Source organism: Linepithema humile, chromosome 3 (genome assembly GCF_040581485.1).
Source record: "Linepithema humile isolate Giens D197 chromosome 3, Lhum_UNIL_v1.0, whole genome shotgun sequence".
Taxonomy (NCBI): Eukaryota; Metazoa; Arthropoda; class Insecta; order Hymenoptera; family Formicidae; genus Linepithema; species Linepithema humile.
The window spans coordinates 13,632,690-13,851,597 of record NC_090130.1 but is presented as its reverse complement, the minus strand read 5'-3'; the positions used below and the strand labels follow the sequence as shown (position 1 = coordinate 13,851,597).

Sequence of the window (218,908 nt, the reverse complement as noted above, 5' to 3'; positions counted from 1 at the left end):
ATATACGTGACAATTTTGTTAATAAAAATTGCATCCAAGAATCGCGACATATAAACTTTTTTAATTTTTGTAAATTCTATTTTTATAATTTTTCTTTACTTTACAATTTAATTATAACTAAATATTATATGATTTATTTTACGACAATTATAGGTTTTCCCAATGATAGATTTTTACAGATTTTTATATGTGCAGAGCATAAATGCAAATTTTCCCACATAGCAAAATTTCATCCTACGGATGTCCGTGGGATGTAATGTAAAGGATTTTCAGATATCCCTGGGATGTCTGTAGAAAGCCGTAGGATATCCGTAGGGCATCCGTGGGATATCCGAATGTCCGCTTTTCAGATATCCGTAGGACATCCAAAAATAAATCCCTGGGATATCCTACATATGATTAAATTAGATCCCAACAATGTCCCCTGGATATTTTTTTTTATCCAGATAAAATCCAAATAAAATTATTGAATATAGGATGGTGTTAATAATCCGATCTTATATTCGAAATCATTTTAAAACCTCATTCAATCAACAAAATGGTTGCGCAACATTATTTCATTAGTTGAATGAAATCATAAGACGATTCTAAATATAAAATTGGACTATAAATACCACCCAGAAAAATATCTATTTTAAATGTTTATTTAAAATGCCTTTAAAAAATATATTTTTTTAAAAGATTTAAACAGAAATTGTTTAGTTTTAAGTTAAGGAAGCAATAAAACAGTAATCTTAATAAGTAACGTCACTCTCTTTCTCTCTCGAAAAGTTTCATATTAATTATTATTTATATTTTAAAAATTTACGACAATCTCGCTTTAATGACACCACTATCAAGATATTATTTTATTACTATTTTTTATTACTCCTTTAAAACTAAAGAATTTTTGAAACATTTTTTCAAAATACATATTTTTTTCAAATATTTTATATAGACATTTGACATGTAAGTATCTTTATGAGCATAAAGGAAAGATTATTAGCAAAATTTCTAAAAATAAAAGCTTCTAATATATTACATTATTTTAAGAATAGACACATTTCAAAAAAGGTAAAATACGTATAAGTAATATAAATAATAGTACATTTGAAGCACATTTTATTATAAAATATGTAATTTTTTTTTTAATTTTTTATTTACTATATAATGTAAAAATAGTCACGATAAAAATAAAATTTGTATATATAAAAACGAAAACTAAAGATACGTCTTGTACATTTCAAAATTGCACTAGTCACAGTGTTAGATATAAATTAATAAACTTTTAATATTACTAAATATTATAACTTAATATGAATAATATTACATACATAATATTTTATACATAAAATTGCTAATATTATGTATAAATTATACACATGAACAAAATATAATAAAAAAGTATTGAATATTTTATTGTGCAGCATTCAGTTTTTTTATTTTTTCAGTTGCATGACGAAGCCATGATTTAATTGGTTCCGAAATTTCGTGCTCGGTAGCTTGCGGGTATTTTAATTAATTTGCGGGTATTTTAATTAATTGAACTGCACCTACAAATACGTATAAACATTTATATAACATAAATATAAACATATATCTCTCAATATATTTTTAATTTTTTTAAACTAGATGTTTAATGAATTAGATGGAAAGTTAATCTAATTTTTATAATTTAATAACTAAATCTAATGACGTTTCCGAAACACTATAATGAAGTTATTTTTCATTAAATACTTTTCGAGTTATGAGGCTTGAAAGTTACAGCATTTTGACACAAAATACAAAATATCTTGTAAAACATTCAATTTTCGGGAATCTTACCTTAATACTTTTATGCATAAAATAATGAGACGAATCAATTGATATAAAGAAAACACATTGTTGCTTTTAAGAAAAAATATGTAATTTGCAACATGCAGCTGCATATTTTTTTTTACTTGTACAAAAAATACTTGTACTTTGATACTTGAATACTTGTACTTTAATCTTAACAAATGGACGGATTAAAATTATATTTGTATGTTATATGTGTGTCTACGCATGCACACAAAATTAAATTTGTTCTCTGTTCAAATTAAGCAAAAAAATGTCTTACTAGAAAATATTTATGTAAGAAATCTTTTGCTAAATTTGAAGAAACAGCAATTTTAATGTACGTATATTTTTTTGTGCTAGAAATATCTTCAGGAAATCCTACGAATAACTATTTATTATCGATCTGTATCGTTCGGATCATTTTGATCAAAATGGGATGTCCTGCGGAGATCGTACATAAGATATTCACAGGACATGCTACACGGGATACCCTCAGGTAATCCTACGGATAACGTTTTGCTCTGGATCAAACTGGGACCATTTTGATCAAATTGGGATGTCCTGGGGAGATCTTTGCTATGTGGGAAAGTATGTCAAATTAAAGTATAAAATATTTAGAAAACTATTCAATTTTTGCCATTCTACCCTTACAATTTTTGACGACAAATATTGGGAGGAATTGATTTATATAAAAAAATTAGTGTGGTCCCATTAAAAAAATAAAGATGACCTTCAAATCTCCAGAGTCTCCATCTAAAGTAAAACTGATAAGCTCAGTAAAATAGATCATTTTAAATCCTACAACTTTTATCTGAAACATTTTTTTATAAAACTTATATTTTTCGTGATATTCTGGGATTCCCACCTTTTTTTATACTCTCTGTATAAGTGTCCTCAAAAACATTGTTATATATAAATTATTTGTATATCATTTACGAAGTCCTCGAAAACAATAATTTGTTATATATTGGGTGACAATCCAGATAATGAAAAACAAACTATAATGTATACGTCAGAAATTGATGTTACTTGCATGTATGCAGTTCTCAAAAACACTGTTATATATAAATTATTTGTATATTATTTACGAAGTCCTCAAAAACAATAATTCGTTATACATTGGGTAAAAATCGAGATAACGAAAAACAAATTGTAATGTATACATCAGAAATCGATGCTACTTGTATGTATACAGAGAAATCATTAGGTTTTTCAATGTCCTCAAAAACGTCAATTGACAAATATATATATATATGTATATATATATATATACAGGGTGAGGAAAAAGTACCGGGACACCTAAATAACTTCTGAACGGTTTGAGATATCGGATTGAAATTTACAAGGTTACAATGGTATCACACAATCTATCACATAACACCAAAAACGCCCATTTTGACACCTCCGGGTGGCGGGGGGGAAGGAGGGCAAGAAAATTTTAAATGGAATGTGGCGTCGAGTGAGGGTTCGTTTGAAAGAGCTTTTCGAGATGAGAACAACGCGATGTCGCCGAAGTCTCTACAATTTTTTTTCGCAGAGTTATGATCATTTAAACATTGAGATTTCGCAGTAGCGGAGGGCCCACGACGAGGACGTGAGAAAGACTTTCCGCGGACACGTGTGGATAAAATTGCATGTAGGAAGGCATGTGGGGTGTGCGTGCTTGCGCAGTAATTAACGACTCCAAACCACCTCTGCTGTGTGTGTGTGGGGGGGGTGTGTGTGTGTGTGTGTGTGTGTGTGTGTGTGTGTGTGTGTGTGTGTGTGTGTGTGTGTGTGTGTGTGTGTGTGTGTGTGTGTGTGTGTGTGTGTGTGTGTGTGTGTGTGTGTGTGTGTGTGTGTGTGTGTGTGTGTGTGTGTGTGTGTGTGTGTGTGTGTGTGTGTGTGTGTGTGTGTGTGTGTGTGTGTGTGTGTGTGTGTGTGTGTGTGTGTGTGTGTGTGTGTGTGTGTGCAAGACCGTCGTGGGCCCTCCGCTACTGCGAAATCTCAATGTTTAAATGATCATAACTCTGCGAAAAAAAATTGTAGAGACTTCGGCGACATCGCGTTGTTCTCATCTCGAAAACCTCTTTCAAACGAACCCTCACTCGACCCCACATTTCATTTAAAATTTTCTCGCCCTCCCTCCACCCCGCCACCCAAGGGTGTCAAAATGGGCGTTTTTGGTGTTATGTGATAGATTGTGTGATACCATTGTAACCTTGTAAATTTCAATCCGATATCTCAAACCGTTCAGAAGTTATTTAGGTGTCCCGGTACTTTTTCCTCACCCTGTATATATAATATATATATATGTATATATTTATATATTATATACAGGGTGTATAAAAAGTACCGGAACTCCAGAATATCTCTAAAAATATAAGTTTTATAAAAAAATGTTTCAGATAAAAATTGTAGGATTTAAAAAAACCTATTTATTGATCTTATTAATTTGACCTTAGATGGAGAGGCTTCGGATATTTGAAGGTCTTCATTTTTGTAAACAAAACCATCCTAATTTTTTTATATCAATCGATTCCTTGCAATATTCGGTGTAAAATGCTATAAAAATAGGATAAAAAAAACACATTGGTTTTAAAAAAAAGTATGCAGTTGCTTGTTGCAAATTACATATTTTTTCTTGAAAGCAACTATGTGTTTTCTTTATACCAATTGATTCGTCTCATTATTTTGTGCATAAAAGTATTAAGGTAAGATTTCCGAAAATTGAATGTTTTACAAGATATTTTGTATTTTATGTCAAAATGCTGTAACTTTCAAGCCTCATAACTCGAAAAGTACTTAATGAAAAATAACTTTATTATAGTGTTTTGAAAAGCTCTTGACACCAGTTATTAGATTTTGGAATCAAAAATAGGGATTTTTATTCAAAAAATTTGATTTGACCTTGAAATGACCTTGAAGGCCCTCACGGGCAAGGCCAAATCTAAGGTCACCATCGGATTGCCCGAGAAAAATCCTACAACTTTTGTCGATGTTATTTTCCTCTGTGATGCGTATTTTTCAAATTATCCAGCCGTCCCGGAACTTTTGACACACGCTGTATATATGTATATGTATATGTGTACATATATGTATTCGATACAATTTATTAAATACATATAAGTATATAAACTGTAATCTTATGTCATAATTATCTTTTTTAGTATGTGTATATGATAAGACATATGTTAATGTTTTAATTTTTTATCTTTTTTTTCATCAATGTATGCATTTTTGATTAGGATATGATTGGTGATGCAATTATGGAAGCTTGTATGCACAATAGAAATCTGAAATATATTTTTTTATTACCTTTATTATTACCCTGCCAGCACTATACGTGAAAGAGACGTTCCATTTTGGTCACAAAGTCACAAAAATATGATACGTCTTTCGCACGTTACCGCGACGTAACATACAAATAAAATTTAATTAACTATTTGTCTGATTTTCTGTACGTGATTGTTACGTAATAATGACGTAACAATTACGTTTCGAACACCAAATGAGACGTTCTTGTAACGTAACGTGCGAGAAGTTAACACGTTATAGTGACGTAATTGTCACGTACCGATGCTGGCAGGATATTACATCTATTAGATACGAATTAAGTATTACACACATTCTTCTTAAAAAATATACATTACATTAACGTTTCTATAAAAAATCGTTTTACTATGTTTCATTCCAGATAGCACAATAATATTCTGAGGATATTCTTAGAATATCAATAGTCGTATATTGCAATATACTGAGAATATTCGTAGAATATCTAAGATATTCTGAGCATATTCTCAGTATATCCAAATGTCCGCTTTTTTAATATTCTCAGTATATTCTCGTTATATCTTCAGTATATCTTCAGTATATCCTCAGTACATCCTCAGTATATCTTCAGAATATCCTCAGTATATACCCAGTATATCGACAATCTAATTCCAATACTCCGTAACTGAAACATCTAAATTTTACAAGAGACGTTTTATTTTGTTTTTTATCAATTGATAAGTATCAAATTTAAAAAAACGTATCAATTGATAGAAAACAAAATAAAATGTCTCCTGTTTTGGATTTTTCAGTTACGGGGTATTAGAATTAAAAGGTTGATATTTCGCACCGCCATTTCAAAAGAAATACAATTCCAAATTATTTTGTATTTTCAGTTATTTTTTTAGGTTAGGTTAGATACTTTTTAAATAATTAGAATAAAATTTACAGAAGCAAATATATATTTTATTTCGAATTTTTTTGGATTCTCTCCTTGGCATGTGCTAACCATCTTTTAATAGGCCCTGAGAATTCATCCTCAGTACAACTCTTGTATTTGCACCTCACCACATCTGTAATTACAGTCTAAATTAATATTTATTCAATGGTGCACTTATTCAAATTTAAACTTTTTTTTTAGATCATAAACCAGACAAGATTATTCTTATAGATTTCTTATCACTGAAAATGAATCCGCTAACAAAATTGCCTTATTACGTCACATTTTTAAGATACTTGAGTTAAAAAGTATCCAAAAATGAAAGCTAAAGGTATCATTTTCGGCACCTTTAGGTCCAATTTTCTCTAAAATGTGACGTGATAGAGCAATTTTATTAGTGGATTCGTTTTTAGCGACAAAAAATCTATAAAAATTATCTTGTCTGGTTTATGGTCTAAATACTGAAACATAATTATATCTTTCTTAAAAAATTTTACAGAGTTATATTTATTTATTTTATTCACATAGCAATTTAAATATGTGTATTCTGATTATAAATAAAGATTAGAATTATAATTGCAATTTTTAGGTTAAGTTATGTTTTGATTGTGAAGTTAAAATAATATATATAATTAAAAGGTTTTCCTGATATTACTTACCATTAATTATAAATACAATTATTATAAATATAATTATATTAATATTTTAATTTTCACACGTTACATTTGGTTAGAAACACTTGGATACACTTGGTTAGAATGAATTGTAATCTTTATCAATTTATTGAACGCTAAATTATACAGCACTCGATATACCGTCACCTATAGGAATATTACATAAATTGAATATTATATTTTAGATATGCTGAGGAGATTCTCAATATATCTGTAAACGGATATCATATTTTAGATATTCTGAGCATATTCTCAGTATATCTAACAATGGATATTGTATTTTAGATATTCTGAGCATGTTCTCAGTATATCTGAAAATGGATATTATATAGTATTTCAGATATTCTGAGGATATTCTGAAAATATTCTCGTATATTCTCCGTACATTCGTACATTTATAGAATATACTGAGAATATCATGTGCTATCTGGGATTATTTTCAAAAAAATTTTTGAAGACAGATTTGAAAAACCAGAAGTGTTGCTCGGCTTTCTAAAATGAGAAATTATTTGTTAAAAGAGAGTACTTTTAAGGTTAGGTTAAAGAATCTGTTATTCTAAGCAACCATAGCACAAAAGTGATAATAATATTTATTACTTTTACTAAAAAACTCTTAAAATCTAAACTTACCTTTGGATTAACTGCACCTTTGTATTAATTGTGGCTTAAATTGTACAGAACTATCAACGCACGTACTGAACGAAAAGTGAACGAAAGCGAAACGGAAAAGAAATTGATAGAAGTTAAATCTTGATCTATTTTCTGCTATGCATTCTGAACGCCATCTATGTACATTTTCAGTACATTTGAATATTCAGTGAACATTTATGGAATATGTAAACAATATGTTCCTACTGTTGATTTTAACATATTCTGGGTAGGTTTATAAAATATTCTTTATAAACAAGGATATTCTACAGACATATATAAATGCTTTCTTCGAGAATATTCCCATAAAAATATATTTGATGCAACATAGAATATTCATACAATATTGTGTGTTATCTGGGTATACGTGGAGACAGTGTATTCCTCTCTCCCCCCCCCCCTCTCCCCGTAGGGAGACTTTATCATAAAAAAACTATACACATAGGGTCTGGATTAAATCTCGCTTTACGTAGAAATTCGTAAGCCCATGTGGAATCTCGTTTTGCGTGAAAAGTGTACGATGATGTATTCAATAAATGTTTTTTAATAACTTTTTAATAAACAACGGGCGACGGCTAAAACCTTTTGATTGTTACTCGGAGATATGTTCTTGACAACATATGTCAAGGTCATTGACTTTTGGAGGTGCTGATCTTATGTGAATATTTACCCAAAATTGTCCAACTTTCGTCTGATTAATCTATAAAAATTATTGAGTAAATATTATTGAGTAATTATTGAGTATATTGCTAAATGATATTTTAATAACTATATGGTGGAAAATTTAAAAAAATATAAGATATTACATAACAATGCATACATTTATTTCTTATAATTTTAAATAAAATCTTGAATAATTGAGAAATTGTTGGAACTATCTTAAATATTTCGAGAACAAAGTGAGCTACCGAGGTTAGGTTTTTTTTTCAGATTGTAATGGAGGGTCACATTAAAAAAAATTGATCTTGAAGTCAAGATGAAATAAAGGTTAATTTTTTTTTTTTATGGACCCTATCAATTTTTTAAACAGATAGTGATTAAAGATAGAGGTTTTAATATGTCTACGAAGGAAAAAGATACAGTCAACTTGCCATCTTCTTTGTCATTCCGCGTTCGGATAGTTATGGCGCAATCTGTATAGAATTCAGTAGAGCCCTCTTTCGATCCTCAACGACAACATTCGACAACGTTGACAACGCTACATCGCATTTACGTTTCTACAGCCGTCACGAGAGAAGGCTCGACTAAATATCTGTGCGTGACTTGTGTTTTTTTTCTCTTTTTGGCTTATCCTTTTGCATTTGTGTCTCGCTTTCAGTGCACTTGTAAATTGTGAAGAATCACGTGCGATTATCAATTAACTGGTACTATTTCGGTATGTTACAACGGTGAATTTTTGACACATCACATAGAATTGATCTTATTTCAATTTTCTTAAAAAATTAAAAATCTTGTTTTTATATTTTCCATAAACATGTCAGAATAATTCATGGTTGTTAAAAAAATTCAGAGTATCAATTATTAATTTTCACAAAAATAGCTTTTTTGCACAAATAAGTGCGTTAAAATAATTCTTATACGTTAACATTATTATATTTATTTTAATGCGATATAGCTCTAAAATTTTTGAAATTAATTGAAATTTTACCAATTCTAGAAAACGACGGCTTTTCTTTTTAAATATTATCCTTCAATCGGTATTAGAGATTTACTAGACTTTTCGAACTTGTGCTCAAGGTCATTTGAATTCGAGAGTGTGACACGGCAATAGAGAAGATTGTGTTTGTTTAGATATTTTCGTGTCTACCGTATTATATCCTGAGGGATGGCAAATTTAAAGGTACGCGTGGATTCGCCTAAAGTGCGTTATTCGAAAGATTTCATCGAGGCAGAATACGAGTATCAAAGGACTACCGTGGTCGAAGACGATGAGAACGATGATGATACTTATACGGTAAGAACCTATCCATTGATCCATCTAGCTGTCTGAAGTATGCCGCCAATGCTTGCGCCGGCCGGTCAATATTGAGTTTGTCGTTTAAACCAGGGCCGTATAATTGGAATTAAAGCAACGCTGCTTTTATCGATTAATTTTTAATTATTAGTTCAAGTAATTATCGATTCGTCATGTGACTGTAATTAATGATAATTTTTCTGTCAAATAGTTAACATTATTTATTTTGTGTATAATTGGCATTTAAATACGTGCAATTATTTTAGACATTTATTATACATATCGATCATATTTATTATTATATATTTGAAGACATGTAAAAGAAAAAGATATGTATATATATATATATATATATATATATATATATATATATATATATATATATATATATATATATATATATATATATATACACACATTACATATATACATACATTTTGTGTGTGTTTGTGTATGTGTGTGTGCGCGTGTATGTGTGTATATCACACCAGAAAAGGTTTGAAGTAAAAATATGCTATGGGAGTGACGAACCGTGAGGTCCTTATCTCTACTGTGACACACACACACACGTACACACATAAGATGTGTAAATCCGACTGGGCAACCTCCACGTGGTACACCTTGGATAATGCTAATGCCGACAGTACTGTTACTTTCAAGTTTTATAACTCAAAAAGTACTTAATGAAAAAATACTTTATTATGGTGTTTTGAAAACGTCTCGACTTCAGCTATAAGAATGTGTAATAAAAAATAAAGATTTTTATGTTGATCTTGACCGGGTATTTCAAGGTCATCGAAGGCACAAATAAATATTACCAACTAATTTGTTTGAGCCCTACTATTTTTGTTTGAAACATTTTCCCAATAAACCAGTACCTTCTGAGATAATTGGCCGTTCCGGAACTTTTACTACTGTATATAAAATTTTGGATAATTTTTATTTTCCTCAAACGTTTTAATATGTTTTTTACGTTCTTTTACACATTTCAAAGCAATTACATAGTATTAGTTATGTAATAGATTTACTTCAAATCATAAAAAATTATATATACTAAAAATTAAAAAGAATATCATGGTAATACATTTAAGCATTTGAAGTAATAAAGTAATTTTCTGACATAAAATATGAAATATTTAACAAATTGCTTTTTGATTATCTTACTTTAATACTTTTAATCAAAATAACAATAACTTTAATAATTTTATTCAAAATAACGACAACAAATTTAAGTAAAAAAATTTTTTTATGTTGCTATTTTTAAAAAAGTTTTACCTTATAGGTATATCTTTAGAAAAAAAAACGTATTTTTATGTCCTTTATTTGAAAAAAAATAGCTATAATTCAGTCCAGCTATTAAAATCACTATATGTAGAGTATAAATATAGAGTATGGTAAAGAAAAAAAATAGTACATATGGAATTTCAATTATATATATTTCGAGGGAAATATCAAATATTATATGCATTTGTTTTACAGATGGAGGCGTTTCTTAGAAATTTCGAATTTCAGATCAATTCAAATTTTAAATAGTACTATATACATTTTTTAATGTAATCGATTCTTTTTATTATTCTGTGTATAAAAATATTAGGGTATGATACTTGAAAAATAAATAATTTAGGAGATTTTTCGATTTTTTCATAACATATTTTCTAGTTGAAATTTGTTATTAAACCAACCTAACTAAAATCTATCATGAATACTATTTAAGAAATTATCGTAAGCACAACACAAAGATAAGTAAATAAACACAAGAGTAATAGTTTTTTTATTGTAATGCATGTATATTATAATCTTTAATACACAGAGCTAGCGAAATGGCAGAATATTTTCCATCTCAAGTTTCCAACGGCAATACAGTAGACTGTGGAATTTGATGTTGGTAACTGGTGTGTTTGCTGACATGGATTTTCAGCCATATCTCTTAAACTGTAAATAAAGATATCACATTTTGTAGAGTTGTAAAAAGTTTTATAGTATATTCTTGCTTTAATAATTTTATTGTAATCATTTGTGAATGTCTGGCTATTTTTTTTTTTGACATAATCTTGCTGTCACGTAATAATTATTATTAAAATCTAAGTAATCACGTGCACTATTTCTGTAAAAGAATAACCAGTTATTTTATTAATTGTTATAGATGACATTTAAGAAGAGACTAACTCCTATTATTAAGACAGTAAAGTGTTTAATTATTTACATTTGTGTTGTGTTAAAAGTATATTGTGTTTACGAAAATCTCTCTGCTGATATGCTAGATTCCAGTTAATTCGATTTAATAATGAACATCAAATATAATGAAAAGTACTAATATATAAAGATAATATACATACTAATATATTATAAAAATATACTATAATCAAAATATCTCCTTTTAAATATCTTATCGTAATATTGTTATAAATAGAATAATAAAAAAATTGATTTATATATACGTTAAAAAAAGTATATAGTTCTACATCTAAAAAATGAAAACAAATACATGCAATAATTCATATTTTTCTCGATAAATACTAATACTAATTTATAGATTATAATTTTTCATCTTGTATATACCATACAAGATGTCTCATTTTAAATGACATGTTTAAATATTTCTAGAATGAGGCACTTTTAAGAAAATAGTTTTGGATAAAAGTTGTACGGTTGTCAGAAAGACATAAAATAATAATCTTAGTTTGACTTTGAGTTTTTCCACCAAGACTATGCCAAAATCAACTTGAATTTTTCAAATTGCACTTATATATTTTTTAGCATTTAAAAAAATTATATTTTTTCTAAATTTAATAACGCATAGAAAGTATAACGTTGCATAAGATATATAAGATGCATATTGCATAATATCTTGCATAAAGAAAACTTTAGAAAAACATTTTTTGGTCACTCAAAATTGATATTGATGTGACAAAAATCTGATTGCTTTGGATTTTTTATTTTGAGTTTCTATGTCTTCATATTTTACAAACTTTTTCTGGGTATATGTTGTTTAATTTTATTGATTAAATATTTATATAACAATAAATTTTCCATTTCTGTTAATATAATATTGATAATTATTTATAATTTTATTATTTACAAAATTTTGCATATGCAATTTTTTTAAAACAAAATATTCTATTTTAATAATTTGTTAAGCGACATATTTTGAAAATAAGCTAAATAAAGTTAATACAAAATTGTTTTTTTTATTTTTAGATTTAGAGTAAAACTCTTCTCTACTCATTGTCAGTATTTTTAACTTTTTGAATTACATAACACTATTTTTTCAATCTTTTCTTATTCGCATTTTTTTTCGTTACAGTTTTAATTTACAATAGACTGTAAGCCATGGCCGTGGATATATTAACGTTACACATTATTATCAACTATCTTTTCTTTTTTATGAGTATATTGCATTTTTCTCTCATGTTGCTTGACTTTGATGACTAGAAGAAAAGTTTCTATACATCTTTGAATTTAAAAAAATTAACTTTTTAAAAATATAAAAAAATTTTATACGATACAAAGTTTATAAATTAAAAAAATTTTAAGTTGACCTTGATTTAGCTTTAATAGAAAAAGTTAAAGTTAAACTGAGGTCACTATTTTATGTTTATTATATATATAATATTTCATTATATATATAATGGAATATTTAGTTATTTTTCAACATAATTACTATAGTTATCATTTATTTAGCCTGGGTATAAGCTGTTTTTATATTACGATGTTAAAGAAAATCATATTTTTACATGCAATCAGACAATGTGTTAACTTCATAGTATTTATTTTTTGCTCTGCAATATTCAACTTTCGAGTTCTGCATTAGCTGACGTGATGTTATTTGATCATAGTATTCAGTATACAAAAAATGTAAAATTCATTACATCGCAGAAACGAAATTCCAAATTGATAGAATTTGTATGACGTCTGTCATTCGAAAAGTTCTCTAAGAAACCCGTCTAACACGGCTAAATTCGAGCCAAAAAATCTAGAAAAAATATATGTTACACATTAGTGCAAAAGTAAGTTTACGTGTTTTTACATTTCTTCGAAAAATCAAATTTTTGGAGGTGCGCATCCAATGAGCATTCTCATTTGATCAATAGTGCATATTATGTCTATTAAGATGCTCACTGTTGGTAAATTGTGCTTTATCAGAAAAAAACATATTTTGCAAAAATGAATCATCTGCCATGGCATCACGCATCCACTCGCAAAATATTATACGACGCTCATAATTAGCTTCCAAAAGTTCTTGAGTCAAAATAAAATAATACGGATAAATATTTTGTTCTTTCAGAATTTTGTATTGAAGATCATGTAACTCCAGCTGTGTTTGCTAACTCGCATTAACTGACATGTGGATTTACTTCAATTGTCGCGGAAATGTTGACACTGTTATTATTAATTAATCATTGGTTTTGCTTTTTGTCTTTTAATTGCACTTAATTGACCATGCACAACGATTTTTTAGACGAACAAACGCTATACGCGATTTTTGAATACCATAACGTTCTAAAAATAGTTGCACTGCACATCGATAATTTTTCTCACGTTATCTCAGAATTAGTAACATATCAACTTCCACGTTAAATCGAGCCATGCTTTTCGAGATTGATAGCGTGAAAACCAGCTTAAAACTGACTAAATACATAAATTTGTATTTACGTTTTCCGATAAATGTGTATATGTTTATGTTTTTCCGGTTAATATCAAGTACTCTAGAGTCATATTCTAGGACTTTGTTTTTATTTTTGTTTTCATTATAAACGCAAACTTGTCAGTGGAGTCTAATTAAATGAATGAAAACGTTATAAGTTTGAATGTTTAGATAAATAATATAATTTTAGATAAAAACATTTGTCAAACAAATGTTCCAGATAAAATTTACTTGTTTTTTTCCATAAAATCCAAATATATAACATTTTAATATCATAATTTTAATATTTAATATCATAATAAATTTTATTTTAATATTATAATAAAAGATTCCATTTGAAATTATGAAGTAACCCCTGCCACCCCTTGAAGAGGGAGCGGGAGTGACTTTATGCGTATGTAGTTAGAAAGGTCCCTCATAATACATAAAACTTTCTCATGAAAAACTTTTGATTCGACAAATATTTTTAAAGTTATTGGTGTATGGTATATGTGGACCACTCTCATAGAGGATGTCCCATTTTATTTTAAATAGTCAAATATCTGGAAATCACGGGATTAAAAAACATGTTTTGTACAAACGTTTTATGACTTCGAGGAGGACATAAGATGGTGCCATTGCCATTTGTCCTTGGATAGTCATTTGAAGATCACGTGAAGATCACCTTCAATTCCTTAAATGGAAACCCTAATTTTTCATTACATCTTCTTGTAGCTTACCTCGACAGCTTTTCAAAATACTATGATAAAGTATTTTTTTATTAAGCACTTTTCGAGTTATGAGGCTTGAAGTTTATAGTACCGCCAGCATGAGCATTATCCAAGCTGTATCACGTGGAGGTTGCCCAATTGGATCTACATTTCCTGCGCGCGCGCTGTGTGTGTGTGTGTGTGTGGGGGGGGGGGTAATGTACATACAAGATAAGGTGTTAGCAGGGCTGTGCAAAATACATCATTAAAGTATTTGAAATACAAAATACAAAATACTGTCAATCTTAGTATTTGAATTACAAATTACAAAATGTTTTTAGTTTTTTTACTTGAAATACAAAATACAAAATACTTCCAAATCTTTTATTTGAAATACAAAATATTTTTTAATTACGATAATATATAAACTTCACAGCATAATAATTGAACAAAAAGCCACTTGCATAATAATTGAACAAAAAGCAACAATGTGTGTCACTTATCACAATTTGCGAGAGAGCAATTTCGTATTATAAATGTAGAATATCTTGATTGATCACAGAGAGAAACTAAAAAAAATTGAAAAAAATGAATTGAAAATGAATCAATCAAACATCAAACCATATTTTCACTTAAATAAGTGTAATTTCCTTTTAAAAAAATTAATTTTTGGAAACATTTATCCGAAAGTGATCGTCTTGTAGGCGATTGAATAAACCCTGCAAAAGAAAATAGCCTCTCCACAGCCGTAGAAGAACATAAGCTTGTGTTAAATCTTATAAATAATTATTCACAAATGGGTAATTGTTTAAAGAAGATAAAAACTTTGATTTGTCATTTAAAAATGATACAAACTCTAATTGCTGTTGAGATTGTTGTTTTTCTGTTTTTGGACAAGAAAAAATGAAAAAAATCTTCGTCTGTGTCACTAGTATTAGTAGTATCAGCCTGTTCAGACATATTAGTTTCCATTGTTTCCATAGAGTTAACACATAAATCTTGAATGCGTCTTCTTTCAGATTCTAAACTTTCTGGCAACCATTTTTATTTGCATAATAAATGAAAATATGAAGCAATAATTGCTTTATTTGCTTCTGGACACAATTTAAAAAATTTTGCAAACGGCTTATGCAAAGAAGTTAATAAATTAGAGAGAACAAAACCGGTGTGTCGCAGATTTTGTTCCTGAAGATTTTGCAGTCGTTGTTTTAACGAAAATAATGTAGGCAACAACTGACCATAAAACCAATCTGTTTCTTTTCGAAGATAATCCAGCGCTGTTGCTATAGGTTTCATTAAAAGACAAAATTCTTCTAAATACTCCAATTCGATCTCCTTGAAAGCACATAAATTCAATTTTGAATTTAAATCGTTTAACTTTGTTTTATATTTTAGAAGCTGAATTGTTGCGTCATATAAAGAATTCCATCTGGTAGAGCAAGGTTAAACTGCAACCTGAAGCATCATGAATTATTCCCGAAGTTTTTGGTTGCCGTGATGCATTCCACAATGCAGTGCATTTGTCAAATACTGGATAGTGAATTCTAGATGCCGTAGAATTTCTAAGTGCATTGTGAAAATCAGTTATTGCCAACAAATTCAAAGTATGGCTTGCACATCTTAAATGATGTGGTAATAAAAGATTATTGTTATTATTTATCAAGTTCATTGACAAATATATATATATATATATATATATACATGAATTACGGTTATAAACTTATAGGTTATAGCAAATATACAGGATGTTCCTGGGTTAAATGGCCAAACTTGAAATACGTATTTAGGACCTCAAAACAAAGAAAAATTTCCTTTGGAAGAATGCTCGCTTTGTTCAAAAGATATTGACTTCTTAAGTTACAGAACTCTTAGGAATGTATAATGTCGAAATGTCGCTTTTTGCTTTGTTTTGAAGATCCTAAATCATTGATAGGCTTATGTTCGCACTGTAAACAAAGCTCTTTTCATTTGTACAAAATAATAACCAACAATAAAAACCAATAATAATAAAAGTTATTTTAGATTAGGTACTTACTTTTAAATGCACTTTGAAATTAGTTGTAGCTCTTAAAGAACCACTTAAGACAGTTTGTTTATTTTGTTCCTTCCCGGTAAAAAATTTCTCATATATAATCATGTAGCATTTAATAGAGTTATACAATATTTTACATAATTGTGTAAAAATATGTATAATTATACATGACGAAATATAAAACGTTATATATATATAAATGGAGCGACTGCAGTATAGAATTACATGTAAGTACTTTTTATACATACTTATATATAATGTCCACAATATTTTATATATAATTATATATGAATCTCTGTTAGTCTAATATATGATTATGTATAAGTCTTGCATCATGTATAAACATATATAAATAAGAAGCAAATTTCAGATATAGTTATACGCAATTGTATATGATTATGTATAAACGAGAAATTCTGGCTAATTGTGTCACTTTTTCCTTAATTTCATTTAATGCCTTGATTTAAAAATATTTTACTTTTCTAAAAGTGTCTATACCTTTTTCTTATCGCGCGCGTGCATGCAAGAGAGGAATATAAACAAAATAAAATAAAAAACATTATTTCACATTTATAAGAGATATGTTATTTATTGTATTTCTAAATAATATGAGAAAAATAAATAACATGAGATATAAATACATTTTATGAGTGATACAAATAGTTCGAAAATTAGTGCTTGGGATATTTAAAGAAGAGATTTTTAAGAAAGGACCTCATCAAGTCACTCTTACTGCCCCATACAGCACAGAACATTGCAATTACATTGCAGCAATGTTACAATCTTGCAAGTTGCAATGTAATATTGTTGAGACATTATTGCAACCTGTAATTGTAATATTTCATGAGAATGTGACAGCAACATTCCAACAACATTGCAATAGCAATATTTGGTAATCGCTAGTTCGTTCGTTTACCGCTATGCGACGCGCGTTGCAAAATCTATCTCGTATTTAAGTTTTAGTCATGATGATTATATGAAACTTGCAAAGAGTGGCTAGTAAGATTAAAGACATAGTAATTATTTTTATCAGTTTAATTTTTCTGATACGACCTCAACACAGGGAATTCAGATATTGAACTGATTGTTCAAAAATTGGACAGATAAATGTCCGAATAAATAAAAATATATGCAACATTATTTTAAGGGATAAAGTTCCGAATAGGTGAAACGCCCGATTTTTTTGAAACTGCACTATTTTATGTATTTTGGCGCGCTGATTACGAATATGATAATGAAAATTGCCGACAAGGTCATTTTCAAGGTCAAAACTCCAAAAAAAGTGAAAAAATATCACTTTTTTGAGATTATTTCGAGAAATATTGATGTAACAAAAAAATGTCTCAAATAAAAGTTGTAGTTTTTGTAAAAATACATTATTTATGTTCTATGCATTTTTTGTGTAAAACTGATAATTTTCGAGAAAATTGACGTTAAAGATTAAAAACTTTGGTAAACAGGTAGGCCTTAGCTTGCATGCGCATGCCGTTCAAGAATGTAGCGGCGTGTGTGCGTATACAATTTATGTATATTTATTAAATCTTTGCCTTGCTAAAAATCTAATGAGTCTACAATATACTAAAAATACTAGATACTGAAAAGATTAGCAAGACCCCAACGCAAGGTGTGTGCGCGCAGAAAGTTTATATGAATTAAATCTTTGCCTTACTAAAGATATGATGAGTCTACAATATACTAAAAATATTTGATACTGAAAAGATTAGCAAGACCCCTACGCAAGGTAGAGAGCATATTGTGTTTGAAAGTTATTTTCAACTTCTATAATAGACACTAGCTATGTAATAGGCGGAAGAGGCTCCGCCCCTCCCCCCTGCACCCCTCTCCCCGCCTACACCCATTTCCCTCAGGGGGGGCCCCGCCCCCCGAACCCCCCGTGTTTCATCCTACTTACCAAAGTTTTTAATCTTTAACGTCAATTTTCTCGAAAACTATCAGTTTTACACAAAAAATGCATAGGACATAAATGATGTATTTTTACAAAAACTACAACTTTTATTTGAAACTTTTTTTTGTTACATCAATATTTCTCGAAATAATTTCAAAAAAGTGATATTTTTTCACTTTTTCTGACCTTGTTTTGACCTTGAAAATGACCTAGTCGGCGATTTTCATTATTATATTCATAATCAGCGCGCCAAACTACATAAAATAGTGGAGTTTCAAAACAATCGGGCGTTTCACCTATTCGGAACTGCACCCATTCTAAGATTGCAATAACAATGCATTATTGCAAATTCATTACATTGCAATATTACTGTAATATTTCGTTACAATCTTCCTAAAAGCGGACATTTTAACGTTGCTGCAATCCCACAGCAATGATGCAACAACATTTTGCATTGAATTTGCAATATTGCAACATTGCGATGAAAGATTGATGCAATGTGTATGCAATCTTTGTGTGCTGTATGGGTATATATACAGGGTGTCCGACAATTACTGAATCACCTCTCGGGTGTAGGTAGAGCGGGTTAAACCGAGTAGAAAAGTTCTCTACCGTTTTGCGATTTTCGCAATAATTAATGAGAAATTAATTAAAGAAGATCGGCCAATTTCCGCGCGTCTAAGCGCGCAGCGAGACGAGACAGCCCACTGTTACGTGGTCGCTAGGACGCAAGGATCTAGCGTTCAGCACCGCTCGTATGTTGCTGTTGTCAATTGTAGAGCGCTCCTCCCAACGCTTCATCGCGTGCCTAGTAACCAAATAACAGTGGATTGTACCGCCACGGGTCTCTTCTCGCTGCGCACTTAACTTGCGCGAATATTGGCCGATATTTTTAAACTAATTCCCCATTAATTATTGCAAAAATCGCAAAATAGTAGAGGACTTTTCTACTCGGTTTAACCCGCTCTACCTATAGCCGAGAGATGATTCAGCAATTATCGGACACCCTTATATTAAAATTTTCAAAAAAGCTATTATATACATATATATACATGTATATGATGTGATGTATGATATATATATGTATGATTATGTACTTTATGTTTGCGCAATAAAAACACAACAAAATAAAACAAGAAAATGTATATTTACTCATACACACCTTTATATAATCATATATAAAAATATATATATTCATATTCATTTATATATAGGTGTATCTATTTATGTATGGACAAATTCGGTATATAATTTTGTATAATTAGAAATGTACTATTTTTGTCTAATTATGTATGAGAAACTTTTTACTGGGTTGCAGGTTAAACACATTGCTTTTACCTTCTTACGATCTTGATCCACTTTAATAATTTTGAAATATTTGCCGCTTAGAATAACAGGCAAAGTCGTATCACAAACAGCATTCTCTTCTTCGATTTCATCACTCTTTTTATTTTTGGATGTACTTGTAATATTCATTTTAAGAGTTGAACAGTTTTAAATATGTAATCAAGAGACACGGTAGTATCTCGCGCCAAGTTCACGCGCAGCGCGCAACGCAAGCGCAAGACCGACCGTGTCTCTTTACGCGAGACGGAAAGTTCAGATGAGCCGAGATTATCGGATCTCAATAACGGCTGGGCCGATTGAGTTGGCAATAGGCTCAATCGAAAGCGCATACCTAAAATATATAACGAAAGTTTGCTTGTTTTTGCTCTGTGTGCTTTATATAAATAAAATATATGCATTCAAAATCGAGAAATCTAAAAAATTATTTCGCTAGGATGTATGTCGCGCTAGGATGTATGTCGCGCTAGAATGTATGTCGCTCATATCTTATTGGTCAGCGTCGTCAGCATTTCTTTTTCTATCTAAAAGATGTCTTTCCTTTTCTAACATTTCTAACATGGCGGCGCTCAGGCCTGTCAGCTCGCAGCTTTGATGATATAATGGGCTTGTTAGTTTTAGCTACACTGGGGCTGCTCTGGGTCTGCTCTACACAGGATAATACAGGACATATAAATAGTTTGTCCTGTATTATCTTGTTTAGAGCAGACCCAGAGCTGCCCCAGTGCAGCTAAAACGAACAAGCCCATTAACAGGGTTGGGAAAATTATTTTGTAAAAGTATCTAGTTAAAGTTACAGTTCTTTTCACTAAAAAACAACTAGTTACAGTTACAAGTTACCGACTCTGAAAAGTAACACGTTACAGTTATAGTTACTCAAAAAGTAACGAGTCGTTACTTTTCAGTTACTTTTTTACAATAAATGTGCACTACTATGTTAAATATAAGAATCTTACATTTCAAGATTTATTAACTTATTATATACTATATAGGTACTTAATTTTGTGTTATATTATTTTATATGTAATAAATCACAATTGTTTTAAACTTAAAATATTAAATTAATTAATAATTTAAAATAAATTATTATACACTTAGAATAAAAATTATAGGATTAAGATTTTTCAGTTTAAAAATTCACGAATTTCACACAAACAGTTGTAACTTTCCGAAAAATCGTAGACTAATGTTTCAGTTCTTCTTAAAGTCTCAACTTTATGTTTATATGATAATTATCCTCGAAGATAATTTATTACTGGGTGGCAGTGCATTCTTTAAATGAGAATTTGTTTATTTCTGTTGAATTTCATAATTAATATCTATACGTTTATCCGTCTATTTATTTAACAAATATCGAATCTACACTTAATATGACAAATTCCATGACAATTTTGTTCCTTTCTTAATGCATATGTTTATGCGACTATGCAAGTGTGTTTGGATAGGCCCTAATTTTTACAATTAATACAATCGTATATAGAATATTAAAATAACTGTTAAATTAGTTACTAGTTACCATAAATGTGTAACTAAGTTAAGTTACAGTCATAGATGAAGAAAAAGGAACGAAGTTAAGTTATAATTACCGAAAAAAAATAACTGTAACTGTAACTTCGTTACAAGTAACGAGTTACTTCCCAACCCTGTATATTAATTACATTGATATAATTAATATCGGTCGTAAAATGTATATATAACGTGCTGTGAAGACGAATAAAGATAGTGTATATCAAAATAATAGTATTCTTCATGAAAAAAATTTTTTTTGATCTTAAAGTGCAGAAGTGTAGCAAGACATGTTGAAAACACTCAGTATTCTGTGGTTAGTGGACAGACAGAACAGAATGAAATTGGAAATGATAAATATTGTTAGAACTAATTTAGTATACATAGAATAGAAATATTAAATTTTGATATTTAATTTTATTTATTTTAGACAAATCATACACTAAAGTCTCGAATCATGTGCTTTTTTGACAGAAAGTATGATAAAATTATAATTTATACAATCATATCATTTATCACTATGCCTTATGTGACAATTGTTTAGAGACTTTAGTGTATGATTTGTCTAAAATAAATAAAATTAAATAGCTCAAAGTTTAATATTTCTGTTCTATGTATACTAAATTAGTTCCAATATTTATAATTTCCAGTCAATTTTATTACAATCAAAACAAAACAGTGTTTTACCTTTCAAAAAAATTGTTGTATATATTAAATAAAAAAAACTGTCGTATCTATATTATCAAAAAAAAAGAAATAATATGTATCAAAAAATTACCTTTTTTAAAAAAAAGTAAAAAAAGGCGCCAAATATACGTTCTTGTCACAACTAAAACAAAACAGTATTGTTTTACTTTTCAAAAAAATTGTCGTATATATTAAACCTTTCAAAAAAACCTGTCGTATATATTAAAATTTTCAAAAAAAGCTATCCTATATACTTCCCAGTAAACATTCGATATCTTATGTATATACATGAAATATCCATAATGTGAAAAAAATGTACTGTATATACTATGTACATACATATGATATACGCTGATGTAAATACATTTGTGGATATACATAAGATATCTTATAGATATACATAGAATGTATATTCGAACGAGATCGCTGCCTGCATATACATAGAATATACCTCGCGTACATTTCATGTATATACATCAAACGTATATACATACGATATACGCTGAGGTAGATACATTTATGAATATACATAGGATATCGTATGTATATACATACAATGTATATTCGAACAAGATCGCTGCCTGTATATACATAGAATATACCTCGTGTACATTCCATGTATATAAATTCATTCGGATATTTATCTACCCAATTTTTGAACAATCAGTTTATCTAAATTCCCTGTGTTGGGATTCAGATATTAAACTGATAAAAAAAGTTATTACATCTTCAAATTGAAGACTTCAATATTATTACCCGTCGCTAGTATCGTATATACACATGTAACGTACATACGATATACGTTGAGGTAGATACATTTATGGATATACATAAGATATCGTATGGATATACATACAATGTATATTCGAACGAGATCGCTGCCTGTATACTAGAATATACCTCGTGTACATTCCATGTATATACATGAAACCAAGGTTGGGAAAGTTACTTTATAAAAGTAACTCGTTACCGTTACCGTTCTTTTTTCTAAAAAGTAACTCGTTGTCATTACTCGTTACCAATTTTAAAAAGGATATCGTTACCGTTGCCGTTACTCAAAAAGTAATGAATTATTACAATTTTATTTACTTTTTTTATATATAATACAAATTTTATGCACAATTTTTCTAATACAAGATTAAATTAAACACTACAAATTTACAGTAAACATTAAAAATTTTTAAACATTATTTTTTATTAAAGTAACAAAAATGATATAATTTTAATAATGATATTATATTAATATTGTATTAATATAAAATGTAATAATTTTAATGATATATAATAAAAGTAATAATTTTGATAATAAGATATTTTAAATAAGAAAAATTTTTAAAAAATAAGTTGTAAACCAGCTTTCTTAAAAATTTTTAGATGCTGTAAATATAAATTAAAAAGTTTTCTTATTGTTAGTTTTTCTATAAATTCGTAGATATATAGAGTAAATTTGAGAAATGTAACGATAAAAATAACTGTTAAATTCGTTACTCGTTACCGAAAAATGTAACAAAGTTACTTTTTTCGTTACAAGTAACGCTTTACTTCTCAACCCTGCATGTAACATACATATATACGATATACGCTAATGTAAGTACATTTATAGATATACATAGGATATCGTATGGATATACATAGAATCAGGCATTAGTTCGTTCGCTTGCCGCTATGTGACGCATTATGCGCTATCTCGTATTTAAGTTTTAATCATGAAAACTATATAAAACTTGCAAAAGGCGGGTAATAATATTGAAGTCTTCAATTTGAAGATGTAATAACTTTTTTTATCAGTTTAATATCTGAATCCCAACACAGGGAATTTAGATAAACTGATTGTTCAAAAATTGGGTAGATAAATATCCGAATGAATGAAAATTGTTTATTATTAAAAAACGTACTGTATATACTATGTACATACATAGAATGTACCTCATGTACATACCACGAATGTGTATTGCATATCCTCGGAATATATCCTATGTACATACTGCAAACGTGCACTGCACATCCTTGGAATATACCCCATGTATATACTACGAATGTACACTGCATATCTTTGGAATATACCTATGTATGTACTATGGACATCTTATGTACATCCATGTGGTAATTATTTCACATACATAGGATATGCGCTTTATATACTTTTCACATTCTCTGTATATACATAGAATATACAATATACATATATGTATATACATAGGACGTACATAGAATGTCCTAATGTTTATTAGGTTCTTACAAAAAAATATGATATGAGGAAATGGCACCAAGTGGGATTAAAGAACTATGAAAAAACTTGTACACTATTTCTATAAAACTCTTCTATAAAACTCTTGTACATAAAGCTGTCGTATATATAATTAATTATATTATATACTATATTTTATCATATTTTACATATCTTATACTGTTGGGAATTCGCAACTCCTCGACCCTGTCGCTAGTGACTCCCGTGACGGACCAATGCGCTTCCGGCAGCGCCAACGACTGGCCCGTCTCTATCTCTCTCTGTGTGGTCGTCCGTCGACACACACTATAGTTCATGCCCAAAGTCTCTTTTCTAACTCGTATACGTATCTATCACACTGTATTATCTATCTTGCACGATTCTTTTGTACTACTACTCTTATACCGTTTTTCTGTTATCTCGTACTCACGGTAGTGGTCAGTTTTTGCTGTATTCTTTCATTTAATAAAATAGAGTTTTGCTTCGGTTTAACCGCCGCTTCATTACTCGGTCCTTCCTTCCGCACCGAAACATTCCCAACAGGTTATGGGCCCAGTGCCTGCGAACGACGACACGAAGCATTGACCGCTATTAAGATTATTGCGCGCGCAAAAACACGAGTGTGATTTTCGAGAGGATGGCTCACATGAATACCATCAACTCCACGCGACTCGAGACATTGAGCAAGGATAACTACGACACGTGGGTGATGCAAGTGGAGGCACTGCTCGTTAAGAATGACACGTGGTCCTATGTACGTGGCGAGAAGCCTCGCCCGGAGAGTCAGGGCATCGCCGATGACTCGGCGACACGCGCCGCGATTGCTGCATGAGACATCGAGGATCGCAAAGCGAGATCCGACTTGATTCTCGCCATCAGTCCCACGGAATTAAAACAGGTGCGTGGCTGCAAAACCTCAAAGGACGTGTGGGACAAGTTAAAATCCATATATGATTCAAAAGGCCCTGCACGCAAAGCGACGCAGCTTAAACGCCTCGTACAGGCCAAGATGTCGGAAGGCGGCGACGTGAAGGAGCACATAGCTCAATTCTTCGACGCGGTCGATAAACTAGAATCGATAGATATCGATATCAACGGAGATCTCTCGATCATGCTCCTATACAGCTTACCGAGCAGTTACGAAAACTTCAGGTGCGCGATCGAATCTCGCGACGCGTTACCGACCGCCGAACAACTTAAGGTAAAGATTATCGAAGAGTACGAGGCGCGCAATCAAGTTACGATTAACGAATCGGGTGCAATGCTCGCTCACCGCGGCAAGTACAACGCGAACGCCAAGTCTCACAAGAACACGCCTCTACCGCGCAACGAGGCCGAAGGAAAGGCATCTGCTCGTTTCAAGTTTAAGTGCTCCTTTTGCAAGATTCCTGGACACAAATACGCAGACTGCCGAAAACGAAAGAAGCAGGCGACGGAAAAAACGAACAGCGCTGAGACTGAGACATTTTACGCGGACGTCGCTCAATATTCGTCATCTGAAACTCCCAAGCACACAGGTACGAGCAAATGGTGTTTGGACAGCGGTTGCACCTCTCACTTATGCAAGGACACTCGAATGATATCAAAACAGATACGCATGCAAAGCGATATCAAATTGGCTAACAGTGCAACAAGCATGGCGGATGCAAGGGGGGACGTCGAATTCATAACAGCCTTTAAAAATCGAAATAAAACAATTCGACTGGAAAACACCCTGCACGTTCCAGACCTAAGGACAAACTTGCTGTCCGTGGCCAAGATCGTCGACAGAGGCTACCGCGTCACGTTCGATTCAAACCAGGCAACCGTTTACGACCCTCAAGGAAACACAAGTCTCGTCGTCAAACGCGAAGGTGACCTGTACCTGCTGGAAGGATCCACCCAGAGAGCCAACACCGCTACGCAGAAAGAGCGCTCAGACCTCGAAGTCTGGCACGAGCGACTCGGGCATCTCAACACGAACGACATTCTGCAAATGTCAAGGACGCAGGCCGCATCTGGATTCGAACTAAAGGGAGATCACAAAATCTCCAGTTGCAAGGTATGCCTGACACAAAAATTAAGCAGTTCACCATTTGCCTCGCGAGCCCACAGATCTCGGCACCGTCTCGAGATTGTATACTCGGATCTCTGTGGCCCAATGAGCCACAGAAAATGAGCCAAAAAAAAAATATGCAGCTGCATGTTGCAAATTACATATTTTTTCTTAAAAGCAACAATGTGTTTTCTTTATATCAATTAATTCATCTCATTATTTTATGCATAAAAGTATTAAGGTAAAATTCCTGAAAATTGAATGTTTTACAAGATATTTTGTATTTTATGTCAAAATGCTGTAACCTTCAGGCCTCATAACTCGAAAAGTATTTAATGAAAAATAACTTCATTATAGTGTTTCGGAAACGTCTTGACACCAGCTTTAAGAATATGTAATAGAAAAAAGGAGTTTCCATTTAAGATTACAAAGTTGACTTTTGCGGTGTCCTTCAAGGTCACATGAAGGTCATTTCAATATAACCATATAATAGACCACTTAATATACTAAAACTTTTGTATTAAACATTTTCTTTCATAATCATTATTTTCCAAGATTGACCGTTACGGAACTTTCTCCCATCATTGTATAAAATTACCGCTTTTTGATTACCTAACCTTTCTCGGATCGACAACTCGAATCGAATTCTAGTGTCGTAGATCGGTGAACATTGAGATTAACGCAGGCAGTGAAGTGTGAGTTTTGTGCTGTGACTCTCCCTTAAAAAACGGAAAAAGGCGCATAAGCGATAACATATAAGGCGCCAGGAACTATTAAATTGACAGATAATTATTAAAATCTAAAATTATTATATCATACGCAGGTCATCTTTCTATATACAGGGTGAGGCAAAAGTATGGAAACCCCCGAATAAGTTTTGAGGAAGGCATTTTACGAAAAAATGTTAAATACAAAAGTTTTAGGAAATTTCTCTGGCTTTTCAATGGTGACCTTGGATTTGACCTTGACCGTGACCTTGAAGGTCATTTGAAGGTCAGAGTAATTTTTTTAAATGGAAACCCCTATTTTTTATTCCAAATTTTAATAGCTGGTGTCAAGAGCTTTTCAAAACACTATAATGAAGTTATTTTTCATTAAGTATTTTTCGAGTTATGAGGCTTGTAAATTACAGTATTTTGACATAAAATACAAAATATCTTGTAAAACATTCAATTTTTGGGAATCTTACCTTAATACTTTTATGCATAAAATAATGAGACGAATCAATTGGTATAAAGAAAACACATAGTTGCTTTCAAGAAAAAATATGTAGTTTGCAACATGCAACTGCATACTTTTTTTTAAAACCAATGTGTTTTCTTTATACCAATTGATTCGTCTTATTATTTTATGCATAAAAGTATTAAGGTAAAATTCCCAAAAATTGAATGTTTTACAAGATATTTTGTATTTTATGTCAAAATACTGTAATTTACAAGCCTCATAACTCGAAAAGTACTTAATGAAAAATAACTTCATTATAGTGTTTTGAAAAGCTCTTGACACCAGCTATTAGATTTTGGAATAAAAAATAGGGGTTTCCATTTAAAAAAATTACTCTAACCTTCAAATGACCTTCAAGGTCACGGTCAAGGTCAAATCCAAGGTCACCATTGAAAAGCCAGAGAAATTTCCTAAAACTTTTGTATTTAACATTTTTTCGTAAAATGCCTTCCTCAAAACTTATTCGGGGGTTTCCATACTTTTGCCTCACCCTGTATATTATAAATAAGGTTATGTTTGAGAGATGTTGGCTAGTAGAACACCACTACTACAATTTTTATTTATATATTTTATATTAATTTTTGTGCTATATATATATTTATTGCACAATTATATATATATATATATATATAATTTCTACAAATATTAGGTCCTTGAATAAGTTCTCGCTGTTTCTTAAAAGATGGCGTAGCGGCACTCTGTGCATGGAATTTCGTACGGAAACGCATCAGCTAAGTAGTACTATATGTAACCTCAAATTCTAGTAGATACAGTTTACCACAGTGTCAACCACGTGTTTAATTACCTATTGCGAAAATGTCTACTTTTGTGCCAAATAAAGTGTTTTTGCGGGGAATTTTATTGCACTGCTTTATTCAAAAGAAATCTGCAGCTGAAGCACACAGAATTCTTGTTGAAACATATGGTGACAATGCTCTGTCGAATACGACATGCAGAGACTGGTTTAGGCGCTTTAAAAATAATGACTTTGACCTTGAAGATAAAGAACGTTCTGGAGCACCGACAAAGTTTGAAGACGAAGAAACCTAATGAAACTATCACGGGAGCTCGCTATCGACTTCAGATGATGCGTTTGAGTCGAGCTCTAAAAGAAAAGCGGCCACTATACGGGCAGAGACACGACAAAGTCATTTTGTTACATGACAATGCTCGGCCACATGTGGCAAAACCAGTCAAAACTTACCTGGAAACGCTTCAATGGGAAGTTCTACCTCACCCGCCGTATTCACCGGACATAGCCCCCTCGGATTACCACTTGTTTCGGTCGATGGCGCATGGTTTGAGCGAGCAGCGCTTCCATTCTTTCGAAGAAACCGAAAAATGGGTCGATTCATGGATTGCGTCAAAAGATGAATCGTTTTTTCGACGGGGGATTCAATTACTGCCAGAAAGATGGGAGAAAGTGGTCTCTAATGATGGACAATACTTTGAGTAAAGTTATTGTAAGCCTTATATTTTAAATTAATGTTTTTTTTTAACAAAAAAAACAGCGAGAACTTATTCAAGGTCCTAATAAGTTAGTCTTACGTATGTAATACTATGTATATGTATAGTATAGTGAAAATAGGATTCAACATTATTGTTTTAAATTATATTGCAGGAGAAGTTTGCTTATTTACAGTAAAAAAAAGACTATAGGTACTAATATTTAAGTCATCATTAATTATTGCGTAAACGAGGTAACATAATATTCTTAACTTATGGCATAAACAAGGTAACATAATACATGTACCTTTAAGAATAACTAGTTCTTTGAAAAATAACAAGAATTATGTATGTGTAGAAAATATAAAAGTTTGTTTTGTTAATAAATTTAGTGAATGTATAACTTATGAACAATTGAATATATACTACATATATATATATATATATATATACCCACACATACAAACACATAAACACACACTTAAACACATAGATATTTACACTAATAAACCTATACATGATGCATATACATATAATACATACATTAGATTTAATTATTAAATTATAAAAATTAGATTAACTTTCCATCTAATTCATTAAATATCTAGTTTAAAAAAATTAAAAATATATTGAGAGGTATATGCCCAATAAACATTAGGACATTCTATGTACGTCCTATGTATATACATATATGTATATTGTATATCCTATGTATATACAAAAAATGTGAAAAATATATAAAGCGCATATCCTATGTATGTGAAATAATTACCACATGTATGTACATAGGATGTCCATAGTACATACGTAGAAATATTCCAAAGATATGCAGTGTACATTCGTGGTATATACATGGGGTGTATTCCGAGGATGTGCAGTGCACGTTCGCAGTATGTACATAGAATATATTCCGAGGATGTGCAATACACATTCGTGGCATGTACGTGAGGTACATTCTATGTATGTACATAGTATATAATACAGTACGTTTCTTAATAATAAACAATTTTCATTTATTCGGATATTTATCTATCCAATTTTTGAACAATCAGTTTATCTAAATTTCCTGTGTTGGAATTCAGATATTAAACTGATAGGAAAAGTTATTACATCTTCAAATTGAAGACTTCAATATTATTACCCGCCTTTTGCAAGTTTTATATAGTTTTCATGATTAAAACTTAAATACGAGATAGATAGCGCATAATGCGTCACATAGCGTCAAGCAAACGAACTAATGACTGATTCTATGTATATCCATACGATATCCTATGTATATCCATAAATGTACCTACATCAGCGAATATCGTATGTATGTACGTTACATGTATTATATACACATGGAATGTACACGAGGTATATTCTACGTGGGTGTTTTTCAACAAGTTACACAGATGACACAGTGTGACACTGTGTCCAACACGAACTATTCCAACAGTGACACCATGTTACACTGCTCGACACAATAAAAAGCTAAGTACAAGCGTGTAAAATGTCCCAGTGTTACCAACATTTTAAGAAATCTTATAATTTTAAATGATGATAATACTTTTGATCATAACCTATAAATGTAATAATACAACGATACGAGAAAGCGAGAGTACAAGATTGAAAATTGTGAAGCTCTATCTCTATAGATTTAATCTCAATAGATCATATTTTGGAAGTTAATGGTAAAATAAAACATTAAAAAATACAATAAAAAATATGCAATATAAATTTTATTACTTATTATTATCAATAAAACATTTGTTATATATTTTATTATATTTTTCAGAATTCACGTGCAAACATTGTAACAACGCAATTGCTTCATTGGATCATTTTGCTAACATTACTGCTTATTGAAGTATCACTATCACTACTTATCTCAGCAATTTCAGTCAAAGTAAATATAACCTTACGATTTATCATCTGCAATTCACATAAAAGTAAAATTAAAACAAAATTTAATCAAAATATATCCTCATTCAAAATTTGGTTAACTATAAAAATTAATTACAATAATTTTTTGTTGTTACAATAATGTCAATCTCTTCTAATTTCGTTGTTACAATAATTACAATAATGTCAATCTCTCCTAGTAATAAAAATGGAGAACTATAATGCCCTCTACTGAAATTTTCAGAAATTAAATTTACACTTTATCGTTCCAACAAAAGTTTCACACGGTGTAACACAGTGCAATTTAGCGTGTTCTAGTTGGAAAACACCCTGTATGTACAGGCAGCGATCTCGTTCAAATATGCATTTTATGTATATCCATAAATGTACCTACATCAGCGTATATCGTATATATGTATATTATATGCAAGGTTGAAAAGTAACGCGTTACTTGTAACGCCGTTACCGTTACAATTACTTTTTTTCGGTAACTGTAACGGTAACGGCGTTACAAATTTTTTTTGTAACAAAAAAAGTAACTTTGTTATATTTTTCGGTAACAAGTAACGAATTTAACAATTATTTTTATCGTTACATTTTTCAAATTTACTCTATATATCTATGAATTTATAGAAAAACTAACAATAAGAAAACTTTTTAATTTATATTTACAGCATCTAAAAATTTTTGAGAAAGCTGGTTTACAACTTATTTTAAAAATTTTTTTTATTTAAAATATCTTATTATCAAAATTATTACTTTTATTATATATTATTAAAATTATTACACTTTATATTATTAGCGATATCATTATTAAAATTATATTATTTTTGTTACTTTAATGAAAAATAATGTTTAAAAATTTTTAATGTTTACTGTAAATTTGTAGTGTTTAATTTAATCTTGTATTAGAAAAATTGTGCATAAAATTTGTATTATATATAAAAAAAAGTAACGGAAATTGTAACGATTCGTTACTTTTTGAGTAACGGCAACGGTAACGAGTTTGTTTTTTAAATTGATAACGAGTAACGATAACGAGTTACTTTTTTAAAAAAAAGACGGTAACAGTAATGAGTTACTTTTATGAAGTAACTTTCCCAACCTTGGTTACATGTATATACATGGAATGTACACGAGGTATATTCTATGTATATACAGGCAGCAATCTCGTTCGAATATATATTGTATGTATATCCATACGATATCCTATGTATATCCATAAATGTATCTACATCAGCGTATATCATATGCATGTACATAGTATATACAGTACATAGTATAGTACAGTATGTACATAGTATATACATTTTTTTCACATTATGGATATTTCATGTATATACATAGGATATCGAATGTTCACTGGGTGTTTATATTTATGTTATATAAATGTTTATACGTATTTGTAGGTGCAGTTCAATTAAAATACCCGCAAGCTACCGAGCATCATGGCTTTGTCATGCAACTAAAAAAATAAAAAAACTGAATGCTGCACAATAAAATATTCAATACTTTTTTTTAATTTTGTTCATGTGTATAATTCATACATAATATTAGGAATTTTATGTATAAAATATTATGTATGTAATATTACTCATATTAAGTTATAATATTTAGTAATATTAAGTTTATTAATTTATATCTAACACTGTAACTGCTGTAATTGCACTGTAAGTGCAATTTTGAAATGTACAAGACATATCTTTAGTTTTTGTTTATATACAGGGTGTCTGGTAATAATCGCCCCACCGCTCATACGCAGGTAGGGCAGATCAAACCGAGTAGAAAAGTCCTCTACCATTTTTTGATTTACGAAATAATAACGGAGATATTAACGAAAAAGAATCAGCGAATCCGTGCGAGTAAAGCGCGCGCGGCGAGAAGGACGTCCCAGCGCTACGCGGTCGCTAGGCGCGCGATGAAGCAGTAGGAGAAGCGGCGAGCGGCTATCAATAATGAGCGGCGCGTAATCTTACAGCACGGCGTCGAATATTTTCTTGAATTTTCTCACACGCTCTCTCTCTCTCTCTCTCTCTCTCTCTCTCTCTCTCTCTCTCTCTCTCTCTCTCTCTCTCTCTCTCTCTCTCGCTCTCTCTCTCTCTCTCTCTCTCTCTCTCTCTCTCTCTCTCTCTCTCTCTCTCTCTCTCTCTCTCTCTCTCTCTCTCTCTCTCTCTCTCTCTCTCTCTCTCTCTCTCTCTCTCTCTCTCTCTTCTGTATGACACGCCGTTTTACTTTATAATAAAAAATAAAATTCCATTTTTAATACAAAAGTTTCAAAAAAATACATGTTTTCAGAAAAATATGTAAAAAAAAATTCAAATCTTATTAATAAATTAAAATTATGTCGAAACATAATTTTAATTCATACATTTATTATGATCTAGACATAATTTTAAATTATCGAATTACTATTACATCGCGACATAATGTGTGTGTTATCGAATTTTTGTTAAAACAATTATTTCTTGACAAAAAAAATTATTACTTTTATATTAAATGGAATATTTTTAATTGCTATTAAAACGGGTGTGCCATACTTTTTTCTTTCTTCTCTCTGTATCATGATATAGAAAATATTATCGTTTCCACACCACCTTGCGGTAGATAATACGGCGCATTTTTTTAATAGTGGTATCCCCAGTAGGTCTAATCCACTCTCATATTTTTTAATGCAAAAATTGTTCGAAGTGCCTTCCTCGTTCTCGTAAGCAGAGTTCGACTCTTCGAATAATATTGCGCGATGCGTGATACGCCATATCTGGCGTGATGGTATTAAAAGCAGCGCGAATTGCTGCTTCTACTTCAGCTTCCGTACCATCACGCCTGTGATCGACTAAACTTTTTATGTGACCCCATAAAAAGTAGTCCAAAACATTTAAGTCTGGCGATCGCGCCGGCCAAATGATTGGGCCACCTCGACCCATCCATCTGTCCGGATAATGCGCGTTTAAAAATTCGCGTACTTGCCGAGAGAAATGCACTGGAGCTCCGTCGTGTTGGAAAATCATGTCTGCTCTTACTTGAACAGGAACATCTTCAAGAAGAGCAGGCAATTGATTTTGGAGAAAATTATTATGTTTCTCCATTTAGACGAGGCGGTAGGAAATAAGGACCGATCTGAAAAAATTATCAAAATAAATGATTAAAGAAAGAAAATTTTCTTTAGCTTTTACTAACAATAAGTAAAAGTTTATTACTTACAATTCGGTTCCCAAATACTCCTGCCCATACATTTATCGCCCAGCGATATTGGAATCTACATTCTCGAACGGCGTGCGGATTTTCTTCTGCCCAATATAAAAAATTATGGCTGTTGAATACACCATTCGGTGTGAATGTTGCTTCATCAGTCCATAATATGCGGTCGGGGAAAAAATTATTCCGCCGACACTGAGCGAGAAATCCTGTGTGTTTTGCCGAGTTAATAATTAATATTTAGCTACATGTTTTAAGGTGAAAACACTAAATAAAGATAATAAAAATACCTTCACAGAAGTAGATTCGTTGTTCCGCATCTCTCAGCAAAAGCTGTTGCACTCTCTGATAGTGATACGGGTGCAATTCGTTTTGACGCAGAGTACGGTGCACCGCGTATCGCGAAAGTTCGAGCAATCGAGCCACACTTCGAATGCTGGTTCCGGGGTTTTCTTCAAATTCTTGAAGAATTCTCTCCTCTTCATTTACCCGGATGTTTACCGCTGCACCGGCGTTCCGCCGATTTAATAAGAGACTGCCTGTCTCTTTAGCCCGTTGAACACACCTCAAAATCACTTTATGATCCGGATGTCGTTCGCGTTCGGGAAATCGTTTGGCGTAAAAATTAGCCGCTAGCCGAGCATTTTCTCCGGCTCTTCCATATTCAATCAACATATTGACATACTCTTCTGCGGTATACTCTGCCATTTTTTCAACTCACTTATTCGTAAAACAACGTGCACGTCGAATGCTAGGCGAACTTGTGAGGTAACAAATGACAAGTTTGAAAAACAATTCGCGTATAAACAATTAAACGTTGCATTTTTTGAAGCTTGTCATTTGTTACCTCACAAGTTCGCCTAGCATTCGACGTGCACGTTGTTTTACGAATAAGTAAGTTGAAAAAATGGCAGAGTATACCGCAGAAGAGTATGTCAATATGTTGATTGAATATGGAAGAGCCGGAGAAAATGCTCGGCTAGCGGCTAATTTTTACGCCAAACGATTTCCCGAACGCGAACGACATCCGGATCATAAAGTGATTTTGAGGTGTGTTCAACGGGCTAAAGAGACAGGCAGTCTCTTATTAAATCGGCGGAACGCCGGTGCAGCGATAAACATCCGGGTAAATGAAGAGGAGAGAATTCTTCAAGAATTTGAAGAAAACCCCGGAACCAGCATTCGAAGTGTGGCTCGATTGCTCGAACTTTCGCGATACGCGGTGCACCGTACTCTGCGTCAAAACGAATTGCACCCGTATCACTATCAGAGAGTGCAACAGCTTTTGCCGAGAGATGCGGAACAACGAATCTACTTCTGTGAAGGTATTTTTATTATCTTTATTTAGTGTTTTCACCTTAAAACATGTAGCTAAATATTAATTATTAACTCGGCAAAACACACAGGATTTCTCGCTCAGTGTCGGCGGAATAATTTTTTCCCCGACCGCATATTATGGACTGATGAAGCAACATTCACACCGAATGGTGTATTCAACAGCCATAATTTTTTATATTGGGCAGAAGAAAATCCGCACGCCGTTCGAGAATGTAGATTCCAATATCGCTGGGCGATAAATGTATGGGCAGGAGTATTTGGGAACCGAATTGTAAGTAATAAACTTTTACTTATTGTTAGTAAAAGCTAAAGAAAATTTTCTTTCTTTAATCATTTATTTTGATAATTTTTTCAGATCGGTCCTTATTTCCTACCGCCTCGTCTAAATGGAGAAACATAATAATTTTCTCCAAAATCAATTGCCTGCTCTTCTTGAAGATGTTCCTGTTCAAGTAAGAGCAGACATGATTTTCCAACACGACGGAGCTCCAGTGCATTTCTCTCGGCAAGTACGCGAATTTTTAAACGCGCATTATCCGGACAGATGGATGGGTCGAGGTGGCCCAATCATTTGGCCGGCGCGATCGCCAGACTTAAATGTTTTGGACTACTTTTTATGGGGTCACATAAAAAGTTTAGTCGATCACAGGCGTGATGGTACGGAAGCTGAAGTAGAAGCAGCAATTCGCGCTGCTTTTAATACCATCACGCCAGATATGGCGTATCACGCATCGCGCAATATTATTCGAAGAGTCGAACTCTGCTTACGAGAACGAGGAAGGCACTTCGAACAATTTTTGCATTAAAAAATATGAGAGTGGATTAGACCTACTGGGGATACCACTATTAAAAAAATGCGCCGTATTATCTACCGCAAGGTGGTGTGGAAACGATAATATTTTCTATATCATGATACAGAGAGAAGAAAGAAAAAAGTATGGCACACCCGTTTTAATAGCAATTAAAAATATTCCATTTAATATAAAAGTAATAATTTTTTTTGTCAAGAAATAATTGTTTTAACAAAAATTCGATAACACACACATTATGTCGCGATGTAATAGTAATTCGATAATTTAAAATTATGTCTAGATCATAATAAATGTATGAATTAAAATTATGTTTCGACATAATTTTAATTTATTAATAAGATTTGAATTTTTTTTTACATATTTTTCTGAAAACATGTATTTTTTTGAAACTTTTGTATTAAAAATGGAATTTTATTTTTTATTATAAAGTAAAACGGCGTGTCATACAGAAGAAAATGAGAGAGAGAGAGAGAGAGAGAGAGAGAGAGGGAGAGGGAGAGAGAGAGAGAGAGAGAGAGAGAGAGAGAGAGAGAGAGAGAGAGAGAGAGAGAGAGAGAGAGAGAGAGAGAGAGAGAGAGAGAGAGAGAGAGAGAGAGAGAGAGAGAGAGAGAGAGAGAGAGAGAGAGAGAGAGAGAGAGAGAGAGAGAGAGAGAGAGCGTGTGAGAAAATTCAAGAAAATATTCAACGCCGTGCTGTAAGATTACGCGCCGCTCATTATTGATAGCCGCTCGCCGCTTCTCCTACTGCTTCATCGCGCGCCTAGCGACCGCGTAGCGCTGGGACGTCCTTCTCGCCGCGCGCGCTTTACTCGCACGGATTCGCTGATTCTTTTTCGTTAATATCTCCGTTATTATTTCGTAAATCAAAAAATGGTAGAGGACTTTTCTACTCGGTTTGATCTGCCCTACCTGCGTATGAGCGGTGGGGCGATTATTACCAGACACCCTGTATATACAAATTTTATTTTTATTGTGACTATTTTTACTTTATATAGTAAATAAAAAATTTTAAAAAAATTACATATTTTATAATAAAATGTGCTTCAAATGTACTATTATTTATATTACTCATACGTATTTTATCTTTTTTGAAATGTGTCTATTTCTTAAAATAATGTAATATAATAGAAACTTTTATTTTTAGAAATTTTGCTAATAATCTTTCCTTTATGCTCATAAAGATATTTACATGTCAAATGTCTATTTAAAATATTTGAAAAAATATCTATTTTGAAAAAATGTTTCGAAAATTGTTTAGTTTTAAAGGAGTAATAAAAAGTAGTAATAAAACACTATCTTGATAGTAGTGTCATTAAAGCGAGATTGTCGTAATTTTTTAAAATATAAATAATAATTAATATGAAACTTTTCGAGAGAGAAAGAGAGAGACGTTACTTATTAAGATTACTGTTTTATTGCTTCCTTAACTTAAAACTATACAATTTCTGTTTAAATCTTTCTAAAACATATATTTTTTAAAGACATTTTAAATAAATATTTAAAATAGATATTTTTCTGGGTGGTATTTATAGTCCGATTTTATATTTAGAATCGTCTTATAATTTCATTCAACTAATAAAATAATGTTGCGCAACCATTTTGTTGATTGAATGAGGTTTTAAAATGATTTCGAATATAAGATCGGATTATGAACACCATCCTATATTCAATAATTTTATTTGGATTTTATCTGGATAAAAAAAGATATTCAGGGGACATTGTTGGGATCTAATTTAATCGTATGTAGGATATCCCAGGGATTTATTTTTGGATGTCCTACGGATATCTGAAAAGCGGACATTTGGATATCCCACGGATGCCCTACGGATATCCTACGGCTTTGTACAGACATCCCAGGGATATCTGAAAATCCTTTACATTACAACCCACGGACATCCGTAGGATGAAATTTTGCTATGTGGGTATATACGGGAAAATCCCAGTTGCGCACAGAATAAATCGGACACAGCAAGTTGAATAAGTCGGACACAGTGTCAATCGGACACAATAGAAAACGGACACAGTAACAATCAGACACAGTGCCAATCGGACACACGATAACGGTAATCGGACACACATAACAATCGGACACAATAAGAAACGGACACACTGTGGTTGGAATCGGACACAGTGACAATCGGACACATTGAAAATTGGACACAGTGCTAATCGGACACAATAGAAAACGGACACACGATGGTTGCAATTGGACACATGATAACACAACAGGAAACAGACACACGGTAGTTGCAATCGGACACATGCTCCGTGACAGTTTTCCTAACCCTAAAAACGTTACTATAATGACTTTAATCTGTTGATTTTTTGCTTTCTTTCTATATAATATTTTTGTATATAAAATCTTCTCTGTTTTAAGAATCTTTTAAAATTAAATAAACATAGTTGAATATAATCGAGTCATGTATTTGATTCATAAACATTATACTTAGTGTTACTCTGCGCTAAATTTGAACATTGGATTTGCATTAAATCTCGCTTTGTGTAGAAACTCAGTTTTCTATTTTATTAGAATTAATAAAAAAACGGTACGACAGCATCGTGATTTGAACTGGGGTCAGCGGCTTGATAAGCAGATACCTTACCACGCCGCTACGTCGCTTTAAAATTTTAATCTTAGCGCACTTGTTTATAACGAACACTAGAATCTCTCCCCACCGCCTCTCCACCCCCCTACACACTATTAAAGTTTGAGTATGATTTGCGTTTCTCAACTGATATACTCTCTTTGTAAGAGCACATGATATTATAGTACTGAAAAAAACATTACTTATTAGTGTAGGTTATAAGAATGTATATATTTATTTTAGTATTTAAAATATAATGGGTGCAATTGATAAATATAAGACCAGCTATTTGCTCGCTCACACAGAACTCGCAAGACTGTTCGCTCACACAACTTTTAATTATTATTTTGTACGCACAACTTTTAGCGCACAACTTTTAACGTTTTACTTTTAACTTTTTCTCGTTACTTTTCTCGTTGACGACGATCATCAAACTAAACTTTCTGAGCTTGTGGTATCCCGAATTTATAGGGATACACCGACGACACTAAACTACACACACTACGCTACTTGTTTTTATAAACAATCAAAGTTGCTTAGGAAGGGTTCCTCAAAAATGCCGCTTTCAAAAGACGCCGAATAATCTAAAAGAAAGCCGCTATCTCTACTGCGCGACACCGCTGCGTCTTTCGCACGATGCCGCTACCTTTTTGATATGCCGCCGATTTTCTCTGTCAGACACCATTTCTCTCTTTTCTTAATTTCTCTCTCTTTTCTCTCTCGCTCTTACATCACACTTATACACATACATTGCGGTCTATTTTCTTATCCTACATTAGCAAATATAATAGAAGGGCATCAAGAGCCGTAGCAGGATGTTAGTGCTAAATTTTTAATTTTTCCATAAGAATTTTTAAATTAATCTACAAGAGACAGTTAGATTGTACACCGATCTTAGATCGAGATAACTAATGTGTACGAAATTATAAGTATATTGTTCTCATATATCGAGAAACTTTAACTTACATATAGGAATTATTGGAGAGAAAGAACGCCACTCGCGCCCTGATATTTTTTCTCTCTTCCTTTCTCTCCAATAATTCCTATATGTAAGTTAAAGTTTCTCGATATATGAGAACAATATACTTATGATTTCGTATACATTAGTTATCTTGATCTGAGATCGATGTACAATCTAACTGTCTCTTGTAGATTAATTTATTAAAAATTCTTATAAAAAAATTAAAAATTTAGCACTAACATTCTGCTACGGCTCTTGATGCCCTTCTATTATATTTGTTGAATTTATAGAGCCTTTACATTACTTATTAGTTTTAGAAACAATTTTCTGAATTTCTTATTTGAAAGTATATACCTTTGCTCCCCCCCCCCCCTCCCTCCTCCCTTCCCGGCGTTCACACACCACACTCGCGCACGCATACGTCTTTATTCTGTCTAATGCTATATTCCGAAGAATAAAGAATAAAGAAAAGAAATGCTACATTCCGAAGAATAAAGAAACGATATAAAAGTATTATTTAAATCATATAGAGTTTTTTACAGGTGATACCAACATCAACGAGATTGTTGATCAGGACCATGATGAAAGTTCCTAAACTGGGTCTGATGTTGGTAGGATGGGGTGGCAACAACGGAAGCACCATGACAGCAGCTTTATTAGCGAATAAGCTTAAATTATTGTGGGAGACAAAGGAAGGTTTGAAGACTGCGAACTGGTATGTCTTTCTGCGATATATTTATTTATTATACAAGATTGCCTACAATACTTTAATGGTGCATGATCAAGAGGGATCTTGCAAAAGATTATTATTGTTGAAGTATTATTGTGAAATGTAACAAGTCCTTTTTATACAAGATCTCAGACTTACCGTAACACTCGTTAATGGCAGATTCCTGAGATCATTTGAAGACGAAAATCTTAATGCCAAAATGTCGAGGCTGCTAGTTAGTTTTTGAACAGGAAAGATTTAAAGTTCACCAATCAGCTTGCCAAAATTTCGTGTACTTAGGGACATCGCATATCAAAAGAACCCTTCCACAACACTTTACTCAGCTCGATAGAAATAATAATACTTAACATATTTTTTACTTTATTTCTTTGTACACTGTTCACAAGATTGACGAATTTTGGAATGATAATAGTTTCTAAATTGTCATATGGAAATGTGATACGCATCAAACTGTCAAAGCATTCAGGTGAAACGTACTATTGACAAATGACGTTTTTCTTGTGATGAAAGAAAATCAATACAATCGGTATGAAGCATGGTCTACTGAATGAAAAAAGGTAAATATTTTGTTCATGATTCTTCAAATAAATAAATAAAAATATATTTCCAAATATGTTAGTATTTTCTTTTCTTACCGACTTTATCTTTCTTATTGACATTTGATGCAGTAGACCAGGCCTCGGAATTATTTCATCTTTTTAGCCGATTCTCGTGGTATACGCCTCCTTTCCTCTCTTCACCGCGCGCGCGGCAGCCGCTAGGGCCAGTGCCGCCGAGCGTTAAAAGCAGCGCTATCCGATTAATGTTAAAAAAATTTATTAAAAATATTTTTTTTCTCAATAGCAATAGTACCTCATGGGTGACGTGGAAATCTATTGAAATATTTTTACATAATAAATTTAAAAATAAAAAAAATATTTTTAATAAATTTTTTTAACTTTTAATGATCAAGGGAGAAGAACATTAAGTTCTATAACATACTTGAGCGAGCCTTCCGTATCCCGAACAAAGAAAACTGCGTCCGCGATTTAGAAAAGGACACATATAGCAATGTGAGGATCTCTGTCTCTTTTTACGTTCTATTGCTTGAGCTGAAAACATACGACCTTTGCCTAAAAATGTAGTGAACGGCTTCATATCAAAACATCTCGTTATTTTATTTATTAAATAAAAAGTGAAATATGGTTGTAAATTGTGTCATTAGAAATTGTAAAAGTGTGTGGTGTCCTGACAGTAGCATAACTTTTTATTGGTAAGTTGTAATTGATTAAATGAAACATTGTATGTTACATAACCTTTACAAAAAGTTACAATTTTTTAAAATATAACATATATTATAGTCAGTTAATAATTTTATAACTTTATATTAATTTTCAGTTTTCCTAAAAATGAAGACATACTACAAAAATTGATAAAAGCAATTCCCCCATCTTTATTAATAAATAAAAATATCACAAAAAATTCAAGAATATGTAGCTTACATTTTTCACCAAAATTTTTTAAGCCTTGTTCTAATTTCAAAAATATTTTGAATAAAAAAGCTATCTCAACATTATTTGACAGTAAAAGAATAGCACTGCAAGAAATTGATTATAAAAAGGAACTACACTTGATTAATTCAAACTTATCAGATGAGGTATAATTATTATTTAAAACAATTTTTAAATTTTAATTTTTTGTTTTCTTATTTATGTATTTATTTTTTTATAATATATATAGTATATAATATAGTTAATTATATATACGACAGCTTTATGTACAAGAGTTTTATAGAAGAGTTTTATAGAAATAATGTACAACTTTTTTCATAGTTCTTTAGTCCCACTTGGTGCCATTTCCTGATATCATATTTTTTTGTAAAAAGTATATATAATAGCTTTTTTAAAAATTTTACTATATACAAGTTTTTTTTGAAAGGTTTTAATATCTATGACAGGTTTTTTTGAAAGGTTTAATATATACGACAATTTTTTTAAAAGATAAAACAATATGGTTTTGTTTTAGTTGTGACAAGAGCGTGTACTTGGCGCCTTTTTTTCATCTTTTTTTAAAAAAAGTAATTTTTTGATAGATATCATTTTTTTTTGTAATATATATACGACAGCTTTTTTTTGATTTAATATATAGGTACGACAATTTTTTGAAAGGTAAAAAAATACTGTTTTGTTTTGATTCTGATAAAATTGACTGAAAATTATAAATGTTGAAACTAATTTAGGATCTGTCAAAAAAGCACACGTTTCAGAAATTTTGTATGATTTGTCTAAAATAAATAAAATAAAATACCAAAGTTTAATATTTCTGTTCTATGTATCCTAAATTAATTCCAACAATATTTATAATTTCCAGTCAATTTTAATCAGTCAAGAAAGCACACGTTTCAAGATTTTAGTATGATTTATCTAAAATAAATAAAATTAAATGTCAAAGTTTAATATTTCTGTTCTATGTATCCTAAATTAGTTCCAACAATATTTATAATTTTCAGTCAATTTTATTTTGTGTATTACAAGATTTCTTGTCGAGTTTGTTTATAATTGAGTTTGTTTATAATTTTTGTTTTTTATTTTGACTGGAAATTATAAATATTGTTGGAACTAATTTAGGATACGTAGAATTGAAATATTAAACTTTGAGATATTTAATTTTATTTACTTTAGACAGATCATACACTAAAGCTTTTTGACAGAATGTATGGTAAAATTAAAACACAATACTTATAACCTATATACACTTATTTTACTTAATACATTTATATTGAATTTGATTACTCGCACTACATTGCACTACACTACTCTGATGAACACGAATAAAAAACTGGTGAACATTAAGCAGCCTTGAGTGTGCACCAGTGCAATGTAGTGCGAGTGGCCGAATTCAATATTATTCTTTTGACACATCTTCTGTAAGGTTATTTGGTATGCGCGGCTATTTCCTATAGCGCCACCAACACAAACCCAACTACTAACATCACTATAGCCATCTAGTGTGAAAAATGTTGATTGTACATCCTAGAAATTGAGATAATATTTTTGACATTTCGACTTTGGACTTTTATATATTTATTTATAAAGCACGTAGAGCAAAAATAAGCATACTTTTATTATATATTTTGGGTATGCGCTATTGATTGAGACCATTATCAACTCGATCGGCCCAGGCATTATTGAGTTCCAATAATCTCGGCTCTCTGGGCTCTTCGGGCTCGCGTAAAGATACACGTTCGGTCTTGCGCTGCGCGTGAACTTGGCGCGAGTCACTACCGTGTCTCTTGATAAATAGTTTTTAACATTGTATTAAAATTTAATTGGAATCAAATTACATTTGAGAATCAGAATATTAGCATGACTGAACAGAATATTAACATGACTGAAGAAAATATACCAAAAACAAATACAAACATACAAAGTGAAGTAAAATGTGATACAAACGAATTATGTGATTTGTCGATAGATGTAAGTAATTTATAGATTTAACATATACAAGTACATATATACATACAGTTTTTAAAATTAATTGATTACTTAATTTTTGTTTTAAGGAAAATGAAGTTATACATACAAGAAATATAGGCACACAAACATATCCAAGTATGCATGATACCAATAATTTAAAACGCAATTTTAAAAAGCATCAACAAATGTTGACAAAACGACTAAAAAGACGTGAAGATAAAATAAAGCAATTAGAAAACGATAAGAAATATAAAAAACAAGGTAATAATATAGTATTATTAGAAGAGGCTATGCATAAGTTTATACCGGATAACAGAAAAGAAATCTTTTGGAATAAATTGCAATATAGTGCTTTATCTTTAATGAGACCAACTTATAGTAATAATATAAAACAATTTGCGATGACATTGTATTTTTATAGTCCAAAAGCGTATGAATTTGTTAGAGAAAAATCAAGAAACACGGTAGTGTCTCGCGCCAAGTTCACGCGCAGCGCGCAACGCAAGCGCAAGACCGACCGTGTCTCTTTACGCGAGACGGAAAGTTCAGATGAGCCGAGATTATCGGATCTCAATAACGGCTGGGCCGATTGAGTTGGCAATAGGTTCAATCGAAAGCGCATACCTAAAATATATAACGAAAGTTTGCTTGTTTTTGCTCTGTGTGCTTTATATAAATAAAATATATGCATTCAAAGTCGAGAAATCTAAAAAATCATCTCGCTAGGATGTATGTCGCGCTAGGATGTATGTCGCTCATGTCTTATTGGTCAGCGTCGTCAGCATTTCTTTTTCTATCTAAAAGACGTCTTTCCTTTTCTAACATTTCTAACATGGCGGCGCTCAGACCTGTCAGCTCGCAGCTTTGATGATATATTAATTACATTGATATAATTAATATCGGTCGTAAAATGTATATATAACGTATTGTGGAGACGAATAAAGATAATGTATATCAAAATAATAGTATTCTTCTTGAAAAAAATTTTTTTCGATCTTAAAGTGCAGAAGTGTAGCAAGACATGTTGACAACACTCAGTATTCTGTGGTTAGTGGACAGACAGAACAGAATGAAATTGGAAATGATAAATATTGTTAGAACTAATTTAGTATACATAGAATAGAAATATTAAATTTTGATATTTAATTTTATTTATTTTAGACAAATCATACACTAAAGTCTCGAATCATGTGCTTTTTTGACAGAAAGTATGATAAAATTAAAATTTATACAATCATATCATTTATCACTATGCCTTATGTGACAATTGTTTAGAGACTTTAGTGTATGATTTGTCTAAAATAAATAAAATTAAATAGCTCAAAGTTTAATATTTCTGTTCTATGTATACTAAATTAGTTCTAACAATATTTATAATTTCCAGTCAATTTTATTACAATCAAAACAAAACAGTGTTTTACCTTTCAAAAAAATTGTTGTATATATTAAATAAAAAAAACTGTCGTATCTATATTATTAAAAAAAAAGAAATAATATGTATCAAAAAATTACCTTTTTTAAAAAAAGGTAAAAAAAAAGGCGCCAAGTACACGTTCTTGTCACAACTAAAACAAAACAGTATTGTTTTACTTTTCAAAAAAATTGTCGTATATATTAAACCTTTCAAAAAAACCTGTCGTATATATTAAAATTTTCAAAAAAAGCTATCCTATAGACTTCTTACAAAAAAATATGATATCAGGAAATGGCACCAAGTGGGACTAAAAAACTATGAAAAACTTGTACACTATTCTATAAAACTCTTGTACATAAAGCTGTCGTATATTAACTTTACCTCACGTTGTAACATTGCGAAAATGGTTGTCTAGTCATAATTGTGATCCAGGTTTTTTGCAAAACGTATTGTTATATTTACAAAAAGTTGTAAAAGAGGAAAAAAATAGCTATTTGCGAAACGTTGGATTAATTATGGATGCTATGGCAATACAATCTCAATTAATTTTTTATGAAGGTAGAGATAAGATTTGTGGTAAAATTGACTATGGCGGTATTTTAAAAGAAGATAAAGATGCATTTGCGAAAGAAGCGTTAGTTTTTCAAATTGTGTCTTATAGCCAAAAGTTTAAATTACCAATTGCATACTTTCTAATCAATGGAATAAGTGCTAAAATGCAAAGTACCTTGTTACTAGAAGCAATTAAACAAATGTACAATATCGGAATCATAATTTGATCAATAACATGTAATGGCACAGAAACTAATTTTGCCACCATGCGAATGTTAGGATGTAATTTTACATTTCATAAAGACGACACAATGAAAACATATTTTTTTCATCCGAATCAACAGAATATAAAAATATATTTTATTGCTGATCCAGCTCATATGATAAAATTATGTCGAAATACTTTCATGGAAAAAAATAATATTACTTCATTAATGGGTAAAATTTCTCATACTTTTATACGAAATTTACATGCTGTGCAAGAAGAAATTGATTTAAAATTGTCAAATAAATTATCAAATATGCATATGCAGTATTTTAAAAGAAAGATGAATGTTCGTCTGGCAGTCCAAATAATTAGCAGTAGTGTTGTAGATGCTATCAATTATTTAAAATCTCAAAATCATAACAATTTTATTGGAAGTGAAGCAACAATTGAATTTATTGAAATATTTGATCATTTGTTTGATATGATGAACATTGCGAAATTCTTATGGCAAAATTCTTATGGAAAACATTATAAATCGCCTATGTTTCCAAATAATTTAGCATATTTTAAAGAAGTATATTCTCGTTATCGACAGTATATTCGAAATTTAAAAGTTGACAATATTGATATTTTACAACACCAAAGAAAAACATTTACTTTAGGATTTATTATTAATACTTTTAGTTTTTATAACTTAGCATTGGATCTATTCACAGAAAATCTTCAAAAGTACTTTCTTACTTATAAATGCTCTCAAGATCATTTAGAATTGACATTTTCCTGTATTCGAAGTCGGGGTGGATGGAACAATAATCCAAACTGTTTACAGTTTAAATGGGCACTTCGTCAACTTCTTTTTAAAAATAGCGTCAAACCTAGTAGTAAGGCTAATTGTTCAACTGAAGAATTTTTTGAATCAATACCAGTGTTATACTGTCGAAAACGTGAACAGTCTGTTATAACAGATGACAAGAGAATAAAAAGTATTGCCGAAGATGTAACAAATTTAGAGAAATTATCTGACTTAATAGATAGTCACAATGTTAACTTTCTTAAACAAAACATATTATATTATATAACAGGTTGTATTATTCATAGATTATTGTTACGAATTGAGTGTGAATATTGTCATCAATTTTTATTAAAAGAAACAAATGATAATATTATTGATCACTGTTATGCAAAAGATGACAAAGAACTAAATAAATATTCTTCCTTTACTACTTTTGTGAATCGAGGAAAACTTTGCTTTTCATCTAATGTTGCATTTAAAATAGTATTGACTGCAGAAGTAGCTTTCTTAAGCGAAATTAATTCTGGAAATATAGACATACCACTTTTCAAAAGAAATATGATAGCTACTGTAATTGATAAATTTGGTCACACAGTTGTTTCCAAAGCAAAGCACCCTGTGCTTGATAATACCGGTATAGAAGATTTGCATGAAATACAATTTTTGAAAGCATTAGTATTAGCTTATAGTAAATGCTGTATTCGATCTTATACCAAAAAAAAGACTGAAAATTATATTGTGTGTGTGAAAAACGTATAAATACAAGACAACAATTAGCGAAAACGGTATTATTTTATAATATATAAGTATAAGTTTTGTTAAGTTAAATAGTTTTCGTTGAAAAAATTGAAAAATTATATTTTGTTTATTTTATGTAAAAGATTTTATGTAAAAGACGAGAAGAAAGTTTTATGTATGTGATAATATTATTTTTGTTTTTCATAAATTAAACTACAAAGTATGTTGCGACGTGAACTAGCCTCGGAATCACGCCAGATCCGAGGGAGCACGCCCAATGGAAATCAGTAACTCGCGGTATCGGCAATAAATGCTCGATTTGGTAACTTACGGTATCGGAAACAGATGCTGGATTCGGTAACTCGCGGTACTCCACGCTCGTCGGGAGCAAGGTAACTCGCGAAATCGGCAATAACTGCACGATTCGGTAACTCGCGGTACTCCACGCTCGTCGGGAGCAAGGTAACTCGCGAGATCGGCAATAACTGCACGATTTGGTAACTCGCGGTACTCCACAAAATTCGGGAGCAAGGTAACTCACGCGATATCGGTAACCGGAAATGGGCGCCAGGTGCGAGTAATCGCACCGCGGTATCGGTAACTTTAACAGTTCTCAAAATTGCTCGGCCGCTCCCCGCTCAGTATATGGCAGAGGGGCGCAGTTCTTTTACTTAACGTTAGATATCTAGAGCGAGAGGCTAACGCAAGGATAACTCAATAATTAACAGTTAACAATGATGTATTTCAGTGATTTGGTTTACAAAGGTAAAGATGCTTAAACTATTCGGCCGGAGTCGATACGGCGGAAATAGGTTGATACGATGGTAGGGCCCTTCGCCCTATAAATTCGGTAACGAGAATCGAGTTCGATGCCTACATCAAATCTCGGGAACGCGATTGCGATAATTCGCCGCTGATCCGACTATATACAGCCAACGAAGGACTTATGTTTTGATCATCTGATACGGCCGGTGAAGGCCAAATAAATATACTCTAAACGACGGTAACCTAACGGCCAGAAATGAAATGCCGCGGAACGGCTATTTTTCGCGGATTTTCCCGTTTCTCGCCGAGACGCTAACTTTACGGTAACCGCAATCTCGCGGAGAACGTTCCCGAACCAAAATCCGCCCGCGGACATTCACCCACGGTACTTCCGGTACGGTAGTAATGCGACAGAAAGACGGTAACAATCGGTATTTTCAAAAGAACGGTAACGATAGAACGGTACGGTAACGAAACGAACGACAAACGAAACGGCAACGAGAAGAGACTGTCGGCGCTTAATTCTCGCAAGACGGAGAGACTCTTACGCGGTATCCGGAGCCGGCTGGACATGCGGTAACTGAGCGTAATTGAGCGCTCACGGTATCAAGACTTGGTTAGTTGTGAGATACACAGAATACAGAACAAACTCACGCTACCAGTCATAACCGGACGGAACTCTATGGCTACCCGAGAGGCGGCTTACAATGAGTGGACGTCTTTGGCGTCTTCTGCGTCATCGGGCTGAGTCCTTGGTATCGTCCTCGCGCACTTGCGGCACACCGAACAGTGGCTCTTCTCGGCTCTGCACGTAGGTCCTCTCCAAGTCCGCGTCGCCTTCCTGCGCATCCTGCCGATTTTCCGAAAAGGGGGGCCCCTGAGAACCGCCCACAGTTCATCCAGGGCGCCCCCCTCCGCTCTCTGTGGTTTCCTCAAATCTTTCGGCCGTTAACGTGTCGATGCGTCGATGTTCCCGGAAGAGACTGGTTAGGCTGGCCGGGCCATACTCCGGTCCTTCCGGGTGCAGCATCTTCGGGGTCCCCGGAGCCGTCTGCAGCCGGGCGAGGTCCGCTGCTGCGTGTTTCTGCGTTTCTTAGACTCTGTGGCTGAAACCAAAGCGGAGTTAGATAGGGCTTGGATGGCGGAGGCGACGGGATCGCGGTACCTGACCTTATGCTGTGGGGTCACTGACGCGTGACACCCGTCGATGATCTCCCGGCGTCCGGTCTTCCTGGCGATGCTGCATCTTCGCCCTGAGGCACAAAACACGCAACGCCGCCCGCACGGGGTCTCGCCTTACAATTTAAAAACGATATTAATGACAATAAACGGGAATGACAATACAAACAACGCGCAAAGATTGTGGAGTCTCGCGGGCTGCTCTCTCCACGCGAGGAACAACACGAGGACTCTTTGCTCCCTCGGCCGGGCTATCGCCCTTGTGACGGCACTCGAAAAGCGTCACGTCACAATGTATTATATGTATTATTAAAATATTAATGTAATAAGTTTGTTTTCATTTGCAGTTCATCAAAATCAACGTCCAGCATGGACAATGTACATCATTTGTTTACCATCATTTTAAGTGTTTAATCACACACGTGCTACAATTAATAGCTATAATATAAATTCTGCTTAAGAAATATAAAAAATTCTAATAAAACAATGTATATGATATATATTAACAAATAATTATTAACTATATTTTTATAAACTTTCCTTTTTTTATTATTATAATAATATTAGTAAAATTAATATATAATTCGGTTTTTATAATTATATAAATATACAGTATGTCATATCATATATATGTATGTAATATCATAATTATTACTAAATTTTTTTAGAAATAAATTTTTAATAAAATATAAAGAAATATAAAATATTAAAAATAATTAACAAAATTAATAATTTTAAGAATTATAAAAGATAAAATTACCACAAATATTTTCTAATTCCAAATAATTATTATTAAGAATTTAATTTTTTTTATTATTTACTTGTTACAATTTTTTCACTTATGTATTTAACATTTTTCAATCCATATAAAACATGATAGAGGTGATGTTTTTAGCTATGATATTATAATAACGTTAACCAATCAGCGAATCGCTGACAAGGAAGACTAGCCTCACGTAATCTATCTGTCTTTTTCGACCAATGGAGACATCCCCACTCCTGAAAGGCTCGCTCCAGTATGTTATAGAACTCAATGGAGAAGAACCCAACATTTATCAGATAGCGCCGCTCCTAACGCTCGGCGGCGCTGGCCCAAGCGGCTGCCGCGCGCGCGGTGAAGAGAGGAAAGGAGGCGTATACCACGAGAATCGGCTGAAAAAATGAAATAATTCCGAGGCCTGCAGTAGACTATACTTCGTACCGATTGTATTGATTTCCTTTTATGAAACACTCGGTCACAGGAATGTCTTAACACACGAACTTGCACAACTTGTCAAGGCATATCGAGTTAAGGCACTATAAACGTGAGTATTCTCACGTCGGCGCCATTTTCGCTCCATTTTCCTCCACTCCTTGCTCTCTCGTCCTTTTAGCTTCTTAGCTCGCCCTCGCTGAGCTAAGAAGTTTATGGTGATTAGGCGAGAGGGCTAGGAGTGGGGGAATGGAGTGAAAATGGCGTAGACGTGAGAATACCTACATCTTTAGTGCTCTAATCGAGTCGGCGTGTTCCGACTCTACATATTTTTACATCATGACTGTGGTTATGAACACAGCGGCAACGCTGTTTTCGCTGTTTCAAAGCAACTGGAGCAATTGACAAGTAAAGGTTAATATATATTATGGGCGTAACGCCCAAAGGATGTGTTCGACTTGGTTAAAGATTATGAAGACCAATTTCGTTAGAAAATATAATTTATTTTCCTTGTCAGAGAAATGAGTATATACACGTGTAGTATTCTGTTTGAATTGATTGATTGCGCCAGAGGCGCTTTCTCGGTATGTGTGTAAGACCAAGAAGTTAAAAGAAAAATTGACGGGCGCGGTAAGAAATTACCGGCCGCGTCTTTGTATATTGAACGGGTCCTAAAAAGGACGGTTCTATTGAATTGGCCCGTTGTAGCCCCTTTCCCAATGTTGGAGGAACTCCGTTTGGAAAATGGTCTTCCGTCTGGCAGCTGCTCTCCGAGCAAGCTCTAGGCGGCGAAGTCTGGATGGCCACGGAACGAGTTTCCGGTGTGCCTGTAGCTGCAACCGTCTCGGCTCTCGGCGTAACAGAATGCTCTGTGTACCGAGGAGAGAGAGGTCTCCGAATTCGGATGTCACCAGCAACGAGAGTGTCCCTTGGTGGCCGAGTCAACCGGACGCAGAACTCTAGGGGAATTAGCTTCCACGCTAGAGTCTGAGGAGGTGACGGCGGTACTGATAAGTCAGCGGGCCGCTTGGTTGAAGTGTGCGGCCAATGCTGGGACTCTGTTTTTCTTTTACGTGCCTTGCGAGGCAACGTGAGAAAAACGTCGAGACAAATTTGCCTCTGGTTATGCTCTGCTAAAACAGAGTAAGACTCAAGTCAAGGGCCCTGTAGAGAGCTCGCCTTGAAGCGAGTGAGTGAAGAAAAATCTGCGGGGAAGCTCTTTTATACAGCTTCGATCGATGCTTGATCGCGAGAAAGCTTTTCACCGCCTGCGCAACTTGGCGGTGTATCCGCAAGCTCGTAACTCGGCAGAAGCCCTGCGGCGCGTAGCGGCGCCGCGGCGTATTATACCGCGTCAGTGTAGCGGTGTGGCGGTGAGCCGCCACATATATAATATTTGTATTTATATCAATATTTATTCATATTAAAAATTGTTATTTTTTATTTTTAAAAAAGAAGCCAACATACCTCCATGCAAAAATCTGATGTTCTTAAAAATACTGTTGTTTGTTTCTTAAAAATACTGTTGTTACTGTCATTTTGATAAAAATGTTATATATGATATAGTGATGGGTGTAACCTGTTGTTTTTACAAAACGTCAACGAAGTGTTTGCTATAAAATAAAAACTGTTTGAAAAAAACTGTTTTAAAAACATTTTTTTAAAATTGCTTTATTCTTTATTCTTTCTAATTATGATTTTCATAATAACCCTAACAGCACATAAAGATACTGAGAACAATCTGAGAATATCGCAAAAGTATAATTGTAATATTCTCAGAGCATTCTCAAATATACTGCGATGTATGTAGTACGTTCTAGGAATCATCGTATGTCCGCGGTACCATCTTCCATAGAATTTTGCAGGAAGGTCTATAGTTTAAAGACAGTATCAAGATAGGATAAAAATGGGAATGGTGCAATAGATCACATATACATGCACACATTTACACAGCCAAGTGCTGAAACGCGCGCGCGTTTATATATTGTATAGGATAATTTAGATTAGGTTAATTAATCAGTCAATTTCTTATTAATTGATATTTTTATTTCAAAATTACGACTGTAAGCGTAAAAATATTTACATAAAACTTACAATATAAAATAAAGTTCTAGAAGCCTAAGCTAGAAAACTTCAAAGGAACGATACTGCGAACTGAAACAGTTTTATGTTAAATCATCTTTTTAAGACATTGTTTAAAAAATAATTAAGAAAATGTATTGTATATTTAACCAAGAACCAAAGAGGTAAGAGGCAATTATAATGCAAGTTTACGAACATAACCTTAAAATATTTTAAGCAAAATAATTTAACAAGTACATAAAAAATAATAAAAATATTACAAAAATCATATACAAACACTATCTAGCTCTTACACTTTATTCACTATTTTGTGAAATAAAACTTAAAGGAAAAAAGGATTACCTTCGATATCAGTAAAACCTCGGATACGTGGTGTTGCGTGGTGTCACTTGATGCCGGGCAAGCGGGGAAAGGAATTACATATGTAAATGGCACAGGTTAGTGCTGGTCTCGTCAAACCTGAGATTATACGCGCGCGATAGAAGTGCGTACGTATCACTTTCGTACGTTTGAGTCAAACCTGAGATTATACGTGTGCGAAAGAAAACCGAATAATACTGCAAAAGATATTATAGGATTGATGTCAGTATTTAACGGATAATCACAGTAGAATGAGTATGAAAATGGGATGATACGCAAAATATCGTGTGCTGTTAGGGAATGTAATGTAAAAATATCTATTATATTATATGTAAACCTATAAGTATATAGGAATAATTTGAAAAAATAAAATAAATACAATATGTAAATACATAGTAGACTAGTAGAGTTTTATTGCACTAAACATGTACAAAAATATGATATTTTTCCAGTATTTTTAACTTTTAAACTCAAAACTACTTAACTTAAATTTAAACTTAAACTTAAACATTAGTTAAATACGTAAATACTACTTAAATTTAAAATGATTTTTCAGTCCACAAAAAACTAAAAATTAAAAATAAAAATAAACTAAAATATCACAAATAGAAAATATATATATAAAAAAAAAAAGATATCTTAATAAGAAAGTATATGATAAGAAAATATGAAAATATAAAAAAACCTTTATATTATTTTTATAAAATTTAAACTATATTGCTATTTAGAAACATAATCATTTCAATTTTTTTTATGCCAGTCGTGTTCTTCTATTATTAATTAAGTTTCCTGTTTTTGAAAATAATTTCTCACATGGCACGGACGTTGCCACTATATTACATTTTGTCTTAAATAATTCGGCTGAGTTAGGATAAACGTGTTGGTGTTTTTTCCACCACTCCAGTGGGCAGTTACATTTACCACTCTCATTTAGACGAGGCAAAATATCACCTTTAAAATAAAAATCAATTTCTTTAATTGCTCTCGATAATGCGATGGTTTGTAGACGTTTATCTGCCATAAGTTCGTTAAAAATACCTCAAGCATTTACATTCTCCAATGGAGGTGCGGATTGTAAAGCTGTTGATGGCTCTTGAAAATTTTGTAACTGATTGTGGCTGGCTCTATTCTTTATTTCTATTATTTCCACAATTAAGCTTCGAAGTTTTTTTTTGGCATTCTCCAAAGTTGATTGATCTTCGAATACGTGGTCCTTATACCTCGGATCCAATAATGTGCACAAGGCAAACGTACTGTTACTCTCAATATGTTTAAACTTATCTTCAAGCCCTCTTTTCAGAGATGTAATAACAATTTTGGCTGCTTTCGAATACTCCTGTTTTTTTTCCAGCCTCTCACAAGTATCTTTCAAACATCTTGTAATTACAATGACGGAACTCCCAGTCATATATTTCTGACCACTTACAGATTTAGTCATTTCCTCAAATGGGCTCAATATTTCGCAAAGTTACCTACATGTTTGCCATTCTTCACTTGTTATTACTGGCAAATCTTTGTCTATTAAAGTTATAGTAGCCCTGATAGCTTCTTCTAACTCAACAAATCTGTGTAGCATGTAAAAAGTTGAGTTCCATCGGGTGGCTACGTCTTGTATAAGACGTTTCGGTTGCGAAGTGCCAGATGATACCTGATATTTTAAAAGTTTTTCATTAGCTAGAGAGCTTCTTTTGAAGTGACTTACTATTTTTTTTATTTTTTTTAGAATGGGTTGTAATTCCTGAAGAGACTTCTGCACAATTAAATTTAATGTATGTGCATAACAGCCATAGTGTTTCCATTTTAAAATATTCTCAATGGCGTTAGTAATATTTCTAGCGTTGTCAGAAACAGCGAAATTTACCTTAAATAAAAAAAATTTATTAATAGTACTTATACATAAATCAGCTAATAATAAATTAATAGATACAATTTATTAAAATTTACCTTATCTTGCAAGTTTCACTCCGTTATTACATTTCTGATTTCTGTTGCCAAATTATTAGCTGTATGGCTTCCAGTGATATTAGAACACTTTAATAAAATTGATTTAAAATCGAATTGCTTTGTAATATAGTGACCAGTAATTGCTATATAACTTTCAGTAATGGAGGAGGTCCAACAGTCTGTTGTAATGCATACATTTTCTGCTTCTTGAAGTACAGTATTTTTTGTTGATTTAAAACATTTATGGTACAAGGCCGGTATCATGACGGAAGAAATGGTTTTTCTTTCAGGTAACTCGTATCCGAAAATCTACTTCATTAATTTGGAAAAACCGGCATCTTCGACAATGCTAAATGGTTGAAAGTCTTTTTATGAATAGGTCAAGCAGATCTCGATCTATCAGTTTTCTTTGATCTGGTGACATTTTTTTTGCAATGTACGAACTCAGTAATCTTTGGTGTTTAACTGGCGGTTGTGTAGTAGAAGAAGTATTAATATTAAGACTTGAAGTTGAAGGAGTGCACTGAGAAAAAAATATACTATAAAAAAGGAAAATTTTCTTCATTTTAGTAAACGATTAGTTTGCATACAACTAAGACTCATTTTTCTTAAGTTAAACAATTTTATTTACTTATTTGAAGAAAATATTTTTTAGTAGAAGCAAATTAGAGTCATTAATATTAAAAATAATTTTTTATAATATAAAAAATATATTTATATATAAAGAAAATGATTATTTTTGGAAGTAAATTGTTTTCTGTAATATAATAAATATTTATTTATTTAAAAGAATAAATTTGTTTTTAAAGTAAGTGATATATTAATTGTAAAAATTATTTTCGAAAATATAACAAATACTTATTAATATTCAGAAAATATTATACTTTAAGGAATAAATAATCTGTTAATGATAATAATTATTTTTTATAATACAATAAATATTTACTTATAATAAGAAAATAATTATTTTTAAGAAGTAAATTATTTAATATTTGTAATATTTGCTTTTTACAATGCAATAAATATTTTTTTATATGAAAAAAACAATTTTTTATTAAAAAAGTATATTATATATTAATTAGAAAATTACTTTTGACAACATAATAAATATTTATTTATATTAAGAAAATATTATGTTTCAAGAAGCGAATGATCTATTTATGACAACAATTATTTTTTATAATATAATAAAGATTTACTTTTATATATTTGAAGAATTATATTTGCTAATTGATAATTTCCTACAATATATACATTTTACTTATATAGAGAAAATAATTTTTTTTTTAAATTATTTATTTATTTATTGTAAAAGAATTATCTTCTGTAAATACAATATTGACTAAAATGTAATTATTTTTTTTATTGTGGTATATTTTATATTATTGTATTTTTTATTTAATAATCTGCATAAAAAAATAGATGTATAAAAATATATGAAAAACACTTTTATTTCACATTAATATTTCATAATTCCACTTTTATTGACATTTTTATATTGATATTTTGATATTTTTACGGACACTGACATATTTTTAAGACATTAATTCATGGAAATTTTCACAAAAAATATAATTTTCATTAGTTATAAAATAAACTTTGTAATCTACTAAATTTTTCTGTTCAATACAAGTTAATTGATTAGTTTCAACTACTTTGTAAGCACTTTTATGACTATTAAAATTTAAAATAGAAAGTTTTGTAAATAAAAAGAATGTTTCTTTGCTTTCATTAAAAATAATATGTCGAATCTTTCCAAATGAACGTTCATGAATATCCGTACATATAATATTGTTTATCTCGTAACGTGTTCCGTCTATTATAATCCAAGATACACAGTCTAAGTTATCATAATTTATTTCGGAATGTAAAAAATCTTTTATATCAAGATAGTTGGACATCTCAGAAAATTTGAATTTTTTACCATGTTGAAAGCGATCTGAAAATCCATCACCGCAAACAAATCGATGACAGAGCTTTAATTGATGTCTGAGAGCAAGCGTATAGGAAGGATTATTCCGCGAAGTGGTAACTTTAGCGTAACTTTTCAATTGTTTATGCTTTGCCTCAAAACGAATAGATGATAGAAGATTTAGTGGCCCGTATTTTTTCATAATTTTACTATAATGTAATAAATTATGATGTTTAGGTTTAAATGCAACATTAAATAACTTTTTGTGCAAAGATAAATAATTAAATACAAGCTGATCAAATATATCAATACATTTAGGTGTCAGAAAATGTGAACACGAGATATTCATTATTTTTTTTAAAAATAAATACAGTTGCCAAGTTAAGTTTTCTCTGGTACAAAATCACTGATTATTAATGACAAATTGTTAATTAAATAATACATCTCAGATGCTGTTATGATTATTTTTCCGTTTTTAATCGATTCTGAGGTAAGTGGCAGTGGAATGTTGTCGTTATATGAACTAGTACAATTTAGTAATCTCTCATTAAAAACCTCTAAAGTAAAAAATTGCTCAATGTTAATAAAATTATTTAAAATTTGACTTATATCATACCTACAAATTCCCTCTAGTAAATCATGCATTGGATCTATGGATGAATTATTTAATACGTGAAAATTTGGTATTTTATTAAAAATACATTCCTCCTGTATTCCAAATGTTGAATTAACAACACAATTGAGATAATTATTTTGTGTTCTAATATATTTTTTTTCTTCATAAATAAGTTTTTGTGCATCTTTTTTAGTAGCTGTACATATACGACAATAATATTGGCTATTAAATCCTTTTGAAAAGCCAAGAATCGTATTTAAGCCTAAATTATCCCCAACAATAAACATCAAACGAAAAAATATTTTTTGCTCCTTATTGTTAACATTTATAGTTATTCCATTATTGCTGAAATCTATTAATTGATTAACAACGTGTAAGAAGATTTTATTTCCTAATTTCTTGTGATCTTGATAATTATGCAATTGCATAAATAAAATGTTGTTTAAACTGCTCGAATATTGAGGAGGTAAACTGAGTAAAGTTAAATAAATGACGCCTAATTTATGAATTGATTTTCGCGATCGTAACGGATTATTAATTTCTACGTCATCAAAAAATAATGCTATTGGCAACGTAAATTGATTTTGATTTACTTCTCCAGAAGTCCACATTTGACCATGAAAAATTGAAGTTAATAACGTAGAGTATTATTTTTACATTTATTCATATATTCCAAAATATTAGTATAAATATTAGGCAATTCCAAGAATTTTTGCAAAACAAGTTTCATAGAAATTATACTAATTTTTTTATAATTTATGACTAATTGTTTTCTTAATCCTTTTCTTTTTGGAGCTAAAAAACAGTGAATTTTTATTTGTGATGGTTTTATTAAACAATTAATTTCAGTTAAATATTTGAAAGTATAATATTCACTTTCAAATTTTTTTAAATTATTTTTTATAATACTTAAATCATTATATATGTTACTCGTATTGCCATATTTTTCTTGCAACATTTCAAAACTTTCTGACAAATAGGTAGAAAAAATATTGTTAATTTTATGAACATTCTTCCTATTAAAATTTTGAAAACAATATAAACTTGTAATTAAACGCAATGTAACATTTAACATTTTATGACTGAAATCTTGAAGAAAGTCATTTTCTTTGTTATTTTCTTTGTTATTGAATGTAGATTTTAAATTTGAATTGGAAATTAAATTAAAATCATGGAAATTTTTTTCGTTATTTATCGATTTGTTTAACGATATAGATTTGTTATCATACTTTTTTTGTTCTTTACTTGACTGTGTATCATGAACTGTACATATATGTCGAAAGAGAGAATAAACAGTGCTATATGAATTTGTACAATTCAAAAAATTACATATAACCTCTGAATATAATTGCTCATTATGTTTAAGCTTAATATGACATTTGAAATGTTTAAAAACTAAAAATGACTCATTACAAAACATACAATTAAACATTTTATATATAAAACTTTGCGATTATATACTGATAATAATACTGTAAACTTATAGTTTATAATAAATTTTTTGAATTGTATACAACAAAAGCAAACAAAAAGCACTAAAAATGCATATAACTTACTATTATAATAAAATATAAAATTAAAAAAAAATAAATTGTTAGAATTAGAAACAAATAAAATAATAATACTTCTTATAAAATAAAACTCTTAAAAATCTAATAAAACCTATTTCTCATTTTTATGAGCAAAAAGCAAAACTCAATTTTAATTTTACTCATATAAAAGCATAAGTTGCTCCAATTATTTATTGTCTACTTGCATGTTTTGATCTGTATTTGCCGTAAGCTTCTTTAATATATGTTCCGTATTTGAGAATGAAGTATCCCATTGTGTGTGAAATTTATATAATCCTTTTTGAATCAGCATCCATAAATGTTTGCTAGCATCTGGGTAGTTGATTTGCAAGACGTGGAAAGCTTTAAAGCAAATATCTAAAGCTTGTAATGTAGATTTCGTAGAATATAAAATCTCATCTATACTAACATATGATTGCGATATGTTTTCAAGTTGACCAACAACTATTATGTAAGGTTGTACACATGTTCGCATTTCTTTTGCTTTATTATTGCTTTCTTGACGAATTCTCGTAATATCGCCGCAAGTCTACAACAAAAAATATTTATATAACCAATATTTATCAATATCCTAATGATGTAAATAAAAATTACGCATCAATGTACTTACAGTTACACATTTTATCATGCTATCTCTTGATGACACAATTGATGCTTTACTATATTGTTTAGTTTTGCTACTGTGTTGTTTGAGTCTTTGCTTTGGAGGTATCATATAAGAAATAAGTTGTATAGCAATCGTTACTTTGGAATCTAAAAAACCCAAAATTATACTTATAACTAAGTACATTATTATTATTATATTACGCGTACGACAAAAAAAATTAATTTTTTACCTTCAGATATGTCTAAATTTAATTTTTCCATTAATTCCACAAAATTATCATTTTTACCAATAACTGAAGTATTTTGTGTAATTGTTTTGAAAAACTCGTTCCATTTTTCTATTGTTAAAACGAGATCTGATAACTGCATTTTATTAAAATCATAATGGATAAACTCATATCCATTTGGATGTTTAAAAAGTGGCCATTCCTCAAATATCTTGTTTAATTTCTTATCAGATGATTTTATTAATATTCCATATCGATATTCAAATGTTATAGACCATTTTTGTAAAACAATCTCCCAAGGTGTTTGATTATTTTTTAACCAGTCCAAGCTTTCTTTAACATCTTCATTAGAAACAACTAATAAAAACATTATTATTAATAATAATTACAAAAAATTTATTTACAAAATTTTATTTATTAAATTACCATCATTATCAGAGGAATTATCTATATCATCATTTATGGCTTCATGTTTAATTTTTTTTTGTAATTTGGATATGGCATATCTTCTGTTGCGCCAACAAGACCATAGTTTACCTCTTGCAGCTATTGACTTTTTATCTTTAGTGTCAACTTTTCTTTTTCCTTCTATAAAATAAGTGCCTTTAGCTTCTGAAGGAAATGTTTTGGTAATTCGTTTTGATATTTCTTCAGCTATTTTATTTGACATACTGCAAAATTTATACATACAAAATTATAAAAAAACAATAAATGATATAAATGATATAAATAAAATAATATTTATAATAATAATTTTGAAGTGTACATAATGTTATTGTCTTCCATGTATCCAACGATTATGTTACACAACTTGTTCCTCATAGAGCCATTAAGTTCCTTAGATTTAGAAACTTGTAAAATTATTCTACCAGTTTGTGATTTTTCTAATAAATCATTAATACTAGGCATTGTGTCTAACATAAATTGATCTTTAGAACAAAAAGCATTTTGTCTATATAATGTATTTTCTTCATTAATTACAGAATTATTTGTCTCTTGCATTGTATTCTGTAACTTCTGTTCATTAGAATTGTTGACATTTTTATTATTTTCTACGTTCTAAAAACATTAATAAATTTATTATGTTTTATAAGTGTATATTTTTTAAAAACGTTAAAATTTAACTCTGTTGTTTTGTTAACATTTATTATATACAATTATGTTTTAAGTAAAATAACTTTTTCAACATGCTATATATATGTAAAATGTGTGAAAATGATCTTTTTTATTATTGTAATCGTATACTCAAAAATACGAGTGCTAGAAAATTTTTAAACTAAAAAAATTTGCCTTTAATATTGGAAGATTGGAAACAGTTTTATTTTTGAATATTTCTTTTTCTTCTCTTTTTTTATATTGTATAAATCCAATATTAACCTATATAAAACAAATAATAATTATAAATTAAAAAATACAGTAAAAAAATAAAATTAAAAAATATGTTAACATTAGAAAAATTTTATATCGATAAATAAAATTATAAAATACACAAAAATTTTAAATATTTTTATAGCACAAAAATAAATAAACTTTGTCAAATAAACTAAAACAAATCAACAGAGCTAATAAAATATTATCAATATTTAACATTGAAAATTTACATCGATTTCTATAGATGTATTTGCTGCTATTTCATTTTTGAAAAAGTTAGCTTTCCAATAAGACATAAACTTTATGCGTGGACCTATTTCTGGGATTAATTCAGCAATTAATTTTGCATCTAATTGGCCCATAAGTTCCATTGTGATTCCGTTTTCTTTAATAAAAATAAAAAAAATTTATATTGATGTATTAGTCGATTAAAAAACAAAATTTTTTAGAATATTTAAAATAATGCAGTATTACATAAAGTAATATTTATAATATGTTCCTATATAATTAAAATTGATCGTATACAGACGGGGATATGAATGCTTTTATACAAGAATTATCATTTTACTTACTGCGAAAAACATCAGCGTAAACACCTATGCCCAAATTTATCAAAACATCTGTCACTTCCATTTTTAGCTAATTGTAAGAAGTATTGGTTAAATAGATATGTTGAATAGATACGTTCTCTCTTTCGTGAATAATTTTAATATGACTTCAACAAAAAACAGAAGGTTCTAGCAAACACGACTTACGATCTACGATCTGCGAGACAAGAGACAAGAAAACAATTGAGAGTCGGCGTAGTAATATGTGAGCTAGCGATGCTAGGCCAATCAGAAAATCGCGTGATGCGTAAAACGTATGCGCATCATAGATCGTTTCTTATATATGCTATATATTAGCTGCGTTAGTAGCAATCGAACATGATTGGCTCTTACTTTTAGAACCAACAAATCAACAATCGAGATTCAACGGAAAATCTACAACTGTTGAGTCTGCTGAACGCGGTCATTATTACACTACTAACCGGAGACTCCTTATGCATAAGACGTTCCCATTTCTTACGAAATGTACGAAATGGTACATAAAGATTATATTTTTTATTTATTTTAATACAAGAAAAGATTTATATTATTAAAAAAAATGCGTTTTAAAATTTAGAAAATTTAATCATTACAAATCAAATATTATTTTTGTCTTTAACAAATATATGAACTTTATTAAAGTATATATTTTCTAAAATGCAATAAATTATAATACATATACATTTTTGTTTTTTAAGTAATTATTTATTATTTTGCAGTCTTAAGAGACATAAATTTTAGTAAATATTTATTAAATTCTTATTTTTTAAAAATTCAAACTTTCTGATATTAAATTTTATAAACTTCTTTACTATATTTTAATAAATCTTAAACTTCAATTACATAAATTTAACTTCTATTGTAATAAGTATGTCAACAAAAAACGATTTCCTAATTTTTATATCGTTGTTTGCTATAATTAAAAAAAATGTTCTACATTGAAATATATTATTTACTGAAATTCATAATTTTTATTGTAGATTTTAGTAGTAAATAGATTTATTGAAAATAAGGAAATTTTTTTCTCAGTGTGGGATCGTCTACAACTTCTTCGCTATTATTATTGTTTTCAATAGATTTCCCATTTTTTTTTGCTCTCGTGCGTTTCTAGAAACTAAATCTGTGCCTGCGTTCCCATTTCGTCTCACTCAGTGCAGTATCCAGTGGCCGCCATTTTGCTGGATACTGCACTGGAGAAGCGTTCCCAAATTACTGGACTGGCTAGTGACAATCGTACCTCGTTCAGAATAATCACAACACGTTAATAAAACATCAACAACACATTAATAAAAAAAATCAATGTGTACTGAAAAAATAAAATTATGTACAATAATTATATACAATAAACATTATATACAATAATTTATTGTTTTTAAATGTGAAGTTATACAAACAAATAATCGGTATAATCGTCGTTATAATATTTAATAAAAATAACGCTAACACTTATTAATACATTGCTAATTGAAATATTTACTTATCAATATAATAATCTTTACTGGCAATAATTGCTTCAACACTATTTACATATTAACTAACAATTTTATTTAGGTTATGAGCTAATACGTGTGCGAAACTGTCACTAGCCACTAGCCATCCAGTAATTTGGGAACGCTTCTCCAATGCAGTATCCAGCAAAATGGCGGCCACTGGATACTGCACTGAGTGAGACGAAATGGGAACGCAGCCTGTGTATGCGACAATATGCTTTCTTTGTAAATGACCTTTTAAGTTTGTTATTGTCGACTTATACGATATGAATTGCTTACATATGTTGCACATGGCTTTATCACTATCAGTTTTAGTGAAGTAATTCCAAATTTCACTTCTACTGTTCACCATTATAAATAACACTGACTAATATAAAACAATTTTTTTAATAGGTCAATGAACTTTCTGTCAAAAAATGAGTTTACAACTAGACTAAAGCCCTACTCACTAGCAGTGATTAAGATTATGCGTACACGAGTGACGAAAACACGACAAAGACAACGCGATAACCAATCAACTTTTTTATAAGCAAAAAATTGACTGGCGCGTCGCGTCTTGCCGCGCGACAAGCGTTAACGAGTCCTGTGTGCCACAGGCCTACGTCTAAGATTCAACTGTTTTTGTTTGTTCGAAAAAAACAGTTCATTCGTTTTTTGTTAAAAAACAGTTTTGTCAAACAGTTTGGCGTTTTTATACCCACCACTAATATGATATAACGTCATTTTGGTAAAATTGTCGTTCGTAATATGAAATAAAACCAAACCATCTTCTACAATGACTTGTCATTAGAGAAGGACTACATGAAATAAGACAACAAACCAAGATTCCAAGGAGAGACTTTATGTAGGGAGAGAAAAGGAAAAAGGAAATATTAAGAGAGGAGAGCTTATTGTAGGGGAATACTATACTAACAAGGGAATCATCATAAGTGTCCCTCTCCGATTTGATTCTCGATGAAATATGTTGTAAAATATACAATTTTAGGTGACACGTATTTTTTTTATACGTACCCAATCAAAGGTTTAGGGGTTGATACACCCCTCTAAAAAAAAAACGGATTTTTTCTTTCTATGTAAATATCATGAAAACAAGAAGAGTTATAAAAAAATGTTTCCAATAAAAGTTTTATGCTACATTATGGCCTTTATAACCGCGTAGCTAGATTTTTAAAAAATGGTTTATTTTTTAATTTATCCCCACCTCTTGTTATTATTTTTGCGAATTTCAAAATTTTTATAATGAGAAAAATTGTAGTATTTTTTAATCTAACTTACACTATGTCCGTTTATTTTTTGCATACATACACATCTTTATTTATTTCTATATAAACTCCTACTATCCTCATATTAAGTAATATTTAACTCTTATGTCTTCTTATATAGAATTATTAATTTTCTACTTATATGTGGACCAAAAATGATTTTTTGCATTAAAGAAGTTATAGTCCAAAGTTATAGGATCAAAAATGGTCCACATATAATACTAATATTAATACTATCCTGTTTTACAGGATAGTATTAGTATTAGTATTGTAATTATATATTATCGTGTTTATCTTCACTTCTATCGATTTTTATCTATTTTTTTGTTGTTTTATATTAGATTTTACCATTCTTGTCTATTATTTCTTTGTCCTTTAGGTACGGTTCTCTAACTCAAGCGTCCACTGTGAAATTAGGCAGAAAAAGTGAAGGAGAAGATGTTTATGTTCCTATCTCCAGTATGCTTCCCATGGTTAATCCCAATGATATCGAAATTGACGGATGGGACATTTCGGATATGAATCTTGCAGAAGCTATGATGCGCGCCAAGGTGTTGGATATAAATCTGCAGGTACAATTGCGACCCTATATGATGCACATGCGACCTAGGAAGAGCATATATTATCCCGATTTTATCGCCTCGAATCAGGTAATTATAATTTTGATAAAATATGATTTCCTAAGCATATAACTTGCAAAAATGACTCTAAATAATAAATTATAAAGTCTAAATAATCCGTGAATTTCTACATAGCTCAAACTTTTCAATTTTTTTATATATCATTATTTTTTATTTATTGCCTCTTAAAAATCTAACGTTTTCATATTTTAATTATGTAATCAATAATATAAGGTTAAATTAGATTTATCTTGATGACATAAAACAATAATTATATTAGTTTTCTTACATATAAATAATAATTTTTTATTTTTTAAAGAGCATTTGGATGAACTTAATATTTTGCAAAAATTGCTTTTTACCTTAAAATTTGTTTCATAAATAATTATAAATAATTATAAATAATTATAAATAATTATAATTTTATATAATCTATAATAATATTAAGTTTGTGTTAATGTATTTTAAGAGGCTACAACTTTTTTAATGCAAAGGATTATAAATAAATCAAAATTTTTGTCAAAGACATAATTTAGTATGATTCCATTGTTTTACATGGGGCTTCATTATTTTTTTACAGTTACTCTTTTACAGTTACAGATACAGTTCTCTAACTTAAGCGTTTAAAATTAGTAAATTAGTAAAATTAATAAAATTAGTAAATTTGCATTTTTTACATATAAAAATAATCTTTACATCTGTATTTTGATAATTGTATTTGTAGATTTGATAAGAATCAGAGGTAAATATTCACATAAGGTCAGCACCTTCAAAAGTCAATGATCTTGACATATGTTGTCAAGCACATATCTCCGAGTAACAATTAAAAGATTTTAGCCGTCGCTCGTTGTTTATTAAAAAGTTATTAAAAACACTTATTGAATACTCGGTAGAACATAACACATATATTCGTAATCTGCTCAACGAGCACTTTCATCTCATACCATTTTTGATCCCAAATTCGAGTGGCGTAAAGTGGAGAACATTGTCTATGGACGTTTGGCCGCACTCTTTACGCCATAATTTTTTATTTATTCATGAACATACAAATACACAGTATATCTGAAAAATAACATAATTGATACAATATTAATTCAAACACATGACTATATGTGTAAAAATTATTTTTTCTACGGCGTTACAGTCCTAAACAGAACCTTAGCCTTAGCGAGAATTGACTTCCACTCATCTCTGTCCCTGGATTTTGCCCTCCAGTTACGCACGCCCAGACAGTCGATGTCGTTCATCACCGCGCGCCACCAGCGGAGTCTTGGTCTGCTCCTCGGTCTTCTGTTGTCAATGTGGTTTCAAAGATTCTCTTGCACGGATTGTTTTCTTCCATCCTGCAGATATGTCCTAACCATCTCAATCTGTCAATTTTGATGTGAGAGATGACATCTATGTCATTGTATAGCCGATATAGCTCCGCGTTCTTTTTCCTCCTGTATTCGTTCGCTCCTAATCTGGTTGCACCGAAAACTCTTTTCAGGATGTAAAAATTATTTATTTTATTTATAATACGTTCTTGTAGCATTGATATCGCTTTGGACACGGTTCAACCAATGAACAGATTTTTGAAGATTTGTTTGTGAAATCGCCTTGAGGATCCTTGTCATATTACTTTGATGATTAAAATATTATTGTAACAAATCCCTTTCACATCGGGATTTGAAGTAAAAATAGAAAATATAATAGTTGCAAGAAACCAAATCAGATGAATACGGCAGATAATCAATCACTGCTATTTTTTTATCAAAAACTCATATTTGGCTATGAAACTGTTAGTAAATGAGACACAAATCAACAGAATAAATCTGTTTATTCCAATTATTGTGTAAAATCTTGTGAATCGTAAATTTTGATATACTGAATTCTTTTACCGGCATTATATATTTACGTTTAAATCAACTGACTCTTTTTGGTCGTTTTTGGACGTACCAATTTTTCGTCATCTTCTGCATCTCTTTCCCTGCTCTTTCTAAATGTCGCAAATTATTCTTAAAAAAACTTGTAATATGATATAAGCAATTGTTTCTGTAATCTTATTTCAATATATTATTCAATATACAGGGTGTCCTAAAAGTATGGAAACGGCCGAATATCTCGTCAGGAAAGTATTTTTACTGAAAACAGTAAATGGGAAAATTTTAGGGTTTCAATAGAGCTATCAAATAAGCGAATTCGATTTTGGGCCCGGGCCCCATGTTGGGCCCTATAGGGTCCAAATCGAATTTCTTAAATGGAAACCCCCATTTTTTATTGCACATTCTTGTAGCTGATCTCGAGAGCTTTTCAAAACACTATAATAAAATATTTTTTTCATTAAGTACTTTTCCACTTGTAAGACTTGAAAGTTAGGTAGAGGGAGAGAAAACAAGAATGAAGCAACGCGTTCACGCACTCAACGCGTTTCTTTCTCTCTCACTTTACCATAACTTTCAACATAGGGCCTAAAATCGAATTTGCTTATCTGATAGCTCTATTAAAATCCTAAAACTTTCCCATTTACTGTTTTCAGCGAAAGTACTTCCCTGACAAGATATTCAACCGTTTCCATACTTTTAGAACACCCTGTATATATTTTATAGGTCACGTTTACGTCACGTTTACCGAGTTTAAAACAAAACTTAATATTGATTTGTTATGTCCAGACTTAAGAAAGTCACGGAAGGATCATAACAGTTGTTAATCACCGGTCAGATTTTCAAGGGTTTGACCTAGTGATCGGAACGGTTCGCAAGGTTCTGAAAAACGGGTCAACGACTGAAAGTCGCTTTTACTCCGTTATTTAGTAATGTCGTTCGATAGTTCCTTTTTTGGTCTGAGATAGAGATCGCAATTACCAGAGATGGAACCAGTGCAAGCCTTAAGCGAAAGAAATGCAGATGAGGTCTTTTAGAAATTAAAATGACACAATTAAAATAAATTTAAATTTACATTTAATTAAAAATGAGTTGGGTTTACTCAATATAAAAATTATTACAATTATGACTAAATTTTAATTTAATAGATAAAATTCTCTTTTACATACTAATGAACTAACAAATAAACAAAAACTTGTTCTTAAATTTACAACCATAGCTGAACTTATTACAAGTATCTAATTTAGTATAAATCTAATCAATATAACTCTGTGTATGTATGTGTGGATGTAATGTTCACTCTTCTGGTGGAAAGAAATAATTTACATGAGGTAAGCAGTCGTGGAGTGTAGAGGATATTGCGGTAGGACGAGATACGGGGGAATGTTGTCGGGTAGGTGCGTTGTAAAAATCAAGACCGGGGAATTCATCAAGGAGAAGATTTAATACATCGTGGATGGATTCAGGAAGAGACTGAGGAATATGGTTCCTCTATAAATTAGATGGAGGGGGAAGGAGAAGATGAGCGGGACCTTTCCGAATCAATCACAAGAGAATCATAAAGTGTGTTTGTTTGTATATGTGTGGTGCGTGTTAATATCGTGGAATGATTCAGGTGAATGGTTCTTCGGTTCATTTCGGTCTAATGTGTCGCAGGTAGGGCGATAAGAGGGATGTTACTCCCGTGAAAATAAAAAATTCTCTAAGATCTTGTGATCGAATCGAACGAGTACGGCGGCGAGAATTGGTGATTGCGCTCGAATAATTATGCACTATAAATTAAAATAAAATCTAGATTGTTCGCGTTCAAACGAGGTTAGAGATGAAGGAAAAATTAAATTTAAAAACAGACTTACTCGTTGATGATTTTTGACAGCTACAAGTGTGGATATGGGACGGGTCATTGGCAGGGTGAGTGGCGGTCCTCGATTTTGTCCGCAGGAGGGTCAGCTCGGTCAAAAATTGTTGGAGGCAGTTCCAATTTGCACAAGTTTATGATTATAATGATAAAAATTCGCTGTTTCGCGAAGTTACAAATCCGTAATGAAAAGACCGACTGAATTTAGCAAAATAATAATCGAGAAAAGAAAAATGTTAATGAAAACTGTCGAGGGACTGATATTGAACAAAAAGAAAGATAATAATTGTCGCGAAAAGGATTAACATGAGTTTTTATAATTGTTATCCTTCTTTTTTACATTCCAACTTAATAATTTTCGGCGTTGGTCTGATAGAAAAGTTGGTTTTCTTTGATTTCGGTGCGGCATAAAATGCTAATATCTGGAAAAATCTATGTATTCTATTGGTGGTTTGTGAGTTTTGTAGGGTGGTTACAAATCAGTTTCAATATAAAAAATAAATTATTTCCTACCAACATAGCTATTATTATACTAATTTTTACATTTGCAATCTTACAAAATGCAGCAACATATCTGTAAAATATTTAAAAAATTTTGAATAATTTTTTGTTTTTTACATATTAATTATTTTTTCTCACTATTCTACGTATAAAAATAATAAGGTAAGATTATCAAAAGTGAATATTTTACGTTTTATAAAAAAAACTATCATAATAAAATAGGAAATATCTCAGGAAGTTCTCATAAAAAAAAAGATTTGTAACCAATGTTTCGAAAACATCTCGACGTCAGCCACAAGAATATGTAATAAAAATAGCGGTTTTTATTTAAAAAATTCAAGATAATCTTGGCCACTAAAGGTCAAACTGTTCAGGCCACTGAATAGACTTTTTGAACACTGGAAGTTTTGTCTCAAATATTTTCCCATAAAACCAATTATTTCGGAGATAATTGTCCGTTTCCGGATTTTTAAACCACCCAGTAGACATCTTTTTTTATTGTGCATGGGTATGTATTTTTAATTGTGATGTATGTCTAGAAATCGACAAATTTATATATTTCATTATAACAATTGATAATATCATCCTTTAAAACAAAAATTGAAAAAAATATTTTGTTTATTAGAACATAAGGATTATTATCGTAATTAATACGGAATTAGTACGAAAATTCAATTCTTAAAAATTAATAAATGTGAGAACTATTTTTATGTGTCAAAAATAAAAATTAGGCAAAATTACATCCAGAAACAGTTGCGGTTTAAAACTGTTTGGACTATAATCACAGAACTTCAATAAACTAATTGTAAGAATTTTAATGAATTAAGAAGAATTTGATAAGCACACACTATTTATAAACTATACAAAGGAGGGAGTGTAAAAATGGCCAATTTTGGCCGTGGACGGACACCTTTAAAACCTATGCAGTTATCATTTTGAAAGTCCATACATTCATGAAAAAAGGTGTTTTTTTACCCAGATATAGCCATCTCACTATCTCATCCACGATTCCACCAAAAGAATTTAACAGAAATAGTGAAAATTCTATTAAAAAATGGATATCCAATCATATTCATATTTAATATCATAAATGATAAACTTAAATACAAATTTCATAAAAGAGGTTATGATGCGGACGGTTGGGTCAATTCTGAGAGAGAGAAATTCTTCATAATACCGTACGTGAGATCTGTATCTGAAAAATTCTCACAAATAACAAGAAGACATGTATTGAAAATAATGGCAAAAGTAACTTTTTATTCACCAAAAAACAGAACTGATTTTTACAAGCACGCCTACGTATCGCACGCCATAGTAACAATCAACTACAAACTAAAACACAAAGACTAGTGCGCGCAGGCGACGTATAGCGGGCACTGTTACAAGAGATTTTGTGAATCGTAACGTTTTTTCTTACATTCGTTTTCTGTGTGGCCTATTTTCCTGCAGTAATTACAAGTTATTCGCGATGTATCGTTGAATCTATTTTGTCTAAATCTTTCTGAATGATAATTAGATGTTGCAATGTACCTAGTTGCACTTTCTATTGCGTCTTCTAACGTGTTAAATTTTTGTGATAAAAGAAGTTGTGCCGTTTGATTGTGTAATCCGCCTAAGAAATGAGTAATTAATTTATTCATTGCAAAGATTCTTAGTCCTGCTCTTGCTGTAGGATCAGGGTAATTAGAAATTGCAAGAATCATTTCAGAATTTAATTTTCTGGCTCTAGAGTAGCATAATCTTCAATGGATTTATTTCTTTTTTGCTGGAGTTTATTAATTTCCACTTCCCAATGGTCAAAACTTTTGGAATTTCCGAATTCCTTTTCTAATGCTTTGCATAAATCATCAAGATTATTTATTGTATAGATTGTTCTCACTAACGCGGCATCTCCCGTTAATTTAACTTGTAAGACCAACAGGTCTTTTTCTAAAGAAAAATAACCTGTCGTCTGGTTCAACTAAATCATTAAGAGGATGCTGAAATGACAGGCGAACTCCGACGCAAAAGCGCCATCATTTCGATGGTACTAAAAATGAAATGTCATTATCGGCGCAGCCTACGGACCTATGCCGCGTAGGTCCGTGTGTACGCATTTGTTTGTAGTGGTGACTAACTACACTGACGTGTGGTCTGTGTACGTGTGTCATCGGAAGTTTGTAAACAAACGAGGCTTGCGCTTGTTTCCTCGACTGAAATTTCGTCGCAAGGCTGCAATATAATGTCCGAGAAAACATAGGCGTATACAAGGTGTCAAATAAATACAAACTAAATATGACAAAATAATAAATGAAAAATATACATATAATACTATATATATCACTGAAGAAAAATGTCATATACTTTTCTTATTTTTATCCTTATGTAGTAAATACTAAATAACTAATTAATCAATTAATTAATATATACATATACACATATATTCAATAAATAGTTATCTTTATTTTGTATTTTATATGATAATGACTGAAATAATGAAAGTATATATCATTTCAGTTATATAAAATATAAAATAAAGATAACTATATTCAATATGTATATGTATGTATTAAATAATTAATTAATTTATTTATTTATTTTGTATTAATTACATAAGAATAAAAATAAGAAAAGCATATAACATATTTTTCGAATTAGATATATAGTCCCACATAGCAAAATTTCATTCTACGGATGTCCGTGGGATGTAATGTAAAGGATTTTCAGATATCCCTGGGATGTCTGTATAAAGCCGTAGGATATCCGTAGGGCATCCGTGGGATATCCGAATGTCCGCTTTTCAGATATCCGTAGGACATCCAAAAATAAATCCTTGGGATATCCCTGGGATATCCTACATATGATTAAATTAGATCCCAACAATGTCCCCTGGATATCTTTTTTTATCCAGATAAAATCCAGATAAAATCATTAATTATAGGATGGTGTTCATAATCCGATTTTATATTCGAAATCATTTTAAAACCTCATTCAATCAACAAAATGGTTGTGCAACATTATTTCATTAGTTGAATGAAATCATAAGACGATTCTAAATATAAAATCGGACTATAAATACCACCCAGAAAAATATCTATTTTAAATATTTATTTAAAATGTTTTTAAAAAATATATTTTTTTAAAAGATTTAAACAGAAATTGTCTAGTTTTAAGTTAAAGAAGCAATAAAACAGTAATCTTAATAAGTAACGTCTCTTTCTTTTTCTCTCGAAAAGTTTCATATTAATTATTATTTATATTTTTAAAAATTACGACAATCTCGCTTTAATGACACCACTATCAAGATATTGTTTTATTACTACTTTTTATTACTCCTTTAAAACTAAACAATTTTTGAAACATTTTTTCAAAATACATATTTTTTCAAATATTTTATATAGACATTTGACATGTAAGTATCTCTATGAGCATAAAGGAAAGATTATTAGCAAAATTTCTAAAAATAAAAACCTTCTATTATATCAGGAGACGCGGTGTCTCCGGCCAAGTTTAAAATTACATTATTTTAAGAAATAGACACATTTCAAAAAAGGTAAAGTACGTATATAAGTAATATAAATAATAGTACATTTGAAGCACATTTCATTATAAAATATGTAATTTTTTAAAAATTTTTTATTTACTATATAATATAAAAATAATCACAATAAAAATAAAATTTATATATATAAAAACGAAAACTAAAAATACGTCTTGTACATTTTAAAATTGCACTAGTCACAGTGTTAGATATAAATTAATAAACTTAATATTACTAAATATTATAACTTAATATGAATAATATTACATACATAATATTTTATACATAAAATTGCTAATATTATGTATGAATTATACACATGAACAAAATATAAAAAAAAAATATTGAATATTTTATTGTGCAGCATTCAGTTTTTTTATTTTTTCAGTTGCATGACGAAGCCATGATTTATTTGGTTCCGAAATTTCGTGCTCGGTAGCTTGCGGATATTTTAATTGAACTGCACCTACAAATAGTATAAACATTTATATAACATAAATATAAACATATACTTCTCAATATATTTTTAATTTTTTTAAACCAGATGTTTAATGAGATGGAAAGTTAATCTAATTTTTATAATTTAATAACTAAATCTAATGTATGTATTATATGTATATGCATTATGTATAGGTTTATTAGTGTAAATATCTATGTGTTTAAGTGTATGTTTATGTGTTTGTATGTGTGTGTATACGTAAAACTAACTTATTTGTAGAAATTATATATATATATATACATATATATATATATATATATATATATACACATATATATATAATTGTGCTATAAATATACAATATGTAGCACAAAAATTAATATAAAATATATAAATAAAAATTGTAGTAGTGGTGTTCTACTAGCCAACATCTCTCAAACATAACCTTATTTATGATATATATAGAAAGATGACCTGCGTATGATATAATAATTTTAGATTTTAATAATTATCTGTCAATTTAATAGTTTCTGACGCCTTATATGTTATCGCTTATGCGTCTTTTTCCGTTTTTTAAGGGAGAATCAAAGCACAAAACTCACACTTCACTGCCTGCGTTAATCTCAATGTTCACCGATCTACGACACTAGAATTCGATTCGAGTTGTCGATCCGAGAAAGGTTAGGTAATCAAAAAGCGGTAATCTTATATATACTGGCTTCTCGAACCAAGAACTCGATGACCAAGTTCTAGTATCGTCATTTAATAGAAATAAATATTTTCTATACTTGTACTTTGATCTTAACAAATGGACGGATTAAAATTATATTTGTATATTACATGTGTGTCTACGCATGCACTCAAAATTAAATTTGTTTTCTGTTCAAATTAAGCAAAAAGAAAATGTTTTACAAAAAATATTTATGTAAGAAATCTTTTGCTAAATTTGAAGAAAAAGCAATTTTAATGTACGTATATTTTTTGTACTAGAAATATCTTCAGGAAATTCTACGAATGATTATTTATTATCGATCTGTATCGTTTGGATCATTTTGATCAAAATGGGATGTCCTGCGGAGATCGTACATAAGATATCCACAGGACATGTTACACGGGATATCCTCAGGTAATCATACGGATAATGTTTTACTCTGGATCAAACTGGGACCATTTCGATCAAATTGGGATGTCCTGGGGAGATCTTTGCTATGTGGGGTATTATACATACATTTTTCAAATAAAATATTTTATCATATCTAACTTATATTTATTAGACACCTTGTATAAGTCTATTTCGTCTCGTATGTACATCATTCAGCCATACGATAGAATTTCAATTGTGAGAAAAAAGGTTAAATGACCTTATAAATTATCTGATAAAATATAAATAGACCACACGTGCAGTAAATTGCTAACTAAAATACATACGTATTTCTTCAAATCTGCCAGCTGACGTTAGATCGCCTCTGACTATATTTATTAAAAATTGTCAGCTCACGATAGATCGCCTCTAACAATATTTCTTACAATTTGACAGTTCACGAATAAATCGCCTCTGACAATATTTCTTACAATTTGCCAGTTCACGAATAAATCGCCTTTAGCTCTCTTTCTTCTAAACTGTCAGCTGACGTTAGATCGCCTCTGATTATATTTATTAAAAATTGTTAGCTGACGTTAGATCACCTCTAACAATATTTCTTACAATTTGCCAGTCCACGAGGAAACCGCCTCTGGCTTGAAGACCAGAATAAGAATTTTCTAATGCCAGTCCACGAGAAAACCGCCCCTGGCTTGTCTTATTCTATATTGCCAGTCCACGAGGAAACCGCCTCTGGCTATAAGACAAGAATAAGAATTTTCTAATGCCAGTCCACGAGAAAACCGCCTCTGGCTTGTCTTATTTTATATTGCCAGTCCACGAGGAAACCGCCTCTGGCTTGAAGACAAGAATAAGAATTTTCTAATGCCAGTCCACGAGAAAACCGCCTCTGGCTGGTCTTATTCTATATTGCCAGTCCACGAGGAAACCGCCTCTGGCTTGTCTTATTCTTTATTGTAAGATACTTTTATTACGTCATATGCTCTATGTATATATATAATGTATATTATATGCTCCATATTATCTATATTCATATTAAAATATCTTTCTAAGAAATTGACATTATTTTGTATACTCTTTTTACAATAAATGTATATGATATATGCCATATTTTTTATTTCTAAAGCATGAAATATATGGTAAAGATATTTTTATTTTTTTGTGTCTATTATTTGTAAAAAAATCTTGATAAAAGAAACAACATTAATTTTGCGACTTGCAATAATCTGTTTCATTATATGCTTCTTTTAAATACTTACAATTAGCCTTATTTTATGTGATTAACTTGGTATTTAAAATACGTATCAAAATCGAAAATGTATTTCTATTACAGTAGAAAAGAAACATTCTTGTCTTACAACAGAGAGAAATGGCAAAATATAATATTGTCTAAAGTACAGTCCAATAAAAACTGTTAAAATTTAACATTTTATAAAACCACTGTGATTCATGAAAAATCAGAACTATTATTTCAAAAATATAGACATATTTCGACTGTGTGTTTTAAACTGCACTACACATTCAAAATTCACAGAATAAATTTATTTCTGCAAAGTTGTGTATAATGTCAGTGGAAAAGTGATTTATTTGTTATTACATATACATGATATTTTACCATTCCTCTCTGGTGTAAGACTACAATGTTTTTTTTTCTACTGAACTAGAAATTAATTTTATATTTTGATGTGTATTTTAGATACTAAGGTAAACGCATAAAATAAGGCTAATTGTAAGTATTTAAAAGAAGTATATATTGAAACAGATTATTGCAAGTCACAAAATTAATGTTTTTTTTATCAAGATTTTTTTACAAATGATACATACAAGAAACTAAAAATACCTTTATATTTCATGCTTTATAAATAAGTTATATGACATGTACATTTATTATAAAAATATATACAATATACAAAATGATATTAACTTTTTACATAGATACTTTGATGTGAATATACATAATATGGAGCACATAATATACATAATATATACACATAAAGCACATGAATAAAAGTATTTTACAGAAATTAAAATATGAATGTATGTAACTAAATAATATAAATGTTTGCAAAAATGTTGCAAAATTTATGTATAATACATACACTTTTTTATCCTTCAGAGTGCCTTCAACCCATTTTTTTCAGCCAGGTTTCGTAGCACATAACACAAACACACACACACACGCACAACTAACACATACATAACTAACCTAAAAGATTCTGTATATGACAGATAGCACTGAGAACTGTATAGCGCCTTTATCCCAAAATCCCGGAACTAATCTACAGCTCTTTTTTACCTTATTCTTCTATATTGCACGCATGCTTTGCATAAATCTGGAAAAGTATGGCATTTTGAAAATAAGTCTCTAAGCTCTATTTTTTTGGTTTTCCGTTATTGTTTCATACGCTCTTCTTCGGCACACACCCTTGTTTTGCAGATTGAAGCAGTATAATTTTGATATAAAAGATATAATTCTTTGAAGTGACATTGTCGGTAAATTTAAAAAAATTTTTTTTATTTTTTGGTTTAAATTTCACTAACCATCGAAAGATTAGCATGTGTACTTTACTTACACCAAAGAATTTGTAATTCTATCAAAGCAATAAAAAATGCCATACTTTCCAGAAAATTAGAAGTTCGGTCGGTAACAATATGACTTCAGCATCCTCTTAACTCCTTTACAATCTGCTGTAAACTGCGTCACTGGAATATTTTTTCCATTAAAAACAGGTATGAGCGATAGACTATTACGGACGGGAAAATAACTACTGTTACTCGTAGAGGATCTTCGACTTTCTAGATTCGTGCCAAAATGATCTACGCCTTGCGCTGACTCTACCGTTTCTGTTCGATCGTTCATATTGATTGTTTCTAAATTTGAGATTACGTGATTATGTTTAGAATTATTATCGCTAATATAACTTATCGACGAACTACTTTCCGAACTGTCTGTATTGTAATGCGCTTTAGCGTCTCTAAAGTTTACAAAATTCATAGACTTACAAAAGTACGATGCGCAGCATATCTATGACGAGATGGTTTCACGCCGCTGGTAGATATAGATGATTTGATGACGTAGATGAGATGATGATGAGGGTTGACCTTTTTTCGTGCTGGCCGTCCACGGAATCTCATTGTTGCTATCCTTTTCCTTCGTTAGCTGCTGTGCTCGTCCAGGAGCGTCTTGATGGCCTTGTGCCTTTTTCCTCAGAGTAGGTTGTAGACTAAACGTGGTTTTATCGGCTAACAAACAGGATCTCAGCAGGTTGATCGGAATGTGCTCCCGTTAATTTCGTCAAGATAGCACCAAGTTATGGTTGACCTCGATTCGTCTACTTGATAACTTTGCTTGGCTACGTTTTCTCGAACTCCTCTAATTCCGGGTTTCTAACTTTCTTTCACTTGATATTAACTAACAGCAATCAGCTCAATTACAACAAAAATTTTTCGCACTTTTACACACAAACATCCCACCGCTGCCACCAATTGTTACGAGCGTATAGCTACGTAATAGATTATTTAGAATAAGTCAGGACACGTGAAAAAAGTCTTTATTCAGTGTTGCTGGTTTGAGCTTTGATCAAGAACTAACTGACGAGAAGGATCTTCATTTACAGTGTTTTAGGAAAATCGTAGCGGCGGAATGTTTATTGGAAGGAGGAGGTTTTATCGAAGAGAAAATACGCGTTAGGCACAGGGACAGTGTTTAGGTTAACCCATGTTTGTTGCAGTTATTGAAGGGTCACGTGTTTAGGGTCAAGAAGGAGTAAAGATAAAAAAGGTTCGAACAACAGAGTAATCTAAGAAACTATAAGTTGCGGCACGTAACAGCACTCAGAAATGAACAGAAGCGCCAAGTATAAAAGAAAATAAAAATTGCATATAAGACTTGAGAAAGAAATAAATACACATATATATGTGTATTTTTAACAATATGGATTCAAATTATCCTTTGCTTGTGCAGATGACACAAGGAAATTCATTAGGCCTCACAAAGACGATCTTGATACAATGTCTCATAGCGATGTAGTTTATAAGTTTTGTGCAAAGATTGTGATGCCACATACATAGGACAGACAAAAAGTCAGTTGGAAACAAGAGTCCAAAAGCATAAAAATGATAATAAATGATATAAAAAGGAGCTCTTTCCCCTCGGTTATCTCTAGTCATCGGTTAAAATTAGACCATCATTCGACTGAAATGGAGTTGAGATTCTCGACGTTGAGAAATCGTATTACAAGCGTCTTACATCTGAAGTGTTACGCATTAAGAAACAGAGTCATGGACTTAATAAACAGAGCGACACTGATTTTTATCGAATTCTTATTCGTCGGTTTCCCTCTCTTATTCCTTTTCCCTTTAATTCCTGTCTTCTTTTTATCCAACCACTATAAATACACACAGTCGTCAGTGATTAGTCTTACAAGACACATCAACATTTATTTTGAATCCGATTTCTGCAATCTCATGTTTAAAAAAATAGATAATATTATATCATAATAAAAAAGACAGAAGGTTTATATTGTGTTAAATTTTAGATATGGACCACTTTTTTAAAAAACAAATAATAATGTTAATAAAGTCGATAAATTCAGGTGTAGGAAATTAATTAAGGTATGCTTAGAAGAGTTCGGTTACCGTTATAAAATAGACTGATTTGTGTAATTTTTTTAGTACAACTCATAACATAAAGTAGTTTGAAATCCTTTGTACTGATGATGGCCAAAAGGTTGGCCAAAACGTATGCAAGTTAAGAGAAAATAAATAATATTAATAAGCAAACGACATCTGGCTTTGGCTTTGGATCCTCGAAAATTAATACATTTTTGAATAAAATTGCTATTTTGTATACATCAAGGAATTATTTACTTCAAATAATGCTTTGTTTCTCGGATGTAAGTTAGGTTGAAGTAGATTTTTTTTCGGGGAAGGAATGCAAAGACTTTCCCGTCCACTCATTCACTTTATTACGTTTAAATAAATAAATATGCTAAGAGTACGTTCTGTTAAATGTACATGGTGTTAGAAAATTGTATTCTATTTAGTAAACTTCTTTTGTTAATAACTTTTTAATAAACAATCATCGATGGCTAAAATCTTTTTTTGTAACTTAGAGCAATGACCTTGATAACATATATTAAGGTCAAAATTATTTGGGAGTCGTTTCTATTTGACAGTTTTTTCACATATGTATACAGGCTCCTAGACCTATCGTATCACCCGTTAATGACAGATTCTTAAGATCATTTGTAAACAAAAATCTTAATATCAAAATGTCGAGGATACGATAGTTTTTAAATAGGAAAGATTTAAAGTTGACCAATCAGCATGTAAAAACTTTGTGCGCTCAGGCACGTCGCATATTTTTTATATATTCTTATCATATGAGAAACATCATTTATCTATGACAAGATTCACGTGAAAGCTTTGATGTTCGATGCGAATTGCGTTCTAACGTCAATATTCCAAACAATCTTTAAGCTATTATTATCACAATATTAGTTGGAATTATTAACTGCGTACAAAGAAGATAAGTTTCTAAAGTTATTTCAATAATAATATATAAATTATATCAACATTGATAAAAATTAAAGTAATATCTCTGAAGGCACTTACAATATGCGATGTCCCTGAGCGCGTAAAGTTTTAATAAGCTGATTGGTCAATTTTAAACCCTTCCCACTTAAAAACTATTGTAGCCTCGACATTTGACAGACATTTTGGTATTGGGATTTTCGTCTGCAAATGATCTCAAGAATCAATCTCAAGAATCTGACATTAATGGGTGATACAGTCTGGGACACTCTGTATATAATGCATAAAATCCGAGATAAAATAAACTAAATAAACTAAAAATTGAAATAAGTTAAAATTATTTACAAATAAATTAAAATTAAATTTGTTATTGGAATATATTATTTATATTATTTTATTTATGTTAATATTATATTGTATATATTATATTATATGATATTTTGCATTAGTTTAAATACTAACATGTATAATTTTAACATATAAATATAATTATATTTCTATATAATATACATATATTCTTGTATAAATATACAAATATAAATATTTTTCTCGTATTAACATATATTTTCTCTAATATAATTATTATTGTACATATAAACTTATGTAGAAGTATCCTATGAATTAATACTATTAACCGTCTTTTATCGATTAAATAATTTGATTTTTTATAAAATAATAAAGTTTATAAATATTGGTAAAATTTGTTTATAAAGGGCAAAAGAGCAAATAACATTATCACGGGCACAAAGGCGGAGCAACTCAATTGGATCCGCAACGATATCGTCCAGTTCAAGGCTTCAAAAAGCTTGGATCAAGTAATTGTTTTGTGGACTGCTAACACGGAGAGATTCTCAGAGTTCATAACAGGCGTCAATGACACGGCTGACAACCTTCTGGAGGCGATTGATAAGAATCACTCAGAGATTAGTCCAAGTACTATGTTTGCTGTGGCAGCAGCTTTAGAAGGAGTAAGATTATACTTAATATAAATATTTTTGTCTTTTATTATCAATATCACTTACACATACATTTATATTCTTTTCTCGTTTAAATTTATTACCAAAATGGCAACCAATGAGTTATTTTATTTATTCAAACATTTTTTTTTAGTGTACTTATATCAATGGCTCACCGCAGAATACTTTCATCCCAGGCGCTCTTGAGCTTGCCGAGAGACAAAAAACGTTCGTCGGCGGTGATGATTTTAAGTCAGGCCAGACTAAACTCAAGTCCGTGCTCGTGGACTTCCTCGTATCAGCTGGTATCAAACCAGTATCAATTGTCAGCTACAATCATTTAGGGAATAATGATGGATATAATTTATCTGCACCACAGCAATTTCGTTCAAAGGAGGTATGTTGTATAAAAGAATGTTATATAAAAAGAAATTATAAAAGAATGTTCTATATAGTTGTCTTCAATTAAAATGGATTCATATATAAAAAAAACGAAATATTTTTGTTTTACTGATAAGTTTAGATAATAGAAATACTAGATATGTATGCCTATATTAAAAAATAATTAATTAAAAATTATAAAAAGTTTTTAAATATTACGTATTTGCAAACACGTTTTGGTAATTATTAAAAGATCGGGACTAACCTTCAATTTTAATTATTTTCGTATACGTTAACAAGATCATTAAGTAATGATCTCTAAGTAATGTTGTAAAAATTTTAGCCATCGGTTATTGTTTATTAAAAAATTATTAATAAAAAAAGTTTACAAAATAGAACGTAATTTTTTAACACCGTGTACATTTATTATAATGTATTCTTCAATTTTTTAAATTTAAATGGCTAAATTTAACGCAAAAAATCAAAGGAAAAGAAATTAAGCCCGAGCTGGATTTGAATGCTCAAAGAGTGCGGCCAAACGTCCATACACAATGTTTCCCATTTTGTGCCATTCGAATTTGGGATTAAAAGTGGCATGAGATGAAAGTGCTCGTTGAGCAGATTACGAATATATGTGTTATGTTATAGCCTTCTACCGATCCAGAAAAAATGGTTTTCAAAAATATCAAAAGACTCCAAAAGTTTCAAGTTCGATAGATGGCGCCACGTTTATCGGAAACTTAACTGTTTCTGATTATGAAATTAATAATCATTCTGTCTGATAACGATTCTCACCAAATGTGTTGTGCGTGCTGTCAGTAGTAAACGGTTGTCCTGTTAGAATTTCGAATAGCCCAAATAGGTCTTCAATAGCAGACGTGCCCATTTTCTATTTCTGTATTTGTTTGGTTTTATCAAGTTTTTCAGATTGTCACTTGTTTTCGATGTTTTACCGTGACCAATTCTGTGTGAGCTCTGCAGTACTCAGCCTTACAATACTGTACTCTACTGTACAGTTTGACTCGTTGTTTTCAAATCTCCGCATCACTTTTCCATCTCTACATTCATCCATCTCTTCACTCTGTTCCATACTGTTTCAACTTATTAATTTCATCTAAACAGTCTTCTTTCACCATAAATATGGTTCCACCAACTCAATGTCTCGGTTGTAAGAGAGTAAAGCGAGGAAACGCTCCTTCCCAAGGAACACATTGTAGTCAAAATGACATCATTTTGACATCAAAACTACATCACAGCAAAAAAAGTCAACATGATGATTTTTGGTTACAAAATTTGACTGTTTGTTGACATAAAAAAATCGTCCTAGCAATATGACGGATTTTCCTTTATTATAGTTGTGGCGGCTCACCGCCACACCGCTGCACTGACGCGGCATAATACGCCGCGACGCCGCTACGCGCCGCAGGCCTTCTACCAGTTATAAGCTTGCGGAGACACCGCCAGGTTGCGCAGGCGGTGAAGAGCTTTCTCGCGATCAAGCTTCGATCGAAGAGATATAAAAGAGCTGCTCCGCAGATCTTTCCTCACTCACTCGCTTCAAGGCGAGCTCTCTCCAAGGGCCCTTGATCTGAGTCATACTCTGCTTTAGCAGAATTTAACCAGAGGCATATTGTCTTGCAGTTTTTCTCACGCTGCCTCGCAAGGCACGTAAAAGGAAAACAGAGTCCCAGCATCGGCCGCACATTTCAACCAAGCGGCCCGCGGATACTCCAGTTTCGCCGTCACCTCCTCAGTCTCTAGCTTGGAAATTAATTCCACTAGAGTTCTGCGTCCGGTTGACTCGACCACCAAGGGACACTCTTGTACCAGGCGACATCCGAATTCGGAGGCCTCTCTCTCCTCGATACACGGAGCAATCCGTAATATCGAGAGCCGAGACGGTTGCAGTTACCAGCACACCAGAGACTCGTTCCGTGGCCGTACAGACTTCGCCACCGAGAGCCTGCTCAGAGAGCAGTTGTCAGACGGAAGACCACTTCCCGAACGGAGTTCCACCGACACCGGGAAAGGGGCTACAATGAGCAGATTCAATTGAACCGTCCTTTTTAGGACCCGTTCAATATACTAAGACGCGGCCGGTAATTTCTTACCGCGCCCGTCAATTTTTCTTTTAATTCTCGGTCTTACACTTCTACCGAGAAAGCGCCTCTGGCGCAATCAATTAACTCAAACACAACTTGTACATATACTCTCATTCTCTGACGAGAAAAATAAAATATATTTTTCTAACAAAATTGGTTTCATAACTTTCAACCAAGTCGAACACAATCCATTAGGCGATACGCCTATAATAGTATTAGGAGGATAATTGTTATTATTATTTATGATAATTAAATTTATGAATTATTGAAAATATAACATATTATTCTGTAAAATATGTAAAGTTTATTGCGATATTTGATATATATTAATTTCGTATATAACTATAATTAACAATAAAAACGTTAAATATGTTATACATATATAATATAAAAACATCAGCAGCATGTATTTTCTTGCATGCATTTACACCACTCGCTGAGCACTTGTATTAAACCAGCGCTTCATATAGTTGTCGGGTTTGCTTAGATCAGTTGTGTTACCAAACTTCTGTAGAATAGTGGCTGCAAAGAAATATGTCATTATATATTTAATAATTTTTTTTATTTTAAAATACAATGGAAAACACAAATTTAAGAAATTAATTGATTTTTATAAAACTTGGTATCAAGGGGTTTTTTGGGTTACTGTATACGAGTCTAAAGTTATCTTTCGAAAATACAAAATGGCGGATCCAATATGGCCACCAAAACATTTTGAAAATTTTTAAAAATTAACGAATTTTTATAATACTTGGTATCAGGGACTTTTTCGGGTTGCTAATAACGAATCTGAAGTCGCATTTCGAAAATTCAAAATGGCGGATCTAATATGACAACTAAGAATTTGAAAAATTTTTAAAAGTAAGGGAGTTTTATAAAATTTGAACAGAGAGTTTTACGGCCAGCTAAATACAAATCTTAAGTCGGATTTCGAAAACTGAAAATGTCAGATCTAATATCAAGACCAAAAATATTGAAAATTTAAGAAATTGACAGATTTTTATAAAACTTGATACTAGAGATACCTCTGATTCTGATGTCGCCTGAGCTCTTACCCTCTACTTTTTGAAATCTTGATATGAAAAAGTCGAACTATTACCAGCATTGGAATATCTCTTAATCACCATTTCTTTGTTGATTAGGACGAAACAGTAATTTCTCAGAATCTCTGGAACTGGTGGAGCTACATCAAATCATTTTTTCAAAAATCTTTTTGTCTTTTGGTGCTCTTTGTCGTTATATGACAGTATACTAATGGGGCATTCTTTCTCAACTTTACACCCATGCTGTTTCGTCCCAATCAACAAAGAAATGGTGATTAAGAGATATTTCAATGCTGGTAATAGTTCGACTTTTTTATATCAAGATTTCAAAAAGTAGGGGGTAAGAGCTCAGGCGACATCAGAATCAGAGGTATCTCTAGTATCAAGTTTTATAAAAATCTGTCAATTTCCTAAATTTTCAATATTTTTGGTCTTTATATTAGATCTGACATTTTCAGTTTTCGAAATCCGACTTAAAATTTGTATTTAGCTGGCTGTAAAACTCTCTGTTCAAATTTTATAAAACTCCCTTACTTTAAAAACTTTTTCAAATTCTTAGTTGCCATATTAGATCCGCCATTTTGAATTTTCGAAATGCGACTTCAGATTCGTTATTAGCAACCCGAAAAAGTCTCTGATACCAAGCATTATAAAAATTCGTTAATTTCTAAAAATTTTTTAAATGTTTTGGTGGCCATATTAGATCCGCCATTTTGTATTTTCGAAAGATAACTTTAGATTCGTATACAGTAACCCGAAAAACCCCTTGATACCAAGTTTTATAAAAATCAGTTAATTTCTTAAATTTTTTAAATTTTTGGAGGCCATATTGGATCCGCCATTTTAGTTTAGACTCATGTAACAGTGTACAGATAAACAGAGTACTCGAAAGTGTTAATTGGAAGAGAAAAACGTCGAATGAATAATCGCTACACTTGAATAATTACCGTTTTTATTTTTTTTTTCGGTTTTCTGAAATTTTAAGTATGATCCAATTGAATTTGGTAATTTGCCACGCGCCATTGGAAAGCTTACATTTTTCTGTAAATTTTAAGATTTTTTCAAAAATTTTTAGATCAAATAGAAAATGGGCAGCATGAGTGTAAAGTTGAGAAAGAATGCCCCATATATACAGGGTGATTCAAAATAACCGTATGTCCTTAAAGGGACATATTCTTGAGCGTATTCTGAGACAACTTTTCCTTTGGCAAAAATTTGTGCGGAGCTTAATTTTTAAATTATAAAAGAAAATAGTTAGCGTATCGTGAGTTGAGTACAAGAAACAAGCAGGGGCGCCGCAACTCACCGCTACACACGGGTGTTTACGTGAGGCACCTGCTACAATCAGCTGACACTCACGATACACAATTACTCGAAAAACACGTGTTTCTTTTTTCGAGTAATTTTCACGCATCAAGTGATTAGTAGTGATCATTAAATAAATTCCTCGTTTTATCGATGAAGTGAGTGAACAGAGTATGTGAATGTGTTGTGTTTTAAAACGTGGAACGTGAACCATAAGAAAGTGGAAAAACTTTTACTCGATATGGATCTGTCTTATCGCGGGAGAAAAAGAGAGAGAGAAAGAGAGAAAGAAAGATGCGTATACGTATTTGTGTATCGTGAGTGTCAGCTGATTGTAGCAGGCGCCTCACGTAAACACTCGCATGTAACGGTAAGTTGCGACGCCCCTGCTTGTTTCTTGTACTCGACTCACGATACGCTAACTATTTTCTTTTATAACTTGAAAATTAAGCTCTGCACAAACTTTTGCCAAAGGAAAAGTTGTCTCAGAATACGCTCAGGAATATGCCCCTTTAAGGACATACGGTTATTTTGAATCACCCTGTATATATATATATATATATATATATACAGGGTATATATATATATATATATATATATATATATATATATATATATTATATATATATATATATAATATTTTTGTACTACAAATACATGAAATTTATAGCTAGAATTTTGTTTTAAATTCGTGTGAAGATTATGTAAAATGGGCATTACATATTATAATTCGATATAATTTTAATTGATAGAATTATTATTACAACAAATTAAATAATAAATAAAATGTTACTAGTAAAAATATTTTGTATATATATTATATGCTAGCACTAATGACGAACCACTTTATTAATTTTAAACTTTGCTGCGACTTAATAATAATTTTATTAATTAGTTAAAATTATTTCAGGTTATAATAGTTTAGCCTTTGTTCTACATACATACAAACAAAGCAAATACATGCACGGTTATACTTATCGGTTTTGTGGTATCTTCGATTCTCGATAACAAGTATTTTGCACTTTCTTTTATTAATATTTAATAATATTAATATTATTGCACGAAATACAACCACGTTGTGACCATTGAGTAAAAAGAAACAGGAGGGAGCGTTTGGTCGTAAAAGTGCGGACGGAAGTGACTATATAAAGTGGTCGCTCAAGATGGCCGCTCAAGGGCGCCAATATTGAATGACTTATGTTTAATTAGGAAATAATGTACAATTAAAAGAAAATAACTATAATATGCAACAATAATACCAAATTTTAATGGCGTTTTTTATTGGGATTGCACTCGTGCAGTATTTCCATAAGAGCAACGTTAAAATCTAAAATCTAAATTTATATTAAATCCTTCGTCCTTACAAAAATTTATCCATGCATTTCTTTGATCCGGATTTTTCGGAAACCTGTTTGTGAGTGAAAATTATTTAGTAATTATTGTGAATCTACAATTTCACAATACTATACATATGATTATAATCTCCAAAATAAAAATCTCATTATTGTTGATAATACTAACCGATGAAACGTTATTCCATGATTTCGAGCTGCTGCTGTTATGCCACAAGCTCTACAGTATACCATTTTGATCGTTTATTTTCATACACTGTTGCATAAAAGACTATACACTGCATATTAATGCGTACGGCGTACGGTATGCCGCTTGCCGCTATGCTCGAGCATTCCCTCTCACTTTCAAAAAGTGGTCGCTCAAGATGGCTGCCATGACGTACATCCGTCCGCGGATTTACCTAGTCCTGGCTAGTATCATAGACTTATATAAATAGACCCAGCGTTCTGTGAGAGGAGTTGTCCGCGTCTTCTAAAGGACAGAATGATACGCAGTAAGGTGCTGTCTCCGTCACTTGCTGGTCTGGAGGGAGAACGTCGACAACGTTGAGGGGAATTAAAAGGCGCGCGTACCGCATTTATACATGCGGTACGCGCGCCTTTTAATTCCCCTCAACGTTGTCGACGTTCTCCCTCCAGACCAGCAAGTGACGGAGACAGCACCTTACTGCGTATCATTCTGTCCTTTAGAAGACGCGGACAACTCCTCTCACAGAACGCTGGGTCTATTTATATAAGTCTATGGCTAGTATATGCTCCCTCCTGTTTCTTTTTACTCAATGGTTGTGACACGCTACAACCATGGAAGTATACAAATATATAGAAAGCCGCACAAGGCTTTTGCATAGATATCGGAAGATAGAGATGGAGCGTGAGTACAGTATTTAGACAAGGGGGGTGAAGCCACTTAGGGACGAGCGACGAGGTAAACTGTGAGCACTTTCTATTGGTTGGAATGGTGCGCGTGCGTAATGGCGTTTAATACGAAATAGGATTCCTGCCGACCACACGCGGAAATGCTTGCCGCGCGACAAAAGAGAACGTGGTAGTCAATCAATTTATCATAAGTGATAGATTTATAAAGCAGAAACCTATATTTTTTTTCTAATATCTCTGAATGCTAGTATTACACAGCTATATATGTTTAATAAAAACAGTAATTGAATTTGTTACATTTTACGTTAAAACGTCAACCTTTTTTTAAATAATAAATAATACCATGATAAAAGGGCCACTAATAATAATGATTATTTTAAAATGTATTGCAAACTTTTATTCAAATTCAAATAATTACAATCGATATATATGTATTCTTAATAGAGACTTCATACATATACACTTTACTATAAAAGTATAAATATTATTACAAGCTTGTTTATTGGCAAAGTACATAGTCATATATAAAATACTTTTTTAGGAACACAGTCATAAGATATAACATAGATATAATAATACTCTTTTTTTTGAAAACATAAATATACTGTAAAGTTAAAAAATATATTAGCTATTATAATTATATATGTTAGATAAAGTTAGTTAAATTTATAATAAATCTTACAGATAACTTTATTAAAGAAAATAATATAGATTCAAACGCTTTTTACCATAGACATTTTTGAATATGTCCATGCTTTTTACATACCCTTGAACAATACAATTTTATTAAATAGATGACGTTTGCTTTTAGATTTATCTATAGAATTCAATGTTATATAATGTAATCTGATTTTGATATAGTTTTGAGCAATGGCCCGAATTAAATGTACAACATGATTTTCTAAAGGAGACTGATCAAATGTATGTTCTCGTAATGAATGAAATAAATTAGTATCAAGGAACGATTTCAACACATCATTAGTAAGATATGTTTCATAAAATTTTTTAGTTATAAATCCATTAGTGCTTACTTGAATTGCGTGTCTTATTATTCTTTCGCATTTATTACAAATTGTAATAACGTCTTTTGATGGTTGTATTAATGCTCCTTGTCTATTTTTTACAGAAATCAAATTATTATTATGATCATCAGTGTCTGTTAAAACATGAAGACATTCTTCGCAATGTAATTTTTTTTTCAATTGTTTTACAACATAGCCTGCTATATATTCAATAACATTTTCAGCGAATTCTGAAATTTCTCTAATATCTATTACATAATTATGATCGACAAAAGCATGAAATTGATTTCTATCTTCATTTGTGGTAATAGTTGCATCATCAATCAAACGTGATAAACGTGAGGTCATATTTATTATATCTTCAGATTTGGATATTTTATTAGCTGAGGAAGCATGTAAAATTGAAATCTATTCCAATGAAATACAATTGCCATTTCGTTCATTACGCAATTCAGTGTGCACTATTATTTTTTTTATAGCTGCTTTAAATTGACGTGTGGTAGGATTGTTATTATGTCCTCCGTGATGTCTTATACAACCAAAAAATAACTCCACATGATCCTGACTAATTTTATAAAATGGAATATATTTTAAAAGTTTTTTCTTTTTGCACATTTCGTTATATAATACTATCGTGCTATTGATACATATAAGGAAACCTAGAAAACCTGTTTTTTTTCGAGTATGAATTAAAAGCTGGCCATTTATTGTTTTTAAGGATAAAATATAATCTTTAATTTCTTTTAATTTATTAACTATTAATTCTGCGTTTTGCTCATTTAAAGGTTGTTTAAATCCGTGTTGTTTTATATTTTTTGAGTTGAAAATATCAAATAAGTCATTAAATATACGTAAAAATTTTATTGTTCCCTGACAGGATTGAAATTCCTTTAATTGCAAATTATCTTTACAAAACAAAAGTGAATTTGCAACAGACGTACTAAAAATTTGTGCTGCTAACCGAACCTTCATTTTTTGATTGTGATAATCAATATGAGACTTCCGTAACTTATTCCCTAAATGCATATCTTCAGATTGTTGAAAAGCATGTAATGTTTCCAAGTCAGACCATTTTATTTGTTCTCCATTTCCATCAATTATAATTTTTATATCTCCGATAACATTACGTATCAATTTCAACATATGACAAGGGTCAAGGAAAGCAACAATAATTTCCCCTATATCAGGATGTTGAAATGACGTCTGCAATGATATTATATCATCAAAATTGCATCCAAGATATTTAAATGCACTAATATTAGAACTCAAACCATCACATGTAACAGATATAACTTTCATGCCTGTATTATTAATAGCAGATATGCATTGCAATATTAAATTACTTTTCATCTCACTTGATATTTTGTTAATTAAAAAATAAGCAATAGGTATTTTCCATGCTTCATTCATGCACACAATCATAATAACTAAAGCTTCGCTTGCAAGACTATTGTCTTCGGAAATAATGTTATCACCCATATCCGTGTACCCACAAAATTTTGTACCGTCAAATTCTACATGCTGTTTAATTGCCATTTCATCGAAAATTATAGAACCTAGTAATGGATAATTAACATTATTTACACGTTGCCTTATATAATTTAAAGCTTCCGAAATAATGCCAGGTTCTCCATGAATGCTCCCATACCATTTAGTGATAGTTTTTGGATGTGGCAAACAGAAATTGAATTTTGAACGAACATATTCATATGCACGCGGAGAATAATAGTGCAACGTCAAAGCAAAAACGCGAAACTGTTCATCATATTGTCTAGGCACACGTTTTGCATGCATTATTCGATTAAATATATTACTTGACTCACTAAATGATTGTAGAGTATCAGCTTGCTCCACATTTAATAAGTTTGTTTTTTTCAATTGATTCAGCATATCCTTAATTGTAGTAATCTGCTTTGTTTTTCGACGTACATTTTGTTGCAAATTACGTATTCTTCTTTTATAATTTTTTTTCAATAATTCGATTCTCTTCCTTAGTCTGCATTTCTCGGGAGAATTATATATTATATCATGACAAGTCATGGTTGCTTTTTCTTTGGTAGAAGTTGAAGGTATTGCTAAAAATAAAAATAATATTAACATCTCATTTGGAACAAACTAATTGCAATTGCATGTACTTTTATATATATTATATGAAATAATTATAATTATAATTTTTTTATGATTATAATATTTATAACAGTTTCTAAATTAATCATCTTTTTCTTTTACCTATAGAACTATCCGTACTCGATAAAATATTAACACTTGTTGTTGGTGAAATTGATGCCAGACTTATCTCCAGATTCAAGTTTTCTTCTACGTTAGACATATTGTCAGATATATTTGTTTTGATTTCAAGATTAGAGGTATCATACATTCCTGTGGGAAAATGTATAAATGTATTATTTACAGATAACTTTTCTCCTTCATGTTCCTAAAATATTTAAATACAAATAATCCAAAATTAATTACATTTAGAGAAAGCGAGAGAGGGAGAGAGAGAGAGAAATACTTAAATATAAATATTTATTTTTATTTTATACTTGTATAGCTATTGGTAATGCATTCCTAGAGAGTCTAGCAATCAAAGTTCCTTTCTCATAGTCTTTTTCTTTAAAATGATCAGAACATATGCGTGCTGCCGCAGGAATGGATGCTGCATCTAATTTTAAAATATCAATCCACAAGTTCCGAATCGCTGGATCTTTCGGAAAACTATACAAATTAAAGCATTTACAATTATAATTATTAAATTAATATTTAAAGAAGCATATATATATATATATATATATATATATATATATATACATATATGAATATACATACATATATGAATATGTCCCTTCAAAGTTCAATTTCTGTTTGTCGTAGCTTGAAACTATATCACTAAATGATGTATTTGTATATATATCTTGTATATAATCTTGGATTACAATATCTTACCTATGAAATGATACTTTTTTTCTCATTTCGCCAGTATCAATTCTCTTTTTCCAGCCTCTTATTTCTGATGTGTTCTTGCACGATGGAACTAAGCAGCGTACCATTGTATATGGCTATTAATCTGCGATATATAATTTATAAATACACACACACACATTTAAGACATCCTACAATTGATGCTAAGTACTTTCTGTATTACATATAAAAATATAATCAGAGAAGGTCTCACAGACACTTTATAGACACTAATTTTGGACTTACCTGTTTTACACACAATTATGTTTAAATATTTAATAAACATCCGGTAAATATTGAAATAAACTGCTTTTTTTTAAATAATGCACTTGTTTTTAAATAATACACTTGTTGTTTTACTTTTTCCGCTAATGTATTTTCTTCGTTGTTTATTTACTCAAATAACCTTTGTAAATAACCTCTTCACTCGGTTTTATTCTGGTTTATGTATTGTACGCATGCGTAGAAAAACAGTCAATAAAAAGTGCTCACAGTTTACCTCGTCGCCCTCCCCGAAGAGGCTTCCCCCCCGCAGACTCACGCTCCATCTCTATTTTCCGATATCTATGGGCTTTTGTTAGAGTCCGGGACACCGAGTTACATCATGCTTAGCCAATCAAAAACTTTTCCAAAAGTAACAAAATAAAATGTGATTGGCTGTCGTAGTGAATATATGAACATGCGGTAAAATCAAATATGTTAACCTCATTAGTGCACACTCGCATACGTCGCATCTTTTCTATACCACAATTTTTCTAATTGCATTATTTGACAATAAATTTTATTAAAAAATTAATTACACACGATATACATAAAAAAGAACTATAAAAAAATATGCTTACGTATAAAAATTATATGATAGAGGAAAGACTATTAAATTTAAAAAATGATCCATTGATGCATTGGAATGATACAAAGAAACATATATTCGCAAATAATAATTTTGAGAATTTTTTACTACCAGAAAACTTTTACACATAATAAATTTGCAAAGGTCAACGCAAAGTTATTTTTCTGTCACTAAACAGTATACGATGACATCAATTTTTCATCACGCGGAAAATACGTGACCATTTCGAGTCAAAATAAAGTCATTTTGACTTTTTCTTGATTTTAGTGTGTTCCTTGGGTTTTTATCGTTTGAATTCTTTTCCCATTCAAAAGTATTTTTGGAGTCCATTTTCTCTGAATCGATAGAAGGCTACAACATAACATTTATTATATATACTCATAATCTGCTGAACAAGTGCTTTTATCTCATACAACTTTTAAGCCCAAATTCGAATAGCATAAAATGGGGAACATCTTGGCCGCACTGTTTGTATTATATGTTCAACTATAATGTACATACGTTTTGACTCTTTGGTTTTGATCTTCATCAGAGTGTACAAATTATAAAATACAATTATAAAATACAAATTATAAAAACATATCACCAACTATAACGCACATACGCAAATCACAAATTAAGATTGTTTTCTTAAGAAAACGTACAGAAACTTAGAGAAAAGTCTAATATGGTGTCATTTTACTTGAAATCCTTTTATGTCGTGTATCATATAGTTAAATTAATAAACCAGGTTATTGTCCTTGTAAAGAGTTTAAATATTAGAACGATAAAATTGAGTCCCAAAAATAAAAAAACGCATTATTAGTCATAGTACAGTTAAGATTTATCCCAGAAATCGAAACCACGATTGTCCACCTCGTGACATTGTAAGAGATGTAGCTAAATTGACAAGTTTGTTATAAATTTCAAAAAATTAATTTAAAAAAAGAGAAAACTAACATGAGATATATGAAACCTTACTTCAATGCACAAACATTCAAAGGAAATATGTAAATCATGATAGACTGATACTAGTTAGCTGACAGTTTTTTATTTCTGTGTTTATGGAAAGGCTATTAGTGAATTTATGAGAAACCAGTAGAAAAATCAAGAGGCAAAAATATTCGAAAAGAGGCAAAAAAGGAGGGAATTAGGAGGGGATTAGGAGGGAATTAGAAGGAGAGGAGAGGGAGGGAATATTAAGATGTAGGGAATAACTTAATTTTTTAAAAAAGGTAAAAAAAGGGCGCCAAGTACACGCCTTGTTATATTAAAAAAAAGTTTTCCTCATAAAAAAACCTTTCCAAAAAATTGTTTTTTTTTTAAAAAGTTTTCCTCATAAAAAACCTTTTCAAAGAACTGTACTTTCAAAAATATATTATATTAAAAAAAAGTTTTTCTCACAAAAAACCTTTCCAAAAAAAGTTGTATATATCATAAAAAACTTTTCAAAAAGATTGTATTTCCAAAAATATATTATAAAAAAATCTTTTTAAAAAAATTATATATATTTATTATAAAAAACCTTTCCAAAAAAATTGTACTTTTAAAAAAAGTTGTATATATTAAATAAAAATTTGCTACATATTCTGTCTATAAAAGAGGTGATATCAGAAAATGACGCCAAGTTTAAATAAAGAACCTTTCAAAAAAAGTTGCATGTATATCTAATTATTTATTTAAAAATGATATTTATGTTTATATCTAGTTAATTCTTCTTAAATATACTTTTTAAAATAATTGCATCTGTATCTAGTTATTTTTTTTATATCTGTATCTAGTTAAATAAAAAAATTTTTCAAATTTAATAAAAAAAAAAAAAAAAAAAAATATTACAAAATTTCGCAAAAAACTTGGCGCTGCTATAAAATAGCCTTAAAATATTATTATACATCTTAAAATATTATAGAGCAATGAAGGTTATTAAAATATTATTATACATCTTAAAATATTATAGAGCAATGAAGGCTATTTTATAGCAGCGCCAAGTTTTTTGCGAAATTTTGTAATATTTTTTTATTTTGATTAAATTTGAAAAATTTTTTTATTTAACTAGATACAGATATAAAAAAAATAACTAGATACAGATGCAATTATTTTAAAAAGTATACTTAAGAAGAATTAACTAGATATAAACATAAATATCATTTTTAAATAAATAATTAGATATACATGCAACTTTTTTTGAAAGGTTCTTTATTTAAACTTGGCGTCATTTTCTGATATCACCTCTTTTATAGACAGAATATGTAGCAAATTTTTATTTAATATATACAACTTTTTTTAAAAGTACAATTTTTTTGGAAAGGTTTTTTATAATAAATATATATAATTTTTTTAAAAAGATTTTTTTATAATATATTTTTGGAAATACAATCTTTTTGAAAAGTTTTTTATGATATATACAACTTTTTTTGGAAAGGTTTTTTGTGAGAAAAACTTTTTTTTAATATAATATATTTTTGAAAGTACAGTTCTTTGAAAAGGTTTTTTATGAGGAAAACTTTTTAAAAAAAAAACAATTTTTTGGAAAGGTTTTTTTATGAGGAAAACTTTTTTTTAATATAACAAGGCGTGTACTTGGCGCCCTTTTTTTACCTTTTTTAAAAAAAAGGTTTTTTTGTGAGATATCATTTCTTTTTTTTAGTAAAAATAATTTTAATAAATATGATTCTTTTTTTTAGTAAAAATAATGGTAATAATATCCCACTATCACTCCCGTCATATTTTCAATACGACGATCTTCTTTTTGATTATAGAAATCTTAATTTATACAAACCTAATAATTTTTTTTTATATTTTACATGTTTTATAAGAAAATTATTAGTGATCATAAAAAGGGTATAAAAAACCATTTGTATTTCTAAGTTATTGCGTTTTTTCATATATAAAAACAGATTACTTTTGATCAAATTTCTGTAAGAATGACAAAAACATCTTTAGCACCTCTAGGCCATTGTCTTTTTTTAATTAGCGTATCGTCAGCTTCAATCCAAGTGTTAGACATTTCTTCTCTATAAACATTACATACCTGCCGATTCCACCAATGTGCACAAAGTACACTTTCTGTCCACTAACTACAGAATACTAACAAGGGAACGTTCACAAGTGTCCCCTCCCCCGATTTGATTTTCCTTGAAATATGTTGTAAAACATACAATTTGAGGAGACACGTATTTTTTTATAGCGGCCCTAACTCAAATTTAAGGGATCAAACACTCCTTTGAAAAAAAAACGATTTTTTTCTTTGTGTGTAACTATCGCCAAAACCGTAGGAGATAAAAAAATATTTCAAATAGAAGTTGTATGGCTTGTAATGGACTTTATAACTGTGTAGTTAAATTTTCAAAAAATGAAATTTTTTTTAATTTACCCCCACCCCTTGTTATTATTTTTTCGAATTTCAAAATTTTTGTAATGACAAAAGTTGTAGCATTTTTTACGCTGAATTCAACTATATATGATTTTATTATGTTTCGAAATCACATCTTTCAAAAATGAGTCATCAGTATCACATTATATGCGTCGCGCTGCATGACCGTTTATACCGCACTTGTGTTGTGCATAGTCGCAAAACAAATATAAAAATGACATGTTATTATATATTTGAGAAAGAAAAGTTAACTAAAATTGTTGCTAAAGCATCTCTTTCACATTACACTCTTATAGATAATCGCTGCATTTCGTGCGCAGCGCGTTGTTATATGCAAGTTAGCTATCAGCGCATATTACACTTTGAAGTTTTGCTTGCAGTGACCACGGGAAAATAATTTATGAAGCGAAAACAGTGAATGAATCAATCTATTCAACATATATCTACCCTGACTCTACCTTCTTGGCCCGACTTGACTGAGAATGAAATAAAATATAAAATTCTGTACAGTTTACTCTTTTTCAATAATTTTAATATACTGTGATTCTACATGCTATTACATTCCACTAAATTACTACGATTTTTTTAAACTATGGTATATAAAATGTATATTATAAGTATAATTATAATATATATAAATAAGCTTATATATATATAAAAGCTTATTTATTGTATCAATATATTATAATTATACTTATAATATACATTTTATATTTCAAGATTTTATATACCATAGTTTAAAAAAATCGTAATAATTTAATAGAATGTAATAGTATGTAGAATATATCGCAGTATATTAAAATTATTGAAAAAGAGTATGTACAGAATTTTATTCATTGTCAGTCAAGTCGGGCCAAGAGAGTAGAGTCAGGGTGGATATATGTTGAATAGATTGATTCATTCACTGTTTTCGTTTCATAAATTATTTTCCCGTGGTCACTGCAAGCAAAACTTCAAAGTGTAATATGCGCTGATAGCTAACTTGTATATGACAACGCGTCGCATACGAAATGCAGCGATTATCTATAAGAGTGTAATGTGGAAGGGATGCTTTAGCAACAATTTTAGTTAACTTTTCTTCCTTAAATATATGATAACATGTCATTTTTATATTTATTTAACGACTATTGCGCAACACAAGTGCGGTATAAACAATGCGTCATGCAGCGCGACGCATATAATATGATACTGATGACTTATTTTTGAAAGATGCGATTTCGGAACATAATAAAATCATATATGGTTGAATTCAGCGTAAAAAATGCTACAACTTTTGTCATTACAAAAATTTTGAAATTCGAAAAAATAATACCAAAGGGTAAGAGTAAATTAAAAAAAATTACATTTTTGAAAATCCAACTACACAGTTATAAAGCCCATTACAAGCCATACAACTTCTACTTGAAACATTTTTTTATATCTCCTACGGTTTTGGCGATAGTTACACACAAAGAAAAAACTCGTTTTTTTCAAAAGGGTGTTTCATCCTTTAAATTTGAGTTAGGGCCGCTATAAAAAAATACGTGTCTTCTCAAATTGTATGTTTTACAACATATTTCAAGGAGAATCAAATCGGGAGGGGACACTTGTGTAAGTTTCCTTAGCGTATGCTCAGTCAGGAAGTAGAATCGCTGAAGGCGTTAATTTACGGGATCAAGGACGAGTTCGATAATAATATTAATATTTAAATTAATAATGTCTTTTTTAAGATCTTCACCAGAGATCATACATTTATTTCAATTAAAAAGTTCTCTCTTATCCGCGAAATACGTGATTTCCAGATATACATAAATATATATTGTCCACTTAGCTTATGCTACTCGTTAACTCGCTTTAGTTTCTCTTAAAGCCCTTGTTCGGTATCAGGCCTCAATATTCGCTTCTCTCCTTATTCGGCACACCAAGTCTTTTTTGTCCATAAATCGGCAATCTCGCCTGACTCCCTTTACTACTTCTCTTCCAATATCTTTACGTTCACCACTCTGTATTATGCACTTACTATTTCAACTTCCGACCACGAAAAAGGCCCCGCGTACTTCGTTACCTCTCTTTTATTCTCTTCTCCCTTGACCCTACTCGAAGATTTTTCCCTTATCCACCAATCCAAATTCGCCAGGCACCGTCCGGTGGCCAGTGCCCCCTTTTCTGCTTATTTCGCTACGTTCCTAATTGTTTCTGATCAGTTACTTTACCCTCTTTACCGACTATCGGCAATTCGTCTCCTAATTTTCTTACAGCTTCGGCCGTCCTGTCAATCGGTTCGTCCTCGAACCGGTCATCAAATTATACTGTTGCGCAATTATTTAACTGTTAGCTTGTTCGCGTTATTATAAAATGTCTGGTATTTGCACGCAAACATGCATCTATTTCGCAGTATCTCTTTACTTTTCTAATTTTCATTTGACGCTTCTCCTTTCGACATAATCGACTCTGTACTGGAACCCCCCTCAGAGCTGTTGCTTACGCGAATCCATGGCTTTATTTTGTCAGCTGAGAGTATGGTATTGAATGGTCTCGATGTAAGATTATAACCCGGGATATCCGTAACTACAAACCGATTTTTTTTTGAGAATAGCCTTTATTCTATACGGCCCTTTATATTTTGGAAGTAGTTTTTGATTTAACCCCGGCTTATGTTGCAGAGAGCGAATTAATACCAAGTCACCTACACTGTATTTAGTACATTTTCGGTGTCGTTCATCATATTTTTTCTTATTATATTCTTGCAATTGTCTATTTACCGTACGTGCAAGATCCTGCGTTTCGCGTCTCTCTGTTTCTATATTGAGATCAACCCCACGCAGTTCATCAATGAAATCGCGCAATTGCTCATCCGAATTTCGATTTTGTTCATATCCCAACAATATCTTACTGGGCGACGCCCCGACCGCTTTATTTAATGTATTATTAATAACGTGCTGCGCTTTACCCAGCACATCTTTCCATCCCGACAAATCATTTGCCAATTTAGCCAATGTTGATTTTAGGAAACGATTGACCCTTTCCACCAATCCGTTTGCCCATGGGGAGGCCACCGCGGTCATAACATGTTTAATGTTATTTTCTTGAGTGAACTCCGCAAAACTGTGCGACGTAAAAGCCGTTCCTCTATCACTAATTATACGTCTCGGATACCCGAATAAGTTGCAAATTGTTATCACGTGATCTATCACTTCAGCAGTATTGGTAGTCTTAGTCGGAAATAACCATACGAATCTAGTAAATGCATCAACAATAACCAAGATATATTTAAATTTATCCGCCGTAGTTTCTAGTGGGCCAAAATGGTCTATATGTACTGTTTGCAATGGCTTTTTATCTCGATCAATCAATTCCATCTCTCCCTCTGCTTTTCCAGTTGATACAGCAAAAGACAAACACTTTATACAATTCTCTATGTACTGTCGTACTTTGACTTTGAGACCCGGGAACCAGTAATGCGTCAAGATACCTGCTACCGTTTTATCATAGCCTACGTGTCCTCGCTCGTCGTGACAATTTCTGATAACATTATTAATCATGCCCTCCGGAATAACAAATAGGTTTTTATCTTTATAAATTTTAAATAACAGACCATCTATTAATGTAAAATGTTTACTCCCTTTGAGTTCTACTTCCTCGGCAATCTCTTTTAATTTTAAATCCATTAACTGTTTATACATTAACTCGTCTTCCATCGATATCGAATTGATTAATAAAATATTGCGGCTCAGGCAATCTACGTGCGTCATTTTCTCTGACGAACGATGCACAAGTTCAAACTTATAATTTTGTAGCGCCAGTGACCATCTCGCAATTTTCGGATTTATATTGATTTTTTTCATTGCCAATACAAGTGAATTGCAATCAGTCACGACCCTGAAAACAATACCCTGCAAATATACATGAAACCTTTCTATGGCTTTTACAATGGCCAAGGTTTCCAATTCATAACTATGATAACGCTTTTCTGCATCAATCGTCGCTTTACTAAAATATGCGATGGGTGCCCAGATATTTGTTTTTTGTTTCTGAAATAAAATGGCCCCAAACCCTAAAATACTAGCGTCTGTATGTAGCTCCGTTTCTGCGACTGGATTATATATGTGTAAGACTGGTGCTGAGGTTAATTCTTTTTTAAGTAATTGAAACGACTTTACGCAGTCTATGTCAAAATCAAAAATAGCGTTTTTTCTGGTTAACTGCGTGAGAGGTCGAGCTTTAATTGCATAATCCTTGATGAACCGTCTAAAATAATTAGTCAGACCGAGATACCCTTGGACCTGTCTCACATTACTTGGTTGCGGAAAATCTAGTATAGCTTGCACGTGGCGCTTACTCATGGTAATCCCATCAGCAGAAACAGTGTAACCTAAGAATTCTATTTTTTTTTTTAAAAACAAACATTTCGATACATTCAATTCAAGACCATATTTCTTTAATATACACATTACTTCTTTTAAAATTTTTAGATTTTCGTCAATTGTAAAAGTCGGAATCAAAATATCGTCGATATACAAAATGATTTTTTCTAATTTCAATAAATCTTTAAATATAACAAAAAGCCGCTTCTGGAACTCAGCCGGCGCTTCAGAATACCCAAACGGCATTCTTTTGTATTCATATTGAGCATTGTGCGTCGCGAACGCAAAATATTTCGTATCATCCGGATGTATACGAATTTGATGGAAACCATCCCTCAAATCCAGTTTCGTAAAGATACGCTTATCATACAATTGATCCAATTGGTCATCAACCACTGGAAATGGAAATTTTTGTGGCGAAATCCTCTGATTTAAAGGTCGCAGATCAACGCACATGCGTTTACTGCCATTCTTCTTTGCCACCAATACAATTCGTGAGCAGTAAGGTGAAATGCTGGGCTGAATTATATCACGCTTTAAAAGATCCTCCGTTATCTCATCCACCTCCTTCCTTTCCGCATACGACATCCTTCTTGGCGCATATCTGAATAAAGAGTTATCCTTCAGATGGACTCTTACACAATAGTCATCATTGCTTGGCTCCACTGTCTTGTCAATTTCTCCATTTAAAATTTCGAATAATTCGTTTTTTCTCTCCATTGATACATCCGCATCCAAACTTTCCAAAATAGAATCGAATGGCTCTTTCTCCTCCACCACGTTTATGGCTAGAATTGATTCTAACTTTTCTTCTGCTTCCGTCGCATAAACAAAATCATATTCCCCCTTCTGGTAAATTAGTTTAACTTCTGAGCTAATAAGGAATTCACGGCCTATCAAAATCTCGTGCGCCATTGTTCCGTCGTCAACCACGTACAACACCATATCAAACCACTGTTCCGGTAGCTTCTCCAATGCAATCTGGGCAAACACTTTGCCGATAACCGCAATCGCGGAGTCATTGACTCCTCTCAAACGCAGATTCTTCTCGGTTTTAAAAAGTCTATCGCTCTGACAGAAGTCCTGATATACTGATTTTTTAATTAAATTCACTGGGCTTCCCGTGTCAATAAGAGCACGAAACGATTTGAATTTATTAGCAATACTGTGCAGCCTCACGCACGGTCCGTCGCGAGTGCTATTCACAGATTGGCTAATTCGATTCACGGTGGACTCATCCACGACCTGAGGCGAAGAGATGTCTGTTTCCTCTTGAATCATATGGCTTCGCGGTGCCGCGGGGCCCGCGTTACGCCGTGGGCAGGCCGGACTGATGTGTCCCTGCTGACCGCATCGGAAACACGTCATCCTAGTCTGACGGCATTCATGCGAATCATGACCTATTCGCTTACAAACTGTGCATGTTTTTACGGGAGCACTCGCAATCCCCCTCCCCGCCGGAAACGACCGCGCTCCAACATTGGTGAACTGTCGCTGCATGATATTGTCCTCCGTAATTATCCGAACGTGGTCTATGAAATCGGGAACCGTTTGAACCCAAGTACCGAGAACCTGGCGCCTTAAAGATGGTTCACGAATACCATCCGCCAGTAATTCGATTTGCTCTCTTTCTGTAAGCGATAGTATCTGCATCAGTTGCAATTTGCTTTCCGCATAATCCACAAAACGCTCTGTATGAGATCGCCAAAAACGCCCGTTAATACGTGTCATTGTTGCCGTATATGATTCCCGTCGATCGAAATAATGACAGATTTTGGTTCTGAAATCCTCCCACGTAGATATCGTCTCGACAGATTGCCGATGAAACCAATTCAGCGCCCTATCCTTCAATTGACCAGCCGCAGCCATCACCAATGAATCGTCCGAAATATTGTAAAGTCTGGCGATAGTCGTCGCCCGTTCTATCCATTTCCGCACGTTTTCATCATCTTTACCGGCAAAAGGAGGAATAGCATTCTTTGCAAATTTAATTTGTTTCCAATCATGTATAGAATTGTTTGTTGTGTTGCGCGACTCGCCTGTCAAGGTTTCAGAACTCTGTCTTATAACAGTGCTCTCTATCGTCGCGCGCGTCTGTCTCGCTTCCTCATATGCTTGTATCGCTGCCCGTACGATTTCTTGCACGTCATGCGCCGCTCCGATATTCGGCACACTCGTCGTGCGACGCGTTTTATTTGTCTCCATTTGCACATTTTCCGTCACGCTCGGCCCTTTTATGTTGTCTCGAAACGATGATGGTCCTGGCAAAAATGACGGTGATACATTTTCTTCCGCACTTCCCGGCGCCGTGACCCGCATTTGCTCAGGCCAACCCGTGCGCTCAAAATATGCCGAAATCCTTTCGATTAGTAACGCCTTTCCACCTCCGGCCTCGAGCGAGTGCGATCGCGCCACTTCTCGCAATCCTTCTAACGTTAATTGATCTAACTGTACGTTACTCATCGTCAGCCGTTTCCAAGACTTATCGCAACGAAAATTACTCGATATCACCTCGACCAGCAATTAAGTCGCCGATTCTGTCGCGTTGATAAATTGCTCGCGCACTCAGAGAAGTCCATAAAACGCGCACTTCAATATTAGTTATTCATATGATTTTGCCTTTTGTAAAAAAAAAAAAAAAAAAAAATTTTAGTCCGTCCAACAAACAGAGGAAAGAAAAAAAAAAAATAGTTCAAACGTTCAGACTAACCGACACGCAATCGACGTGTCGCACATGCGCACCAGAGATTTTTCTTTAAACACGTATTCCGTTAGTCCATATAATTATTAGTACTTATCGATATACAACGGCAATTTACATTAAATCGAGATATCTCGTCCCTTCGAATCCCACTTCTGAGTTATAATGCTGTAAGTTTCCTTAGCGTATGCTCAGTCAGGAAGTAGAATCGCTGAAGGCGTTAATTTACGGGATCAAGGACGAGTTCGATAATAATATTAATATTTAAATTAATAATGTCTTTTTTAAGATCTTCACCAGAGATCATACATTTATTTCAATTAAAAAGTTCTCTCTTATCCGCGAAATACGTGATTTCCAGATATACATAAATATATATTGTCCACTTAGCTTATGCTACTCGTTAACTCGCTTTAGTTTCTCTTAAAGCCCTTGTTCGGTATCAGGCCTCAATATTCGCTTCTCTCCTTATTCGGCACACCAAGTCTTTTTTGTCCATAAATCGGCAATCTCGCCTGACTCCCTTTACTACTTCTCTTCCAATATCTTTACGTTCACCACTCTGTATTATGCACTTACTATTTCAACTTCCGACCACGAAAAAGGCCCCGCGTACTTCGTTACCTCTCTTTTATTCTCTTCTCCCTTGACCCTACTCGAAGATTTTTCCCTTATCCACCAATCCAAATTCGCCAGGCACCGTCCGGTGGCCAGTGCCCCCTTTTCTGCTTATTTCGCTACGTTCCTAATTGTTTCTGATCAGTTACTTTACCCTCTTTACCGACTATCGGCAATTCGTCTCCTAATTTTCTTACACTTGTGAACGTTCCCTTTAAGAGTGTTGTCAGCATGTGTGTTGCTACACTTCTGCACTTCAAGACGAGAAAAATTTTTTTTATAAAGAATACTATTATTTTGATATACACTATCTCTATTCGTCTCCACAACACGTTACATATACATTTTACGACCGATATTAATTATATCAATGTGATTAGTATCATCAAAGCTGCGAGCTGACAGGTCTGAGCGCCGCCATGTTGGAAAAGGACAGACATCTTTTAGAAAAAGAAAGGAAAGAAAAAAGACGCTCTTATGCGGGAATTGACATTTCACGGGATGTAGAAAAGGACAACCATGTCGCATTTTGATGCTTCTAGTTGACAAAGGAAAAACTTATATATTAGAGAAGGATGACGAACAGACGACGACGACCAAGACTTACATAGATTTCGGCATATTTCGACTTTGGCAAACTTTGGCAATTAATATATTTTTTTAGAAAGCATGTACAAAAAAAGTAAAGATACTTTTATTATGTAAATCGCATGTGCTCTATTGATTGAGCCTATTATAAATTCGATCGGTCCACGCATTATTGAGATATGAAAATCTCGACTCCTATCAGCTCATGTGCTCGCGTAAAGATACACGGTCGGTCTTGCGCTGCGCGTGAACTTGGCGCGAGACACTACCGTGTCTCTTGATAACAGGTAAATAGGAATTTGGAAAAAAGTCTGTACCAACATACCTATTACAAAAAACACAGTTTCTGAACAGCTTTTTGCTGCAACAACAAATTAAGCAAAGACGTACTAGATCCAATGCAACAAAGCAGTGTACTTTATAAAATTTCATGCCACGATTGTAAAGCTACGTGTGTTGATCAGACCAAGAGACAATTAAAAGAAACGAGAATTAAAGAATATCATTCTGACATTAATAAAAGATCAGGTTCATCTTCTGTAATATCTCATTATAAGTTAGAGTATAATCATAATTTTGACTGGGAACATGTTGAGATATTAGACAAAGAAGCTTCATATAGCAAAAGATTAATATCTGAAATATTGCATATTAAAGAAAAAAATAACTGTCTCAACAAACAAAATAATACAGATTTTTTTCCAAATTTCTATTTACCTGTTATTAACTTGTTCCCCACTTCTTAATATTCCCTCCCTCTTCCCTTTTCCTAGAATCCTCTCCTTTCTTGTCTCTTTCCGAATACTTTTGCCTCTTGATTTTTCTACTGGTTCCTTATAAATTCACTAACAGCCTTTTTATACACACAGAAATAAAAAACTGTCAGCTAACTAGTATCAGTCTATCATGGTTTACATATTTCCTCTGAATGTTTGTGCATTGAGGTAAGGTTTCATATAATCTCATGTTAGTTTTCTCTTTTTTTAAATTAATTTTTTTAAATTTTTAACAAACTTGTTAATTTAGTTAAATCTCTTACAATGTCACGAGGTGGTCGATCGTGGTTTCGATTTCTGGGATAAATCTTAACTGTACTACGACTAGTAATGCGGTTTTTATTCTTGGACCTCAATTTCATCGTTCTAATATTTGGACTCTTTACAAGGAGAATAATCTGGTTTATTAATTTAACTGCATGATACACGACATAAAAGGATTTCAAGTGAGATGACACCGTATTAAACTCTTCTCTACGTTTCTGTTAAAAAAACAATCTTAATTTGCGATTTGCGTGCGTGCGTTATAGTTGGTGATGTCTTTATAATTTGTATTTGTACACTGATGGAGGCTAAAACCAATGAGCCGAAACGTATGTACATTATAGTTCAATACATAATAGAAATTTGAGCAATCAAATTCAACTCGAGCTTAAGCTTTCTTTTCCTTTGATTTTTTGTAATTTATTGATTATTAAAGCCCTATTCCGGTAAATTAAATGCGTCGATTTTAGCCATAACTCATTCTTAATTAAAAAAGTTAGTAACAATTTAAATTAAAAATGCAAATAAATATATCTCTTATTTTTCCTGCCTAGAAATTTCGAAAAAAGATCGTTATATTATTGTCATGTAGTAGATGTTTTCCTCTTATTTATTCAGACAACACTCATGACTTAAAGACATTTGAAAGACATCCAAAAGATGGCATTTTTTCCTAACGTATTTTAAACATTTTTCAGATGTCTTTAAGATATGCGTGTTATCTGAATATGTTATAGAAGTACTATAAGGTATACAGTTTCTGTTGCAAATTTTTACATGTTTTATATGTATACATGTTGTTCTTCAAAATAATGACTTGCTTATATCCATTAACGAATACTGTGCCATTTATTGATGAATAAATCGTAAGACTTTGATGTTCAGAACATTTTTGCAATGCATTTATAATTATTAATACATGATACGTGATACGTTGAATGCATGAGCGGGGAAGGAGTTCCGCCTTTCCTTCTGCATCTTTTTTCCGAAAATACCCTAACTGTACTCAACCCTTACACTTTTCGGAAAAGTATTATATTGAATAGGTTAAGATTTTTTTAAGGAGGGGTTTTTGCAGAAGCTTTCGTGCCCATGCATTCAATTTATCATTCAATTTACCACGTTTAAATAAATGAATCCGTCGGGATTATGGGTTATGAGAAAATCACACGATTTATTCTGAGAACAAAAAAACGTTTTATTCTTCACTTTATACACTGTATTGTCCAACGCTCATCACACAACTGACTCCCCACGAGCATCGTGCATAAAATAAAAAAGAAACAAAAGAAAAAAGAAATTCTCAGCTCAGGGGAGTAGAGGCTCATTAATACATACATTTTCAACACATTTCCCTTGTGTCGAAATAAATCTAATTTAATTTCAATAACTGTACGCATGTATTACGTTTAGTTTTCGTCAAGGATTTTGTTAGTATGTCAGCAACTATCATATTTGTATTTAGATACTTTACAATTATGTTGCCTTACTCTTGAGTTTCTCGCGAAAAATGATATTTGATGTCTATGTGTTTGCGGCGGACGTGATACACGCTATTTTTACATAGCTCTATGGTACTTTGGTTATAGCAATAAACTACAGTTGCATCTTTTACCAGTTTATAAATTTTCATATGGGTTAATAGATTTCTTATGTATATAATTTCCTTTGCCGCTTCCGAAAGGGATCTATATATTCGACTTCTATGGTTGAAACGCAATTGTTTTCTGTTTTTTACTATTCCAACTAATTGAATCTCCTGCTAATAACATAACATACTCTGTACACGACCGCCTATCGCTTGTGCCCTTGTCTAATCGAAATCTACGTATCCTATTAAGTCGACTTTTTTTTTAGTGTAATTCAGGCCTGCAGCCGGCTTGCACATTTCGACCGATTTTTCTTACCGTCATCCCCACTCCTTCTATTTTGTAGCACCTAGATTGCTCGCGGCAACGTATGTGAGAGATAGTAAATTGATCGTAATTTTCTTTTCAAAATACACTAATTCATCAGTTTTTGTTCATTTATTAATCGCGATAATATATTAAAACTTTGCTGCGTATCTTAAAAAATACTGTTCGAATAAAAAAACATTTTAGACAAAAGTTACTCATTTTTTTACGGATGTTAAAGATCCGTTGAAAAATTGATAGATTTTTATTTTAAAAAATGGAGTTGACCTTGAAATTAGTTTGAAGCCATCCACCAAATCGAAAAAAATTAATGCTCTTTTCACCTAACAATGAAACAACTTTTGTCTAAAACTTTTTTTCATAAAATGCTTTGTTTTCGAAATATTTTGATGTCTCAATTTAAATGCCGCACTCTGTATACTCAGGATCTCTATATAAGTTTATTATATAATAGGACACATGTACAGGGTGTCCGGTAATTGCTGAATCACCTCTCGGGTGCAGGTAGAGCGGGTTAAACCGAGTAGAAAAGTTCTCTACCGTTTTGCGATTTTTGCAATAATTAATGAGCAATTAATTAAAGATCAGCTAATTTGCGCGAATCTAAGCGTGCGGCGAGAAGAGACAGCCCACTATTTGTGTATTGTACTGTTTGTTAGGACGCAAGGATGCATTTTAAATGATCCACTCAAATATCTTAGAAACACCGCGTTAAATAAAAAAATGTTTCAAATAAAAGTTGTAGGTAAGGTAAAATAATTGAAAAATGAATAATTAACGAAATATTTCACAGTTTATGCAAAATTACGTCAAATTAAAGTATAAAATATCTCGTGAACTATTCAATTTTTGGCCATCCTATCCTTATAACTTTTTACGACAAATATTACGAGGAATTGATTTATATAAAAAAATTTGTGTGGTTCCATTTAAAAAAATAAAGAAGACTTTCAAATTTCAGAAGCGCTTCCACCCAAGATTAAACTAATATCCCTATCATTTTCTTCCTCCAAACCCTACAACTTTTATTTGAAACATTTTTTTATTTAACGCGGTGTTTCTAAGATATTTGAGTGGATCATTTAAAATGCATCCTTGCGTCCTAACGATCGTAACAGTACACAAACAGTGGGCTGTCTCTTCTGGCCGCGCGCTTAGATTCGCGCAAATTAGCTGATCTTCTTTAATTAATTGCTCATTAATTATTGCAAAAATTGCAAAACGGTAGAGAACTTTTCTACTCGGTTTGATTGAAAACGTTTGTACCACTTGTAAACGCTTGTTTTACTCATAGAAGACTCGCCAAAAGTAACATTCAACATTTCCATTGCGGTGCTGCACTTTATTCCATTTTTAAAGCAAAATTTAATGCAAATTCTTTGTTCCATTTTTTCCACAAGTAAAAAATCACCGAGCACACCAAAACACGCGCAACCTTTTAACAAGCAACAATAAAATAAGCGTCCAATATAGCTACCAATGTCAAGATACGTCAGGGACAAGTGTACTAACACAACAACAACAAAATTGTGAGAATTGGACTTATACAGCCAGCGAAATTAAAAAAATCCGCGCATTTTTTTATCAAGCCTCGTACTTGTTATCTATATAAATCTTTATTTTTAAAGATAGAGCGCATAAAATCGAGTGCATTATCTTTTTTAAGCAATCGTTATCCTTGCTCATACAAGTAAATTCATCAAAAATTGACGTTGATGTTTCGTCCCTCAAAGCAACAAAATACAAATAGAGTTTGCAACTTTAGTGGAATAGGCCTATTAGTGAAACTCAAAAGAAAACGCATCATCTCAATAGTATCTCGAGGATGATGTGGAAATCTATTGGCGTTAAATTTAAATATATACCATCCATTTGCTTTATATTATATAATTATGATAAATAAGGAGGAAATAATATCAATTTTATATATGTGTGTTCTATTATATTAGATCTATAACTTCAAACCCGCCTTTTTCCACAAAAATTAAGCCTTTATTTAAGAAACAAATGAAAAAAATACATCAATTACATCAAAGTATTGGCCATCGTTAGATATGACTTTTTCCCATCTTTCTAGCAATATGCGGATTCCACGGCGAAAGAACGACTCATCTTTAGAGGCTATCCAATCAGAGACCTATTTTTCGACGCTTTCATAAGAGTTGAAATGTTCCTCAGCAAGTGCGTGTGCCATCGACAGAAACAAGTGGTAGTCGGAAGGGGCACAGTCTGGTGAATAAGCCGCATGGGGTAGCACTTCTCAGCGAAGTGCTTCCAATGTTTCCTTGACAGCCTTAGTGACGTGAGGTTAAGCGTTGTAATGAAGCAAGATCACTTTATGCTGTCTTGTCTCATATTCTGGTCGTTTTTCGCGCAATGCTCGGCTCAAACGAATTATTTGTTGTTGGTAGAGATCCCCTGTGACTGTTTGACCAGGTTTCAGTATCTCATAATATACCACACCCTTCTGGTCCCACCAAATAGCTTTCTTACCATGAATATTGCGTTTTGGCGTCGATGTCGATGGTTGGCCTGGGTTGCAAATGGTTTTTCGGCGTTTGGGGTTATCGAAATAGATCCACTTTTCATCGCCAGTTACAATTCGATGCAAAAACCCCTTTCTTTTTTGCCTGGCAAGCAGCATTTCGGAGATGGTTTTTCGCCTTTCGATGTCTCTTTCTTTCAGTTCATATGGCACCCATTTTCCTTCCTTGTATGGCTTTTAAACGCTTGGAAATGGCTGCTTGAGTAACATCCAACGTTTCTGCAAGTTGATTTTGTGTTTGACATGGATCTTTATCCACCAATGCTTGCAGTTCTGTATCTTCGAATTTTTTTGTTGTCCTGGACGTTCTTTATCATTCGTATCAAAATTACCAAGTTTGAATTGTCGAAACCATTCCTTGCAAGTTGTTTCCGATAGAGCAAGTTCCCTATAAGCTTCAACAAGTATTCGATGAGATTCAGCAGCACTTTTCTTTAAATTGAAACAGAAAAGCAAAGCTTCGCGTAAATGATGCTTATTTCGTTGAAATTCAGACATTTTCTTTGCAGTAAAAAACTATGTTGTTGTCACAAACACAAACTTTTATATATTGAATATTGTTGACAGATGTCAAAACTATAAATGATGCCTTGTTCAGTCATTACAGTTGACGATTGTCAAAGTTACAGCTATTTATCGCTAGACGGCGGGTTTCAAGTTATAGATCTAATATAATGAACTTATATACAGATCCTAAGTATATGTACATACACAGTTAACATACGTGCTTATTTTACAATTTTACTTTTTTAATTTTATAATATATAATAATAATAATAACAATAATAATAATTATTATTATTCTATATAAAAAGTAAATAGCGCGCGGGGCAACACGCCCCAAAGTCTCATACGATTTGCAGTTAATTCGCACCTGAGCTCAAGCGTCTGACGTTGCCGCGAACAGTCTAGAAGCTATGAAATAGAAGGAGTAGGGATGATGGTAAGGAAAATCGGTCAAAATGTGCAAGCCAGTCGTAGGACTGGTGTAATTTATGCTGTATTCCCTTCAAATATCTTAATATGTTTCGCCATTTTTCAATAAATTTGTTTTGAATTCATACAAAAACGACTTAGTAAACTAGTCGTAAATGTTATGTCCGGCCGCGTCGCATTTGCTAAATAAACAACCCACAAGTTCTTTACATAATTTATCTATCATTTTGTTTTTATCGTTACATCTATATTTAGTTTTAAGAGCGTACTCAACGGATTATAATTCTCCATACTAAATCTTTTTAAAATATCTAGGACATATTTCTTTTGCGTTACTTTTATATCTCCGATATCGCCTCCCTTTCTATGTGCATACCTAGGATATTCTTAATATTACCCAAATCTCATTTTAAATTTGCGCTTTAACAAATCTTTTATTTTATTTAAATTCGTTAATTTTGCAGACGCTATCAACAAATCATCAACGTAAATTATTATTGCGGTATCACTGTTTTCCTTTAAATCAATATATTGTTGCGTCCTCCGGGTCGTTTCCACTGAGGCAGGCGCGGCATAATTTGCACTTGCAGAACTCGAGAATAAATAAGAAGACACTTTTTACAAAAACAAGAACTTTACTGAACTGAATTAATAAACTGAACAACCATGTTACAACCGTAATAAAATCAATAGGAGAACTGTCCAAACACGTCCGCACTGTTTGACAGCTGCTCCAAATCTGCTTGACTACCTTTGTTTATAAACAAATCTTTGGCATAGCAACCCTTGTTTACAAACAAACCCTTGATAAACTCGCGCGTTATGGAGACGATCTTCTGCTCCTGAAAGAACAGCGTTACATTGCGGAACAAGAAAATAGACAGTTTCACGAAGACAACTTTTCAAGGACGCAACACTGCTCCCCTTCTTCGAGATTGTCGCCCCGACAATCTTTCAAAATTTTTAACATCTTAATCCTTTTTCGATTTCAGGGTCCTGGATGAATCTTCTTGTTCTATCCTAAGCTGCTGTTATAGATTACTAGGCGATTCATTTCTTTAGACCCAATCGATTTGAATATTCTTTGCTTCCGTTACTCTTCATGATATGTCCTAATTTTCGGGGGGGTAACTACCGTGGACCCTTCGCCCCAAAAGGACTCTCCAAGTCCCTGCGTCGGCATTTGCCCTTCATTTCACGGAAAACCACGGATCAAAAACCGTGAGCGAGGCAGTCTTCATTTTCAAATTTATCTTGAAAATTTTATTTCCATTTCCAGTTTCCACTTTGTCGCAAAAGTCTCCACTTCTCATAATTCCTCTTTCTTTCCTTTCCTTTAATAAATTATTGGGTTGTTCAAAAAGTCATTGCGTTTTTTTCCAATAGATAGCGCTGTTCACGTTTATTTGTATCTGAGCGTGACATGAATGTCACATGTTTATGCGCATTTTGTTGTTGACACTTAACCTAAAAACCAAAAAAAAGTTGACGCAATTCGGTCGAGTTTTGTGTTTGTAATTGTGGTTTAAACATGGAGAATTTTGAAGAGCATATTCGCCATATTTTGCTTTATTACTTTAAAAAAGGGAAGAAAGCAACTGAAGCATGGGAAGAGTTGCGTCAAGTTTACGGAAATGTCATCGAAAAACGTCAGTGCCAGAACTGGTTCGCCCGATTCCGTGGTGGTGATTTTTCAGTTAAAGACGCTCATCGCTCCGGTAGACCTTCTGAGATTGACGACGATAAAATCAAGGCATTGGTGCAAGCAAATAGGCATTCAACAGTTCGGGAGCTTGCTACCGCTCTAAAAATGTCCATTGGAAGTGTTCATGGTCATTTGAAATCGCTTGGTTTCATGAAGAAGCTCGATGTTTGGGTACCGCATGAGTTGAAAGAAATTCATCTGACGAAGCGTATGAACGTCTGCGATCAACTTACCAAACGCGAAAAAAACGATCCGTTCTTGAAGCGTATGATCACGGGCGACGAAAAATGGATTGTCTACAACAATGTGAACCGAAAAAGGAGTTGGAGTAGGCGAGATGAAGCACCGGAAAGGCGGACATCCACCAAAAGAAGGTGATGCTGTCAATCTGGTGGGATTGGAAGGGACCAGTCTTCTATGAGCTGCTTCCAAAGAATAAAACGATTAATTCCGATGTCTACTGTGAGCAGCTACAGAAATTAAGTGATGCCATCGCACAGAAACGTCCCGAGCTGATCAATCGTAAGGGTGTGGTGTTTCACCACGACAATGTGAGACCACACACAAGTTTGGTCACTCGGCAAAAATCGTTTCAGCTTGGTTGGGATGTGTTGCCACATCCACTATATAGCCCAGACTTTGCGCCATCAGACTTCCATTTATTTCGCTCTTTGCAAAACTCTTTGAATGGTAAAACGTTTGCTTCTGAAGACCTCATCAAACAGCACCTTGACAAGTTTCTCGCAGAGAAAGATAGGAAGTTTTATGAACGCGGTATTATGAAGTTGCCCGAGAGATGGCAAAAGGTCATCGAACAAAACGGCCAATATATTATTGATTAATGTTCATTACGTATATTAAATAAACACACCTGAAAATCAAATGAAAAAAACGCAATGACTTTTTGAACAACCCAATAGTATTTTCTGTAATAAATATTTTATTTTAATATATTAAAATATAAATGTATAAAAATATAACAAAAAATAATATTAAAATATTGCACAAAATATTCAAAAGAAAAATTAATAGATTTCTTAATTGAACACGGTGTTTTAGTGTCTATAATTTCGTGTGATACGTATGGTAATAATGTACATATTAATAAAAAAACATTAATACATCAATATAAAAAAATTAATATGTGTTTTCAAGCAGTGCTTGGGCCTGGTTCATCGCAGGATGATTCTGGTTGGTCTTCTGGCTGATATGTGGACATCGGAGGATACATTTCCGCGATAGTTTTGAAGAAAACTTCAATTCGTTCCAGCCGGCTATAGACGCGTTTGAACAGAAATTCGGACAAATATTCAATAAAATGTTCGGATTTTGTTCCAAACTTTGGAATATTTCCCCGAACTTCTCTCCAAACGCGTTCTATATGTTGAGTATGCGCACCTATAAATTTAAAAACATTATACAGTTTAACTTTTACTTGGCATTATACAGTTAAAATAGTAAAAATACATTAATTTTAAATACTTCTTACCGGTTTCAGGATCGACAAGGTTGTAAGAGTGATTGACTGTCAGATGTTGGAAGCCTTCATTGCTTAAACAATTATAAGACTTCCAACAATCTGACACAACTATTGTTCCTGGCATGATTCACTGTTTGATGCATGCCAGGAGCGTTTTCTCTGTCCAATCCTCCACTGGAACCATGAAGAATAAAGATCAGGAGGCCTTAATAGGCGAACTTAATAGGCGATGGCGTCAGATTATGAGCTCAAAAGTGGTCATCTGAATTAGTTCAAAATGCTAATCGAGATGTCGCTTGCGTTCCACGACACCGTCCTCACAGCATGGTTGCTCGTCTCAATTTTACAAAGTTTTAGGTTGAAATTGGTACAACACGATTGAACACGATAGAAACACGACAGAAGACAGAAATGACGCGTATATGTTCATTTCCCGGTTGTAAATCGGGAAATGCAAGTAATAAAAAAAATAATAAATTATATGGTAGGAAGAATAAAACAATGTTTAAGTTCCCAAGAACGGTTTGTATTTACAATATAAAATTTACTTGGATTAATTCACCTCAAGTATCTAATATTTCTATAACAATGCTCTAGGACAAATTTTCGTTTATTCGACAAATATGGGAAGAAGTTATCGGCCGTAAAGCAAAGGACAATGAAGTCCTTTGTGAGCTCCATTTCAGATCAGAAGACATACAAAGAAATTATGAAATATTTCTTTCTAACGGTGTAAAGCATACAATGGAACGTGGAAAAGTAACTTTAAAACCGACAGCAATTCCTCATGACAACGTGTGCAATGTAAACATTTTTTTTTGCAAAAAACCAATATAATATTGAGTGGTGCAGCATGTTAATTTATCTTTCAAGTATTTTTTTATTCTTTACATCTTTCGTTCTTGTGTATGTATACGCAAGCGTATATGTATATGTGAGGAGTTTTGCGATTCGAACGCCGTCTATCGAATACCACCAGTATTACTTCAGAAACCTGATTTTGGTCGCATTTCTGAAAGCCTAGTTCGGCCTCCTGATCTCTATTCTTCATGACTGGAACGATGAAGATTTTCTTCGTATCTCGCTCGTATCCTCCGAAAATCCACTGACCTTTGATCAATCGACCACGATTGTATTTTCGTCGTCCAAATTTTGCCTCGTCTATTTCTACTGTGCGTCCTGGACCACCAAGCTTTTCGCTGTGTTTCTCAGCTCAGAACACACAGACCTGTAATTAGAAATAAGATTATTTTATTTTACAATACTTAAAATATTTACAGATGTTTAATTATTAAAAAATATTATTTACTTCTCGGCAAAAATTGAACCAATCAACAATCGTGGCCGATAATACACCAGTTTCATCCTGCGTATCGTCTTGACGTGGGTGTCGCAGCATTAAAAAGCATGCAACAATTTTGCAAACGGTACTCACGTCAAGATTTGTTCTATTGAACCATGTACCAGATTTCGCACTTTTTGTAAAAATCGCACTGCTTGGAGACACGTTTTTTGTGTACATTCTGTACAACATATCGTTTTTTACACCTATACATCAATGCTTTTTTATTAATATTTATATCATTACCACACGTATCACACGAAATTGTAGACGCTAAAACACCATGTTCAATTAAGAAATCTACTAATTTCTCTTTTGAATATGTCAGGTAACCAAATTCTAATAAGCTTAGCATTGCTTGTGCACTGTTATTACGCTTTTGGTATAATATGCAATAACTAATGACATTTCTTTGTTCAAATTTAGCGCAGAGCAACACTTAGTTATTACTACGCATGCGCGCGTGACCGCAGCGCATTCCCATGTCGCTACGCTCAGTCGGAATGACAGGTTTCGTAATCTGAAAAGTCGTAAACTTTAACAATTAATATCTCGCTTCGCAGGGCAGAGCGACGATTTTTCTGCCAGACTTTCATTTTAGACCAAAACGCGTTGAATGAGTCTATTTTTATTAAAATCGGAGGTGAGGCAGCTATTCTAAATAATTACCATTGCTTTAACCAACGAGCTAATTGACCTTCTAATTCCCTAAAAGACATCAACCAACGAAGTGAGGACATGAGATCCGTACGGATCGAAAGGAGGATGTTAAATATAGGTCGATTTTAACCCATGGTGTGGAACCAAAACTACACATGGTTTCTTATAGATTTCATACCGTAGAATCACGTGGTAAAATTTGTTTTCCTCTAGACACCGGGGAAAGTACGGAAAAATTGAAAAAAGACCATGAAAAATGGAATTTTCCGAGCTGGTTGAAGCTTGAAACATTCCTGCAGCGATTTTAAAAAAATAATTTGTCGCTCTTGTCTTTTTGCAGGGAGCAAGTTCTGAGGCCCTCACATGACATACAAAAAAGACCGAGCCGATACATGCGTCAGAAGACACCCTTATACCCAAAAAACCACCCCCAAAATCACTTAAACGATTCTCGCCAAGCTAGAAATGATTTGTCGCTCTTCTCCTTTTGCATAGAGAAAGTTTTGAGGCCCTCACATGACATACAAAAAAGACCGATCCGATACATGCGTCGGAAGACACCCTTATATCCGAAAAACTACCTCCAAAATCACTTAAACAATTCTCGCCAAGCTAAAAATAATTTGTCGCTCTTCTCCTTTTGCATAGAGGAAGTTCTGAGGCCCTCACATGACATACAAAAAAGACCGATTTGATACATGTGTCGGAAGACATTCTTATACTCAAAAAACCACCCCAGAGTGCCTAAAAAATTCTCGCCTAGCAAAAAATAACTTGTCGCTCTTCTCCTTTGGCATACAGAAAGTTCTGAGGCCCTCATACGACATGCAAAAAAGCACGATCCGATACATGCATCGGAAGACACTTTTTTACCCGAAAAATCACCCCCAAAATCACTTAAACGATTCTTGCCAAGCTAAAGGTGTCTTCCGACGCATGTATCGGATCGGTTTCTTTTGCATGTCGTGTGAGGGCCTCGGAACTTTCTTAGTGCAGAAGGAAAAAAACGACAAATTATTTTTTGCTAGGCGAGAATTTTTTAAGCACTTTGGGGCGGTTTTTTGAGAATAAGGGTGTCTTCCGACACATGTATCGAATCGGTCTTTTTTGAATATCATGTGAGGGCCTCAAAACTTCCTCTCTGCAAAAGGAGAAAAGCGACAAATCATTTTTAGCTTGGCAAGAATCGTTTAAGTAATTTTGGGGGTGGTTTTTCGAGTATAAAGGTATCTTCCGACGCATGTATCGGATCGGTCTTTTTTGTATGTTATGTGAGGGCCTCAGAACTTCCTCCCTGCAAAAGGACAAAAGCGACAAATTATTTTTTTTAAATCGCTGCAGGAATGTTCCAAGCTTCAACTAGCTCGGGAAATTCCATTTTTCATGGTCTTTTTTCAATTTTTCCATATTTTTCCTGGTGTCTAGAGGAAAACAAACTTTACCACGTAATTCTACGGTATGAAATCTATAAGAAACCATTTGTAGTTTTGGTTCCACACCATGGGCCAAAATTGACCTATATTTAACATCCTCCTTTCCTTCTATAAAGATAGTGATGAAAAGATTTCATTGATTCAACAATAGACAATAATTCTCGACGTGTAACACAATAATTTCTCTCAAATTTGCTTAAAACCCGACTAAAATAGGCAATTACTTTCTCATTGCCATCTTGAATTTGTGATAAAACTGCTCCTATTCCATGGTTTGAAGCATCAGTGTCAAGGATAAATTCCCCTTGCTCATTGGAAAAAGATAAAATCAGTGTTGAAACCATTTTTTGTTTTAATTTTTTAAAAGCTTCTTGACATGCTTGCGTCCAATCAAATTTGACTTGATTTTCGGTAAGCGAAAATAAGAATTTTGCTATCAAAAAAAATTCCTTTACAAACTTTCTATAATATGAGCAAAATTCTAAAAAGCTTCGCACTTGTTTTTTGGTTTGGGGAATTGGCCAAGTTTCTACAGCAGAAATTTTCTCAAGATCTGTTATTATACCCAATTCGGAAACAACATGACCTAAATATTTCAAATAATATAATAAAAGAGCATTAAGCCGTCGCAGGATGTGTGAAATTTTTAATTTTTCTTAAAGAAATTAATTAATTAGTTTACATGAGACAGTTAAATTGTACACCGATCTCAGATCGAGATACTTAAAGTGTACGAAAAGTTAAGTACATTGTTCTCACATATGGAGAATCATGATGTACTGATAGGAATTATTGGAAAGAAAGGAAAAGAGAGAAAAAATATCAGGACGCGAGTGGCTAAGCCGGGAATTAAATCCGGGTCTTCCGCTTGCCGGGCGAATGTTCTGACCACTAAACTACTCAGACCCCACACTTCTAACATTTATCTCTCCTAGATTAGGAAATAAACAATTCTGTGGGACATAAACGCGTCATAATGCGTGATTTAAACCAATTACACATATAATGGAAAAGCTCATATGATAACTATCAAATAATATAATAGAAGAGCATTAAGAGCCGTCGCAGGATGTTAGTGAGAAATTTCGCAGGATGTTAGTGCGAAAGATAATGCTCTTCTATTATATTATTTGATAATTATCATATAAGCCTTTCCATTATATGTGTTCTAAATATTTCACTTGCCTCCCTAAAAGAGAACATTTCTTTGGATTAATCTTTAAATTCGCTGAACGAAATTGAAGAAAAACTGATCTAGGATTAGCCATTATGTCTTCAAAAGTTTTACTAAACACAATTATATTATCTAGATATACCAAGCAAATTTTGGATAAAAATTCTCGAAGAACTTTTTCCATTAACCGTTCGAAAGTCGCTGGAGCGTTACATAAACCAAATGGCATAACCGTAAATTGCCAAGGACCATTTCCTATGGAAAACGCCGTTTTTTTTCTATCTTCAGAATGAACTTTTACCTGCCAATATCCACTCTTTAAATCTAAAGTAGAAAACCATGAATTTCCTGACAATTAATCCAATATATCTTCAATTCGCGGCAGTGGAAAAGAATCCTTAATTGTAACAGATTTAATTTCTTATAATCTACACAAAATCTTAAAAAACCATCCTTTTTCTTTACAATAACCACAGGAGAAACCCAAGGATTTGGGATTCTTCAATAACACCTTGTGATTACATGTCAAGAATGATTTGATCAACATCCTTTCTAAGGTGAATGACTTACTCTAAATTTCGGGATTTCTTTCCTCTTTGCCGAATCGATCCCGATCAATTCGACAAAACGGGAAAGTCCCAGTTGCGCACAGAATAAATCGGACACAGCAAGTTGAATGAATCGGACACAGTGTCAATCGGACACATAACAATCGGACACAGTAACAATCGGACACATTGAAAATGGACACAGTGCCAATCGGACACAGTAACAAATGGACACACGATGGTTGCTATCGGACACAGTGCCAATCGGACACAGTAACAAATGGACACACGATAATGGTAATCGGACACATAACAATCGGACACAATAAGAAACGGACACACTGTGATTGGAATCGGACACAATGGTAATCGGGCACAGTGGCAATCGGACACATTAAAAATCGGACACAATGCTGATCGGACACAATAGAAAACGGACACACGATGGTTGCAATTGGATACATGATAATCAAACACAACAGGAAACAGACACACGGTAGTTGCAATCGGACCACATGCTCCGTGACAGTTTTCCTAACTCTAAAAACGTTACTATAACGATTTTAATTTGTTGATTTTTCGCTTTCGTTCTTTCTATGCATACACTTTTCATGCAAAGCGAGGTTCCACATGGATTTACGACTTTTTTGTGAACCTTGGTTAACCTTGTTAGGTTTACCTTGTTAGGTATAACCTGAGGAGGATTTGTTATTTGTTTTACACGGGGGAACCCCTACGGGGCGAAGTCCTCCGCCGCCTACGCGTGAAATTTCAAACAAAGCGAGGTTCAACATGGATTTACGAGTTTCTACACAAAGCGAGGTTTAATGCAAATCCAATGTTCAAATTTAGTGCAGAATTTAGAGTAACACTAACAGTAAGTATAATGTTTATAAATCAAATACATGATTCGACTATATTCAACTATGTTTATTTAATTTTAATAGATTCTTAAAACAGAGATTTTATATACAGAAATATTATATAGAAAGAAAGCGATAAATCAACAGATTAAAGTCGTTATAGTAACGTTTTTAGGGTTAGGAAAACTGTCACGGAGCATGTGTCCGATTGCAACTACCGTGTGTCTGTTTCCTGTTGTGTCCAATTGCAACCATCGTGTGTCCGTTTTCTATTGTCCGATTAGCATTGTGTCCGATGTTCAATGTGTCCGATTCCAACCACAGTGTATCCGTTTCTTATTGTGTCCGATTGTTATGTGTCCGATTACCATTATCGTGTATCCATTTGTTACTGTGTCCGATTGGCACTGTGTCCGATAGCAACTATCGTGTGTCCATTTGTTACTGTGTCCGATTGACACTGTGTCCGATTTTCAATGTGTCCGATTGTTACTGTGTCCGTTTCCTATTGTGTCCGATTGTTATGTGTCCGATTGCAACCATCTTGTGTCCGTTTTCTATTGTGTTCGATTGACACTGTGTCCGATTTATTCTGTGCGCAACTGGGACTCACTCGACAAAACTTAGTTTGTCGACTTTTCATTATTTAAAGCCGGACATTCCGCCCGGAAGTGACCCTTAGCACCGCACTGCCAACATTCTTTATTTTGTGCTACATTATTTTAAAATTTGTTAATTTTATTTTTTTTTTAATTCTTTTTTTCTTTATTTTTTTTCATTCTCATTAGTTTTACTGTTTTTATTTATTCCAAATAAATTTTTTTCAATATTAATTTGAAATTTATTTTTTTCTCTTTCCTTTCTAACAAAACTATTTTCCTGAATTACCTTTATAGCCATAGCTCTTTCTAAAACTGATTTTAATGAAATTACACCTTCCAATTACAATGTCTTTTCAATAAAACACCCCGATATCGCGGCGATAAACTGCGCACAAGCTATTTTATCTCTAACTTCATTAGAACACTCCGAATTAGCTAACCGCGATAGACGTTCCAAATCTGCGCCTAAAGCAGCTAAATCTTTGAAAACTTTTTGTTTCCTATTTGTAAATTGAGTATAATGAATTTGAGTTAAATTTCCCTTCCCGTAACGTAATTCTAATCTTGATTTTAATTTCTCAAATCTTAAATTTTCTATTTCAAAAATTCCATCTAATATCGAACGCGCTATACCCCTTAAACATGATGCTAACGTTATCGTTTTAACCGAATTAGACCACGCATTTGCTTGAGATATAAGATTGAATTGATTAAGAAATTCGCAAAAAGGGGCACTTCCGTCAAAATTATCCGGCTTTAGCTTTTAACCAAGCTTGTTGTTATAAAAATTTCCGCGCTTATTTCGATCTACTGCGTTTCTATTATTAGACGGTCTTAGCTGTAATTGAAGGACTCTTTCCTGTATTCGGCGAATCTCCTCATCTCGCTCTCGTATATGTGTCTCAAATTCCATGCGCTGTTTCAATTGTTGCTCCCGCAGTTGTTGGATCTTGTGGAAAGCAGCTTAAAGAGTCACAGCTTCCACCGCTGACTCCGCTGATACCGAGGACGCTCGTGTACTCCGCCACGAGCGTCTTCCTCTTCAAAATTCCTGTCATCGGATCCTGAAGATCACTTCCTGTGGCCATTTTTTTTTTATCCCAGACGAGCCCCCAAATGTTGCGTCCTCTGGATCGTTTCCACTGAATCACGCGAGTTCAAATTGTGCCGCGCGTGACTCAGTGAAAACGATCCGGAGGATGCAACAATATACACACGGATTTACAGCTGTTTTCTTAAAATTTAACCTCTCTAAATAATTATCTAATTTTTTATACCATTCGCGTCCTGCTTATTTTAACCTATAAAGATCTATTTAATTTGCATATTTTCTTTTTTTCACCAGGTTTGACAAACATTCCTAGTTATTTCATATATACCTCTTCTGTTAAGTCTCTTTGAAGGGACTAGCAGTTATGACGTCCAATTGATGTATGTACATTCCTTTTATGACACCAGTTGCTAAAAGAGTACGGATCATTTCCACAGTCTTGCCACAGGTGCAAATACTTCATTAAAATCGACTCCTTTGCATTGCTGATCACCTTTCGCGATCAGTCTGGCTTTGAACTTGTCGGTGGAGCCGTCTGTATGTGTTTTTACCTTAAAAACTCATTTACATTTTAATACCTTTTTATCCTTTGGTCTACTTACCAAAGTCCATGTGTTGTTTTCTATCAAGGAGTTGTATTCTGCCTGCATTGCTTGTCATAAATTCTTATTTGGACCATCCATGGTTTTTTGAATACTCTCCAGTTCAGTATACAATTCGTCTCGGGTTGATTTTATATGGAATAGCTTCTTCGGTCTGCCGGACTTTCCAGTCCTCTCAAGTTTAAGACAACCAGGTTCCTTGGTAGCAATCGGGGTTTTGGTTTCAATCAATGTTCACTATCTATAATTTCATCCTGGAGCAAATCTTCATTGACATCCTCTATTTCTTCTGAGGGGTGTTCTTCTTCTATGTTTTTCAGCGGTGCTGGATTCATTGGTATTTTGAATAATTCAGATTCGTTTTCATATGGAGTTATATTTTGATCTTCGATGAATCGGACATCTTTTTTTTTGATAACTGTTTTAGTTTCTCGTTCTTCCCATAGATGATATGCTTTTGCTTTATTTGAGTATCTCACCAAGATATATTCTTTTCCCTTTGGCTCAAATTTGTTTCTTCTTCGTCCTTTCTCAAGAGCTATAACCTTACTTTCAATTTATCTCATAAAACCTATGTAGGGTTCTTGATTCGTCCAAACTTCATATGGAGTGATGTATTGATTCGCCCTTGTTGGACATCTATTTCTCATCTATATGTGTTGCTACGTTGATTGCTTCAGCTCACAAAGAAAGAGATAGGCTTGAATGAGCATGCACCGTGCCATTTCAACTAAGGTACGATTCTATTCTTTTGGACACTCCGTTTTGTTGAGGCGTGTATTTTACAGTTAATTCCTTTAAAATTCCTTCTTTCTTCAAAAATTCATTGAACTCTAGTGATAAATATTCTTTCCCATTGTCCGTCCTTAATTTCTTTATGTTATACCTTGTTAGCTTCTCAACATTCGCCTTGCATTCCTTAAAAGCATCTTAAACATTTGACCGTTCTTTAAGGGTTTGATATGGATATAACGGCTTTTGTCGTCTATAACATCGCAAAATACTTCGTTCCTCCTAAAGATGACGTCGAAAATGGATCACAGATATCGTTGTGTACTAATCCGAGTATGTTCTTTTTTCTCCGGGCGGATGTCTTGTAAGGTAATTGATGTATATTTCTTTTCTCACAAACTTCACACACTGAGTTTGAATTTTCCATATTTTCGTTCATACCCATGACCATTTGTTTATTTTTCAAGTTACGAACATCGTTGAAATTTAAACGCCCTAATCTTTGATGCCATTCAACTAATACACTGTCTTGTCGTGTATCATAGCTCTGTGGCTTGCTCTTTCCTCTACCAAGTATAAACCATTTTCTTGTCTTGCAGTTATTCCAACATTTCTTGATGTCTGATTTTTGCACCATCTTTGTAAAAAATCAATCTATATCCGTTTTTGGTTATTTGCAATACTGATAATACATTGTTTTTAAATTTAGGTACTAACATGGCCTCCTGCAATCTAACATTGTTTTTATCCGTATTTGTAACACTCCCTTTTGTATCAATTTATCCTTTTCCGTTTGAATTGACACTCTCTTCAGTAGCAGTATAGACCATAGTTTGACAATCACTTATCTCTGTAAAGGAGGATATTAAATATAGATCGATTTTGGCCCATGATGTGGAACCAAACTACAAATGGTTTCTTATAGATTTCATACCGTAGAATCACGAGGTAAAGTTTGTTTTCCTCTAAACAGCGGGGAAAATACGAAAAAATTGAAAAAAGACCATAAAAAATGCAATTTTCCGAGCTAGTTGAAGTTTGGAACATTCCTGGAGCGATTTTTAAAAAATGATTTGTCGCTCTTGTCCTTTTGCAGGGAAGAAGTTTCGAGACTAACAAACAAAGTACAAAAGAGACTGATCTGATACATGCGTCGGGAGACACCCTTATACCCGAAAAACCACCCCCAAAATCACTTAAACGATTCTCGCCAAGCTAAAAATGATTTGTCGCTTTTCTCCTTTCGCATAGAGGAAGTTTTGAAGCCCTCACATGACATACAAAAAAGACCGATCCCCGATACATGCATCGGAAGACACCCTTATACTCAAAAAACCACCCTAGAGTGCCTAAAAAATTGTCGCCTAGCAAAAAATAATTTGTCGCTCTTCTCTTTTGGTATACAGAAAGTTCTAAGGCCCTCATACGACATGCAAAAAAGTACAATCCGATACATGCGTCGAAAGACACCCTTAGTTTGGCGAGAATTGTTTAAGTGATTTTTGAGGGTAATTTTTCGGGTAAAAGGGTGTCTTTCGACGCATGTATCAGATCGTACTTTTTTGTATGTCATGTGAGGGCCTCAGAACTTTCTGTATGCTAAAGGAGAAGAGCGACAAGTTATTTTTTCCTAGGCGAGAATTTTTTAGGCACTCTGGGGTGGTTTTTTGAGTATAAGGGTGTCTTCCGACGCATGTATCGGATCGGTCTCTTTTGTATGTCATGTGAGGGCTTCAGAACTTCCTCTATGCGAAAGGAGAAAAGCGACAAATCATTTTTAGCTTGGCGAGAATCGTTTAAGTGATTTTGGGGGTGGTTTTTCGGGTATAAGGGTGTCTCCCGACGCATGTATCAGATCGGTCTTTTTTGTACTTTGTTTGTTAGTCTCGAAACTTTCTCCCTGTAAAAGGACAAGAGCAACAAATCATTTTTTAAAAATCGCTCCAGGAATGTTTTAAACTTCAACCAGTTCGAAAAATTGCATTTTTTATGGTCTTTTTCAATTTTTCCGTACTTTCCCCGCTGTTTAGAGGAAAACAAACTTTACCACGTAATTCTACGGTATAAAATCTATAAGAAACCATTTGTAGTTTTGGTTCCACACCATGGGCCAAAATCGACCTATATTTAACATCCTTCTTTGTCTTTTTCGTTGCTCATGTATACAGTTGCCCCATTATCCAAATATCAGATGTTTGAATTTTTGCAATAATTATTAAATGCTATAGCCGTCATTGCATCATTTTGTTTTTGTATTAAATTATTACTTTTAGAACGGCAGTTTTTTGCATGATGTCCATATTTTTTGCATATATGATAATTTCCACTAAATTTAAATTGTTTTTCTATATTTTTGTTGAAATTCTTTTTACTAGTCTTTTTCTAGTTACTAGAGCGTTGTTATGACTTGTGTCTTCTGTCATGTTGTTCTCTCCTCTTCTCGCTTCTTCTTCTATGAGTTTTATCTTTAAACTTTTAAAGTTAGGCAGTTCGTCGCGTAACCCGATCGCTATGGCGAAACTTTCGTACTGTGTCAGTATCGAACTCAGTCAGTGGACTCTATACATACTAGAAAGAACACCGCCGTTAAAGCCAGCTTGTTTGTGAAACAGAAAACCAATAGAGAGACAGAAAAGGCATCCCCTGCTATGGAGATTATTATTATTATTTTTCCATTTAGATAAACGTGCGAGACAGAATAAACATTCTTTAGATTTTTTCTCTCTCGGCTCAGAGTCATTAGGCAAATCCCTACTCAGTGCTCATTCCATTACGTACAAAGTTCACTGACTTGTGAGTAACATTACTGACAGCAGCTCGTTCAAGATCTTCATTCCCACTTCTCCAGTTGTTCGGCTTTGTGTTAAAATTCACTAGTATATTGCGTTATCGTTTGCTGTGCTTCTTTTTTTCATCTTATGTAATTGTTTACATAGTACAGCTCTTTATACAGGACTTCTGGATTCATGCACTTTTCTTAGGTTTTCCCAAGCCTCACATGATGTTTCAGTCTTTTTTACATGATTTAACTGACTTTCTTCTACGCTTAAATAAAATCAGACCAATGCCTTCTCATCTTTCCTTTCGAGTCCATCTGTCCAATCGAGTGCGTTTTCTTCAGTTTTTGCTTCCATTCCGTTTGTATAAGTCTATAGTTCATTAAATATCAGAAGATTCTTCAACTGAATCTTCCAAGATTCGTAATTTTTCTCACCAAGCTTCTGAATTTGATTCGGATTTATCGTTGTCATATTTTATGTGTTTTTCTTGATTTTTATTTCCGCGTTTATTTAACGCGGTTATTTTCTATTTGTGCACTATAAATGTCGTGGGCCCATAATCTGTCGGGATTATGAATTATGGTAGAAAACGCGATTTATTCTGAGAACAAAAAACGTTTTATTCTTTACTTTATATACCGTATCATCCAACGCTCGTCACACAATAGCTGACTCCCCACGCACATCGCGCATAAAATGAAAAAGAAACAAAAGAAAAAAGAAACTTTTAGCTCAGGGGAGTAGAGACTCATTGATACATACATTTCCAACAAAATCTACTATACGTACGTTTTATTAAATGTACATGATGTTAGAAAGTTACGTTCTATTCAGTAAATTTCTTTTGTTAATAAGTTTTTAATAAACAATAACTGCAAAGGTTAAAAGCTTTACATTATTCAAGGTAATTATCTTGATAACATATATTAAAATAATTGAAATTGAAGGTTATTCCCTATCTTTAAATAATTACCTGCGCTTTTATTTATTGATTAACTTGATTAACTTTTTGATACTCTTCAAATGCTTATTTTTTAAGCTATTGTAAAAACTTTTTTATATAATAAATATGTATTTTGTATGTAACTCTCAGAGTTCATAATTTTTTTTAAAAAAAGAATAAAAAATGAGTCTATTTTGTTAAAATAAAATTTATTTAAAATTACTTCAAAAAATGATTTCACTATCTGTTTATTTTTTTCGAAAATTTTAAATTTAGTTATCCATTTTAGTCGCTTATATCTTAAAATTTATAAGTTTTTAAATATTTTTATAAAAGAAAAATGTATTTAAAATTTTATCTAAAGAGAATTTTGCATAATTCTTGTGAGAAAATGTTTTCGATCAATTTATGTAAATTTGAAATACGAGGTGTATCTAAAAACTAATGAGCCTAGTGCTATAAAATTTTTTATTAATAACAGAACTATAAATCAATATTATCCTCTTCAAAGTAGTTCCTTTGGGAAACCATACACCGCCGCACAGTGATGCAAACGCACAATTTTCTATTCAAAATCGGCTACAGGTGGTATTTCTTAACCGATTTAGATGTTTCTTTCACAGAAATACTCAGAAATAAATTCTAAAGAAAACTGTGAAAGCCGATTTTTTATTTTTTTTGTTTGTGCAAAAATATTTAAACAAATAAAGTGATAAATTGATACTTTTCAACTAAATTATTTTTTGTATGACAAACAACAACTTGAATAACTCCAGTATCAATGAAAACCAATGCTATCTTATCAAAACAATAGAAATAAATCATTAAATTTTCAACTTAATTTTTATAAACAAATGTTTTAAACAAGTTATCGATCGAAACGCATTCTCTCTGAAATAAATAATTTTTTAACTTAATTAATTGAAAAATTACCACTAAAATGACGTTTATGACAAAACTTTATCGTAAACTAACAATTCCTATTGTTATAAACAATTAAATAAACAAATAATCATTTTGCGACATCTTACTACAGATAACTTTTCATATTTAAAGTATTTGTTCCGATAGTACTGATCATTAAAGCGAAACGCGAAAACGTAACATGTTACACGAAACATGTTACATGAAATATGCTTTTAAACTTTTGAGTCGGCTTCTAACTGATAATTTTTAATAAGCATTATAATTTCGGCATCGATATCATTTTCTGGCTTTTTCCAGTGTTTCCTTAAAGACGCAATATAAAGATCAGACGATACGAGCAATTTGTGTATGAGATCTTCATTTGTGGCCAATCGAGAGTATTTCCGAGTGTGAAATTCTCTGAAGCGTTTAAAGTCTTTGTTTCGCGCTTCAGCAGCTTCTTCGGAATATTGTCCAATTGGTAGCAAAAAATTTTCCATTACTTTTGTACCATGCATAAGTATTTTATGGACAGTTGAAGGCATGAAGTACCATGAATAAAGCTGGACATACAATTCTGCAGTGTCAAGAGTAAATTTATCAAAAAATGACGATGGTACTTTGGTGTTACTTGCAAGTATTCTCAAAATTTGACCAAATCTTCTGATGAGCTCTACATTTACTCCTGTTATTCTGGCAGATAAATCAGGATCCGAAAAGAATCTTCGTGCAACGTTTCCGTTATTGGTGTTCCCAGTTCCGTGATTTGGTTTATCAATGAGTAAACCAAGCTCTTCTCTAAATTTTGTGCAAATCCTTTCTTTTGCTTCATTTTTTAATCGCTTTTCCTCGTCAGTGACTGCATATCGTTTACAGAATGATAAGCGATAGCCAATGTGTAAAATGCATTCCATAAATCTTATCCATGCATGTAACGTGGAGAGACCAAATTCAAAATGGGAAGTATTTTCTCTTTTTTCTTTAACACGTTCAAGATGGTTCATTTCGCTCGGCTTAGCACCACAAATGTAGCAACTTGCAGATGACGAACAATCGGAGAGTGCTTGGCAGACTTTCCCATCCACCATTGTTAATTTCATGTCTACATGAACCATGAACGTGGCATACAACTATTTTACAGTACAGCTAGAAAGAATCTTTGTATGTAAGGAGCAAGTTTGAAAAACGCTTCAAAACATGGCTAGATTCAGACTTTGTTGTCGATCGTTCTGAGAAAAAGCCAACTGCTGGAAGGAAATCTTGTTCGAGCGATTTCCAAAAACTTTCTCTTACGACAAAGAGGCGAAAACTGATTTCAATACAAGAAAATTATTCAAATATTGAAGTTCAGGAAGCATTTCTTTATATGCTACGAATTAATGGAAGGAGGAAATTGGCAAATGCTATAAAAAATCTTTTAAAAGAAGATGAGGACGAGTCTAAAGATAATCATGATAATGGATCGTATTCTCCATATACTGCAGAAGAAGCTGTAGCGCTGATAGAAGACGTGAAGTTATCGAAGTACCAATATGAAATTATTCAGAAGCAAGCGAAATGTAGAAATGCTGACATTTATCCTTCATATCACAAGGTACTGGAAGCAAAGAAAGAATGCTATCCTTCGCAGATAGTCACGTCTGAAACAGAAGTGCGCATCAATCTCCAATCGCTGATTGATCATACTATTTTGAGACTTTTTAAAGATCCCACATTACATCTCCCTGATCTTGATGATCGTGCAAAAATTTATAATTTAGATTTCACCTTGAAATATGGTTGCGATGGAGCATCAGACCAAAAGAGATACAACCAAAAGTTTTCAGATGCAGATTCCATAGATGAAACAGTTTTCACCATCTCCATGGTGCCACTTTGCTTGAAAGAACGTGAAAAATCCACAATTATCTGGAGCAATCCTCAACCTGCATCTCCAAAACGTTGTATTCCAATTTCTTACATATTCGCTAAAGAAACAAAGGATCGAACAAAGAGTGAAATGCAACTTATAAAAGACCAAATAGAGATGTTGCATCCAACGAAAGTGAATGTCTTCCATGCCACGTTCATGGTTCATGTAGACATGAAATTAACAATGGTGGATGGGAAAGTCTGCCAAGCACTCTCCGATTGTTCGTCATCTGCAAGTTGCTACATTTGTGGTGCTAAGCCGAGCGAAATGAACCATCTTGAACGTGTTAAAGAAAAAAGAGAAAATACTTCCCATTTTGAATTTGGTCTCTCCACGTTACATGCATGGATAAGATTTATGGAATGCATTTTACACATTGGCTATCGCTTATCATTCTGTAAACGATATGCAGTCACTGACGAGGAAAAGCGATTAAAAAATGAAGCAAAAGAAAGGATTTGCACGAAATTTAGAGAAGAGCTTGGTTTACTCATTGATAAACCAAATCACGGAACTGGGAACACCAATAACGGAAACGTTGCACGAAGATTCTTTTCGGATCCTGATTTATCTGCCAGAATAACAGGAGTAAATGTAGAGCTCATCAGAAGATTTGGTCAAATTTTGAGAATACTTGCAAGTAACAGCAAAGTACCATCGTCATTTTTTGATAAATTTACTCTTGACATTGCAGAATTGTATGTCCAGCTTTATTCATGGTACTTCATGCCTTCAACTGTCCATAAAATACTTATGCATGGTACAAAAGTAATGGAAAATTTTTTGCTACCAATTGGACAATATTCCGAAGAAGCTGCTGAAGCTCGAAACAAAGACTTTAAACGCTTCAGAGAATTTCACACTCGGAAATACTCTCGATTGGCCACATCTCATACACAAATTGCTCGTATCGTCTGATCTTTATATTGCGTCTTTAAGGAAACACTGGAAAAAGCCAGAAAATGATATCGGCCGAAATTATAACAAATAGAAGCCGACTCAAAAGTTTGCTCATGTAACATGTTTCGTGTAAAACGTTTTCGCGTTTCGCTTTAATATCAGTACTATGATACTTTAAATATGAAAAGTTATCTGTAGTAAGATGTCGCAAAATGATTATTTGTTTATTTAATTGTTTATAACAATAGGAATTGTTAGTTTACGATAAAGTTTTGTCATAAACGTCATTTTAGTGGTAATTTTTCAATTAATTAAGTTAAAAAATTATTTATTTCAGAGAGAATGCGTTTCGATCGATAACTTGTTTAAAACATTTGTTTATAAAAATTAAGTTGAAAATTTAATGATTTATTTCTATTGTTTTGATAAGATAGCATTGGTTTTCATCGATACTGGAGTTATTCAAGTTGTTGTTTGTCATACAAAAAATAATTTAGTTGAAAAGTATCAATTTATCACTTTATTTGTTTAAATATTTTTGCACAAACAAAAAAAATAAAAAATCGGCTTTCACAGTTTTCTTTAGAATTTATTTCTGAGTATTTCTGTGAAAGAAACATCTAAATCGGTTAAGAAATACCACCTGTAGCCGATTTTGAATAGAAAATTGTGCGTTTGCACCACTGTGCGCCGGTTGCTCCTACTCCCGGTAGTAGTGCTGGAAGTTTTTAACTGCAAGTACCTTTAGCTGGTCTATTACGACCTTTTGGATATTGTCCATAGTTCCAAAATGACAACCTTTGAGATGGAATTTGAGCTCGAATCGTACTTAAAAATCCACGATTAATCACCTGTTATGATATGTCTTTCTTTTCCCGAATTCACCCGAATTCTTTCCTCAAATTCCACCTAAAGGTCGTCATTTTGGAACTGTGGACAACATCCAAAAGGTCGTGACAGACTAGCTGAAGGCTAGTTTGTCATTTTCAATTAAGATTTCCAGCACTGCTATCGAGAATGGAAACAACGTCTCCGGCGGTGTGTGGCTTCCCAATGGAACTACTTTAAAGGGAGTAATATTGATTTGTAGTTCAGTTGTTAATAAAAAATTTTATAGCACCATTTATATCTCATTACTTTTTAGATACATTTCTGTATGGTACAGTCTTCGTGTCTTTAACCAATAAACTCAAGGACGGACACAGAACTTGAAAATGAATTTTCGAGTTATAAATACTTAAAAGGCTTGCTCACAAGACTTGTTTGCAAAGAAGGATAAGTAAAAAGTAGCAATTTTTATTCTCAGAGCGGCTTCTTCAAAATCTAGATTTTCTTATATTTTGACGTTGAACTCATTTCTGAAGATTAAAATTGTTAATACTCTAAGAAAAGTTCTTAAATTCATTATTCTTTGCAAAATGAGATCTTATGTAAAATGCGATATTTCGCATTACATCAAGATTACTCATAATTATATAAACATCTTTCTTTACACATTCTAAACCAAAAACAATGCATAATACAGGGTAACCATTGAAAAGGTGTCTAAAGTAAATTGCTATTACTTTGCAACGAATAAACAGAATGAAATGAATTAAATATTATTTTATAGAGGAAACTCGTAAATTTTGTTCCATATAGTATGAAAGAAGTGTATAATGATTGAAAATCAAACGAACTTACCTGTAAGTGAAGTTCGATTGAAATTATATGAGAAGCCTCGTTCGAGAAGATTACAATGTAGTACCACTCCGTGCCGCTTGATGTCACAACGTTTAGAGTTTAGAATATTGAAATCCTATATATCGTGTTGCATCATCTTGTATCCTCATATTTTAGAGCTATTATTTAAAAATTACCTGCTTAGATCTTTAGGGTGGGTTTTTTTTTTTTTTTTTTTTTGGTGGGTTGTAATCTTCTCGAACGAGGCTTCTCATATAATTTTAATCGAATTTCACTTACAAGTAAGTTCATTTGATTTTCAATTATACTTCGAAGCCTCATTCTCGCGATTACAATGTAGTTATTTAGAGTGCAGGTAATTTTTGTTCTTCTTGTATCGTTTTTGTCATTCATGTTAAATAATCCTGCTCCTTTCAAGTTCCTTTTAATCTTACACTTTATTTATCAGCAGTTCAATTTTTGAATTTAACACACACTACTGGTTTTATTATTTTTGTGAAGACATAAGGGCTTGAGCAAAGTCCAAATGGGTGAATTCGTATAGCTTTCCTTTAAATTGAAATCGTAAGTATTTCCTACTATTGCAGTCCACTGATACTAGCATATATGCATCCTCAAGATCTATTGACGCCATAAAGAACCCAGGTAGAATTAGTTTTCTGGCTGTCCTCAAATCTTCCATTTTAAAATGTTCAGTTTTCATGAACGTATTTAACCTTTTTAAATTCAAGATGAATCTGTGATCCCCATTTGGCTTTTGTACTAAAAAAATATGAAGAAAGAAATTGACCAGATACCGGTTTGCATGATATTACTGCGCCCTTTAACAACAAGGTTTTTATAGCGCGATCTATGTCCATCGATTCCTTAGCCGTTCTTACTGGCTCCCTAAATTCCATATTTCGAATCACCTCGGTTTCAAAGTGCAATTTGTAACCTTGTATACAAGATAAAATCCATTTGTCTTTTGTAATTTTTTCCCAGCTGTCGATGTAAAATCTTAACCGATCCGCAGTCTTACTTACTAACGACTGTTCCTTGAACTCGTCCTCCGGAAGGGCCTGTTCTGTGGCCTGTTCCGGTAACTCTGCTGGCGCGACTGGTATTGTTGAAATGGTCTCCTTTTGAAGAAGAAACGTCTCGGTTGTTCGCATTGTTTGTAACCCGCCTGAAGATACCACTGAGGCCTCCCCGGCGGGGTTTTCCAGTTTAAATGAGTTTTTGACTGGGTAAAGTTTTGTTTCTTTACTGACGGCTGATTCTTCAGGGATCTACTTACTTTCTCTATTACTCCTGCCTCCTTTATTTTTTTGCTTAATTCTTTGCCAAACAAAAACGTGTCTGGTTTTGTATTTTCTATAGCAGTTTTTAATTCTTTTGGTATTCCATGCAAAATAAATGCTCTTCTGCATATTGAATGAGAATAATAAGTATCATTTAACAATCTTGCTGCATCGGATAATCTCTCGATGACCTTGAGTTCATCAACACCTTCTTCGCCCGGATCCAAGATCATTGACATGGCCGATCCCAGTGAGGCTAGTGTCGAACCAATTGCATTTTGATATTCGGTAAAGTGCTTATCTCTTTTTACGGCGGACTCAACTAATACGTTTGCCACCTCAGGATTTAGTTTTGGTGCTTCCATCAATCCTGATCGAGCGTATTTTTTTATAAGGTTCTCTCTTTCTTCCTTTGAAAGACCTTCTCTTAGCAATCCTTCCCAACGAGAAACCAGCGAAGGGTGCAATTCAACCTGAATAGCCTTTGATACTGATGGGTCCTCTCCCAGCAGGCTTAAAATGTCCTGGTCTAAGTCAGGTTTTTCAGTTAATTGTGGCAGCATTTCGGCCTACCCGTTATCCTTGTTAAAGTTATCTGGCTGATTTTCTGTAAGACAATATATATGTCTATATACTCATATGGATACACGCACACCCAAGAATATGTAACTGTGTACATTGCATTTTTAATATTTAATCTATCATGTTTTACCTCTCGTGTAACCTTGAAAGAAGTGATTTCTAACCTATCTTGCCTCTCGTGCAAGCTTATTAAAGTGAGATTTCTAGTATGTCTTACCTCTCGTGTAAGCTCACTAATAATTTTTGAGATTTCTAGTATGTCTTACCTCTCGTGTAAGCTCACTAGTAATTTATGAGATTTCTAATATGTCTTACCTCTCGTGTAAGCTCACTAGTAATTTATGAGATTTCTAGTATGTCTTACCTCTCGTGTAAGCTCACTAGTAATTTATGGATGCCTACCTTTATTAACATGTGATTCTGAATTTTTTGTGTGACTTTTGTCAGTGCTATTCTTCACACAACTGTTTACGCGTTCCTGGTATTTTTTCAGTTTCTTTCGCAGCCTTGCGACATCCTCCTCCTTTCCTCTCTCTCTAGATCTTTTCCTTGACTTGCCCATGCTGGCTATAATCACTATTCGCAATAGGATTATGAAAAAATAACACTTTGTTATACTGTAACATACGTGTAACATCAGGCGCACAACAAAATGTTATGAGGATACAAGATGATGCAACACGATATATAGGATTTCAATATTCTAAACTCTAAACGTTGTGACATCAAGCGGCACGGAGTGGTACTACATTGTAATCGCGAGAACGAGGCTTCGAAGTATAATTAAGTAATTAAAATAAATATGATAAAAAATGCTACAATTTTATCTGAACGCTCAGTGATAAATATTTTTAAAGTACTGTCCATAGGAAAACATTGATAAGCTAAAACAGAGTATTCAAAAATGCATTGAAGATATCTTCCCAGTCATGTTAAAAAGTATATTTAATAGTTTTCAAAAACTTTTGAGTTTCTGTGCCAATTCCGATAGACAACACTTCGACAATATTTATTATTGAGCGATCAGACAGATTTGTAGCATATTTTATTATGTTTATTTTAAGGGGATCCCGGAATGCCTGACGAACTCCGACGCGATAGCGCCATCATTTCGATGGAACTAAAAATTACATTGACATTATCGGCGTAATATTCATCCTCATAAAAAACCTTTTCAAAGAACTGTACTTTCAAAAATATATTATATTAAAAAAAAGTTTTTCTCACAAAAAACCTTTCCAAAAAAAGTTGTATATATCATAAAAAACTTTTCAAAAAGATTGTATTTTTCCAAAAATATATTATAAAAAAATCTTTTTAAAAAAATTATATATATTTATTATAAAAAACCTTTCCAAAAAAATTGTACTTTTAAAAAAAGTTGTATATATTAAATAAAAATTTGCTACATATTCTGTCTATAAAAGAGGTGATATCAGAAAATGACGCCAAGTTTAAATAAAGAACCTTTCAAAAAAAGTTGCATGTATATCTAATTATTTATTTAAAAATGATATTTATGTTTATATCTAGTTAATTCTTTTTAAGTATACTTTTTAAAATAATTGCATTTGTATCTAGTTATTTTTTTTATATCTGTATCTAGTTAAATAAAAAAATTTTTCAAATTTAATCAAAATAAAAAAATATTACAAAATTTCGCAAAAAACTTGGCGCTGCTATAAAATAGCCTTAAAATATTATTATACATCTTAAAATATTATAGAGCAATGAAGGCTATTTTATAGCAGCGCCAAGTTTTATGCGAAATTTTGTAATATTTTTTTATTTTGATTAAATTTGAAAAATTTTTTTATTTAACTAGATACAGATATAAAAAAAATAACTAGATACAAATGCAATTATTTTAAAAAGTATACTTAAAAAGAATTAACTAGATATAAACATAAATATCATTTTTAAATAAATAATTAGATATACATGCAACTTTTTTTGAAAGGTTCTTTATTTAAACTTGGCGTCATTTTCTGATATCACCTCTTTTATAGACAGAATATGTAGCAAATTTTTATTTAATATATACAACTTTTTTAAAAGTACAATTTTTTGGAAAGGTTTTTTATAATAAATATATATAATTTTTTAAAAAGATTTTTTTATAATATATTTTTGGAAAAATACAATCTTTTTGAAAAGTTTTTTATGATATATACAACTTTTTTGGAAAGGTTTTTTGTGAGAAAAACTTTTTTTTAATATAATATATTTTTGAAAGTACAGTTCTTTGAAAAGGTTTTTTATGAGGAAAACTTTTTAAAAAAAAAACAATTTTTTGGAAAGGTTTTTTTATGAGGAAAACTTTTTTTTAATATAACAAGGCGTGTACTTGGCGCCCTTTTTTTACCTTTTTTAAAAAAAAAGGTTTTTTTGTGAGATATCATTTCTTTTTTTTAGTAAAAATAATTTTAATAAATATGATTCTTTTTTTTTAGTAAAAATAATGGTAATAATATCCCACCATCACTCCCGTCATATTTTCAATACGACAATCCTCTTTTTGATTATAGAAATCTTAATTTATATATACAAACCTAATAATTTTTTTTTATATTTTACAACATGTTTTATAAGAAAATTATTAGTGATCATAAAAAGGGTATAAAAAACCATTTGTATTTCTAAGTTATTGCGTTTTTTCATATATAAAAACAGATTACTTTTGATCAAATTTCTGTAAGAATGACAAAAACATCTTTAGCACCTCTAGGCCATTGTCTTTTTTTAATTAGCGTATCGTCAGCTTCAATCCAAGTGTTAGACATTTCTTCTCTATAAACATTACATACCTGCCGATTCCACCAATGTGCACAAAGTACACTTTCTGTCCACTAACTACAGAATACTAACAAGGGAACGTTCACAAGTGTCCCCTCCCCCGATTTGATTTTCCTTGAAATATGTTGTAAAACATACAATTTGAGGAGACACGTATTTTTTTATAGCGGCCCTAACTCAAATTTAAGGGATCAAACACTCCTTTGAAAAAAAAACGATTTTTTTCTTTGTGTGTAACTATCGCCAAAACCGTAGGAGATAAAAAAATATTTCAAATAGAAGTTGTATATGGCTTGTAATGGACTTTATAACTGTGTAGTTAAATTTTCAAAAAATGAAATTTTTTTAAATTTACCCCCACCCCTTGTTATTATTTTTTCAAATTTCAAAATTTTTGTAATGACAAAAGTTGTAGCATTTTTTACGCTGAATTCAACCATATATGATTTTATTATGTTTCGAAATCACATCTTTCAAAAATGAGTCATCAGTATCACATTATATGCGTCGCGCTGCATGACCGTTTATACCGCACTTGTGTTGTGCATAGTCGCAAAACAAATATAAAAATGACATGTTATTATATATTTGAGAAAGAAAAGTTAACTAAAATTGTTGCTAAAGCATCTCTTTCACATTACACTCTTATAGATAATCGCTGCATTTCGTGCGCAGCGCGTTGTTATATGCAAGTTAGCTATCAGCGCATATTACACTTTGAAGTTTTGCTTGCAGTGACCACGGGAAAATAATTTATGAAACGAAAACAGTGAATGAATCAATCTATTCAACATATATCTACCCTGACTCTACCTTCTTGGCCCGACTTGACTGAGAATGAAATAAAATATAAAATTCTGTACAGTTTACTCTTTTTCAATAATTTTAATATACTGTGATTCTACATGCTATTACATTCCACTAAATTACTACGATTTTTTTAAACTATGGTATATAAAATGTATATTATAAGTATAATTATAATATATATAAATAAGCTTATATATATATAAAAGCTTATTTATTGTATCAATATATTATAATTATACTTATAATATACATTTTATATTTCAAGATTTTATATACCATAGTTTAAAAAAATCGTAATAATTTAATAGAATGTAATAGTATGTAGAATATATCGCAGTATATTAAAATTATTGAAAAAGAGTATGTACAGAATTTTATTCATTGTCAGTCAAGTCGGGCCAAGAGAGTAGAGTCAGGGTGGATATATGTTGAATAGATTGTGATTCATTCACTGTTTTCGTTTCATAAATTATTTTCCCGTGGTCACTGCAAGCAAAACTTCAAAGTGTAATATGCGCTGATAGCTAACTTGTATATGACAACGCGCTGCATACGAAATGCAGCGATTATCTATAAGAGTGTAATGTGGAAGGGATGCTTTAGCAACAATTTTAGTTAACTTTTCTTCCTTAAATATATGATAACATGTCATTTTTATATTTATTTAACGACTATTGCGCAACACAAGTGCGGTATAAACAATGCGTCATGCAGCGCGACGCATATAATATGATACTGATGACTTATTTTTGAAAGATGCGATTTCGGAACATAATAAAATCATATATGGTTGAATTTAGCGTAAAAAATGCTACAACTTTTGTCATTACAAAAATTTTGAAATTCGAAAAAATAATACCAAGGGGTAAGAGTAAATTAAAAAAAATTACATTTTTTGAAAATCCAACTACACAGTTATAAAGCCCATTACAAGCCATACAACTTCTACTTGAAACATTTTTTTATATCTCCTACGGTTTTGGCGATAGTTACACACAAAGAAAAAACTCGTTTTTTTCAAAAGGGTGTTTCACCCTTTAAATTTGAGTTAGGGCCGCTATAAAAAAATACGTGTCTTCTCAAATTGTATGTTTTACAACATATTTCAAGGAGAATCAAATCGGGAGAGGACACTTGTGAACGTTCCCTTTAAGAGTGTTGTCAGCATGTGTGTTGCTACACTTCTGCACTTCAAGACGAGAAAAATTTTTTTTATAAAGAATACTATTATTTTGATATACACTATCTCTATTCGTCTCCACAACACGTTACATATACATTTTACGACCGATATTAATTATATCAATGTGATTAGTGTCATCAAAGCTGCGAGCTGACAGGTCTGAGCGCCGCCATGTTGAAAAAGGACAGACATCTTTTAGAAAAAGAAAGGAAAGAAAAAAGACGCTCTTATGCGGGAATTGACATTTCACGGGATGTAGAAAAGGACAACCATGTCGCATTTTGATGCTTCTAGTTGACAAAGGAAAAACTTATATATTAGAGAAGGATGACGAACAGACGACGACGACCAAGCCTTACATAGATTTCGGCATATTTCGACTTTGGCAAACTTTGGCAAACTTTGGCAATTAATATAGTTTTTTAGAAAGCATGTACAAAAAAAGTAAAGATACTTTTATTATGTAAATCGCATGTGCTCTATCGATTGAGCCTATTATAAATTCGATCGGTCCACGCATTATTGAGATATGAAAATCTCGACTCCTATCAGCTCATGTGCTCGCGTAAAGATACACGGTCGGTCTTGCGCTGCGCGTGAACTTGGCGCGAGACACTACCGTGTCTCTTGATAAATAAATGCAAATGCCAACGTAAGCGCGCGCCGCGCGGCTTCTCAGCGCCATCAGCGCACCTAACGTCAGAAATCGGAACATGGACATTTTAGCTGGACATTTTTATCGTACTATTTTAGACATTTCGACTTTGGACTATTATAACTTTTTTTCTACAGCACCAACAGTAAAAACAAGCATACTTTTCTTATGTAATTTGGGTATGCGCTATCGATTGAGCCCAACAACAACTCAATCGGCCCAGCCGTTATTGAGATCCGATAATCTCGGCTTGTCTCAACTTTCGGGCTCGCGTAAAGATACACGGTCGGTCTTGCGCTGCGCGTGAACTTGGCGCGAGACACTACCGTGTCTCTTGATGTATCCATACGTATTTGTTTATGTTAGTAATTCACTATACTGACATTTGGTCTGTGTATGTGTGTCGGATGGTTTGTGCGTTTCAAGCAGTGGTGTCAATAAAAAATTGGAGCAACCACTGTCACCAAGTAATAATGTATCTCCCATTTCGCCATTAATAAATCTTGTACATATTCTGCACAGTGTAACGAAACGCCAAATTAGCGGATATGATTCAATAACGAAAACAATTTTTATTATAGTGGAATGAAAATTGGTACTCGAGGGTTTTCGGGGTTCTTGATTTCGAATCTGTTGTCAAAAATAAAAAATTAAAAATAGCGGATCGAAAAAATGAATAATGGTTCAAATCTTTTGAAAATTTGTGCACTTATGTTTTTGGTGTCGCTGAATCCAAATATGAGACCAGAATTGCTAAATTCAAAATGGTGCCAGCTAATAATTTAATGCGAAGATGAAATCGGAAAATTCAAATTAAGGCAATCAATTTGGCGAATAGCTGTTTTAGAAAAATTACAATACGCTCGATATACTCGTCGTCATAAAACATTTACCATGAAATGATGTATAATTAGATATAAATCATTGAGATTTATATAGCTGATAAAATGTTGATCTTATTTTTGTAATATTACAGTTAGCCTGCAGTTAGCCCATAAGTTATACAGTTGCCAAAGTTCACCACGTGATTTCGGACTCCTTCGGAGTACTTGTTTAATGTGAGTCCCCTTGCCTCTTACAAACCGAGGTGCTTTGTTACTGGAAAATTACTTCGTCGAGTTTTGCACATTATATGATCCTAAGCAAGGTGCGTGGGTGCGTGCGTGCGTGCGTGCGTGCCTGCATTTGTAGCGAGAAGTGATTACTTTTTCAAAACAGTTAACGTTTCGGGAAACATTTTCATTTTTTTTTTCTTTACTCAATGTGGGCCGTAAACTTGATATGACGGAATTCGAAGAAACTAAAAATTGGTGAACAATATCTTCGTTTGTCGCTTTTCTATTTATTTAGCGCGAATAGTGTTCTTTATATTTTCTAAATTCTTTATTTCGAGCCTCGCTGGTCTCTTCTGATAATTGCCCTATCGGTATATTAAAATTGCAAATTATCTTCTCACCATGAATTAAAAACTTGTGTACAGATACGGGCATATAGTACTAGCCATATAGTTCAATACAATGCCTTGCTGTTTCAATAGCAAACTTTCCGAATTTTTGAGTATCTACTGATTCTTTGTCTGTAATCGCTTGAAAAATAATAGAAAACCTTTTTATCAGTTCTTTGTTAAGGCCAGTGATAGTAGTAGTTGTATCTATATTTGAGAAGAATCTTCGAGCAGTATTCCCACTATTTAAAGTATCTGAACCTTGTTTCACGATGTCAATTGGCAATGATAGTTGCTCCCAGAACTGCTTTTAAATTTTCTTCTTAGTTTCGTCTCTGAGTTTCTTAACATCGGGATTTCGTGCTGACCATTTTTGAAATGGTAAATTGTATGCCACATGAAGTAAATATTCCATACATTGAATTCTTGCATGGAGACTGAAGGTACTTAACTTATTCATGGGCTCATTTATGTCTTGAATAAGCACTTTGTTGTCGTTCATTTCATTGGGATTTACACCGCACAGTAAAAAAGTTGCACATGATTTTTCATTTGATAGAACCGTGCAAACTTTGCAAACAACATCAACCATCGTTAACAATATTCAGTCATAAAAATGCTGCTGTCGTCAGATTTTACATTTTCTTTGCTTTTAAAGCCTTACTTATATTCACTTGGATTCGAAGCCCCATCAAATCCCCATTTACAAATCAATTTTAAATTGGAATTTTTAGTTATCTTGTCTCCACAAATTGTAAGTAGTCTTGTAGCAGTATGGTCTAGAATCGTTTGAAGATCAATGGAAACCAAAGTTGGAGTAATTGTAATTTTGTCGGTTGGAGGATAACAAGCGGATTTTGCAATTTGAAGCTAATAATATGACTGCCACTGATTTGTTGCGGTTTCAATGCAAGTCTTTCGTAAATACCTATCTCGAGATATCGAAAGATCCAAATTTAATATAATGGCTATGCACTTCTCCTTTGAAAACAGAGGCGTAGTATTGTTGTTTTTGCAGCAGGCCTTAATTCTCGATATCTCGCCTGGATTTTTTATTAAATTATCTATTATAAAACTTATGTCTGCCGATTGCGATTCTTCTTCTAACAATTTCTTCTTTGCAGCGACTAACAAAACATCGGATTTATATTTGCTTAAAGGTTTCGTAAGTCTTTTTTATGTCTGTCCGAAACTTTACCGAAAATTTTTCGTTTCAATGGTCTAGTTGAAAAACTATTTGAACTACCTTCCGCGGCCGTAGCAGGGACATTTTGAGTTGAATAGTTCAAACAACAAGATTGTGATATTTCAAATTTATTATTCAGCCAAATTTTATGCTTTTCAAGGAAGTTGTTGAGATTTCTACTACATTTCTGCCATCGTGTAAATATATTGACACAATATATACGTAAAAACTCCTTCATTTTTTTTTGCATTTTCCAGATAATTCGAGACCACACTTCTTCGCAATGAAATGTAGAAAATTTTCATAATATTTAAAATTACAATTTGAATCTTTTAAAAAGATAAATATATCATTATTAGTTACAGATGTCATTTTGAAGTAAATGAATTTAATACAGAATAGTATTATATAAAATATTTAATACAGAATAGTATTAAATAAAAACAGAGATTGATTTTTGCGACCTGTATCCGACTATTGTCTAGCGAAGAATCCCCTATCGCCTTTTGTATTTCCAATACTTATTAATTTATTTTCATTATTATTGAATCAATTCAATAAGATAATATATCATATATTTTATGCGACCAAAAAAGCATGCGTCGCGTAGTGACCAATTCTTAGTAAGAGTAATGGGTAATATTTGAAGTTTGAAATTCTGACGTCGGATTCGTGTCCAGATACTCAAAAAACCTATAAATACAACTTGATATTAAAAGTCGATATTAAACCACCATGGTCAATCATATTCATTGCGGGCTCACCCTCAAACTTAGGTAGTATTGTATTCGATTATCGCATATATTTTGCAAACACGTACTTTTACGCAGCTAACAATTATTAAATTTTAAACCCAAATGGTCATTAAATAACATAAGATAACGAGGGAAGCTAATAATCTCTAACATTTTTCTTAAAACAGTTATAAAGTCGATAATTATTGCTTTTTTATAATAGGCTAAACTAACATCTCTATTAATATTTAAACAAATAATAAAATTATATAAATGGTTAATTATTATACAATGAAAGTACAAACACAAAATAATGCTACAATATGAGAATTTGAATTTGTGTCATATTTATTACAGTTAGAATTTTAGGTTTGAAAAAACATAAAACATAATTTTTTATTTAATTATTATATTTAAACGTAAAGTATAATATTATATTTAAACCATTACTATAACAATATAATTAACAAATATAGTGACTTCTTTACTTTTTAACTATTCTATATTCAAGATTTGACAATTAAAGTCAAAAATAAAAATGTAATAATTTTGTCAGTATGTCCGCTAATTCGGTGTTTTGTTACACTGTGTTCTGCTAGCATGGATAAAGTTCCGAAAGAGTCAACCCCCCGATTTTGCTGTCGTTTGGTATACTACTGTATTTTGGTGCGTTGATTACGAATATGATAATGAAAATTACCGACAAGATTATTTTCAAGGTCAAAACTACTTAAAACAATTTAAAAATTATTGTTTTTTTTACATTATCTTGATAAATATTGATGTAACAAAGAAATGTTTCAAATAAGTTGTAACTCTTGAAAAAATATATCATTTATGTCCTATGCATTTTTTGCATAGAACCAATATTTTTCGAAAAAAATGAGATAATAGGAAAAACACTCCCAGTGCATCCACGCATATACTTTACGACACGAAGCGAGGTTCTACATGGGTTTGCAACTTTCCACGCAAAGCAAGGTTTCAACCCAAACTTATGTACATATATAGTTTTGTGACAGTGGAGCCCTCCACAGGAGGGCGGAACACAAGCCTCTATGCATACACTTTACAACGCGAAGCGAGGTTCTACATGGGTTTGCAATTTTCACTGCAAAGCGAGGTTTCAACCCAAACTTATGTGTATAGTTTTTTTATGGTAGAGCCTTCCGCAGGGGGCGGAACACACTGCATCGTGCGGGGAGAGTGTCTTTCCTATTATCTCATTTTTTTCGAAAAATATTGGTTCTGTGCAAAAAATGCATAAGACATAAATGATGTATTTTTTCAAGAGCTATAACTTTTATTTGAAACATTTCTTTGCTACATCAATATTTATCAAAATAATGTTAAAAAAAAACGATAATTTTTGAGTTTTTTTAAGTAGTTTTGACTTTGAAAATGATCTTGTCGACAATTTTCATGGCCGTATTCGTAATCAGCGCATTAAAATACAGTAGTATACCAATGGACAGCAAAATCGGAGAGTTGACTCTTTCGAAACTTTATCCCAGGTCTCTTCCCGAACAATTGGTATCGAGGGGGAGGGGGGGGGGGGGTCTTGGACTGCGCGAAAATTCATTTTTCAATGCTCACTGGCCGCGAATGAGACACAGAACGTTAAGACAACGCTTCGAGAACATTCAAGATCGGGTACAGAACTTAACGTTATTATTACCTTATCAACTAAAGAAAATAAACTAAACAAATTAACGAAATTAAAAAAAAAAGAAAAATTAGACTTAAAAAAAATAAGGAACATTTTAGACAATCTTTAACATCATATAAAATGCAATTAAAGATAAATATATTCTGTTCAGCGAGAGAATATTCATGGTCTGCGCATAGGAGAAGCATAGCGGGCAAAGTGGAAAGAGCGTTGGCACTGGCAAGTTGCACGAGCAATACGAGCAGTGATATACATATAGGGTGATTCAAAATAACCGTCCTTAAAGGGACATATTCCTGAGCGTATTCTGAGACAACTTTTCCTTTGGCAAAAGTTTGTGCGTAGCTTAATTTTTAAGTTAGAAAATAGTTAGCGTATCGTGAGTCGAGTACAAGAAACAAGCAGGGGCGCCGCAATTCACCGTTACACGCGGGTATATATACAGGGTGTCCGGTAATTGCTGAATCACCTCTCGGGTGTAGGTAGAGCGGTTTAAACCGAATAGAAAAGTCCTCTATCATTTTGCGACTTTTGCAATAATTAATGAGGAATCAATTAAAAAATATCGGCCAATTCGCGCGAGTTTAAGAGCGCAGCGAGAAGAGACCCGTGGCGATACAGCCTATTTGTTATTTGGTTACTAGGCGCGCGATAAAGCGTTGAAAGGAGCACTCTACAAATGACAATGGCAACATACGAGCAGTGCGTAACGCTAAGATCCTTGCGTCCTAGCGACCACGTAACAATGGACTGTCTCTTCTCGCCGCGCGCTTAGACTCGCGCAAATTAACCGATTTTCTTTAATTAATTTCTCATTAATTATTGCGAAATTCGCAAAACGGTAGAGGACTTTTCTACTCGGTTTAACCCATTCTACCTGCACCTGAGAGGTGATTCAGCAATTACCGGACACTCTGTATATATATATATACAGGATGTCTGGCAATAATCGCCCCACCGGTCATATACAGCAGGCCTGGCCAAAAGCTTGCTCGCGAGCAGCCTTCAGAGTCCGCTGGATAGGGACTCGGCTTGTTCTAAGGCTTAGAACAAAAGATAGCGAACAAACATAAGTGGGGACGGCGAGATAGTGGGGGCCGAGTCCCCATCCAGCGGACTCTGAAGACTGCTCGCGAGCAAGCTTTTGGCCAAGCCTGATATACAGGTAGAGGAGATCAAACCGAGTAGAAAAGTCCTTTACTATTTTTTGATTTTCGTAATAAGTACTGAGTAATTAACGAATAAAGATCGGCGAATCCGCGCGAGTAAAGCACGCGCGGCGAGAAGAGACAGCCCACTGTTACGCGATCACTAGGCGATCACTTATTACGAAAATCAAAAAATGGTAAAGGACTTTTCTACTCGGTTTGACCTCCTCTACCTGTATATGACCGATAGGGCGATTATTGCTAGACACCCTTTACATACATATATATATATATATATATAGTATTATATGTATATTTTTCAAATATTATTTTGTCATATTTAGTTTATATTTATTTGGCACCTTGTATGTGGCTATTTCAAATATACGGATATGTCAAACTATGTACTGTCAATTACATTTTCCCGCTCTGAGACGGCGTTGCCGTTTTTCGAATATCTACAGTTATAATGCACGAATATTGAGAAGTGAAGTACGCATGTCCGGTATGCCTGACATGTCCGACAAGACCCGTGTTACTTCATGTGAGAAGGCATTCCTGTCCCCGTGTGTACATTATATTGCAGCTTTGCGACAGAATTTCGATTGAGGAAAGAAGTGTGAGCGTCGTTTGTTTACAAACCATCCGACACATATATACAGTGGCTACATGTCAATGTAGTGAATTACCAGTGCAAATATGTATACATGGACATTACGCCAATAATGTCAGTCTTATTTTTAGTTCCATCGAAATGATAACGCTTTCGCGTTAGAGTTCAGCTGTCACTCCAGCAGTGATGCAAGATCGAGCAGGCTAGCACCGCACGGTGCTGCACGCTGCTCGGTGCACACAAGTGAGAACCGAACAGCGTGCAGCACCGTGCGGTGCTAACCTGCTTGATCTTGCATCATTGCACTCCAGCATCCTCTTAATTCGTAACGCATGTACCAGACGGATCAGCAATTTTTCGAAAAAGTCTGAAATTGAAGCTTAAACTTTTATAGTAAAAACAAGATTTCCATTATTTTATTTACATTAAATAAATTTCTAATAAAATTTGACTTTTAATTTCAAAACATTGCCCATTCGTTTTTTTTCTTCTAGAATCGCACAAGGTTTTGCCCCTAAAAAAGTTAAATTCTCTAACTGAAAAAGGAACCATCGAACCCTATCTAAACAAAAAATATCTAGATAAAGACGTAATACAAATTTCCTTTGAAATTCCACAACACTGTTGCGTTCTGTAATGTGCATTATCATGCAATGCATCATGGGTTAGGTTTATTTATTTTTTGTTGACATCTTAGCTTTTTCAATGTTTTACAATATGATATAATGTTTATGAACATATCTGGCTGATAAAAAAAAGACAGAATGTGTATGGAATATAAAAACTCATCTAGGCTGAAAATAGTCTTTAGTAATTACAAAAAATAAATAAATGTATATACTAATAGTATTTTTACTTAATTTTGTAATAAATACATTTTTTTTTTTTTTTTATTGTATTTGTTTCTTTTTCAAGACAATTGTAATATCTTTAGTTCATTTTGTTAATATTAGTTTTATATAAATAAATAAATTTATATAATTATAATTACAGACATTTTTCTTTTGCTCCTTTACTTATCATATTATCAATCAATGCACGCAGATCTCGAAGAGCAATGTTGTAGACGACATAGTGGAATCCAACAAGATCCTCTACAAACCTGGAGAGAAACCAGACCATTGTATTGTCATCAAATATGTTCCTTACGTCGGTAAGTCTTTATTCTTTACATTACATCATTAATCATAACAATACACTTTTATGAATGAATTATGAATTGTCAATTATATTTCATTAGTCGTAATGATTGGACATGTTTACGCAATATTTTGCTATCTACGTGTCTGCTATTTGTAAACCTTGTTCTGCTTTGCTTTGTTTTCTTCTGATATATAGCTGGCGGAGAAATCATCTATTATTTGAATAAGCAATTTAACGCAAATAAATAAATAACGTTGAAAGAGACAAGATGTTCTAAGTCAAGAGACATCTGAGCCGCTCAGAAGCCAAAGTAACTAACTCTATTTTTTGCAATTTTTTGCAATTTTAATACCAAAATATATGATTGGTGCTAAACTTTTCAAAAATTAAATAAATTACTTTGATACTTCTATTTATCACTCCAAAACGGCCAAATTTTTTATTGCTAATAAATAATACATAAATTACTTCAGAAGCCATTGTGATTAACTCCATTTGACACTAATTTTTTATTTTTAATAAATTTCATAATTCTTAAAATGGCAAAAAATAATAATTTTGACATTCAAAATTATGAATCAGATAATTTCTCTTCAATAATAATTGTCAGTTCAAAGAAACGTTTTAGTATTTCTTCGGATCTGTCATTTGACTCCCTTCGTAAAATCCTTGGTGAAAATAATTTGTCGAAATTTATTATATCTAAAAATTGTTTTATTTATATCTTACCATTTGTGTCTTCTAATCAATGTCTTTCAATCATTTTTTATATATTTATTTTTTTATTTTTACTTATTGAAATATTGTACGTTCCTTTCATTAAACATTATTATTAACATAATTTACAACATTAAACAACATTTATTAACATAAACATTTAAGAACAAATTGGAGTGACAGTACTTCAGATGCATCTGACGGAGAAGACATTACTTATGTTGATAATGATAATATTAATAACAATAACAAAGAATCTAATGATAATAATAAATAATAAAAATAGAACGGCTATATTGACTTTTTATTTAAAGTTCTGTAATAAATAATGTCATAATTCATTTTTCTATAATAAACAATGTTTTGATGGTTTTTAATGGTTAAATTCAATGATATTCATCTTGTCATATCGCTATTTCGTCACGTACATTATATTGCAGCCTTGCGTCGAAATTTTGGTCGAGGAAAAAAGCGCGAGCGTCGTTTGTTTACAAACTGTAAGCGATACTTGAAGTAATCACGCGACACGTACGATGCACCACCGATGGGTACGTACATCCACTGCCGACACTATTATCAAAATAGCAATAGCGATACCGGTAATTACGTAAATGTCCACTCGAAGTTATTTATCAAGGATCTGTCAGGATCAAAAGGCAGGACGGTATAGAAGGTGCAAACACAATAACACTATAATGATATTTATTAATATCGTTAACACTCGCGTACATACAGCAAGGTAATGATTACCGAAAAACACGGACGTGTTGTCACACGGACTACTCAGACGGCAATTGTCCGGCACGCATGCCGTGACACGCTCAAGGATCGCCTATTGCATCCAGTGCTGCCAGTCGGGCCGGGTTGCCCCTCCAGTCCCTTCCAAAAACCAGGCTATGCCCAGTAACGTATTGTAAGCGTGCGGATCCCAGTAAATATAAATCTAAATTTTTATTTTTTTGATAACACAGATTGAAGACTAAATTTATGAAGAATAAGATAGGATAAAAATAATTATTTAAAAAAAGGAATAGGATGAGAATAATTGTAAAAAAACATTCTTGTATAATTATAAAGAAATACTTTATTTGGCAGAAATTATTAAGAATAACATTTGTTGCAAGGGTAAGGAAAACTGCCAAAAACCTTACCAGTATCTGTCTGTTCACTGGGATTGCGCCAAAACTGCACCCACAACACGTTACTGTGGTTACCATGGTTACCGTGCGCGCGGCCTAGCCTTGGAGGGGCAACCCGGCCCGACTGGCCTGATTGCATCAGCTAATCCTGATTGGTCCTAATTAAAGATATTCCTACGCCTAGGACGCTAGACGCAGCGCATTAGATAACTCGCGCGTGGTCGCGAGGACCGCGGGAAAGGATCGCAGTGACGCTCAATCGGCGGCGCTGCATCGCGTTGCTTACAGTTCGGCCAGTCTGCATCTACATTCGACCCGAATGTGTTCTGACCCTGAAGGGTTTATAAAATAAACATATTGCAGAAGCCTAAAATAAACAGGAGCAGGTTAATAACCATATAAAATTTAAATCATAAAAATTAGAAAAACAAAACCTGCGTAAAGATAGGACACGATAGTGTACCAAAAACAAAATCAAAAATTACACAAGTAACAAAGAGAGAATCCCGAAATATAAAATATAAAATATCTGCTTTAGCAGAAACGCTGATATACTTAACTTAAATACAAAAGTATAAACGCTAAAGTTTAGATCTAAAGAAACGCAGTCTTAACTCAAAATACAAATTTAAAACTACAAACTAAATAACTGGTTTGACCCACGGTTTGATCCGATCGGGAGATAGTATCGAGTTATAAGGGCGAGAAGTTATATTAAAACCAGGAATGTCCTGTATCACGTAACGGTTATTATTTAAAACTTTTGTAACCTGGTACGGCCCTTTATAATTCGTTTTAAATTTTTTGTCCTCTCCGGGTTTGACTATTGTATCGCGGATGAGAACGTAATCCCCGACGTTATACTGAGTGGGTTTACGATGACGTTTATCGTAATAAACTTTGTTGTAATCGCGGATCTTATTTGAGACCTCAGAAGCGATTTCACGACAAGCGTCTCTTTCCTTGTCACAATCCAGCTCGACTTTAGCGGTCTGATTCAAAATACGCACAAGATGTGCATCGGAATGATTCCGAGCATCATACCCTAAAAGAAGTTTAGAAGGGGTTGTCTTTAGTGAAGAGTGATAGGTGTTATTAATGACGTACTAAATGGTTCCAATTTTAGAAAACCATGACGTCGAATCATTAATAGCTTTTTTGAGCGATGATTTTAAGAATCGATTGATTCGCTCTACAAGACCGTTGACCCAAGGAGCTGCAACAGCTACTAAGCGATGTGAGATGTTTTTAGAGTCTATAAACTCAGAGAATTCACGAGAAGTGAAAGCTGTTCCTCTGTCCGAGACAATTAAGGAAGGATTCCCAAAAATATCGAAAACTTTTGTGAAGTTTTTTATCACCTCTTTAGATCCTGTTGATTTGATTGGAAACAGCCAGGTGAAACGAGTGAAGGCTTCGACTAAAAGCAAGATGTGCTTATGACCTTCAGATTCGGTAAGAGGACCGAAATGATCACAATGCATGATCTGCATTGGATGCGATGGAGTTTCTACTTGCTGAATTTTTCCTTCACGAGAATGAACCGATGAATTTGAAATCAGACAATCTAGACAATTGTCCAGATAATCGCGAATTTTTTTACGGAGGGAAGAAAACCAGTAATTTGATGAAATTCCTTCGACCGTTTTATCAAAGCCACAGTGAGTTTGCTCATCGTGATAAATCCGAATGATGTTCCGAATTATGGATTCTGGAACGACAAAACGAGATTTGTCTGGTCCTTTTTTGAGAGTCTTGAGATTCTCTTCCACTGTTTTGGAAGGTATTAATCAGTTAAGTGGTAATGTATCATATATGTACAAAAAAAAGTGCCAAACGTGGTAATGTATCATATATGTACATTTCTAAATAACTCCACTAATTTTCAACAGATTTGCACAAAACTTGATATCCTAAGGTTTTTTGGGCTGCTGAATTCAAATCTGTTGTCAAAATTGCAAAATTCAAAATGGCGGATCCAATATGGCAACTATTAATTGTTAAAACGACTAAAATATTGGAGTTAGGTAAAATATGTATAAGACCTTATTTGTAAAGTTTTTTATGAGCTTTATTTTTTGTTTGACAACTTTTTCCATGCAATCAATACTTTCTAAAATAATGAACAAAAACAGTTTTATTTTTGAACCTTTGAGGGGGGCTGGGGGGCGGAGGAGGCATTTGCGCCAAAAATCTATTTAGGAATATTATTTACTAGATAAAATAAGTATTTAGGCTGAATATAAGCCAAATCGGAGGTAATAGCTTTTCAGAAGTTCACCCCCCTTTTTTGATCCACCTCCACTTTTGACTGGAAAGTCGTAGTAAACATTTTCAAAAATTGTTGTTCTTGTTTTGAAACGCCCTTTCAAATGATCCCCACTCGACCCATAGTGCCATTTAATATTTTTCACCCCTATTTTGCCCCGCCCCACAGGACGTGGGGGGGGGGGGGGGAAATCCACACCCATTCCGAAAAGTTGCTTTTTCGAAAACTTTGAACCCATGTTTCACCGTTTTTTGATATTTTAATTTTTGGCTCTTACCACTTTTGGCACAAATCTTTCGGAAAAGTCTACCACTCAACTGGTTAATATATCGTCAATATAGACGATGACTTCGTCCTTTCGAATAAATGGTTGTAAAACGTGTACGATACTTTTTTGAAATTTTGCAGAAGCTTCACAATATTCGAACGGAAGCTTCTTAAATTCGTATTGTCCATCAGGCGTCGCAAACGAAAAATACTTCGTATGATCTGGATGGAAACGTCTATCTGATGGAAACCATCTTTAAGGTCGAGTAAGGAGAAAACCGATCGATCCGATAACCGCGAGAGACAATCCTCTAATTGTGGGAACGGATATTTTTGTTTCTCTACCTGATCGTTCAAAAGCCGCAGGTCAACGCAGAGACGAAGAGAACCGTTCTTCTTTCGCACCGGAACAACCCGCGCACAATACGGCGATGAACTATACTTAACAATATCTCGGGTTAACAAATCATCGATTAGTTTAAACATCTCTAAACGCTCATTAAACGCGAAACGTCTTGGCGCAAACGCATATGTTAAGTGATCTTTCAAGGTTACTTTAACCGAGTAATTGTCCTTTATTGACGTGACCTGAGAATTATCAACCTCAGTCAACACAGTTAACAATTTATCTTTTATCTGATCATCAAAATCTGTTTTTAATTCAGCAGATTCAAAGTCGTTTTTTAAATGGTCAATAAAAAAATTAGCGAAAGCTATTTGACGGAAAAACTTTAAGTTATTTTCCGCGGTTTTTGCAGAATGCAAAATAGGGATAAATAAGGATGCTAATGTCGTGTTTATTAAGAAAATCACGACCTATTATAAATTCAGCATTAAAAACATTATTACGCAAAACATTTAACTGAATTTGACCGTTGAAATCTGAAATTTCTCAAAACGAACAAGAGAATTTACAAAACCAGTTGTTTCAATAGGAAGACCGTTTAGGCCAATCCACGTAGCTGAATTATTATTATTCAAAGTATTTCGGTTAAAATATTTTTGATACAAGCGAAGACTTATAAAAGAGACCGGGCTACCGGAATCTACAAACGCTAATAAATCACACGCAATATTATTTAACAAAATAATCTTTACAAGAGGAGGATCAGATATCTCCAACCTTTTTTGTTGAACCACAGAAGCTACCGTTGAGAGAGAGGAAGCGTCCTTTGATAGCTGCCGATCCTCTGCACAGGAAACTGCAACGGGTGTTGGTTTGACGACTGGTTCGGCTGCTGCAACAACGTCAGACGTCGGTGATGTAGAAGGCTGCTGCTGCTGCTCTTTTCTTTTGAGCTTATAGCAATCAGCACGAACGTGTCCTTTAATTTTGCAATAATTGCAAATCATGTTTTTGTGCACTTTCGAAGAGTCACTGTTCCTTGCGGAAGTGTCACTATTCTTTACCGAAATGTCATTTGAATTTTTCGCCTTACGTTTGAAAGGCGGTGACTGTTTTCTGTTCACGTCACTCATAACCGTGATGTCGTACATGTTTTGCAAAAATTCATCAACTGACGTAAATCTTAATGAAACAGCGGTTGCTCTTAATGATGCACTACCTATTCCACTAATCAAAGCGATAATCACATCAGGCAGATTGAAATGCTGCATAAGCTCTATTTTATGAAGAGCATAATCTTGAAATGTCTTTCGCGAAGTTCTACTTACGCGCTTCGACTTTCTGCATGGTCACAAAGAACGGAACTCGACGACGAAATCTATTCGTTACTGCTTGTTTGAGCGATGACCATGAATCGTTAATTGTTCCAGCGTCCAGATCGAACCATTTACGCGCGGATTTTGTCAGCTTGCTAGAAGCGGCTAGCAATGTGACGTCATCAGATACACCATGTATTCGCGCAACGCGTTCTATTTTTTTCAACCACAGTTCCACGTTTTCTTCTTCTGATCCACTGAAACTGGGAATTTGTGACGCTAACAAATTGACTGCTTGAGCGGCTGATGCCGTTGAAAGAATAGAACCACCTCTTGACAGGCCAAAGGCGTTAAAGTTCGGAATAGCACTCACGAAGCGATTTTGCCCACTCGAAGGATCAATGTTTTGATCGAAATCGTACGGTGAAACCGGCGGATCAACGGGCCTTGGCGAGGCTTGCAAAATCGCACTAAACGCGACTAGCATTTGTTACATCATCGCGCACAAACGCGACAATTCACTTTGTGACGGCGCGGCAGAGTCACTCGGCTCGGCAACGGATGTTTTGGCACGAGGATTTTGCGTCGATAAAGCGGCACTACCCGCACGAACCGTAATGTCACTTCGCGGAAACGGACCAGCCAATGACGGCGGTGGTTGAAGCAAATTGGTATTTTGTGGTGGCAAGATACTGTCCGTAGAAACCGCACTTTCGTTTAATTGATCATTGTCCTGAGACGACCCGTGTCGTTCGTAATATGACATGATCTGGTCAATGAGACCCGAACGCGAATTATCACGCGGTAATAACTGAAGACGAAAAGCCTCAGCACAAAGCTCTTTGAACAAAAGTCTGTCCAAGTAATGACGATCCATCATCAATTACAAATCACAAGCGTTCACAACAACGACTAATAAGTCACGCACATGAAATGGCGGCTCGACGCTACCAACGCGACGTATCACGAAATGGCGATGTTCACACGACCACGTGTGACGCGCACAAATATTGTGTTTGCAGGACAAACAGACAATAATTCTAGATAGGAATGACAGGATATTCCGATAAATGAACAAAGAAGACGGGATGTTATATCCCACTTCTGAAAAATTAAGTACCCGCTGTAAGCGATACTTGAAGTAATCACGCGATATGTACGATGTACCACCGATACGGCACGTACATCCACGGCCGACACTATTATCAAAATAGCAATGGCGATACCGGTAATTACGTAAATGTCCATTCGAAGTTATTTATTGAGAATCTGTCAGGATCAAAAGGCAGGACGGTATAGAAGGTGCAAACACAATAATAATTATATAATAAACACTATAATAATATTTATTAATATCGTTAACACTAGCGTACATACAGCGAGGTAATGATTACCGAAAAACACGACGGACGTGTTGTCACACGGACTACTCAGACGGCAATTGTCCGGCATGCATGCCGTGACACGCTCAAGGATCGCTTATTGCATCAGCTAATCCTGATTGGTCCTAATTAAAGATATTCCTACGCCTAGACGCTAGACGCATTAGATAACTCGCGCGTGGTCGCGAGGACCGCGGGAAGGGATCGCAGTGACGCTCAATCGGCGGCACTGCACCGCGTTGCATACAAAACATTGCGACGACGCAGACCACACGTCAGTGTAATGACTTACCAGACAAATACGTGTACACGTACCGGCACGTATGGTGTCCTTCGCCGGCAATGGTATACGTGTGTGAAACAACCGAAGGCGTCACACGTATTCACACAAACGCGTATTTGACGTGTTGCTTCAAGTGAGGAGCACAACGAGCAGCAAGGGGAATAGTAGTGGGGGATATTTTTATCTTGCATCCTTAGCGCAAATCGGACGATCGAGAGAGAAAGCATTACAAGATGTGATGTCAAGTTATTGGTATCCCTATAGCTGTCTTCCTCATGCGACCGTCTAATGAAGGAAGTGCGAGCGAGACAGTTAGGGCAGCTCGGTGTCCCTATTGATGTCTCGTTTGCTCTAACACCTATGTGTCGTGCTTTTATTTCTTTTCTTTAAGAAACATAGCTGAGCCGCGTGCATCGACCGCCGGAATTCATTCTATTAATTATTATATTATATAACCCGATAAAAAATTTCTCATACATAATTAGACAAAAATAGTACATATCTAATTATACAAAATTATATACCGAATTTGTCCATACATAAATAGATACACCTATATATAAATGAATATGAATATATATATTTATATATGATTATATAAAGGTGTGTATGAGTAAATATACATTTTCTTGTTTTATTTTGTTGTGTTTTTATTGCGCAAACATAAAGTACATAATCATACATACATCACATCATATATATATATATATACTCATACAGTACACAAAGATTGCATACACATTGCATCAATCTTTCATCGCAATGTTGCAATATTGCAAATTCACTGCAAAATGTTGTTGCATCATTGCTGTGGGATTGCAGCAACGTTAAAATGTCCGCTTTTAGGAAGATTGTAACGAAAGATTACAGTAATATTGCAATGTAATGAATTTGCAATAATGCATTGTTATTGCAATCTTAGAATAATGTTGCATATATTTTTATTTATTCGGACATTTATCTGTCCAATTTTTGAACAATCAGTTCAATATCTGAATTCCCTGTGTTGAGGTCGTATCAGAAAAATTAAACTGATAAAAATAATTACTATGTCTTTAATCTTACTAGCCACTCTTTGCAAGTTTCATATAATCATCATGACTAAAACTTAAATACGAGATAGATTTTGCAACGCGCGTCGCATAGCGGTAAACGAACGAACTAGCAATTACCGAATATTGCTATTGCAATGTTACTGGAATGTTGCTGTCACATTCTCATGAAATATTACAATTACAGGTTGCAATAATGTCTCAACAATATTACATTACAACTTGCAAGATTGTAACATTGCTGCAATGTAATTGCAATGTTCTGTGCTGTATGGGCAGTAAGAGTGACTTGATGAGGTCCTTTCTTAAAAATCTCTTCTTTAAATACCCCAAGCACTAATTTTCGAACTATTTGTATCATTCATAAAATGTATTTATATCTCATGTTATTTATTTTTCTCATATTATTTAGAAATACAATAAATAACATATATTTCTTATAAATGTAAAATAGTGTTTTTTTATTTTATTTTGTTTATATTCCTCTCTTGCATGCACGCGCGCGATGAGAAAAAGGTATAGAAACTTTTAGAAAAGTAAAATATTTTTAAATCAAGGCATTAAGTGAAATTAAGGAAAAAGTGACACAATTAGCCAGAATTTCTCGTTTATACAAAATCATATACAATTGCGTATGACTATATCTGAAATTTGCTTCTTACTTATATATGTTTATACATGATGCAAGACTTATACATAATCATATATTAGACTAACAGAGATTCATATATAATTATATATAAAATATTGTGGACATTATATATAAGTATGTATAAAAAGTACTTACATGTAATTCTATACTGCAGTCGCTCCATTTATATATATATATATATATATATATATATATATATATATATATATATATAACGTTTTATATTTCGTCATGTATAATTATACATATTTTTACACAATTATGTAAAATATTGTATAACTCTATTAAATGCTACATGATTATATATGAAAAATTTTTTACCGGGTTGTAACGCCGTTACCGTTACAATTACTTTTTTTCGGTAACTGTAACGGTAACGGCGTTACAAATTTTTTTTGTAACGAAAAAAGTAACTTTGTTACATTTTTCGGTAACGAGTAACGAATTTAACAGTTATTTTTATCGTTACATTTTTCAAATTTACTCTATATATCTATGAATTTATAGAAAAACTAACAATAAGAAAACTTTTTAATTTATATTTACAGCGTTTAAAAATTGTTAAGAAAGCTGGTTTACAACTTATTTTTTAAAAATTTTTCTTATTTAAAATATCTTATTATCAAAATTATTACTTTTATTATACAGGATGTCCCATTTTAAATTACGCACCTGAATATCTCGTCAGGGGAGCCACCAATCCGAAAATAATCCTTACAAAAGTTGTTGGGTTCGGAGGGGGACATCCGATGATGACATTGGTTTAACCTAGGGTGTACATGCCAAGGTCATATAGAGGCCAACTTTGTTTTTTTAAATAGAACACCTTATTTTTGATTCCAAAATCTAATAGCTGGTGTCAAGGGCTTTTCAAAACACTATAATGAAGTTATTTTTCATTAAGTACTTTTCGAGTTATGAGGCTTGAAAGTTACAGCATTTTGACATAAAATACAAAATATCTTGTAAAACATTCAATTTTTGGGAATCTTATCTTAATACTTTTATGCACAAAATAATGAGACAAATGAATTGGTATAAAGAAAACACATTGGTTTTAAAAAAAAGTATGCAGTTGCATGTTGCAAATTACATTTTTTTTTTAAAGCAACTATGTGTTTTCTTTATACCAATTGATTTGTCTCATTATTTTATGCATAAAAGTATTAAGGTAAGATTCCCGAAAATTGAATGTTTTACAAGATATTTTGTATTTTATATCAAATGCTGTAACTTTCAAGCCTCATAACTCGAAAAGTACTTAATAAAAAATAACTTCATTATAGTGTTTTGAAAAGCTCTTGACACCAGCTATTAGATTTTGGAATCAAAAATAAGGATTTCTATTTAAAAAATTCAATTTGACCTTGAAATGACCTTGAAGGTCACGGGCAAGGCCAAATCTAAGGTCATCATCGGATTGCCCGAGAAAAATCCTACAACTTTTGTCGAGGTTATTTTCCTCTGTGATGCGTATTTTTCAAATTATCCAGCCGTGCCGGAACTTTTGACACACGCTGTATATATATATATTTATATAATATATTAATTAAATACACATTTTATGGTGAGATCAAATAATTAATTTAATTTTAAGAAGATTTGTTTTTAAACTGCTCCAATTTAATTGTGATTGTAATGATGGTATTACGGTATTTAAAAATATGTACGTGGAGGCCCAGCTTGTTCATTAGAATCACAATTCATTTGGAGCAATTTAAATCCATAAATTGGTATATTTGTAAATTTGTATCAGTTGTAAATTTGCACATTGTTTCGCATTGTTTCGCATTGTTTCAGAAAATAAATGTAGCCAAAGCAAATTTTTAAAAGTGAAATTATAACTTACCATATATTACTTTAATTAATCTCGTATTAAATAATGAAAGATTTCCATGCTCTCCCCACGTGGAATAAAGTCGAATGGTTTCGTCCGACACTGCTTCCTTCATGCAGAACCTCATGGCATCATGTACACTGCAGCCTTCTAAGAATTTCAAATATTCGACCTGCAAAAAGGACAATATCAATTTATAGTTCTCACAATACTTTTTTATTAACATTTATTACTGCCAATTCTTTAATTAACATTTATTATTGCCAATCTTTTATTCAGATATTTTTACGGTGTATTTATAACAGTGCGTATTTTCGCGCTGTCACTAAGCGCCGATCGGGCTCTGCATCATAACACCCCCCCCCCCATCGCGGGCCGCATTCATAGACATTTATAGTATACACTAGACCAGCGATTCTCAACCTTTTTTTTCCGCGTACCACCCAATCTACATGTGATCAAGTCACGTACCATTTTGTAAGTAGTATCCATTTGTATACATAAAAAAACATTTAAAAAGAGGTTCTCTCAAGTTTTGACTATGGGTTAGGACGGTTAGATTAGGTTAAAATAAGGATAAATAAAAAGGATTAAAATAAGGATAAATAAAAAAGATTTAATTCTCAATTCATTTATTAAATATAAAAATTATAATAAAAATCAAATTATAAAATTTAATGAGAAGGTTGTATCTGAATTTGAGAAATCAACATGTTTATATCAGGTTCAATTTTGGTTAATTTTAAACGCAGATCAGGTTCGAGATTTAATTTCAATCTATATTTATTTTTAATTGCTAACGTTGCAGAAAATCCAGTTTCACATAAATATGTAGATGTGAATGGAAGCAAAAATTTCATTGCTTTCGTAGATAAAGAATTATATTCGCTCTCCCTATTCAACACAAAAATTCATACAATCCTGTATTTCTGAACTCTGTTTGGAAACTACTATCGCACGAAAGTTCAATCAATGCTTCTTTATCTTCAGTGGATAGATTTTCTGCTGGAGATTCCAAAAACGGGTTTCGTATCCACAAATATTCAGAATAATTTTCATTGAAATATTCTTCAAAGTTCTGAACTAGCATTTGGCAGTGGCATTTAATACCACTGATAAGTTCAATATCGATTTCAATTTCATTTTCAATAAGAAAACGCTCTAAATTTGGAAATAACTCTAAATTTTTTGTAGATATTGCGTCTTTCACCATAAGCAATTTCTTAATCATTGCTTTAATTTTGTCATTTACTACAAATGGAGTTTTAGTGGGTCCTTGTAGACTTAAATTTAAATCATTCAAACGACTGAAAATAAGCTAAATCAGCCAAATAAGCTAATTTTGCTAATCAAACCTCATCAGTAAATCGGTTGCGAAGATCAAACTTAGTTTCTGTGAGATATATTTGAACTTCTGAATGGAGTTTGATAAGCCGAGTCAACATTTTACCTCGTGACAACCATCGTACCTTGGTGTGCAAAAGTAGCTGAACATGGTCACTGCCCATTTCTGAACATAAAAGTGAAAAAAGCCGAGAATTCAGAGCTCTGGACTTAATAAAATTGACGACTTTTACAGCTTCATCCAGTACGTTTTTAAATTCCTCTGGCATTCGTTTCGTAGCCAGTGCCTCTCGATGGATAACGCAGTCTGTAAATTTACAATTTGGTGCTACAGATTTAACTTTAGCTGTGACTCCGCCATATTTTCCTGTCATAGCTCGAGCACCATCAGAACATAAACCCACACATCGATGCCAGTCCAGTTTGTTTTCTTTAATAAAATTATCAATTTTCTCAAAAATTTTATCTGCTGTAGTTCGCGAGGAAAGTAGCTCACAAAATAAAATATCTTCTTTAATCTCGTTTTTGACTACATATCGAACATAAACCAATAATTGAGCATAATTAGTAATATCTGTACACTTTCATCCAATTGTATGGCATAAAATTTGCTTTGTTTTACTTGACTTAATAATATTTGTTTCACATTCGAAGCCATACTGTTAATTGTACGTCTACGACGTACTGTGTCGTTTGATAAAGATATTATGTCTAATTTTTTAGTATTTTGTTCACCTAACATGCATTTAACCATATCCTTTGCAGCCGGTAACACTAACTCTTCACCAATCGTATCATATGTGCTTTCCCGCACTTTGCAATTTTAAGACTAACCAAGAAAGATGCCTCGACAGCTTTTTTTGTACTTCCAGTAAACGATGACATGGTTATTTTATTTACTTTTAATTCTGATTTTTTTCTTATGAAAAATTCTCGTGGTTTATTCTCCAGAGTCGAGTGTTTTGTACTAAGGTGGCGTTTTAAAAAAGCGGGCTTCATACTTTGGTTTGAAAGAACTTCATGACAAATAACGCATTAAGGAAGAGGTTCACTCCCTTCTTCCATCACTGTGAATCCATATTTAATATATTCTTCATCATATTTTCTAATCACCTTATGTTTTTTAGAAATAACTGTCTGAGTTTCAGTTGACCTTGTAACTTCCTCTAAAGTAGAACATGAAGATGTATTATTTACTTGCTCCATAGATTGGTCATCTTTTTTTCTTTTTAGCCACTTGTCCATTTTAAACAGGAAATAGAAAATAAACAATAAACTGAACTAAATATAAGCAAAATATACTGATGCAAATCAAGCAAAATACAACTAGCGGAGAAAAATACACTGAAAAGATTATAAAGAATGATCACTAATAAACGAACATCTACAACAAACGCAGATGAAATACAATTGGCCGATAACCCACTCCGCTTTCGTTACCATGGTAAAGAAATAACTGACAGTCGTGAATAGCAGTAATCCACGCGTTGATGCTGTTTGACACACATCTAACGATATCGATACGACATTAATATCACAAGTGATGCACCGGTACCCTTCATACCATGCCATAGAAAGAAATATATTATTAAAATTTATTTATTTATTTTATTCAACAAATAGCTTTGATTGAATATTAAACCGTTGATATTTAATAAATAATCGCAAGATAAATACGACAATACTAAAAGAAGAAAAAAGGTATTGAATACATAGAAATCAACGATTAAAAAAAAGTGTAAATGAATAATCTCATACATTTTGATATAAAAATAATGAATGAATGCTATATAATGAACGATATTTATATTAAATTTCAAAATTTGATATATATATTTGATTCATCTCGCGTACCACCTGGGAATACTCTGCGTACCACCGGTGGTACGCGTACCATAGGTTGAGAATCGCTGCACTAGACTGTTGACTCCCTTATTTACCGAGCCTAAAAGATGGCAGCAAAATCTATGTATTACATAGCGTGACGTAAGCGGTAAGTCACATATCATTATACACATATTTTATGTGTATGCGTACCGCTTGCTTCGTATGCATGCGTCATGTTTTGTACATACTTTCTGCGGCCATGTATTTCAGACAAGTCAACAGTCTAGGTATATTATAAATGTCTATGGCCGCATTCCGATCTTAGAACATATACTACTGGAAGGAGCATAGGCTTGAAAAGTTGACGCAGAGAAGAATGACAAGGATGGATATATAATGCGCCTAGTCGACAATGCGCATGCTCAAGACAAATCAAACCGATGCGCGCAAATATAGCAATACATTTTACCGCGTTCGAATCACTTATAAAGTCAACCATTTGTACACAAAATCGTTATTTTTCTCACTGCTTTTCACTTAGGCTTGTTTAGCTGCTCATTATTACCCCGCAGTCCCCACGCGTATCTACGCTTTTATTTGTTGGAGCATGCGCATTGCCGACTAGGCGCATTCTATATTCATCCTTGTCAATCTTTTGCGCATTGTATCTCCATCCTTGTCAATCTTCTCTGCGTCAACTCGAATGTACAGGGATTATAGGCCTATGCTCCTTCCAGTAGTATATGTTCTAAGATTCCGATTCCTCAGCTCGGGGGTAGCAACCCGAGTAGGGATAGCCACTGGGTAGGGTAGCGAGCCGTGTAGGGGTAGCGCGACCGGTATAAAAGCCGGCCCGCGGAGCAGACCAGCGCCATTTCCCCGAGTACGACTCGGACAAGCCTCAGGGAGTACCCTGAAACACAAATCGTACTCGTTCCCGACCTGATAGTTGGACAGTAAGCAGGGCGTTCTCTGCTTTGGCCGGGCGTTCCCGGTAGCTGACTTCCTGTCGATATATGTCGGTTCCGTAAGTGAGGTGTTCCTCACTCCGGCCGGGTGTTCCCGGCAACCGACTTTCCTGTTTTCTGTCGATTCGTAAGTGAGATGTTCCTCACTCCAGCCGGGTTATTTCCGGCGACCTACGACGCATCCAGCTAAGATATGCGCGGTATAATTATTTGTATTATTCTTGTTTCTCACCGTCCGAATTAGGATTAATTAAATTTATTATGTTATTCCGGAACGGCGCACTCCGACCGAATACGTTATTTATTTTTGCGCTTCCGCTGTTTATTAAATCTGAGAGTTGATATCGCACTACCGTTGCAATATAAGATTTGGTTATTACGACTCATGTATTTAGAGTTATTTTTACATCTTTAATTGTTTTAATAAATTTATTATTGTTTAATTAAAATCTATTAATTTGGAGTCTCCCGACAATCTCCCGAACGAATCCTGACAAACCATCGAGCTATTTTTCGCTTCGCAAAAATCCGCTTCGTTTTTATGCTTATTTATAAAGACTATAATTTCATGTGTTCAACTACAAAAACCAACAAACTAAGAAATGTACAATGTATTAAAGATCATTTTGCAAGTAATGAATATTAATACTTAATTTTAAATTGTAATTCAAACACGTGAAGACAAAATTGTACGTTGTTTGGACATTGTAAAAAATAAGTAAAATATCTTGTCTCTTTTTTACAGTTTTTCTATCCCAACATTCTTGAATTAAAAACCTTACGGCAATCTCGTATTCCTCTTCCGAGATGTTATTAAATTTGATTACATCTTGTATTGACCGAAGTGGAAATAAACGCGGCTTTGGAGGCATAATGTTCACTCGCTTTTGCAGCAACTTGTCCAGCTTACGATTTATCACTCTAAAAAGAAACAAAGTTCAATTTTTTGACATACTTATCAAAAAGTTTGTTAATGTAAACAAAAAATTTACTTTGTATGTACATATTTTATCAGCTTATTTAGATGCGCATATCTGGTAGAAGCCAGTTCTCAACAAAAAAATAATTGAAAATTTGGCCAAAAAGTTTCTGAATCTTTTCTTACAAATATTACAGTAAAAAAAAAACACTTTTACTGTAAAATTAACAAAAGGATGGGGCGATTTCACTTGTAAAGTATCAATTACCTGGATAAAAGTCTGTAAATATGTAAATATGAGAATATATCCAACCATATGTATGGATGGACATTTGAAACAAAAATAAATTACAGTAAAAAAATCGCATGCTTAAAGATGAGTTACATATGTAGTACTAAACATATACTATAAAATTGAAGTCGATATATTAATTCTGAAAATGCTTTCGACTAATTTCAAAACAGCTGTAATGTAAAGAAAAATGTTTTCAAAGTTTCTTCTTGTTGATTGTCTTCTAGCTCCCAAAAATATTGATTTTTTCCACAGCTCAACTGCAATTCCAGCTTCTTTCGTATTTTTTTCGAAAATGGATTTTTGTAAAATTGTGCACTTACTCGTAATCTTTTTCTGTGAGTAACTTAGAAACTGTCTCGCAAAGAAATTAAAATTGTACCATTTGTTTATCAGTACCAAAATATAAATACTCTCTGTATCGATTTTTCAAAACATATTAAGGACGAAATTAGAGCAAAGACATATTGTGGGCGTGTACTGCAAATTTTACGTATACATTATATAAAAACATTTACAATTATTTTTTTAATACAATAAATATTATTGATAGAAAAAATTGCCCATGAAAAAGGATTTAACTTACTTGAGGCCGGTCCTCACGTCATCTGCAGTCTTCAGTAAACGTCTGAAAGCACAATTTTAAATAATATTAAGTTTCGTGAAGGCATACATAAACTTGTATGGTTAGAACCAATGTAACAGCGGATATGTACTGAATATCACTATCTTCCGACTCATCATTTCGATTACCGCGACACGCATTCAGAGTATTGGTAGTGCCAGAACCATAATTAGTAGATATTATTAGTCTAGAGGGTATCTGTTGTTGCAGCATATTGGTGTGAAACTGGCTGTGCATAACAAGGCGCAGTTGACGTAAAGGCACCTGGATTTTCATATGTCGTTATGGTGTACTCAGAGCCGTGCACATAACTCGAAGTTGCCCGAGGAAAACTGTCCAAAAGTTGCGGTGTTAACAAGTTTGACCCATTACGTGTTACATTTGTCAGTTCGGCATAAGGCGCATTAAGCAGCTCAGTACATGTGAGACCACAATTATTCCATTGACCCGAAGTATTCTGGGCAAAAGCTTGCTGAGCGACATACGCAAAATGCTCCAGCGATGTCGGAGAATTTAATGATTCCACTGGTCGATCTTTTGTTGTCAGAGGCACTTGATTGGATGTGCTTACATTTTCAGTCGAGTTGTTTTCTAATGTATCTGTATAATCTGTGTAACGATGCAGCCCGCAAGCTGCATCGTTACGGCTACGGACCGTCCATCGTCCGTAGCCCACCAAGGGCGCATCGAGCGCCGATAAACTTTGTCGAAAACAACGGCGGTCAAGCGCCGAACGGACCCCACCCCGACCGTTCCAAAATTCCGTTAGTGGGGGCCCGCCGCCGAAACCGCCGATGCTTGCCGATCCGAAGTCAGTCGGCCGCTAACCGGGTATAAAAGAGGCCCGGCTGTACGTCTTTTCACCAGATCCTGTTCGCTACTAGACAGGGTACAAATAGACTGGTTACAAAAAGGCATGTACCGCCGAGCGTTCTCGGTATTCTCGCTTCAGCATACGAGTGTTCTCGTATACCCGCCAAGCGTACTCGGCTCCTCCAAGCTCCGATCTTCGTGCACGGGCATTCCCGTGTACCTAGCCGGATCGCCGTTCTAAATCCGCCTTCGTACGAGCGTTTTCGTACTCCCGCCGAGCGGACTCGGCTCCTCCAGGCACCGATCTTCGTGCACGGGCATTTCCGTGTACCTAGCCGGATCGCCGTTATAAATTCGCCTTCGTACGAGCGTTCTCGTACTCCCGCCGAGCGTACTCGGCCTCCTGATCCACATATCGCGTTTCCTCGCCGGGATTTTCGAATTAGAATCCATCCGGCAGGCAAAACTGCGTCGACCAATCCGCGCCGCCGAGCGGTCCGTATCGATCTATTATCGAACGGACTCGCGTCACCGCTACGAACGCACCCACCGATAGGCGCTCCGTCGTCAAGATCTATAGAGAGAAGGTTACCTCATGCGCAAAGAGGGACGAGCGGCAAGAGGGGCTAATGCTGTGCGGGGCGAGCGGCAAGAGGGGCAAATGCTGAGCGGGGCAAGCGGCAAGAGGGGCAATGATGATTTCATCGTCAAACAGTAGCTGTCTCTCTCGCACGCTTTAGTGTTTTCTCTCTCGCTCGTTTAATATAGAAATGCTTTGAGTTTTTATCGAAAAAATACTTTTATTTTGTAAAATATTGATACCACTGGAAATTGCGTAATAAAAATTGAAAAGTAAATTAGAAAGGCGCTATAAATTACATATATTGCAAATTATAGCGCTAGATATTTAACGTTTATAATGTTAAATATCGCTGCAACAGATGCATTTGTAATACAAATTGCTTTGTACTCGTATTTAGACTGTAATATCAATGAAAATAAAATATAATTTGGAGATATACACAAAAAACATCATTTGTAAAGTAGTAAAATAAAAGAAAAAATAGTACATATTTAAAAATTATTTTTAAAATAATATTTACTGTTTATATGCATTATTTACAAAAGAAATACTATAAAGAAATTTATTTTTTACATTTAATTGTGAAAACCTCAAAAATTGTCAAGAAATTGTAACCGAAATTCATAAATGTAAGTACAATTCTAGGGTAATATAAAAAGCATCATACACAAATTTAATATGATACAAACTTAAATAATAAAATTGTAATATATGTTTCAACATTGCAAATGTGAATATTTATATGATAAAATTTACAAAGTATTAACAATTTTCAAATATTTGCTAATAAAATATAAAAATTGTATGTATTTAGATAAAAAAAAATATTGTTTAGGTTATGTGGGTTAAATTATTTCTTCGGTTTTGTTCATTTGAATATGTTCGGGGAAATAACAGACAAAATAATTAATATACGTACTTTCGATTTTTATTATATAACCTTTTAAACTGACACATGAAAGTCAATAATGAGAGCGAGTGACAGAGTTAAAAACAGTTAGAAAAGGAAAAACTTTGAAAGAGAGAGACAGCTACTGTTTGTCGATGAGATCATCATGCTCTTCCCTTCCTTCATCGCCCCTCGCCGTCAAGCTGTTTCTAGCTCCCCCCTTCCTTCGTCGCCCCTCGCCCTCAACCGGTTTTACTCATGGACATAGGAATATAGGGACAGAGCACAAACATAAGAAATGGGCAAGGGGAGTAAAGCGAAAATGCGGGGGGGTCCGCCATGATAGTGTGCCTGAATTTGATTGGTTATGGTTTTGCGCATGCTCAATACCGTCAAACTTATTCAGACTGCATGCAACATAAGCAATCTGAATTAAGGCTTTAATTGTGAAAAAGAATAAATGACTATATTTTTATATTTTCTTAATTTAGAAGGGAATAATAATATTATAATAGTGAATTTTTTAAAATAGTTTATTGCAACGAAATTATTAGTCAGTAGTTAAAAGGATATCATAAAAATTATAAGAATACAAATTATAAGAGATTTTCTTCGCATGTTCTGCTTCCAAAAATCTTATTTTTCTTCGTAATCTGGATTTTTCTGGAGAATTATAGATGCGTTTTGGTGATACCATTGTCGCTTTATCTATTTTAGATATTAAAGATTGTGCTAAAATAATAATAAATATAGTTATATAGATTTAAATAAGTATGATATACTGAAATTATCAGTCTATTTTCTTTAAAAATAGCTATATAATAATGCATCATAATTAATAAAAATTATTCTTACATGGAAATATATTTGGTAATTCATTGATTGATTCTGTTGGAACTATTGGTTCTAACAAATGATCTGTTGTATCATGTATATTATCGTTTGTAATACTGGCAGAATTTTCAATATTAGATTTTGCCACAAAATTTGAAGAAGAAATTTGATTTTTATCATGTGTAGATTGTTCTACTACAGTAGAATTCGAAGAAAGTTGTTGTATTGCAAGTGTTCTCTGAAATATAAGAATATTCACAAATATATAAATAAAATATTGTACATATATCATAAATAAAAAATAAATTTTTGTTATTATTTATACATTCGGCAATGCATTTGGCTTAAGTTGAGTTATCGAACATGTCTTATCAAAGAATTTTTCATCAAAATGAGCAGAGCAAATGCGAGCTGTATTTGGGATAGATGATAAATTTATTCCCAAACTTTCTAACCACATTGCTCGAGTTGTAGGATTTTTTGGAAACCTAAAAAACAATGCTTTTAGCAATATATACTCTTAAAATAAAATATATATATTACTTTAAATGTGAGAAATTTTTAATTAATATACTTGTGGAATGTTATCTTCACATTTTTTCTATTTCCTTGTTTCCAATTTTGACAATCAGATCTATTTTTGCACGATTGTAGCAAACACTGCACCATTGTTGACACAAATTTTGCTTAAAACTTTTAACCTAACCATACCTTCGCAAAACATGTGTTATTTTACATTACTGCGCTTGCACAAACTAACAGCCAATCAAATGTAGGCACACTTTACCTCGTCGCATCGTCCCGCAATGGCTTCCCCCCCGCAGCGACATGCTCTGTCCCTATATTCCTATGTCCATGGTTTTACTGAGGTAACCTTCTCTCTATAGATCTTGTTTCTAGCTCCCCTCTTACTTTATCGTCCCTCGCCCTCAACCGATTTTACTGAGGTAACCTTCTCTCTATAGATCTTGCTCCGTCGTGCCAACTGTTACGACTTAATCATACGCGCTTGTGCCGATCGTTCCGCAGATCGCACTAAAACTAAGGCACTAGATATGTAGGTATTCTCATCCGCCATTTTGGTTCCTACTAGATGGAGAATTATAGCGTATATAGTATAGTATAGCGTACATGTGTAACACGTCAATTATTAAAAATGATTCAGGACTTTTTTCGACTCATTTTTTGGCAAGGAATAACGCTATGTACTTAGTGGGCAGTCTTTAAGTGTCACCCTGTATACGCTATAATTCTCCATCTAATAGGAACCAAAATGGCGGATGAGAATACCTACATATCTAGTGCCTGACTAAAACGCTTCACGTCAAAACCGATCATACTTCGCCGTTACATATTATAATCCTTGTACAGGTCATACGTCGCTTTTATTTCACCCACGCAATTACACACCGTACCTTTATATACATTTCGCATCGCAATCATACATTGCATTTATACAAAGTACACCGCGTACATTTATCGCAATCATACATCGCATTTATACAAAGTACACCGAGTACATTTATCACAATCATACATCGTATGTACACACAGTCATCAAATTCATTATCTCAATAAACACATTTCTTATTTATTACAACCAATCGCGTGAATTCTTTTGACGTACCCCCAACCGAACAAACCCGGATTCCGGCGAGCTATACCGCGTCCGAGAAAGCTCACACGGTTTCATCTGTAATGGCATTTCTGATGGCGGTTATATCATCGTTGATATTTTCGTTGGACTGCACATCATTAGTACCTTTTGCTTCTTTTTAGGTATATTCTCCTTGTCTAAAGACGAGGTAATAAGGAATCTTTTAGGCGTTTTAATCCCACGTGAAGGATGTCCCAAGCTAGAAGTTCAAACAAATGGTTTTATTATTTTGTATAGCTGAACAATTAACTCATTTCAATTGAAAACAAACGAGTCTATAATTAGTACAGTCGTGTTTTTTGCAAAAATTAATATTAAAAATAACTCACCTACTCTTAGTACTGACACATATGGTAAAATTATATAGAAATACATAGATATTCATATGCAATTTGTAAGTAATATGTAATTTGTAAGCATTAAAATGGAGAAATTTTGAGATAAATAAAGAAATTACAAAATTAAATATGCAGCGAAATTATACCACACATAAATAAGTCAATGTTTTATATTACGGTAAGAATTATTCATCCCTTAAAAAACAAGTGTACTTTTTCTAATAATAGTTTAGCCTCAGCTTAATTGTTCCCTAAAATTAGAATAATGAAATTGCCTAAATTACAGCATAAATGAGACAATGCATTTTCTATACCTTGATTTTCTAAATCACGAAATGATCCTTTCACGAAATGATCCTTTCACAAAATGATCTTTTTACTGGCAGCGTGCTGTTCTGGTTGCAACCTGGCAGCTCTGGCGAAAGCAAAGAAATTCTTTGGGCGATATTACACACTGCAAACTACACGCGACTGCGACTCGGGCACTGATCGGGGATCGATTGTCTACCTCATGTAAAATGTCCCATCATATGTTCCTCTTTCTTCTCTGGAAATGGCAGTCAGCCCGTCTAGCCAATCACATGCCAAGTAACACGAACACTGAGCCTGTGATTGGCTAGACAGGCAGACCGCTATTTTTCAGAGAAGATAAAACTTAATTCTCTCTTGTTCGACATTCTGTGTTGTTGTTGGCAAATTGTCGCAAACATTTATTACACGTTGTTCACACATTGTTGACAACGAGAATTTATTCCAAAACTTCAACAATTGAGGACAGATATGGAACACCCGAAGAAAAACATTATATATTTGTTGTTGCCGTCATGTTGCCATCAAAATGCTATTGGCGCAACGGCATATCATCAGTTATTGTCAGGTTGCCGTCAGGTTGCTGGCAACCTATTGTACAACTATTGCTGACCGCTTGTTCATACATTTTTTTTAACTGATTACTTATATTATCACTCATGTTGCTCAATTTGGTAGCAGACTGCTAACAATAACAGCAACTGAACATCAACTATTCAGCAACACAAGCAGTGCATTAGTTTGCTCGATATGATTAATCACGCTTGGTTATCTGGGTTAGACTGTCTTGCGTGACACACAACTTTAAACACAGACTTTAGCTTTCAACTGGACTAGCCACAAAGGTTCATTCTCGTCGCCAAAATACTGTTGTGTATAAACTAACAATAGTCATAATAACAGAAAGTATTACGTTTTTAAAAGAGATTTTTATTCATAAGAAAACCATAGACTAACAAACAACTACAGGATCAACTATGTTGATATAACAAGTAGTGCTAACTTAAGATTATTGTGGCGGCATACCGCCACATCGCTGCACTGAAGCGGTATAATACGCCGCGGCGCCGCTACACGCCGTAGGACCTCAGCCAAGTTCTGAGCCTACAGATACACCACCAGGTTGCGCAGGCGGTGTAAGGCTTTCTCACGATCGAGAATCGATCGACGCTGTATAAAAGAGCGTCGACGCAAGCTTTTCTTCACTCACTCGCTTCAAGGCGAGCTCTCTACTAGGGCCCTTGAACTGAGTAATAGCTCTGCTATTTCAGAGCGTAACCAGAGGCTAGTTACCTCGTCGTTTTTCTCACAGTGCCTAGAAAGGCACGCAAACGAAAAACAGAGTCCAGCTTCGGCCGCACACTTCATCCAAGCGGCCCGCTGACTCACCAGCACCGCAGTCGCCCCTACAGACTCTTGCTTGGAAATTAATTCCTTTAGAGTTCTGTGTCCAGCTGACTCGGCCTTCAAGGGATACTCTCGTTGCTGGGGACATTCGCATTCGGAGACCTCTCTCTCCTCGGTTCGCAGAACGCTCTGCAGCGCCGAGAACTGAGACGGTCACATCACAAGGCACACCAGAGACCCGCTCCGTCGCAATCCAAACCTCGCCGCCTAGGGCGTGCTCGGAGAGCAGTTGCAATACGGAAGACCACTTTCCGAACGGAGTTCCTCCAACACTAGGGAAAGGGTTACAACGAGCTTGATCAATCAAACCGTTCTTCTTAGGACCGGTTCAGTACACTAAGACGCAGCCGGTAATATCTTACCGAGCCCGTCAATTTTTATTCTAACTTCTCGGCTTTACACATTTGCCGAGAAAGCGCCTTTGGCGCAATAAACGCTCAAACACAATTTAGCACAATAACTTGTACATACTTCTCTGACAAAGAAAATAAATTATATATTTTCTAATAAATTAGTTCTCACAATTTCTCACCAGTTCTAACACATCCTAAAGGCATTACGCCCATAATTATGGGCGTTGTAACCCTTTCCCTGGTGTTGGAGGAACTCCGTTCGGAAAGTGGTCTTCCGTATTGCAACTGCTCTCCGAGCACGCCCTAGGCGACGAGGTCTGGATTGCGACGGAGCGGGTCTCTGGTGTGCCTTGTAATGTGACCGTCTCGGTTCTCGGCGCTGCAGAGCGTTCTGCGAACCGAGGAGAGAGAGGTCTCCGAATGCGAATGTCCCCAGCAACAAGAGTATCCCTTGAAGGCCGAGTCAGCCGGACACAGAACTCTAAAGGAATTAATTTCCAAGCAAGAGTCTGTAGGGGCGACGGCGGTGCTGGTGAGTCAGCGGGCCGCTTGGATGAAGTGTGCGGCCGAAGCTGGGACTCTGTTTTTCGTTTGCGTGCCTTTCTAGGCACTGTGAGAAAAACGACGAGGTAACTAGCCTCTGGTTACGCTCTGAAGTAGCAAGAAAAGCTTGCGGCGACGCTCTTTTATACGGCGTTGATCGATTCTCGATCGCGAGAGAGCCTTACACCGCCTGCGCAACCTGGTGGTGTATCTGTAGGCTCAGAACTCGGCTGAGAGCCTGCGGCGCATAGCGGCGCCGCGACGTACTACGCTGCTTCAGTGCAGCGGTGTGACGGTATGCCGCCACAATAATGATTAAAGGTTACTAACTCAAACATAACAGTAATGTACATACAATATCTCAGATGTACACGTATCGGCATGTATTGCCAGCAACGGTATACGTATGTGAAAACAAAATAAAGACGTCACACGCATTCACACAAAGCACGTATTTGATTCCTCGTTTGAAGCGAGGAGCACAGCGAGCAAAGAGGGGAATAGTAGTCGGGGACATTTCCATCTTGCATTCTTAGCGCAAGTCGGACGATCGAGAGAGAAAGCATTACAAGTCGTCAAGTTAGTGGTGTCTTATAGCTATTTTGCTCATGTGACGATCTAATGAAGGAAGTGCGAGCGAAACAGTTAGGACAGCTCAATATCCCTATCGGTGTCTCACTCGCTCTAATACCTATGTGTCGCGCTTTCTTTTCTTTCCTTTAAGAAACGTAACTGAGCCGTGTGCACCGATCGCCGGCATTCATTTTCGGTACGTGTATAGGTAGCCGCACTTACGAACATAATTTTTTAGAAGTGTCAAAAATGTAATAGCGAATTAGGCCATTTGCATTACATTGCACTGGTGCACACTCAAGGTTGCTTAGATCACCAAAACAGTGTAGTACGAGTGATCAAATTCGTTATTAAGTGTATGTATATATAGATTATAAGTGATGTGTTTCCACAAAATATTGATGTTAATTTATATTTTATTCCACTGTTTAATTCAATTTAAAATGTATTTAAAATCCTCCTGTAAAGGACCCCACACGAAATGATAGGGTTTTGGACCATTGTAAAATTGGCTGAAACTGAAATATGTTGTAGTCCTTGACCTCCTGAACAAAAGTCCCCATGGGCGCGAAACCTGAAAATGGCCAATTTTTGAGATACGATGGATCAAAGGTAGCTAAATGATCACTTATAGAAGTAAAACTTAGGGATTCAGCCAATTTCACAGTGGTCCAAGACCCTATTATTTCGTGCGGGGTCCTTTAATGTACTTAAAAACAAAGAATAATATCTAATAAAAAACTTACCTTTTTAAAAAAAAAGGTATAAAAAAGGGCGCCAAGTACACGCAATTATTAAAAGTGTTATATACGTCTATGAAAAAAACTGTAGTATATAAAAACCTTTCAAAAAAAGCTGTCGTATATATTTAAAACTTATACAAAGAACCATCGTATATATTTAAACCTTAAAAAAAAAAAAACTGTCGTATATATTAAAAACTTATAAAAAAATCGTCGTATAATATATTAAAAATCTGTTATACATTTTACCTATAAAAAATATGATATCAGAAAATGACGTCAAGTAAAAATAAAAAATTGTACATATTATTGCTACAAAACTAAATTATTTTATATTTCCTACGAAATATACATTAAACAAACACTAACGCCCATTTAAAAAAATATACAATAAACTAATTTCAAACAGAATTTAAATTTAATCAAATTAATAAAAATGTATCAAATTAAATTTAATTTAAATAAAAAAATATTTAATACAAAAAAAACTTGGCGCTGCTACACCTCAAAATACTCTAAGGTAGTAAAACTTAGTAATAATGTAATTTAATATTACTGTAACATAATATGCGTTTGTATTAATATTAAAAATAACAGATTAGGTATAGCATTTACTTATTTCCCACATAGATTTTGTATTTATATCAATTTATTGTATATCATTTTAAGGGCAAATTATGAAATATAATTATGGGATTTAAGAAATGGATTGTGAGAAATGTTGTTTGAAAAAAATATATTTAAAATTAAGACAATTATAATAAACAGTTATGGAGTAAGAGTATCAAAGGCCGCAGTAGGATCTTGATTGCCAAACAAAATTTTTTTCCTTTCTTTAATCAGGAATGAAATTAAACGTTTCGATCGGCATTTCCGATCATCTTCAGTATACAAATCTATAATACATAAATTGAGACAAATTAAAAACGGTTACATGTGTCGGTTGAACGGAGTCAATACAGTGTTTGTTGATTATAATGAATATAAACAGTAAAAAAATTGTGGGATACCTAATTCCGCGTGCTGGGATTTATTGGTGAGACATAAATTATCATTAATACAAATTGGTCAACGGTAACACTGAGATATAAAAAAAATAAAAAAAGTAAATATAAAGTTGACTTGTGGATATCGTAAGTAATTATATAAAATTTATAATAATTTAGTTAATAATGTGTACTCACTTATGAGGCTGCGTAAAGAATTGTTATGTGAGAAACATCAAAGTACCGGTCATCTCAAATTCGAAAAGGAGACTGTGCGCGATGTTCATCGGTAAGAAGAAAAAGGGTGAGGAGAGGAAGGGGGGGGGGGGACGAGTGGATAGGGAGTAGGAGGGGGGGGAAGGGAGGGGGAGGGTTAATCCAGAGTGAAGTCAATAATTATTTGACTTCAAATAGGTGGCAGCATATTGAGAATAAGCACGTACGAATCACATAAGAGTTCTGTATCACTTTGTTTATTAAGCCCAAATTTTTGTCTTTTAATGTGAATCATTTCCGAGATTAATCTCTTCTTGTAACAAGCCTCTCTTCATCAAGAATGGTAACGCACTCCCAATCAAATTCGTGATTGTAATCTAAACGGTGTTCCGATATGACAGAGCGCGCGGAAGATTTCTTGATATCGTTTTTGTGTTCAGAAATTCTAGTTTTTAGCTGTCGTTTACTTTGTCCAATGTAAGTGGCTGCGCAATCTTTGCAAGAAATTCTGTATACTATATTATTATGGGAGAAATTGTTCACTATGTCTTTATGATTCTTGATGAAGAACTTTAAATTTTTGGATATGGAAAAAGATAATCTCATGCTGTGATCTTTAGCCATGAAAGAGAACTTTTCTGATTTATTTCTAAAGAAAGGAATAGTGAAATATCTTATGTTTTCGTCATCTTCTCCTATGTTAGTAACTTCTCGTACTCCGTCCTTTTCGTGTATATAAAATTTAATTCTATGTCTTATAAGATTGAAAATGTACGGGAGAGGAAAACTATTGTATAATAGTATTTTTACTACCTCATATAAATTTTTTTTATGGAATTCAGGATGCGATAAGAAAAGAACCCTATCAACCAATCCCATTACAATACCCCTCTTATGTGCGTTTGGATGTTGGGAGAAAAAATTCAAGTATCGACCTGAGAATGTAGCTTCAAGTTTGATTGGTATCATAAACCTACCTACTATGCTGCCTGAGAATGTAGGTTTATGATACCAATTAAACTTGAAGCTACATTCTCAGGTCGATACTTGAATTTTTTCTCCCAACATCCGAACGCACATAAAAGGGGTATTGTAATGGGTATTATAATGGGATTGGTTGATAGGGCTTTTTTCATATCGCATCCTAAATTCCATCAAAAAAATTTATATGAGGTAGTACAAATACTATTATACAATAGTTTTCCTCTCCCGTACATTTTCAATCTTATAAGACATAGAATTAAATTTTATATACACAAAAAGGACGGAGTACGAGAAGTTACTAACATAGGAGAAGATGACGAAAACATAAGATATTTCACTATTCCTTTCTTTAGAAGTGAATCAGAAAAGTTCTCTTTCATGGCTAAAGATCACAGCATGAGATTATCTGTTTCCATAGCGCGCTCTGTCATATCGGAACACCGTTTAGATTACAATCACGAATTTGATTGGGAGTGCGTTACCATTCTTGATGAAGAGGCTTGTTACAAGAAGAGATTAATCTCGGAAATGACTCACATTAAAAGACAAAAATTTGGGCTTAATAAACAAAGTGATACAGAACTCTTATGTGATTCGTACGTACTTATTCTCAATATGCTGCCACCTATTTGAAGTCAAATAATTATTGACTTCACTCTAGATTAACCCTCCCCCTCCCTCCCCCTTCCTCCTACTCCCTATCCACTCGTCCCCCCCCCCCTTCCTCTCCTCACCCTTTTTCTTCCTACCGATGAACATCGCGCACAGTCTCCTTTTCAAATTTGAGATGAACGGTACTTTGATGTTTCTCACATAGCAATTCTTTACGCAGCCTCATAAGTGAGTACACATTGTTAACTAAATTATTATAAATTTTATATAATTACTTACGATATCCACAAGTCAACTTTATATTTACTTTTTTTATTTTTTTTATATCTCAGTGTTACCGTTGACCAATTTGTATTAATGATAATTTATGTCTCACCAATAAATCCCAGCACGCGGAATTAGGTATGACCACAATTTTTTTACTGTGTATATTCATTATAATCAACAAACACTGTATTGACTCCGTTCAACCGACACATGTAACCGTTTTTAATTTGTCTCAATTTATGTATTATAGATTTGTATACTGAAGATGATCGGAAATGCCGATCGAAACGTTTAATTTCATTCCTGATTAAAGAAAGGAAAAAAATTTTGTTTGGCAATCAAGATCCTGCTGCGGCCTTTGATCCTTTTACTCCATAACTGTTAATTTTACGCTGGGCCTAGATTGATTTTATTAATTTGTACAATTATAAAAAAATAATTTTAATTTTTTACACAATTTATTTACACAAGACCTTAATTTTTTATATTTTACTTTTTATTTTTACTATTGTATTTTTTTTTTTTTTTTTCAGGTGACAGTAAGAGAGCCATGGATGAATACACCTCTGAAATTATGCTAGGCGGACACAATACCATTGTAATCCACAACACCTGTGAAGATTCGCTCTTGGCGACTCCTATTATCCTTGATTTAGTCATCTTAGCCGAACTCTGTTCTCGCATCACCTTGAAAAGAGCAGATTCCAACGATGATGAAGAATTCTTTGGTTTCCATAGTGTGCTCTCTATTTTGTCATATCTCTGCAAGGCTCCCTTAGTGCCTCAAGGGACACCAGTGGTAAATGCCCTTTCTCGACAGCGGGCCGCTATTGAAAACATTCTGCGAGCCTGTCTGTCTTTACCGCCAGAGAACAACATGCTGCTTGAACACAAAGTATCTTTAAAAATTTAAGGAAAGTAAGAAAAAGAGCGAATGATATATAAAGAATGAGGAATTAAAGGTTCGAAGTAATAATGAGATAAATACTCGTTTGTTGTGAAAAAAGGAAAATTGGCGCTGTTTCGTTTTGTTTTAATTAAATTTCACCTCTCTTAATGTTGCATATCCAATATAATGATTCGTTATAAATTTATATCCACTGTATCAATTTTAACAGAATACCAAAGCTAGAAAGTGGCGAAATTTTGAAAGCTAATTTGATTTTATTAATGGTAAAATAATATAAAATTTTTAATAAAAATATGTTACTTGTTAACTTATTAAAATTATTAATATTGAAACAAAAAAATCCTTTTTATCATGGTTTCTAAAGTATCCAATAATATTAATTATAAAATTGTTGCTTATTAATAATAAAAAATATTACTATTTTTTAGAGTGTAATTAATATCACAACAAATTATTTTTGATACCAAATTATTGACCAGTTGTCAATTAAAACATTAATACCGTATAAAATTATTTTTTTATAATAGCTCAAGTTTCTTCGACGATATTAAATAATTGAAGCATCGGCTATGTGTGAAGAACAACATTGTAACCCTAAACTAAATTAGTTTTAAAAAGCAAAAAATATTTGTATTTAATATTGTATAATCAAATTAAAAACTGAAGTTATATATATCAAGGTTTTTGTAAGGTTTTAAAGTTTAGTTATGAAGAAAATTTTTAATTTATAATATTTTCACAGTAAAATAAAAACATTATTATTAGCTGAGAAACAACATTTTCATATAATTAATAATTGAATAAAAGAATCGTTCCACAAAATATGTATGTGTGTGTTTTAATACAGTTGCAGAAAGTAACTCTTGTTCCAGAAAGTTAATAAATGCAAAATATAGTGTTTAAATAGGCAAATAAACACCAACAGTTACAATATTATCAATTTTATAAATTTCAAAATATATACAAATAATATTTTAATTTTTGCATAAAAAGACTTAAAGTCTGTCCCTTGCCATTCCCCTGTCGCTTATTATGCGTTTTGGATATCCAAAGAAATTAAAGACGTCATTTAAGTGTTTGATTACTTCGGCAGTGCTCGTGGTTTTAGTTGGAAATAACCATACAAATCGTGAAAACGCGTCCACTATAATCAAAACGTATTTGAATTTATTTTTTGTCGCTTTTAAGAGTCCGAAATGATCAATATGAATAGTTTGAAAAGATGTTTGATCCCTCTCCACTATTTCCATCTCGCTCTCTGGTTTACCCGTGTTTGCTGCAAAAGATATATATTTAATGCAATTATCCAGGTACTATCGTACCCTTAGTTTGAGACCTGGAAGCCAGTAATGAGCCAAAATACAATACAATACCAAAAACTGTTTTATCATAGCCTACGTGGCTGAAATTGTCATGAACGTGATCAAACCTAAGGATCGCCCTAACTGGGGATCCGGGTCTGGCGACCTGCCGTCCAACAAGCTTTCATCCGGCCTGCGCCTTTTCTCTTCTCCCTCTAACCCATACACATAGACGCTCTCGCAAAGGTGACTTCCGTTTCCTCGTGCCTTCAACATTTTAATCTTTCATTTCCACTCCCATTCCCTTCGTGACTCTCACTCTCTCCCTCTCTCCCTTCCCTCTTCCCCTCTCCCTCTCTTTCTTTCTCTCCTTCTTCCCCTTTCCCTCCTTCTCCCCCTCTCTCCCTCCTTTTCTCTCTTTTTCTCGCGCGCGCGCGTGTGTGTGTTCATGTGAGCACGTAATGACGCACTTGAGCGTCAGTTAAGTTTTAGGTTAGCATGTGTTCAAATTGTTTGCTATTTACGATCTGACAATGACCTAGCCGAGCGTAAAAATTATTTAGAACATTTCTCCTCTGCCCTGGTATAATAAGAGCGAATCGATGTGTGATTCTATCTTTTAGTTCTGCCAGATTAGGTGGTTTAGTTTCACAAACGTAATTTTTAATATGACCCCATACAAAGAAATTTAATAGTGTGAGGTTGGGTGATCTGGCGGGCCAGTCTACTGGACCACGCCTTCCTATCCACCTTCCTGGGAAAGTACGATTCAAAAATTCGCGAACTTGTAATGCGTAGTGTGGCCCTGCACCATCTTGTTGAAACCAGACATTTTCAACATCTGCACCGACAAGATTTTCAATAGAGGGCATTACTTGATTTAGCAATAAGTCGAGATAATTCTGAGCATTGAGATTGCCATCAATAAATCCGACCTTCACGCGGTACATCTTGGGTAATGCTAATGCCGGCGGTCAATTTCAAAATCAATTTTTAAATGCTCATAGCTCTGCGAAAAAAATAGAGGCCTCTGTGACCTCTCATTGTTTTCGTCTTGAAAAGCCCTTTCAAATGAGCTCCCACTCGAGCCATGGTGCTACTTAAGATTTTCCGCCCCCCTCCCGTCCCACGCCCCCGAGGGGTTATGGGTCATCTGCACGCCAAAAGATAGTACTTTTGAAAAATCGAAACCCATGTTTCGCCGTTTTTCGATATTTTTATTTTCACAAGTTATTTAGGCGTTCCATATCTCTGGGACACTCTACAGGGTGTCTCACCTAAGACCGGCCACCTGAATAACACTGACAGTTTTGGAGATAAAAAGAAATGCTTGAAGTAAAAGTTGTTTGGTTCAAAGGGAGAAAAAACATAAGGATATTAGTTTGACCTCGAGTGGAAACATTTCGGAGATTTGAAAATCATCGTCATTCTTGAAAATAAAACTACCTTAATTTTTTTATATAAATCGATTCCTCACAATATTCGGCGTAAAAAGTTATTAGGGTAAGATGACCAAAAATTGAATAGTTTATGAAATATTTTATACTTTAATTGGACATAATTTTATATAAACTATGAAATATCTCGTTAAATATTTATTTTTCAATTATCTTACCTCAACACAACTTTTATGCACAAAATAATGAGAAGAATCAATTGGTGTAAAAAAAAAACACAATTGTCTTTAAGAAAAAATATGTAGCTAAAATGATATATTATAGATATGGAAAATAATATATAATATATAATAATATACAGGGTGTCTGGCAATAATCGCCCCACCGGTCATATACAGGTAGAGGAGGTCAAATCGAGTAGAAAAGTCCTTTACCATTTTTTGATTTTTGTAGTAAGTACTAAGTAATTAACGAAAAAAGATTGGTGAATCCGTGCAAGTAAAGCGCGCGCAGCGAGAAGGACATCCCACTGCTATACGATCACTAGGCGCGCGATGAAGCGTTGGGAGGAGCGCTCTACAAATGACAATGGCAACATACGAGCGGCGCGTAACGCTAGATCCTTGTGTCCTAGTGATCGCGTAGCAGTGGGACGTCCTTCTCACCGCGCGCGCTTTACTCGCGCGGATTCGCCGATCTTTTTTCGTTAATTACTCAGTACTTATTATGAAAATTAAAAAATGGTAAAGGACTTTTCTACTCGATTTGACCTCCTCTACCTGTATATGACCGGTGGGGCAATTATTGCCAGACACCCTGTATATATATCTTATGAGTGGTTCAGTGCCAGAGTTGCCTAAGCGACAATTTCTTCGAAATGAGATATTGATGTCTAAAGTTAGACTTAATTTTTAAAATCACAACCTATCTGATAGAAATAATTTTTAATCTATCTGTTGTGGAAGGTTATCTAGTCCATGTAAATATGTTATTTAAAAATTATCCTTAATCTAGAAATGAGTTAAATAGAAACAAACTTATAGGCAAGTTTGGCCCTAAAAAAATTAGATTTTAAGTTATAAAGTGTGAAGTAGGCAATGTTTAAACAAGTTAAAATTAAGGTAAAAAATAATATTCCAACCATTATTCCTAGTTAGTTTAAGTTAAATTTGTCCAATCAACGCATTGTACATATTGTCTATATTTTGTTCATAGCAGATTTAATTTTTTTTAATGCTGTTCTCAAAAGCAATGAATATAAAAAAGTTATCAGGAAAATTAAAAAAACAACGAGATAAAGAATATCAATCAACAACAGGTAAAATAGTTCCTAAAAGAATCTTTCTGAAAACTCGTGCGAAGATGTAATCAAAAATGTTTGAATAAAATACCAATTGAAAGAAGAAAGGAGATTTTTAAAGGCTACTATGAAGTAAATTCGTTTTTTAATTCTTTTTCTTACACATGCAAAAAAACTAAAGCTCTTTACTATTGCAATATATTTGCAATTATCGTTGAAAATTAATTTAAATATTTATTACAAAATTTTGCCTAACTGTCTGTATTTCTTACAGATTTTGAAAAATTCTAAGAGACAAACTTGCCTAACCTACACATAATTTTTATTATACGCGAAAAAACTATTAAAACAAAAAATTCATTGATAAAATAATAAATATTACAAAATAACATACCTGAAGAATCCAAATTATCATAATCCCAGACAGCACAAACATATTTTTACAATATTCTAAGAATATCTTAGCTGTATATTTCGTATATGCTGAAGATATTTGAATAATATCCTAACATATTCTGAGAATATACTGAAGATATTCCAATGTCTGCGATTTTTTATATTGAGGATATTCTTAGAATATTCGAGGAGATATTTTCAGGATATTTTCAGGATATTTTTAAAATATTTGAGGGGATATTGTCAGGATATTAATGGGATATTTTCGGAATATGGAGAACTAGGCACATACCTTATACCTTTATAGAAAAATGCTACTGACAAGAGAAAAATACTATTGAAAAACTATCAATAGTTTTTTTTCCATCTCAAAAGAAAATTTCCATAAGGATATTGGGAAATTTAATTGATACATGTAATAAAATATAAACATAATGTAACATTAGTAAATATCAATATTTTATTATGGTATATATTAGATTTATATTTTATTTTATATGAAAGTAATTTAAATCTTCATACGCTTTTTGGCATGTGCGAGTCACACTTTTGTCGGATTGGCAAAATCCTCTTCTGTGCAAGTAAAAAATCTTATTTTATATTTTTACTTTATTTTTGATAAAATGTTATAGTTTATATATTTCGCGTAATTATAATATTACGTAGTATACTGGAAAATCAGTTAATATATTTAATCTAAATAAACTATTAACGATAATAATAAATGTAAAACACTGTTTGGAAAACAGTATTCAACAAGACTTTTTATTTATATCAGTATTTTTCATTTAAAATTTCTGAAAAATTCTGTTTATAAAATTTTAAAATTTAAAATTAAAAATATTAAAACTAAATTTCGCATAATAAAATAACCATTTCGTAAAAACGCCAAATAGATGTATAATAGTAAAAAACCAGGGTTATAATAGTAAATAACCAATAAATATAAACCGCAATGAAATCTACAAATTGAATCATGCAAACCTCTACATATATATAATACATTTAATTCTCAATGCAACTGATGTTTACAAATTTTATTAATTGTATTGTACAACATTATTTGGGTGGATTTCCGAAAAGCTATCACCCCCAATTTGGCTAATATTCAGCCTAAATATTTATTTTATCTAGTAAATAATATTCCTAAATGGATTTTTGGCGCAAAAATTTTGTCCCCTCCGCCCCCCGCCCCCCTCAAAGGTAAAACTGTTATTGTTAATTATTTAAGAAAGTATTTATTGTACGGAAAAAGTTGTTAAACAAAAAATGAAGCACATAATAAGCTCTACAAATAAGGTCCAATACATATTTTACCTAACTCCAATATTTTAGTCATTACTATCAAAAAAACTTGTAAAAGCCCCCGCAGGGGGTGGAACACGCTGCCTTTACATATACACTTTCCACGCGAAGCGAGGTTCCACGTGGGTTTACAAGTTTCTACGCAAAGCAAGATTCAATCCAAACCCTATGTGTATAGTTTTTTTATGGTGGAGCCCCCCGCAGGAAGACGGAACACACTGCCTCCAGATTTTTGATAATAACGGCTAAAATATTGGAGTTAGGTAAAATATGTATAGGACCTTATTTGTAGAGCATTTTATGAGCATCCCGATGGTGAGAGAACATGGCAAAAACTAATTTTCACTGATTACAGCGCCATCTATCACGATTCGAAAAAATGTCTCGGACAAAACTTACGTATTTTTTTCCAAGGAATCCGAATCTGCAATACAAAATGGGGGTTCCCATTTGAAATTTCAAAGTTGCCATTCGCCCCACCCCCAAGGGGCGGTGGGGGCGAGTTAATTTTTACACAGGCAGACGTCCCCCTTGATAATATTAAAAGTTTATTTGGGACATTTTTTCGTACAATGCTTATTTTTCTAAATATTTAGTTGTCTCAAGTTAAATGGGACACCCTGTATATTCATAAAATATAAACTTTTAAATTAAACTAAAAATGTACTTACAATTAGTACTTATGTCTTAACACTGGACGTTTAGACTCGTCTAAACTACCGCTCATAAATATTGTTATGGACAAAATGATAAATGAGGCATTATGCATAATGCCCGCGACTAGTCGGACAAAGTGATAAATAAATAAATAAATTGTTTGTGGTATGCGCGGTTTTTGCGTTGATTGGCTCATGTGAGCGAGGAGAATGCAAGTGTTACGTGTAGCCTCAAGAGGGCAAGAGTTAGTTCGGTAGAAAAAGGGAACGCCGCTTGTAAATGTCTGAAGAACAGAAACAAAGAATTTTGTTTTGTTTTGGCGTGATATAAACTTGATATACGTAAAATTATTCACCACCTACATTGCGTGAAAAATATTTGATCCTTTGAGCCGGATTCTGCGGGTTTGGCATAGCAACGATTGCAGTACACATTACACAAAAGAAGAAGGTTAAGTTTTCTCGCTCGCACATGTGGTGCAACGCAACGAAGAGCGAAAAACAAGGAATCGATACCACGATACAACGTGACGACGAATTGGAACATCGAGGAAAAATCATGTGTTTGTTTCAGTACATCGGTCGAATCATACATAAGCATTAACACGGGAATTAGAAGCTCTCAGACGCACACGCGGCACATACAAATGTCACGACTTACACATTTTGAGACATTCCTAGAGAGATTTGGTGAGTCAGGCGAGCCGGTGGAAACGCCTCGAGACGCGAATCGAATTTCTAATTAACCTATAACCTACCTTCGAAAAAGTGCGACATCGAGGAGTTAGACGCGACGGACAACAAGCGAACAGGCATAGACGAGCGGTATTGCTTGTTGATAGGAAGAGCACGAGCCCTCGTCAACGCTGGAAAGCGTCTAAATCAGAACAGGCAAGCAAACAATCAACAAATTCAAGACAACGATCGCGGTAATCTCAACGGAGGTTATGGATGAGCAAGGGAGATGAAGGTTAAGTTACCGACAATGAGTCTCCCTGTATTCGGTGGTAACCCAGAGCAGTGGTTATAATTCAGAGATAACTTTCAAGGGCTCATTGATTCAAATGCAGAGCTATCAGACATCCAACGCATGTATTATTTGCGATCTGCTCTCAAAGAGCGGGCAGCAGAAGTAATTCAATCATTGGAATTTTTCGCAGCAAATTACGCGATTGCCTGGTCATTGATGAAACGTCGATATGAAGACAAAGCCACAATTGCTAATCGTCATCTGCAGTTGTTGCTCGATATTCCCATTATGCAAAGGGAAGCAGGAGGACTGCTGAGACAAACATTGGACAGTATATTGAGACATCTCCGTGCCCTCGAGCAGCTCAAGGCAAATATGTGGGATACAATTATGATCCACATCTTGACGTCTAAACTCGATAGTGCTACAAAACGTGAATGGAGATCGCATGCAAAATCGTAGGATAATTTAGATGTGAGCGCGTTGACTAATTTTTTGGAGGAGCGATGCTTCATTCTAAAGCCAGAGAATCCGAAATCCGAAGCGGGAAAAACAGCCACAGCAACAGATAAACGAACATCAAAGCAAACAAAGAGATCTGAGCAATCTAGTTCTTTCGCTACTACGAGCGGTGGAAAACAGGGTTTGCGCAAATGTGCTCATTGTCAGGAGGAGTCACATGTCATTTATTCGTGTCCTAAATTTCAGGCATTGGACGTCCCGAAAAAGCAGCTTCTAGTAAAGGCATTGAAGCTCTGTTGGAATTGTGTGCGGAGCAACCATTTCGCATCAAATTGTACTTCGACTCATTGCAAGAAGTGCAATAGCAAACATAATACGCTACTACATGTCGACGAAGAAGCAGTCGAAGCAAAGCAGCAGCCAGACGATGGCAGTCATTCAAGTACAAATAAGGCTGTGGCTTTAACCTCAACAATCAATCTTCAGCAGCCGTCACCGTCACAGGTCTTGCTGTCAACAGCTCGAGTGTGGATGCTCAATGCAAATAGTGGCCGCATTGAATGCAGAGTGATACTCGACTCTGGATCTCAATTAAACTTCATGACTAGAGAGTTATGTCGGCGTCTAGGATTACCTACGCAAATTCAGGACTGTTGTGTCAAAGGATTGGGTCCAACAATCGAACTTAATCAAACTACCGAAGCAGTCATTCAATCCAGGCACACGGCTTACTGTACTAAGGCACGATTCCTCATCACGGAGCAGATATCAGAAAGATTACCCATGGCTGTAATCACTGTGGATCATCTTACCATTACCATCAAATCTACGCTTAGCGGATGAGTTATTCCACATCCCGGACAAGGTTGACGCATTACTCGGCTCAAGCATATTTTGGGATCTGCTTTGCATCGGCCAGATCAAGCTAGGCCGACAGCCTATCATGCAAAAAACTCACCTAGGTTGGATAGTGGCAGGAAATCTTATACCAGACAGCGAACCAATTATTGTTATTATTATCAGAAGTCTACAGCCCATATCGAGCCTTGGCTTCCTGTATGCAGCGCCTCCATCTGTCCCGGTCCAACGCCACCGTTCTCCAGGATCTCATCCCAAGAAGCGAGATGCTATCCTCATCCACTGCGTCCTTCCACCTTCCTCTCGATCTCCCCCTCGGTTTACTTCCGTACATCCTATCCCTAAGTGCTTTCTTTGGTATTCTCGTGTCTTTCATCCTTTGCACATGCCCGGCCCATTGTAGCCTTCTCAACCTAATCACACCGACCTCAGGTTCATCGTATATATCATATAGCTCATTATTGTACTTAATCCTCCACTCCCCTTCGTCCTGTACGGGGCCCAGAATCCTTCTAAGCACTTTCCTTTCGAAAATGTTTAACATTTTTTCTGAGGTCTGTGTTAGTGTCCAAGTTTCACCCCCGTAACACAACATCGGTCTTACAATAGTTTTATATATGCGAATTTTTGTTTTTTGTGGACCCGTCGTGATTTAATTATTGGTAACACTGCGTTTTATTTGCGATCTGGATTTTCCTCCTGATTTCTTCGGTATCATTTGCGTCCGCTGACAAGTTTGATCCTAGATAGGTGAATTTCCCCACTCTCTCAATGTTATGCCCGCTGATTGTGATATTTTGACTCCTTTGGGGGGGGGGGGGTGCGTCTTGTCTGTGTCATCATTTTCGTTTTGTTCTCATTTATGTTTAGCCCAACTTCTTTTGCTGCTTCCTCGAGACTCATCATGATCTCCTTTGCATATGCGAATGAACGCGACATAATATTTATGTCATCCGCATATGCCACTATTGTGTGTTTCTAGAGATCATCGTTCCTCTCGTATCGACCGGTAACTTCCTTATAACATGTTCCAGTGGTATGTTAAAAAGTGTCGGTGCTAGCCCGTCCTCTTGTTTCAACCCGTTTCTTGTGTCAAACGGGTCTGTAAGCCCGTCCTGAGTTCTGACTTTGTGATATGGAGTTTATTATCGTCATTCTAGTGAGTCTTACTAGCTTCCCTGGGATTCCAAGTTCTAGCATAATCCGATATAAAGCTGATCGGTCTATGCTGTCATAGGCTTGTTTGAAGTCCACGAATATCTGATGTACATCGATGTTGTATTCTTAACATTTCTCCAAAATTTGTTTCACTGTAAATATTTGATCAGTCGTTGAACGTCCGGTCCTGAATCCACCCTGATATTCCCTGATAATTTCCTCAGCGTATGATTTAATCCTTCTTTTCAGCACTTTTGTTAGTATTTTGTAAGTAGAGCAGAGTAAAGATATCCCTCTGTAATTCTCGCAGTTCTGTCTGTCCCCCTTCTTGTAAATGGGGCAAATTATGCTTTTCCTCCATTCTTCCGGCATGTCTTCGTGCTCCCAAATTCATTGCGTTAGTCTGTGGATGGTCGCCGTTATACTTCTTCCTCCGGTAGTAGTTCTGCTGGTATTTCGTCCGCACCCAGCGCCTTGTTTGCCTTTAAACTCTTTCTAGTTTCGTTTATTTCTATTATAGTTTGTGGGTCAATTATAAGTTTATGGGCGTATTGCCCAAAGGATGTGTTCGACTTGGCTAAAGATTATGAAGACCAATTTGTTAGAAAATGTAATTTATTTTCCTCGTCAGAGAAGTGAATATATGTACATGTGCTGTATTCAGTTTGAATTGATTGATTGCGCCAGAGGCGCTTTCTCGGTGTGTGTGTGTAAGACCGAGAAATTAAAAGAAAAATTGACGGGCGCGGTAAGAAATTACCGGCCGCGTCTTTATATATTGAACGGGTCCTAAAAAGGACGGTTCTATCGAATTGGCTCGTTGTAGTCCCTTTCCCGGTGTTGGAGGAACTCCGTTTGGAAAATGGTCTTCCGTCTGGCAGCTGCTCTCCAAGCAAGCTCTAGGCGGCAAAGTCTGGATGGCTACGGAACGAGTTTCCGGTGTGCCTGTAGCTGCAACCGTCTCGGCTCTCGGCGTAACAGAATGCTCTGTGTACCGAGGAGAGAGAGGTCTCCGAATTCGGATGTCGCCAGCAACGAGAGTGTCCCTTGGTGGCCGAGTCAACCGGACGCAGAACTCTAGGGGAATTAGCTTCCACGCTAGAGTCTGAGGAGGTGACGGCGGTACTGATGTGTCAGCGGGCCGCTTGGTTGAAGTGTGCGGCCGATGCTGGGACTCTGTTTTTCTTTTATGTGCCTTGCGAGACAACATGAGAAAAACGACGAGACAAATTTGCCTCTGGTTAAGCTCTGCTAAAGCAGAGTAAGACTCAGATCAAGGGCCCTGTAGAGAGCTCGCTTTGAAGCGAGTGAGTGAAGAAAAATCTGCGGAGAAGCTCTTATACCGCTTCGATTGATGCTTGATTGCGAGAAAGCTTTTCACCGTCTGGCGGTGTATCCGCAAGCTCGTAACTTGGCAGAAGGCCTGCGGCGCGTAGCGGCGCCGCGGCGTATTATGCCGCATCAGTGTAGCGGTGTGGCGGTGAGCCGCCACAAAGTTGATCATCTTCAATTTCTTGATCTGTGCTTTCCTGTGGTGTGCGTGCACTTGTGGTATTGAGAAGTTCCTCGAAATAGGCCGCCCATCTCTTTTTTATGTGATTTGCATTGCTGATGATGTTTCCATTTTTATCCTTGCAAAGGTTCGTCTTACGTTGGAAGTTATTCCTAATTGCGTTCACTATTCTATAAGCCTTTCTTGTTTCGTTATGCGTGAAGTTCTCGTTGATGTTTCGTAGGTTTTCATCAAAGTATCTTCGTTTTTTTTTTTTTTTTTTAGTATCTTGTTTGCGGCTCGTCTAAGATCATCGTATCTCTCCTTCTTGGCCCTTGTTGGTCGTTCAATGAACTGCTTGCGGGCCTCATTCTTTTTATTCAAGGTCTCCTGGCATTAAATAAATAAAAAATATTTCTTGTAACACGAGCATTTCTAGACATGCAAATTCTACGTATCATAAAAGTAATATCAAAGAAGACACATCTGTGTTATTAAATAATAATTGTATTACTGTGAAAAAAAATATTTCTAAGACGTTAAAATTTCAACCACAATGTTTAGAAATAGAGTACTTTCAACCATGGTTACGCAAAGTATCACACGATAAAAAATTATGTTTTTGACCCCCATTAAGTTGGACCCCCCACCATCGCCAAATCAAGTCGCACCTACCAATTAATTTAGTGCTAATTATGTGCTAATTAGTTGCCGCAATCCGGATTTTGTTACTCTTACCGTTTAGCAGGAATTCACGTTTAAAGTGGGAGGGGCCAGCTTGACATTAAGCTGGCCCCCCATAACAAAAAAAATATATAGAGTGCTCGAATCAAAAAATTATTTATACCAGAATTTGTTGCTATTTTGTTGCTCCAAGATAGCGTGAAAACATTTTGAAAAAATTATATTATTTACAGTAAATGCGTAGTGTCGTATAGTGGTGTGTACTGGTATATCTTAAATAATGCAATTTTTTTAAAATGTTTTCATGCTATCTTAGAGCAACAAAATAGCAACAAATTCTAGCATAAATAATTTCTTGATTCGAGCACTCTATATATTTTTTTCCGCTATGGGGGGGGGGGGGCTAACTTAATATCAAGATAGCTCACTTAATACAAACATCAATTCTTGCTAAACGGTAAAAGCAACAAAATCCGGACTACAGCAACAAATTAGCACATAATTAGCACTAAATTAATAATAATAAATTAATTAAAAGATGCGACTTCACTTGAGAATAATTACGTTGCACCATGTCATGTACATGATCTAAGTAAAATTGACTAAAAGAAATTTGTTGCTCGTATGATTTCGGTACCAAATTAATCTACAGACTCTGTACTATCGAAATATATAAGAAATTGAATTTGTTGCTCGTTTTAAAGTATCGAGAAGCGACACTTTGTCATCGCGGACCGGTACGGCGCGGATTAAGGACGTTATAAGTAGTTTAAAAAATTTGTTGCTTGTATAATTTTGGTAACAAATTAATCTACAGATTGTAAAATAAATCAGAAACTAAATTTATTTATTGTTTTAAAATATTATAGCTTATACCTGTTATTTTGGATTTTTTCCGTAATAGTAGTATTTTATGTATAGTATAATAGTATTAATTTTGAAGTTCTATTCTTTCTATTATTTTAATAATTATTTTTATTTAAAATGAAATTATTTTAGAAACGTGTGTGATTTATCACACACACACACGCACACACACACACACACACACACACACACACACACACATTCTCTCTCACTTACGCACATGTATAATAATTGTACGCAATAATTACATTTTGAAAATTTTTATTTATTTTGTTACTTAAAAAATATAAAGTTTATAAAAATTAATATTACAATTATAAATACATAGTAATTAAAAGAAAAACGTAAAAATAAAATAATAAAAGGAATAAATACAATAATAAAATAATAATACAATAATATATACAATAATATTTATAAAATAATTTTTAGAAATTAATTATAATAAATTATAATTAATAATTAATTAATAATAAATTTAAAAATTGATTAATTAAATTTATAGAATACTATCATCATAGAATACTATTACGTTAAAGTTAAAATAAAATAATTGTCAAATTTATAAAGGTAAATATGATTTACATAATGTACCGATAAAAATAAAATTATGAGATATAATACTTTTTTCTATTTTTGAAAATACATATTCGCAGTTTTTTGGTATATAATTACTCGTTCGTATCGAACGCGTCCACGACCACGACCACGTTCACGACCTCGTCCATAATTTTGTCCCCGGCTTCGTCCACGATGTCCGCCACGACCACGGACATTCGTCGCAACTTCTGTCATCCTTTGACTTTGCTGCAATTGTCGCAGTTCTCTTCGCAGCTCTCGTATTCTGTGAGCAGCTGCTAATTGCTGCTGTTGTGACTACTGCGGCTGTTGTTGCAAAGTTTGTTGGGCCTGTAACTGCTGTGGCTGCTGCGGCTGTTGTTGCAGTTCTTTTCGCACCTGTAACTGTTGCTGCGGCTGTTGTTGCAGTTCTTCTCGCACCTGTAACTGTTGCTGCGGCTGTTGTTGCAGTTCTTGTGGCTGCTGCTGCTGCTGTTGCTGTCGCTCTTGCGATGGCGTTGGCAGTGGCGGAAAATCGCGATCGTAACTTGCAGCAAGCAATCGTTCTTTACGTCGCTGTTTTGTTTTAGTATGAGAGCGCTGTAATGCAGCTCTTCCCGGACGCCTCTTTATATATTTACCTATAAATGTGAAGCACAAGTAATGCAAGTTATAAAAATTTAAATACGCCACCGCTTATAAGTTTCCGCAAACTATTATTTTTAATGTTTTTAATATATTTATTAAAAATTAAGAATGTAAGGCGCAAAAGAAGCCTGTGCTGGTTGTTCGTGCATGCATGTATTGAAAACAAATAGTATAAATAAACATTTCTACTTCTTATTAGGCCTTCATCGATGTTAACAAGAAATAAAATATACAAAAATTAAGAATTCTTACATAGTCGCACGAATTTTAAAATATCATTAATAATTAACATATTGTGACGGAGATAAAAAGAACCGTATGCAATTGTAAGAAAAGACGCACGCAATTTTAAAAGTTATATATTCATGAACAAGTAATTCCGCAGTTTACAATGTTAGAAACAGGTTCAGAGTGTCCAGAAAAGTTAAAATCATTAGAAGAGTATAAGATTCAAAATAAGTTGAGTCCATGGTTAAATAATCCAAATCGTACGTATGTAAGAATTCTTAATTTTTGTATATTTTATTTCTTATTAACACCGATGAAAGCCTGATAACAGACAGAAATGTTTGTAAATAATTTTAAACGAGAATACAGTAACCTTCGCACGAAAAACCTGCATTGTAGCTCTTTACGCTCGAATTTTATTTCATTTTATTAATCACTGGAGCTTTTTACATTAATTATAATTAATTAATTTGTTACATAACTATGTTGCTAACGTTAAAAAAAATTATACAAAAATGTGCGTTTGATTTTATTTTTAAGAATCTGTACAAATTTTCAAATGGAAGTATAAATAATATATTAATTTCAGAGCTTTTTCTTTTTTTTAATATAAATTAGCAAAACTATATTAATTTTAATCTTGTTACAGTTTCATAGAAGGAGAGTTAACTGCATTTTATATTATAAAGATTCTACAAAATTCAAATTAAATTTTCCAAATTAATATTGAAATCGAGTGACTAATTAATATTAAACAGTGTATATTAAACATTACCTTCACTGTCCATTTTTTCTTGTGCTTTGTCCGTCAATTTTTCTCGTGTAACAGCTCTGAAGCACTGTTCGATTATGATTGTTCACATAAATCTAAGGAATAATTTCACGTAGTTGCTACACAGCTGCTAACACATTATTCGTTATATAGATTCCTTAAACTCCGCCTACCTCTCAATCTTGTCAAGTGCGCACTATCATGTACGCCCTTCCCAATAGTTTGATTTTCGTATCTGTATATTTTGAACTCATCGCGATAATAAAATTGTCATTTAAAGGACACGTATCAACAGTTCATGTCACAGTCAACTGCGTGGATAATATTACATACCATATAAATTATAATTTAATATATTATTAAAATATTACTTATAAACTATAATAAAAATAAATATTTAATTTAAAGAATAAAAGATTATAAGAGATAAATAAAAGATATAGCATAATAACATTAATAACAGGAAAATGGTGGAAAAGTATTAATAAACACATATTTTATTTTTATTTTTATTTTATTTTTTTTTATTAAATATGATTATGTATATCATTTAGTTTTTAATTATTATACTATTGCTTCAAAATGTTTAAATAATTTAATAAACTTAGATACAAAATGGAAATAAAATTTGTGGATGAAAATAAAATGTGAAATAAGATGTAATAAATTTAAATTTATGTCAATAGTTCCTAAAAGCAATAATTTGGCATTCTTCGTCAAGGACTTATCATGTAACGTATATATTTCTTATTATGTTAAATTATAATTGCGTAACAGTTGCAGTTCACGATGTGAATTTCACTTGTAAATATTGCGCGAACGCTAATTTAGTTTAAATTTTAACTTTAAAAAATTGAAAAAAATTATATAATAGGTATAATTAATAGCAAATACAGTTCACGACTTCACAAGATTATTCCGCGAACGCATATCGTATTTCTGTTGTATTCACTCATAAATCGTTCGCGCTCATGTATGATCATTACGCGAACGCATTTATATCTTTTTATTAAGTTACTATTAATAATTTACATACATACATACACACACACACACACACACACGCGCGCGCGCGCACACACACACGCAGGCACACAATTGTTAAAAAAATGTTTAATTTTAAGAAATTAAAGTTTTATTCTTGTTTACATTTTTGAAATATTTAAAGATGTTTTAATTTAAAACAAATTAGAATATTTTAGTCTTTTAAATCTAAACACTGTTTAAAATTAAAACATTTTTAAGTATTGCAAAAATGGAAAAAATAAAACACTATAACGTCTTAAAATTAAATACTTTCTATCATATCAGTGTTGTGTGTGTGTGTGTGTGCGCGTACGTGCGCGTACGTGCGCGTGCGCGTGCGCGATGCGTGAGCGTGAGCGTGTGCGTGCGTGCGTGCGCGCGCGCGCGTGTGTGTGTGTGTGTGTGTAATATTAAATGTTCTGTTTTTTATAATTATGCAATATATAAAAGTATATGTGGGCAAACAATATCCTTATCTTTCAAAATTGTTTCTGCTTCTTTGCAATCATCGTACTGTATCCATCGAGGGGTTGGTCACTAACGGTTATGGTGTACAAAAATTACCTTTCATACGGATTACCTTTAAATTACCTTGGATTATTTAAGATTGCCTAATACTACCTTAGATTATCAAATACTACCTCATATTACCCAAGATTACCTTAGAATATTAAAAATTACGTCATATTTTTTGAGATTACTCAAGATTACCCGAGATTTTTCCAAATTTACTTTGCTTATCTAAGATTACCTTATACCAGTAGCTAAAGTATTATTTCTTCAGATCGATTTTAGATTTTCACTGCTTAAGAAAAAAAACGCAATTATACAAAACAAATATTTATTGCATACAGGAATATAAAAATATAAAAATTTTACAAACAGAATATGTATTATATGTATACATAGTAAGAAGTTTGACTACTCATAACGTTTGAGATTTTTTAATACTAATAAAATAATATCTAATTGAACATAAATATTAAACCTCTGGGAAGTTAGCACATAATAAATATTAATAAGTATTTTATAAAATAAAAAATATTAAAAAAAAACATCAATAGAGTAATACAGACTCTTTGTTAAACAATATCACAACTTAATATTAAATTAAAATTTTTGCGACTAATCAAGTTAAGTATAAATAAAAAGATACATTTGTGAAACAAATATCTTAAAACTTTTATGTATATGTACTTAAAAATTATTGAAGTCCTGATATAACTAAAAATTTTTTTTTAATTTTTTGGAATTGTTTTATAATCAATTTTCTATCAGATTGAGAAATAGTTAAAGGATTAACACCCTGCATATTAATAGGGCCATAAAATATATATCTACTCTCAACTTCTTGAATATCATCTTTTCGCGGCCACTTAAAAACTTCTAAATTTTGAAACAGAAATTTTATTTTGAACATTCGATTAGTTAATTTTTCCAAGACCCTTTCTATATACCATCCAGTATCATAATAAACGGCGTAATACATTTCAGTATTTATTACAACCTCCGAATTGTCATTTTCAGTGTCTACTTGATGACTTAGATTGTGAGAACTTGTAGGATTTTGTCTGACACGCACTAATCTGTCATTACTTAATTTTTTATTATTATTAAATAACCAACAAAGAGATGATTTTTTAACTATTTTTGTCTGGTTTGCTAGAACTACTTTTATAAACGGCGACTTTTCTATATTATCTTTTTTCTTAATAAATTCTGGATCATCAACATAATCTTTTAGACAAAGGTCATCGTCCAATTGATCGTTATCAAAATTATCAGTTTCAGAGACCATATCAGTTTGCAATCTTGTTTCTAACATTGATTCAACTTGTGTTGTAGTATCTAATTCTGATTCAAAATTCGAAATTAAATTATCATCCTCATCATTATTTAAATCAATATCTTCCACAAGATTTTCTTCCAAAAATTTTGGGAAACAATTAATATTTTTCCAATACGATTCAGGAATGTTGTTTATGCCAATTTCATTAAAGTCCGATTTAGCTTCTGTAAGAGCTGACATAATAATGTTTTCAATTTCTATATCATCTGGGATATCATCTAAATTTTTATTACTTCCAATACCTAAACGATTATGTACTTCCCTTGGGAAAACAAACTGATCTTTTAAATCATTTTTGACGTTTTGTATAATTTGAATTTTTTTAATTCTATTCATAATATCATTTAAACTAAAATTAACTATTGTGGAAAAAGTAGAAGTCAAGCTTCTTGTTGAACGAAAAAGTTGTTCGCATGGTTGGCTACTCATCAACCATGGGACGCACATACTAGAATTCAAGTTAGAGTCAGATAAAATTTTTTGAAAAAGCATAAGTAAGAAGTGAGCATTGATTTCTATTGACATATAGGAATTTGAAGTAATGAAATTTTTTGATAGAGTTAAATCATTTTGTTCTAAGATCCAGTTTCGCCATATTCGAAAAATAAATACAGATTTCCAAATTAAAAATAACCTCTTTCTATGAGCCAAATTTTTGTTTAAAAATGAATCTAAAATATTTCTTAATGTTTCTAAATAAATTACAGAACCTTTCGCACTTGTCACTTTTTCATTTAAAATATTCGTCACTATCGGATCACATATTTTTTTCACAGCTCTATAATTCATTTTGTCTTCTCCATTTATATCAGACATAGTTAATAAGTGTTTATCTTTTCTAAAATTGAGTATAAGATATTCAAGATGCTTTTTATTGATTATATAATTGCCTATTTGTAAATTCACTTTTTTATGTAAAAGCCGCGTTCTCAATTTTGTACCAATATGTATAGTATCTTGGCAGACCAACGCATTTGAATTAGGGGGTTTCATACAATGAAACCAAGGCCACTTATTTTCAACAGAAGCTGGAAGTTTATATGTAGTTTTCATGGCTTTCATAAGTCTAGTATCACCATCAGATGAATGACCCAAAATTGTAATACCAAATTCTTTAGCCATAGATTGCATTTTTATCCATCTTTTCAAAACATCAGAGGCTGTAAACCGATTATCTGTACCAAAAATTGACAGGCAAAACGATGGAGTATTATTCTGTAAAGGCTCGGCCATAACAACATAGGCATAATTAGAAATACGTTCCTCTTGAAATTGTCTTTTTATTTCCTTATAAGTTGACGCCTAAAAATCACAATTCAATAATTTTGTGAAAAATCAACTTGATAATTGTTTAAAAATAAAGAAAGTTGTTATTTACTTTAAAATATCCAACTTTTGGTAAACCATCGTCATTTAATGGTAAAACAAAACCTATGTTACAATTTTCATATGTTGAATATTCGACTCTGCCAGTAATTCCAGTCGCATCTTCACTAAGCCAAACCACTTTAGGCAAATTTCTTTGTATTAAGAAATTGTTTAATTCCTTAAAACGGAATTCTCCTTCCCAAAGTAAACAATTGTTTGCATTTATTTCTCTGCTGATAGTAGATACAGCTGGAATAATGCCATTTAAATTGGCATGTAATGTTTCATAAGTCAGGCGTCCACCTATTATTCAAAACAAATGTTAAAGAAGCTAAAAATAATTAAAAATACAAATATATAAAAATTTCTAAATACATCCTTACTTATAATGAAAAGATATGTACAAAATCTTTTAAAAGATTCTTTATATTGATTGTTTTTCGGATTCGTTTTAGAATTATTAAGAATTGCTGTTTCAAAAAGTTGTTTTAAAAAACCATCAATATTATATGGGATCGAAGCAATATTTTTTTTAAGACATCGAAGTTCCTCAGCATGCTCAAAAAACGCTTTCTTTAAAATATCATTTTCTTGAACTATTTTCGAACTTTTGTCAAGATAGGAAAAATATTGCGTGATAAACATTTGATTAGGAGATATTATTTGTAGTTTTCTTTTTAATCGATTTTGTCGACTGTATTTTTTAGATGATGATTTTTTTGAAGGTGTAATTTTAGTACTGCACATCATCTTATTTTTCCCAGTACTGTCTATTAAAAATTTGACAATTCAGTATCGGAATCTGAATTATTTTCCTCTGTAACAGTCTCAGAGATTGTTTTTGCCTCGGTTTCTTTAGTGTCTTCGATTGGAATTATTACCGAAGTTTCCAAAGATGATCTTTGTTTCGATTTTTTATTTTCAATAGTATTCAAATTGTCACACGTTTCAATAGTATCCAAATCGTTAGCATCAGTTTTTGAAAAATAAGATGTTAATAAGGATGCTGTTTTAAAAGAAGTTCGAGGTGCTGTCGAAGTGTCGTTTTGAGTATTTGTTAAATGTTTCAAAAAATGTTTATAAAAATTGCTCGCCATCCATCTTGTACTAGTATTTTCATTTTTACTGCACTTAATGATTTTTATAGATTTATTGCAAAGAAAACAACCAACCGTAGCAAAAATAAAGTTTTCATCCCCAACTTCAACTTTAATTTTAATATTATTTGCTTTTTCCAATAAATTATTTTCATTCGTGTCTGATGTCTTACTTATTTTTTGTTCTATCCAGTCTAATATAAGTTTTTTAATTTTTTTCATTTCTAAATGTAAATCTATTGTCTTGGTCCGTGTAATTAAATTAGAGTTTTCTTCAGATAAATTGTCTCGTTTTCTTTTATAACTAATTTTCTTTTTATCGTCTACATTTTTATTACCTGCTTTTGTTTCTCTCTGCAACTGTTGGGACAATTCGAAAATTTGCTTTTTGAATCCTCCTAGTATTTTAAACATTTCAGGTTTTTTGGAAAACAATGGACCATAATACTTGACATGATCTTTTTTGTCCACTAACAAATGAAGTTGCTCTCTTGCAAAGATTTCTATTTCTTGAATATCTTTTTCGTGAATCGAAAGAAAAGAACTTTCAGTGTAATATCCTGTTTCTTTTAACAGTTCGATCAAATAACTTGGCAAAATTTTTAATTTACTGTCAAAATTCATCAATTCTGTATTTCTCGTGTTGATTTCAGCTGGTAATTCCCTTGATGATTGTTCAGAATTTTCCATTTTGATCGATTTTGATAATAAAACCACCAAAAAAATAATAATAAAAACTGTATTAAGCACAGAGCGGGCAACGTCTCGCAATTTGCACAGACTCGAAACATAAAAGACTACGTTTCCGATATGTGATTGTTTCTCGGCAGCTGATGCGGTAGATGCGTTGCGTATGCGTATGCGCGAAACAATGAAACGTGAACTCTTCAGTGAGCACGTGTGACGGGCATAACTTTTTGAAACAGCAATTCTCAACAATTCTAAAACGAATCCGAAGAATAATCAATATAAAGAATCTTTTAAAAGATTTTGCACATATCTTTTCATTATAGATAAGAATGTATTTCGCAATTTTTATATATTTGAATTTTAGTTATTTTTAGCTTCTTTAAAATTTGTTTTGAATAATAGATGGACGCCTGTCTCATGAAATTTTACATGCCAATTTAAACGGCATTATTCCATCTATATCCATTATCAGCAGGAAAATAAATGCAAATCATTGTTCACTTCGAAAGAGAGAATTCCATTTTTTAAAAAACTAAATGATTTTTATTTTAGGTAAATTTCTTAACGCAAAAAAATTTATCTAAAATAGTTTGACAATTTCTAAATGCAATTTTTAAATGCTCGTGTATCCGCAGCCTGAGAGAGAAAACATTACAAGATGTGATACCACGAAAACCTAACGATGACAATTCCTAGATTATAAGAAAGCAATTCTTTTACGTCAATTCCAAAAATTGATTAAAAATGTATATTATTATAAAAAAATACAACATGCTTATTAATGACGTTCATTAAAAAATCAAAGATTACTTTAGATTATCTCAGATTATTTGAGATTACTTTAGGAATACCTAGAATTACCTACAGATTATTTGATATTACTCTTAGATTACTTAGGATTTCCTATTAGATTACACAAGATTACCTAGAAGCTAAAGATTATTAAGATTTGCCAAAAATTACATTGAATTATCCAAAATTTCGTTTGGATTGCATCTGAATTACCTAGCCCTTGTACAAAAATTACCTCAGTGACCAACCCCTCGGTATCCATTTATTTCGTCGATAACTAATGGCAGTATAATGACCAATACTTTGATCCATAGTATTTCTTGTTTGTTTTGCAGGTGGCTTGAAATTAATTATTCCAGCAAGAGTATATTCCTTCGTCATAAATGAAAATTTTATCTTTTTTATATATTTTTTAGTTGAACAGCATGTTCTTCTCCATCATTAGCGTTTGAATATATCTCCATTATGATAAATTGTCCTGAAAATTATATGTACATTTCAGTTATTAATTTATTTTTAATTAATAGGTTTATATTTATATTATTATAGTAAGATATAAGAAATAATATTCATTTCAAATTAATTTTTTATCAGTTATCTAAAATCTATTATCTGTTTCTAAAATACTATTATATGAATTAAATTTCACATTATTATATGAGTTGAAATTTTCTTATGAAATATATTAACCATAGTGTACAACAAATACCTATATTTGAAATTGTGGTATCTTCTAGCTCATCACAGCCTTATTGACAACAAGATCGCAATCCTTGAATTGTGATATCCTTTTCAATTTCATTTAAATTATTTTCCAATAATGCTGTAAGTTGAACTTGAATTAGTGGCAATGCTTTCAATCTTTCAGGACAACTCTTTGTACACTTCGACACTTCCTGAAGTAATGGATACTTTTGAAACAATTTTCTGCACAAAAAGCCAATCGTTACTTCACAATTAATAAGATTACAATTATTGGGCAATATTTTACTTGGTAATATTTCTTTTAAAATCATCGCACGAAGTCTATACGATGATTTTTTAATGCCGTAAGATACCATATCCTTTATTAACTCAAAAAACTTAATATCTATCTTAGTACATATAAGATCTTTAATACTTTCTTGGTCAAAATAAGCAGCAATAAATAATTGTAAGATGCTATCAAAAGCACAAGTATTTTTTAATGAATATTTCTCTTTTCCAATAAGAACTGGTTTTAAAGATATACTATTACCATTTCTCATAATTGGTATCTTACGTATATTGCTTTCTAATAAAAATTCATTTTGTATACTATCCTTTTGTAAATATCTTCCTCTGGATTGTACATCCGCTGTTGCCAAGCCATGCCAGTCTTCAATTTTCTTTGTTGCAATTATGTCTTGAATATTATTAATTTTTTGGCAACTGACACATATTCGCTGCTGTCTATATCCTTCTTTTCCAAGTGGTATGGAACATCCTTCCAGAGCATGCACATACTTTTTGCATACGTAACACGCATGTCCACCAGTTGGTTCGTGCCCATTTTCACAAGCTGGATATCGTTTTTCACTTCTTGTGTAATTTTGTTCAATAATTTGGTTATCATCTTCATTAACATCTTCTTGTATTTCTATTGCATTTTTAACCGTAACTTCTTGAGTTTTTGTATGTGCTAGTTTTAAAGTCCGCTCATGAAGTTCACGTGTTTTGTAACAAATTCATCTGCACGCATAGGTGTTTGTTCCGTTTTCAACATAGTATAGTATAGTATTTTTTATTATGTTAAAATCACTTTCTACAGATGCACTGCTAGCTGGTATTCTACCAAATCCAAATTTATCACGGCACACGCAAGACCATAGAGGCAATAATTTTACATCTTTTAGAAGATAATCAGCTAATTTTGGCATATAATGAGCATTTTCCCTGTCTCCATCATTATCAGTTAATAAAATCTTAACTTTATCATCTATATCTTTTGCCCAATGACTCCATTTATTGAAATTATTTTCTTCTTTATCCTGCATATCATTATAATCTTTTGAACTGTCCTTAACTAGATCTTCAGTAAAGTCTCTTGTAAGAAGATCCTTTATTTTTAATTTATACTCTTCACATATTGTTTTTCTATTTTCGCTTGTTTTACCTTCCGTTTCGCTCCGTGCAATAATTAAAATTCCTTTTATTAAATCTTCAGCAATTTCAATATTACGACATAAAATTAACTGTCCTAATACACATAAATAAAATTGTTTTATACGAGAACGCGAATCTTTAAAAAAATTGGCATATTTTTTTATAAAATGTGCTACATCGATACGTATGTAGCAAGCAGGTAAATCATTTTCTTTGCACGCGTCCGTATATTCGTCAAGCGTAAAATAATTGGTAAAACTTCGCACGGCTGCTGTTAATAATGCGCGTGAGAAATCACATACAACTTCACGTGGTCGTGGTGCCCCGGATCGTATCCATTCCATTAACCAGTACTGAATAATATTTGTATTATGTTTTTCAGATAACATCTGTGATACTGGAAAAAGTCCACTTTTTTCCAAATTTACAACACAATTATATAAAAAAATGTGTCCCGTCTTTGATTTATCAAGCCTTTTTATTTTTTTTATAATACTTCCAGTTGCATCAATGTAAATGCATGCTGTTTCGTCAGATGTATATGTTCTGTATACATCCAACTGATAATTTGACCAATAATGTATAAAAAATGGACTTAATCCAATATTATGGATAATATTTTTTAATGGTCCTAATTGCATAATTTCTAATGCTCTTATTGGATCTTTATGAAAATAATTAGCTTGTGTAACATTATATTTAGCAACGCGTAAAACATTTGCACTAAATAAATGCGGAGGCTCTATGTTATCGCAACTTTGCATTAAATCTTCTGCCATTTCTGTTCTATATTTCATAACACTAGATCCTTGCAATTTTTGAATAACAGTTTGTCTAATTGGATTTCTTAAATACCGTTTTCCGCAACGTCCTTCTTTTTTAATAAATTTACATTTTATTTTTGTTATTAATTCGTCTGTATTATCTATAACGCATTTTATTAACGATCCACATTTACACGTACCGTATGCGTATCCCGATTCTCCGTCGCGTACTAATTTATGACGTTTAAAATTAAAACCGCAGGATATTTTTGTGCTATCCCAAATTTTTTCGGTTAATACTTGCTGCCATGTTCCGGGCTGTAAAATTGTATATTGTCGCGTAGAAGGAGGTCGACCTTTATCTTTTCGTCTATACGTTTTAAAAATAATCATGGAATTGAAATCCGTTTTCGCCATCGTAACAGTAAAAAATGATATGCTTTCATTATTTAAAAGTGCATCAGACTCATTAATGTATGATTAGATTCGCCTACTGTATTAGAACCAACACTTGTTACATCTGAAATTCGTTGATGCACAACATCGCCCATTTGCTGAGAAGGAGAGACAGGGAGCTGCTCAATTAATTTTTCTCTAATTTTGTATCTATTACACGTAACAAATGTATATAACGAATTTGGTGTCAAGCGATTTTCTAATTCCTTTGATATTGTTATCCAAATTGCGTTATGTTTCGAAACAATCTTTTGATTATCTTCCACAATTTGATCCTTATATTTCATAATAACGTCGATTAAGATATCCTTATTCGTCACTGCTGGTCTTCCAAGTGCAGACATTGTCACAATTTTAATGATTGTAAAATGTCAATAAACAATATAACAATATTGTTATAAATAAACAATAAATAATCCTAAATCACTAAAAATCACAAATCGCGCGTAACAAACTTATGATGAAAACACGAATAAAAATTAGATGTTTCCACGTCCGTAGTCGCGAGATAACTGATTCGTGAACATTGCGTAGCGATTAGTATTACGCAGTGTAGCGACTATATCGGACGCATTACCCTAAGGAATTCATAAAAACGTGAAGAAATAAGTGTGGGATCTATTGACCCGCGGCAACGATTGATGTTTCTTTTTTTTCTTTTGTCTTTGACCGCGGCGTCAAACGATTATAAGTGCGAAGTAGCCGACTCTTTCGGCAACCCGCGATAAAAAAACAATATTTACTTATCCTACTCTGCGTAGGATATAAAAACGCGTAAGGAAACGAGTTAGAGAGTCCCGAGCGAACCTTCTGGAAAGGATGGAAAGATCGCGTGATAAATCTTTCACTGTGATTGACACTTTACTATACTCTCTACACTTGTTAATAAATATATATTTAATCTTACATCAGTAAATAGTAGTCAACAAAGAGACCGCGTTCCTCTAAAAAACAATTTTGCTACTGAAAAGACGCTGCTCTACACATGTCATACTTGGTGCGGTAAATTAATAAAAACATTAGTAAGAAATCGAAACGGCGCACAGTGGGGCGAAACCTTCAAAAATCGGTCAATGGGCGGAAAAAAAAAGTTGCATAAATTTTTATTTTTAACATATTTTTATATTCTTTACACTCTAATCTATCTAAAAATATGTTTAGGGCATTTATTTTTATTGATATTTGTACTAATAATAATTAATGAATTTAGTATTTTGAAGAAATAGTGAATTTACTGTAGATTGTAGCTTGAGTTTAAAAACTCTCAGATTGAAAATAGACGAAAACTCTTGTCAAATTTCTATTACAACAAAATAAATATGTTCCAAAGATGACATAAATATTATTTTTATGTTGTCAAATAATTTATTATACATAATATTTATATTTCAATACATGTAGTTAAAGAGAATTGAATTCAAATGTTTAAAGTACCAAAAAGTTTACGGTCCAAAACGGTCCAGACTGAAATATACGTCAATCTACAGAGCAAAGTATGTAGTTTCTTAGCATATACGTTTTGTATCCCCCTTCGGCCCCCTTTTGCAAAAAATTTCTAATTAATGTTAGTTCGATGCGGCTAGTAGCGCCTAACTGGTTCATTTTCTTTTGAAGTTTTTAAATTTAATCGCGAGATCTGATGCAAACTACACTTTGTTTTGAATCATTGTTATGACTAAAATTTTATATAAAAAAATTGATAGAGAAAACAAAAGTTATTAATTTTTAAATAAATTTTTTCATAAAGAAAAAAAATTATAAACTAATTGTACCGCATCAAATTTCAAATTTTTTTTTATGATAAAAATAATCATTTGTTGATTGCTTCTCAACTCCTGCATTTTTTTTTTGTCTTCCATTGAGATTTTGAAATTTTCGATCTATTAGACGGCATGCGCAATGATCTAAATATTCAGTATCTTGTCTGAATGAGAAAGAAAATTTCTTTATTACACGAAAAGAATTTTTCTGAAAAATAATAACACATATGATATATGCGCATAATAGTAAATAAACATAGAATGATGTTTTTTATCTCAGTTGGAAACATGTAAAAATCAAGCAAAACTCCGCATTTACATACCACTGAATGGATTTTAAAGACATTGTAGGCATATAATGTAATATTCTTTAGAGATCGTCGCTATCACGATCGAAAGTCGAGGACATGTTTATTTATTTAATTGCTTGCCTCGAAAAGTTATCATGAGTGACAAAATGTGGACTTTATCAATAACTAATCCGGGGGGGGGAGGGGCAATAACTAATCAGATTCAAAGAAATCGCGTCGTATAATTGGCAGATTAGAGTGATTTTTAGGGTGGGTAGAAATATGATAACTCTCAGGAAGATATAAAAATCGCGAAATCGCTCTCAAAGACATAATTTGTTGAGCTCCTCGAACAATAGCCAGCAAAAAGTTAATTTATACTTGTTTGACTTTACTCGTATCTTACTCGACTGTACCGTAATTAACTCGTGTCTACATCATGGATAATTTCAAAACAAATGGTGATGTATTTACCTTTACGTGATAATAATCTGAACAAATATGACTGCAATGCCGTGACAGATGTCATCCTAAGAACTCTCAAGATCGAATTATCTCAATCTGCTTTCGAAGCATCACGATCTAAATTTTCAAATTTCTTGAAACATTTCAAAGCAAGATGGGCAGCAAGTAGATATAACGTTGAAAAATTTTGTAAAAAAAACGAGACATGGTTGAATAGTAAATTTTCATTCTCAGACGAGATACTACGGTCAATTCCAAGTTCATCATGCACACCGCCTAATAGATCGAAGTCTTTTGAAAATCTAAGTGAAAGACATAAGAGAATGTTGTGCCCTTGGTGATAGGGCACGAGTTCGGGATCTGCCGAGGAGTTAGGCCGGGAATCCGGGAATAATCCTTTGACGTTTTTTCAATAAAAAACAGTTTCCCATATATTTATTGGTTTCTTGTTCTATTACAAATTCCCTTACTTCTAGGTAGTCTAGGTTCCGTCAGGAATCCTTGTCTTAGTGTGGTATCACGGAGCCCCAAGTTATTCTTATTCGCTTTTAGCGAATGGTTATAATTTGCGTTCTTCTAGATTTGTGGTCCCAACGGACATACGTCCGTTTCTTGTGACTGATAGTTTTAGACCCGCCGTCGTGATCTCGCGACGGCGATTTTATATACGTGAAACTGCACTTGATTGCAGTTTTAACGATCTAACTTGCTGACGAAATTCGATCGTTCGTCAGCATTGTCGCGTAAAAAGTGAATTAGGTTTTAATTTTCGCTGCGCGATTTATCCGGTGTCTCGCATGAGCCGGAAACTGAATATTAGATATCTTAATCTGATATGCAATAGATATCTTCTTATATTTTATTAATATATATATATATTTTATTATTAATAATTGGTTGTGGTTCTTTGGACCCACAACAAGAAAAAGAACTCAGGAAGTAAGAAATAATCAAGAAATGGTCGATTTCATTGTAAAAAAAAAATTGAAATCTGATGAGGCGCAATTTGTTTACGATTTTGTTTAAAAATATCCAGAACATGTTGAAAAAGTAAAGCAATTCTGTGAACAACTATTAGATGGGACGGGATCTATTGACAAAGAGACTGCGTTGAGTACTTATGTTTCAGCAAAATTAACACGAAATTAATATAATATTATTCGTGATGTTACAAAATTTGAATTTAGAAAATTACCAAGTTATTATAAAATTCAAAAAGCAAAACAAGACTGCCTTCCAAACAAAGAGTCCATCAAAATTACTGATACAGGAGTGAAAGTTTCTTTGCAGAGTTTACTGAATCACACCGCACTTAGATTCATTCAACTTTTGCGTTCTGATTTGGAACCATTTACAAATTTAATTATGGTTTCGAAATGGGGATGTGACGGTGCTTCTAATCAATCTCCTTACAAATTGAATTTTAGTGACGAATCAAAAGATGATAGCAGTGTATTTATATGTAGTTTCGTATCAATTAAAATATTTAATATAATAATAACGTTCTCTGGCAAAATAACTGCCCTTTCTCGACTCGATTTTGCAGACCAATAGAATTTCAATTTGTCAAAGAAGAAAAGATCGTAGTCAAATCTTGCGTTAATGATATCAAGGCCCAAATATCTTCATTAACATTATCCACTTCAAAAGAAGGTATTTCGATGAAACATGAAATGGCACTGACCATGATTGACAACAAAATATGTAATATATTGACTGATACAAAATCCTCCATGAAGTGTTATTTATGTGATGCTTCTCCTAAAGAAATGAACAATTTGCATTTGATTGAGAAAAAAGCTATCAAAGAAGAACACCTGTCGTTTGGATTGTCATCACTGCATTGCTGGATCAGATGCATTGAATGTTTGTTACATATTTCCTACAGAATAAATATAAAATGTTGGGCTGTTACAGGTAAGCAAAACAAGCGAAAAATCATTGCTGGATCAGATGCTTTGAATGTTTGTTACATATTTCCTACAGAATAAATATAAAATGTTGGGCTGTTACAGGTGAGCAAAACAAGCGAAAAATTGAAGAAAGGAAAAAAGCATACAATCCGCTTTCAGAACCAAAATGGGCTTATTAATTGATGTTGTAAAACAAGGAATAGGCACATCTAACAATGGCAATACTGCCAGAAAATTCTTCGCTGATCCAAATTTGTCAGCTGAAATCACAGGCCTGGATAAAAATCTAATAATTCGATTTTTAATTTTATTACAAACAATTGCCAGTGGAAAACAAGTGGATATAACGAAATTTCAAGTTTATGCTTATGATACTGCAAAACTTTATGTTCGGCTATATCCATGGTATTATATGCCAGTAACAGTGCACAAATTGTTGATTCATGGAAGCGCTATAATAAAATATGCAATTGTACCAATAGGTCAATTATCTGAAGATGCCCAAGAAGCGAATCACAAATATTTTCGAAATTATAGGGAAAATCATTCTCGAAAAATGTCTCGAAAAATGAATAACGAAGATATATTTACGAATCTGTTAATTGCTTCAGACCCAGTTGTTTCACATTCAAGGCGAATAATTTAATACAAAAAAAAAAGAACTATGTGACGATGCTAAGAATCTTTTAGAACTTGACGAATCAGATTGTTATGAATGATAACATAGATAACAATCGTAACATTTTCTTCACTACATAAATAATGTTTATTTTTATTAATACATAATATATATATATTTAATTATTAATAAAAATAAACATTATTTATGTAACAAAGAAAATATTACTATTTTCTGAGAGGTACCTCAACAACCCAGCCTATTTCTTATATAAAACGCTCCTGCGCCAGAGCTACCGGCGGCTCGGTCGCCAGCGGCCGGGCGGTAGTGGGGAAACAGAAGGCGTCATCTCGGAAATCGGCCCGAAATGTGCAACTAATTCCGAGCGCTGATTTATACGTAAATATGATACTAATATACAGGGTGATACAAAATAACCGTATGTCCTTAAAGGGACATATTCCTGAGCGTATTCTAAAACAACTTTTCCTTTGGCAAAAGTTTGTGCAGAGCTTAATTTTCAAATTATAAAAGAAAATAGTTAGCGTATCGTGAGTTGAGTACAAGAAACAAGCAGGGGCGCCGCAACTCATTGCTACACACGGGTGTTTACGTGAGGCACCTGCTATAATCAGCTAACATTCACACAATTACTCGAAAAACACGTGTTTCTTTTTCGAATAATTTTCACACACCGAGTGATTAGTAATGATCATTAAATAAATTCCTCGTTTTATCGATGAAGTGAGTGAACAGAGTATGTGAATGTGTTGTGTTTTAAAACGTGAAACGTGAACCATAAGAAAGTGGAAAAACTTTTACTCGATATGGATCTGTCTCATTGCTGAAGAGAGAGAGAGAGAGAGAGAGAGAGAGAGAGAGAGAGAGAGAGAGAGAGAGAGATATGCGTATACGTATTTATGTATCGTGAGTGTCAGATTGTAGCAGGCACCTCATGTAAACACTTGCGTGTAACGGTGAATTGCGACGCCCCTGCTTGTTTCTTGTACTGGACTCACGATACGCTATTTTCTTTTATAACTTGAAAATTAAGCTCTGCACAAACTTTTGCCAAAGGAAAAGTTGTCTCAGAATACGCTCAGGAATATGCCCCTTTAAGGACATACGGTTATTTTGAATCACCTTGTATATGTATATATATATATATGTTTATAATATACATATAGTATTTATATTGTAATATACATAATATTAATATAGTAATATATTTTTGGGGTATTTCGCAATAATATGTGGTATAATAGGGCTATAGGCGAAGATCCACTTTTAAAAAATCTAGCGCGTTATTAGTGGCACCTCATGAGTGGCGTGGAAGGCCACTATTAACTACTAATAAATTATTAATATATCTTTCTTTTCAGTTTAAAGAGGTAAATGTCAAGTAGCAAAACGTGGCTAAACGGGTAAAGCGAGTAGCTAAAATGTTGAAGATGTTGTGTTTGAAAATTGCTTCTTGCAACTTTTTTTGCACAAGAGTTTCTAACAGTAATCAATCAAATTATTAAATAATGTTTTCGACAAAAAAGTATTATTTTATATTTATTAATAATCTTGGCATATGTTAAACTTGCATTTTGTTGCAAAATTGTAAAATTATTTTTTATTTTTCTGTTGACAAGTCATAGCAAATCAATATCTTTTTCTACAGTTATTAATTTAACTTATGCGAATATTTTTAATAAATATAAAATAATACTGTTTAGGAAAAAAAATTATTTAATTATTTACTCCATTGTGCATTAAATTGTGCTTTAGAAAGAAATGCGGGAAAAAGAAAAAAAAAGTTGCAAGATGCAGAAAACAGAATGTCTATTATTCAAGCGATTCGCTTTACTCGATTAAAAACGCTTGGTTTCTTAGCATTTATCGTACGTAGCATATTTCGCGGGCTGGGGAAGTGACACAAAATATAGCATGCTACGCAGACGTGTGCGCACACGGACGCGTGACGTGCGGTTCTCGCTTGTGTAGTGCCCGCATGGTGGGGGTCGTTCCCTTCACGTTGCTCTGTTGCAGGATGCTCGATCTTACAGTACTGGGTTCCACTAACTAGGCGCGTTCGATTTTTTTTAAGTGGATCGTCGCCTGGAGCTCTATTGTACCACTTTTAAAAAATTATACTTTAAGATAAAAGTAATTTTCATTGTTTTGATGTTGATGGACCATATCTTGTACAAAAATCAAAGAAATAAATATGAAACGGTACGTTTATCTGCGCGGAATAACTCGCCGGAGTCAGGAGTTCGGTCGGTTGGGGGCACGTGAAAAGAATTGCTCTGTTTGATAATAATAAGATAACGTTTATTATATAAATTTGAGATCCGATATGTACAGCCGTGTGGATACGGAGCGTTTTAGTATGTTGTTCGAACGCGTATTACAAATTATAGCGGCGGTGCGAACGGTGCGTAACGGCGATCGTACGGTAACGTGAAAGCGTCAGCGCAAGCGCGGGTGCCGCAGTTGTCTCTAGATGACTGCGAGCGCGTGGATCGATACGTGCAAGCGGTGTCGATTATCGATCGACTGATCGATGGCTCGGGCGCGTGCGCGATGACTCTATGATCGCTCGATTTGACTATTCGCGATTGCCTGCCGGACATAAGGACCCGATTTAAAGGGATGAAGACGGGAGCGAGGACACGCGTATTGCCCGCGCCCTGCAGTGACCGGTGATCGGACGTGGAGCCGAGTATTCCCGGCGGTATACGGGTATGCCCGTATGTAAGAAGCGAAGCCGAGTGCGCTCGGTAATATACGAGTACGCTCGTATGCGAGGATCGAGGCCGAGTACTCTCGGTGACGTGTGAGTATGCTCGCACGGAGGAACGGAGGATGGTTCCTGGGGCCGAGTATGCTCGGCGGGAATACGAGTATTCTCGTATCGAGGTCTAGAGCCGAGTATGCTCGGCAAGACACGGGTGTTCCCGTAACGTGTGGAAGCGGTTCCTGGAGCCGTGTATGCTCGGTCGGTGCACGAGTATGCTCGTGCTCGTGGGGCTGCTGGACATAGACTTCGAGTATTCTCGAAGGATTGCAAGTGCTCTCGCAATAGGATGTTCGCTGGCGAGCAGCGAACAGGATCTGGTGAGAAGGCGTACAGCCTCTTTTATATCCGGCTGTCGCCCAACTGGCGTAGGATCGGCAAGCATTGGCGGTCTAGTCGGCGGACCCCCACCTGATAAGTTTCGGAATGGTCGCGTGTGGAGGACCGTCCGGCGATTGACCGTCGGTGTTTATATGATTATTTATCGGCGCTCGATGCGCCCTTTTTGGCTACGGATGATGTTCGGTCCGTAGCCATGACGATGCATGCTGCATCGTTACAAATATAAAAATAGAATAAATAATTAAAGTTAAAATTGTAACGGCACGCGCTGTTACTAAGCGGCACGCGGGCTCCACGTGAGCACCCCTATTTAGGGCCGCATTCCGATCCCCCAACTCGGGGGTAAAAGCTTAAGAAGGGGTAGCTGCCGGGTAGGGTAGCACCCCAAGTGGGGGTAGCGCGACCGGTATAAAAGCCGGCTCGCGGAACAGATCGAGACCCATTCCCCGAGTACGACTCGGACAAGCCTCAGGGCGCACTCTGAAGCTCCAGTCGTACTCGCTCCCATTCCGATAGTCGTTCTAGGAGCAGGGCGTTCTCTGCTTCGGTCGGGTGTCCCGGCGTTCGACTTCCTGTACTCCGTCGTTCTAGGGGCAGGGCGTTCTCTGCCTCGGTCGGGTATCCCGGCGTTCGACTTCTGACTCTCCGTCGTTCTAGGGACAGGGCGTTCTCTGCCTCGGTCGGGTATCCCGGCGTTCGACTTCCGACTCTCCGTCGTTCTAGGGGCAGGGCGTTCTCTGCCTCGGTCGGGTATCCCGGCGTTCGACTTTCGACTCTCCGTCGTTCTAGGGGCAGGGCGTTCTCTGCCTCGGTCGGGTATCCCGGCGTTCGACTTCCGACTCTCCGTCGTTTTAGGGGCAGGGCGCTCTCTGCCTCGGTCGGGTGTTCCGGCGTTCGACTTCCGATACCCCTTGCACGAGAGAAGTCTCTCACTGTCTTCGGACACAGCGTACCGGCAACCGTCGATGACTCAGCAAGGCTCGGATATACGCGGTATCGCTTATTTTTTATTACTTTGCTCCGTACCGTACGAACCGACCGATTAAATAATTTAGTTTGTTTATAATAAAGCCAAAGGTTTGACCAAGGTTCCCCGAGAGGAACAACCGAAACCCAGTCGCCACAGCTACATACAACAAAGATGAATGCTGCTGGCGGTGTAAGCAGCGAGGGCATACCCGCTGGAACTGCAAGCACACACCGAAGAAATTTTGCTCCCAATGCAGGAAAGATGGAGTAATGACTAAAGATTGTCACCCTCCAAAGGGAAACGAAACGCGGGTTGGGGGAAGAGCGGCGTACCTCCGGCCCGAATCAAAATAAAGTACACTCCGAGACCGCACGTCTTTCTGAAGATCGAAGGAAAATCCGTTTGGGCTTTGCTTGACTCCGGATCTGAAGCCTAACATCTCAATAGCGAGACCGCTCAATTAATAAAAAGAAAACCGACCACGACGAACGAAATAATTCACTTAGCAGATGGTTCAGAAGTAACCATCAATCAGACTGTCCAACTGTCACTAACAATACCAGGAAAGACAGTTCGTCATGAATTTGCGGTATTACCGTCGCTAAGTACGCCCATTCTTATTGGGACAGATCTTTGGACTAAATTACAGATTAATTTACCGCCCCCTCCGGCTCAACCACAAGATAAACATTCGACTATTGGCTTCGTTACTGCCGCTCCCGTTCTTGACACAGTAAAAGAACCATACAAGCTAAAAGAATTTCTGAGTAAAGAATTACCGAAATTCGAAAGGATTAAAGGCCCCACAGATCTAATCGAACATATGATTTGACTAAAGCCAGGGCCTCCAATAAAGCAGCGATATCGGCCACGAAATCCGGCCATGCAGAAAATTATTGACGACGAAGTCCAGAAAATGGAAAACGAAGGCGTTATTGAGGCATCAATCAGTGCCTAGAGTTCTCCGGTAGTCATAGTCAGGAAAAAAGACGGAACTCACCGATTCTGTATAGATTACAGAAAATTAAATGATGTTTCAGAAAAAGACGCCTATCCATTGCCGCATATAACTGCTACCCTCGAGAAATTAAGAGGAGCCCGCTATCTCTCAACTTTGGATCTGAAAAATGGGTATTGGCAGGTACCCTTATCTAAAGAAAGCCGACCAGTTACCGCATTTACCATACCTGGCTGAGGACTCAAGCAATTTCGGGTAATGCCTTTTGAGTTACACTCGGCACCCGCAACTTTTCAGAGGCTACTCGATACCGTTATAGGACCAGAGCTCGAACCGCACGTGCTAGTCTACCTGGACGACGTCGTCGTCGCTAGCCGAACTTTCGAGGAGCATCTAGGTCACTTAGCCGAAGTATTCCGCCGATTACGAAAGGCTAAATTACGGCTCAATCCAGAGAAATGCCAGTTCTGCCGTGAAAGCCTAAGATACCTTGGACATATAGTTGACAAGGAAGGCATCCGCACCGATCCAGAAAAAGTGAGCGGAATTACGAATTGGCCAGCTCCAACAACCGTAAGAAAGATACGGCAATTCATCGGAATGGCTTCCTGGTACCGACGCTTTATCGCAGACTTTTCGACTGTCGCTGCGCCTCTTACGCAATTAACACGCAAAAATGCACGATGGAAATGGATAGAGAAAAAAGAAGCCGCTTTTCAACATCTTAAAAAGGCTTTGACGATAGCACCGGTGCTTGCCTGTCCAGACTTCGCAAAACCTTTTGTGCTGCAAACCGATGCCAGCACTCAAGGCTTAGGGGCAGTACTCACGCAAAACCATGAGAAAGGCGAGCAAGTTATAGCGTATGCAAGCCGAACACTTAATCCGGCTGAAAAGAATTACAGCGCTACCGAGCTGGAATGCCTTGCTGTGGTATGGGGAATTCGTAAAATGCGTGATTACCTCGAAGGGTATCACTTTATCGTATTGACTGACCATCAATCATTACGATGGTTACAACGTTTAGAATCTCCTACCGGACGACTTGGCAGATGAACTTTTGAATTGCAGCAATACGATTACGATATTCAATATCGTAAAGGCGCACTAAATCGCGTTGCCGATGCTCTTTCCAGAGAACCAATAATAAATGCCGTCAGTCGAACCACCACTTGCCGATGGTACAATAGAATCAAGGCCGCAGTAAAAAATAAACCTGAAGAACTACCCGACTACAAAATAATAAACGGGCAATTATTTCGGCACAAAATTCATGATCTAAACTTCCATGAAACACCAAGTACCGAGCAATGGAAGAAGTGTGTACCAAAGAATCAGCGCCTGTCCGTTCTAAAACGTCTTCATGACGATCCTACGGCAGGACACCTTGGCATCACCAAGACTATAGCCCGAATTGCGCAAATCTACTACTGGCCGGGTATGTTCCGGGAGATCGCGAAATATGTACGCTGCTGCGAGAATTGTTTGGCATTTAAAATAACACAGGAAAAACCAGCCGGAAATTTACACACCGCTCCAGTAATCGCACCCTGGCAACAAGCTTCCGTCGATTTGATAGGCCCTTTACCGCGTTCCAAGCAAGGTCACACATGGCTTTTAACCATACTAGATAGATTCAGTAAATGGATTGAAATGGTTCCATTACGCCGAGCTACCGCAACGAATCTTGCCCGTAAGGTCACAAACCGTTTAATATACCGACATGGCTGTCCTGAGCAAATTATCTCCGATAATGGAACTCAATTTGCATCCCGTCAATTTCAGAATCTTTTAAAAGATTTCGGCATCGAGCACCGAACGACTCCAGTCTACGCACCGCATTGTAACCCCGTCGAACGAGCAAACCGGACCGCTAAGACAATGATTGCTCAATACGTTGGACGGGATCACCGAAATTGGGATGAGCGAATACCAGCATTGCAATTTGCAATGAATACCGCGAAACACGAAGCCACAGGCTTCACACCGGCTTATCTCAATCACGGCCGAGAATTATCTCGACCGCATCCAGAAGACCGGAGTAATAAATGCGAAATAAGAGATCCCGAAAATAGCCGCCGTCAACTAGAAGACGCTTTCGAATTAGTTAAGATACAACTAGCACGCTCCTTTCAAAGACAAGAGCGTCATTATAATTTACGACGACGAAATTGGCGGCCGAAAATAGGAGAACACGTGTGGAAACGTGAACGGCCACTATCCGACAAAGCCGAAGCATTTAACGCTAAATTAGCCCCTAAATACATTGGGCCGCTCGAAATCCGAAAGATTATCTCACCAGTAATTGTCGACCTGCGAGACTCCGAAGGCAGATGGTACCGACAAATACACGTCCAGGGCCTGAAACAAGCACCGAAAGAAATAAAAACAGGCGAAAAATAACCGAATAAAATTTAAGAGCCGACGCCACTGTACCGCGGCCCCCCAGAGCCTACACCGTTGTATTGAAAAAAAAAACAAAAATATATATATATATTAAAAATAAAATTTTTCGCCTTATAAGAAGTGCCCCCCTGAGGCGACACCCGTGGATTTTCAGGTCCCCGAGATGCTACGCCGTTGTAAACCCGTTGCTACGCGGCGTACTCAGCGCGGTAACTACCCCCCCGAGCGCGGTACCCGCGAACTTTAGTATAAATAGCGCGACGTCATACGGAATTTTTAATTCAAATCTTTGCGTTGCAGCCTACGCAAACACAACCAAGCGTTCGCATTGAAAATTATATATGAAAGCTTTGCGTACGAGTCGGTAAGTGTTGGATGCATGAGAGACGGCGCCACTGATGGGACAAGCAAAAGAGTTACCGAGCGATAGAGAGAGGGAGAGATAGGAGGAAATGAATAAAAGCTGAATAAAAGCCACGTGGACCGTTTTCGATTGAGAGGAAAGCATAAACATTTAATTGTCGATTCTCTACATTTTTAGGTTCGTATAATACTTCTGTAAATAGGAAAAAGAAAGGAGAACTTCATAAATTAATAAAAACTCTACATTTTTAGATGAATCTATTGGTGTTTGTTTTTCGAGAAAATCCAAGCACATATTATAAATCGACAATTTTCCACGTTTGTGCAACAGTGCTAAAGGAATAAAGCAAAAAAAAAAAAAAAAAAAAAAAAAAAATTAACACATAATAATGGAAAGACTAAAATTCGAGTTGGAAGTTGTGGCGGCGGAAGACCCGAAAAATAACGTGATTGTGGTTAAATCAATCACCAATGAAGAAAACACAAGTTTCAGTGTACCAGATGGTTTACAGTCGATTAAATATCATCAGCATCTCGCAAGTCTACCAGACTTCAAGAAAGTGAAAAAAACACTTGTAAAGCGGGGACAAACACGAAAGGTATGGTTTAATTTAGATAAAAACATACTAAGTATGTATAAAGACACTAGTGGAAATATGGTTATAGAAGATTATATTTTGGAAGAGATCCCTAACCTCAAAGAACAACAGCAACAACAGAGTACACCACAGAAATTAGATGAAAATCTAATAAAAATTCTAGAAAAATTAGTAGAAAAAGAAGAAAGTCAACAAAAATTGAAAAACAATCCTAATTTAAGCAAAGCTTCTGAAAAGTTTATAATCGATAAGTTCAATGGTAAGAATGTAAGTGTAAATCAATGGGTATCAACATATGAAAGTGAGTGTGACAGATTGAATATTACAAAAAATATTGAAAAGATTGAAATTTTAAGATTATTTCTGGAAGATACATGCAAAGACTGGTATAGCTCTATGTTGATTAAACATACGTTAGATTCAGCGTGGAACACTTGGAAGGAAAATTTTCTAGAGACTTTCGCAGACAAAGGATGGTCTCCAATAATTCATGCATTAAATTATAGATTTTTAAGTGGCTCACTTTTAGATTATGCTTTAAAAAAAGAACGTTTACTACTAGAGACAAACAAAAACATAGATAAATTAACTCTAATAAATTTGATCGCAGCAGGACTGCCAGCGTTTGTAAGAGAAAAAATTGATAGGCAAGACTTAAAAAATTCAGAAGATTTATTTAATGAAATCAGAAGATATGAAAAGATAGCAAATAAAAAGATGATTTATGAAAATAAATATGTAAAAGGAAATATGAAATCAGAAACAAAAAAGTATGATAAGAAACCATGTAGAATTTGTGAGGAAAAAGGCAAAAATAATCGTTACCACCCAGAAGAACAATGCTGGTACAAAGAAGAAAAAAGAAGATCTGAAAATAAAACTATAGGCGTAATGCCTAAGGATTGTGTTCGACTTGGTTGAAAGATTGAGACCAATTCCTTAGAAAAATATAATTTATTTTTCTTCGTCAGAGAAGTAGAGTAAAGTACAAGTTTTGTGTTTGATTTGATTAAGTGCGCCAGAGGCGCTTTCTCGGCAAGAGTGTAAGGCCGAGAATCAAAAGAAAAATTGACGGGCGCGGTAAGGAATTACCGGCCGCGTCTTAGTGTGTTGAACGGGTCCTAAAAAGGACGGTTCAACTGAGTTAGCTCGTTGCAGCCCCTTTCCCGGCGTCGGTGGAACTCCGTTCGGGAAATGGTCTTCCGTCTGACAACTGCTCTCTGAGCAGGCTCTGAGCGGTGAAGTCTGTACTGCGATGGATCGAGTCTCTGGTGTGCTGGTGGTGGCAACCGTCTCGGCTCTCGGAATTACGGATTGCTCCGTGTACCGAGGAGAGAGAGGTCTCCGAATTCGGATGTCGCCTTGTGTGAGCGTGTCCCTTGGTGGTCGAGTCAACCGGACGCAGAACTCTAGTGGGATTAATTTCCACACTAGAGACTGAGGAGGTGACGGCGAAAGTGGAGTATCCGCGGGCCGCTTGGTTGAAATGTGCGGCCGATGTTGGGACTCTGTTTTCTTTTTACGCGCCTTGCGAGGCAGCGTGAGAAAAACTGCGAGACTATGTGTCTCTGGTTAGCTCCTGCCGAGGCAGAGTACGACTCAGTTCAAGGGCCCTTGAGAGAGCTCGCCTTGAAGCGAGTGAGTGAGGAAAGATCTGCGGAGCAGCTCTTTTATATCTCGTCGATCGAAGCTTGATCGCGAGAAGGCTCTTCACCGCCTGCGCAACCTGGCGGTGGGTCCGCAAGCTTGTAACTGGTAGAAGGCCTGCGGCGCGTAGCGGCGCCGCGATGTATTATACCGCGTCAGTGCAGCGGTGTGGCGGTGAGCCGCCACAGGACCCCCTTGGCAGTTTTTAAGCCTGGAAACGCACGGTTGGTTTAGAAGTTCTGCCGCTCCTCGTCTTGTTGGTTGCGGAGGGCTTTGGTTGGTCGGCTGGTGTTGGTTCGATTGGTTGCTCATCGTCGTCCAACGTGTAAGCCGGTTTCAATCGGTCAATCGAGACGTTGATTGGCTTGCCGTTGACCAATAGCCTGTAGACTTTGTCGTTTCTGCTTAAAACGTTAAATGGTCCGTCGTATGGTTGCTGTAACGCTCTGGTCGGGCAATCGTGTCTGACGAAAACTTTTTCCGATGTGGCCAGGTCCTTGTGTACGAAGGTGCTGCGGTGGCCATGGCGTCGCAGGTGTGGACGGAGTTTGTTCATTTTTTCTTGTAAATGACGGACAAACTCGTCCGTTGGCTGCTCGTT

General features: G+C 33.5%; 4 protein-coding genes and 5 long non-coding RNA genes across 19 annotated transcripts; 3 read left to right on the top strand and 6 right to left on the bottom strand.

Annotated features, from left to right (window-relative positions):
* Window positions 1-881: 881 nt before the first annotated feature.
* Window positions 882-7,717, bottom strand: LOC105677880 (uncharacterized). Its single transcript, XR_010889361.1, has 4 exons — window positions 7,294-7,717; window positions 6,649-7,155; window positions 4,687-6,122; window positions 882-1,532 (listed from the first exon to the last, which is right to left on the bottom strand). It is a non-coding gene; the product is annotated as an uncharacterized lncRNA (long non-coding RNA).
* A 741-nt stretch (window positions 7,718-8,458) lies between these two features.
* Inos (Inositol-3-phosphate synthase) lies at window positions 8,459-178,791 on the top strand. Of its 7 annotated transcripts, none has more exons than XM_067352062.1 (8): window positions 8,459-8,565; window positions 9,103-9,265; window positions 40,323-40,495; window positions 65,214-65,484; window positions 80,985-81,239; window positions 81,382-81,624; window positions 147,619-147,727; window positions 177,593-178,733. In XM_067352062.1, exons 2-8 carry the CDS (start codon window positions 9,137-9,139, stop codon window positions 177,970-177,972), a joined length of 1,560 nt encoding a protein of 519 aa, XP_067208163.1. In that variant the 5' UTR covers window positions 8,459-8,565; window positions 9,103-9,136; the 3' UTR covers window positions 177,973-178,733. The 7 variants fall into 7 exon arrangements, 6 of the variants coding, with proteins under 6 accessions (XP_067208163.1, XP_067208161.1, XP_067208162.1 ...); XM_067352060.1 differs by having other exon boundaries at window positions 8,505-8,686; XM_067352061.1 differs by having other exon boundaries at window positions 8,505-8,686; window positions 9,049-9,265.
* Window positions 41,074-51,714, top strand: LOC136998817 (uncharacterized). The gene is made up of 2 exons (XR_010889362.1): window positions 41,074-41,762; window positions 41,888-51,714. It is a non-coding gene; the product is annotated as an uncharacterized lncRNA (long non-coding RNA).
* Window positions 52,831-62,329, bottom strand: LOC105677879 (uncharacterized). Its single transcript, XM_067352064.1, has 9 exons — window positions 62,068-62,329; window positions 61,726-61,880; window positions 60,891-61,183; window positions 60,551-60,795; window positions 60,128-60,481; window positions 59,902-60,044; window positions 55,193-59,820; window positions 54,287-55,109; window positions 52,831-54,199 (listed from the first exon to the last, which is right to left on the bottom strand). Exons 1-7 carry the CDS (start codon window positions 62,126-62,128, stop codon window positions 59,458-59,460), a joined length of 1,614 nt encoding a protein of 537 aa, XP_067208165.1. The 5' UTR covers window positions 62,129-62,329; the 3' UTR covers window positions 52,831-54,199; window positions 54,287-55,109; window positions 55,193-59,457.
* On the bottom strand, window positions 83,992-92,787 carry LOC136998816 (uncharacterized). Of its 5 annotated transcripts, none has more exons than XR_010889359.1 (7): window positions 92,513-92,787; window positions 92,252-92,372; window positions 91,852-92,023; window positions 91,538-91,687; window positions 91,132-91,383; window positions 84,736-84,893; window positions 83,992-84,232 (listed from the first exon to the last, which is right to left on the bottom strand). It is a non-coding gene; the product is annotated as an uncharacterized lncRNA (long non-coding RNA). The 5 variants fall into 5 exon arrangements; XR_010889358.1 differs by lacking the exon at window positions 84,736-84,893 and adding an exon at window positions 85,701-85,794 and having other exon boundaries at window positions 92,513-92,786; XR_010889360.1 differs by lacking the exons at window positions 83,992-84,232; window positions 84,736-84,893 and adding exons at window positions 88,658-90,511; window positions 92,135-92,186 and having other exon boundaries at window positions 92,513-92,786.
* LOC136998651 (uncharacterized) lies at window positions 133,690-134,971 on the bottom strand. Its single transcript, XR_010889240.1, has 2 exons — window positions 134,739-134,971; window positions 133,690-134,361 (listed from the first exon to the last, which is right to left on the bottom strand). It is a non-coding gene; the product is annotated as an uncharacterized lncRNA (long non-coding RNA).
* LOC136998528 (uncharacterized) lies at window positions 167,634-169,428 on the bottom strand. The gene is made up of 4 exons (XR_010889107.1): window positions 168,646-169,428; window positions 168,397-168,559; window positions 168,093-168,309; window positions 167,634-167,969 (listed from the first exon to the last, which is right to left on the bottom strand). It is a non-coding gene; the product is annotated as an uncharacterized lncRNA (long non-coding RNA).
* Window positions 178,792-185,510: 6,719 nt separating the features above from the next.
* LOC105673642 (uncharacterized) lies at window positions 185,511-186,599 on the top strand. The gene is made up of 2 exons (XM_012369420.1): window positions 185,511-185,663; window positions 185,757-186,599. Exons 1-2 carry the CDS (start codon window positions 185,511-185,513, stop codon window positions 186,597-186,599), a joined length of 996 nt encoding a protein of 331 aa, XP_012224843.1.
* Window positions 186,600-191,096: 4,497 nt separating this feature from the next.
* On the bottom strand, window positions 191,097-194,773 carry LOC136998815 (protein FAM170B-like). The gene is made up of 2 exons (XM_067352065.1): window positions 193,025-194,773; window positions 191,097-192,014 (listed from the first exon to the last, which is right to left on the bottom strand). The coding sequence occupies exons 1-2, from the start codon at window positions 193,035-193,037 to the stop codon at window positions 191,692-191,694; spliced, it is 336 nt and encodes a 111-aa protein (XP_067208166.1). The 5' UTR covers window positions 193,038-194,773; the 3' UTR covers window positions 191,097-191,691.
* Window positions 194,774-218,908: the final 24,135 nt, after the last annotated feature.

Bases quoted from the DNA above. Each gene is read 5' to 3' on its own strand.
- LOC105673642 (XM_012369420.1), top strand. From the start codon at position 185,511: ATGAAACGTCGATATGAAGACAAAGCCACAATTGCTAATCGTCATCTG. The intron at 185,664-185,756 runs GCAAATATGTGG...GCAAAATCGTAG, and splicing joins GTGCCCTCGAGCAGCTCAAG to GATAATTTAGATGTGAGCGC.
- Inos (XM_067352058.1), top strand. From the start codon at position 25,311: ATGTCGGAAGGCGGCGACGTGAAGGAGCACATAGCTCAATTCTTCGAC. The intron at 26,343-40,322 runs GTATGCCTGACA...AGTTTTTTACAG, and splicing joins ACAAAATCTCCAGTTGCAAG to GTGATACCAACATCAACGAG. The intron at 65,485-80,984 runs GTAATTATAATT...TTGTTTATAAAG, and splicing joins ATTTTATCGCCTCGAATCAG to GGCAAAAGAGCAAATAACAT.
- LOC105677879 (XM_067352064.1), bottom strand. From the start codon at position 62,128: ATGGAAGTGACAGATGTTTTGATAAATTTGGGCATAGGTGTTTACGCT. The intron at 61,184-61,725 runs GTAAATTTTCAA...TAATGTTTTTAG, and splicing joins ATACATCTATAGAAATCGAT to AACGTAGAAAATAATAAAAA. The intron at 60,482-60,550 runs GTAATTTAATAA...TGTTTTTATTAG, and splicing joins TAATTCCTCTGATAATGATG to TTGTTTCTAATGAAGATGTT.